The following is a 270,989-nucleotide window of genomic DNA, read 5'->3' on the forward strand; positions in this document are numbered from 1 at the left end:
TCGTATTCGACCTCCCAACGTCCCTCGACGCCGACATAAACTCCAGTGTCACACTATACCAACACTGGTGTGTGTAATGTAAGAAAAAAAAAAAAAAAATAAAAAGGAGAGGGGAATATAAAAAATATATTCAATAAACCGTTACTCGTCGATCACCCGATGACGTTTCGCCGATGGTTGCCTTCCTTACCGTCCAGCATGTTTCTATCTGGAGCTTGTGTATTTATTTATTTTTTTTATTCTTCTCGTTTTCTGAACTTCAACGTTTTGTTGCAAATGTTAATTCAAAGTTCAGCCTGTGAAGTTACTATTACACAAAGCTAGTTTCGTATATTATCCGCGTTGATATACCTACCATCTGTTGGGTGCGTTACAAAATGGCCGCCGTTGCGCGTCGTGCCTTGCCTGGACGACCTCAAGAGAGGGAAACGCTTTCACCAACGTTTCTTCCTTTTTTCTCATGTTTTTTTCTCTCTTTTTCAGCGCAAATTGTTGCAGTTTTCTTATCACTTTACAAAAGGATGTATAGGATGTTATCGTATCAATTATAAAGATATGTGACAAAATGGGAGACCTCAATTTCGTCGACAAGTTTTCAAATATACGTATTCGATTATATAGATGTAAGTGATATTATATCTATCTCGCAATTGATCAATTATCAATAAGTTTCTTCTTCGCCGAACGTCAAGAACGTAAATCTGCAATATACTGTCATACTGCAGTTGAATTTTGTTATTGTATAGTCCGCATATTTCGCTACATACTATATTAGCTTTGAAGCGATATCATTTTGTCACTGAAATTAAATTAAGAAATGATTAATAAAACGCTTGCAAAACGCATAAATTTGTACTAATTATAAGACAAATTAATTAGACGACAACGGATACGACACCAACATTGTACAAAGACTTTTTCACAACATTTAATAAAACGCTATTTTAACTGTATATTTATACGGTGTGTTTGTTGGTTTTTTGTTTTTTTTTGCTTGTTTCTTCGTTTTTCACTTTTTATCAAATATTTCAGGGATAATGTATATAGTAATGTTAAATTATATCATGGATAATCGATATCTAAATTATGCGTATGTGTCTATATATATATCTATATCTATATATTGATTTAATTTATATACATAGATAATGTTAAGGGGAGGGTGGGTGGAATCGTGTCACCGACCGATCAGTATATATTGTAACGTTACAATTATAATTATTATTACTATCATTATTATTAATATTTATATAGCACCACCTTCGTCGCATATTATAAATCAATCGATCGATAATAAAATTCAAATAATCATCATTAAACTTCACTCAATTTGTATCATTTTATTTTCAAGTTTAATTCATTTTTATTCAATATTACTTTGTTTTTTTTTTTTTTCATCTCTGAGATAACAATTTCGTCAAGACTCCGTCTAAAGACGTATAATAGAATTTCTTTTTGTTTTCTTTCTAATATTATAAATATTTATAACTTGCATTTGACACTGCACGGTGGGTGACGCGTCCATTTTATATTCAAGCATATATTTATTATATACTTAATATAATATATAATATGTTATGTATAAATTCAATATTACATTGTAATAATAATAATAATAATTATCAATATTTTTATTTATATATATATATTTTTTTCATTTCATATATATATATATGTTCTATATTTATTAAACTTAGCGATCGCATAGTCCCATTATATTTATTATTAAAATTGTTATTACTGTTATTACTATCATTATTAGTATTATTCTAATAAATTTTTCTTGTTTCTCCAATAATCGTCGCTAGCATTTCATTTAAAAAAGTCCATGTTGATTTGAGAGGGATAAAAAATCGATCGACCAAAAGACAAATGGTTCGGTGAAATCAATGGAAATAGACCGAGAAAAAATGTAAATTCATAATTCAACATATGTCAAATGGATAAAAATAACAGACGAACTGTTTGAACTCTGAAAACGTACAATATTACATACAAGTGTTCACGTGTAAAACGTAAAGGAAGAGAAAAATAAAAATCAAACAAAGTGGAAGAAAATTGGAACCTCTATTGAAAATATAAAATTATGAATAACGACCAGATAAAATTTCCGAAAATGGTTCGAGCGTTCCGACTTGTTGCTGTTGCATAACATTATGGTGGTGGTGATGATGGTGGTTATTTTGCTGGACTGAATTTAGATTTGTATACTGTGACGATGCCGTTAAATCGTTCTGTTGATAAGTGTCACCATAGTTCTGAGACTGCTGATGGTGATGCTGCTGGTCGAAAAATCGGTAATATGAAAATAAAAAAATTTGTCCCCGTCTTATTCCGATCTCGCACAGAGAGGGAGATGAAAAATGAAAAAATATATATATTCTTACCGTTGATGACGACGATGATTCTGGCCCGTAACCGTACTGACTAAATTGCGGATGAAATTGGCCCCTCGATGTCGACGGTAAAGTTTGATAAGCTTGATGATAATCCGGATGATACGAAGTCTGCGGATAGTGTTGAAGTCCTTCCGCATCACCGTTATTCCCGGTGCCAGGAAACGGTTGGAAAACTTGACTGAATTCAGACGGGTGAATGAATTTACGGTGGTGTAAAGATTGTTCCCCAGAATCGACCGCGTCTTCATCTCGGATGGTGTAGAGATCGAGGCTGTCCTCCCTTGTCCCTGGTATTTCCGGTTGACTACAAATAGCCATCTGTTGATTATTCGTCGAATATCCATCGATCGTTATACCCCGCGTTGGATCTCTCAGGGGACCTTGTACCCCTGGTTGGGTATCGAGATCGAGAAGATCGGCGCAATCTTCGTCGGCTCGATTTTTCGTCTCCAGTTCTAGCCGCATCAACGTGTGAATAAAATGCGTTCGTACTCGGACGGGATTAAATTCGATACGGCCGGAACTGTTCGCGCAACCATCGCGAGAACAACCGCAAGGAAAACCCGCCCGATCAACCTGGTGGGTTCGAATGGATAAAAATTTATGGGGGTTCGATCATCGGGGGGAAAATCAGATATTAATCAGTAACGTGTAACTAACTTGACATTTTACGTTGTCGCTACTGCACGGACAACTTTCCGGATCACAGTATCCCTTGCAACTACATCCGCACTGTTTTCGACTGGTGCGTATCTGACGACATTCGTCTTTTTCTTCCGTTTCAATTCTCGGAACACCGGAAGCTCGGAGTAAAGATCGTCTTTGCCAGGTTGGTACGGGGAGAAGGAAGTAAAAGCCGTCAATTTCAAGATCTTCAGCTTCGCTAGCTTCCTCCTCCTCGTCGCTCGGATCTTCGGAACTCGAAGTGGCGTCGACTACATTATTCGCAGCTTTTTTCGATCGTAATTCCGCTAATCGTGCCCGATGTATACGACGCTGTTCGGCCGCGTGCTCGGTGAGCGTAAATCTCTCAGCGTGTATATGCGCAGCTTCCATACCCAACGTGCTGCCACCCTGTGTAATAAAAATAACAATAATAACGCCAACAACAATAATAATGATCTCTTACGCTAGTTGGACATCGTGAAAAACCTCTCAAATTATTCATCCAAAACGCCTCCTCACCTGGGAAGGAACACAGGTGAAACCCTGAGCTCTAGCGAAATAATATACAGTGACTGCGTCAAATTGTATATTCTTCTTTTCGCGAGGTCTGTTTGGACTCAGTTTTTTCAGAATTGGTTCTCCTTCAGCGCCCTCGACTGGGCGTCTTTTTAAATTGCTTTTTGGAAAGCTCGTTCTTCTTGCGGGTAGTGGTATTTCTGAAAGCGTCAGACTTTGACTAACGTGCATCAAAGCTGATGCACCTTCGGTGCTGTTTTCGGGCAACACACCGTCGAGTTGGTTCTGATCTGTAGATTAAATTACAGCGATAAAACACCGATGAACCTTTTTTTTTAATACTTAACGCGTCCACTTCGGGGACAGACAACAATTGCGGATACTCCACCTTTGTCCTTGTCGGATAATATCTCGTCCGGTATCCTGTCCAAAAATGAGGTTTCCGAGTCGCTTTCGGGCGCAGGTGTTGGTCCCGGATCTCCAACAATTTCTCCACCCAGTCCCGAATCGCTTCCATCCGATCTCACTTCATCCCTAGTTCCCGTAACCAAGGCAAGGCTTTCCGCCGAGTCCTCCGTGAACGCTTCGGGTTGTTCAGGTTCCATTATCCTCGTACAGGACATAGCGATTTCCGAAGATAGATCATTCTGGTCACCGCCAAGCGACAGGGGATCAATGTCCGACATCGGATTCAGAGACGACTGGATGGAGGTGGCCTCTGAACCGTCGGAATCTGTTTCGGTATCCCCCCGATCCCTGAGAGGATCCTCAACATTTTCCGTCGAGCTACAAGAACTCGATTCGGGATAAACGGCGAGAAAAGCGAGGCCGTTTGTACCCGGGGAGGAGGAGGAGGAGGAAGAAGAAGAAGTAGAAGAAGAAGCCGATGACGATGATAAAGAAGACTGGATAACATGGGAGACATTTACACTGTTAAAAACAATTTCCACACCTTCTTCCAGTTTCTGTATCACCGCCTTTGGGACCGTCGGAGCATCGTTAGAGTCTGAATTAACGGAATTCTTAACTACAATTTCATCGTCACTATTTCCAGGGTTTAAAGTTTCGCCCGACGTTTCCGGCTCAGTCCTACCGTCGACACAAATGTCATCGTCGCGTACACTGTCGTTATCACCACCGATATCACCGTCCCTCGATATCATTAGCTGCAGTTCTTTCCCACGCACAACCTCGGAATCACAATTTACAGACGACCGTGCAACACCTTCACCACCGCGACTCGACGTAGTGTTTGACCACCACGTACTCTCGTCAATATCACCGTTAACTCGCGATAGTCCTTCGTAATTATCGGCACCTTCGATTATCGCCGATTCGTCTACGCTCGTGATCGATTTAACGGTTGATGTTTCGTCCGGCGCGTTTGTTTCGCCGTTTATTGTTTCTTTAACGCATAGAGAAGTCCCTTCTGGTTTATCGCACGCATTCTGATTTTCGATATTTTCAATTTCAAAAAAAGCAGAGTCCGGAGTGAGCGATATTTCGCCCAATGTCCGTTCCCTGAGGCTCACAACCTCCGGCGACAGTCTCCTGATATCGTTTTTAAGCTGTTCGGCACGCTCGTCCGATATTTCGACGCCCATTTTTTTTATTTCCGTTTTTATTGGTAAGAAATCAGCGGGTGCGGGTCTTTTTTTCGAATTAACTGCCGGCGACGGAGGTCTTAGTTCCGGGGTTTCCGAAGGCTCCCGGTGAGGATTTCCCGCTTCGGCGAATCCAAGAGTTGTCGGTAGCCCGGTTTCCACCGATTCTTCGGCAGATAATCTGGATTCTTCTCGGGCCATGTCATGGCCGGGGTCCGGTGCAGAAAGTGATTCCATCTCGTCTTGTCTTCGTTTCAATCAAGGACTGTAAAAGAAACAACAAAAATCTTTCCAAAACTGCAAATTTTAGTTTTCCTTTTCCTACCGGTACTTCAAATGTCAACGAGTGGAGTGATCGGATGATTTTCACAAAACTCCGAAAACTGAACAAAATCTCCTCAAAATTTCCTCGACAAAAAAATATTGAATCAAAATTCACTCCTCGGTGTCTGTATTAAATGGTAAACAGAGCTAAATTCCAGATACTCAGAGTCTCGGAGGGGATCAATAAGTTGGTAGTACCGTTCCCGCCACAGAGAGCAAACTCTGTCTTTTTTTCCTTTCCATTTTTCCAACGTCCATAAAAAAAAAAAGGATAAAAATCACGTCGAAACAAAGACGATTCTACGAGTGATTTCGCGAAATCTGTTTACGTTTCCAGCGCCTGGACTTTGAACGTTGGAGGGAAATTACCAGTCGATTTTCCATCGAAACAATTCTTCGGATTTTTTGATCGTGTTCACTTAAAATACTGGCGATAGGAAATTATTTGCGTCGATTTAAAGCACAAAGCGAAAAAGAAGGCGGCTATGGGGTGCGAGAGAGAAAAAAAAAAACAGCGAGGGAGAGAAATTATTGATTCTCATAGGAGGAAGCGAAAAGGGATGGGGAGGGAAAAAAAAAACGGCGCCAGGGTTCTCTGAATCGTGACAAGTGTTTACCATGTATGCGATTTTTGCACTCGGATTTCGTTTGGATAAAAAAAAATTGTTTAATAAATAAACTTGGTGACAAACGGGATAGTGTGTGCAGCCAGCTCAACATCATTTCGTCTCGCTCCTGATTATATTTTACCCAATCGAACATTTTTTTTTTTTTCAATTACCTTAGCTGTAGATTTCAAAATTATGTATTTTCCTCAGCCGGGGTCGGTCACCGGCTTCTCATTAACGCCAAGATCTCACCCTCTTTTTTCAATCTTTTCTCTTTTTCGTTTTTCAATCGATAGAACCCGAAAATCGCCGATCAATAATTCTACCCCTAAATTTACGTAGTCTCGTAATTCCATTCGTCGATCGCCTCGCGGGTACCATAATTACCTTTCCCATCCATGATAGTTTTTCGTTATTTTCTTTTCGTTTTTTTTGCAATTATCTACTTCGCGATAATGCGCGGGAGTTCGTGACCCTTGAATCTTTAATTTTTTTCCTTATGTAACGATGCCAAGTTGCTCCGCGTACCGTAAAATATGTATGACGATGCATAAAAGCTTGCAGTGAATTAATGACTCGACGACGATGAATCTCCGTATTTATTTCACGGTCATCAAATGACGAGTCGAAAACCCCCCCAGGAAAAGAAATTGGTGTCTACGTCGTACGGTACTCGTTCTCGTAATTGATGACAACGGTGAGGTATTTTCCGTTCTTTCCGAGTCTAAAAGCGAGAACGACTAAATTCAGCGAAATCGAGCCTGATTATATCAAAAAACGTAGCTTTCGTTGTTTATACTATCCCTCTGACATATCTTTTTCTCTGGTCTATCGGTTGTACCGGGGTATCCGGATTTCCCCGCGCTTATTATACCTCGTCGTGTCCGTCGCGTTCAAGATCTCGGATTCAAATGACCGCCCAGTTTGGTATCGGGGTTGAGTTGCCAGCTCCTCTGGGGTCGTACATAGCGTTTCTAGCGCCTCGATACGGTTCAACGAACCAAATGGCAACGCTGCTTCTGCGCAATCCCTTCTCTTTTATCCCCTCCGTTCGAAATTTCAATTTCTGCCGCGCAGCCGCAACGTTCTCAGCCCCGTAGAAAATAACAGGACCACCAGAAGTATATAGCTGTATAACTTGCTGCAAAGCGGAGGAGTAAAGGAAAGGAAAGGAAGGAAGGAAGGCAAGCATTGCACGCGGTCTCTTTGAGGAAAGTCGAACCCTAAGGGTAGTCGGTTGGTGTGTAGCTGTTTGCGATGGATGGAAAATTGAGGGAGAATGAAGGAAGCGTGGGAGGAAAAGAGGGGCTGGAGAATCGCTGCATGATATCACCCGGAGTGGAAAGAAGGAGATGAAAGCTGAGAAGGTGGGCGCATAATACCGGAGCCGCAGTTCCTCCGAATTCCCTGCAATTTTTTCCTAGGATTAAGGACTCCCGCCCACTTACATCTCCGTAGTGAATGAGGCTTCTCATTGTCACGGTTTCTTATCTACCTGAAATCTTTCCGAATCAGGAGGACATGCATTTCTTCCCAATTCCATCACCTTTCCCTTCTTTCATCAGTTCCCTGATCCGACGATACATGACCTGGGGAGTAGTGATTAAGGGATGACTTTCCGTCTCAATTGCCTCATTACCAACGACTTTTGGAATGTATGGAAAATTTGGTTTTCGCATATGATTGAAAATCCGGATACGATGGAAAAAATTCACGAGGAAAATGTGAACTCTCTCTGTCCCTCTTTTTTTCTTCTCTCTCTGCAGCTATAGTTTGGCAGGTCGATATACACAACCGGAGAGAATCCGCGCATACATTTATCCTAAAACTCGTTGTGAAAATCGTGTACACAGTCGTACACCGATACGGTTCGCGCACACAGTTCTATCCTATACGTGGAACAGGAGAAACCGAGTCCTTCCGAATCACCCCGACGCGACGACCCACGTCAATATAGCGTCAACGTAGGACGTACCACCGCTCATCATCGTCATCGTCATCGTCATCATGAGCGTGAGCACCCTCATCGGTGTCAGCCGAGTCACCACCTACGCAGTAACTCCGATTTCTCGCGCGATACGACCCTTGAATGCGCTTCCCTTCTTTCCTTTTCATTCTCTCGGAAATTCGTAGTAACTGACCATTCCTAACGTCCACGCGTTTTTACAGATATCGCGTCGTCTTCGTGCGCGCGTAATTCGCGATTCACGGTGTACGAAAATGAAAAAATGAATCCGTACTAGGATCAGAATGAATAAGTTTTCTACTTGGATAAAAATATGCCAAGTATAAATATATAACGTCGAAAATGTGTGTATCCCGGAGGAAAACCACCAGTAGAAGAAAACCCGTGGACGTAGAAAGGAAGGGGGCGGGGGGTGTAAAATATTTACGTGCGGTGGTCCAACAATGGAAACAATATATCGGTCGCCTAGCAACGTACCTCCGCACGATCACGAGGGCCTTCCGTTGTGGTAGTGTCATACAGTTTCTATGGTGGTGGTGGGGATCGGTGCAGGAACGAAGCATAGGGTGAAGGGCAAAGGGCCGAGAACTGAGGGCTGAGGGTTGTGGGTTGAGCGAGGAAACGACTGCGGGGAACCCTGAAGCCAGGGGGTGAATCAATGACGGTTACCCTGGCAACCACTGGCGCCCGATCTTTCCACCAAGCTGCGAGCGACGAACGGTTTGGTTCTGAACGTGAAACGCGCATTGGTTGCTACGCTGACCGTACAGTTGGTGGTTCGGTAGGTAGACCGGACGATCGGATTCTGTGACTTTTTAGTCATAAGCAAAGTTAATCCGAGCGAATCAAAATCCGACAGACTGGTTGTACCTGAACTTTGTACGCGAGACCTCAATCCACCATCGCATGCACCTCAAGGCTCCTTTGAGTCGAAAGTAACTTCTTCGAGGTCTTCGACTACCTAGGATCGGCTCGTTTTAATCTTTTCCCATAAACGCACCGTTAACCAGGTGCTTCCATGGAATATCCCGTACAACGTGATTATCCGCTTCATTGTTTTGCCAAACTATAGACTCTACTCCTTGTCACCAAAGCCTTTGGATCTCCTCCACACACACGTATGATATCCCTTCTGTTGCCGGTGCGGGAACGCGTGTCTGTATATAATGTATGTGAAGGAACCGGTCTTCCTTCCTTTTAGAATTGCTCTCACGAGGGAACGAACGACCCAAGAGGGGCAAAAGAGGGGGCGGAATTTCAGGGTACACCCCCTCCGCTCTACCCCCTTCCATGAGCTGAATTATTATACCTGCCGTAAGTCTGTACAGGGGACTCTATAATAGTCTGAATTTTACGAAGATGCGTAATCAAATGAACGCAACGTGCAATACCCCGCGAGACAGAGTCATCAAATATCATCCCATTGGATTTTTGACAACAGCGAGATCCATAAGGCAATGGTCATTAAAAATTTCGTGCCTTTGAGGATGAAAACTCTTCATCCAAAGGATTTTCACCACTCATCGACTGGACTCGGAACTCCAGGTCACGAGGAGATTGTAATGAAATTCGAACTCGGCTGCAATTGCGCGCGCGAGTCTGTTCAGTTCTTCAGCACTATTTGAACGTGGTCATGACATATAACAGTATACATGTAGCTATCTTGTATATGACCTGACGTCACGGCTATCAGCCGCATGCGCTCAAAATCTAAGTTATACGTTCTCCATTTCTCTCTTTTTTTTTATCCATTCGCTTCTTGCGTTGTCTTTTTCTTTCGTTTCGAACGATTCTCTCCGATTGTTCTCGCTCTCTCTTTTGGCGCAAATTTTATCTTTATAAAAATAATCTACAAATGATTGACGTATAGACACTTATACGTATAAGTTTCTATCCGTCAAGGAATTCTCCTTTCTCCATGGAGTTCTATGGTAGTGACCGAGTGCAGTTTGAATTATAATGGGATCCATGCACTAGATCGTAAAAGTTTTCCTTCTGGTATTTCGCCTGAACTCTTCAGGACTTTTTCAGTTATTTATTTCCAATTTCGTTCTTCATGTTTCATCACTTGTATCACAGTTTGTTCACATTGTCATGCGTATGGAAAAACATCAAAGTAATTACCATAAAAAAGTTAATATGGAAAATGGAACTAAAAATATATATTAATGTGTGCTGCGAACTTTCGAGCGATGGGGGTCGCCGATAGTCGCGCGCGGTTACGGAAATGATGATATATGTGTATACGTATGTATATATATATATATATACATAAAAGTGTGTGGGTATAAATAAATAATGAAGTGTAGCACTGGGGGTGGTTGGGCGGTGGGATTATGTATATTATTCGTTTGTGAATTGGTGAAGGATGGTTGTAATAAGGATAACGGTGTGCAGGTTTATTAATTGGTTGCAAAAAAACAAACAAAACGATTCAAAAAAAATTCAAGCGTTGTTGGGAAAGGAATAAAAAACAACATACAAAGAAGAGAATAGTGTTATTACAATTGGTAATGTTAATGATGATGACTGTAACAATAAAGGATAAAAATGTAAACAGATAAGAGCATACAACGAAAAGACGATTAAATACAAAGAAATGAAAATGAAAAAAAAACACAAATAATAGTAAGAATGGCGTCAGTCTCCTCTTCTTGTTCCTCTCCTCATGCTCCCCTTGGTTCTAATAATTACTATACACTCCTCTTCCAACTCCGTGGTGAAATAAGGTAAGGAGAGTTAGGTGACTGCGGACCGCTATGGGACCGCCGTCATCTGTCACGGTTTATTAGTGAGGATAAATAAAATTCAAAGCGACTTATTAATCTGGAAATACTTACCTTATTCTTCAAATTACATTTCGCTATTTATTAACCTCTTGATTATCGGCATAGCGTGTGATTATCGCACTGATTTACACTTTCACGGGATAAGAATCACTCCATGACGCAGATACCCCCGGCCATATTGGACAGCCGAACAACGCCAGCGCCACCCTACCGCTTAGCGAAACTCTGTTCTGCCTTGATCAACTCTTGGCTCGGTTTGTTGCTTGCTTGCATAGCTTGCCTCTTGCAGGTGATAAAATTTACAGTTGATTGTACTGTATGCTCCGGTTGTTCAAAATGTTGAACCGTTCAAAGATAGACGTCGCCCCAGGTCGAGCCTCGTTGCTTTTTTAAGAACGAGCGCGAACCCATTCGGTCGAACAAAACACTTCGATGCTTCGATATCCACATCAACATCTCCTTACTCTGAGCTTCCAAAATGCGAAACGAACCATCGATCATTTGTTGAAAAAAAAAAGAATTCTCCCACTGCTGTTCACCGTCTAAAAATGGCTGCTTGATCGAGCTTTGTTCCAAAGATTTGGTACAAGCTGAAGAACAAAAGATTACAACAAAACTTTCGTTCAAGATGGCCTAACTCCTGCAACAGGTAGTGGAAACTTGAAGAGTTCATATTCACGTCAACTTGGGACAAAAATGACAGGACGAAAATGATATTTCCTCAACAATCGATACCAAGCAGCAAGAAAATTTCCTATAACATTTCAACATGGCGTTTGGATCGCCATTTTGAAATGTCTGAGAACATAAAATATCGGTGACAAAATTAGAAGCAACGAAATCAAATGATAGCTTTACTTTTCGTTGTCACTTACCGATATGAACATCTTACAATTAGGCAACATTACAACTGAAATTTGCAGTGTTGGTCTGCTGATGGATTTTCAATCTATAAACCAATCCATTAACTAAGGTTAAGTTTCTTGTCTTACAATCGAATCAATCAGCAGTTAAAATGTTGCATTATCCGATTGCTCTCCGCACATCCCTGTAATGATTTGTACATCGAATTAGAATGGCATAATATTGCTTTTTATTTGGCATCTGTATCATGGTATAATAGTTAGAATTTATCATTAGTTAGTCGCCATTGACAGTTACAATGGCGTATAGTTGACGGAACCTCTAAAACTGAAGAATAAGGATATAGTAGCTGAGGAACAAGAGTTAACGATCACTGACAATTGAATTTTTTTCTCTTCAACGAGACGCGAACGTTACTTTTTCTCTCAGATTTTCAATTCACACAATTATAGCAACGATATAAACGAACTTGATCGTTTTTTGCTTAGGATTTCAAATATAAATCTATATAGAGCGAGTGCACCAGTCCATGAATTGCTAAAAAATAAAGCCACCCTCTATGGTCGGAAGGTGAAATCAATAGTCATATAGAAATCTTAATACGCCATTCGTAATGGTTGTCATTTTCTGGTACCCTCGCTTTTGTATGTATATATTATATATATTTTTTCTCATTCAGTTCTACTCGTCCTACGTTTCTTCTTAGTATCGTATTTTTTTTTTTTTTTCAATAATCGATGTATAAATCGTTATCAATTACATTAACTATGTATAATAAATGTGTTACAATAATCGTTCGACACATATCACATCCTATATTGACTATCGTTTTGCAGACGGAATATACTGGAAATTTTTTTTTTAAATTCCGAAACGTACGCATCCCATGACTAATACCAGAAGGTATGAAAAAAAAATTGAATCATACAGTTCACCGGTTAATTATTCTGGATTATTCTGGTGTTAGTTACGCGACGTATCAAATAAAGTTTTACATCATATTCGTACGAATTATGGACTAGACGAATCATTGATTTTTTACTTTCATTTTTTTGCTTTACGTTATTTCTTAAAAACTAATACTTTCTTCCGATTATTGCCCGTACAATATTATTGTGTATACGTATAGTTAAATGTATAGCTGATTTCAAAAAATTTCATATATATATTCTCTCCATATACTATATGACTAGATATATTTATGTACTATATTTACTTTCACTTGAATGATTATAATCAATTTGGCAAAGATTCTTTTACATTCTCACAAACTCCTCCTCCTCACCGTTCCTTCTGTGTTCGACTTTTCCGCCATTTCATCCTTTCCATTTTTATTTTACGAAATTTTTATATACCTACGTCGATTCGCCACTACCCGCAGCACTGTCTCCTGGCGCAGGACCTCCGGATGTGACGCCTTGAGACGACGAAGAATTTCCTGCCGCACCTGTACCACCGACATTTCCGGTTCCGTGCACGACACCTTGCACCCCTTGAAACAATTTACCGGGAAAGCCGTGAAGTAGGTCGTAAGAAGCCGGAGTCGGTGGCAAGGCGGTAGTGTGCGCATGAGGTGATTGAAGAACCGCGATAACTCGTCTTAGCTCTTCAAGAGCGTTTCCTACGAAGGTCGAGGAATCGTTAATCGAAACATTCAAGGGCAGTGGGGAAGAACAGCGTCGAGTTTACTCACCCTGCATCAGAATGTAATTCTTTGCCAAAAGCAAGGTGGCAATTTTCGACAATTTTCTCACAGACGGACTGTGCGCGTAAGGTATAACAGATCTCAATTCGTCAAGGGCGTCGTTGAGGTCATGCATCCGTCGACGTTCCCTCGCATTTATGTTCAAACGTACGCTCTTACCCTGACGAGTAGTTTTAGTTTTCGGAGGACAATTTAAACGTGATACTCCGGGTCTGAAAATAGAAAAATTGTAACGATTTAAACGATGAAGAAGTCTTGCGTTTCGAAGTTGGGATTAAACGGAGATTATCATTTTTTCTATTCGCTGCAATTGATTGGAAACTAATCTTGTTCGGAATGATTTTATTTTATTGAAGATCAGAAATATTGAAACTGATGCATTTCACTTTGAAAAACCAATGGGTCGAACCTTTCGTGATCGGGTCTATTTTCGTCTGAAAGACTTGCAGCTGACGATTGCGGTTGCGGTTGTTGTTGAAAGTAAAAACCGCCCAATCCAACGGCACCGAGGGGTGTTCTCCGTCCTTGTGAACCTTGCGGAGGATGTTCCGACGAGTATCCTCCAGTCGGTGGTATCCCAGTTCCCGTAGGATGAGCACCAGCCGCTACACCGGGGGTTGAATAACCCATAGTATCCAGGGACGGCGTCGCCTGCGAGGGAAGTTGATGCTGAAGACGAGAAACGAATTATTGCGTAACGAGAACCGATGAGATTGAAGAGTCTGCCTTGGTTTCTTTATTACCGAGCTCTGTTTTGATTATATCGATTACTTACAGCGCCCCGATGATCCCAGGCCCACGTCGGATGCGATGAGGACCTCTGCCAGGCCCCCTGTTGCAGATGTGATTCGTGGGGGGCGTCCCTACGGTCATCTTCATCCCCAGAACTGCTCTCACCGTCGTATGACCTCATCACACTTTTATATATCGATTAAAATATTATTGAAATTAAATGATTACTATTTTGCGTTTACTCGTTTGTAGCGATGTTTTTCTTTTTTCTTTTTCCTATTCAAAATCAGGACACCGTCATTTTCTTTCAGTTTAAATATATAGGTGATTAACTTTATCTCATTTTCCTCGCACTCGCATTATTGAAGATTAATTATTTTCCACTTTTTTTCAACGATGTATTCGGTTGAAAAATTTCCATATCTCGTTACCGTAGGGGGAGGATTTAATTCCTGCATAATTCGTCACTTTCAAATATATTTTTATTATTATTGTTACTATTATTACTATTCTTGTCTTTGTGATTATTGTTAATAATTTTATACGAACAAAATGTAAAAAAAAATGCACACTTTACTTTTAATAGAGAAGCTCCTCTTCAGATGGTTGTTCGTTCTACTCTCGTTCTACCGAATTATTATGTTTGGATCGCTCTTCAGCGTATACGCCCGTCGTCACGGCATCCCCCAACCCCCACGCACAATCAACCCCATTTTCAGTTCAGTAGAAATTCGTCCAGAGCGCGCTCTTAAATCACCCTGTTTCAGATCATAACCCAACCACTGGCGACACCTGGAAGAACCCTTATGCCACCGAACTAAACATCTCAAATTTGTTGAAAAACCACCCTTATCGACGGATAAAAAAAATACGAAATTCGAATAAAATAATTACATAGATTGAAAATCTTCCTTCTTCTCGCAAACGGTCAATTTTTTTCAGTTCACATGGTAATTTTTTTTTTTTGGTTTGAGCAACGAAGAAATATAATCGATGCTCGTTAATCAAATGACTTTTAGTTTGTTGAGATTTCGTTTTTAAATTGATCGATTCATTTTTTTGAAATCCTTGAATCTTACCAATAGTTCAATGTTCAAATTCTTCAATTTTTCAATTTTCGTCTAGATTTTTAATTCGTATCAAATTGGAGCGGCGGGAGAGGGGAGGTTTGTTCTTATATTATGCATTCGGAAAATCGACAGCTGATTGTTAACGTTCCGCATATAGTTCGATATCCTATACAACAATCTGAGTGTGTTATATATTCCCCATTGAACATAATACGCCTGTATGGTACGCGCGTATCAGAATGGGGCGTTCAAGACTCATTGTTCCTGCATCTGCTCTCGCTCATATTGTATCGGGTATGTCAAATTGTAATATTAATAATAATGACAACAGTATTGGTTGTAACATCCATATTAACAACAAACGAGAATAAAAATCACAATAATATTCCAAGTGGATATTTGTTAAACATTTTTGTCAAAATTGCTTATGGTGATTTTTTATTTCCCTTATTGATTGATCAGACGAAAATAAATCGATGAAAGGTGAATAAAAAATTTAAAGGTCTTCCATTCTTATTTAAATTACCAAACTGTTTTTCATATCTATTAAAATTTTTCTCTTTATCATATGGGGATGAAAGAAAAAAATCACTCTTCATTCGGCCATAATTAATCAAAAAAATTGAAAAACCTAATTACCGCAGGTACCAAATGACTCGAATTTCAGACGTCCTAAAATTGGTGAGTGCATGCATCAGCGGCATAATGTGATAGTGTACATATATTGAATACATTATACGTACCTATATGTACACACTCTGCAACCGGTATGAACTTTATAGTCAAACGTTGAATCAACACATACATTATACGCTCTCAGCAAATATTTATACTGCACACTATAGAACGCGCGCATTAAACATTGCAAGGTGTAACGGGATTCTTTTTTTCCCATTTGCGTTCCTGCGTATGGAAAAAAAATGTTCAGGTGTGGACTACTACGAATTAAAACGAAAAGAAGAAGCCGCGTAAAAAAGTTCACACTTCTTTTATTTGAAATATTCGGACAAGTAATTTTCCGGAATTGAAAGAAAAAGATTTTTATCAACTTCCCTCTTTTAAAAAATATAAATAATTTCCAAATTTTATTTCCAAACAGGGTGGGATCGAATTTATCGCGCAAGTACATATACGTGTACCCATATGCCTATGTAGGTACATATGTGATAGCGTACGGACTTTTGAACGGCCGCAGTTTTAAAGGGTTCAAAGAAAACGACAAAAAAAAAAAAAGAAAAAATGAAAAAGAAAGAAAAAAAAAATGGACTACGTTAGATCGTGTAGAGGGTGAGGGGATGGGGACGGGGGATTCGGATAAAGTATGGGAGAGCAATGGTATTATGTATGGGAAATATTTAGCATAGGGCAATATGGGGCGGAATTTCTTTGTTTTTCTTTTCATTTTTTTTTTTTCGTTCTGGGGGATGATTTTCGGGGCTAGAGAGCGAGCGAGCGAACTATAGTGTGAGCGAATGAGCAAGCGAGCGATCCCCCGTTACCCAGGCAACGCTCGTTCGAACTCGAACTATAGAAAAGGACAGTTATATAGCTTCAATCTGAAGCCGAAGAGAAGAGAAGAGAAGAGAAGAGCAGAGAAGAGAAGAGCAGAGAAGAGAAGAGAAGAGGAAAGAGAGAAGAGGAGGTATGCTAGCTTACTTTACTCCCCGTTATACCTATCGTCGCTTATACATACTGCCGAGTCGCGCGCACTACTGCAGATCAATACAGCATCCTGCACTGCCTAGCAGAGTTGCTCCCGGACCAAAACCAGCCCCCCCATCCCCCTCCCAATCCCACCTCCCTCTCCCAACCCTCCGCCCTTTGCTACCCCCAACCATAAACCTTCAGCCCTCAAACCCCCGACCACTTTTATCCACCCCCAACGAACGCCTGGGAATCGGGGAACGGGGCAGGGGGTTGTACAGTCGGATACAAAAATCCTAATCCAAATTTTACACCCTCTTCCTTCCCTTTCACCCTCTCCACGCCGCTTCTTTATCATAGGCGTAGTACAGAGTGTGTTGAACTTGTATCGCGTGTAATGGTGTACGGTGTATACCTACACGTATAATCAAAAAGAAGAATATCATCAAAGGAGCCATAATTGATTAAAAAAGAAAGATGGAAGGTGAGAAAAATGTATACATAAAAATGTGAAGGAATCCCCTCGTAACTTCCCCTCTATTATCATCGAGAATGGGGGTAGTAGTGATATTTATTCTTTCTCCTCGGGGCGTTTTTTTCCCGTTCTTTTCTTCAACTTTTTTCTCTATCTTTCGAATTTACTTTTGTCTTGAAGACTAATCATTGTCTTTGAGGAAAAAAGAATCCGGCGTAGCCTGTTAGGTCGGATACATGTACCTTATACGTATTTATACGGTATATATACGTCTACATATGTAACGGTGTAGGTATAAGGGAGCAGTTTCGTATGTGCTTAGAACGGGGGGTAGTACTGCAGTGTATCGGCTTAAAGAGCTCTCTACCAAAAGGGAGGTAGCGAGGGGTGGGCTGCATTTGACAGGATCATTGCTGGTACGGCGGTAGGGGAACGTACGATGGTAGTACGGTTAGTTTTTCGACGATGATCCGACGCTCGCGGGGTGAGAAGAAACGCGAGTAAAATATCACTTAACGAAATAAAATCAAGGAATTGTTAACCTTGACTAAGCGACAGTCTACAGAGTTACGCGTAAAAGGGACATGGGGATCTCGCGTATAACTACGCGGTGAAATGATAAATAAGGCTAATGCGGTAAAGAGGAATGAAAGGGGTTAAAGGGTGACAAGATCTCGGCGTGGTTTTAGTCATTTCCTCTTCGGAGGGCTACCTACAATTCACTACTACCGCGAATGTACTACGCATACTTGTACACGTAATCTACTACTACTGCTTACTTTATTTCGAAGGCGAAATTTTCGGACGGACGGAAAAACTTTCGATAAAAAAACGAACAGAAAAAAGTTAGTTCCGCGATGGTCGAACAAGTTTTTTCAATTTTTTGTTCGCTACGAGTTATGATTCAGATCGATTTATCCGTTGATTATTTCTCAGCATTTCGATAATTTGTTGAATCATCGGTAGAAAAAGAAAAATGTTACCGAAGATTCTTATCGTATAAGTATGAGTAAGCAATGGGCGCTCGCGATTGTACAGTGACTGGCAGAAGGCATATTTTATTTCGCTTTTTTATATTTTTTGTACAATTTTAAGCATCATCCCCTTTCGATGGAGAGTTTGCGGCAATTTATTAATACGAAGCGTCTTAATGATGAGAGGAGAAATGAATAATTTCATCTCATGAAATTGGACGAGACAAACGACGACGACGAAAAAAAATAGGGGAAAAAATACTTAATGCGACTGTTTCGAGAGTTTTGAAATTTGAATGTTATAGATAGCCGGTTGTGTATCCACATACGTGACACGTACGTACGTACATATCTATATTTTATATGGAGATCTATATACCTATATATATAATATAAATAGATGTATATTTATATGGTGAGGTTTTCGGATCGATGCAGCAGTGACGTCACGGGGTGCGGAGGCTGCGTTACCATGGTGACCGCCAACGACCCGGACACAACGCTGCTCTCCCTCTTCATCCCTAGGCCCCCCGACCCCCTTCTTCTTCCTTCTTCCCTCCTCATCTCTAACCCCCTCGTACTCTCCCCAGCCATCCTTAAGCTTTATTCAATTTTACATCTCCCGTTTCACACTTTACCTGGACTTTCCGACTTCCAGGTTATATGTACACATTTATACTATGTATTTACCTGTACACACTATATATACATACAAGCTTACGTACGAAGTGTTCGAATTACAACAATCGTATGTATTGTACGAGCAACCATAGAGAAATTCTCGTCACGGTAATACTGTACGGTTGTCAGGATGTACGGAAATATCGTAAGATTATTTTATTCAAGTTTTTTGTTTTTTAATTTCCATACTACGTAACATCACGATGATACGGAAATTGAGAAACGAAAAAACAAATCCCCGAAGCGGAGAAAAAAGTCAATCAACGGTGAAACGTGTGCACGTATCACATACGCAATTTCTCGGCGAAGGATCATTTATACTCACGAACACCGTGGGTGGTATAGATTTATTATCATGGTTACGTGATTGATACCGATCACTTGTTTCCCCATTTCGTATCTTTTGTTTCCTCAACGGAGTGATTTCTCCAACTTTTTTATTCTCTCTGGTTCTGTTTCTCACCACGTTTCTTCTTTTCAACTTTTTTCCATATCACGCGTGGTAGACGAGCGTATTCGGTCTCTCATTTCTTCGATATATGCATGTATCTTATTTCCGTCGAATTTTATCTCATTCTTTTTATCCTTCCGATCCACGAGCGTCTATTTTTCCATCGTCTATCCATCCGTCCGTCCGTCCGTCCATCCGTCTTACGTGGTGCGAAAAGAAGCGACCGAGCTTTATTGAGACGGATACCATCCCTTATTTCATTCTCGAGTTACTCACCGCCCACACCGACGCAATCCACCCCCTCCCATAACGATATGCCCCTCAGAAAAAAAAAATTAAGGAAAAACTAAATATATTATACGCCATACAATACGACCAACCCGCTACACGGGAGATGGCGACGCACAAGACAAGAAGGAAGAAAAAAACAGGCTGTATGTTTTACGAAGGATATTAGCATGGAATTATACGGAACAAAAAATTGTCGTGTCAACGTAAAAACGAGTGTAACAAGAAGGATAAAAAAATTAAAATTCATTGTGTTCTTTTCTCGACATCGGTTTCGTCGATAATCCCGACAGTCGCTTTTACTTTTTTGCCCCTTCGGTTTTTTGAATTTTTTTTTTTTTTTCGTACACGACAAAAATATGAGTACAAAAAATGATAAAACGAATGAGAAAAGTTTTCGAAAAAGAAGACACATATAATGTTAGGCATAACAAGAAAGAATATATGTGATTATAATGAAAATGATATAAATGAGAGGCAGGAGAGGAAAACGTAAATAAATAATATTCTCAACAAGAGGATATTGGGGGATGAAGGAGCAGGGGGGGGGTAGCAGCGCGTGGCGAAGGATGGCGTCACCCTGTCTACCGAATCGCCCGCGTAGCGTCGCGTCGAGTTGACGGGCACCGACCCGGTGATTACCCTGGTCGGTCTTTGGGGTTCGGGGGAAAAGGAGGATGACGAGGAAGGGGGGAAGGGAGAGGGGGATGAAATTTTGGATCAGCTGTGAACGTACCGTAGGAAACTGAGGAAGGGGAATCTCAACCCCATAATCGCACGCCACGCTGCATAACACACGTTCGCATGTAGACGAGATTCACGTTATATAATGGGTTACGTACGTTATCTAGTCGGATGATCTATAAACTTGAAAATAAAAAATGGAAAAAGGAGAAAAGCTCGAAACTAGAATATCGAGGAAAATCGACGAAATATCGCAGATCCGCTGTGACGAGTAACGAAACATTGCGAAGAGTAGTAAAAAAGATTCCGGGGGCGGATTTAATTCGGTGTACATTGAATTGAAACGCGGCGAAATGTTACATAAGTATCGTTTTCGAATCGTTGCTAATTATATTCTGGCGTTTGGCGATCCGTTATGACGTATTTGTTGGGTAATGGTACGAGTTTCCATTATATAGAAAGCTTGAAACGTCCAGCGTCGGTGGCTCTTCCTGCGGCGTATCCCCGGTCGTTTTCATTCTCGGTTTCTGGATCCTGGTATGAAACGGGGGTTGCCTAGCGACCCAGCGTCTCTCGCGGCCGGGTTTCCGTCTTTCTTCTTTTGACTCGAACTCCTCGCGCCTCACGTCGCACTCTCTTTTCGAGTTACTACTACTACTACTACCTCTACTACTCCTCTTCTTTTGCTCCGCGCTCTTCCGCTCCTCTCATTTCACCTTTACCAGCAGAGGCAGCGAAGGCACCGGTGGAACCAGCACACCTATTTCCTCCGCCCCCTTCGACATTCCTTTTCCAAACTTAGGCTTTCATATCCATCAGCACAACGGAGGAGAGAAGAACTTGTGCCCCGAATTCTATCGATCTCTCGGGCGTTCGCGAGCGTCCTCCTGAAGGACTCAGGTATACGTATACGTTACACGCACACAAATTACGACTATACGTGTACGTGCGCCAATTTAATTACGATTCCGTACAACGGTGCATTTCCAATTCTAAAAATATATTCTTCTTTTTTCACTCCTACATTCTATCCGGGAGATGCAATGTAAACCGCGGTCGCACACGTCAAGGTTATACACACTACAAGATATCTAGGGAAGATTAAGGGTGAAAGTGAATTCAGGATGCAGGCCAGCAGTTGGACCCACGCCAGGGACTCGAGGAGACCACGCAGAGAGATCGAGGGTAGAAATTGAAAGCTGATGTTTTGTTGTGTGCGCGGGTTAAATATTTTGCTATGAAAAAAAAATATATTTTTTTTTTTCTACGTTTTCTTTCGCCACGCACTTCCGTTCATTCATCCAGTTTGTTCCTACTTGTATTTCCTCCGGTTTGATTCGGTGGTGGAAACGCGTTGCTTGGGGAAAAAAAACAAGAACCCCCCCCGCGGTGTTTGTACAGTAGCGTAAAAATCAGAATCGGGTATTACGTCCTGCAGGGGTTTCGATTGGCGGCTCATCGGGCGTAGGGGAATATAAGTAAAGCTAAACTCTTTGCTTGCAGTTACACCATCGCCGATCAAGTGTGATCGCAGCTAAAGCAAGCTGGCCACCTGCTGATATACGATTACTGGTATCCCCGCGGCTTCTGTGGTGGCCAATCACCCTACTCACGGTTCATCAAAGCTTTCCTCACTCCACGTGGTTGAATACAGATTTTTTTTTCTCCTTCTTTTCAAACTCAAGTGATACGTAGCTGTCAGTTACAGCGAATTAGGAGAGAGACGGAAAAAATGGAGAAACTAAAACGGTGAGCCTTGTTTTTGCATTTCTACACACGTATGACCAGAGTCACGAAAAATTCTCCCTCGCCAATTTTTGCTCCACGCGATTTACAAATTTTGTTAAGTGCACATTCTCGAGCAGCGCGTTATCAGAGCTCTACAGCAGCGGTAGCTACACAGAATTCGTAAAAAGCTCCATTCTCTGGGATACCAATTTGTGTAGCCAAAAGTAGCGCGGTATTCGTTCTCAAGACATAAAAGCTGTGCGAGAGAATACCGTGTGAATGAAATTATTTTCAAATGTGTGCGGTGGGAATTCTTGAACTTGAAATGTGTGAGCTAATTTTACGTGGCTCTCAGATAACGTTCGCTCGGACATTAATAGGTAGGAAGACTTTGCGTAGTTCGGTAAAACCGAAGCCCCTCTAGAAAAAGGTAGGTATAGACGGGTATACGGATATACGTACACACTGGGTACATATATACCTATGACTTCTCATTCCATTTTTCTTTGTCAAATTTTGCACCCTCAAATTACACTCGCGTTACTATGACAAAGTCTGGTGCTGCTGTTTGGTGCCGCTGGAACAGGGCGAGAAATCGCTATAAGGTTTGGTTTGGTTGTACGGGGGATGAAAAGGGGTGGTAGTGCAAACGCAATTTGCGAATTCCTGCGACTATACATACAAAACTCAGCTACGAGGGAGAGAGACGTATAGAATTGGGTGTGCGGGTGCCGTTTGCGTCGTCGTACACTCCCTCTCAAAAAACATCGAAGGGTATAATATTCCCGTATATTCCTGGGGGCGGCTTACCCCCGGGTCCCTAAACTCCCGGGAACAAGGGTGGCGCGTGCGCCAGGTTATAACGTAGAGTACAATATGAAAAATCCTGCAGGATACCCCGTGCACCACGAGTATAGAAATACACAGCGCGGAGAGGGAGAGGAGCGAAGTAAACTAGGTTGGTACATACAGAAGTGAAAAGAGTGAGAAGATTGGCAGCTCCGGGGGAAAAGGGGGGAAAAGGGGGGGAGGGGGGTTGATGAAAAGGGCGAGGAGGGCGAGGGGTGAAACAGCGACGGCGCAAACCGCAATCCACGGGAAGCGCGGGCGCGGTATTGTGCGAGTGTGACAGAGATATGGATTTTCCAGGGGTGTTAGAGGGAGTGATCGGACCACGGGGTTGTCGACGTCGAGGGGCAGGGCTGGGTGGGTGCCGGCGGAGAGGGCGCAGTAGCGGCGCGACCATCAAACCAGGAACACGAATTCAGCTGCCGGCTTCGACCTGGAGAACCGCGACGCCAGATAAACTGATCGAGGAAATAAACGACGATCAACGTCATCGTCATTATCAGCGCACCTTCCTCGTCGTACCCACCTGAAGGACACGATCGACGATCATCCCGAAGATATCATTATCGAGGTACACAATTTCATATGGAAGGACTATCTTGAGGAGGAGAGAGAAGAGCGAAACGAACTTTCGATCAAGGGCGTCATGATGGTGATGATCGAGTCACGAAGGCAACTTTGTCATCGGTAATCTGAATCATTCGACGATCGAGGAAGACGACGGGAAGGATATCAACGAAATGAGCCGTATCGGAACGATTCGGATAAAGTTCGTGGATAGAGTATCGGAACGGATCGGAAGAAGTTAAAACACGTATGAAGCATCATCGGTATCGGTTCGAGAAAACAACGATGCACAGAGAGTAGAACGTCGAACAAACGTGGACAACTTGAATTATCGGTACCGGAAGTATGAAGTTTTTGTACTCGATTATTTTCACGCCGAAAAGAACCAGGGAAATAACGAAGATGACGAAGATCCTGAAGAACGACTTTCTCGAGCAGGTAAACGATTGGTTATCCATTTTAATGATTGCCTGGAAGCAGGGTATGTTTTTTCATTTTTTGTCACTTGGTAGCTTTTAGTATTTTTTTCGCAAGCTTTTCTGGTCTCGATTTCGGGAATTTTTTCTACCGCACTGCGATCGTCTCGAACGAATGTAATGTTTTGACAATTTGAAAATTATAATGTCCTTCTCTTCGTCGTTATAATTATTGAAGAAAATCAAAGAATTAGGTTTGCAGAATTCGCGATGAACTTGTAACCGTGTCGTCGGTGCGTTGAAACGACCTTGTAAAAGCCAGAAAGCACATTTTCTTCGTCTTCAAGGTCCTTCCGCAAGTCCCGAGAGCTTTTCCCGGACGCAAGTATAAGTAAATGAATAAATAAGCCCTTACGATGACCGTGGGTGTTTCGGGGGGTAAAAAGGAGACGGGGTACCGGGGGTGGGGTGAGTCGGCAAGGGGTGGGGGAATGTCGCCCGGTTAGTGACTTAGCTTAGTAGTCGATCAGCAGACCTTACGGAAGGCAGCAGGAGCACCACCACTACTACCGATACTACGACCGTCGCCACCGACGCTACCACTACATCCTCGTCGTATAATGGAGGGTTTTGAGATTGTCGCCGACTCCCACGACCAGCTATAGAAAGAGAGTGGGTCGAGTATAATGATCGTCACGCAATCTCCTACGATATAGAAAACTGGCTAACAACATACGATTAAATTTACCAACCGACCAGAATTGCTTCCCCCCCCAACTAAATCCCAATGGCGAATCGAGGCAAACAAACCCCCCAGGTTCAAATTTCCACCCCTGAAATAGCCCGACTTTCTTCGGTAAAAGTTTGAGAATAATTTTTTTTATTTTTTTTTTTAAATTCTCTCTTTCGTCGTCTCATCCTTCTTCAGGGTCATTGCCGCCCCGGAAATAGAGCGACGACGCACTCCCCCGCGGTGTGTCTGTTCAGTTTTTAAATTTCCCATTGATCGGTCGGTTTCTATTTTCATATTCTTTATTTGTTTATTTATTTTTTTTTTTTTTCGTTCCACTCGAAGTGTATCCTAGAATATCCATTTCTCTTTATAACGGTAATATACTATACATCGTGTGTGGTGTTGTTTTATCAGTAGTGCATGATCGCCATGACTACGCAAAGTACCTGGCGTATACCAGGGTCGCTGGTTATGGTCGTCTGCTTTGCGGCTTTGCAGTAGTAACTCGGTAAATTGCGCTCCCCACTGATCACGATTACACCTTCTTTGGGCCCCTGCGAGCTTCTTTCGCTTCGGCCAATCGCACGAACCTGAAAACTCGGAGCGATCGACCAGAGGCAAATCAAAAGAGAAAACAGAAAAAGAAAACCACCTTTTCGGGTGTCCTAAATTTTTTACTCGTTTCCGATACCCCGATGCATAACGTTCGACTATCGGATGATATTTCGAGTTGTCTTATCAAACTGTCAATGTTTAATCAGCTGACGCGATCTCTTTCATTTTAGAATATCATCGTTTTTTTATTTTTACACGTTTTTTCATTTTCAACGGTTGAACGTTTGTTTCATCTTCGATTTGTTTCACGAATTTTTCGTCTCGAAATTCGACGAAACTTTTTATTTTTTTTTATTTTTTTTATTCTTCACCCTTTTTTCCGTCTGTAGTCTCGTCGTTTTTTTTTTTTCAGATATTCCTTGGCAAAGAGTCGAGCAGACGTCGACTTTGAGGACTCGAGTTCGTCGAGGACGTCTGCGAGGGTCGAAAAGAAGAGAAGAGGTATGAAAAGGATCACGAGGATGATCACCATCGGGGAGTCCGATAAGTGGGAATTCCATGAATGAAGGCGTCGCGGTTTCTCTACCCTTTCCACGTCCACATCCCCTTCCCATTTTCGGTCTCTCCCACCCCCGGTACACCGAAGGATCGATGCGAGGGTGTGCCGTGTACCGTGTATTATATACCGTGTCCCAGCAACTCTAGTCAGTTTGCGATGGTCGAGGTACGTGACGTGGCAGTCCATCCACGTGGTCTTCTTTGAGGTGGGGGGGAAAAACGGTGGTGGTTTTACGGTGACGTCACACGACGAAAAATAGCCCATTCATTCTACAAACTACTCCCTTTACATAAGGGTACAAAAAAAAAAAAACTACGCAATTTCCAGTCCAAGAACCAACGAACTGAAATAAGTAAAAAGATTCTCTTCAAAGACGTAAAGAAACTCGTTTATCGAAGTACTAAAAATCATCGTGACCATTTATAATTATTCGTAAGACGTTCTATACGAAAGTTAATTTTTTTATTTCGTGGGAATTTCGACGACAGTGTACCAAATCTGCATTTATGCAATGTTTCCCCATCGGCGATGCGTATGTCCGTCAACTTTGAAACTCTCCCATTTTTTTTTTTTTTCTTTTTTCCATCATATTTATTTCTCTCCCTTTGTATTGTATTCTTCTTTTTTTCCCGTCGCGACGAGAAGGAGCCGGTTATACTTGGGGGGGTTGGGAAATCCCCGTTTTTCCCTCGGGGTACTTGATTATGCGAATAACTACAGACAATGGAAACGAACCCTAGGGAAGAACGGCTCTCTCCCAGTCAGTCAGTCAGTCAGCTGCTCCCCTTATTCGGTTTCGATGGATACATATAGAAACGCGCATACGTGACGTGGGGAGACAAAAAGGAAAACTTGGGGGGATTGGGCAAGAGAATAAAAGGGGCACTCGGTTTTATGCCCCTCGACACGTTGGTCTATCCTTAACTAGAAAAAGAAAATGAAAAAGAAAAAAAAAGCAATAACTTACTCCATACATTCCGACCAGGGGCGCGTGTCGCGTTTTGGCGTATACGGTCTGTCTGGTTTTCACCCTCCTTGTACTTTTAATTTCCCCCCCTCGCTCCCCTAAATCTTTTTCCTTTATTTCTTTGCTGTTTTTTTTTCCAGTCCAACATTTCGATGAACTGAAAGTTCACGATTCACACTCACCGGTGAAAAATTCATGTTTGATTTTTTCGTTTCGATTTTCAGATGAACAGGGCAACGGTTCGTTAATTCGCCGCTAATTCTTGCCCCCGAATACCAGCCCAGGTATTTCGAGCCACCGATCACGAAGAGAAATGCGAAAAATCAGAGAAGATGAAAATTAATTACCGTTCCCGAGTGAGTCTATGCTCCTTGCGTTCACTGCGGGCTTCCATGTGCCAAAATTTCAAAATTCATAAGGCACGCGGTGAATGCCAAGAGCGGACATAATTCAACGTTGTCATCGCGTCCGGGAACATCTCGTCGAACCACCCGAAGACGTCCAACGACGTATGTGATAACAACCCTTAAAGAAAATGATGTAGAATTTTTATTTTATTTCTTTAATGATCATCCGAGTTTTGGGGTTCATTTTTTCTCCGATCCTCTCCTCCCAGTCGGAGGCAGTTTTGATTTTCGTTATCCTCTTTTTTTTCCACCCTAAATTTATTTTTTTTTGTAGAGATTATACTTGATCTTCTTTTTGATTTTTTTTTCCTACATTTATAGCTTCATAGAAAGTAGTTGTTGATATCTAGATTATCTGAAACCTAATCATAATCGACGACATATACCTAGTATTTACCTGAATTTGTATCTATCTCTGTAATAAATTGAACTTGAACCATATCATTTACTACATAAATATTCCCGTCGGATATATGACGAGAGAAACCATTTCCCATGTCCCATAAAGTATTTTCAATCCCGAGTAGATATCTGATTCATAATATATGTATAATGAGTAAAAGATGAGCAGTAGTGAATTGGTAGCATTCGCTGATAGATTATGACAATTAATTAACCAATCAATTAATCCCCAAACGAGCGAGGAGCGCAACGTTTCCCAAATCGGGAAACGCCGTATGACCCGATGTGCGTAACAGGAAATTTCGAATACCGTAAATTCGGTTGTAAAATTCTGGTCACGCGCATTTCGAGTAGTTTTCCCTTATTCCCCGAAAGTAGTTATAAATAACATCGTCACCTGGATGGTTATTCAGATAGATAACATTATGCGAAGAGGACCCGTCGACTCGAAGAAAAAGAAGAAGTGAAGAAAAAACGAAAAAAACGAAAAGATTGCGTCGCAGTTGAACGTTGAACCACATTTAGTCCCGTCGCAATCGCTTTAAGTGTCCCGTGGGATACGAGGGAGTCGAGGGTGTAAGGGAAAATAGGGAGGGACGAGGTGGTTCTAAAGTCAAAGTCCAACCCCTGAAGTTGGGATAACGAAAACTCCCAGTTATAATCCCCCCTTTCGTCCCGCGCATCCCACGGGTTCTTCTCTTCGCTCTCTCTCCCCCCTTCCCGTCTCGTCCTCATCTGGAGCGCGCAGATAGAAATTGGGGGAATCCCCGGGCGTACGCGAAACGGGGGCTTGTTGTATCGACCGAATTACGGTGTGTATAGGTAGGCATGTTCCAAGGTGTATAACGTGTGCAGGGGATGCAGGATGGAATCAGGGATGAAAACAGAAGAGAAGGTGGAGGAAGAGAGAGAAAATAGATGGAAAAGAGGGAGGCGGGGGTGTAACGTAGCTGGGTGAACGGTTGCCTGGCAACATCACCCATCTCATTCCCTGGACCATCCCTGACGGCGTCCTTCTCGCACCCGTAACCTCGTGATTCTCCTCCCTCTTCGGTTCCTCTCTTCCCATGATTTTGCTGCTCTTACTCTTCTTTACCTTGTTCCTCCTACCGTCACACGACGTGGGGCTACATTATTCAACCTTCGATGCTCAGCTACTGTCCCTCTTCGGGTGATGCCATTTTTATTTCTTCTTCCCTCCTTTTTTTTCTCTCCTTCCTTCCACCTCCGATACCAGGGCCGAAGGAACAACGCCATGCGTCAATACGAGTATAATACCCGACCATCCTTCCGCAGGACTTTCGCGTATAACGAAGCCAGCGGACACTGAATTGTCGTCATGGATTTCATTTTTTTACAGTTAATCGTAAAAATTGACGATTCAAGTAATTTGCAATGTTATTTGATCGATTGCGGTTGGATGAAGGAACATTGTTCTACAAAAACTATGCAATTTTTATTCCGAAATCATCACTGATCCGGTAAAGACGTCGGAATATCCCGATAGTTGTTTTTATCTGAAATCCTCTTTTTTCGTTTTCAAGTTTGCGGGAGCAAAAAAAAGTAAGTATCCGCAATTTTTCAAGCGAGCTTTTCCGAACATTCCGAATGCGTTGGAGAAAATATCATTCTGTCCTGTGTCGTATTTGCGACGACCGTTAATATCCGATTCACCGCTATACGTAAATTTGATCACACAAAAATATCATCAATCGAAACTCGGGGATGTGAAAAATCCATATCATCCGATAAGGCGTTAAAAATGAAAAACTTTTATCTCCGAATTTCCCTTTCAAGGTTTGTTTGGTCCAGCGTGTACGCACGGTCTCTACACAGGTTCGCACATATGCTTCCTGGGAAAGCCCAGAGTTGAAGGGCGTATGATACGTATATAGAAGCTGGGAACCCGTGGCAAAGAGGAGCGAGGGGAAAATTCGAGGGGGGTGGGGGGGAAGGTAGGGAGAAATCAAGGGGGGTAAAGGCGAGAGATACGGAGAGAGATCAATACACGGGGTTGCTAAGCGACAAGCCTCCGGCATTCGCGGTCCGGGTAGACAGGGTGCCGCCACGAACCACCCCCTGAGACCCGGGTCCCCCGTACCCCTCGGGATACCCTCAAGCCCGTACGGAGCCTCCTACGCCCCCGGCATCCATCCCGAGCACATAGGAGCAACCGGACGCCAAATAATGCCACCACCTGTGTACAGAGAGTAGAAGCGCACATACGAGATGACGAGTATGTATACATGGGGTGTGTACGGGAAATCTCCTATGTACGTATCGAGCCAAGACTAGATACATTTCAACGAATTACGAGACGAAATGTGTGTAACTCGTACGATTTCGTCGTTCGCCAATTAAATGAAATCCCGTAGAATTTCGTTTAATATTTTATTCACGTATCCGGATATTTTCTCTTATTTTCTACTCTTCTCTTTTTCACTGAGTCAGTTGGCAGAGCATCGCGACTCCTCTGATTATCCAGTGTTCCGGTGGTCGGTCGGTTGGCAGCCACATGGCTATTACAAAATTAGTCGAGTGACCAGTTGTTGACAGAATTCCGCGTCGCTCGCTAGTTTTGTAAACCGGACAGTTGTAAGTCGGCCTTTCTTTGATATCGGTCTTTTTTATCGGTACCAGCCACAACTACGAAGTTATTAAAAATGTTTCACCGTGAATTCCGAACGTTCGAAACAATCCGGATTATTTTTCAGGCAAAGGAAAAATGAAAAATAAAATGATTAAGTTTTTTGAAAATATAACTCACGAAGGGGACGTCGTCGTAGAGGACCTTGGGCATGGATTCGTCAAGTAGCATCGTAGAGAGATTGAATCTCGCCCCGTCCAAGAAAAGCCCGTACACGTATATCCCGTCTTCCGGAGGTACCGGAAAGACAGTTTCCTTTAGCGGTAAAAAATCGTATACCAACAGGTCGATGGGGATTGAATATTTCCGAGCAAAATTTTGACGCGCTCCGGTGAGGAAAGCTTGAGTGAAATAAAAGCCTGATAACCAATAGGAACTCGGAGGACCTTTCTCGTACCAATCCTGAAATATAATTTTACGAAGAACATTTAATATATCGAACCGCTTGAATTCCAACGCTTTTCTCTTCTACTACCTGGAGAAATGCGAGCCTTCGCAAAAAATCGTTCACGTAACTCCCAAGCGGCTTAAGCGAAGGGTACGATCGAGCTTTCCAAACTAACGGAATCCTACCAGTTATAACGGACGTCATGACCTCCTCCAGATCCGCGTTCATAACGATGAGTCCTGTGATCCAAACAATCAGAATTACATGTGATGAAAATGTCGATAAAAAGGAGAGGAACAAAAAGGTGGATAATAAATAGCAACGGGAAAAATTACTTCAACTATTACTGACTGAAACGATGGAATACCAGTCGTTGCATTGCGTCTACCTTTAATGGCCTTTCGTACGTTGAGAAGGCTGGTTCTTATGGTCTGTAGCAACTTGTTGAACCTCCCCATTTCCTGTACCAAAACAGTATTCATGCTCTGCTCGTAGGAGGTCGGATACTTTTCCAAAGCGTCTACGAGGTCGTAATCTGGCGGAAGTTTTGACAGGATGTCGGCCGCCACTTCGAAGACAACATCTTCGGGGGATTTTCCGCCTTCACCTAATTCGGCGGACGCTGTATCCTGAGGGATAGATAACGCGTTGGGTATTTCGCGAGACCTTATTTCGAAAAGAATCATTTGGACTTTTTTTAGCCTCTGCTTCTCCCTCAATACCTGAGTGAGCAGAATCGACGAGAGCATGAGATCGGTTTCCTGTTGATCTTTTATGATATCGGCGTTGTCGTTCATGCCGAAAACGCTGGGTCCGGTTATCAACGGTAGGGTTTTCACGAACTCGAGGAATTCCGAGTGTTCCGCTACGTCGGGAACGTAGTACACCCCGCTGCTGTCCAAGTGGTGTTTTTCCGCTTCCACCAACGCGGGGCAGTAGAAATTCGATAGTATCGTTATAAGCGTACGCCGGTCCCACTCGTCGGTAACGCGACCTCCGTAATTGCATTCACCTGTTAGTGATCCAGAGCGAAAGAATTATACGAGCGTTCGTTCCTTCTGTCAGCAGTTGACACTGACCCGTTAAATACTTCAAAGCCTCGTATTGAACGTCCGTGTATTGATCGAGAAAGATTTTCAGCTGAAGTACGCTGATACGGAGATCGGTTTCGTTGAACTCGTACGGATTGTTCCAACCAATGGGACCGAATTTACGACGCTCCTGAACGATGGCGTGAAAAAAGCACAGCCCGAACAAAAGCTTCTTGAAGACGACCTTCTGTTGAGACTTTTCGAAAAAATCTGGATCGCATATCGGGTCCTGAAAAAATCAGGTGAGAATCGATACGAGTCGATCGATCGCCAGAACTTCAGGTTCACCTGGAGGTAGGATCTGATGATGTTAGCGCGCAGACCCTTGGGCGGTTCGTTGGTCATCTTGACACCATTTTGGAGAACGCTGACCGGAAAGTGGTCAGCCGGGTAGCTGGTGAGCCAAAGTCTGAAATCTGGATGCACTGTTTCCGGAGATAGATTTTCGCAAACCTACGCGATATGATTAAAACCGCTATGAGCTCGATTCGATTTGTTTTCTCCGAGTTACTTTGCCTTTTCCAGTGTTCCCATCCAGCTCTTGGCAAGATGACAATTCTGGAGAACGACCCAGGTCCCGTGTCTTACACCCTCCTCTATCAGTCGCACGGCTATGGGCCCCTGACCCTGACCGAGGGACAGAGAGAAGAGTCTGTTTGCTCCGAATCCCTGGTCATCGGCGAACTTCAGCAGAATTGCGGTGGGGTCAGCGCCGGGAGTAAGGACAAAGATGAGAGGAATGCAGCAGTGAGAGTCGGCGTACGAGGATATCAGATCAAAAGGAGGAGGCTCGACGTACTGACGGCCCATTTCGGCTGATGAAAAACGGACGCTCGTTAATTTTCCACCGCGAGAAAAAAAATCAAAAAAAAAAAAAAAAGACAATTCAGCGAAACTCACATTCAACGAAACGGTGAACCGCCGGTACTACTTTGTCAGCTCGGATGCACCGAATCACTAACATCTTCTCGAAGAACGTTAGAGCGTTGAACGGCGCTGGCATATCCTGGAGATGAGGATCCTTATGGTCAAAGACGGCTTTCCATGCCTGAAGATCGCCGGTGAAAGCTTCTCTGATTCCCTTAAGAGTAAGACGCATAGAATCTTGGGACATTGAAATATTTTTGGTTGTTGAAAACCCACTGAAAATCCCGGAATATCATTCAGTCGGCAAAGTTCGTCCCAGGATTTAATCGGAAGCCAGTTTGCGGGATTGGAGTGAGGATTATCCAGTCCGACCCCACCAGTGAGAAAAAACATCCAGTGCGATGTTGAAATTTTTCCTTGTTTACCGAGGAGGTTGATGACGAGCAAGAGGGAGAAGAGGAGTTTGTCCTTTTCGAATAGCGATCGGCATATGTTGATGTACAGCGAATAAGTGAATTGTTTCGTAAGGTCAGCAAGGCGCTGTTCCACGTCTTCGATTGACGGTGTATTGTCGATGGTTGATTTGAACAAGTTGACGAACCACGCCAAAGAATACTGGTACATCGGATCGATGTTTGCCAGTACGGCTGCGGAGGAAAAATATGATATTCATTCGATTACTCGCAGAGACCGTTTCACCGGATATTCTACCTATTGTGAAAAAGAGGATGGTAGAGTAGACCGCGATCGGGGTATACTGGAGCCTAGCGACGTCGATGGACTTCTCGGTAACCTCAGCAGAAGCCTGTTTTGCTTGGATATCATCTGACAGTACTTTTGAAGAGCTGAGAACACCGATCGCTGTCTGATCTTCGAGGATATTCTCGTCAGAAGAGGAGAGAACCTGCAGGATTTTATCCTCGATGTCCTTCAACATTCTGCGAAGAGAAAATCCTCATAATCTCAAATCAGTCGCAGCTCGATCTCATCGTTTCTCATTTACTTTTTGTTAGCTGCACTCTGAATGATCAGCTGATTTTTCTCAGCTTCAAGATCCGGTCGTTCCTTTGCAACTACGATCCCTAAAAGTTGATCTTCCAGTCCGATCGGAGTGATCATGAAATTTAAAAGCGTCACTTTAACCGCGACTTCCGGTAGGTAGTGTGGATTCCTGAGCTTTGTTGTTATGTAAAGTCTAAGGGAGTAAATGGAAGCTAAGTGAGCCCTGATCATTCAGCATCAATCACCTCAGAAGTCTTACCTGAATTTTTCATTATACTCAACAACCGAATCTCCGAGTTTTATGCAGAGAGTTCCACTGGTCTTGTAGGTCTGTTTCAATAATAGCGGTTCTAGAGCTGCGTCAAGTTCTTCCTCGACATTTTCAAGAAGAACGGGTTGGCCGAATTGGATCGCAATTTCCAGAATCCTCATGTAATCGCCCTGAGTCAATCTAATTGCGTGTATATTTGAGGATTTCTCCAAGTTTTTAATCCACTTATTAGCTTGCCCCTGAGGATCGATCATCAGTGGCCATCGTCTGGAGTTACTGACAATGATGCCGTTGTCAATGGAAAACAAATCGCTGGGAAGACCAAAAATATTCCAAGACCTGATCTGGACCTGGTCCCCTAATACCTGGGTGAGCTGATAGTCCGAAGAGCAAACAACGTTCAGACTGGTGCAAAGATTGACCCAATATTCAATATGCTTAGCGCGAAACTGTGCGGTGAAGACCCCGAGGTAGGCAACAATTCCAGAAGCTATTAGAACGTCCCCCGTCAACCGAAAGTAACGCTGACCGAGGGCCTTCGCAGTTTCCGACCATCTCGTATATTCGCCCCCCAATCCTCCGATCAGCTCTTTAGCCCTCAAGAGTTTCAGTTCACAGTCGTTGACAATGTCCATCATATTCTGGTAGCTGTTTTTACGCTCTTCCAATATTTTTTCCAAAGCTGCGACCCTGTCCTGTACTTCCTTGAGCTGAGACCGTTTGATTTCCAACTGTCCCATCGCCTCCGCGTACAGAGCTTCCGCTTTAGCCAGAGCTTTTTTCTTCGGAGCAACTACCTTAGCCACTTTGTCGTATTCTGAAAGAGCGTACACCCATTTACAAAGTCCTTCGCAAGCCGTGGAGGCATTTTTTATCTTATCCGGGTCAAAGTTTGGATTTGTCAATATCGAGGTTCGAATCTTGGTCATTATTTTCTCGGGAATATTGTCCTTATCGAATTGTTGCAATGAGTCTAAAAACTTCATGTCTCCCAAGATACGCAAAGAAGGCTTCCAATAATCGTCCACCTGACGAACACCATCACCCGCAACCCTATCAGGTTTCACACCCTGTGAATAATGAAATTCGAAAAGTAGGACATACGAAAAACACGCAGGCCGAATCTTTCACCTTTAATATGCATACAGCCTCCATCACCAATTTAACTCCTGCCGGTGGATTTTTCATGGTCTTGACTATCACTATATCCGGTGGTGTGAGAGTATTGAGTGCCGCGTTTGCCGCGTTAAGAATTGGCATGGCCAATTCAAGGTCTGCGTTACAATCCGATCGTATGTCTTCTGCTTCGCCAGCGACGACCTACGCATCATTTAAAATCCTGCGTAAAAGGTGTTTTTTTTTTTATGTACTTTTTATACATGATGTTTGGAAATTCGCCCACCATTGCAGCTTCCTCGTCTTTTTTTACGACTGCTTCAACAGCCGAAGCTTCCGCACTCTCCTTTTTCACGTTCTCTAACATTTTTTCAACATCTTTGGCGGCTACGAGAAGCTTTGGTTGAAGCGCCATCAGAGTCTCCTGCATTTTTTCAACCTGTTTATGAGTACTATCCAACTTTCCAAGCCCAGCTTCGTATCGTTTTTTTCCATCCGTAACTTCTTGACGTTTTTTCCCCAGCAGATCTTTGAAGGTGTTTATCAGTTCAAGATATGACGTCGGGGTAACGTAGTTCCATCTCCTAGCCTGAGACAAAAATTCCTTAGAAAGTTCCTGCGTCGAGGTGTGGAACACTTGACACATCTCTATGCACGCTAGCCTCTCTTCCGATGGCAATTTAATCTTTTCTAGAAATTTAGTAGCAACTGCTAAAAGCGCATCTTCAGGCCAGGGTTGAAGCCAATCGATCGTGCAACAGTTGACCAATGCAGGAAATTTTCGTATCCTAGTTCGAAACCCATCGCCGATCGGCGACATGGCGACGACAACGTGGAGCTGCTCGCGAACCACCTGGACGAAGAAGTTGAAGAGAGCGACTGGGCTTCCATCGGTCTGAACTGATTTGTCTCGCTGTCTGTCTATCTGACGCATTTTTTCGCAAATTTCTGCCTTCTCGTCGGCAGCGAAAAGATTCGGGACTTCCCCAGCGTTCAAGAGATTGCTGATGTCCTCGAGAAAGGACTCTTCCTTGATTTGACTGTCGGTGAATAAAAATGCAGCGTGCAGATCCGTAGCCGCGCTTTTTCGAAGAACAATTTTAACGTCTTCGTGCCACTCGTACACTCCGTACTGTTTTGATATTTCAACTTGGAAAATATCGTACTCCGATATGTGCGCAGCAAGACGAGTCAATGACTGGCGACCAGAACCACCCACTCCAACGAGGAGAGCATGACTTCTGGGCTGTTTTATTATCCGGCAGATCTTCGAAAGATGCTCGACTGCGAATCTGCGAGATCGAACAGTTTCGTGAATACCAGCTCAAAACGTAACACGTTAAATACCTAAACAGGACCAAGTTCATTGGCTTCTTCGTCATCGAATTATACTCGGCTAGATATTCCTCGACAACCTCTGCCAGTCTATCTAAAGACTGAACTTCTAAGTACATCCGGTTTTCTGCCAAAGGATCGTGGAAATCGCAGTACACTAAGTTCCGAAGGTGATGATCGGTGATCTTGGGGATAAAAAAATATTCAACTCTGTTTCCGGGGTTTCAGTCCTCGTCCGACACCTCACCTCTGTTTCAGGGTTGCCCGTGAAATCCTCGAACATTTCATCCATATTCTCGTCCATGCGGTCGTGCATCGTTCTTCGGAGTTGTCCAACAAGCCATTCGATGTCTCCCTCGTCAACCAGACGGTCTCCGTACACCCTGAGAACTTCATGCACCCATTGTCGTTTCATTTTCGCCTGAAAAAATGATCGTGCAGCTGGCGAGAATTTATTTTGACGTATTCAAAAAAAAAACGTACCGGACTCGGCATTGATTCAGGGGTGGACAACAGTACGCCTTGAATTACTCGAGAGAAGTCACGTAGATTGAACAGATAATGAGACTTTGCTGGCGTCGGAAGAAGATTGATGAGACTCTCCTTGTAGATGTCAAGGGTTCCGAGAACCACCTGGTCGGCACAATTTATGAACTCCGTTCCGAAATCTTGTGCGTCGATGTGCCATTGCATAATCTTTGTGAATATCATGGTCATGACGTCGTCCTCGAACTCTGATATGCTCAGAGCGAAGAAATGCCGTTTGAACCTCGGGGTCACATCTTTGCCACCGGTCGGTGGTCCCATGGCACACATTATCTGAACATCGACAAGCCTGATCGGCACAATTTCCCTCCGATCGTACCACTGACGATGGTCCAGCCACTGTCGTAGTAATTCGATGGGTGGCTGTGCTCCGTATTCCTCTTTCAGAGGCATGGAAACATCGTCGACAAATATCACCCAGAACTTTCCTGGAGGTGCACCGTAAACACCCTTTCTCCGTTTGTCCAGTTTGCTCATTATTATGTCTTGTGTTTGATTTGCTGTAGTTTGTGCCGAGAAGTTTATTAACAGTGGTTTGAAGACTTTGACATCATTGACCTTCAGGAGAAACTCGATAATATAAACAGACTTTCCAGTTCCTGTTGGGCCCACCAGAAGTACCGGCTTTTGGTGTGAGACTAATTTCTTGAATAGCTCCATGTACCGGACTGTCTCAATGGTGGGTACAATTATCTGGTTCACCGGCATGTCCCTGGGGATAGGCGGGATGTCAATCAAGCTATCCGACCAGAGTTTCCACTGTCCTTTTCCCTCCTTGATGTAGTTGTAATCATAGACCAGACCTGTCAATGGTATTGGTAGAATGTAGGGTTTCCTTGGTCCAGTCGTGTCCTCGGGAAGACCAAAACGCTCTATGAGATCAGGCGGGAATTCTCGGTCCATCAAACCCCGGAATAAATCATTGAACCATTCTCGGTACTTTGCTATCAACGTCCCGCCCATAGCCCAGACGCAAGAAAAGAAAAATGATCCCTGGAATGAAGGTCATTAATCGATTTTCGGTGCAAAGATCGTGATTTAATCTGTACCTCGATCTGCGCTCTCATTTCCAAGTCGGTGATGCCTTCGACGTATTTTGGGTTTCTAAAGTCGTCCATGAAACAGTCGCATAGATGCATTACCGAAGAAACTAGATTCGAGTCTGGCATGGGGACCATTTCCTGTATGCGTGAAAAACAATTTCAGATGGTTTTCGGTCAGAAATATATGTTGGCGCTTAAGCTTCTATCACCTTGGCACCGTAACGGCGAATCAAGTGCAGCAAGAGCGTACAGAATCTTATGAACATCTCCTTCAATTGGATCTTAATATGCTCACTGAGGCTACCAGGCAATGTGTTCATCCAGGAAATCAAAAGAGGTGTCCAACCGAGAGTCACAGGTTCCATATAAATCATACCGCAACGAGATACCGTCGCAGGAGATGCGACCTGCGTAACATTCCAAATCTTATAACATCGAACAGAATTTCGGAGAAGGTGGCAAACCTCTAGATCCATCGGCTCGAATATAAGATTTGTGGTGGGAGCAAGCTGTATGATCTCACCAGACATAAGGCAAAGTTTCTTGTTATCATCGAGTACAGTGTTCATATTTTCTATCCAGATAGCATCGACTGGTCCGTCGAAAATGAGCCACTTACGGTTATCATTTTGAGACACTGCAAATGCTCTGTAACTAACAGCGAGTACACCATCGCTCCATTCGTGTGATGCTGGATCAAACTGTCCGTACAATTGTCCCATGGTGATGGACTTTGGATTGATTACCGTAATCTCAACTCTGTGCTCGTCCATGAGCCCCTGTTCTTCAAGGCGAGCCAAACATTCGGCTAACATTCTATACGCTGATGTTTTACCTCCGAATGGAAGTCCTACTATCATAAAACCGTGCCTAACTATCATCATTTCAAATATCTGTTGAACTTTTTCCAAAAAAAAATCAGTGCACTGTAGATTCCCGGCTAAACATGCTTCCATCGTGCAGGAATTGATGTGCGTATAATCAGGCTGGGGAAGTACAACTCCGGGAAAAAGATCGGATGCGATACCTGAAAAAAAAAAAAACTCCATTCGCATTCGCATTGGTGGACGATGATGTCGGAGTCAGAAGGGTACCTTGAAACAATGGTAGATCGTGGACTAAGAACTTTGGCAGATTAACGTCCTTGATACTCCTCAACATCAGAATATCCTCAGACTCATCAGGGTATTTTAGTTTTAAGTTTCCGGCGGCAACTAAGACTGATTTGACAGCCCTCATTCCATAGTCATAATGACACTGGCTACTTAATTGTTCGGAACACAATTTGTAAGCGGTTACAATTTTAACGGCAAGTGGACGCCCGTTGTAAAATCCATAGGAGTAAAGTGTGTTCTCGGAAATAAGCGCGTAATCTGGTACCATCATCGCAACGGATCTGAATAAGGCCTTCAAGTTATCCGGAAGTTCTGATCTGCCGGCATATCCAGGATTCATCGTAATGAAAACCGCACACGAAGGGTCCAGCCATATATCCGTGCCCTCAAACATCAATTTGGAAGCTCCGGAGTTTATCCCTCTTTGAATGGTCAGGATCTGCTGAGCCACAACGGAAAGAACCTCAAGATCAATTCTGTTGAATTCATCGAAGCATGACCATGCCCCGCAGGAAGCTAGTCCTTTGAAGAACTTTCCAAGAGCTATATAATCCAGTCCATCCGAACAGTTGAACACTACACATTGCTTAGCTATTGCTTTGGCCAAGTCCTTCGTCGTTTCGGTCTTTCCTGTACCAGCTGGACCCTCGGGAGCACCTCCCAGGTGGAGACTTAGGGCCCCGAAAAGTGTGCGATAACAGCGATCCGTCAAAGGCGTTATGACCAACCTTGGCGAATTCCCAAGGTACTCGTAGCCATACCAAAGCGACGAATTTATCATATAGACAATCAAGTTTTCTTCCTGATGGTGAAGTAGTTTTTTTTTTTTTTTCATTCGATTTGCCATGAGAATTTTTTTTTTTCTAGTGCGTTAGATTTAAAAAAAACTACCTGCCAATAGTATCTCAACTGGCAGAGCCACTTGAAGTCACTATTGTTGGTAACCTGATCCTGCCAGAGTCCGGAAAGAACGTCCCTCGCGTGGACGTCCAAAGTGACGAGTGCACCTGCGATATGAAAAAAGTTGAGGTGGCGAAGAGCGCTCGCAGTTCAGACCAGAAGACTGACCCAAGGTGATTCTGTTTTGCGTGGAAAGCTTTCCCCTGACCAGAAGAATGATGTCGTTGAGCTGCTCGTTGCAAAGATCCAAATAGCTCTTCATCCCCGGGACCCCAAGGGGCATCGCTTCCTCGATTTGTAACGTCCAATACATCGAACCAACGCAGAGAACCGTCTGACCGGGCCACTCGAGGACCCAAGTAGACCGTTCTTTTATGGGATAAGCAGCTATTGCCATAATCACCATCTCGCGGATACTCTTACGCATGTCTCCCTCCAACTCTAGGAGCCATTTCTCAACCTGACCCCTCGCCGCAGCGGTGGAAATAATGTCCATCAAATCGACCTCCTCCCCCTCGGCCGACTTCATCTTATTTACTTCGAGGTCAGAGTTAAACGCTAGCTTAGCTATGCCTTCGAAACACTTCTTCAAGTGGGGTTGGACGCTGGAAATATAAATTATCTGATTGTGCATCCTATTCTCACAGTGTTATTCCAGTCATACCGAGTGGGATCTTTGGTTTCCGATAGTATTTCAAGGAGCTCATCATTGGAAAGGAAAAAGAACCTGGGGAAAAAGAGTCTCTTTTTCTCCAGATATTCATTCAGCCCTTTCTGGATCAGTTCCAGAAGCCCGAAGCTCTTTTTAAGCCGCTCCAACATCTTTTCTATTTCAAGAACGGAAAGAACTCGAGAATCAGAATCCACAGTCTTCATTATATCTCGCCAGGTTTTATCCACCGCGCTAAACCTCCGGCCTTCTTCGGGCATTTGCTGCTGTATGTCGGGCGATGAGAAAATCGGCTCCAAGTACATCCAAGTCGCTTGAACCTTCAGCCACTGGTCTAAAATATCTTGAAGTAGATGCAGCTTTCCCTCCCAACGGCTGAAAAATTCCATTTCAGAAAAATCTGTATCTCTGATTAAGAACCAATTAGAAAACCTACAAAATTTTAGATTCGAAGGGTTTGATGTACGCGGAGTTTTTCATGGTCATCGTTCTCGTTATGTGATCATCCAGCATCAGCTGGATCTCGTCTACGCCAGCGATAACGAATGTGTCAGAATCCTTGTATGGGTTAACGGTAAAACTCATGTCGACCCAATCCCTCTGCATCTTCTCCAGATTTTTTTCAAGACTATTTTCCTTAGTAGCAGCTTCAGAGATGCTTTCAAATCTAGTTATGTAATTGTCGAGTCCCAAATCTAGGACCTTACCAAGCGTGAGATCAGCGTCAACTTTTATGGGAATACCGACAATCTCCGAAATCTGTTCCCAGTGTCGCGCCTTCAAACCCGGATTCCCCAGGGTCATGATAACGGGCAAGTGTTGCTTGAACTCGTCAATTTTTTCACGCACTGCTATAGCTAGTTTCTTCGATCCTGGTTCGGAAAAACTTTTTTCAAGTTTATAAATAGTTCTGTACGCGATTCCCACGTCACTGTCGATATCCTCCGGCTGGTAAGTCCCGATTAGGGCGTTCATCCAACGATCGTATTTGGTCAGAAATTCACACGCGCTGTCGAACAATTTTTTAAACGGCGTCATCCGATCCGCGATTTTTTTCCTCTCTGGATACTGCGTAGTTTCCCAACCGAAATATAATTCTTCCTCGTTGAAACGATCGATCTTCTCCATTGCTCCTATCAACTTGTTTTCCAAATTCTGTGCCTTCTTTTGATACCGGTACACCTCTTCCACGTCACTCCACTCCTGCAATTCTTCAACCTGCTTCGCGTACTGCGCCAATTCTTCGGTAAACTTCTGATATTTCACTGTGAGATGATAAATGAGGCTAAATTTTTGCTGTTAAATGGAAACCAAACTCGATTACCCTTCAAGGCCTCCTGGAACTCGACGATTTTTATTTCAGCCATATTTTTATGGTCTTCGAATATCTGCGGCATCTTGTTGAACCATTGAAAGGTCTTGTTGTTATTCGTTATTTCTACAGAAGTGAGGAGCCAGTAGTCCGATAAAAATATAACGTAATCAATGATGTCCTTGAGCTTTGCCTCCACCTGAACAATCGTCACTTGTTCAGCCCTCCCCATGAACTCCTTCAGCTCCATCAGTGCTGCCGTATTAATCGGCTGGCTAAGTCCTCTGTCCGCGATAGCCTGCTGCTCCTGACTGACCCTGATGAGACCATCAAAGCGTTACCAGAAACGGTGAAAATTTTTCCAATCCCCATCACACTTACGTGATACAAATTTTCTGATAGTCAGTGACCATGCGATTTATCAAAGCGTTTTTGAACCCGTTGACATTCCCTATTATCACGTCGAGGCATTCTCTTCTAGAGACTTCGAAGAGGCCCATGAAAATCGTGGGCTCGTGTGTCTCGGCGATTTTCAACGCTAACGCGTGGTAACTAGCTATCCGTTCGGCATATTCCGCGAAAGTTTTGGTGTCGTCGGCCAAGAAAGCGTTGATCCTGTCTTGTTCTTCGTTTTTCAGGAGATGCTTGTATCTGAACAAGTCGAGCTAAAGTAAACCAATGGATTGCAAAAGTACCGAGCAACACACCTTTGAAAATCTTCCATTTTTTCTTGTGGTTTAATCCGCTGTTTTTCGATCAACGCACGAATTTCTTGCTTGTATATAGAAATTTGTAACGGAGATACTTTTGGCTGGACGGGATAAAATCGATCGATCAATTGACCGTCGCAAAGTTTTGGAGTACTGATAGGATACATTAATGCGGACCTTGAGAAAGGCGGGAGGACCACTCCAGTCCAAATAAAGTTGGGTTTCGAGTCTTGGGAAGCCGGAGACGGCTTGGAGCATAGCGTCCAAAAGACTCGAAAGGACTTCGACGAAATACTTACAGGATGGATCGAACACACACTCGCCATTCTTAACAGTCACTCTCAATATGAAAGTGGCGCAATTGACCTAATTGAATACGAATGCCCGGGTTGAGATTTTTGGAACAATCGCTTCATCGGTCACTTACATCAACCCCAAGGACATAATCCATGTAGGCGGACATTGTCTGCTTGCATATCGTGAGAAGCTGTGATTCCATGAGTTTGTAGACGCAGTCGTAGAATCTCTTGAATTTCTTCGCCTGAAGAGGGCTGGGTATAATATTTTTCCTGTTATTCTGAAGGGCACAGGAGATTTGTAATATGAATCTGCGAGTAATTAATTGACGGACTCTGTTTCACCCACCACTAAAAAAATGTTCTGATTATCGCTAAACCACGAATACTTCAAAAAATCTCTCGCCCTTTCGATCTGCTGGGTCAAGGTCGTTTGGAAGGCTATCAGATCCCAACTTTCCTTGTGTCCCCTGATTACGTTCATGTCGATCAAGTGGTACTCGCTAATCAGAAGAGCGACACAAAAAACCTTGTGAGCATTTCATCGTCTGAATAGCAACGACGATCACTTACACGTATTGTCGAATCCAAATTTCCAGCATTTGCCGCATGCTCAGATGTACCAGGTACAGATTTTTCTGGATAGTCGAATGCCGTTTTTTAAAATTTTTCGAATGTTCGTCAGGAAATCTCTGGCACTCCAGTTGTTCCGGCGTTTTTGTAGACTCCTAAAGATCGGGCTACCGTGTAAGTGCACAATGAATATTCTAGCAGGGTGATTGAAACCAACCTCCTCCTGACTTCCCTCCTGGTAAGGATCCTTCAATACAAATTCAACGGCGGATTTTTTCACCGCGATTGTAAACTCCTCCTTAATTTCTTTGACCAGGTCAAACCAGAGGTCTTCAAACTTTTGTAGTCTACTAGGAATGAGTTCGGTGATGGTTTTGAGCATTTTATTTTCTATGGGTGTCACATGTGTGGCGTCGATTCCATTTTTTATGTAAAAATAGTATCTGCCGACATCCCTATCGTTCTTCAGGTCGATTTCAGGATCTGGTATTTCCGGTTTTACCATACATCCTACAAAATATCTCCTGAATTCTTCCCTCGCCAGTCTTTCTTTAGCTGATGAATTAATTCGAAGTACATTTGATCTCTTCATCGGTGATCGACGTTTCGATTTTTTCTCTATTCCCAAAATCGCGTGATCGCCTTCTCCAGCGGGAGGGAAAAATTTCTTGGAAAAATTGCGACGCTCATTAATCGAGCTTGTTCTCAACGCACCAGACTCTGGGGAACCACACAACATAGGCTCGTTGCTATCTGAAGGAAATTGAAACCGCTGGTAAGAGAGGGTTGTTTACCAGATGTTGATAACGTGGGGAAAAAATTTTTAAAAGTTTGAAAAAAAAAAACCTGTAAATTCTGCCTCCATTGGAAGACAAATCGTGGTTTCACCCACGCACTGAAACGACGAAATAACAATCTATTAAACAATTTGGTTATCAAACCTCAACGTCATTTTTCAAAGCTAGACAGATGAACATTCGATGATATTTTCCAAACAATCGAACTTGACGAAGACTTTCTATAAATTTTCACAGATGTCGGTAGCTGCAAAAGGGACTGGTATCGTCCTAATCAAGCCTTAAATTTGAACGAAATCAAACCTGCGTATCTGTTCATGGTAGTTCTTCAGCTTCGTAGAGTTTCAGGAGCCGGCAGTAGATAAAAGTTTTCCTCAAGTTGGGTCCATCAACTCTCGTAGCCAGCGAAAGGTTCATCGTTATTATCGACCGCTTCAAGGGCAGAAGGGAAAATTTTAGGAAATGTTGCATCAGTTACAACGCTGCCGAGAAAAGTCTGAAGAAAATTTATCGATTATTGCTTATTTCAATTTTTCCATGGGATAGTGTCTCACGACTACGTGTGGAGGATATTTTTAATTGCTTTAATGAAATAATATACAGAATACATTATATGTATGATGTATATGTATATAATATGTGTATGTCGTATATTATTATATTATTAATATTAATATACATAGATATTATATGCATTGCACTGCAGTTTATGCGTGTCTTATTTTCTATATCACAATTCATATATTCATATCTCTCTTACACATTATATATATATATTATAATATTATTCATTTTCAATCAAATGTTCTTACCCCGTTTCTTTTCTGACTTTTTTTTTTACTTTTTCTTTTATAGTTATAAAATAGAATGTTATATAGATACTTTCAAATTTTATTACTATTTTATATTTTTTGTATTTTTTGTCTTTTCTCGTTCTGTTTTCCGTTTTTTCCTTTTTTTTTTTCTACTTCTTCATTAGTTTTATCAATTTTATGTTATGGAATCTCGGACAACGTATTAAAATGAACGTAATAATTGTATCAGTTTAACTTTGACACGAAACTTACAGCGAATCAGGCCACATTGAAAATTTACACCTATTTATATAAATATATATACGATGTATATATTCTATATATAAATATAAGGGTAAGCAGTTTATAACATTGCAATTTCACACACATATGATATCGTTACTTCATATTATATTTCCATGTTATCTATGTATAATATTCATTCATTTTGTTATATGTAACGTATACTTTATTAGCTAATGTGATATTCTTTTTTCATTTGTTGTTCATGTATATGAATATGTATTGATACATATACTAGTTAATTCGCTTATTCCAAAGACACACTGTTCGAGTATTTATTATCATGATCATTGATTATTGGTAATATGTACGATCATTTTCTCGAATGATTAAAAATTCAAGTATAGATATAAATATATATTATAAATCACGATAGAAAGGACAATATACAACACGCATTTAGATGGTATAATACATTCATACTATATACTCATAATATGCATGCAATAGATTGTAAAAAGGAACATAATTCAAGTGAAGGGGGAAGAGATGATGATTTACGTAAATGAAAAGGAATATAATAAGCTATCATATCTACGTGTACATGATTCGATCCTAAATAATCATAACTATAGTAATAAATGTTCTTTTACGCATTACATAATAACATGATAGTTAATACAATATACATATATGCATATCATCTACATCATCTACGTATATATTATATCGTATGTATTATGTATATGTATTTATATTTAAATTGGACAGAGATAATGCAGAGCCGGTATATTATATGTATTCTATACGCATATACACATAACTTAATGTATAATTATTATTACTATTATTATTAGTATTATTGTTATAATTATACCTAATTGATTGCGTATATAATGTAAATCATATACACGTTTTAGGTACACAGACATTATTTTATTTCTTTATATTTTTCTTCTGTTCTTCAATTTTTCTGTTTCTTCAATTCGCTTTTTTCTTCGTTCTTTGCATTTTTTTTTTGTACGTTTAATATTTCACAAATGATTGGTGAAATAGTTGATCAAATACAATTTTGTCTTTCTTGTCCCTATAAATTTAAACATGATGTCATTACGTATATTATATTTATATTTTGTATTCATATAGCTCCAGCGATCGAAGGCACTGAATTATTTTATTATATATATTTCATATATAAATTATACCCTTTTCAACTTTACGAACCATGCACAGTTTTTTATTTTGCCCTTTTTTTATTCTCCATTTTTTTATCAACATTTATCAACTTTCTTGGACCTTCACGTTCATTATATCACCCATCTATTGTAAGTTACATAATTTTATACATATATAATATAATATGTTTCACATTCTTCTGTTACCTTACTTACTTTAATTTACTTCTTGTTTCTAATTATATTATTTCCGGTTTTATGTTCTTTTTTCTTTCTTCTTTTATTATAAATACATATAAGAGTGTTCCAAATATTTATACAACGATAAGGGTGAGAAGTTATATTTAAAATCGCTATTCATACAACACATTCGTCATTCTCTCACTATTATGTCTTCCTTTTTTATATCTGTTTGTTTGTTTTTTGTGGTTTTTTTGTTGATCATTTTCTTTATTCATGTCGTTCATGAATTATGCTTTTATTAGTGTTTAGTCTATTTATCTATTCTTGATATCTTTTTTCTGCTTGTTTTTCTCTTTTACCTGAACAATTATAACAATCATTGATATGTTTCGAACCGATCTATACATACCGGTATATGTATATGAAGTACATGTTTTTTTTTTATCTGTTTTGGACATCGTTATTAGCATCATTATTACCAATATTACATCAACTACCGTTACTATCTTCATTATTATCACTATCATTAACATTATCATTAATATATGATATGCTGCCGTTGACGTATAGAATCAACAAGAGAAAAAAAAGCTAAGGGCTCGTCTCTTCTACTGTGGTCATATTTATGCATTTAATATTTCAATATGTAAACGTACAAATACTATGTACTCTGGTTCCACTTTACGTCAGTTTTTTCACCTGGTTTTACTATTCATTTTTATTTTTCATTCGGTCATTCAAATTTTCTTACCAATTGTATATATAATATTTTCACGTCATTCATTACTGCAGTATAGGAATTAACATTCTGTTGTTGCTAAATTATTGTGATTTATTGTTATTATTATTACTTCTTGTTGCTGTTGTAATTGTACTTGTTATTAATACATTACTTATTATTGTTGCTATTATTATTATCGTTATTGTTATTATTGTTATTACAATTATTATTATTACTAGGACAACTTTTAGGATTCAAAGTTTCACTTTTACATCTATATTTCATACATGTATTTGATAGATATAGTAATATTGTTTTATTAAGACGAAAATTGTAATGTTCTTTTTGTTTCAAATGATTTTATTATTTCACTATTTAATTTCTTTCCTTGTCTTTTGTAACGCTTTGATATTATCGGGGGAGGGTGGGAGGCAGATATACCTCAAACGCGAGAAATGAAGGGAAAAAATAATGAAATTAATTTCATTGGAAATTTGAAACAAAAAAAAAAAAATGAAAATGAAAATAATGAAAAATAAAATAGGCAGCTGCCGAGATGTAACCGTGTGGATATGATAAATTGGCTATACTTTCTAATGACGCAATACTAGTCGCATTTATGGACCTGCTAGACGTCGAATATTTAGCAATTTGCATCGAATGATGAATTTTTATGGTTATAATATGGGGGTCTGTGGAATAAAAAGACAAAGTATAAAAAAAAAACAAAAAAAAAAAAAAACAATATAATTAAATCGACGTTATGTTGCATAATGACGTAACAATTAATATGTTCGGCAATGCCGCATCTAACTTTTATCCATATTGTTTTGATGTATCTTTTCCTTTTTTGTGTGTGTGCAACAGCACGCACTCAGATAGCTCATCAAATAATATTATATCATAGTATATACCTTTTTTTTCTTGCCCATAAAATATTTATGTACAGTATGTTATAATAATGAGAACTGGTAGGAGTTCTCCATATTCATCTATATATGTATTTATTTATTTATTTAATTTTTTTTTTTTTTGTGTATTACGAGATAATTATCACTGGAATTACGATACATATATTGTTATATATATGTATGTAGCAAAGGATGATCAATTATTTATGAACATTTGTATTCGACACATTATTACGCAACTAATACGTTCAGATAATAATGTAATTCACGTACCGTGTAATATATGATATATATTTACAGTTACATTTATTATTAAACATATACGACTAGACGTATAAATATATAATGTATTATATTATTTGTTTGTTTCGTGTGTATGTATATATGTATAGATATATATATATATATGTATAGATAGTTTTTCTCTTTCGATATTCTCTCTTTTCATTAAATATGAAAATTGTCCTAATATATGCGATGATATTATTTTCTATTAGTAGGGTAAAGTGGCAGAGAACATCGTCTCGACTAATGGCGGAGGTGGAACGAGATCCTCTACTTTTAAATAAAAAATTCTCTGCAAACCCTGAACCGAGAGACTCCTCAGTTCCGGTAGCTTACCTAAAAGACGTGAAAAATAATGCGCCTTACGTTGTGCCTCGGCGTTGTAGGTAACGTGATCCCTAAGCGACGCTATTATCTTCATCTGCAACTGTTCGACCCTGTGAGGTTCCTTGAGACCGTGACGTTCTGAAACAAAAGCCCCATAAAATCGCAACGTTTTTATTTCCTTTTTCTATCATCCGCTTCGATTCCGCTGGTTTTCCCCCCACCCGCTAACCCGTCGGCGTTACCGTTGAGGTATCGAAAAAAGTTCCTCTCCACCGCATCATCAAATAATGACTGAATTTCTCAAGTCACGCGATGTTGTGGTGCGGAGAACGGTATATATATAGGTAGCACATAGGTAGGACGTAGGATTCGAAATGGGTTTGAATAAAGCATTGCAGGCAATTGGAAACAGCGAGTCAATCAATCTGTCAGCGGTCAGTCCGATAATGGGGTATACGTACGCACCGATACGTACGTATCTGATTTTTATTTTCTCTTTCTCTCATTCGCTCGTTTTTCGCTTCTCTTTTCACTCTACTCGGTTTCACATATTCCGTTGTACACTCACCTGTGACGAGGGTGAGAGCGCACAGGCATGAGAAGGCGCTTATGTCGACATCTAGACTATGAAGACCCTGGCAAAAATCTAAAATACCGTGCAACCAGTCACCAAAACTTCCAAGGCACTGGGCACGCGCTAATACAACACCGTTGCAGAAGGTCAATTGCGTTGCGTCCGATTTTGTCCTGTACGCAAGTCGCAATACGAATAGTTCGAGACTAGCCGATTGGAAGAGGAGCTCCTGGGGGAGAGAAAGCGGAGGAATAGTTTTCATTACTCGTACTTACGGTCTGTGTAACGGAAACTAGAAGAAAAAAGAAAGAAGAAAAAAAAAAAAAAAAACGAAACGAAAAGGAACGGATCGTACGATACGTTTTCAAATCTCACCTGATCTTCTCTCGAAAGTTCCGTGAAACCGGGTATCTTGTCGGCGAAATTTCTTATTACGTCCACCGAGGTCGTCAGGAGTCCGTAAAACTGTTGAATTTTTTCTGACTCGGTGACCGGTAATTCACCCGGTCCCGGTTCCCGGTATTGCGAATAATCCAGATTCGCAAGATCCGGCGTAGTGTCCAGATGCGCTCTGACCAGTGCGGTTATCAAAGAGACCGGTGGACTCGGCGGCGATTCTTGAGGTGACTTTGGCTTCGACGGAAGTCGTCCTCTGCGACCCTTGAGATCGTCCGTTCTGACCACCTGATACCGAGAGGAAAAAAAATTTCCAACGTCAAAAAAACCCACCCGACGTCGACGATCATTCTCGTCCAGTTCCTTTTTTCAATTACCTCTTTGACCATCCCGACCATCAGGCACTTTTGGAATCTACAAAACTGACACCTGTTCCTTCTTCGTTTGTCGACCGGACACGCTTTCTCAGCGAGGCATACGTATTTCGAACCTTTTTGTACGGTGCGTTTGAAAAATCCTTTGCAACCTTCGCAGGTACGAACTCCGTAATGTTGACAGGCCGCTGTGTCCCCGCATACGGCGCAAAGTTGGCTCGGGCTCGGTGGGGCGCGTTCACCGGTTCCAGGACTCGCCGAACCAACGGAACCGGAACCACCCCGTGGTTTAGGTGACTCGTTACTACTGCGTGGTTCGAAGAGAAACGTGAATAGAAAAAATACCGACGAACTCTGAATTTTCGTATCACGAGGATCGATCGACGACCGATAAAAAAAACTCGAAGTAGGAACGAGAAGGAAAATGAAGCAAAAAGTAAGCGACATACCTCGTAGATTCTGATCTCTGGAGTGGAAGACTCGCTCTTCCCTGTCTCGGCGTGACAGCTGCCGCGGTATGGAGATCAATTGGTACGTTTGTTGGCGGTGGTACCGGAGTCGTGGCCGCAGGACTGTACACCATTGGCATTGGCGAGTACTGAGGCTCCTGAGGAACGGGATTAGGCGTGGGAGTCTGCTCTTGTTGATAGTATCCCTGATGATGATGATGATGATGGTGATGATAGGATACCGCCGGGTTATAATCGGTATACGGTTGGCTCGAGTACACCGGATTGTTGTAACAGTCCTCGTCCATCTTTATACCGAGACCTTGTAACTCCTGCCTCGTGTATCGCTGCACCGTGTAAGTCTCCTGGAAACTCGGAAGCGGGGTCGGACTGAAACCGACAAAGGAATATCATCTATCTCCGGACCGTGGAAGGATGTCATCGTATAACGAATCGCCTCGACTCCACTCGACTCGACTCGAGTGCTGCACTTCTGGATGTTGAAACCGGAATGCCGCGACGTTAATTCACCCGATATCTCAATATCCCCGCGACCAAGATTATCGTCGACTTCGCACATTCGCCACCCCGTGAAATTATCTTAACTTTAAAACTTACGTCATCTTTTGATACTGACCTCAGAGAGTCGGCCTGAACGTCTCCAGGGATAATTTGGGGCACGTGTTGCGTTGAGTTATGATTTTGGGTATCCGGAGTGGTATTGGCGGCGTGTGCGGTCGTATTGTGATGATGATGATGATGGTGATTGCCAAGTTGCAATTCTGGGAAGGGGTCAAGTTCCTCTGACAAATGACCGGCGTCTATCGGGTCCGCGTACGGTGCCGTCAGGAGATCGGCGAAACTGCTACATCCGAAGGGGCTCTGAAAAAGGACGATCTGTCAATTCGAACCGCGACCAGAGGAATTGAGGAAAACCAAAAGCACGACAAAAAAAATAAATAAAAAGAAAGTTAAATGAACCAAGTATTTCGCGGGACGTACTGTTCGGCACGATCGACTGGATGGTTTTGACGTGAGCGACAGTAACTGTGGATCTGTCCCGCGCGTGTATTCGGATATTGAAGACCAGTCGAATTAATTCGCTCCTAAAACCGACCGGTACAAATTGTATAGGCGTGTGCAGCAATCGCGATGGTGAACGTGACATTTCACAAGAGCTAGTCGATCGGGTCTGAGGTCCGCGCCGGTATGAAGAAATCTAGAATCGAATCGAATCAAACAGAATCGAACGGAATCCGTCGTTTCATGTGCGCTCAAAATACTGGATCCGACAACCAGAATATCCACATGTCTCGAATCAATCGGGAGTCGCGATTAGACGAACCGCGAGGATCGTCGGCGACAGTTTTCGTTGACCGGCGTCATCGTCGTTTGCTTGAGAAAAAAATCAGCGAATCACACAAGGTCGAGGAAAGAGAGACGCCGATCTTTTTGCACAACTTTGCTACCGTAGCTCTCACCGATTCCTTTTGTAAATCTAATTATTATTATTATATCCGTCCGGGCACAAAGCAACCGGCCAAACGCGACCGAATGTTAGAAATGAAGAACGACCTCCAGATCGCCGATGAATATCAACACCCGTTTCGTACCTGGGGGCCTAGACTACAAAGTGAGCACCTGAGCAGAGGGCGGAGCTCCGGAAGACTCGGCGCAGAGACGTTGTGGAGAAACACGCCCCCGAAAAAAAAAAAAAAGGAAAAAAAGCTCACGGACCAAACTCCAACCCTTATCGAAGACCTTCGAGTTTCTAAAAGATTCCCATCATGCGTGGAGGTCGTCGGAATATATCGGAAATCCATATATTCAAAATGATCAAAGGCGAAGGATATCGCGCCTAGTGGTTGTTCAATTTTTTTTTGTCTCAAAAATAAAATGCATAAAGACTGAGGTGAAAAATCGATAGTGGGATCTGTCGTTTTTTCAATCGCATTTTCCTGAGACGCAGGATTCAGGAGGGGTGGAAAACGATCGGTTTCCGTTTCCTTCGGTAATTTCTCTCATCCTTTCGTTTGTTCGCCTGTCGCCACCCCTTCCTCCCCCGCCCCTCGCAATATTGTTACAACGTATTTTATAGACAACGTTAGCTCGTAGCAAGTATAAGCGTTTTTCACTGACTAAGGATATTCAATTTGCGTCGCGGTGGTTCCGCTACTGGCTGACATTTCCCTCATCGCTCCCTCGGGATCCGGACAACTCCGTCTGCCGAGCCGTGACTGCTCATTCTCTTTACTCTGTCATACTCCGTTCGCCACCTTCGCCGCTACGGCGACGGTTTCAACCCCCTACCACACCACCCCCCCCTTCAATAATTCATATTGTCCTCGATTGGATTTTTAGTGACCCGTTTACGGCCGATTATTATTATCATTATTATGATTATTATTATTATTATCATTATTATTATCACCATCGCGATGATCGTTGGTATTATTTTTATTACGCAACGGGTGATTAGCTGATGGGGTGGGGGAAAAATATGAATGCATCGAGAGACGCAGAAACGAAATTGATGAAATTCAAGGTGGGGTGAAAAAAATTCTAAACAAATTCCAAAGGATCCAAAATGTTTGTTTTTTTTTCTTTGGTTCTTTACCTGTGTCTGCAGCAGAAGCATACTTGAAGCGACGGTAAATGCTGTTGTGGTCGTTGCGGCGTTCGTGGCACCTGGATGATTTTGTCTTTGACCAGGTTGTAGGGTGACGGGAGTATTTTCATTAACTGTATTAGGAACTGGTACGGTATTCGTTAATAACGTTGGAGGAACGGGAACGGAAACAGAAACAGGAACAGGGAGAGGAACTGCGTTGCAAAGAACTGCTTGAGACTGTTGGACCGATTGGTCGCACTCGATCCTACTCGGAACGACAGATCCACTGTTACTGTTACTGTTGCTGTTTTCGCTGTCGCCGGTTACCGGGGAATGCAGCTGCCCTGAAACGAATAAATTTTCAATTCATCACAGCCAGCGAATTTAAAAAAATTATCGAACAAAATCGAAAGGAATGAAATCAATGTACAAGAACAACCCACAGTATCTGCAATAAACAGCCTGACTATCGTCCATCGTGGTCATTTCTCAAGATTAAATCCTTCCTGGGTTTTTTGCTTTTTTTAAAAAAAAATTGATCACCACAATCCTCACTTTCACGCGCAAAATGCAACTTTCTCATTCACAATTTGGAAATTCCTTTTTTTCGATTTTTTTCGATTTTTTTTCTCGTTTCAATTTTTTATAAAAACAACGAGAGATCGTTGTTGCGAGGACATGATGTAACGCAAAGTTTAGGGACCTCCAGTCGACTGGAGACCTAAGCGAACCATCCTGTCTAATATATAGAGGCGAGAAGACCCAAGGGAGGAGTGAAATCATTGGCATTTAAAATACTACCCCGTGTTCCGCACCCCACACCACACCAACACCCTATGACACCGGCTATGCAGAAGAAGCAGCAGCAACAGCGGTACGATTATTATACCGAGAATATCACCCCGCGAGTCTTCGGGCAGTGAAAAAAAATTAAAGAGAGAGAGCGAGCGCTTCTCAAGGGTTGGATAATTCGATTCTAGTTTTTTTTTTTTTTTTTCTTCTTTTCATTTTCATATTTTTTGTATATTATCGGAGAAAAACATGTAGGTAGCTATATTCGTTACGAAAGGAAGGAAGGAAGGAAGGAAGGAATTAGACGGGATTCAACAGTAGTAAATGGGAAGTGGCAACAACAGTGAAAAGGTTTTTAAACGCCCCTTGTCTATTGTTGCCCCACGATCATCATCGGGATGATTTAGTGCCCGAGTTAGGAATGAAAAAGAACCTGGAACAAGCGATCCTCCCGTAGGAAACTTGACACCGTATAATATCGTCCCCTAGGCCATAACTCGATGAAGATACGATCTCAGAAATCAGATCAGATAGTCACGGTTACGATCACATTCAATCCACTTATTGTGATCTATAGGTAAGGCTGGATTTCGAGTGTGCGTTGTCCAGCGAATCTCTTTTTATTTCCTCTACTCTCCTCTCGTATCGTTCGTACGTAACGAAGAATTACCAAAAATTCAATATATTCGACGAACTGACGACCGCGCGAGATATTCTTCGGACGAGACGAAACGTTGCAGACTCGTGTCTTTCTTTCTGTTTTTTTTTTTTTTTCATCAAGTTCCGAAACACGAAACCGATCTGGAATTCGATCGCATCATTCCCCGCGTAACTCTCGCAAGCGTTGAGTAATCCGGGCATTTGTATCGGTAAATTTTAACACGGAAAACAAAAAGACAGAAAGAATATTCCATACGGGGTCGATTCAACCGGACCCCCGTACCCGTGTACACAATAAATTCCGGTTGTACCGGCGCCACGCGTCACACCCACGGTGATCAAAGCCACGCCTCTTCACGTGCCATAAGTCTGCAGGTGAACCTTATACGCGATGTGCCGTACACGGATGGAACTCGCATATCACAAGCGATTGTCCTCCGTTTAAATTTACACGCAACTCGGCTTCCGATATCGACGGACTTTAGAGTTTCGACGCGGCGCGCACCGCGAAATCGGCACACGACGATCGATCACGATGAAAAGTGGATGTCGCGAAAAGTTTTACCCTTTGAAAAATAGACGAAAAATGAAAATCGGACTCGATCGTTACGGTCGATGAATTCGTGGTAACGATTATCAGCGTCTTCCCACAATCTCGGGCAAAAACGGAGAGCGCCGTTTCAGTTTGTCGGTTGGCTTTTTTATTTCACTTATATACGTATACACGCGTATTTCTTTTGCTCCTGTAATTGCTCGTCGTGGCCTACATACATGCGTAGGTACGTATCTGGACGGGCGGCGGTTTGGCTGTACGCGTACGATTACAGCCGCATCCGTAAGCTAGTTTGTAAGAAAAATATCTGCCACCATATTCGAGGAACACATGTGGTTTTTCGACACGTCCTCCCATCGTAATGCGTCGAGCCGCCGATCCGAGGAGTCGAATTCAACTCGTCCGATGATGATTACGTCTCCCCGAAAAAGAGATGAAAAGAAATGTAAGAAGCCTTTGGTTTTTTTCCATCGACTAAAAATATCGTCGCGCGTTACAGAGGTCTTCAAACTTTTTCAAACAGATACAAGTAACACAGTGGTTGTGAACTAACAACTTGGAACTTAAGTAAACTTGTAAGTTGATGCATTTTTGATGATGCCTGTCATCGTGCCGCTAAACGGTGATGACATTTTATTCGATTACTGATTGGCTGAGGGGTCAACGTTCAATTTTTCAAATGTCTCAGCTAAATGCTAAATAATTTATGGTTCGATCAATTAAATCAAAAATTGAACCAAAAAAAAGCCGAGCTTTGAAATTGATCGAGTTATCGCCAATTTTTCGCTTTTTAGAGCAGAAAAATCGAGATATCTCGAAGGGAAAAAATCGTAGCTCATTTTGGCCAACGGATTCGTGTTCCTGAGGTCTACGAGGGAGTTAAGTAGCCACGGGCGCGCGGTTTGTTGTGGGGCGTCACCTCTGCTCAGCCCCGAAGGTGACGTCTCACAACAAAGCGCTGCGCTGCTGACTACGCTGACTCCAGCAAAGCTCGGGCTCGTTGGTAAATTGCAGAATTCGAATATTTCGACCCACGCACGAATTGCGACGAATCAAAGTGGGTCTACGACTAAAACCAATCGATGTGTCTGATAATTTTTCTGCTCCCAACAGCGAATAATTGATAATTACTCGATCGATTGCATGAGTAGATGATTCTGGCTTTCAGATTTGGATTCCTGAGCTGATTATACGTAAGATTGCCCTTGAGAAGCCAAAAAAAAAATCGATTTTTGGGTCGAAAGTAAAGTACTTTAAAAATTGATTGTATTACACTTTTCCGACGTATTTTGACCTCAGGAATCCAAATCTGGAAGAAAAATTGACCTGTCTCTAAAATTGACCGAGTTATCGCCAATTTTCAGCTTTTCGGGGTCAAAAATAAAAAATTGATTTTTTAGTCTATCTTGATGTAATTTGAGCTCAGGAATCCAGAACTGGAAGAAAAATTGATCAATCTTCAAAAATGACCGAGTTATCTTCATTTTTTCGCATTTTTCGGTACAAATTTGAAGATATCTCGAAGGGAAAAAATCGTAGCTCAATTTGGACGACGGATTCGTGTTCCTGAGGTCAAAATACATAAGAAAAGTGCCATACGATCGATTTTTAAAAATAAAAATTTTTGGTCAAAATTTGAAAAAATCGTAAGGGGTACCCCTTGGAAAAATCTCAAATTTTGACCAAAAATTTTTATTTTTTAAAATTGATCGTATGGCACTATTCTCATGTATTTTGACCTCAGGAACACGAATCCGTTGTCCAAATTGAGCTACGATTTTTTCCCTTCGAGATATGTCCATTTTTATGGTAAAAAATGCGAAAAAATGAGGATAACTCGGTCATTTCTGCAGATAGATCAATTTTTCTTTCGGATTCGGATTCCTGAGCTCAAATTACATCAAGATAGACTAAAAAATCAATTTTTTATTTTTGACCCCGAAAAGCTGAAAATTGGCGATAACTCGGTCAATTTTAGAGACAGGTCAATTTTTCTTCCAGATTTGGATTCCTGAGGTCAAAATACATAAGAAAAGTGCCATACGATCAATTTAAGAGAATAAAAAATTCCGCCCAAAATTTGAAAATTTTCCAAGGGGTACCCCTTGGAGTTTTTTCAATTTTTGGGTAAAAAATTAACATTCATTTTTTTCCGGGGTCTTCTATGCGATTTTAATTTTTTTTTTTTGATCTCAGGAATCCGATTTCCAAAGCTAAATTAATCTATCTATAAAATTGATCGAGTTATCGCCAGCTTTTCGCTTTTTGGAGCAACAGACGTGTGAAATATAATCGTATGAAATTAAAAAATAATTACATGGCATAAATCCAAACGACGAAGGAATGCTAGTGCAAGATAAAAAGACGAACTGAAAATGCATAATAAATTTTATTTTTTTCCCCTCAAACTTGGAGGACGTCAAGGACCCGTAAGCCGGATGCTGCTATATATGCGACGGTTGACTGTTTCAGGTTCTTCTTCCTGGTTTATTAACTATGCAACCAATCAATCATCGCAGTAATTTAATGATCGGTATTGCGATTATTACCACATAACCTTATACCTCTAATGCCTTAAGTTACGGCTTCTGCAATCGGCCTTCGACTACATCAGTTGCATAGCGGGAAGCATTTCCTATACCTACTCATCTCATTATAATTATGACGCGTTAAAATGCATTAACTCGTGAAAAAAGAACAAAACATTCAAAGAGATAGATATTTTGACACCGATAGATCGGTATATGCTTTTTCCACATGGTATACTACAGCCCGCGCTGTGATGGAAATAATCACCGATCATCGTTCGAATAATTAGATATCGGTTATGAATGGCGATCTTGTATCGAATACCGATACCCGTGTATGGATCAATTTTATTTGTATCGATCCTCGAATGTATATCTGGGGTACCGGTAGTCACCTACACAACACATCTACACCTATATAATATTCACGTGTAGTTTGAGCGCATGCAGAGATTAATTGTCGATGATATCGGCGATACCGATCCGTTGCGAGATAAGAAAACTTCTTAAAAACTTCGGCTCGATCAAACCACGCGTTATACTTGTACCCACTGTTACCGTACACAGTGCGACTACCGTTCGAATTATTATTACGAAAGAATTGTATCGATCGTATACAACATAGGCGTAGCTCCCGATTTCCGGTTTTCTAGCGATCGGTTATACGAACGTATTAACGTGCATAAAAAACGGCATTAAAAAGTCGAAACCTATAATATTGAGAAAAAGTTAAAGCGACCGGTGAATCGGTGTTAAATTTTGATTACCCTCGATACCACTCCATACATCTCCTGCGCAAGGAAATCGGTTACAGGTATTATATACATACGAAATTCGAAATTTACCAAGATGAATGATTACCCCTTGGATGGTAATTACGTTGCGCGTGGTCTGAAATTCGCTGCGGGACGTTTCTAATCTCGAGAAATGGAATGAAATCAAAAAACAAAAAATTCCATCGAGTGAAAATCCGAAAAAAAAATAAATAAATAATCAAAGTTATCAATGATAATACCTGGAGGTATTCAAGGAGCAGCAACTCGTCGGGTTGTGATATGGATGTCAAGGATATTAGGAAGGCCTACGGGAATAGATTTCTTAATTAATTCGTATAGAGAATCTTGTCCACGCCCTTGGCATAATATCAAGGAGATCTACGAAAAAGGAAAAAAAAAATATTACATATTTCACGAAAAATAAGAAGAGAAGAAAAAAAGCGGATCCATGCGGCACGAAAAAAGAAGATTAACACATACTTGTACGTATGTAGTGCGCACGAAACATGGAAAAATATCCGCAATGAGCCGTAAGAAAATTTTATCCCAAAACGACGTGAGAAAAAAAGTAACTGGAATAAAAATCTCCGTCGAGGGATCAGTTCGTAAAACGTCTGATCTGTGAGTTTGGTACAGTGTCGCGTGTATCTGCTTATATTTAATAATAATATACAGATACAGATATGTATATCAGTTATAAATGTACACGCGATGTCCGATATATTAAAAGCGGGCACACCGTAGGAGCGGGATGGGGGAAGTAGGTCGACGAGAGTAAAATGTTGTCAGTCAAGTCTTCGGGCGCCGGGAGATAAACGGATTCGTGCATCGCAACCCATACACGAATTCAACATGGTGTGGTATACGCACGTTATGTTAGTACATACTTATGTACTAACATATGTATCGTATGTGTAGCTCAAATCACATTGAAAGGAAAAAACGGAGCAAGATGAGAAAAAAGAGAAACAGAAATTATAAAAAAAAGGCATAATTCACAAAAACGACAACCCTCGGCGTAATTGCGAAAGCCATCCGTCGAATCGATGGAATCAATTATTAGAAAAAAATAAATGAGTAAAAAAAAAAAAATCAAGCTACATAGATATGAATTTTTGTTTCGTTTTTTTCATTTTATTTTTTTCTTTTATCACTGGTCGATTTACTACTTTCCGATTCTGCAGAAGTCTGTACGGTGTATCGAGGCAATTACTGTTCAAGTCGTAAGAATTATCGAACGCGTGCGTTTCGCTGCACACGTACCTATATATAACGTTCGGGTGCAATGTGGACAGCTGGTATACTTTTTTGTAATTATTTTTTTTTTCTCCTCGTTTTTATCATTTATGCATGAACGTCTGCGTGCCACACGCAATTTTTTTTCTCCACACCGTGTACAAATATATATTCGATTATTTATTTATTTTTTTATCCGGTGCGGTTACGCCGATCGGATTCAAAATTGTATCGAGTGTAGACGGATTGATAGACGGATTTATTGATTGATTGGTCGACTGATTGCCGTTCTATACTCTTCTTCTTGGTCGATTCGACACCGCGCGGTTTATGGACTCCCACGCTTCCGTATCAATGTATATACCTAAGTATATTGTATAGATACGAGAAAAACAGCACATATAATGCATTATTACGTCGAGCATTGCGCGGGTACATTGACTCCAGAAGGGGGGTGGAGAAAAAATAGAAAACAACGTAGAAAAGAATGAAACTATATATATATATTTTATGTAGTTACTTCGGAACTGCGATTGCGAGATGTGCTGTACAGTACGTGCGATCGACCGCTTGGAATTATAACTTAATCTATGTATAGACGGGCAAGATATATTAAGAGAAATTGAAGAGGACACGGTAAAAGCTTATATAGGTATATTATAATACAGCCGGTGATCCGCAGTATGAATATAGGTAGCGAGTGATCGGGAAAGGGTTTGACAGGGGGTCCGAAGTAACAACGTGTGTCCTTATAAAGTTGCTCCTTCGATCGCCCCGATTGACCTTAGTATATAAACCGATCCATACCGTGGGAGCAGATGCTGCAGGTTAAACTCATTGTGCGCTCGAGCCATTCCATTTTGAAACAGATTCTTACCACTTCTTTTTTACCTACAGGTACGTGTATACGTAAAGACTTCGTATTTTATACCGTGGAAACTGTGCGGAGAGTAACCGACGCGGCGTCAACGTGTTGCCCGCAGCGAGAGCCGTATCCCAGGCATTGAAATCACCGAAGATTCAGACCACGCGTCCTACCTAGGAGAGCGCGGGGCTACGGCTACGGCCCGCGCACTTCGTCAATACGAGCTCGACTACGTTTACGAGATAAACGAACGGATGTGATTTCTGGCGTCTTCGATGAAAATAAGATGTGTTTAAATGAGAGAGGCGCGAGATCAGAAAAATTAATTTAACGTATATTATAATTCGGAGTACAATATTTCACCGCAGTGAAACTCACGAGCCGCCACTTTCGAATATCTTTCCAAAGAGATCTATTAATAGTCTTTTGTTTGTTTTCTTTTTTCTTTGCTCAGTTTTTTTTCAGTGGGTGGTAACCGGTTACACGTTCAAATTGTTAATCAGATCGTCGAATTGATTTCGTAGGGGAAAAAACTGGAGATTAAAAAAAAATAAAAATAAGGAGAAAGAAACCAATAACTGTGTCAACTTGGATATGAGTGTTCGCACCCTTGATACACATTCGCTTTCTAGATTACCTGGTTAATTTTTACCCTGAAACGAGCTGCTGATATATACAGATCGTGTGCGGTGTATGGCATTGTATTCGTGAATATATGTAAGTTTATTTTAAACGCACAGTCAGATATGTCCGACTACCAGAGTCTTTCTTCAGACTTACGTATTACACACGCCTTTCCCCGACGCATTGATATGTAGGTAGCCGGTACATACGTATGCCTATATATATATATGTATATATATATATAAGTAATACGTAAGATAGGTAGTACGGACAGATGATTAGTTGCCCATCCTCTCACTCTCAGCAGGGATTCCAGGGAATAGGAATAGGATTCCGCACGGCGGCCGCAGCGGTGTATTTTCTGTGTGTATAACACGAGTAAAATAAAATGCCCTTCGAATTCCGATTTCCTTGTACTGCATATTCCAGTTGAACGTCTAAATTAAAACGGCAGTAGCCCCGCGCCGCGTTTCTTTCGAACGAAAGAAAGCGGGGGGGATAAAAAATGTGAAATAAGAACAAGACGGACGTCGCATCCATCGATCACCGGACAAATTCCTGTATAGGTAGGTATATACCAGCTGCAAATATATGTTCGTTGCGACGCGGGGACGACGATGATGCCGATGTTGATAATGATGATGCTCAGCTTGCCCCGTAGTGTCCAACGGTTACGAACCGTGGATGGGAACCCGCGCTTATATACCAACGAGCACCGGCTAGTTGCGGCTGTACAAGATGTGAGAAACGTTGGCCCCAATTAGCGGCTTTTGCTTGGCTAGCTTTGGTTGGGTTGCCTCTGGCTCGCGGCACGGTGCAGTCACCATGCCATGAGGGAAAGGATCTCCGACGGGGTCATCATCTCCCTGCACACTGGGTACATACATCCCAACCGTGCATATCGCGCAGCGTAGTACGGGCGCGCGATCGCCGATCCTCCGCTTACCCATAACGTTTATTTTCTCCATCGTTCGACAATCTCGCATTTTATTGCATACGGACGAACGATCGAATCGCTGCGGCTACTTCGACGCGTCCGCGAGACGCCGCCAAAATTCGCGGGTCGAAATACTCGAAGACGACTGTCCGCTTTAGAGTCGAATTGTTGATGAATTACTTCGCCCATTGCACATCGCCGTCATTACGCATTGTACGTGGCGGTCGTGCGAACCCAACGGCGAGGCAATTAATTGCGTATATCCCCTGCCGCAATAATGAGATCGGTACGGACGAAACGCATGTTAACGCGCCTATTATTACGTCAGGCTAAAAAAGAAAGAAAGACGAAAGAAATACTTCCACTTGCGCAACGTTGGGTCGAGTAGGGATTTTTGAAAAAAATTATAACAAAAATGATTATTTTACAAGAGGCGTAAGCTTCGAGCGAGATCTTCAACGATTATGGATAATTTATGATTATTTGTATAGCATCATTAGATTTATTTACAAAAATACGATCGATCGGTGATAATATCGGACTGGTTTTTTTTTCGTCGGTTTAACGCGATCTTCGCTCAAAAATATGGAGATACGGGAATATCGCAAGGTCGATCTCGAGATTCGCGTATCAAATTGGGATAAACTTGATTTATAGAGTTTTGCAATTCTCGAACGCTCTTGAATCTTGATGAGGGGATACCTCGGTAAAACAACGAACGAATCTACCTCCGTATCTCCCCGTAATCGCCCGCGAAACAATCGACGCCATCGAATTCATCCAGCGATCCTTCGACGTCGCGCATCCGTCGCGCAAATCTCGTGTTCGTTAACCCCCTCTTAATTATCGCGAGCCGTTAAACCGCGGCACCATCGGCGTCAGCGTGGTTAATTCTAATCTGCTCGGTCTCATAGTCGATTGCCTCGATTACCTGGATCGCCTCGCCTAGCCCCGCTACGCCGCCCGCTAGATTTCAGCTCGGTTTTACGTTGGCCTAGCACACTCTCGTGTTCTCTTGCTTTCGACTGGCGAGGTGAACGAGGTCGGCTGATCGATTTACGGGAGTTGCCGGCCGCCTCGCCGACGACGACGATGCGAGGCGGCGATGATCCACGAATTTCGTACAAAGATCCATCGATCGACGACAGTTTCGAGGCGCCGAGGCGTTCGCAATTATACACATTACGATCGCATTAATTCGCCAAATTTTCGCAACCGTACGGCAGATGTGTGAGAGAAAAAAAAAAAAAGCGCGCGCGCGAAAATTGCTCAACAACGATTCGATTTCAGGGTAGCCGCGCGCGATGAGACCGGCGAAGAGAGGTACGACCGTCGTCGAAGAAGAGAAACAAAAGTTGGAAAAAGAGAAAAAAAAAACAAAAAAACGTTGATACGGGTAACAGAAATAAATTCGAAACTGTAGATCGGAGGGAATTTAGAAATCCGTAATAGCTATAGGTTGATAGTATAGCACAAAGACGACGACCTTGATTCCTACGAGCCGTAGAGACCGATTGTGAACCGTATAGAAGCAGATACGGAGACCCGATCACATCATCAGTATGCGGAGATGTGGGCGCGGAATAGACGGGGCAAACCAACTAACGTCACCTCAACGACCCGAAGAAATCGTCTATGTGGGACTATTACAACGATTAGTTCGAAAATTGTCAAGTATACCGAAAAAAAAAAAGGAATCAAAAACAATCGACCGATCTGAGTTTAAAATTGTTTGTTCTCTTCTGGTTTTTTATTCGAATAAATTAAACTTCGAAGATCGTAGGTAATATCTACGCGTACATGGGTGGGTATGCGCGCACTCCGACGGTGGATATCGCTAATTCTTTCTTTTCTCATTCCTCGTTTTCATTTTTCCATTTGTTTCGTGAAGCTATTATTTTTCAGAGTGACACGCGATTCACATTCGAAGTAAGCGCTCCTCGTTCCTCGGTATATTTCGCCCCGTGCATACCAATGTCGTTTGGGTATATACGAAATTATAGACGGTCGTTAGCCGTCGACTGATCCGCTCTTCGGATTACAGGTATATAAATCTAACGTAGCTCGCGGGAGAAATCGCAATAAGAATTCCTGTATAACGTAGGTAGACGAGATTTACAACAGCACTAAAAATTATCCCGGCCACCGGATACACCGAAACTCATCCCGGTCGCTGCTACTCAGCAGCCCACCGAAATGTGCGAACCAGGTCTCTGTGGCCTACGGCTGCCAAACTTCAATCTTGGTCATCGGTCGCGTAAACAAAATTAATCGTAACCACGGGCCACCACCCTTTCGTCGCAATGATGCTCCAGTTCCGGTTGTTGACCCCCGCGGACCAGCATGACAAACTTCCACGCGCATTTTGCTTTCTTATTCGAATTTGACCGCGAGGGAACTCGGCGGGGCCACCGACGCGATCCTGACCATTGTAACCCCGGGCCACCGAGTGCGTGGATTATCGGTCATTCGGATTGTTGAATAGGCGAAGACTGCTTCGATCCGTTCGAACGATTTGATCGCGCTTATTATGCGACGACGATTACCGTTCACATGTGAAAAGACTGCGCAAAAGTAGAAGGGAGAAAAAAAAACAGATTGAATAATTATAACGATTGTCAGAGCACGATCAATTATGTCCGGAGTCCCGCGTGCAGTACACTTACGTAGCGTACCTTTTACCAACACACAGTTGACGCAGTATAAAGTTAAGCGTTATGTAAATACATTAACCACGAGGCTACCGGTCTAAGCCTTTAAACATTGCGGAAGATTTGACTCTCCGTAAACAAAATAATGCCATTAACCGCGTCCGTAATGATGATGGTACGTATAATGGTAATTGAAAGAAAGTAGTCATTCATACTTGCAACGCCTCGTCGTGCGTACGTAACTATTATACTTGCGTACGTCGTATAAACGATCGTAATTACCGAGATCAATTAATCATCCGACAGATCGTTCGAATCGACGAATCGGAACCGGGGACCGCGATACACCTGCACTGTAACACCGTTTCCGTTTGAAAAGAGAAGGAAAAAATGAGAAAAAACAAAGAAAAACGACGTCAGCGGTCGCCAAAATTGAATGGTATCATTGTCGGAGTAAATCGGTCGTTCTGCGGCGGCCCACACAACGGGTGGTACGCCTTCGAGTAATGGTATGTAATAAGTTAAACCTCACCCACACTTTGGCGCGTGAATGTATATACGGGGTGCCCCTGTAGTTATCGACTGTCCGGACAGGTTTTGACTTCTTGGGCATTCGCTCCTTGTGGATACAAGAGTTTTGATCGTGAGACGTTAGGATGTATACGTACGTGTGTGTGCGAGTAAACGTGAGGCACACACCGGTGCGACACTTGTGAACCTCATGTACCGGATTTCGAATGAACGTTCATTCGAATTCCCTCGCGTTCCCTTGGAATAGGCAAATAGTTAGATGTGAAATACAAACACACCCGTACGCGTTTGAATACCGCGCACACCAACAAACGATAATATGGTGAATAATTTCACGCGTGCGCGGTTATCTCAAGTCCACTCTGCAATTTCGCATTCAGGATAAAATTGACAATGTGGAAATAATAATTATAAAATAACTCGTTGAACACGCCTGCACGGACGTACGCACGTACCCGTATACTTCGATATTATTCTTTCTTCCGGTGGAAATTGCGAGAAAAAATTTTTTCTTTTCAATTACATTTGGCAAATATTTTGAGTATAACGCGACAAAGAATTTTTTTTCGTTATTAATTTGAAATTTAGAAAAAGAGAGAAGCTAACGCGAATTGTGATGTATACGTGCGGATGATGTTAGCTAGATAATTTTCTGAAGGTCGCGATTTTCGGGTTCCGCTTACCATATCGCCTTGAAATGTCCGCCTAAAATTCTGCGCGGGTTTAAATTGCAATAAAATAAATAAATACGATAGCGATTTTAGCATACATATACGTAAGTACGTTACGTACGTATAACACACGTGTAGGTATACCCGCAAACCGAATCTCCTCCTCCTCCGAATCCGATCGCGATTTTTTCTTTCCTCTTCTTTTATTCTTTTTTTGCTTTCTTCTGGTATCGGTAAAACGCAACGCGCGGTATAAACGAGCTATGCGCGAGAGCGATTAAGAGAGAATGGTCATCGTTTCGGTTCGGTCAATAAATTAAACATTTTATCTTTATAATAAGCAAATTTACCATAATTCCAGAAGTCGTCGAAACGTATAACTTGGTTAGGCTATATACATTACATGTATAATTAAATACGTATACACGTACGGCGTATCCCATACATTGATAAATTTATAAATTCTGGAATCCGTTATTTTTTTTAAATCTGTCATCATACCGTCAGAAATGACCTCGTTTTAATCGAAATCGGTTTGTAAATAATAATAGTTTATAATCCTACATATATATGACTTGCTCAATCGCTACGTGGCAATATAATTTTGAAAAATAGATTAATTCATCTGAAAAAATCATCGCCTCTTCTTTCCACGACCCTCACGAATTTTAATCTCTCGATAATACACCCATCTAAAAATCCTCGTCCATTCGTTACTAGATGAATAATCGATAATTACACGTTCATATGAAAAAGAATTATATAAATATCCTACAATCAATTTCCCCCGTCTTAACGAACTTGAAATTTATGTCTTAATTAATTTTCTACTTCATCCCGTAAGCGTGAAAGAGGTAAAGAGGGGGGCGGGGCCCGAATTTCACAAATACGTTACTGTCTTCGAATTATCTTTAAGAGGTGTTTTTTTTTTTTTTTTTTTTTTTCAACATATACCTGCGAGCAATGAGTATGAACTATTGCTATACATGCCTATCCCAGAATTAGTGTACGACCTGGTGTATAGTGTAATATTCTCGTGAAGCGGGGCGCGAGTAGAGATAGTTGAGAAAGTTAGGGAATAAAATAAACTTATAATACATATCTTCCCGAAGGCATATAGGTACGTATACACGTATAAATCCATGCACATACATAGGTACGGTGTGTAATACGTATAAATGTATATATATATATATATAAAAGCGGTCGAACGATGTCTATTATACGAAGCCTACGTTCGATTCGAAATATGTACACCGAACGAAATATGCCGCCGCTTCTGCTCAGAGTTGCAGGATGAAGATGACGATCATCGATGTATAAAATAAATTTCTACACACCCGTACCGATGTACTTTACATACATGTTCGAAATTATACGTAGAGAGCCGATGGAAGTTAGCGCGTGCGATATTCAACCGCCTACGCAACCACGATATACGACGTGTATTTTAATCAATTTATCACCAACGATATTTGTACAGGTATACGTTGGTAGGTACATACCTGGTCGGAAAACATGATCAAACATATCTTATCCTACCTCTGTCTTATCCTATTCCCCGCTGTCTTATCCAATTATCTATCGTTCACATCCTATATCCTATTTTATCCTACGACACTCGTCCTTGCCCGGAGGTTTGCAAGATTTTCAACCAACGAGCAGGTATGCCGGCATATGTATATATATATATCTGTATGGATTTCGAAACCATCATCATCATCATCATATGGTGGAAATATAGCTGAAATGATAATTCCCTGATTTATGGATAATCCTCGACGTATACGACCGTGTGAAATACCTATAGTATATATACACGGTCTAGATGCGATTATGAAAACCTGTGGCAAGTAGGTTTTTTTCTAACCGTTTCTATTTTATCTTCTACGTGAATTATTGTAAAAATTTCTATCGAAATACCCAAAAAAAAAAAAAAAAATTACTTTTGGGATTTGGAAAAAAATTAAAGAGCGACACGTATACTGATATTTTATGCATGGCTAAAATAGGATCGTTTTCTACGCGTACACATATATATACATATGCGAACCGTGAATTTCTAATATCCCCTTTAGGTTGACCTTGTTCGTTCCCCTCGCGCTACCCCCTCAAAAACGACTTCCCTGACCTGGTGTGCCGCCCACGCCTGCACCCTCCGCTACGTCACACTAGCGTCGGTGACGTCACGGTAATGCCGCAGTTCCGTTTATCGATCTCCGGTTTAAAGGGTGGAGATATACGTACACGTACACCAGCTGACCAATGTGGAATCGAGACAGGTGGTGAATCGTTATACCTCGGAAAGCTATAGTGTCGCTGAAAATCTCTCGACAAATATTCATTCTCATTCTTCAAAAATCGAGTATAACCGAATCTCAGAGAATCACAAAGTGTTATTATCGTCGAAAATTCGATGGAATAATATTTCCCAATCAATAATTCATTCCAATTATTTCGAAGCAATCACGATTACGAATATCCCCGGTGGTTATAGCCGCGAATCTAATTTAGAATTATTCTTAGATTTTCCGTCCGTCTTTCGTGCGATCCACGAATATAGATGAGAAAAAGGTGAACGAGAAACCTCCCTCGATTCGATACGTAGTATGGATTGTGTCGCGAAATGGATCGTGTATAAAAGCTACCGATTATTATACGACGATTCGCGGCTCTTGATCCCGATCTCATTTCCATCGATCGAACTCATTCAATTACGCGGAGTCCCCGATACCGATCATCCGATTATCGTGCCGATCATTGTTATAATCGAAGGGTAAATCGGATCCAAATGAATTATTTTTTACGATCTCAACGATCGATCGATCGATCGGCCGACCCTTCGTATAATGACTCTATGATACAGACGAAACACACCGTATAATTCGACATTTGAAGGTACATTTTGCGTAGCCCGGACAAAGTTATCGTAATTTTGATCTCTTTGAAATAGAGAAATTTTCGTTGATGTTTACAAAGCAAGGAGGGACCGTGTAAAGTGGATATCCATGGGGCACGAGAAACGTGTAATTTATTTCCAACCTCTCGGCGACGTGCCGTTCCCATAATCCAAAGATCTCTTCGGGTTCTCTCTTACGGGTCTCATACCGGCAGGCAGTTCTATATGGGCTGTAGGCTAAACCGAGGCATATTATACCATACAGTTTCACTTGTAAAGGAAAAATAATTTCGCACGCGATCGATGCGATCCTAAATCATTATTATACACGACACTGTGCGTTTAACGTGTATCCGTTTCGAAACTATTGTAGTTTTCGAAGAGGATGTCTTCACAGCGTATGAGATTCACATGAGATTACCGGAAGATGGACTTTCGAAAAATCCGCATCGAGCTTGACCATCGCGTGGGTTTTTCGTTTCAAATGACCGCGTGGCGAACGTCGTGACGAATGTTGTAGTTGGAAGGGCGCATGTGGTGTCGATTGCTATTGGTACCTCGATGATCGTAGTGTACTCACCAGAATTGTGATCGTTTTTTTTTTATATTCTCTTTATTCCCTCAAACACCCCGTCCGCGTGAGATTTCACTGGATTTCATTAGATTCCCGTACGGTAATCGAAACACTGGCGCTCGGAGACATGAAAAAAGCTCCCTCCCCCGATCCGCTGATCCCCGAAGCTTTTTCAAAAGCTTTTTCTCTCCCGTCCGTCCATTAATCCCAACTTGGCGTCGCGATTGTTGCGATTTTATTGTCTATACATCCGCGGTCACCATCACCAGCACCGAAGTTCACGGTCGCATAAATTTTTCGAAAGCTCGCGGTCGGCGTATCGCTGAAACCCTGTGACCGGAAAATCGAGGGAGTATAATTTGAAATTCCGCATCCCGTCACAGAGCGAGTTCCGGCCGGTGGTTGGTTGACTGACTGACTGACTGCTTGGTTGCTGGTAGCTGGAGATCGTGACGGTGTATGTTCGACGGATGCCTGAAATAGCTGCGTCCTTGGCGTTGTCGTGACGTCTTAGGGCGTCGGGTCGATGCCAGCGGGGGCGGAAAGAAATGACGTCAACAACAGTATGACGCTCCGCATAACCGTCACGTGCTCAAAAGACGCGCGAGCAGGGGTGCGATGATGCCGCGCCGCGTCGCGACGCCGAACCCGAACCCGAGGCCAATATGTACCTATGCCTGGCGAATCGATATAGATTCGAAAAAAACCGAGCCACGCGAAGCGTCCGCTTTTCCGGCACCGTCGAAAAAAACAAAAATCGCCGATGTTTCCCGAATTGGAGAAAAAATATCCAAAAACAATGGAACTTGGGTGGTTTCTTTTTTGCGACGCGACTGATTCCCCGAGTTACCGCTCCACGGTGACTACACGGAATCATAATTTCCGTTGCGTTTCAATATTAGATCGAGGCGTCGTACCGCGTCGGCACCGAGCCAGCGGATGAGCTGTCAAGACGCTATAAACACGGTTCCAATTTTTACCGATCACATTGACCCTTTGTAATCGAACGATATTGCTCCTGCGCTAAAATTTTCTTCCTTTTCGTTCGATTTTTAACTACCGATTCGAAGATGAATGCGAACGGTTCGATCGTGACGAGGGTGCGAAAAATCGGTAACAGCTGCGACCGGAAGGCGGAAGAATGGAGGATGAAAAAGCAAATTAATAAAAACAAAAAACGAACGAAAAGAAGAGAGAGGAAAAAGAATAAGGAATTAAAGTCTTTGCGATGGAGAATTAGTGGCAGTCGCGGATCGCGACGTACGCGCGCGGTCCTTTCCGATGTATATATTTATAGTTTGTTAAGAGAAAACAATGCAGTTGGCCTGTAGGAAGTCGCTACTATTCGATCACTCCGGCACGTCTTTAGAACATCTTTTAGAACACTAAAAGTGTATAACATCAGGTGCAGCCGAGTGCCGATCGCGCGTAGGCCGCAGCTGCACGACAATCTTCGGCAGTGTATGTCAAACGATGTTACCTAAACTAAAAGCAAAAAAAAAAACTTACGCACGTACACTGCACTACGCCTGACGATCCGCGAGATTATGTAACTTATTACCGATCGTCCGGATCCAGAAGACAAAAAAATCCAAGACGACGAATTTTTTGAATTCACGCAGTCAAATAGCAAGATCATAACGGTCGCGACATCGACATCGAGCTTTTGCACGTTCGTTGCACCGCGTGAAATTCCGTCGATATTTCCGACAGATTTTTGATCGATTAAAGTGACTTGGAAGTTATGTGCGGTAATATAATTACCGCATAATGGAGTAGCGTATGCGATTGTGTCGATGGTGGAAATAGCTTGGGACTTAAAATAGATACGGGCAACTGTCGAAAATAGGTTTAACCCACTTGTGGTTCCGAAATGTACCTATGGGCAGCAAAACTTACACACACGTACACGAACGTGTATACCCTCGGTAAATCTGACCCAACGCGACGAGAAATTATGGTGCGAAATATGCACGACCATAAATTAAACGTCCCGTATCATTCGCGTAATTATAGAATCCGATATCGAAGCGTAAAATTGTTAATGATAAACGCTTTTACGATACAGTCGTAATGTCTCGTTACGTTTAAACCGTAAAAGAAATCGGATTCAGAATACCCAATCCAACGATAATAATCGGTTGGCAGCCAATGATCTCTGGTGCAAAATGAAATGGACGTAATCGTGAACCGGAGAGCTTGCACCAAGGAAATCGAGACTCGGAGCCTGATGATATTATTGTCAACATTTTGACCCGATGATATACAATTACTGATTATATGTATCGCCATTATACATATGTATTCCTACACGACTAACGTTCGGAACATCTGCTAATAATAAAATCTGCCCAAGCGATCATCAGCACGGATCTTTTTTCTAATGGATACAGGGTGAGTCATTTCAGACGCCGAGGAAGGGAGGAGCCTCGTTCGATTCTCTCGCCCAATCAACGCGCCGCACAGGGAAATATGAAAACAACGAGAAAAGTTCATTCAAAAATTTAGTATACTCGGCGAATGAGGAAGCCGAGTTGAGGTCAAGCGCGTTATCAGCCAAACGAAGCTCCTCCCATTCTCGTAGGTTTGGAAAAACTCACCCTGTATAACTTCGTACACCCTAGAAAGATGCGAGTGGTATACGTGAGCGCGTGATGTGTAGACGACTGAGATGTAATTCCAGAAAAATCCTTACAACTCAGACGTTGAACAGACGTGATATAAGAAAGAAGAAAAAAAAAAAAAATGAAGAAGAAAAGAAACAAAACGTTGATAATTCGAAGACCTTGCGTAACGCATCATGTGTGAACGTTGTATGCGAATCCCATGTGTAGTTTCTAAATCTGTTTCAATCAAATTTAACGCTGGACTGTTTAATGCGGAATTGAAATCACGGCTTTGTTCAACGTTGTATTTTTTTTTTTTCATTCTCCTCGTACACGATAATAGGTGGCGAGTGCAGTGCGCTACGCTCTTCGCTATTTGTCTTCTCTATTAGCTGGAGAGTGGCGATAACCATTCCTATTTCTTGCCCCGGTGGGTGAGGAACGAGAACCAATAGACGATCGGTATTCCCTCCGCGATTTACGCAACCAAACGCAATTGGCCGAAGCCTTTGCACTCAGCCGAGAGAGAGGGACCCGGAGGCGACCCCCTTGTACTACTTGCACCGCATCGACATCCGTCCATCGTTGTAACAGATGCACTCCGCATTGTTAATCGACGCACACATTCGCCCATACGTACCTCCCACGCGACGTGCTCGCGGTTCGAACTCGAAAAATGGATCGTGAGCGGAATGGGGATGAAAATTGTGAAAATAAAAAATACCGCTGAAATGAAAACTGACTTTTCTTCTTCTTGTTTTTTTTTTGCATCCGAATGATTAGTTTATAGTATACCGATCGACTTACACTTATTCCTTATATCGCGACGTTGTCCGACGGATTGTTCGAAGGATTCCAAATTTCTATGGTGATCGTCGTTGTTATTCGTGTCCGCGGGGGCCAAGGCGATCGCCGAGGCGACGGACGTGACCGACGCGGGAGGGCGTGTTTCGTTTAAATGTCTATTAGCTTGTTGAGCCAGGTAGAGTCCGCGTAGGTGCACGTGGTGCGCAGACCCTGCGTTACAGCTGGGTGTCGTAGTCTCCGTAATCCCGGCGCTCTCGACAGTACGCATTGCACAGTAACCGCGGATTATCACTGAAAAACTTTCCCCTCATCCGGGGGGGGTTCTTTGATCGCGTTACGAATAAGTTCTACCGATCACCATCCCCGAGCAGCCGGACGCCGGTCCGGGGCCGGGGCTAATCTTTTAATCAGGTCGACAGTACGATGTGGAGAAAATTTAAGCTCCTCGATAACGAGGAAACATTAGATCATTGCTGTGGACTCAGGCCGCGGAGGAGACCATCTCTTCATCCTTGCTACTCGATCGATGAATCGTCCAATTCGGCCCTACACGAACTCGGACACTTGTAATTTCGTTTGAGATAATCAACTTCGGAGGGACACTGCTTTTTTTTTTATCTTTTTTTTTTTTGAAACGATCGAGAATTACGATCTCCTCTGGTCCCGAAACACTTGAGTCAAATTCTTCTTGTCCATCTAACGATTTGTCACCGATGCGATTTTGTTATCATAATCGGCCCACCCGAACGTACATTTCCACGATTCGGTGTACCCGCGACGTTTCGTCTATGTCGTACGAACACGAAACACTGACACTTTAAAATCTTAGAGTCAACAGGTTGCAGTTTGGCGTCTATATGGTTTCCGACGGTGACCCGCGATCGACGATTTGAAAAATGTCATCGGCGATCGCGCAATTCGATGTCACTTTCGGCGATCTTCACTTTTTGTCCGTTCGTGTTCTCCAACCCTCGCGCGGAAGGGTGGCGCGTCAGCACCACGTGTACAGCGTGATCCGGATCTATAATTTTATTCGTTCGTTTTTTTTTCTTATCTCCTCAGCGAAAACTCTCGAGGTCTCTTTTCCGTCTCACTTTTGTTTTGTCGTAATTTTATTTTTTCGCACGCCACTGAAAAATCCTCGATCATCCGCTTCGACGCGTCGCACTGCGTGTATCGGGGTATGTTCGGACGAACGCTCGCGGAATTTCTGCACGAGGGTGGCCTACGGGATTCCGGCTGCGAATATTATCTTTCAATTCATATTCGGAAGGGGCGCGTGATATCGTTAAATTTTCCGGACAAGCGAGTAGATTTTTAAGGGTGAACGTTGCAAATACCGTACATCGAAAAAGCGAAATTCTCGTACAGTACTCGTCGGTCGTCCGCTCTAAAAGCCGGCCACCACGTAACTGACTCCGGGCATCGCGATGTTGCCCGCTATATTAAAACCGTACTGTGTGTAGCCTGGCGAACGGCACTTCGGTGACGTCACTGGATACGTCACGTCTCCCGCGGGCCGGATCGATGGACCACGACCGGGGCGCTTCCACTCGCCGATCGCCCCGGCGCTTGTGACGCGTCTCGATTGCGTCACGGGCTGCTACGTCACACAGGAGAGAGACGAAAACTCCGTACACCAGAACCATTGTACGTGTAACTCGTCGACCATCCCCGGCGATCCGGGGGGCGAGAAAGAGGGAGAAACACACACAGGTAGAGAGAGAGAGAGAGAGAGGGAGGGAGAGGGAGAGGGAGAGAAAAGCGTTCGCGCTCTTCTTGGGAAGTTCGCAAGGGCGATTTCGACGAGAGCGGACTCTCCGTCGCGTTGTCTTGGTCCGGGAGAACCCGCGGCGATCGGGGTGTCGACAGGGGTTCATTCATGGAGCTACCGTTATACCTATACTCTTGGTACGGTCGGACCCACCTAGCGAGTCCGGGAGCTGGAAGCCCGCGGGCTGCAGCACGTGGCTGCCCCTGCCTACCCGAGGGGTCAAATCGAGGACGACGCGCACCGGTCCCTGCTCCCTGAGACCCCACGCAACTCCTCAGAGGAAACAGCATCCCACAGGGTTGCTTGGTTGGCACGTGCTACCGCCCTCCCTACTCCCTACTCCTCATGATTTTCCTCAAGAGGAACAAGGCAACATGCCTCTTGTGCAATGGTTCGTCATCGATTACTCGCAACTCCCTTTTCTCTATTTTTTTTCCATTCGGGAGTCCGTCAATAGTGTTCAGGTATTGTGCGGCGCGGGTGACGATTATGCGATCGCCGGGCGTCGGATATTTTTCTTCGTGCGCTTCCGTACGGAAAGATGGTTTATTATCAAAGAATTATCCTCTCTACCTGTGCATACTACCCACGCGCGGTAACTTTTCAGCAGACCCGGTGTCACCTGAACCCCCTTAAATTTCCATACCGACGTCACGCGAACTTTCTCGAGATTCCTCCCTCCGCGTTTCGTATCTCCGCCGCACGTATTGTCGTATCGAGTGGAAAATTTTATTTTATTTCTTGATCTGCGTCACGCATCTCGACGAAGTTCTCCATGTATAGATATAGACGCACTCGTGGGGTGAGATAACGGGAAGACGAATACATCGAGTTGTGTAATTATTTTACATTTGGGGTGGAAAGGGCGGGTATTACTGCACGGGGACTTGTACAACTAGAGGTCACGTAACGATCCAGCTGCTGACGGTTGCAACCATTAGGCGTTCCTTACGTTTCGACAAAATTTTCTTTATTACCGTAATTATCGTAATTATTTTATTTATTCATTTATTCGCTCGCTTGTTTCATTTCTACATTTTTTTTTTTTCGGTTTTTTCCAATATACCTAATGACCAAACCTTGCCAAACTGCATGCTGCAACAAGAGTGACGAGAAACTATCCGCAGATGTTATGTATAGTTGTTTTAGTTTGTCTCGGTTCAGCGCATCGTTTAAATCTTGGCAAGAGAAGATAAAATGCCTTCGTTCGTTAGACGAAAAAAAGAGGCTAGAATCCGTTCTAGCTGACTAATCTAACAATAGCATCGAACCGCGCGACGGGACTATTGCGTGTCTAAAATGCTGAAGGAGACTTCCTATGAGATCGTAAACAGATCTCTGGCGCAAAACTCCCGAAGGAAGAAAAAAAACGATTTGAGGAAAGAGCGGAAGAAAAAAAAACGAAATACACGAAGTTACAAAAATTGAACGGATTTCTGGATCGATCGATCGGAACAACGGACATCCGTGGGCGAATCGATATCGAATCCTTCGGAAAGGATCTTATTCAATTAAAACATAAGACGTCTATTACGTTTTTCATTATCTCACGATATGACGCTAGCGCACGCGGTAGATCGCTCAATTCCTTCCCCCCAATAAACATAATTGACGATCACGTAATTGCTGATTACGAGATTCACGTAACTAACATAAAATGAAATAAAAAATCATACCCCCGTTATTCTCACCGCGATCATCATTACGATCATCGTGATAGCGACAACCTCAATCCACACTTCCTGTTCCTGGCTACAATAGTTGTGAGGATAATTTTTTAACGATTTTATAGTTTTCAAACACCGATCGGTAAGAAAAAGAACACATAAAAATAGAAAAAAATAAATAAATCGGTTTAGGAGCGGCCACCGATTAATCTGGGAAAAATCGATATCGCAAACGAGTTCGAATTTGAGACAACGATCTGATTATCATCGTCAACATGATCATCCCGATCGTCACATACGAGGCTGCACACCTGCCACGCACTGTCGAGAACCGGTCTTTGATCGGTAAACCAGGAAGGGACTGGCCGAGGGCGCCTGGTTTGCTTGCGCAACGATCCCCTGGATGTGTAAGTCGAGTTTGCATATACGTAAATGGGAGGACGTGTCCCTCTCGGTGCCCAGGATTTGATATCGTCGGAAAAAACTTCAAAACCGCGATTGAACGAAAAATGCAAAACTGGTGAAAAAAAGTCGGGTTGGAGTAAAATTTGAGAAAACTAAGAAACTATGTCGAAGCTGCGGATCTTTAAAGGCGATCGGTTTTGACTTGGGATTAAATATTTCGCTATCTTGGTCCTTCAAATTTACGATCATACCGAAGACCGATTATTTTTTACCGATTCTGTTTTTTTTCTCATACCGATTATCGGTGGGTGCGGCTGAATGAGTCGCAAAAATTTCGGTGATCCGTGTTAGTCGGGCTTATCAATATCCAATATTTTAAGCTCATCCTAACTTCCCAGACGATTTTAATAATATTCTGCAAGTCCTCTTATTCATCGGATCGGTGAATATCAAATATCTGTGGAATTCGAAGAGACGGAAGAAACGAATCAAAAAATGAAAAAATTTAATGAAAACACATGCACACCGGCGTAGAATTTTAAATGCTTGTTGATCGATTGATTTTTATTTATGTACCAGATCAATATCCCGAAAGATTATGAGATAGTCGTTTTGAGTTTTGATTTTTCGTATATAACATTCGAAATAATCGTTAAAACATCGATCGTTCCCTTCCACGTTCTAACATGTTCCCGTAGTCCACAATTTTATTCATTTTGTTTCCATCATACTTTTTGCGAATGATTGCAAGTCGATGATAAATAAATAAGTAGGAGGAGGTTGTAACGGGCGTTGGATCAACGCTGCGGAGTGGAATAACGATTCGAAGTGACCGTCCATTAACGAAGAAATTGAAAGTATCTGGTAATAAAATAAATTAGGCAGACACGTATACGTGTTTCACATCATCTGTGTGGGTCGACTACTCCTATTCAACCGATTATGTAAGTTCACCATCTCCGTGGGATTCATTTCTTCTCGTTTTTTTTTTTTTTTTTCTTTCGATTATTTCGTTTCTAAATAAAATCTCTTTATCCCCATGATCGGATGTTCGTTTGCTATCATACGAATTCGATTTTGCACTAGAGTGCTGTATGAACGGGAATGAATTTCGAAGCTCGTGAATCAGGCAATCCGATTCCACGGATAATCGAATCAAGGTTTCAAGTTTTAAAAAAAAAATTTCCATAACATCCTCGCTAAATACTGATATGTTAAATACAACTAGGTTTCGAATAATTTACACAATATCAAAAAATTCTTACCGATCTCTGCAACACCTCTTCCGATCAAGGATCAATTCATCGTGATCATCGATTTCTGAAATTATTTCTCTCGCTTATACATGCCTGTTTTAAAGAAAAAATATTCGTCACATTCGATCGTCGAATGGGTAAAATTTAACAAGCATTTTAATGGCCAAATTATTATAACTATTCGCCACGTATATTACATCGCGCGTAGTCTATTAGAATAAGTCTGGGTGACGCATTAATGCGATAATTTAATGGAAAAAAGAAATAACAAGAAGAAAACAGAAAAACAAATAACTTGGAAAAAAAAATAAATACGGACAAGGAAAAAGACCACCGGCCGACACGGAAGTTGATTGAAAAAAAAAAAAAAAAAAAAGAAATCGAAAAAATCTGAAAAAAAAAACTTGACAAATAAATAAATAATCAATGATAATTGGCAGATGTGTATTTGAGAAAAATATATTTCCTTCGATAATTCCGACTCACATCCTCGCGCATCGTTGAGAAAAAATCAATCGTTAGAGATATGGTTCTAAAATGGAAACTGCTGCACCCTAACCAGACTATACGTCTTACCGATCTCAAGAGTGGAACTTTGAATAAGAATAATGTCGAACCATTTGCGGTTTTGTTTGTAAGTATATAAGTGGAGCCTGTATATAACTAGGAGCAGACATCTAGGCGGAAGATGCAAAGCAAAAGGTTCTAACCGAGAAAATAATTGAACACGCTGTCATTCCGAAATAGGTATGACGATTCATTCCACGGTGCCGGTTATCCAGTTCCAGTGCGGTGCCGGTTAGCCAACCTACAACACAGTTACAAATGAATGATTATTAGATATACTGTATGCTACATAAAGCTCGACCAAATGTTAGGTATAACCATCCCGGTATCGAAGCACCGCAAGGATGTCTGGAAATCTGCGATCGGTATGCGAGTTTGTAAATCAACGGGGTGATCATCTTAGAAATCGTTATTTAAAACTAACGAAAAAAAAATGAGAAAGAATACGTGCGGAGGTGGCCTCAAAAATCCTCATCTTCGTCCTTGTTTTCGACTTGTTTTATTTTTTCATTTTATTTTTTCCAGTTTTCTGAAACGAGTGATAAAAAATGAAAAATAGAAAAAATGAAATGAAAAAAAAATATTACGGAATCCTGGTCCACGTTATTATGCCTGACATCGATATCTGGTACTATAGTGTTCGGAATGACCACCAGTTGTGTTCAAGGATAGGTAGAAATTATATAGATTTTACCGGTGTTGTTCGCCAGGATATCGTATATGTGGTTTAACTTGATACTTGTGCAGTGCTCCCAGTTATAAACTTATACCTACTACTGCACGTGTATATATATATATATGTATACAAACATCGAATGCAAATTCGTTCAGGATTTATACTGGATGATAGAGCAATGCTAATTATAAATCTAGTCCTTGGCATACCAGTCGATGTTTCGCATTAAAAAAAAAATCAAATAAATAATAAAAAAAAAAAAAACGAGTAACTAAAAAGAAACGAAAAAGAAGCGAAGATGAAGATTATAAAATAAAAAATATAAAAATGCGCACAAAAATAAAAGAGAGAAAAAACAGTCTCATCCTCGTCATGCTCTAGCGCTCGGCACACCGATCGACCAAGGAGCCGGATCGTTGTGAAAGTCGAAAAATTTGCCCATGTGCTATCAAAAACTGGTCCGCATTCGACGATCTATTTTCCCAAGCCGAATAATAGCAATCGCGGTGAACAACGGTTGAAAGAAGAAAAAAAAAAGCACAAATTTCTACCAGCGACAAGACACCGAAAATTTCAAAAACGAAAATTAAAAGGAGATGCGACAATGGGGTCAATAATTGCACTCGTGAATATATTCAACCACGGTTGAGATTCTATAATCAGACCAGTACGAGTGTGGTGAACGATCGTTCCATCTTTTTCTTACGAAATTTTTTTTTTTTTTTCCTCTTTCCATCGGTACGGAGAAAAAAAAAATGTAAAAATAAAATCAGTACGAGTATGGGATCGTGACGCGAGATTATTTCACACTTTCGCGACAACACCTATTTAATAACAAGCTTGTGCAGGCAATCAATTATGGGAGGAATACATGAATTAAAGAGCGTAAAAAAAAAAGAAAAGAAGACAATGTTGAAAAATAAAATTATTGAAAAAAAAAAAAAAAAACAAACAAACGAAAATAAAAAATGTACGCGAGAAGAAGATGTAGAATAACCAGAATCTCTTGTAATGTTTAAAAATTGTTTACGCTACGAGTGTAACATAACTGCGAAATACCGCGTCAGCAGCGCGTATAATCGCAGATTAGTGACTAGATGAGGGGTACTTGTGTATGTGGTGTACCCGTGTACCCGTGTAGTATACGCTGCGTGTGAAAGGGAAAGCCGAATGCCCGCGGCGGTCTTCAGCCTCTTGCGGGCGCTTTGTTCGCCTACGTTCGATCCTCCGCGATGACTTTCAACCTCCGACCACCTCTTTCTCGCACTGAAACTGATCAGACTTTGCATTATAATACACTCCCCTGTGCCAGCCGTCTTCCGTTATTGTCAATGTTCAGGAGATAAAATGTATACTCGCACCCTCTCCGGGCGGGAGGGAGATCCGTAAAGGCCGAGACGAGCACAACCGGAAGATGCGTGAAATCGACGCGCTTGTACGGGTGTTCGTTAATATTAAAGAATCATTAAAAATATCTCATAATATTTAGCTTTCCAAAAAATCATTGATGTCTCTTTCAATTAGTGAACGGAGATTGTACGGTTCGGGATATCTGGATAAACCCAACTTCGTGTGTATAATGATACGGTGGTCTTAAAGTATATAAGGTGAAATTGAACGTGTATATATACATACACATGTATAGTGCCACCATGCGAACTCTGACACCAATTCTAAACCTTCTAAGGAATTAGAATCGTGCAGCGTTGCGAACTGCAGGACTTGCGTGTCGTTCGTCAGGTCAGGTGAATATAATTCTGAAAACACACTGTACGTGTATCAGCGGTGTGAATTCCTGTATCGCAAAAAGAAAAAAAAAACCATGAATCAAACAAAATGAAAAATAATTCGACTTTTTCGCGGGTGAATCATTCATCGTACGGTTACATCCGATTAGACTCTGTGGGTATCAGCCATTCACTCGATTCGATTGGCTGCTATAATTTGTATAATGAAATTTTGAAGAATCCACTTGTCGAAAATTCATTATACCTCGGGTACTATTTTTATTTTTACGACGTTGCGATTACCTTAGTTGTGATACACATAAAATTAGGTAATATTTTAATAATAATTATAAGTTGAGCGTAAGCAGACTCCTTCCACACGTCCGTCACGTTTCAGCTTTAATCCCCGCATATGTATATATATAAGAGTCTTCGCGCAAGTTTATAATTTATATACAACACGTCTTTTGGTATATATCAATACAAATTCGAGAGATCAGATAGAGTGTCTTACTTTTGGCAATTAATTAACTATTCAGCCTCCGACTCCTTCGTATGTTCCCCCAGGGTAGAAATTCTCGCACTGCCCACGGTGGCTAGCTTATAAGCGCAGCTCGACTTGCTTCGGCTTTCCGTTTGCGACAACGTTGACTGGATACCTTTTTTTTTTTTTTTTTTTAATTTTTTTTCGTCTCTTTTTTTTCTATTTTCAAACCGAGAACGGTGCGTTTTTTTCTACTCCAATTCATTATTATCCTTTGCGGTAACCCTGCAGGAGCCGGTGACTGAACAAAAAAAAAAAAAAAAATAGGAAAAAAAGAGTTGAACATTGCAGAGGATTGATAAAAGCGTAAATGGTATCAATCAGATACGATAGTGATAAACCGAAAACAGTCACGCATAGATATACAGTCGACTCTCTGTTGCAACAAATACATCGATTGTTTTAAACGAGATCACGAATACCCAGGGGGCTAACAATTACGGTGGGTGGTGTACTTCGGATAAGCAAAGAAGAAAAAAAAAACGAAATTCGAAAAAAAAATGACCGTACGATTCCCACCTCCCCCTTTTGGTCATATCGAATTCATATAAAATTAACGCGAGTGATCAGATCACTCGAGTAATCGATAAAATTATTTGAGATAAACTTGACTCGAGAAGACGAAAGCTCTTGAAGAGTCAGTTACTTCTGTCCCGATCGTATGATTCGAATTCCGAGTTCCTTTTTGTCGTAATTCGTCCTGCATAGGTATACTCGGTTTATTCCTTATTAGCATAAGGACGTGACGTTAAAACAGGGGGACGATGTTAACCGGTGCAATAAGGTATGAGTAGATGTGTACGTGTAGCATATATATATACAACAAGTCCTCAGTCGCAATGAACGTAAAACGTTACACGTCGCTTAAAGTTGCGCGTACCGGTCGCGTCCCTTTGGGATAAACTCCCGAAGAAATTCATACAGCCGCTTCCGCGTTGCTATGCTGATTCGGTTATTGTCCTGTCCACAGCTCCATATTACTCCCCTACCTTTGCACACCGGCAGCGGCAGTCCCCGGCTTTTACATGCTGAGAAAGCTTCTGCAAAATCTGGCGTATGTGTACACCCCATACGTCGCGGTGATGGTGCAGATTGTTTCACTAGCGCATAATTAACCGTACGTGAAATTTTCCAAGAACTCGATGTCAGGTGAATAAAATTCATCCGTGACGATGATGTTTGACGAGTGATCGGGGTTTTTTTTTCTTGTTTTTGAGCGGATGAAAATTCCAACGATCGTTGTAGATATAGCACAATGAGAATGCGTACGATAGGAATAAATTTGAAGTATTGCGTCCACGGAATATGCAGAACTTCCAGGAGACGACATACCTATATCTACGTATCCGAGCCAGTCACAGGTACGGGTAGAGCGTACACGTTTAGTCGCACCTCTGTAGTATAATATTTACAATTGTGGGCACGCAGAGATCCGCTCCACATAAGTATTGTATGTTAATAGGTACCGAAGTCTAAATATTCATTGTATATTGCACTATTACGAGATAGCATCTTTTAGTCTACAACTATAACTAAACTTCAACTATGAAAGTCGACGTGGCCAAAGATACGTACGTACTCCGTACCTAAGAGGCCGCGAAACCCGATACTCGCAATTCTTCAAGAAAATATGACTCTAAATCATCCCGGTCTCGACACCTCGCGCACGGTGTAATTCCTAACGTACACTAGACGCTACAGGGATGATATTGCCGCCGTTTCACCCGCGCGCTATTCCGCGAACACCGCCTAGTTCTACCGTATGGAATGATGCAAAACTACCGAAGATGAAAATACAAGAGTTTACGGGGAAAGTTCGTGTACAGGTATAGTCAGACTTCACGCATCTAAGACGTTACTCATTTATTTTATTCCTTTATTTTATTTTATTTTACTTTTTTACTTTTTATTATTATCCTTATTTTATCATCACGGATATTATTTCACCTCCATATATTGAACCGCGGTACCGAAGAAGAAAGAGGCACATTACCGGGTAACAACACCGTACCGATCACGAGATTAGACGAAATATATTAGTTGTTTTTTTTTTTTTTCTTTCTATCTTCCAACATTTCTTATTCGTTTCTTCTTTTCTTCCCAATGGTTATAATCGTATACCGTGAACTCTCGCGATTATATGACGTGCCGATGCAATTATAGATCGCTTTTATAGATCTCTTCGAACTCCCTGTAGCCGCTCGCCCCCGTGTCGAATCGATGCGTCGATCAATTTTGATTGAAATACAATAATAACGTTACATTATATCACCTGAATTTCTAGAAACTCTTCCCCTCGAGATCACAACGAGCTTGTGAACTCTCTTTTAACGTATCAACGTCTTATCATCTACCTTGTTACTTCGGTGCCATGTAGAACAAAAAAAAAAAATAACAATTTCACGAATTCTTGATAACGATCAATGCGAGATTACGGTAATTTCATTGTCCCACCGGCTGCAATCGGCGGCTAATCTCGGTAACGAGATAAGGTAATGGAATATTAATATTATCCTTATTATTATTATTGTTGTTGTTGTTTTTTTTTGTTTTTTTTTTTTCTAGTTTTCCTGTTACTTAAGAATACTCAACCACTTCTCGTGTCCAAGTTAAAGCAGATTGTTGGTTATTACTTGCACATTAGCTAACCAGTTTGGTACGTGCGGCTCGTAACTCGTAAGCTTCGTTATATATATGTACCCGCTATGTGTGGGGGGATGATGATCATCGGCAACGGCTTTGCCACGGCAGTAGTAGCGACCGTGTGGACGAAGGAAATGCAGAAGTAGCAGCGGCAACGGCAGCGGCAGCAGAAGCACCAACGGCTCATCACCTATGCAAATTATACAGTAATGTAGCGCTCCGCGAATCGAAGACATGTGCAGCATATGAGAGTGCATATATACACACGTATGTAGCGTACGGGGTACCAAAGAGATACACCTATGTTCATGTACATTCGTATATATATATATGTATATATACCCTACCTATAAAGTCTATAGGTTGCACGAAAAGAGTCACCACGAATTCATTACCCACGATCTTTGCTGCTCGCCTTATCCCCCTCCCCCATCGCCTCCCCCTTCAAGAGTGCACCGGCTCTAAAGACGAGGATCCGAGTTAAGATCGGAGACTTAGTTAGTATTTTATACGTATAAAATGTACTCAACCGCAATTCAAACCGCAAACAATTTATGGTATAAGCGGTGTACGGTACGGTGGTGTATGCCTACCCGGTTTAATGACTGCACTCGTTGAACCGACGGACGAGATACGAGTTCGCGTAATATTCGGTGTTAAGTTTCTATGTTAAAACGACGAAAAGTATCCACTGATAGCGGTAAACAGGATCGCGGTAAACGCCGATTGAGATATACCTATGCGTCGTAGATGCACGCAGGTGTTATTCGATTAGATAACATTATACGGAGAAGAATACTGGACGCGTGCGAAAAAGTGGGTAGATCGTGGACGCGATAAAATCCGGTCCGTTGCACCTAGATAATCTGAATGTACCTGTGTACGTGTAGTTAATAGGCCGCTTATATCCAGGACGCGAACGCGGGACGCGCGCGAATGTATATATAAAATAACGCGGAGAGTTGTCATTATGGCGCGAGCGTCGGTGTGTAATTGCATCTGTTACAATCGACGATTAGGAATCGTAGCGAAGGATCATACGGAGGGATAGACGGATAGATAGGCGATGAGGATAAACGCTCGTGTCAGCGCAGGTACCTGAGCCGGGAGTCTTTTAAAGAGGAGGTTAAAAGTATCGGGGGTACGGTAGGCATGTATACAGCGTACGGTTGCGCGGACTGTTCACTCTTCATCGTTAGAATCCACACACAGGACAGCGGATAGGTATGAGAGTTTTGCGAACAGTGTGAGGAATATACACGCGGCGTATTCCCGCACCTTCGCACGACGTCGTTTCGCCGTAAGATCCTGTTCGGTACGAGGGCGGGGAGATACCGAGAGACTGAAAGCGTAAGACCGAGACCGAGACTAAGGACTGCCGGAGAGCTTTGAGAAAGAACGCTGCGCCAGCCGGTAGGTATACCCAGATGATGAAGAGGAAGAAGAAGAAGAAGAAGAAGAAGAAGAAGAAGAAGAAGAAGAAGAAGAAGTAGTAGTAGGAGAAGAAGAAGGAGAAAAAGGATAAGGAGGTGGAGGTGGAGGTGGAGGTGGAGGTGGAATAGCGGTGGGTGAGCCGACCTCTGACCCCAAGGGGCGCGGGGACCTTGCCTCGCTGGCATGGCATGGCGAACTACAGCGTAGCGGCATAAACTATCGTGCAGCCCGGTCGAATAGCCCGCCTTTCACTTCGAAGACACACACATATAGTTGGGTCCGATGTTAGCCAGGTAGTAGGTTGGTACCGAGTGAGTGAGCCGAGCCCGTCGTCGCGCGGACCCCATAGACGTAGGGAAAACTCCTCTATACACACGTTCGAAGAGGATCGCCGTACACAGCCGTGTATACCTATGTACCGATACCCATGTAACGCAACAACCAAAATCAAATTTCACGTCCGATGGTACCTCTCACGAATCGATTCGATACGATTCGATCTATTGATCTCCCGCACCCGGGACTTTCTTACCGATTCGTGCGGGCGACGCGAATCTACGAGCACCGCGAATCGCGATTGGCCAAATTTTCGAATTTCAGCCGAAGAATCGTCGATCCTCTCGGTTCTGAAATTCCGACGACCTTCGTCGGTTTTATCGTTCGATAAAAATTCACCTGATATCGTTACGATATTTGTTCTACGTCAATGGTAGTCGCTAAGCGCACCACCGGTACGGCAGGTTATACCTTGCGGGAGTGCCGAGCGTGCGATATTACGATATTACATAGCAAATCTCCATGCGTCCTGGAGACAGTTTTAACATCTCGCTTGAGCTCTCTAGGCCTCGATGCCCTCAAGTTTTGACCCGGCCGATCGCAGGAGGTCTGAGCAGGGGGAGAGAGAGATGGGAGAGAAAGAAAGAAAGATAAAAAAAAAAACATATCGGCGATACCAAGGACTCGAGTCTTCAATTTTAATTCGACGATGTGTTTTTATTGAGCTGTTCGATTTCAACGCTAGCCGTCCAATCCGTCTTGAATCGAAGCGAGAGAAATAAAATAAAATGCCTGTATATATATATGTATACGTACGAATGTTTCGGAGTGATGACAAAAGGTCATCATGCGCAATTCGTGTAAACGTAGTTCAGTTATTGTACACGGTTGCTTTAGTTGTCATGTTGACGTCCCTGATTAAATGTGTACCATTAATAACGATCCGTATCACGAAACAATTCTCCGATAGAACCGCTATAGTTATGACAATGACGTCAACGATGACGAGATACGTACGATAACCGCGCGGATCGGTTCACCGAAGTACCGGGGTCGGTTTATCTATCGGTCCTTTGTCCTTGTCAACCGATCGGCGTCACATACCGCAAAGACTGTTAATCGGCGAACCCGGATTATCCGAAGAAATTCCACATCGTCGATATACGGGAATGCGCGTACTACGTGTCTCTGTACACGCATGTAGGCGAAGCACGCACATCTGCACTTGCCGGATCGTTGAAATTCGATCGATCAAAAATCGATTTCAACGATATACCGCCGAAAGGCAGCGCGAGAACCGCACAAGTGCAATTATACGCCACGAAACGAAATAAAAAATAAATAAATAAATAAAAACACAGAAAAAAGTATCAACACCGACGATTTACAGATGCTAAAACGTGGAAGAGGAAGAGCTTTAAAAGGTGACTTTGTGCGACCCCACGACCCGCTGGTTGGTCTTACGTAACCCGGGTATAGAGTATCGGGTCGCGCCGATTTCCGATAGTGCTGCACAAGCTATCTATATATGTATATTTGCAATACACATTTCTATATATATATATACATATATATATATATATCCATGCAGGTTATGTACCCTATACGATGAGGTGGTCCGCATAGTTAGCTATCATTACGTATCTGTGTAGTGTATATAAACCTGTATAAGAAGGGAGGTATTTCGAAAGTGTGGGACGAACTCCGGGACGAATGTTTCTAATCGTGGCGGTATGGGGATACACATAAGTGTAATGTGTACGTATATATACACGTGGCTATGTATATAGCGTTCTGCGGCACATGGCAGGCGTATATACGAGTTTTGAACTACTCGACACGGAGCACAAAACCGCCAAGAGTGTTGCCTATGAACTACATAATGATATTATATTATTTTCCTGCATAATCACGAGATGTATAAAACGTGTATCCTCGGGGGCCTTTATATCTTGGATTAAACTGTATGTACGCGTATATACATATATATATGTATATATGTATATAAATATAAACATATTATATGCATATATCGATATGTACACACTTTGAACTATGGCGAAGGGATCGCGCGTCGCTTTCGGAGCAACGTCAAGAGATCATTGCAACTGTTCGTCGTGTATACATACCTATGTACGCAGCGCCTTCGTCCATTGGATGTATATTAAAATATAACGCATACACATCCCGGTCTACATAGAAAACAACACATCTTGCGTTACAATAAGTTGCACCGTTCGATCTCACTCGCATTATAACAAGAAGACAATAGCAGCGTAGGCGAAACTCCTCGCGTTCTGTTGTCGAATCCAAGTAAAAATGTCCACCTGATCGAAAATAAAAGACGAAGAGAAAAAAGTATGGAAATTTAAAATATGAGAACAAATAAATTACCGGAATGAAAGAAAAAAAATAGAAAAAAGCTCCGAACGCGAACGATTCTTTACTCCTAAAGTCTCGTTCGATCGGCGACTTGCACCACCTCCACTACCACCACCACCACCAACAGCGGCAGCAGCGGCAGCGGCAGCAGCAGCAGCAGCAGGTTGCTGTCTCTCCAGTCGTGTGTAACATTTATTATATTTAACGTGTACGTATATATACGTATAAATATTACACATCATATATGCATTATACTCGCGGAGAGCAAAGCCGCCAGTGGTTCAGGAGAGACCTACTCGAACACGTTCTTTCTCTAGTACGGGCGTCACTTCCCGGGGCATACGGGCGATTAAATACCACTACACGCGGATAAGGGGGAACTTATAAAAGGGAGATGGGGGAAAGAGGTGAAACGATTCTACGCGCCGGTGCATATTGCGAAATTCCCTGCGAAGGAGTCAAGATTTTACAGGAGAGTGTGAACACGGAGTCGGAGCTGGTCTCTGTCCGCGCGGGACTGGATATGATTCCCTAACTACCCGTATCCCAGCGTATGATCCCGCTGGGAGCTCCCGCATTTCTATAAATGTCGCTTTTACGGGGTTATTCAGGGGGGTGGGGGGGGGGGGGGGGGCGAGGAAAGGGGAAGCCGCGCCGTGTTCGTTAGACTTTTCGACGGAGCTTTTACCACAACGCCTGGATTGTATAATGGGAATTTGATGTTGTACGACGGAACGAGTTGAGAGTAACGAAAGAAAAAAAAAAACAAAAAACAAGGAGAAAAATGATTCTTTGAAGCTCGGCGTCCGCCCGATGACGGGGATCGGGACTCAGGAATGCGTGGACTGGAGTGTTGCAGAGGTGTCGAAGCATTTCTGAGCGCACCCACCTCCGTAGTATTATGTTTTGTAGTCGCGTAGAAAGACTAGAAGAAACCATAAGCTCGCGTTCGCATCGTCGACCCGACGACACGGTCCCGAGCCCCTGAGGTACCCCAGGGATCGAGAGAGCATTATAAAGCCGATGCGAGACCGATCGCGATAAAGAAACAATCGAACTTAGGGTATACGCCCACGATCCTCAATAAACCGTTTGAACATTCAATTGTGTCGTTCATTTTAGCAGATAAGAAAATGTATAGGTACCAAGCGATGAGCACGGGCGGTTCGATCTATACTTATTGTTAATATCGAACTACGTGTATATAGATGCGCGCATGTATATACTTAAAAAATTTACATCATACATAGCGGTCACAGGGATATAAACGGTACGATATATTTCGCGACGATTAAAAATATCGAGAACGTGAATTCCATTAATTTTATTTCAAAGGTAGGTAGGTACGTAGGCGAGCAGGTGATGATCGGATACAACAAACGAAAATAGATAAATGATCGAAGTAACGCGAACGCGTACATGTAAAAACCGATAATCATTTCCTCTACGTGACCCGAGGTCGTAGAAGGTATAAGAAAGGAGGGGAAAAAAGAAACGTAAAAAGAAAGAGAAAGACAGAGGCACCGCGATTAAATCCAGGACTATGCGGAGAGCCTTGTAATAACTCCGGATTAAGATTAACACCGTGAGCAAGAAATGGTTTTACGAGCTCGAATGAAAACCTGTAGATTGATTTTTTTCCATTCGTGTGTCTGCGGTCGTCAATTTTTTTTTTTTCTCTATATACTCGGCTCATTAGAATTTCCGCACTTGTCGGGCACTGTACCGTACGTATATATTCGCAAATTTTTCTTCTGAAATTCCAGCACTTTCTCGATTTAATCGCTCGCGCATCTGTACCATATGAATATGACATCTGTACATTGATCACGGGTTCTCGGAAAGTTGGTTTTATTATATGGGTTATAGCCACAATACCAGTCTCTAGTGTGGCGTATATGCAAGCGAGAAGGAATTGAACCCGGGACTAGAGAGCGTGACCTCAAGACGTGGGCGCGAGCACAAACGCGCGGTACCCAATCAATTTGATTGTCCTCAACGAAAGAGCATATTATACACAAACACACCTACGACGAGGTTTGTCCGATACCGTATAATAATATGCGTGATATTTATGGTAATTTGCACGCGTTCGAGAATTCTAATTAGCCCTAACTCAACAACCCCTCGAAGACCGGCTTATAAAATGATCTCCAATTTGTCCAGGTTATCGTAGATTTTCACAAAAATTTCCCATATCAAACAATGAAGAGATGAGGAGAGAAAAAATAAAATAAATAAATAAATAAACAATTCCTCTTCAATTCACGTTTCCACCGATAAAGTGTGTGTTTCTGTTGTACTCGGCGCACCTTTGGCATAAACGATCGACGTTAATTTTCGCTTTAAGCTGTGGAGGGGTGAGGTGAAGAGCTGCTTAAAGGTATGTACGTATAAGATGTATAATAATGACGTAATTAAAAGCTCGCAGCGGTTACCACGAACAGCTCTTCGCCGAGTTCTTAACAATCTCTTCTCTCCATTCCTCGCTCGCTCAACTCCTCAGGTAACCTTTGGTCCTCCCGTGTCGATTATCGTCGTGACACACCCGACCTCGGATTTGGCGCCTGTCTTGCGCGCTTTCGACAGCTATCCGAGCTGAGCTCTTCTTCTTCTTCTTCTTCCTCGTTTGTTTTTTTTTTTTGTTTTTTTTTCGACTCTTTTTTCTGCATCATCTCAAACACAAGATGACGACCACGTCGACGATCAGAAATGCAGAATTTAAATTCTACAACTGTGAATAAATAGGCGGTCGCGATCGTCGCATCTTCGATTTTTCTTCTTCGTCGTACGATGCGACGATGGGACGAAAAATTTAATTTTCAATTCACCGTCGATATGTAGATGATGTTGGGGTAGATACGGGGAGAGCTGCTGGTATCTCTTTATTGGGGGCCTAAATCAAGTGGTGTATAACGTTCTTCTTTAGTTTCGCGTTCTCTTCCGCGTATATATAGGATACTTTCGCATCAATTCGCCTTAAGAGTTGAATACGCGGTCGTGTCTCAACGATAGAAAGACAATCGAATCGCAATCATCGTAGGGTACGTACTTCTTATACCATTGGAATAATGATGATTTGCATTATTCAAAGCACGAGCAAATCGAGGTGTAGGTATGGTACCTACAATATAGCGTGTATACCTGTACCTATAATGTACACGGTGCAGCAGCGGCAGATCAACGAAGAGAAACGTAGAACGGCAATAAACGCGTTTTCTATGGGAATCAATGCACATATACCCATACAAACTGTATAATGATATATGAATTTCACCAGGACCTTAAGAATGGAAAAAAGCAGGGAAAAAAAGCTTGAGAAATATATAAAATAAAATAACTGAATAACTCACCGTATCTCATTTTGTTATCAGAGCATATTAGACATATTATCTGCACAGTTGCAATTTGTCTTCGAGAATCTCGCTTTGAGATCACATTGCGTAATTTTAACTCGTATATATATAAGACTATATATAGGTATGTCTATGCCATGAATTGTTCCATAATAGAATAGGTGTACGGGTATATAATAAAATTACATAGGAATCACAACTGCAATATGGGGCATAGAGAATTGATTTCATATTAAATTGCGTATGGAAAACCTCCAGCGACTGCCGGTGTACTGCACGCCGAAGTATTATTTATATTACTATTATTATTATTGTTTTTTTCTCCCATCCTCATTCTCACTCTTCTGTATAGGAATACGGCCGTCCATATTCTCCGGTTTGTTCACTCTCAAATATCACAAAGGATTCTGATCAACTTCGTTCTCCACGAGATCTATATAACTACGTGTGTCGGGTGATGTAAATGAATTCGGCGATTTTTAGGTATTATTTATTAATTATTATCGTTGTGAAATAACAAAAATGAGGTAAAACAATGTCAACATTACTAATAGAACAAAAACCTCTTCGAGTTCATTGCATTGGTTGTCGGAGATTTTTAATTTTCCAAGAACGATACAAACTGAGTAAGTTTATAAAGTTGATCTTCCGTAAGATTGGTATGAGGCATAGATTGTTCTTTGTCTATTCTCTTCGGTTCCACCATGTCCCCGTCAATTATCCAACCCTTTTCAACGGCGGCTGATTGAGCATCGCTAACTGAGAGGCCAGTCATGGTAGCTAAGGTCGTCAAAGTTAGCGAGGAATAAGCTTCGGATATCAAATGTATCGCTCTATCTCTGACGCTAACTGAAAGAAAATAATTATGGCGTTGTTCGTTTTGTCTTTATTTCGAATTTTCGGGATTAGGCACCTTTTAGAGCGTTCATTATGCTGCTTATATCTTCGCTCCATTCCACGTTTAACGCGGTGTGGACTGCGGCCCAATCTCGTTGCCACATTCGCTGTCCCACTAACCAGACTTGCTGAAGTTCCGTACTAAATGATTTTACATTCGCAGGTATTCGTTTCCAAAGAAATTTTGCATTGCAGCTGTTCAAGAATATCTTTGTTAACTCATATTTTCATCTTTCTCCAAATCAGAGAAATAAATCTTTTGTAACATAAGCACGATTTTCGCGTTGATTTACCTACTAAGCGGACCTCAAGTGATCGCTTATAGACCGGCGAACGAAAGAAAATGAAAAACGCCCGCTGCTCTCAGTAGCGGGCGATATTCAAGTTTTAGTTGTCCGCTGAAAAATTAGATACACTCCCATAAGCGCGTACTTGTTGAGCCTAGAGAGGGTCACATTAGCCCCGCTTTATTCGCAAAAAAACGCGAAGAAAAGTACATGCGTTCCAAAAAATATCGGCCCGTATTCATAATTCACTTTTAGCTCTAAAAGTGTAAGAAGATTCTTTCCTCGTAAGGAATTCAACATATAAATGGACTAGTTAGAGACTTTCAGCCCTCAAAGTGACTTGTTGATACGGACCATGGTGTGTACTACGGCCAAGTGGGCTTTTTGACCTCGTGTGTTATGACTCGTCTTCGTCTCGTACTGAAAACTCTACGAGAGGTCAAAAGGCCCACTTTATGCCCTTGGTACACAATATACTATTGTGTACTTACAGGTCATTTTGATAAAGATATACGGCTAATAGTTGAGTGTAAGTCTGAGCAGTTGCTCCACCCCCAGGTGCCTGAAATTTTTGCATTTTGTAAGATCAAGATGAAGAAAGAAATGTTCGGTGGATAAAACAGAATAACGACGCCGCATAGCGGAGAATTTTAGAGGTACTCAGACTGAAATACCGGCGGAGCAATATTGAGTAGCTAAAATCTTGACCAAATAGCATCTTAAAAACACAATTTACTTATCAAAACTGATTAGATTGGGTATTTGAACTTATAAATTGATTTTCATAATCTTTTTTTCAAGTTAATTTAAGTATATCCATGTTTTTTTTTTGTATTTCCTAGACAATTTTCAGGTTAGAATTTGATTCTCAGCACCCCCCAAACCAAATGAAATATGAGAATATAAAAATTTTTCACTCAAACCTCCAACTCTGCTTTCTCCAATTCTAGTAACAATTTTCCAACTTCTTCCAAAACCATGATCGTTAATTAAAGTTGAACTAATATTTTTGATTAAATCAATCGTGTTTTGGCCCGACGCTGGAATGCAATCTGTCTTTGACAGCTTGGTCCATGCGCAACCAACAGGATACTTTCGAAACTGTGTGAACTGTTCGAACGTTGCTCGACTGTTTTCTGTCGGTAAAACTCTTCGTTCTTCGACCTGTGGCCTCGCCTGTGGCTATAAGTCTAAACAGACAAAATCTCCTTTGTAGACACACGATAAATCAGCCCCTGGTATTTCCTCCTCTAAATTTGTCCTGTTTCCCTAAATTTTTCCTTTCCATTTTCCCCTTTTCAAATTCAAATGTTTATTTTCAGGGCAAGTCGCGAGACCCCGATCGTCATTTGTCTTACCGTTGACTCCATTTTCTACTTTTCAAACTTACCGCATCGGTTACTCCAGTTCAACCACTACGATACAAAAACAGAGTTCAATAAATTTCCAAGGGAACCCAAAGGTCGTAAATTAACCCGACAAAACATCCCATCACCCCTTTCTTACACCCATCACACGTTACTGGGAATAAGTTTTGTTTTCTTTTGGCTGAAATATGGATACATGTAACATACATACATATAACATAAATACCAAAAACACTCAGAGAACACGTACCACATGTCGCTGCTCGACAGCTGCAGCTGCAACTTTACGCGTTAGCAGTAAAATTTCTTTTTGATATTTTATTTGCGAATTAATACTTAATAATTTGTATCCACTATATGCTTTTAGACTTTTTCTTACCGCTTTGAATCTTTTTTAATTTTTCTTGGTAGATAATTTCTAATGCAATACAAATTACCCCATTCACAAGATATTAGACTGCAGTGATGCAGCAGCTGTTTCGGGATTTTGGATAACTTCTAGATCTATTTATAGATTTTATCACGATGCGCAATGGGCGTAACTTCAACATCGTAATAATACATATGTCAGAAGCGCGTTAAGCGCTTTTTTCTCCTGTACTTTCGTAGTTCACCCGAATCAATTGTCGCAGTAGCCATAACGATAGTCGAACAATTAGTTGTAATCGGTTCGACGGAAGAGAGCAGAAAAACCAGAAGAATAAAAGGATCGAACAAACACGTGTCTTTGTACACCATTGTATTATACATAAATATAATTTAATTCATAAAATTATCTGATACGAACATTTCCTTGGCATCAAACACTCTCCGTGTCTTTGTATCGAAGCACAACATGACCAATGGCTGACACCTGGATGACCTTGGTGTCTGTGCCCGCAGCCCTTGTAACCCCCTGAAGAAAGTCGATCGATAACGTAAAATAAAAAGATGAATTTCAAATTGAAAGTAGAAAAAAGGTTTTCCAAAATAATCATGTAGCTAAATTCAAAGCACCTGGCATTGTTCCACCGCAGGCACAAGAAGCTTCTTTTTTGCCACCACTCGAGCAAAATGTACAGCAATGATAAACACCTGTGTGCGTTAATCTCGCACTCGATTCCTCCTGAGAGTCTGAAACGAACAATCATTGAATTGAAAAACAAAGTTTCGATTCGATCGGATATTCTTCTTCGCACTTACCCGATCCCCCGGCATCGTTGTACTCGTGTTCGTTGTTTCGATTCTCCGGGGGTATCGGCTTGACCCCCAGATTTTTCAAACGTTTCAGAATGATACCACTGAGGCTGAGGATTTCAACGTCAGCACCGTCAGCGAGAAGTTCTTCAGCCAACGATATCGCGTCGAGTAAATGTCGAGCTCTTTGTAAACGCGCGAATTCCTGCATCCTTTCTCGCGCTTCTTTGGTGTGCGACGACAAAGTCGAGCGACTTCTTGAGTGGGAAACCCTCGCGAGTGTCTCGGAGTACCTAAAAATATAACAAAATAATCCGTTCGCTCTCCATTCTTAACGTAAATGATATCCGATGCAGTTCTCGCTGAGAATTCCGACCAACAAACCTCTCGCCGTTGTCCACCGCGGTGTTGTAAAGACTATGCCGTCGGTCAAGAGTACCTGACGAAAATAACTGACTGTTGTATTCAACCAAAAGAGAATTAAGAAGTCCTCTAGCCCGTTGCAGGGCTGAAGTAATCAGAGTCGCAGCTCTCCGACCTGCTCCACTAGCCCCCTCGCTGGCGTGTCCTCTGTGAGCACCACGCCACATACATTCTCTGCACGTAACCTTGAGAAATCGTAGAAAAAAAAAACAGACAAAGATTTTAAATAATCTTTGGAAACGGAATTACGTTTAGAGACTCTTAAACCCCATTTAAGTACCTGTTGACAGGCAATACAATGAAACCGAAGAGCGTGCGTTGGATGCGCAAGACACAAAGCTGTTCTTCTAACTCTTCGAGCTTCCCATAGCGGTCGAACTTCGTGAACCTTATAAGCTCTCACTTCCCGCTCTTGATGTTCAGTCCCACAATCGGAGCAAAAGTTGCGAAGACAAGCCGGACAATGAACGGAAGCCTGCGGGAGTCGATACGATGAAATTAGAAACACTTCATCTTCCCTTCGACAATTTTTCTTTCATCGTCCTCGGTTCAAATCTCACCTGAACTTCTTCAGGGCAAGTGTCGCAGCATAAAACTTGATGTGCAAGTCGTCTTCTGACTGCATCCATAACCAATCGATGCTGAAGGGGGTAATGAGGAGGAGGCAATGGCGCTCTGTTGGGTCCTAAAAAAAGGGGCACGGGGTTCTCGCATATCGCGCATCCCTCTTGATAGCCGGGGGATGAAACTCCTGCGGGAAAAAAATGAGCTTTAAAAAGAAATGGGGGAAAAACTGGTTTCCGCCGAGGCTTTGATCGAGGAGGAAGCTGAGGAAGTTGCGGTTGCTTTTCTGATCCACCAGATGCCTACAGCGGGAGTTTGCTTATGTGTAGTGTACACGTATGAATGGTAAACACAAGCATCCTGCGCCCTTTAAAGTCGTACAATTTTAAGGATGCCAGTCTGACACGTGCCCTTCGTTCAGGGCCACGTGCGTCTTGAAGCGTAGTATACGTGAGTTTAAGTCTACCAAATATCATTTTTTCATTCCATGCATAGTGAAACGCGCAGATGTGGTTCCACGTCTACTCGACCAGACAGACCAAACATCCTGCCAAGTAATAATCTCAAGAATTTTCAACGAGCATGTATAATAATAAATTTTTATTACCATGATTGACCAGCTGATCAACGCATGGTGTGCATATGGGATGAAGACAAGGAAGAAGTCTTGGTTCCTGCATTTTTTGATTGCATCTCGGACACCAAAATTCCTCTTCCACCCATTGAATGACCTCACCCCCTCGATTCCCATCTCCTCCAGAAGTCACGCGACATTCCAAACCCAAAGAAGAAGTCGCACTCGTAGTGTACGAAGATGGATAGTAAGTGGAACTCCTTTGGGAACTGGGAATGACGTTCCCTCGTTTGTTCGTCTGATTGTTATTGTGGTTAACAATATCGTGAAGATTGTTGTTATTGTTCCTATGAAAACGTATACCAATATAGGATATGTATATTTTTGTTACCTATTTCCTGTTTTAAAAGACGCGGATGATCACGGCGATCATAGTTTGTCTAAATATTTTGCGAGGTCAGTTACGGCTGATATACCACGTATCTCAACAAGAAATGCTTGTAGGGCTATCTATAGACCGTCGTACTCTCGACGAGAGGACTGTTTCCCCCGGCAAGAAGTTTGAAATAAAAAGAGGAAAAGAAAAAAATTTCAACGTCTCATTTATTCAGCAACACCGCGCGACCATAGGAATTCAGTTTCTGACATAAGGAATGCGAATGCGTCAGGAATAGAACTCGAAATCCGCCTGAAAACGCGGCTTGTTTCCAACGCTGACCTCAACACGCTTATATCCAAATATTATAACAGCTGGAGCTATTGAACCATGCAGAAACCAAGAAAGAAAAAATCTCTTTCGATTGCATCGTACAGACCTCTCGAAGTTCTCGTCACTGATGGATACGGGTCTGACGGTTGCGGTTGCGGTTGGTCTACGTTTAGTTCTACGCTTCCAACTACCGAATATGAAAGCTTCCCTGTGATTTCCGTTGGAATTTTGATTCCTGGTTACAGGAGAATTCGTGTTTTCTATGCCGAAAAAATCATCCCGACCACAGCAGCCTCTGGCAAGAGCTTGAATTTTCCCAGAACTTTTAACCATGTCAACGAGGTCGATAGACGCAGTTGGTTGTTTTGGTTTCATCGCTGTCTTCGTCGACCTTATGGGGATGCCGATATCTTGAATGGTTGGATGCACCGATTCAAATTATTTTTTACCATAAAAATCCCCTCTCATTTCCTCATTATCGTAACGCTCATCGTTATCCTGATTTTCCTTTGCAACAGATCTTCGATGGGATCCACAAGTAAATCAAGTAACACAGCGACCTTGAATCCACCCTGACACTAATAACACTTTTCGAAAAATAGAAAGATGAACAGCATCGTGACGAATATGAGGTCCTTAAACCAAGGATTCATCGAACATTTTGTTTTCTCATTCTACGGAATGAATTTTTCGTTTGATAAATATTTCGAGATTTTCTATGACCCGAGTTAACTCGACTCCGATCAACTCGTGACTGACGACTGACTCCCGGGGAGTCTTGCTCGGCGAAACAGATTGCCAGGGCGCATACCTCCCACGCTTCCTTGCCCCTTCGGTATGGGACTACATGTAACCGAGTTAAAAATATATATCAAGACGACGTTAGGGTACAAGAAGCCCCGCCCGAATCTGTCCAAATGGATTAGGCCTAAGACCCCTTTACCTCTGCCCCCGTCGTAGGTTTGAACCGAGGGGAAAAGAGAAGAAAGTGAATTTCAAGTTTTCACCACCTGATCTCATAACAGCAATTGCTCGAAGAGGTCGCAAATACGTTTGTATATCTTATGAAAGATCTTTTTTTCTCGCGCTGTACGAAGATTGAGAAATGTATAACTAGAAAAAAATGTGAATAATCTGTCTGATTAGCGATAATCATCGAGGAAGATAATATCACTGACAATGAGCGCATGCGTCGATTTAAGAAAGGCTGACTTTAAATAAACGTTTCAAGAATCTATTTCAATTCACGTTTGGAACTTGTAGCGCGATACTTTCGATTCAAATCGAATGACTCAATCCTGGTTCGAAATTTGGATTCAAATTATTCACTGTTGGCGAATGGTGTGGAAAAAAGATGTCAAAGTTGCAAAAAAAAATTGAAAAAATAAACAGAAACAGAAAATGATATAAGCGCGGCACATAAAAATAAATGGACCAATTTTATTGACGAATAATGTGAAAAGAACTTTGCAAAAATTAGATAAGAACCTACATTTCCTTACGGCAGATAAAAAAGTTTCCTGTTTGGAATGAAGATGATCTTTCATCATTCGGGTGTGTTCGCCAAAAGGGGTGCCCCCTTTGGATTTCTTCGATTTTTGGGCCAAAAATTAAGTATTTCAAAAATCGACCCTATGGCACTTTTCTTACGTATTTCGACCTCAGGAATCCAAATCTGGAAGAAAAATTGATCTATCTATAAAACTAACCGAGTTATCGCCAATTTTCAGCTTTTTGGGGTCAAAAATGAAAAATTGATTTTTTAGTCTATATCAATGTAATTTGAGCTCAGGAATCCGAATCTGGAAGAAAAATTCAACTAACTCGAAAAATGACCGAGTTATCCTCATTTTTTCGCATTTTTTGGCATAAATTTGAGGATATCTCGAAGGGAAAAAATCGTAGCTCAATTTGGACAACGGATTCGTGTTCCTGAGGTCAAAATACATAAGAAAAGTGCCATACGATCGATTTGAAAAAATAAAAATTTTTGGTCAAAATTTGAGATTTTTCCAAGGGGTACCCCTTACGATTTTTTCAAATTTTGACCAAAAATTTTTATTTTTCAAAATTGATCGTATGATACTTTTCTTATGTATTTTGACCTCAGGAACACGAATCCGTTGTCCAAATTGAGCTACGATTTTTTCCCTTCGAGATATCCTCAAATTTGTACCAAAAAATGCGAAAATATGGGGATAACTCGGTCAATTTTAGAGATAGTTAAATTTTTCTTCCAGATTCGGATTCCAGAGCTCAAATTACATTGATATAGACTAAAAACTCAATTTTTTATTCTTGACCCCAAAAAGCTGAAAATTGGCGATAACTCGGTCAATTTTAGAGATAGGTCAATTTTTCTTCCAGATTCGGATTTCTGAGGCCAAAATACCTCAGAAAAGTATATTAAACTCAATTAAAAAAATGATTTATTTTTTGCTCACAAATCAATTTTTTTTTTGGTTCTTCAAGAGTAATCTCACATATAATCAGCTCAGAAATCCAAATCTGAGAGCCAAAATGATCTACTCGTGCAATCGATCGAGTAATCATCAATTATTCGCTGTTGGGAGCAGCAAAATTATAAGACATATCGATTGGTTTCAGTCGTAGACCCACTTTGAATCGTCGCAATCCATGCATGGGTCGAAATATTCGAATTCTTCAATTCACCAACGAGCCCGAGCTTTGCTGGAGTCAGCGTAGCCAGCAGCGTAGCGCTTTGTTGTGAGACGTCACCTTCGGGGCTGAGCAGAGGTGACGCCCCACAACAAACCGCGCGCCTGTGGCTACCTGACTCCCTCGTAGACCTCAGGAACACGAATCTGTTGGCCAAATTGAGCTAAAATTTTTTTCCTTCGAGATATCTCCATTTTTATGCTAAAAAAAGTGAAAAATTGGCAATAACTCGATGAAATTCATAGATAGATCAATTGTGCTTGCAAATTCGGATTCTGGCGATCCAAATACATCAGAATAACTTGGAAAAATAATTTTGATTCTTGGGCCAAAAATGAAGTATCTTCAATCGTATGATGCTTTTCCAACGTATTCTGACTCCAGGAACATAAATCCCAGTGCCATCTAATGCCGAGCTTTGAAAAGCTCATCAGCTCAATCGATAACTACGAACAGTAGCGCTGCATACGCTCGTCTATCAAGTCCAGGCAAAGGTTACTCTAAGGCTCAGGGTAGCAGACAATTTCGTCGATCTTGCGACAAAAACCGTTTTATTGTACCGTTTAAAAATAAATTGCGATGAGTTGGGTGACTAGAAAGTACACCGGGTTCTTCGGTAAGTTGTGAAAATAAAAATGACTCGTGAATCACAACAAATACCTAAAATACAGTGCTTAAGTGACCGTTTGTCGCACCTTACATAATGACCCTACAACGTTCATCTTATGTTTCAGGCGAAGGAATCAAGAAATGGGCGTACAACATGTCTAGATTTAACCAGCTGGGTAAGATGATATATTTTCTTCGTTTGATTTCTGGATTCTTTAGTTTGCAGCCGTATATGTGTGACAAAAAGGTAGAAACCAGCGAGTTACTAACTGACCAAGTCGGATGTGCTGTTTCAATTCTCAATACGCATGACACTGACATGGCCGCCGATAGAGGCGCGCCGTTCAAGTCATACCTAGAGACGTTATTCCTCATCCCATCCTCATTCGGTATTTATCATAAAGAAAGATATGCCTGCAGGTCTTCAACACGATGACTGCCTACACGAGGATGAGGTCGTCGAAGAAGCGCTCAGAAGACTTCCCCAAAAATTAGTCGATGAGAGAAATTACCGCATTATACGCGCAGTGCAATTATCTCTGACAAAATCAATTCTACCGAAGGATCAGTGGACGAAGTATGAAGAGGTGAGAAAATGATGCGGTACAAAGAATCTTTTTTCACGCTGTTTTATGGTTTTTGTTTTTTCCTAATTTCTTCTACAGGACGTAAAATATCTTCGGCCCTATATAGATGAAGTGGAAAAGGAGCTGCGCGAAAAAAAAGAATGGGCCAAGAAGTGAAAAAGATAGTTGAATTAGTCGTATGATGAATAACGTATTATGTACAGTGTTGATGATGTAATTATTGCCAATAACAAACGTGAAGAAGACTTTTGAATGATTCATTACCCTGCACTGAATTTTTTTGATTTTGATTAAATGCGACTAACAATAAGTATCAGTCGGAACCACAAGTAAAGTTTCGATAGCACATTCTGGATTTTCCCAGAGACGAGGCGATAGATAAATTCCGATGAGGATAGCTATCATCGGCTCGCTGTTTTTTTTTTTTTTTTTTATAGGTCCGAATCAACGGCATGGTTTAGTTCAAAATAAACGAATAATCTGCCGATGGTATCGATCTGGTAAATAATAGTTGTCCATTACGAATTAAAAAACAAAAAACACATGTATAATACAATTGATAAACAATAACAATAAAGAGACCAAAAAACTATGAGAATATCGTACAAATGATCGTAACTGTGATTTCAAATCCTTGAATTTTTTCCCCGGCCTTTATAGTATAATTGACAACCTCTCATCTTCGAATCACATCGAAGCTAATTATTTTCGTCTTCTTTGTAGAGGCTACATTGATAGATAAAATCCTTTTTCCTCCTGTCATCATACTGGAATAAAAAATACCTCAATAATTTACCGGAATAAATATTTTCTCTTTGACAACAAACGTACCACTTCCGATTTTGGCGACGTTTCTACTAGATCCATCTCAAGATTTTTCACTATTCTTCTCCGCTCATCGATCCGCTGGATCCTAAATACAAAATATCCAGTAGCCGTGGCAATGTACAGTATGCAGAAAATAGAAATCAGCTCGATTTTTACCCATAGTCCTTTTCGCTTTCAGTTTTTTGCGGAATCATATTTTGGGTGTCTCTGTCGCTTTTGTTGCTCAGCTGGCTTCGTAATTCCGCATTTTTCTGCCTCTCTAATCGAACGATTTCGGACATTTCCTTGTTTCTCTCTTTTTCTTGTTCGATTACGATCTCCATCTCGTATACTGAAACGAGAATAAAATTTATTGTTAAAAATGAATAATCAAATCAACTGCACAACCTAAAGCGCTCGTTATTCTTCAAACGAACTTTTTTGCCGCGCTTCTTGTTCTCTCTGCACGATTTCGTTTTGCAATGTCGATATTTTTCTTTTTAATTGGTGCTTGTCGCCTATAAAATCTTGACTATATCGCTGAACACTCATCACCGAGCCCTGATTCGATATACCCTCAATATTATATTCATCTTCCGACAAAATTCGTCCAGTTTGCACCGGACAGGACGTTATCGACATACAAATTCGTTCATGAAGATCCGAAATTTCCTTTAGAGTCAGCGACTGAAAGAATGAGATGATGGGGATAGGAGAATAATCATTTTTTTCTCAATTTCTATGTATTACTAACGCGTAGCCAGCTTTCCGAATCGAAGTAGTCGCTATCTTTAATTGCCTCCTCATACTGGGACTGCAATCTGGCGACACTTTGGTTGTGGTTTTCGTACATGACCTTCAATGACCCTTCGTAGGTAACTTTGAGGGCCTGTAGTCTTTGGCTATTTTGAATTTCCTTGTTCTGGAAATTATCAGTAACATTGTTGATCATCTTTTATTGGTCTGAAATTTTTTTGCGAGAATTGTTACCCTGATTCTTTCGGTGAGGGAGTCTCTTTCCTCGGTCAGTAATTTGACCTCTTCTCTGAGTGAATTCAGTTCAGCGTTCCTCGATTTAACGTCACATTGAAGTTTATGGATTTCAGTTTGTCGCTGTTTGTTCTCATTTTCAGCGTGATTCAGTCTGCAGGTTATTTCGGCGATGTTATTGGCCTCGGAAAAATTGGTAGTCAGTTGCTTTTTGTCTCTTTCAACGGCTTGAAACTTACTGCTGAGCTCATTCAGCTCATCCAATTTCGAATTGAGTTCAGACTTCAATTCGGCGTTCGCCTTTTCCAGTACCTCGATTTTTTCCGCGTTGATATTTGCTTGATCATTCAATAATTTGTTTTGTCTCTGAAGTTCTGCAATTAGAATGTCGTCTTCTTCGCATTTGATTTGAAATCTCTCGATTCTATCTCTAAGACTATTCAGGACGTCATTGTCCCTTTTTTCCGTTGATCGCATTCGTGCTTTGAGGACTGATATTTCATTGTTAAGTTTATCGGGTAATATCGAGAGCTTCTCCCTAGCTGTGATTTCTTCGACTAGTTCTGAACCGATTCTAGAATTCTCAGCCGCCAGATTTCTTATTTCACTTCTCAGAGTCTCGTTTTCCATCAAAACACGGTTCACTTCGTTGTCCAGTTTTCTGTTAGAACTCTCGATGGACGTCAATGTGTTTCGTAGTCCTTTGAACTCTCCTTCCAGTTTACTCTTTTCCTTCGTCATCCTCGTTATCTCTCGCTGCAGATCCGATATCTGTTCAACTTGAACGCGTTCGAAATTAAGTCCTGAAATCACCTGCTCAAGGTTAATTATTTGGCCTTCAGCTTTTAAGAGCTTTGTGGTGAGGCTTTTATTTGCCCTGGAAACGCGATCGAACTCCTTCGACTTTTCAGACAACTCGGCTTTGAATGCTAGAGAATTTTTTTCGGCTTTTTCATCGCTCTTCGCTTTGTCGTCAACAAGCGCGATTATCTCCTCGTTGCGTTCAGATAAAACGTTTTTCAACGTCGTCACCTCCTTCAATAACTTTTCGTTCTCATTCTGGAGTTCAACGTACCTTGAATAGTATCAATAAAAATTGAGCAATATTTATAGTATGTTTAGAAATTGGGGTAGCAGCGAACCTTGGTCTCATTTTTTCGATTTGTTTGTCCAGCTCTTCCAATCTGGACTTCATGACTTCGGAGGACTTCACGCCCCCAAAGAGCTGCGTGATCTCCTCATTCCTTGCCGCAAGTTGCACGGTTTTTTCAGCCACTTCTTTCGCCAGGCTTGTTCTTTCCTCTTCTAGTAATTTCACTTGACTCTTCAAAGTACTTTGATTCTCGGTCGACCCTATCAGCTGAAATTTCAAGGACTGAACCCGGTCTTCCAACGCCATAATTATTTCGGTTTTTTCCTCAAGTTTTTGCCGGGCCTCAGCGAGTTCTTTGAGGCCTTCCTCAGCTCTGTCTCCTTCCCCCTTACGAGCCATAACTTGTTCAGCCATTTGCTTTCTCAGTTTTGAAATTTCCACATTTCTGACCTCGATCTCGTCCTGCTTCTTCGCTATCTCCTTAACTATCTCGTCTCGATCGTCGTCTACCTCTACAAGTGTGAAAATCATGAGATTCATTCGTTTCATACAACTTTACTTTCATCTATTCACCCTTCATCTCTTTCGAAATGTTCTCAATTTTTTCTATCGATTTCTTCACGTGAATCGCGAGGGCTTGGTCGACCTTCGCATCATTATCCCTGTATCGAAGAGCTTCTTTTAATTTCAGACGGAGAGCTTTAATTCCTGAACAACCGGATGTGCTTTCAGCTTCCTCCAATTTGGCGTGCAAATTTTTCAGCTCTTCCAGGTAGACAGCCCGGTCTTTTTCGCTCTCCAAACGCAAATCGTACAAACGTTGTTTCAAAATTGTCACACCTGGATGAGAAGAAAAAGCAAAATGGACGATACGAACGAAAATAAGGATGATCAGGTGACGTACCTTTACAAGTTAAAGCCGATTCCGAGTCTTTGAGAGCGTCGGTAAGATTTTTGATTTGTTTTTTCATACATTGCCGTTCGTCTTGATATTGTTTAAGTTCTTTGTGCAATTGGTTTAATTTTGCCATGGAATTAGATGCTTGCTCGACGATCTTTCTCTCAACATTTTCGCCACCCCTTCCAGCCAGTGTAGATATTTGAATTTTCAAACGTTCGATCGTTTCCTCCATGATAGCCTTAATTTTAATTTTCCTATTAGTTTCATTCAATTCCCAATTCGAAAAATATCCGACTCACCTTTTCACACTTCCAAGTATCAAGGTCAAGCATTGCGTTGTTCACTCGGTCTATCGTACGCTTCGCCGTAGCCACCACATCCAGCTGATCTTCAGAGAGAGTTTCACCTGCATCTTTCAAATTTTCAGGATTCGCCAGCGTGCGTTTTTTCAATTCCTCCTCCAACTCGTCAAGCTCTTCCTTCAGCAAACATTTACGTTTTCGAAGGTTCAAAGTCGTCATTTCGAAGGACCGATGATTATCTTCAGCTGAAAATCAAATCAATTGTCAAGCTTGTTCGCGAAGCTTAATGATTTCATTTTTTTTTCTACCATATTTGTTATCAGTTTTCTCTTCGTTTTTAATCCTAGAGCAAAATTTGGTCGTCTTGTTCTCGCTCTGGTTGTCGTCAGTTCTTATCTTATTTTTCAGTTCGTCAATTTGTCTCAATAAATTTCCCTTCTCGCTTTTGTACTCCTTAAGTTCGAGCATCGTGAGATTAAATTTACAAAGTGCGTTCTTCAGCTGCGAGTAGATGTCATTGTCCAAGTCAGCGCAATTGCAAGCGTCCTCATAAGCGATTTTAAACTCGTCCATACTGTTCAAACTGTTCTTCAACTTCACATTCAGACTTCCGACTTCTTTTTCCATCGCTGTTAGCTGCTCTTCGCATTCACATATCTTCACATTTTTCTCATCAATTTCGGTACGCATGCTCTCCATAGCTCCCTTCATTTTGATCTGTTTGAAAATATGAGTTTTTTTGTTCGTCATATGGAAAGGGTTTTAGAATGAATGAATTATTCCTCAACTATTATACAAATTTTTTTTTTTTTTTGCGAACTCTGAGACTGGCGTAAGATTCCATCAAAATGTATTTTTGAAATTAATCTTTTGATGTTATTATTACCTAATCAGCCGCTATAACTTGTTCTGCTCCATTTTGATAGAATCTTTTTCTCGATGCGTCTCACCTCGTCGACCTATTTGTTGAGAAAAAAAAGCAAAAAAACAATGTCATAAAATCAAAGCAAAGACGAATATAAAAACAGGAAATTGTCATTCAATTCGGATAACGGAAACTCACCTGACGTCCTTCGTACTTATGCGAGAGACGTTCGACTAATGATAAAAGTCGCTGTATTTCGTCCTCTTGATCGGCTAACAAACAGCTCTGTTCACGATTTTGAGATCGCAATTCGTCACGTTCTCTAAGCGCGGATTTCATCTCTGACAAAGCATAAGCGCACTTTTCAGCGTCCATCAAAAGACCGTCCATCTCATTTACTTTGCGCTGAACGGTCGAGATTTGCAAGAAACCACAAAACAACCAAAAAAAAAAAAAAACAAAACAAAACAAAAAACGAATATCACGATTTATCATCCAAAAGAACTGAACAGTTAATGAGATTTCTTTTTTGCTCTATTTTTCGTAATTTTTACTCACGGCCAAAGAATCTCTCTCCACACGCAAGAGCTCCGCTTCTTTGACTCGGTACCGTAATTCTTCGATTTCGTGAGCTTGCGCTCTGCAAATCGATACTTTTTCTTTCAGATCACCTTTTAGCTCCGATATGAGGCATTCGCATATGCCAATCTTGATCAAGTGAAGGAAATAGAAGTAAAGGTTTTTTTTTCTTTCTCTCAGTTTAATGTATCAGTCTATCTAGAAAAATCTGACCTTATTTTTGTACTTCTCAGTTTCGATCATCATCTCGTCACCGATGCCGGCGAGCTGTTGTTCTGATTTCTGCAGATCAGAAGACGAAAAAAAATAGCATTGATTCGGAATCTACGATTGTGAGTATAGGTCAGTTTCAACGGGGGTCACCTTCAGGTTTCCCTTCAAGAATTGCATGCCCTCGTCCTTTTCTCTCAACGATCTCTCGAGTAGTTTGTTCAGGTCTTTGAGTTCCTCGATCTCCGCCTCTTTTGCCTAAAAATCCAAACAGAACCATCCCATGGAGCAAAGAAGCGCACGAGGCGAACTAGAAGTTATGGTACGAAAAATAAAGAAAAAACTGAAACTTGCACCCAGCTCGTTTTTGAGTGCGATGATATGCGAATCCTTTTGAATAATGGTTGCTTTATTGTTCGTTCCATCATCGGTGTAGGAATCGGTGTATGATCCTGTCCCAGTTTCCGTTCCAGTCCTTTCAGAATGTGTTCCAGATGTGGTTGTTCTTTCGATCGGTGTAATATTTGATTTATTTTCAGAATTCGACCAATAATCGATTTCTTTTTTAATGTCCGGTTTACTCTCGAGATCATCCTCGTCTTCCTCCGTATAATATGCCTCGAAATTTGACGTCGAATAAACGGAACCAAGATCCTGAGGGATCGCATCGACCAAGAAAATAATCAACGGATCAAAAAATGAAATCGAAAAAGACCAAGTTTGAAATTTTACTGCGGACCTTATCGCTGGATGACGCTGCCAACGTGTAATTCGTATTGGTTAGATCGGAGGATTCTTTTTCATAATCGTTGATCGTTACTCTGGCGGGGGAGGTCCCTCTGGAATTTTGTATAGTTCGATCGGTTTGTAACGATTTATCGATACCCCTTGCGGGTTTTCTCGATCTCCCGGGGGACGCGGAATACGATCTTACGGTCGTCCCGAATTCCGATTTTTGGGAACCTCTATCGGTAGCCTCCGGCGGTCCGGACCGCGACCTCAATTTTGGCGAGGCTGCAGCACCTGGTGCCTGAGAATTTTTTTCTCTCGATGTCAATTCGAAGAACGTATTTAAAACGCAATCAAAAGAGAGCACGAACGGCAATAAACACAAAAATAATAACAACAATGATTAAATTCAACAAAAAAAACTAATTAACTGACCGAAATTTTCAGTTGATATTCTTGCTCCGGTGTTAATACGAGGCACTTATACCTTTGTAGTTCTTTTTTACAAGCCACCAATTCATTTCCAGTCTGAGCACCGAGACCGATCACATTATCGATAACCACGTTCAACGGAACGATTTTGCCCGGCTGAATCAAGATACAAAAATTAAAGAAAACAAAATTAAAAAAAAAAAAAAATGAAAAGAAAAGAAAAGATTTTCGGATATGACCGATCGGTTTACGTACAGTTTTCGCGTGTTCCGAAAGTTCTCTGATATAGTTCGAATTATCCAAAGTATTTTTGCTCCACGCTCTTATATCCGTACAAGATTCGAACGCCTTTAATCTTCCCTCAGATCTTTTTCTCGGCAGTACGTAATCGCCGTATAGAAGTTTATTTCGTTCTTCTGATTCCCCACAATTTTCATCTTTTTTATTACGATTACTAAAACCACCGATAAAAAAAACACGCGGGCCATATTCCGCGTACGACATTTTTCACAATTTATTTATATGGAATATCATTCCCTCCGCACAGAATAATTAATACACCCGCACATGACACGATGAAATCGAGTCACGCTTTCAGTTTTGGCAACCGGTCAACCATATTTCATTCACAGATTTCAGCATTTGATTTCTTTATTCTTCTATTTTGCTTCCAAGGAAACGAGATCGTCCACGCATACAATATTCGTAATGTATAACTGTACAGGGAGGTCTTGGTAAATGACTTGGAAAGCAATTTTTTTATATTTTGTTCTTTTTTTATATCAAAAAGCATACAAATTTTTTTCCGTTTTTAACTATGTTTTTTCGTTTTTTTTTTTTTTTTGTTTTTTGTTGGTTTTTTGTCTTTTCAATTACATAATTTTTATGTTCTCTATTATATGAATAATACTAGTTTTACAAAAATAGTAGGTACATTCTCTTAACGCCGCCCATTTTTTCAAAAAATACATATATATACGTATATAAGTATACATTCAAAGATTGCAATTTTCTTTCTCCTTTTCATATGTTCAATATTTTATTTCTTTGTTTGTTCATTCATTTTTTTAATTTTCCTTCATCTTATTGGTGTATCGGCATACGACGCAGTGATTTTGGAACTACGTAGATAGACGAAATAGAACGAAAGAATGATAATTGTATAAGTATTTATATAAATATATGTGTATTCACTTCTGCAGTTTGTACTTGATAGGATAATTATTATCATCATCATCATCGTCGTCGTCATCGTCATCATGCATTAAAATATCATCATAATTATTTCATTACACAATTTCATTTCTGATTTGGGCTGTAATTTCTATTATATCACGCGTATATATGTATATAATGTACACATATATGAATATACATATATGGGCCCATTGTTGAGTATTATTTATTTATTCACTTTCTTCTCTTCGGTTTTTTTCTTTCTCATCTTTTCAATTTTATTTTATTCGTTTCATTCGATTTGTGTCTCTCGTAATAAATTCCTATTCAATCTGATTGTATACTGCACACATTGGTTGTTACACATTTTCACACCTATACAACACGTGTTTCTGATAAATTTTCGTTAATACGTTAATTTTGTCTATCCCAATTCTTGCATAGTTATGTGAAATTAGTTACCACGTCATGTGAATCATATACCTACGTTGGTACATACGGTAACTTCGAATCGATTTTTTAACGGGCTTTTTACCTGGCCCCTTTCTCCTTCACAACTCTTCAACCCCTGTATCGTACATACTTACATATATTTTATTCGAGATTGGATTGAGTTTTTCTTTGTTTTATACCAAAGTTACATAAGATCAAAATCGTTGTGAATTTTCAGTTCTTATCAATTGCTTACGTTACATTTTATTCGTTTATTTGTTCATTTATTTATTTATTTTCATGTATAAATTTATTTCGTTTCAATCTTTTCTTTATATACTATATAATTTCGTACTATTACAAACTACGTATAATATTACATATGTATATGTATATTTTACTACCTGCACAGCTGCAGCTGTTACATACTAAATTATTTAATGCAGAATTCATCGTCTACAATATATTATTATTTATATTATTGTCATATGTATATAAATGATGTATATATATTATATATTCATGCTACTTTTTTTTTCTTCTTTCTCTGTAATAATGATAATAGTTTTTAAGGCGTTCAAATACGGTATATAATCTACTACAATTATTATCAATTAAAAACGTACAAAAAAAATCAAGGAAAAAAAATTGTAAAAACAAAAATGAGAAAATTTTATATGTTTATAAGTAAGGTAATTTATTAATAACGTGTATCTATATTCAAAATAGTTGAGTATATACGTATTTATTGTATCTATAATTTAATCACGTAAATTATGATTGTAATTATTTTCATCGCAATTAATATTATCGTTACATTCATATTGGTGTTGTGGATATTTAAAATAATTATACTACGATTACAATTTATCATGTCTGTGTGTGTGTGTGTGTGTGTGTCTGTGTGTTTATTACATATTATGAATTGTAGATAGTACATATGTATAGTTGGACGTATTTATATAATAATAATAATAATAATAATAAAAATGATCATTATTATTGAATATTGGCAAGATAACGCTTTGCGACGCATTATTTTACGCTGATACAAATAACACACATATATAGGGGACGGCGAGGCAAAGCAGGGTAGCGGGGCAAAATGAGGTAAATTTTTTTTTCAAAACGATCGAAAAAGACTTCAACCTTATTTCAGACTTGACAATTATTTTTTTTTTCTTATAATTAATTTCAATGAAATATTGGTGTCAATGACTTTCAATGTTACCAAACTTTTTATCAATCATATCCAATGAAATTATAATTATTTTTTCTGTTTCACAGTAACTGAAAATATTTGTTATTCACGTCAAATACAAATAAAAGAGAGAAGTTTCATCGTATTTAAATTTCACAAAGCTCAAGCACCCTACTTTGCCCAGCCTTACACTACATATATAAATATATAATACCTATATACATTAAGTCGATCGAAACGGGGATTGAAAAATAAAATAGAATAAAATTAAAAAAAAAAAAAAGTAAGAAATATTGTCAACGTTGAACGTTGTAATTTATTTATAAATTCAACATGTAATAGGTACGTATATTATTATATAATGTATGCAGAGACATATATTATATAAATATGTATAATATAATGTATAGTATCGTATAATAATCACTCGTTGAGTATGTATCTAAATCACAGCTCGTGCTACTAATTATTTATATGTATATGTAGGTAGTTGCAAAACATAATAATAATAATCATAACAACAATAATGATAACAATAATAAACTTACGTACACACGGGCATGTATATGCTTATAAAAATTATACGTTCATCGATCAGAGATTGTAAATAATTTATTTTACTCCATTTTAATTTTTTTCTCATTTTTCTTCTCGTTTCTGTACATTGATCTTTTTCATTCGTGCTATAACGAATACCCCTTTTCGAGATTCTTCGAAAACGTACGATTGGCCGTAGATGAAAATCATCATTATTATTATCATACTTATTATTCTTATTATTAATATTATGAGTATTATTATTATCGATTTTATTATTTTGTGAGTTATTCATTCATACGTATCGTGTATTATGTGTTCGTTATTACAATTGTATGTATATCATTATATGATAAAAAAAAAGGTCTTCTTATATAGGAACAAAATTTTAACATGAAAAGTTTTTCGACTATAATATAATTTATTTGAGAGTCATGGTGTCGTTACTTTTTAGAATTTCTTCTTCTCTTTCTTGTTACTTATAATCGTATATTAATTTCTTATGCACTCCAAGCGTGGCTCTACTATATAGAATCTCTTGATGGTGTACTATGAGTAAAAAAAAAACTACGTTTTCCTTTTTTTTATTTTTATTTTTATCGTTATAGCCGATTTATTTTAGAAAGCTCGCCATTTTATGTATATATGTAATTCGAATAATTATAATATAGTATTCGTTAATTATGTACGTAATTAGGAGAGAATAAAAAATTAAAAATGTTCGCTATTCTTTTTTCTGTTTTTTTGTTTTGTGTCCGTTTTCATATAGAAAGACGAATAAAAAACTGAGAAAAAAAAAAACAATTCGTATCGCGGTATAAATGTTTCTATACTTTATTTGTATATAGGCATATATTATTAATTAATTTCTTTATAAATATTCAGAATATTTTTTTGAACTTCTTAAAAAAAAAACACTAAATCATTAGCGGCTAACTGCTTGCGGAATTATTGCACGTTGCAGCGTTTACCTGATCCACATTGTTGGCATGCGTTTGGGTTCTTGCTGCGGATTGTGGTTGTTGTTGTTGTTGTTGCTGTTGAGGTGGTACGACGACAGTGGTTGTTTCTGGTACAGTTGAATTGTTTTGGTTAACGTTCGTAGGCGAAGCTGAAGCAGACGTGTTGACGGTTACGGATGTTGTCGAAGTTGCCGTTGTACCTCCAACGTTTGTCGACGGTTTTTGAGCAACGTGAGTTTGATAATGTTTAGCTAAGTGTGCTTTTTGACGAAAACTTTTACCGCATAACGAACAAGCGAAAGGTTTTTCTCCGGTGTGCGTTCTGATGTGTACGTTCACACTGTATTTGTCTTTGAAACCTTTACTGCATATACTACAATAATGTAAAGATCTTTCTTTGCGTTGTACACTACCTGGAGAACCACCGCTTCCTTGTTGTTGACTATTGCCGTTTGTGTTACCTGAATTACCACCGTTACCACCGCCACCTCCTCCCCCACCTCCTCCCCCTCCGCCACTCGAGTTATTTCCGTTTCTGTTCACTCGTCTGATGTACTTTTTCGCCGGTTTTGTACTCGGGGCCGATACCGGTCTCGTTGGTGGTGATATTTGGATCTGGTTATTGCCGGTTTCCGGATCCTGTCGAACCGAACTCTGACCTCCTATCACCGTTTCCTGTTGACCGGACGTCACCACGGTTACCGTACTCACTTGACTCAAATCTGCCGGCAACGTTATGGTACCGAGACTTCCGCTCGCCGGATCCAAAGTGTACATCACAGTCGTTGTTGCCGATACGTTGCACACGGGTTCAAGGTTACAATAGGACTCCACGACTTCGTTCGCGATGCTTTTCAATTTCTCGTAATCCCCGGGACGATACGTGGTCGCGTCAAGTTGAGACAGTAGCAAATCTTCTTCCGTACAGGGATGCATACTCTCGTCCGTCTGGTGATCCGTTAATATCTGAACGTGAGAAGGTGCCCCGGTCGTCGATCCTTGAAGAGTTGCCAAAGTGGGTGTTTGTGAATTATTCAAGGACGAGGAGGTGACGACTTGAGCATTCGTTCCGGAGTACAATTTACCCTGAAGAGCGCTTCGTAGTAAACTTTCGGCCGAATCGTTGGCGGCGTTGTCCGGCAAGTGGTTTTGATCGGATAACTTCCAATCGTTGTTGTTGTCTCCCGTACCGGGAGGCCCCGCGGACAACGTTCTGCTGCAGGTTATTTCTTTGCTTTCGACGAAACCGCTGTCCTCGGTCGAGTATTGGGAGGTCATAGCCGCTACCGGTATGACGTGGAACCTGTCGTTCCTCGATGATTCGGCGACGGAATCCTGGTCGTGGTCGTTGGAGGGGTCGAGGTTCAGGATCGCGTCCAGATCGAGATTCGGCCGAAGTGACCAAGACTCGCCCGATGTCGGCGCGGGACTCTTGCAACAGTCCAGAGCGTCCATCGAGTTAGCGTCGTTGTTCAGTACGGTAAGAGTGTAAATTGCACCGTCTGTGTTCTGTCGGTGATTTCCAGGTGTGATGCAACCGCCCCGTACAACGGCGTTGTCCGCGCCCTGAACCACGCCGTCGCCACCGTGACCTTGGGAATGTTGATTCGTCGTTGTCGACCAACAATATTTGCTGAGATCTTCGAGTAATATGCTGCAGGTTTGCTCCTTTCCTTCGTCCCCCCAATAATCGCAGTCCGGTTGATCCATGGCTACGTCCGTGTTCTGCACCACGCACACGTGGTTTCGATTGTGATTGTGATTGTGGTGGTGATGGTGGTGATGGTGCGTCAGAGATCCGGTGATCGTCGAAACCGGTGGAAGCGCCGTGAGCGTGTTATTGTTCGTTTCCTTGACGAAGGAAGACGGGTGTAAGTCGTGCCTCGAGTCGTGCGAGTCCTGCCTCGAATCCTGGAGGAAACTGACACCGATGCTCCGGCAAGACGAACGATGAAGAAAACCCTCCTCGTCCGAAACCGTGTCGCCGGGAGCACCGTGAGGGGCTGGCGATACGACGAAATCGAAAAAGTCCGTCTTCCCGAGGTCTTCGTTTCCACCCCCCGGTGCGAACGCCTCCGTTATATCCATCGCGATGTTGCCGATATTTTCAGGGTGTCGATTAAAAAACTTTCTTCGAATGAATCTCTGCTGTTGAAATCGTTGTGATTCTTCCCGATATCAAACGACTTGAAAACTCTTCGCGTTCCCCGCTGTCCCTTTTTCCATCCTCGGGTATGACGCGCCGGGAAAAGTCTGCAACAAAAAGTCACGACTGGATTAATTTTCAAGGTTCCCGAAAGAGGAACAAAAAATTATCCGGATTACGGATCTCTGCGCGATATTATACGATTTACTCATTATCAGTTCACGTTGCACGGCTCTTATTCCAACTGCTACCGGTGCTGTTGCTGCTACCGCCATTAATGACCGGGTGGATGCCCTATATTTTATGCACGGTGCACACCGCCGTTGAGTTGCTAGTTTTTCGTAACATATTCAGTACGAATGTCTATAGCCGCTACGTACGTATACGTGGACGTACGTACACATGTGCTAGCATCGTACGCGTGTATATATTGTGCAAAGGCATATAATACTAGAAAACCATACAGACATTCGGTCGGACGGATACTAGTCGGTAAGACTATCCATGCAGCGTATAGGATGCTGGATATAGTTGGTAGGCGCGCACCAGTTGGTAGGCACTAGGTCGAAGACCAGCTCAACATACTCGTAAGGCGTGGGAACGCAATATGCCCGCTTATAAATTCAGTGTATAAACCTCCTTCGGGTATAGGTACATAAGCTACGGTATAAGTAACAAGCAGGAATCGAGCAACGAGCTAAACCGAGCGCCCCGTGCTGCCGGTGCCGAGGAGACACATCGAGCTAAGTGCAACTTGCGCAACCCTTCCAACGGCTCTAAGCAACGCATACTTCGACGGCCCGACGAGTGTAAGTGTGGTATCAACGATCGCGTATACACCGAGTCAACCTGCACAGGATTCACGTGTGTTTGCGCAGTGAGTCAAGAAGTCTGGAGGTATATCGAAGCGAGTTTTTATAGAAATCGGCAAAAATTCGATCGATCGATATCGCGAGAAAAAATTCTTCCGCAATGTCCACTCGTCGACGTATACGAATCGGTAAATTTTTAACCGCGTCGATCGCTGGAACTCAAGAAAGTCCGAACACCGACCTTTTTTTATATTCTCTTCAGAAAACCGACGGCCGATTTTTAGGTGACACACAAATGGATCGATAACCCACAACGAAATTTTCCACGACTGATTTATTCATTTATTTAGTTGAGTAGTCAGAACTCGATCGATCGTAAGATTTTCACGTGTCGACTTATATGAATCGGTAAAAATTTGGTGGATCATTAATAACGCGGGTAAATATTCTTCGACCGAGTTGTCACCCGGAGTGACATACAAATCGGCAAGGTGGAATCGACGTGAGTATAACTCATAAAAGATTCTTTCCGATACTTTTTTTTTTTTTCATCGTATCGGTCCTACACCTTTACCGTTGGATTCGATGAATATGCCGCGATATGTATTTAACTCTCAATTGAGAATCGGCCGATCGTTTTACGGCCAGTTTTATACGCGGTAATGATACGGCGATGGTTTATCGGTTAATTAGCCGAGTAATTTCACCTAGTGTTTCCCGGTCCCTCGTTGTTTTTCCGTTGTTTCTACCCACCACGGGCATCCCGTGGTGCCCTCGGGCGATACCGACAACGCGCCGGTTTCTCTCTGTAAACTTGTGGCATTGCGGAGGACTGAGGAAAAAAGATATAAGTCAAAAGTACGAAAGGCGCAATAAAAATAACCATCGTGGCAGGTTATGATGAAAATACGATCGCACGTGGTAATGAAAATAAAATGAAAAAAATTGAGCGAAGAATTTTTAATTGAAAAAGAAAAGAAACCAGAAAACTCGTACGAAATAAAAAAAAAAAAAAAAAAACTAAGAATATAAAAAAATGAGATAACATTAAAGGGAAATCGCCGTTAGTCGTCGGGCTTAACGAAGAGATCGGTATAATTGCTGAAATAAAAATCGTTGGTGGAGCAATGAAAACAGAAGCCTGCAGCGCACCGAGGAGCCGTATATTTCGTTATTGAAAAACGTTCGTCCGAAAGATGAAACAAATAAAATAATTATTTATGTAGGAGAAAAAGAAAAAAAAAAAAAGAAATGATCGGTGCGACGGCTCGCAACCGCGCGAGCATAAACCAATAATCTCGCGAGTCTCGATCTCTGAACTTCGGACGAGTAAAATAACGGAGATCGAACGATCTGCAGTGCGGATGAGGACTGCCGCACTTTCTCTATTTACTACTATGCTATACATATATATCTATATATATGTATAATATACGAAGTGCGAGAAAACTTAACGTGCGTTTCGGACTCGACTCGACGGATTAAATCAGGCACAGCTGATTAGACGCGACAATCGGCATACCAATCGCTGCAAAATCGTAAAGAAATCTTTGAAAAAAAATCGGCGAAAAAGATTCCGGGAGGGGGTAAATTATGCTGCAAAAAGTATAAGACACCCTTTTTTTTTTTTCTTATCGCGTGGGTCACCAGCTCCCGGTATAGCAGCTGGTCAGCCGCGATCGTCCGTTAATATGCCAGTTTCTGCCCACGTGCATCAGACATAAAAATTTCCGAGTATTGAGTTAACCGAGATGAGTCGAGTTTGTTGCCCTAGAAAACTGTAACGAACTCAGAGCCGCGTTATGGAGACCTAATTACTAATTAGTGGGCAGGTACTCAGTTGCAGCACGTGTAGGCTATATAATTCGGTCTCAAACTTATCAAGCTTACTTATGTCAAGTTGAACTGTACACAGATGCAGGCAGCAGATAGCACGTATAGTTGTTCTGACCCACTTGAAAATAGCCGGCTAATTTTTCAATCCATTTTAGAGATTTCTTATTTTTTGTTCGGGTTCTTTTTTCTCCCTTTTTTTCTTCTCTTTGCCTTTTTTTATAAATTATATACCTACTATCGTGTTTTCGCGTCCCTTCTTGGATTGAGGTTTGTAATACGTACGTCGGTTTTTTTTTTTTTTTCAAAGTTTCTTGCGTCGCAGATACGAGAAGAAAATTGACGTTAGCGAGGAAAATGAAGAGAGAGAAAAAGAAATAAAAAAAAAATAAGATAAAATGGAGAAAAATGAATTGAAAAAATAAAATTAAAAAAACGAGAGGATCCCTCAGAGACGCCGGGTGCATCTAAATGGTAAAGTTTTGTAGCTACATCCTGTAGGTACATCTAACATGCTACATATGTATACGATGTGTATATATTTATACAGCACGTATACATCCTACACATGCAGACGCTGGTATTCATAAAATGAAAAATTCAAGTCTTGTTCAAAGCAAAACCAGAATACTAAAATGCAATGTATTTAAGATACGTATGGGTATATACCCATATACATGCTCATGTGTATATAAGCGGTTTGTTAATTCTGCGTTGAGACTTTGAGGGCTGCAGCAGCAGCAGCAGCAGCAGCAGCGGCAACTTGGGATTATAGTAGCATCGGTATAAACTTGTGTACCGTCATCGTCCATCTTTTGATACGTGCAAGAACGTGGAGAATATATTTTAAGACATATGTAAGTTGTTATTTCTATCTAAAACGTCGTAGCATTCGTCAATCAAAGTCTGAAAAAAAAAAAAAAACTGAAAAAAATCAGCCAATAAAGATGCGACTTAATCAGTTGAAATGAGAATAAAAATTCCGTAACTTAATTAAGTAGTATCAATTAAGCATACGAAAACAACTTGGAAACCATAAAAAAAAAAAAAAAATCCAAATTCGATCGAATCTCACCCGAATCTCTTGGCATATACGTATCGACACGGGTAAAAAATAGCGATCAGAAAATTTGTGAAATCGATAAATCTGACTTCCTGAGAACTGATATACTGTGACTATAATATTCATATGGAATACTAAGGGATCAGAAATGGTAAACTTACACCCGTATGTAAGGTGTTCATATAGTATACGCCGTTAGTTACACATATGTCTTCTATTTAGCTATAGAATATTAATAAATTGTACCGTGAGACCGCTGGAGATGATTTCATATCGTATTACTTTGAGTTAATCATATACGTGCACATACTCGTGTGTGGCTGTAAGATTTTCTTCGTTTTTAATTTCTAACATATAAACACACATAAAACATGAATAAATAATACACATTATACATATATGTATGTCTACGAATATTATAAACTGATGGTGGAAAATTACAGAATTTAATTATTAGTTTCTTTTTCTTCGACCGATTAATTTTTTTTTTCTTACTCTTTTCTTTTCTTTCTTTCCAATTATATCAATTAATTAAAAAACAAAAAGACACGTTTAATCCGTCCATATTGAGTTATATACTTATATCACTAAATTACTATCTTTTTAATTTCTTTATTTTAATTACGGTTGAATGTATTTGGAATAAAATTAAAGAAAAAAAAAAAATAAATGGAATTATTGAGAAAAAAAAAGCTTGGCACAACAAACGAAACTCACACGAACATGTTTTTATATTCCATATGATGCATACGTATATATGCATATGTGATTTTATAACACACGCTATAATGCGCATGGTCGTCCATTTCTCTGCTGCCGAAGAGAAATCTGTTTTGAGACTCAACCCAACCTTAACTAAAAGTTGATTCTATGATATATACTATGTGGTATTTCTAATATATATATATATAATTACACATAGAGGTATGTAAGTACCTGCGATTACGAACAGATCTCAGTTGTATTTTTAAATCTTAAAAATTTTTTTTTGCATTTCTTTTCTATCTTTTTCTACTGCACAGCATCTACGAGCGTGTGTGTTCTCATTCGACGAAGGAATGACGGGGGGGAGGAGAGATAAAAGTTTTATTGGATGAAAAAAATCGAAGACAGAAAAATTGAAGCAGAAGAAAAAAAGAAATTCGAAATTCTACCTCTATGGGTGAATTGAAAAAAAAGCTGTACAAACGCCAGCGACAAATTCGGGCACCTCATACCACGACGAGAACGACGAAAATATTGCCCAGCTCCGAGCTGGCCTAGAGGCGTTTATTTTGCAATTCAGTAGAAATCTCCAGTTGAGTCAGTCGTGCGCGACCAACACGGCCGACCCTAGCTGTATACCATACCACTTAAATCGTACGTACGTACCGTAGAAGCAGAATTAGTATGTTATAAATATACGTACAGGTAGAACTATAACTTATATCTTACACGTGTATATACCTCTGCACGATAGAGCCGCGAGAAAATATGATCGAATGGAGAGAAGAAAAAAAGAAGTTGGATTTTAATTTTTTTTTTTTTCTAATTTGTATCAGCTCCTTATTTATTTTACCTCTTTTTTTTTCTTTCTTTCCGAACAATCTCGGTCTAACAATAGGCTTGTATATTACAGCTGACCCATTTTCGCTGGGATTGAAGGAGATGATCGTAAATTTTTGACAGAGGAAATATACATTCGTGTATACGTATATGTACAGGTTTGTACAGATAACTTCCTGTACATAATGTGAACGAATGTGTTAGACAGTTAAGGTCCTTTATGTCGAGGTCGTTATAATGTTGTCGGGACTATACCGTGAGGAACAATAAGGTGTAGTAATCAGGTGTGTACGTGTAGTGGTAGATAGATCTCGGAATCGTCGATCGAAAAATTAATCCTTGATGCGGCGGGCTGCGAATCACATTTGCTACGGAGTTGCAGGTCCTTCGAGATGCGGATTGGTATTCATGAGAATCGCGAATACAGCGTCTGACGGCGAGAAAAAAAATAAAAATAAAAATAAACGAATTCTAAAAACTTGATTTATATATTTTCGTTACGGTGATGACGACCCCCAAATTATATACTATCCCGGTTCTAAGTATTCGAGAAAGAAGAAGGAAAAAAGAGGAAGAGCAAAAAACGTCAGTGTCAGTCGATCGCCAGTCCTCGACACTATCATTGTCATTTTATGACCTCGCACCTCGCCAGGGACACATTACTGTAAGGTATCTTTTCACAGACACGACATTCGTCACGGAAACACCACGTTTCGCCGTTGCCATTGATCCGGAGCGAATCGTAGACAGTGTAATAAGCAGTTCTTCTTTTTTTTTTTTTTTGGGGCCTTTTTTCCACTCGTTTTATCTTTACTTCCTGTAACGATTAATCACTATAGGTACCTATCGTTTGATAGGATTAATCATCGCGGCACAGAATTCGATGTAAGTCGTTACGGATCCGTTGGCTCCGGTGCAATTCAAAAAATGTGTTTGGAATGGCATAGTGACCGAAAAATTGTTGCTCAGTGCTCGTTACAATTTTACAACCAGTCGATGTTCGCTGAAACTTAATGTTAGATGAAGAAAAAATGCAAAAGATCGATCGGCGATAACACATAGTATATGGCGATAACATTCAAACCAGTGACGATCGATCGATTTGAATTGATTTGGTTTCTTTTTTTTTGACGACTAACGGAATGCGGCTTTCATTCGGTTCTCTAAAGTCGGGAATATTTTTTTTCTACTTTCGGAAGAGCATACTCAACAAACATGCAACTGTAGAGAATCAGTTCTCAAATACCAGGGGAAGAAGGAACGAATATTACAAAATAAGCGATATCGTGAAGCCGAGTGCTTTGTTCGAGTACGAGTCCGAACTACGTACAAAAAATTGTTTCTCATTTGAGAAAATAAAAAACCATTGGTGCCAACCACCTCAAAACTGGTTCGCAGCCAATTATCGCTTTTCTTCTCTTTGTTTCTACTTTTTGAACCGAAGACCGACGTTGCGAAAAAATGTAATTAAAATCCATCACAACAAACGAGATTACGGAAAAAGAAAAACGCAACAATTTGGAATATCTACGTACAGTATGTTGTGGATCCAAAGTAAAAGAAAAAAAAAATTTGAAAAAAGAACAGAACTCAATCGTTCGCATATGGTAATTAAACGTCGTTTCACAAAGTACAAGAATTTCCGAAAAACTGGATTCCGAAGCTCTAATAACCTGGATTAAAAAATGCATACATGTGGCTTACATATTGCCAAGGATCGTTTCTATCGAAAAGTGGACGTAAGCGATCGAAAATCCTAGAGGCAAAAATTTCTAATGAAAACGACAAAAAAAGCTCAAAAAGCTCTCTAAGGATCCCGTTCATTCTTTCTTTCATACGATCGATTTTTTTGTTCCTCCGAGATCATCGTTCGACGTTTGTAACTCTAAACTATTTCCCCGTGTACACACGGTGTGTAGATTTCAAAATATCGCCGATCGGAATTTCAGCATTGGCGTGTAAGAGTTACACTTTTTCTACAAAGTTAGTCATCCCGCATCCGTATGGCAGCGGCGGTCTTACGGAATCGAATGAACCGACCAAAGATAGTACCGATGATCGCGAGTCGGTTATCCGTTTACAATATATAATACCCCCGTGTCTGAGTGTAGGTATTTACAAAGGCTGCAAGAGCAGCCATATACCGTACCTATATCTACGCGCGCTGTAAGGATCAGCTATACATACATATAACCTATTTACTTAATAACCGACAGAACGATACTAGGTACAACTAGATAGAACGAACGTCGGACTCGCTCTTCAGCCGCAGGAGCGCGGTCCGAATATTGCGCAACTGTATACCTATACCGTATAACTATACCGATGGCAAGTCCGCCTACATAGCCCCGAGCTGTCATGACTCGCTTTAGTATTTTAACTCGCGTTACGAGACGTACCTTTACAGTACCCTACCTAACCCGACCTACACAATTGCACGCGAAACACATACGTACACACCCAATACCGCTGCGTATCTATGCTGTACTATTAAATACCTACCTGTTGCCTGAATTATACTATGATACACATTTTATAATAAATTCAATTGCCTTACCGAGAAACCGCGCGCATGATAACCATTGTAACGATCGGTGCACAAGAATAATTATCGGCGTCCGTGATGCGGAGTATAATAAAAATCGTACGGCAAAGATATCTCGCTTGATACGATGTATATCTGTGTTATATCGCGTATATCGGATTCTGAATTCAGATTCGATGGAAAAAAGAGCGAAGAATCGAATGAAAAGGAAGGGGAGAAGCGGGGGGAGGGAAAAATTGAATTTCATGAAACTGATCGGTTATTTTCTCACGCGAGTAATCGCGATACAATAACCGTCGTCGATATAACTATTAGCGGGTGATAATCTGCAGGGTTAACGTGCTTTATGGTTTCTCATATGTATGTACATCACGTGATTTAGTTTTAACGATGACGTCATCCCGGGATCTACGTGTACGTACACATTTACACGTACACTCAAAGGTTGACAAACGAGATATATCTCTTCTGTAAATACATTTACAACCACATACCTACGTACAAGCTATAGCTGAAACTACGCGATGATCATATAGTTGCGTTTAGTTCTTTTGCCGGTTATACAGCTCCTGCTCATACATATTTTGCGCAATCGATTAGTCAGTCGCTACACAGTCAACCGTAAGTGTACACAAATACCTAGACACGGGTATGTACATTTAACGTCCTATGTATAACGGCGTAAATATTCATGTACACGAATGTACAAATTATATAAATTCTAATACATAGGTGTACGTTCAATGTCATATCCTACAGCGTACACCATGAGATCGTGAAGATATACGTGGGAGGATGTTGATGAAAATTGTTGGAAGTAACGAAAAAAAATAAATGAATAAAAAAATTGACCAGCTAATTAAGCAAATAGACAACCTTAACGCCGATCGTTCGAACTGGATCAACCTGATATATCGGTACACGTTTTATATAAAATTCTTGAACTAAATAAGATTATAAATACGTCCGAAATTATCTACTTATACAATTTCAACCACTCCACTTATTTGCACTACATTATTCAGGCTACGTATGATTGATTAACGATACTGTAAAAATTATACATTTGCAAGAGATAAAATCAAAGTTTTTTTACCATCACCGCTGCAGCACCGCGCTCTTGATACGACGATGATTATCATTATTATAGAATAGTTACAAAAATCGAGATAAAAGAAGAACGAAGAATTCGCAGACCGAAATTTTAATGCCGATAAAACGAAGGAGAAGAAAAAGTCGTCGAGTTACTATAAAGGAAGAAAAGAAGAAAGAGCGGAAGAAAGATGCAAAAAAATTTCCTCCACAAAAATATAAGAAGACAAAAATGAAATGAGTAAATAAATTGTGCCATGATCTTTGCGGATCGTGTAAAGAGACACGAGGGGATATATGTGTATCAGCATACACGTAAAGGACGAATGGCATGTATGTAACTGTCGTTTTTTTTTTCATTTTTCATTTTTTGTTACTTCGGACCGCAATATTCACGCGCGTTCAAAAGCTGACCGTAGCGCGAGTTATTTTTAGAAACTAATATTCGTGTACATGAACATGTATGTGTATCACACGCACGTGTATAAATATATATATGAATACGTATGTAACGACACAGATGTATGTGTACGTGATAATATAAAATGCCGTACGACGTATCGCACGAAACGGCCATTAAATTGTGAATTAGTTTTGCTTGATAGTACAAAAATCTGATTTAAATTCCTGAGTGTATATAATACGTACATCTGTATATCTATATAATTTAATATCCGCGAGTACCCACACCTCATAATTTTATGAATAATCAAAATGAAAGACTCTGGATTAGAAAGAAAAAAAAAACACGTATACAGTTTCACGTTCGGAAATTCCAACACAACTGAACGCACGTTTCGTTCATTCCAACCTTAGGTACTATACATACTTTTATGAATTCTCATCTATATTTTGGAAAACGCACAGCGACAAAGTTTATAGTTTCTAAATCCAGATGTAGATCGAAATTTAAAAATTGGTCGAATCGATTCACATGGAATACTAATCTTGAGTCGAAGTTTTTTACGTCAGTCAAAAATTTTCTCCAATCTATGTATGTACTCGTCGCATTAACACTGTATCTTCAAAGGTATACGTACACAGGTTTTATGAAAATGATTAATTGACATTATTTATTAATTTTCCATTTTTTCTCCTTTTTTTCGTTCCATTCTACGCAACATAGGTACGCACATGAATGTACGGCACCTCTCGGGTTATATTAAACGATTCTATATAGTATTCAATTTTACGAACGATTACATTATTACTCATTAGCTTCAATTCGATTTGACTACATAATAGCTGTCGACCGCGGACTTCGTCAACCGTTTAATTACTGCCTATGTATGTACTTCTATGATTGCACGTCTCAAAACATATGTGTATAATTTCACACGCGTATAGTCAGATCGATAGAACGTATCATACAAAATAAAATTATTATCAAAACGAGTTACAAATACATAGAGGTATATAATTGTGTATATACTGCCTGAAATTGAAGATAAAAATTTCATTATTTTGACACATACATCGTATGTATAATTTCCACGGTGTTCTTGCCACCGTTGCTGTAGCCGGTGCTGACGTTGTTAAGTATTGCGCACGAGAAGAAGGAGAAGAAGGTGGTGGTGGAGGTGGTGGAGGTGGTTGGTGGGTTGCTGCAGAGGAAGCATATGGCGGCATCTGACCCGATGCTCGTTTTACCTGAGCAACCTAAATACCGCGCCCGGGGTTCCGTATAAATAAGTATGTATGTGTACCATGTGTATATATATATATAAATCATTTGACACACTTGTTGCTGCATCGTCGATTCCCGATAAAATCAGAAAATAAGTAAAACAAAAAACCATAAAAATTCAAATTAAATTAAATCAAAAACGCGCCATACGAAACAAAATTATATGCACGCAGGCATGTTAATGCAGATAGATGTACACGGAGGTGGCAATTATATGTATGTGGAGGTTTATCTGATCTTGCTGCAGAACGTCCTCCATATCGCATGTGTCTATTTTTATTTATTCCTTTTACAATCTATATTTCCCTGGTTACCCGTAGCTTTTTTTCTCATTTCATAAATTTAATCCACTCATCACTTTAATTTTTCCATTATTTTATTCGTCCATTTTTCCCTTCGATAAACTTGATCAACGGACACCAAAAAATATATCATAATCATATTTACTGACAATGTCGAAATACTAGGTCACGATGTATACGGGCTATTCATACGTATATATATAGATATATATTTTTTCTGTACTACATAGCTACTCAATCCATATAGCAACGGAATATGCAGTAGCGGTGCATGGTTCTTGTGCGGGCATTGAAGTCTCTCGGGAATTGACTCGATCTAAAAAGTATTTAGCCATCAACCAGCGCTGATCTATACGGACAGATATTACGTGTTGTATTTATAGCTGCGGTCCGGATGCAACGATTTTCTACTCTGAATTATTATCATCATTATTATTAGTAATTTATTTTTTATTTTTTTTCATAACATCAGCGAGTTCAAATTTTTCATGGATGTCGTACATAATAACCGGATAATTATAGGTAGGCACGTATGTACGTACATACGAAGAAAGTGGATCGGTACCTATACCCATGTGTGAAAAATTTTCGAAATCTAATACACGTCATATAATTTCTATTGCCTAGATTTATCTATATAAATGTTTTACGCACTTGAGGACAAAAAATCAAAAAACGAAAACCGAAATAAAGATGGTGATGTTTGACTGGAATATCGATAGGGATATACAAAGTAGGTACAGTTTATTCCGTGTGAGTTTTTTGAATTTCTCACATGCCTGGGTCAATTCGGTGCACCTGTATAGGTTTCTGAAAATTAGGTCAGTTTATAACTGGGAAAAATGAAAGAAGAATAAGAAGAAGAAGCAGATGATGTATTATGAAGTGGTAGGCGATGTACGTACATGTGCGTGAACATATGGGTATATAGGGTGTTCGTCGAGTAGAAAATAGCAGGAAACTGTTTTCAGCCTTCGCGTATATAGTCGCATGTAAACGGGCGGGTATATATAGCGATACGACGGGGGGGGGGACCATCGGGGCAAAACAAAAGAAAGCTCCGAAATGAGGAAGATATGCATCTCATAAAACAGTGAGGCTCGTGGGAGACTTCCAGCTATTGTAAACGTATAAATATGAATATATTCCCGTACAACTCACATGAGCACCTACATATCTTCAAGTAATATATGTGGTGGCAGAAAATGGAGTCGAATTATATGAAACAATTCGTGAAACTTATTGTTAGACCGGAGCGAGAACCAGCAAATTGTCGAATGTTAAAAAGGAAAATGGAAAAACCATTAAGATCATAAAATCGCAGAGTACGACGTCCTCCACAATGAAGATGTTTACGCTGATCAACGTTTTGTGCGCGCGAGTATCTTTTTATTTCTCTCTCTCTCTGTCTCTCTCTCTCCTTTCTTCACGTATATTATGTCTGTCTACTTGTATTTCATATCCGCTGCATGCATGTGTGCGTCGGTATTAAACGTATATAAGTCGGTACGACTGTATGTATTCATATGTATATATATAAATGTTATAATGTATGTACGGCGTATGTACGTGGGTCGGTTTTGCTAGCGCTTGTGGGACAGGTTCTCGACTGTATAGCGCGACTAGCTTAACCAACAGGCAGCTGGATGCAGGATACTCTGACATTTGCTGGGACCGATCGTACCCATAAGCTGATGCCCGCTTTGTAACTTCGTTGGTAACTTCTAGCTGTTCTGCTGCTGCTGCTGCTGCTGCTGATGCTGATGCTGATGTTGCTTATAAAGTTGGAAGTCTCGCGGCAGACCAGGGGTTGCCAGTTTCTGATATCGTGGAGCTACAATTTTTATATAAACTCAATGAAAACTTTCGTAGAAAATTTATTCGGGTATTCGTGGGTCTTCGTGAGTGTGGCAAATTTTCTGTTTTTTTTTTTTTTATCCCCTCGCTGTTTCGATTCATATATTTTATCCGGTGAAACTGTACATGCGTCGACGAAGTTGGCGAACACCTCGCGATCGGCAACTACGTACAGCGTCGTTTCGTTTTTTTCTTTTATACGGCATCTTATTCACGTTACGGAGAAGTGAGAGTAGATTTTTTGAAAACCTGCCCGAAGGAACAAAAAGAATCATATCCTTGTGACAGATGATCGTATGATCACGTAAAACTATATAATGATTATTTTCACGTTATAGAAACCTCGGGCCTTAAGAAAGATTGGATTTCTTTTTTGATCTAATTTTTTGCCTCAAAAATCAAACGAAAATCAAGCAAAACCACGTCGTCGTTTATCTTTCGATCATCTCAAACAAAACTTACATTTCTCGAACGTGATTCATCTTCGAAAAAAAGTATATACCTATATGTACGCCTATTTTCAACTAGGTACACAAAACGAAACTAAATTAGAAAATCTTTCAGTCCTCATTGGGGTGATTTTGGTCATTTTTTCAGAACGATCTCGTTCAAGATTTTTTCCATCTATACTACTCATAACAGTTTACAAATGTATAATATAACCGAGGTTCGTGACCGACCTCCATCGACGACACGATATAGAAATATATCGTACCATACCGATAAAAGTTGCACTGTTATATAGATGCGATCGTGTTGTTTTGTTGCGTTGTATATCGTGTCATACGACTGCATTATTAATTAACCATAATAACGCCCTCGATATGTAGCTACGTTTAATGTGATTAATAAGTATCATGCGGTTACAACGTTGAGTAAAATCTGTATAGATGCATTGTCCACAGCTATAGAGTATACGTATAAGTACGCAACTTATCGAACCGATCTCTAGTCCTAGTCGCTCGCTGATTTTATGTACAGATACACGTTTATTAATATTATATTCGTACATACGTCGCACACTTTCACCACCGCGTGCTCAACCGGGTACCTATATATGCACGCATCAGTCGCAAGACTTATCGATGTAATACATAATTACACACATTATCCTCGGTGCGATAAAAGAACCGTGATCAACGATTTGTCGTATACCAGTGTCCGTCGATTTTTCAAATACGATATCAGTAAAACGCGAGCCAATGAAACCAGAAAAAAACGTGACAAGGATATCCACAAAAAATGTCGTTCTTTCGTTCGTTTTTTCTGTTCCCTCGCGTTCGATTCTTTCGAATCACACCTAATCCCGCGTAATTTTAAAACAAATATTTGTTCACGTGCTGGTGCAGCGCATGTACACGATACACGGGTACGTTATTTAACCAGGGATGTAGAAAATACCAGGTATGCAAATCGACGCGATACCTATACGTGCGCATGTATATCTACATCGGTAGTTTTACCGATCAACCGCGATCGGTACAAAAAGTGCGCGCTCATATACCTCGCGCACTTGTAACAACTTCGGTAGACTGAATCAACGTGGATGTAGTCGAGTACTTGTGATTCTGAAATTAATTACTACGTATATATACCTATTCGTACATTGTACATACTTCAGCGTTACTTTCCGTAAGCGAACGTACACGTATGTACGTACGTGTTATAGCGTATACATAGTTATATGCGGTGGCTCATGGTTTTCTGGACACGAGGAATTTTAGTCAATTACAAATGCAAAGTAGGCTGATTAACTCGTGCAGCTCGGTGGTAGGGGGAGGGAGAAAAAGGAATTTCTTTTTTCTTTTCTCCTTGATCGATCCATCGCGTTCACGGTTTTCGGACGTAGTTAACGGTTTTTCTCTCCGTCGGGTTTGGTTCGATTGTTTCATCGGAGATGCAGATGAGGCGAATAAGAGAGGAGATATTCAGCGCGTTACGAGAGCGCGTTGTTAACCTACGTTGATCAGGTTTGTAACGAGAGACCATATGTCCGGTTGAAAACTGAGACGATGCGGCGATGGTTTTGCAGGCCACGACGGGGGATTGAGTTTTTGGTCAATGTATGTTACCTCGTACGCGGAGGAGATATAATGTACACCGTACGTTCGTGTACACCTGCGTATACGGCGGTGAGAATTTGAAGACCATCGACCGATATACTACGAAACCGTGCTATACGTGTACGTGCGTATATATATATATACTAAACAGAAATGCGGTGCTTAGTTTCGTATTAAGAATATGGGTTAAGGGGTAAACCAACCTTAAAAACCGGTTGATGATATCAGAACTACCGGAGCTCGTGCAGCAGCCGCAACAAACCAGGGGCAGCAGCGGCAGCGACGACGACGAAGAGCAGCAGACGCACCGTAAAACGCGTCCTCTCTGAAAGAATTCCCCGATCGCCTGCTTCAGCAACGGCGCACCACCAAACAGCAAACCGGCTGTTTCCCTCTTTTGTACAGCTAAAAACTTCTCCGGTTATTCCTTTACACATAAAACACTCGAGAAATACTCTGCACCACTTTCCTCCTCGTCAGATTCCGACGTCGACGACGATGTTTTTCTGTTTTTAAAAATTTTCAGTGGTTTGCTCCTCGTCGTTTCTTCCTTTTTTTTATTTTTTTTTTTATTTTTCGTTGATTTCTCTTGTTTGGGGTATTACTTTTTTCTTTTTTTCTCTTTCTTTATACGTCGTTCAATTTTACTTGTTCTGGTCAGCAGCAGCAGCAGCAACCTAAGGAGCAGCAGTGACCTCCATTGTAAAACACTTTTTCTAATTTTTCAACGGTATATCACTCCGTCGAATATATTTTCAAAGAATCCAAGAGAATTCACGTGAGACGAAACAGTGATAATTGAAAAACGAAAAACAGTCGATATTCAAACACTGTACAACGATTATTTTCCCCTTCAAAGAGAACAGCTGCTCGGTTATAAAGCACACTTACTATACGACGTTATGGAAAAATTAAGACGAAATATATCGAACATAACTTCAAATATATTCGGACACTAGTTTTTGGCGTAGATACTGACCGAGCAAAGTTCCCAGATGTCAGATAAGAAGATCAACTTTTTCATTATCGTCGATTACTTTTTTTCTATTATCGATAATCACTTGAACCGACACTTGTTCCTCATAACTTATTTTCAATCTCCTCGTTCGTCAGTGTATCCGCTTAGTTTCATGCAAATCGATCGAACCGCCGAAGAAAACGTAGGAAAAAAAAAATAACGACAAACCGGAAGAGTCCGATCCATTGATCAATGATGATAATCAAGTTTCTTCTTCTTCTTCTTCATATAAATACGGTTCCGGTGTAATTAAGTCTCCAGTATTCAATGATTATTGAATTCAAACGATATTCACCATCATTTTACACATCATTATCATATTCTTTATACGTGTCATTACATGTACGAAACATATATACATGGATATTTTCTTCTTAACAATTTACATTCGTTTGTTCTTATACATATATATTTAATCGAATCTTATTACGTGCACACTCGCGTGTCATGTGATGATTATGTTGTATGTTATATCGTATTATATTGCAATAATCTTTGTACGTACATAAATTTTGTATTTTTCTTCACTGAAAATTTGTATATTCATTTACGACGGTTCGCTACGATTTGTGAGTATAGAAAAGTAATGACGAAAAATAACAAAATAACAATAATAACAATGATGATTAATTTCGCGCACAACTCTTGGGGTCCAGTACGGGGGCCGTCGGCCACAAGAGTGCCAGCCGGTCGGGGGCCTCGCCGAAGACAAAGTTGACTCCGCGAGTACGTCCGTCCGACCGTTGCTCGAGCAACTGTGTGGTATAAGTTGGTAGTGGTTTTGTGGTGGTTAGTAGCCTGCCGTCAGAGAGAATCGAGTCCTGTTGGCTACAGTCTTACCGATATAACGTAAACGCGAACCGCGCGGTCGTACGTTTTACAAAATCACCTGCGCAGTGTACCTTGTTCGCTGCAAGGTAAGTTCTGGGTAGGTAGGTAGGTTGGTATTTTGCCTCGGGGCACCTCCAACGCGTAGCGGTACTTCTAGCTAGTACCACCACCATACCACCACCACCACCACCACCATTTTACCATTACCATTACCATTACCATTACCACCACTACAACGGTACCAACACTGTACCGCCGATCTTACACCACCACTACACCACCACCAACCAACGTCACATCACACCGCATCGTAGTTGTCGTCGTGTCTACTCGTCAACCATGCCACCGCAACGCGCTACGACTTTATGCTTCGATTTATAAGAGTACCGAACGGATAAGTTACCTGAATATACTCGCTTCGATATCATCTTTCCTCTATATTCGTGTATATCAGACCGAAACCGTGCGATATTCTGGTAATCAAGGTAATGGTGCCGATTACCGTATCGCTAGATATCTGCGAATGATGTGGATTCGATCGTTGCCATAAGGGTGCGACTTTTGAACGACATCAAGCCCCTTGGAATTTCTTATAGTTCAGAAACTCCTAGGAATACGATTAGCAACGATCATTGAATATTTAGTGGGGTGCGGTATGCAAAAGTTTGTCTCGCAAAGATTTCTTATACCCGGGCATATGTTCTCCTCGATCTTCTCCAATTGAGATGAGAATTCTTATGATTCACATTTCTCAAATTTTTTATTTCATCACATTTCCGCTGTATTCGAAACTCAATTATTTTCAGGGTTTTTTTTTTTTCAACCGCACGTAATTTTTTTGTTCCATTTTATTCGTGGGTTCATTTTTTTTTCTTTCAACCGGAAGTTAGGGCCATCTTTGTTCGCGAGACAAATCCTACGGATGACCATAAGAAAAACAGAATACACACACCTGAAATCACCGATCTTCAAGTCGCCTGAAGTGGTCGGTAAATATATCGTGAAATGGACAGAGTATTGCCCCTCATTTGTTGAATGTGTTCAGGCTCCATAGGTTATTAGAAATTACAAAAACTTTTAGATATACTCGTACGCGGAATGTACATACATACGCGTATGGATATATACAATATATATGGTTTGAATCCTTCTCTCTTCTTCTCTTCTGTTTCGAAAATATTAAATTTTTTTGGTTTCTTTTTTCAATTTTTTCGGATACCTTTTTTTTATCTTCGTGATCCGATGACGAGGTGGCGTTACAGTCCGCCGAGCGGCTTGTACACGGAATATGCTGCAGGTATATTACATTTATGTACGTTATATGTATGTGCGTGTTGTATAAATGTCGATATGTATGTGTGCATGTACAGATTACACCTACACACCTGTTCACCTATACGCAGAGCGTTGCTCTGGGTAGGTTCGTCGTATCCCGTCGTGGCCAATCAGACTTCGAGACCTACATTTGCCCCTTCCAAGTTGCACCAAAAGCCAACCCGGCTACATAGTCTTACCTATATCTATACACCTATCCTATCCTATTCTATACTATCCTGTCCTATCCTATCGTATCCTATCCTATCCTTCCGTAAGGCTCTTAGGTGAACAACGAAGGTTTTACCAGAGTTCCGGTACCGTTATGCATACTTACACAAATCAGGAATTAAAAAGAACTTTTCATTAATCTACTGTAATATATATCATATCACATGCACGATACATCTCACCATTTATGCAGGTATTAATTATTATATAAATACCGGAAATCAAAGAATATCACTTTATACTTTTAGGTTTATTTTTTTTTTTTTTATTCAGATTCTTTTTTTCTTTCTTTGCATAATCCATTATACCAAATCGTTTTTTCGGAAATTAATTCAACGAGCCAAACGATTTTCGGTATATATACACCTATCATATCTCTACGCTATACTGGTTATTTTTCATCTAATTCACATACATATGTACAACTGAATTTTAGTTTTCGCGACCTTGAACGAATATCCTGTATATATATATAGATTGTATATGGATATATTTTTCTTCTATCTATATTACATGTTTTTTTTTTTTCTATCCAATCATTCGATCGTCGTGAGATGATTATATGGCAACGTGAATTATTTTATACATATAAGATTGTTATTGGCGTTGTATCTGTAACACAGAAAATGTTGTTTTTTTTTTTTTTTCATTACATTTTCTTAACAATTTCACATCCATCATGTGCTGCAGGTCCTTTTATACTATATCCGTGTGCCTAAAATCTTTTATTTTATTTACTTATTTATTCATTTTTTTTTTCTTTTATTTTTTAGACCGAGGTTATCTCTTCACAGTTGGCTGCCTCGCGGATTTATGTACGTATACGTATATAAGTACGTATACTTCAAGTCTGCTTATAACGTACCACCTCTAGTTCTACTTACTTTGGTTACTTAGGTATATATGTGTAAATATATTTGGATCTAAATTGAGATTTTTAACTTTGCATATCACATGTATACACATATATATGTATAGGCAAATGAATTTCTCTCAGCTTTTGTTTCGAGGTAAAGATAAATAATGAAGAAGAAAAAAAATTCAATTATATATGCCATAGGAATATGTATTACACATAGTACAAGATATACATATAAGAAGAACTGTAGCGGGGATGAGGAATTTCTTTGACGATGATGATGATTCCATGACTATACGATGGCTGCGGTTAAATTCTCTGTATATATCTTTATATACGTACACATACATGTTCCCATATATTCAATGTGTGTGTGTGCGTATACATCTATAGTATTTATATATAGGTACCTTATACTCTTGCCTTTGTTTGCATGCCTATTAACCTGCACACGAGACACGAGTGCATGCAGCAAAAGTGCATCAACTTGCAGTTACTACGGTGCAGGAAAAGCAACAGCAGCAGCAGCAGCAGCGTGGTTAGTCCACCTGAGATTACTGTCAAGGTCATTTTGTATACCTATCTCCTCTTTAAATATTGCCGTTATATTATTTCCCGCGACGATCACTTTTATAAATACACGTACCTACATACGTAGGTACATACCTGTATGGATACATATACGTAGGTGTAACGTGATAAACTCGGTACAAGGAGTATTTTTGAACGTAAAAAATACACATCGGAATTGACAATATATAATTTTGAAAAACTAGTTTTTCCAGTTTCTGTATAATATTATCATGTGCAGGCGATCTATATAGATATACATATATGTCGAAATTCCAACGCGATCTAGATTACGTAATTTATATATATATATATATATTTATAAGTAATAAAGTAATTAATAGTTTTCGAGTTTTTCTTTCTATAGGTCATAATTATCCAGTGGAAATATTTGGTAATTAACAAGTCCTGTATGCAGTGCAGCTAGTTATTATAATATTACTAAAAGCCAAATATGAACTCGCGACCACCCCGAGGGTGTCAAAAATGGTATCGAAATTATTGAATTGCTATTATAACGTATCGTTATTCTCCGCATACCACCAACAAAAGCTTAGCAAATGTTCAACTTTATCGGTATGCACGAAATTCTTTAGGCGACGATCACAACGCCCGCGCCGTTGAAAATTGAAATCACCGGGCGCGCGCGAGCCGTACGCGGCGATCTCGCCTGTGCAACTCTGAGGCGCGTCGAAGTCTCCGGCGCACGAGACGAGACGTGCGGCAACCGTCTACTCTCGGCGCGTAACGTTTAGAGCCCTCGGTTTGGAATTTTATAACTACGAAGAAAAAAATGATAGAGCAAAAATTCAAAAAAGGTTTGAAAGCTTGGAGTATCCTGCGTCTGATGATTCATTTTTAAATTTCTAAAAAAAAACATACCGACAGTTATGACCATCGAAATGTTGGAAAACGTTGTTTTTTCGGAGTTTACCGAGATAGGTTAACTTTGGAGCGTCACCACTCGTTGGAAAAGCACTCGAAAAATTTGAAAAAATTCAGAGATGTCACTGAAAGATTTCTCAAAATGATCCCGTTGAAAAATTTTGAAAATATAGAAAAACATGGCGCCCAGGCACACCGAAGTATAAAGAGACGATCTCGAAAACGGTTCAAGTAAAACGAATCTACGTGGGCTGACAATTTGCAGAAAAACATACAAAAATAAAAAAAAAAAAGACTCTCTGCTCCCGCAGCGTGTCAGACAGTGATCCCATTATACCATTTTTGTTATATCATTGTTATTATTAATATTGTTAATATTTGCATATTAAAATTTACTGTGCCAGATGAATATTCTTCAATATTCAAAGTGCGGAGAGGCCGTAGGTATACGTGCATAGGATATCGTAGAAATTTCGGCTTACGTATTTCTATACCCACATTAAATGTATAGATCGTATAGATAAAGGATCGAAATTTCTCCTGAAATCTCCAACACTAATTGGCCCGATTACTCGTCATGAATATTCATCGTGATATACTTCTTTAATATTATTTTATTAATAAGTGGCCTAGCTGCTTATACATTTAGGTATATGTAACCACCGGAATTATTTATGCTATGGGGGTGCAGCGGTACGTACGGATTAAGATGTTCATCATTTATTATTCCGTACATAATTTTGTGGTACACGAGATACATACATGAGACCGTATGTTAAATGAACTATGCATGTACGGGTCGGTATATATTTTTGGTCGGTTTTTATATCATATACCATAACGAGAGTAATTTATTATTATCTAACTTTAAAGCGGCAGGTTTATATTTTTGACGGCGTTTTGAAAATTGGAAAAATTATTTTTCGGATAACATCGTTCATGCATATCGAATACTGTGTAGTTGAAGTATATTCGATAGAGATATCAAAGTGTTTATACTTCGAAGGTCGAGAGAATTGATGACCTTTCGCGAGTGCCGCGACTAAGAATTGAGATTGGAATTGAAGTTCCAAGTATCTTTTTTCATTCTGTAGGAATAAAACAAACATCCATCATAAAGTGTAATACGTATTATATATATATAATATAGTTTGGAAGGACTGCAGACATCACCAGCTCCGCGTGGACGGTCGGACAAGGCGGTATTATAGGAGATTCGCTTCGATGGTCCCCTGCAGCTCACGGGTATATCACGTGATATATTTTATACTGTAGAGCCTACACCGTGATTTTCAGGTGCACACTCCGAACGCCGGTGCTTTATATACCCGAAATAATTAATACACCAAAAGTTAATGCCTGATTTACCGAAAGATATCGGAGGAATATGCTCACATTCATTAAACTGACGTGATCCAATTTATGCCTATTAAGACGGAGTTTTGAGAAATCGGGAGGAAAAAAATGACGAAGAGAAAAAGGACGATATTTCGCACGGGGCATCGATAATGTCCGCAGTATATAGAAAGCGGCGCGTGCACCGCAAGCGCGGATATTTATATCGGTTAACGACGTCAATTTTGTCAAAACCAATAATACGTTATAACTCGCGCGGCCGATGCATTATGTACACCGGAACATGACTTATATATTTTTACGCGATCCGTGTGTGCGTGCGGTATATATAACAACGCGCACACCTTCCTCTACGTATACGCGGCAAACGTCAATTTATTTCTGTGTTTGTGTGCAAGTATTATATCCACCTGATAATCGACCACCAATTTATATTTTCCCTGTCGGAGTTTGCCAAGCGTCGATAATCGCTCGTGATCTCGCTGTAGAAAACTTCGACGCCGATCGCGGTTGCTTCTGGTTATACTTATAAGTACCTGTATACAGGTATGTAGGTACCATACCCATGCGGCATGTCAGAAGCAATTTTGCGGAAAATATTATATCGCTATATAAAATTGTACGGACCGCGGCGATCTCTTCCCTGTATTTTGCAATCGCGCCTTACACTGTATACTTGTAGGTTATACACCACTCGGCAGTGAGGTATAGAAACGACGACCGATTCTCGCAAATAAGTACACTGACCAGCTATGACAAATTCAGGTCAGAATTACACACGCCTCTCGAAATTGCGAAAAAATTCACAGAAACAAGACCGCCTGCAGTTCGCTTCGAAATTATCGGTCGTTTCAAACGATCTTTCGTTCAAGATGGCGTATATTTTTCCCTTCATTGATCGGCTCAGAATAAACGTTGAAAAATTCATCATCGAAATCCGTCAATTTGGGGTTCATCAGAACAGATTAATATAACGACAAAATAGATAATCTTATACGTCATTTATTCGAACTTTTATTCGTAAGGGGTATTCGCTATAAGTGAGATACGTCCCTGAACCACCTGTATACAGATGAAAATAAACACGAGAGTGTCGAGCGGTGGCGTTACTCCGCGCATAAGAATATTGCGGCGATTTTCCCGCCAATTTGCAATGAATCGTCGAACGAACGGTAGCAGCGTCGGCGTCGGCGACCGTTGTATGAAAGGCCGATTACCCGCACGTACGTGTATAATATATAATGTGTATAGGTATACATCGTTTATAGCAATAAACACACAAACCCCGCGTTATTCGTACGAATGTACATTCGTGTTTGTAAGCGTGTACGAATATACCAATGCAGCGTGTAATAACTGCCAATGAACCGAACTCGGTTTCCCGGTGATCCATATTTCAAGGTATTATATACGTTGTAATACGTAGGAAGGTATCCGCAGTGCCTATCAGTCGGCGGTTCTCTTTACCGATCACTCTCTTTAACACCTTCATTTCCGAGGGACGTATACCTGTATACACAAGTGCAAGAACACCTGCGTTTAACTCTCCTCTTCTTCGCTTTTTTCGTTGCTTTTTTTTTTTTTTTTATTTTTTATCTTGCACTTTTGATGGAGATATAAATGCAGTTATTGAAGAAGAAGTAATTTCGAGTCTGCTCAGTTCGGTGCAGTTTTGCAGTGCGGCGTGTATAACCGACGTGACGTGATACGTTATACGCGAGTGTATATACCAACATACCTACCTGTACACACAATAATTCTGGCGCATATCTTTTGCGAGTTGCATGTTGGTGCTGATGCAGCGGGAAACGGAATTGAGAACGAGAGGCTACCCGCAGCTAGTCGGGTATGTATTTTAAAACACCAGCCAACCGCCAGACTGGAAATGAAAATGAGCGACGAAAGACGTGAGTACATGTTATTTATTTATTTATACAGATATATCTCTACATATATATATACATACTTATTCATGTATCTGTATCGTACACTTCATAATTAACGTCTTTATTAACCATTGCCAATACATAACGCGCTGCACGCGATAATGTGCAACATCGCTGTATAATGTCTGCATGTACATGCGGCGTATACAAATATATAAATTATGTATCAAGTCTAATTTTGTGTATAAGGAAAAACGTTTGGTCAATTTATCGGAGCAAGCGATTGATTTCGATTGATTTTCTTTTTCTTTTTCTTTTTTTTTTTCATCACCGTATTTCACATCATTGATGAATGTAATGATATTGTTTCACAACATATTACACACACTAACGTTATATTGTCATACTATAACGTTATACTATTCGACCTTGCGACTGCACACCGGTCGCCCCCTGCTTTATTAATTAACGATCGCCCGAGGTGTACATGAGATTCTGAAAATCCGTGTGTCCGAATATATAATACATAGGTATTTGTTTTCGAACGTGTGATTGACATTATGTGTACCTACGTATATACCGTGCACGGAGTATATGTATAATATTATATGTAATAATCACAAAAATTTCACTTACGTGGAGCAAAAGAATTTTCTGACCCAGATCGCGATGGGTATACCTAGGCACACGTTTTTAAAAACGTTGCACAAATTTTAATTTCAGATTGCTGAAAAATTTTGTCCACATCATCAATGATATGCAAACGTACTTATAACTCGTGTATGTGTATAATATACCTGTTTGATTCTAATTTGGCATTTGCCACTAACCGGTACACGCATAATACATAATAAAAGTACATGGGTTAAAAGTTATCCGATACACGTAACAAGTTTCGAACCTTCGGGGCATATGTGCGAATATAGGTACTTTATACACATTGAGAATCTATCGCGGTGACTTTTAAGGTTTTTGCATTATTTCTCATTTTTTTGTTTATAATCCATTTATTTTTTTTTCAAATTACATTAATTCACATCAATACCGAACGAGCATCGGGTTTTCGATCGTATGTGATAAATTTTTATGGGTTAGCCGCGCATGTGCGTATTTTCCATATAAGTAAACGTGTATAATGAATATATATACTTGTGTATTTGCTGCCTACTACATACTATAAATATATCGTAAGAATCGCCGTTATTATACGTAGGTAGGTAGGAGGTAGGCTGCCGAGTATATATGTGTTGTACATAATACGCGTGCAGAAATAATAATTCAATCATTCGAAGGCTATCACTTTCAAATTTTAATCATGACCTACGACAAAAAATCTTACCATTTCGTTTCATTTCAATTCACAATTTTCTACGAGGATCGGGGCCGTTGCAAATCTGCAGTTTTGCGATCGTCACGCGAAATAAGGGTGGGCAAAAATGGAAAATATAAAGAACACGAAGTACAGGTTGCGCACGAGTTTGAAAAAGTAGGGAAAAAAGAGAATGGAAAAAAATACTATCGTAGTCTGAAAAACGTTTAGATTGTATGGATGGTTGTATTTATCCATTGGACCATTAATAATGGCTGTTTAAAGAAATACATCATCATATCATGAGGAGAATGTAATCTATATACCTATACATATCGATGTATACATTTAATGTCATGCCGTAGGATTTGCAGATTATTTTCTATGAAAATCTTTTGTGTTTGTTCAGCCACGCCTGATAATCTTTTTTACAGTTATAATGTACAACAAGAATAATGATAATAGACCGAATAACGAATGGAATACAATAGATTTATATTTATGTGTAATAGAAACTGTAACTTGTACATGTATAGAGTCTCTACAAGGGGTAGAAATGAGGAACTGCAGGAGATAAAATGACAGTTGTTTTTTTTCTTTCAAATCCAATAGGAGAGAGGTGGGCACCAGCGTGCGGTGAACCGGGCAAAAAACGGACTGCTGCAGGTATTTCAAAAAACAAAGTAGGTTAATCGGTGTCTTCTTTTTGATAATTGTTCGTCGTTGTATTCGGTTTGCTGCACTTTTCGTTTTTCATTCCATGTCCCGAAGAACCTGATTTACTATTTTTCTCCTCTCTGTACTTTTTTATTCAAATTCGACAACATCTATCGTTCCGAAAATTTGATGTATTTTTTAATAAAATAAAAGAGATAGAAAAAAAAAAAACAAATTCAAGTACGTCAGATATGAAATTGACAGTGGCAAGTTTCAAAACAGGCATACTTGCTGCATCGATAAAAAAGAGTAGCAAAAAAAAATCGGGATGAAAAAAGAATGAGGAGAAATTGGAAAAAATGAGAAAAAAAGATTCGTGTGCGGGGTATATACATAAAATGCGAAAAAAAAAGAAATACATATATATGTACGTATATATCGAAAAAATACAAGGAAACGCCTCGAAAGAGAAACTCGGCACGTCAATTATAAAGACAAGAGTATATAGAGAGAAGAGCCGCCCTCGTTCCGCAGTGTTGAATCCGGGACCCCCGGAGAATTTCCGAGATTTATAATCGACCGTACCAAAAAAGAAGAAAAATGGAATAAATGTGAACGCATAAAAAATCTCTTCGCTCGTTCGTATCGACGTATGTCTATTCTGTAGGTTGATTAACTGATTTCAGTTAATTTAAGGAAATGCTCGTATATCAGATGCAGCGGGATTGTCGAAGCGGAATGGAAGCACTGGACATGCCTGAAGAAGAAGGAAAAAGAAAGAAATTAAAAACCAAGAAAAAAAATGAAGGAAAAAAAAAAGAAGTCTTCGGGAGACATTCGATAACACGACGCGCAGGTGATCCAGCGTATATATCAAGTGGTGTAGAAACTCGAGTGCGAATTCAATATATCTGACCTGTTGCAGACTTTGAAATATAACGGTAATGATTTATATATATATACACTATGTGTGTGATATAGATATATATATATATATATACGTATATATATACTTCATTACGGTGTACATACATCCGATCCCTGCGATGATGATTTAGGATCTGAGCTGCACAATTATAACTATCGGTTTGCGTCCAATGAAACAACGAGCCTGTTGCAGGTAAGGCAACGTAAGATATCTGTATAACCTCATATAATGGCGGAACTAGATCCTCGCTGGTTGTTCATCACAGCTGGGCTGGATTGACGAAGTAGGTCTTCGATCTATGAAAAATCTCAGCGTGTACGGATATAATTAAATTCCGAAGGGCCCGATGACATCGCAAAGTATCTTGGAGACCGCGACTTTCATTTTAATTGAAGGCACGAGTCGAGCGCCTGTCCGAATGATTTTTCGGATCCTCGAATATCAGAAATCGAAATGGCGTAGCTATTACTGAAGAGTCAAGAGTTATAAACTCAAATTTGGATTCAATATCCCCGGACACACGTGTACGTCAGTTTTGCGGGTCAGGTCCGCATGTATTTACGCGGATGAGATCATTTTTTTTCAAATGTTTCTCGGCCATGTTGGATCTACGATCTATAGAGAGTGGACGTACCCATCGATTACGTAGATAAAATCTGGCGACGCGAGTCTAATTGCAAATTGTCAGTGTTAAAATTTATATATCTACAATTATGTACACGTAATAGGTACAGTACCTATTGCCGATTCAAGTTTCACGTTTCCGCGATGGGTATATTACAAATATAAAATTAGTCATAACTCATTAGAGTACCTAGTGAGTCGTTAAATATTGACTCAAAATTTTGCCCGGGTTTAACCGATATCATCCTTTACAACTTTTAGTTTTTGGCTAACGATCGTCTAACGGTACAAAATTCGGCATATAAAGTACATATGCATCCGCACACACGCGCGTATATGTGTACGTACGTACACGTCTCGTGGTACATAAAAAAAAAATTATATTCGGTTGTTGAAGGAGAATGAAAAAAAACTAAATAAAAATCGTTGTACGAACGAATGAATTTTAGATACATTATTATTATGTGTGCATTAAATAAAGAGCGAGATCAACGGTCATTATAAAACACTCCAATCAATCATATTTTGATTGGGGGTATTTCCTAATAATATACAAATTATTTTCATTTCTTTCTCTTTTTCTCTTTTTCTCGTTTTTTTTTTTTCTTATCTCACAACCGGCGTTTATTTCCTGCAGTTCGGTTATTAGAATATTTCTATTCACTCGGTTTCGTTTTAATTTTTTTCTTTCTTCGATTTTTTTTTCTTTTCGTATTCCGTCTTACTTTTTTACGTTTCGTTACTGGTTATTATTTCACGTCTCGCCTTTCGGGCGATAATGCGGCGCAATGTAATTAGGATTAAGTAGGACGAATATACCTACGTACGCATATAGGTATAGATAGGTATAACGTAGGTATGGTATAGGCTTGTAAGTAACATCGTGTATAATCGATGTGACAAAAACCTCCGTGGCAATTACATTATATATATCTACTACCAGATAAAAGTCGAGCCCGCGGTATTATTATAAAGGAAGAGTAGGATAAGGTAGTACATAGTAAATATGTATATAGTTTTGTTATTTGCCCGCATAGAACATAAAAATCGCCTGCATAGCTGCGCCGCCATCGTCCTGTCGCGCTTACACTCGCGTTCAGCTTCGCGCTATTTTCAACTAAATAGAGGTCAGTTTCCGACGTACAGAGTACCTACGTGTACATACACGTACGTTGCACAGGTGTTCGTATCTCTATTATATATAACGCTGCACGGTATAAAGAAATTCAATTATTTATATCCAAGAATTACAAAGACCGCGGGGAATGATTTGGAACTTTTTACAAACCACAACCATAAGGTGACCAGCAGTCGTCAGTCGGACAATTGGGTCCATCCCACTGTACGGTAAAAGCTAAAAGAACTGAAAAAAACTAGGGGGGGAAAAAAAATTACCAGTAAGTATAATAACTAGCTGGAATTAATTTTGCATCTCGCGACTAACTTCGCGCTCGAATTATTTTTAGAACAAAATAAACTACGATCTATTATCACGATACCTTTTTCCATCGCCATGTGTACGATAGATACGTACAAAAGTATGCAGGAATAATAATTGTAATGGATTTATCTATGCAGAGAAATTTACAACTTGAAAAGTCGCACGTGGGTCAACACGGAGAAAGAATGAATTGATAGAAAAAAGAATATTACATACCGGGGAAATTCGGAGAAAATATTTATCGAGTATTCCTCAATTGGCCCGATCGTTTTATGGGCATAGCAACGTATACATATTACATGATTACTTTTTTCTTTTCTATTTTAGTTATTTGAATTATATTGTTTCTTTCACTCGTAATCTATGCGTGCTACCGAATCATATACCGGTGTACATATGTAGGAAATGAAATATTCTTGTAGAGTATACATAAGTATCGGTAAACAGCTAAGTGAGATATGAATGTATATATGGCGTGCATCCGTTATGTGAAAAAAAATATGCCTATAATTTTGTCCGAACACAATTTATTTTTATTTTCATATACATCCATACCCATGCATACGTGCGCGTATCAATTTGATCTCGGCCGAAATATAAGCACGGAAGAAAAAAGAAAATTTACGCTACAAATGTACATACGTATATGTTTAATTTTCAATCATGCCGCACAGGTGTATATTATAACGTATATGAAGCTATGAAAAAAATAATAGATCTGTAGATACGTTAGCGATATTTGGATACATCGACGAACACGATGTGAGTGTTTTTTTTCCATTTTTTCCACTTGACTTGAAAAAACATTTTTTCGTTTTTTCGAATAACGCCGATTGCGTGTATAATACTCACTGTGTGCAATATATGAATAACAAATCATTGTGAATAATTCGTCTTCGAGCGCAGCTGGGATTGAGCATTAAAAAAAAAGATTTTATTACTTGGGAAAATTATTGGAAATTATTACTTACAACGCAAATTGAAACTCGAAACGCGAGATAAAACGAGACAAGCCTTATAAAGTTAATCGAGTTATCGCCAATTTTTCACTTTTTGGAGCAGAAAAATTGAGATATCTCGGAGGGAAAAAATCGTAGCTTATTTTGGACAACGGATTCGTGTTCCTGAGGTCTACAAGGGAGTCAAGTAGCCACGGGCGCGCGGTTTGTTGTGGGGCGTGACCTCTGCTCAGCCCCGAAGGTGACGTCTCACAACAAAGCGCCACGCTGCTGGCTACCTGACTCCAGCAAAGCTCGGGCTCGTTGGTAAATTGAAGAATTCGAATATTTCGACGTATGCATGGATTGCGATGAATAAAAGTGGGTCTACGACTAAAACCAATCGACATGTCTGATAATTTTTCTGCTCCCAACAGCGAATAATTGATGATAACTCGATCGATTGCATGAGTAGATGATTCTGGCTTTCAGATTTGGATTCCTGAGCTGATTAAATGTGAGATTACACTTGAAGAACTAAAAAAAAAATCGATTTTTGAGCAAAAAGTAAATCATTTTTTTGATTGAGTTTAATATGCTTTTCTGACGTATTTTGGCCTCAGGAATCCGAATCTGAAAGAAGAATTGATCTATCTGTAGAATTGGCCGAGTTATCGCCAATTTTCAGCTTTTTGGGGTCAAAAATAAAAAATTTGTTTTTCACTCTATATTAATGTAATTTGAGCTCAGGAATCCGAATCCGAAAGAAAAATTGATCTATCTGCAAAAATGACCGAGTTATCCTCATTTTTTCGCGATTTTTGGCATAAATTTGAGGATATCTCGTAGGGAAAAAATCGTAGCTCAATTTGGACAACGGATTTGTGTTCCTGGGGTCAAAATACATAAGAAAAGTGCCATACGATCAATTTAAAAAAATAAAAATTTTTGGTCAAAATTTGAGATTTTTCCAAGGGGTACCCCTTACGATTTTTTCAAATTTTGACCAAAAATTTTTTTTTTTTTAAATTGATCGTATGGCACTTTTCTTATGTATTTTGACCCCAGGAACACGAATCCGTTGTCCAAATTGAGCTACGATTTTTTCCCTTCGAGATATCCTAAAATTTATACCAAAAATCGCGAAAAAATGGGGATAACTCGATAATTTTTGCAGATAGATCAATTTTTCTTCCAGTTCTGGATTCCTGAGCTCAAATTACATTCAGATAGACTAAAAAATCAATTTTTAATTTTTGACCCCAAAAAGCTGAAAATTGGCGATAACTCGGTTAGTTTTATAGATAGATCAATTTTTCTTCCAGATTTGGATTCCTGAGGTCAAAATACGTAAGAAAAGTGCCATAGAGTCGATTTTAAAAATACTTAATTTTTGGCCCGAAAATCGAAAATATCCAACAGGGTAATATTCCATTTTATATGCTATTCTGATGTATTTTGGCCTCAGGAATCCGAATGATCTATCTATAAACTTGATCGAGTTATCGCCAATTTATCGATCCAAATAGTAAAAAATGAAGAATATCTCGATGGGAAAAATTCGTAGATCAATTGACTCAACGGATTTGTGTTCCCGGAGTCAAAATACGTCAGAAAAGTGTCCTGCAATTGATTTTAGAAGTACTTCATTTCTGGCCAGAAAATCCCGGTGTATTTCGAACTCAGCAATCCGAATCTGAAAAGCAAATTGAACTTCGAGAAAAAAGTAGGAAAAAGATTGTGATAAAATAGTCTAACAATAAAATGAATGAATGAATAAAAAGTAAGATAGAAGACTGAATTGAGTTTGGTATCCCATGTATGTGAATTGTACGGTATGAATAAGATAGGCAAAATACAAATTCATCAAGGTCCAAATACTCGCTGGCTCGCGCGAAGCTCCGTATGTATATGTATATTTAAAAAGACCTTTTATTCCCAGGCGCATATGTACAATAATAGCTTGGTCATTCCGGTATTTATACACATACGTACGTAAATACCTGTACTCTATATACTATGAACACAAATGCACCCAAGTACATATGTATAACAATTTCTAATAGTTCTGTAATACGCGTTAAAATAAGATCAGCGAACCGAATCTCTATATACCTCAAAGGTCTCTGCATACCGATATACGTAGTACCTATGTACCCGTACGTATGGATAAATACATTCGTGTTACCATTCATTTGCCAGATAACTGCTCTTTTTTTGTATCTTTTTTAACTTTATTATTTTTTTTTTTATCAAACCATTTTGTCCATTACTCGTAAGACTAGTTTATATAATATATATACTTAGGATAACAACAGCATAGTATATATGGGTATGTATAATGTGTGAGTACAGGTATTATGTACGTATAACAGTTCCGACCAACAGTTTATGTATATGGTACAGAGTTAATTTACTCGTTTTGTCGAACTTATAAGATAAGATTATATTATTTTTAAGCTATGGCTTTTATATGCTGATGATGATACATACACACCTGAAACCAGCGGTATATACCACATAACCAGCGGGATGTAATTACCCGGACAAAAGATGTAGAGCACGTCGCTAAGAAACTAACCATCGCGAGCTGGTGTTCAACATTTCTGTGCACGGAGACCGATGATAATGATCATCATCATCATCACAATCATAATCATAATTATAATCATAATCACAATAATAATAATCATCGTCATCGCAGTCCCGAAAAGTCGGCAAAATTATTAAGTACGTGTACGACGTACCTCTCCTACGAGGGAATCGAGTAGACGAAGAAATGTACGATGTTACATACTCTGATATGGTTTATAACGAAGCGTTAATCGGCACAAAAGGAGTTTGGTATTAAAAGGCAAAAAACGTGCAGCCCGACGAATCATGCGGTGTACAAGCGTACAGATATACATACAGACATAAAGTAACGAATAATGAATAATAATGATAATGATAATTATAAATATTACGGTGAATAGCGGAATTCTAATTGCAACGTCTACACAATCTATAGGTTATATCGGAGAGTATAATATACGGAGTTGTTCGGTTGATCATTAATTTGTTAGTCGTAAAGGTCTCGTAGTTGACGTCCGTGCAAACGCGAGTCTCTCCGTACCTCTTTGTATCTCTCTCTTCTCTCTCCGTCTCCACCTTTCTCTCTCTTTTCCTCACCCCCCCGTCTCTGCCCTTTCAGGAAGTCTGGAATTGATTCAGTAGGTGGTACAGGTGCAGGTGCAACGCCGTGCCTCCTCCACTCTGTACCGGGAACGGGCTATCCAGAAAATTATTTCTAACTACTGACCTACCTGCGGCACCGGCACAACCACCGGTGCGAACGTACGCTGGACACCACCATGGTTGAAAGTACGTATGTATGTAAAGGTATATAAATAACGAGATATGAATTACACACCCATGTGCGTATGTGTGTGGTCATTTATACATAAGATCTATAGATCTTGCGGGCGCAGTGAAGGCCAGATTAAAGATCACGCTTATATAGACGTATAGGATATTATCAACTGGGAACTAGGAACTGGGTGGAGCTTTGATTAAGCTGCACCTCGATCTTGTTGCAGCTGTTTTTTAATACGTCGTCCAGATTTGTAAGTATGTTGCAGAACAAAATTAAATAAGTACCTATACATAGATGTACTACCCACTTAACTTTTCATTGGATAATAAATGATCTTCAAAACTTTCTAAATGGATGGGTTTAGTTGTTTGACTTTTGTTTTTTCATTGTGAGACTTTTCTTCTTGAACATTTTTGACCCAGATTATTTTGATTCATGCATCGCCAAATTGACGATTTTTTGAGCTTTTGTCGAATATTGAAAAATGTAGGTGTTTTTTTTTGGCTAAAAATTTGAGCATAGTTGTCATCACGCATTTTTGGAGCAGTTCGTCCGCTTGTTCGGAACATTCCCTTCTATTCTTCCGCCAAAAGATTTTATTAATTGTGGTCTCGCAATCGGACTGTAGATTCTGAAAACTGAAGAAAAAATTGCGACTGATTCGAAGTGTTCGTAAAAAACAGAAAAAAGAAATCGATTGAACCAACCCGCGATAACTTCTCATTTTCTCACGTTAGAATAACGTTTGAAATGCTGAAAAACTTTTCATAGTTAAGATCAAGGACATTTATTATATACTTGAATCTTTCTTTCCTTCAGTCTATGACTCCAAGCAATAATAAGATACAATGTTGGTGCTGCTGGATGATGAAGAAATTTTCAACCGTTGAATATTAATTTTTTTCCGGATTTCTCACGTCTCATGCGTCACGCCTATCGCGGCTACACGTTTTATCATAGACGTATGGCCACACCGGCGCCCGCGTGTAGGCAACTCACGTTACGGTCACACCAGCGTGTTAGATCTCCACGAATTCTCTCCGTGTGTGGTACCTATACGTACCAGAGATCTAGTAAAGCTGGCTGCTATTTTATTAGCGAATAAGGAAACGATCTTCGCTTACATATAAACGAATTCTACGTATATCTCTCCTGGAATCATGCTACATCTATAATTTTTTATACCCACATTACATGGGCACATACCTACCTATACATCTATTCATCGCGAATCAGCATAATTTTTGCTGATAGTTTATTACAAACATCAGCAATATGTAATATTATATACATATATGCCTAATATAAGCTAAGCTGTCGAGTTTTGCGAACCGAGGTCCGCGCCAAGGTCGTCTAAGATCGCGAAAGATACCGGCAAGCTAACTTCAAGCCAAATAATGATGAAAAATAAATTTGAACAAACAAACAAAAAAAAATACAAGGAAATGAAAAAGATATGCACACGCACACGAATCTCTTTGAACTTTAACTATGTGTGTGTGTCTAGATTTGTGGATGATAATTATAACCGCAGTATGCGACGTAGAAACGGAAACAGCAACGTAAACGATGTTGCAATGAACATGGAATTCGAGAATTATTGCGTTTTGAGGAGTATTTTTTTTTTAAACTAATTGTTATACTTTAAAATGAGTTGGATCCGATTTTTTGCGGAAGCAAGTTAAAAACCTCATCGCGTGGATAAAAAACTTTTATAAATATAGAAAAAAAAATGGGAAGAAGCATATTGAGATAAGGAAAAATATGGTAACAGTTACACGAGGGAGATAGAACAAGCAGCTAATAGATTTCCGGTTCGAAGACGATCTTTTGGAGAATCGTTCGACTCCGATGCATGTTGGCTTGCCGCTTGACAGGGAGCGAGATTCAAACCAAAAGCGATTGCGTTTCTTCGAGTAAATCGCACGAGGTTGTTGCGCCTGGTACTGTGAAATATTTGATCATGATGTGTGTCGTGTGATAATCGATTCATTGGCCGAAACAGGATTTATAAATTTTCAAGTACGAACGTCAAAATTAGTAATCGGTTGTGAAATTTTTAACAGGATGTTTATTTTCACTCTCGGTTTTCACTTATATTCAGAATTCACGCGACTTCTTTCTCCTTTTTTTCCCGTGGAAGGAGAATTTTGAAAATTGTGCTCGTTCAAAAGAAATAAAAGAAATCACATTACCGATTTCGAAAGTTTTCTAGGATTAAAAATTCTTCGAAGTTCGATTGCAAGTCTCACTCGATTTATGTTTCATATTTATTTCATCTATCCAAACTATAAGTGATACATACTCAATTGTTTCTTTGTGTTTTTTTCTTCTGACAAGAAATTTCTATTAAGAAATAATATTATCTGAATATCTAAAAATGGAATGTATTAATATTAACAATAATATGTAATTGTGACACAATAATTTTGAAAGCTTAAAAACTATCAGATTCGAAATTTATCCATTTCTATATTACTAAATTATCTATGATCTATTTTCTCCGATTGTCGTCATTAATAAATTATTACAGCGCAGTTTTGATTAATCGATAATAATAAAGATGAAAATAAAAGAATCTTATGAAAAAAAGTGACTTCGTAATATTCATAATTTAGTTCTCTAACCGGGTCTGTGACTATTCAACTAGTAAGACAGAATCCTAGTGTACAATTATAATAAAAACAAAAACAGATAATAACGAATGAAAATAAATCTTCAATCTAATTTGTTCTCATTTCGTCATTCTTTTCCTCATTTAGGAGTACGAAGGATTCGCATTGGCGTTAGGAGGTGTGCGATAAATTCCAGCGAACAAAATCGATCGCGCAGGTCTGTCGTAGATGAAATACACGAAGGGATGATTGGCGTTAAATACTTCTGGTTCAGCTGGTCGACTTGACCGAAAACTAAACAAAGCTGTTGCAGCTGCAGCCGTCGTTCCTTCCTCCGTGACATCTACGACAGCACGATGAACAGCGTCACCCAAATGCAGACTTGGTTCTCCATCGGCCAAAAGCCCTCTAAGGTCAGCATTTGACGTCATTATATCCCCCGCCCCCATCGCGTTTAACAAGTGACCTACGGCGAGTTCTTTGTCAATTTTGAACTTTGGTAAGGATACGCTGACCTCTCTGGGCGGTAAGCCTTCTTCAAGGAATTGTTTAAGTTCGGCGATTCCTGCTTCGGTGTTCGTTATCCGTTCTATCAACTGAGTAAGTCCTTCGGGAGTTCTTTCCGAATCTGAAGTACGAGCGCCAGCGAACGGTGGGAGTAAAATGTACATCGATAAATCTTCGCCCTTATAAGGTAGCTGAAGAATGTGGGTTTTCAATTCTTCGGAAACAACTGCGGAGGAAAAAAATAAAAAATGAACAAGGTCAATGACAAATTTATCGCACGTAGTCCTCTTTCTCTTTGTAAATATCGATCGGTCTTACCGTGACTGAATGTTCCCTTCTGTCTCATGAAGGTTACCAAACTGGTCCTTGATCCGTTTGAGTAAAAATTGTCCTTCTTCGAGTTCAACGGGTCAAATTTGCTCTTCCAAAGTCCTTTGAAGTAGACAGCGTTCGCTAATACCAAATCGGAATCCTCGGTAACCCCTCCGATTGGAAGCAAGTCGTTGATATGTCCCTTGGTCTCATTGCTCGCCCAATTGTTAATCATTTGTCTGATAGCTTCAGGATCTTTTTTAAAATCAACGTGTTCCAATTGAGTCCCGAACAGATCCAACATGCACTCTCTGATCTTTCTTTCCTGCGTTACCCAGAGCTTATTCACGGAACTAAACTCGTAATCGGCGCTGGAATTTCCGCTCATTCTGCTTATTCTTCTCAACATATTTTCAAAGTCATAAAATCTTTGGACGTAAGTTTTCGAGTACGTCTCCGGTACGTGAAGAGCGCGCTTCAAGGACTCCTCGGTAGTTCCTCTGGCAGCAAAATAGGCCAAAGTCAAAGCCTCGTGAAGACTGTGAGGACTGTAAAATACGTTATCGACGCCTTCGAATTGGGAAACTCTCCTCAGGGTGTCAAGAGCGAAATCTAAGCGGGCCTGCGTCAACTTTTGCTTGAAATCTACGTCCATCGTAGTCGGATTATCTGCGTCGCCTGTTAAACATTGCGATGTAACGGATGAGCAGGAAAAGAAGGCGATGATCCCGCAGACGACGATTATTCTCTGGAACATCTTCTGAAAATTGTGAAAACAAAAGATCCTCTTTAGCTCTTATTCATTCGATCATTTATTTATTTATTCCTCTCTATTCTAGTCGGTACAGAAATATCTTTCATGGTCTTATCTACATCCTAGGTGTTTTAATGTTCATATATAACTGGACGGATGTTGCTTTATGGCGGTTAGCGGCGAAGATTACCACATTAAATTATATAAACATCCTGGAAGTCCCCCTGACGAAGGTATACAATTATACAAAGCAATAAAGTGAAAAGAAAAGAACAACAAGATAATAAAAATTGAGAGTTACTCATTCTTATCAAGTCTAGTTTTTGTCCTAGTTGATATACCTATTCATTATACATACAGTTGCTGCGTACGTTTACTACGGGTCTTTGAGGATTACCTCATTCAAAATTTAGTACGAAACTTTAAACGCGCATAATTTTGCAGTAAAAAATGATAAAAATAGAGGAAATAACCAGAGAAAATTTAAATGCGAGTTTTCGGGACTTTTCTGATCTTTTTTGCCACTTTTGTTGTGGACTAAATCCGCAAAGCCAAGCGGGAGATTCCAAATTTCGATGACTATTACAATTGAAGAGAAAAAAGGATCCTACAGATCGTTTATTGAATCCAAATTTGAAATCTAAACTTGTAATTTTACATCATCATTGGTTGATGGTTGAATACTGGCGGTGAAAATTAGAAACCGAGAAAACGATTTTCGAAAACAATTAGCCACATGAGTGTCGGATTCCCAGTGGTATACTGAAACTGATAGGAAATGTGATGTTTTTAGAAATTCCGGGAACGCCTAATATTATAATCAGAAAGAAAGAGTTTTCGTTACTCAGAGGCACACATACTACATATGAAGCATGAGTATAAGATGTATGGTGTATATGGGTACGCATGTGATATAAATGAAGTTGGTAAGAAGTGAAAGTACATGAGGCATGTATGCTGAAGAGTCTCGTGACGTCACTCGGATCGCCCGAACTTTCCTGTACTTAATTAACACTGCGTGCAGCGGTTTATGATATCCTACTACTTAAATATATAACTTTAACAGGATAATATATGGTGTACGTGTATATGGAAACGATCTCGCGGACATATTTTCCATGTACGTAAAAAATTCACTTATCCATGCAGTTTTATTTATTCATTTATTATAGAATGTTCCGCGGCAGCGAGTTTCTTCTTTTCCATTTTTTTTTTCTTTCATTTATGACCATATCTTGTCGTTACGTGATTAAAGGTCATCTACGGACAGTGTGATGACCTTCTATATTATTATAATGTTATCTACATAGTTCTATTATATATACTAGTTATTTAGATTTTTTCATTGTCATCAAATGTTCTCAGCTGCAGGAAGTAAACCATAACTATGTACATGTAATAGGTAAATACATACAATGGATTTATTGTCGCCGTTAATTTAAATGACACGCGTGACGGGAAATATATCGCGTGGCGGCAATCGGAAAACCCCGCATAGATTCAATTTGTTACTAAAATTATTGTTTCACAAACTCAGTACTGTATGGGAAAATGAAAAAATAGCGAATACAAGTTATCATAAGTACGTGAAATGAATAATAACGTGTTAAGGCAGGGCTGCCGTGATTCACATATACGTGCGTGTTTGAAAAATATAAATTCCTTATACTCACCGATTCGAAAGAAGTAACGAAAACGTTAAGTAAAAACATTTTTTTTTTCTTATGAATAAATCGTAGTGCAAATCCAACACGTACGCACGGTTAGATTGCAAACTATTTTTAATTCAATGTTTTCTTTATTTCAGCGTATAATCTTTGTAGTAAAATTGAGAAAAAAAATTCAAATCCTTTTCAAAATATTAAAGATTTTCGAAGACGAAAAGAATTGTATGATTCTATAAGATTTGAGATCGGCTGCTGCAAGGGAAGACAAAATCACTCCGCACCCGTCTACCTGGAGTAAACTAAACCAACTAAATATGAAGGAGCATTTACTCGACTCGACTACCTGCTACAGATGCAGAAAGCTGAAACCGGACTCGCGAATGGAAGAACCATCGACTATACCAGGAACCGCAACATGGCCGCGCGAGACTTACACACCGATGACGTAGAATGTACTGGGCGGTGGGTAAATACGTGAAACTAAATAACTTCACTATACCTACACTTATAAACATATATACGTATGTTATGTACGATACATCTTTCTCACTAGGTCATGACGCGTCCCGCGATCTCTACAGCCTGATAAAAAAAACACCCACGATCACCCAATCGCGGATTTTTTTTAACTTGATTCTTTTTGCGTTTATCTCGTCTCGTTGAGAATCGTCACTTTAAATTGAAACTTTCAATCGGGCATTTACTCAAAGATAAATCTTGTTGATACAGCCATATGACACATTCTGTTATTTCAAGATGAACATTTTTTTTTTTTTTGCTTCTGGTGTCAAGTAAAGGAGAGAAATCGTCCGCCGGATGATTTTTTTTTTTTTTGATTTGAAATATCTAATCTTCTATTAGAATAAATCAAACAAAGCCAGTGATCCGTTGAACGAAAATAATCGTTTCTTTGAGATCACGCTTCATGGAAATTGACACGGCAGAGAGAAATTTATTGATTTTTCTTTATTTATTCATTGATTGTTATTTAGTTTAATCTGATCGGACTTCCCACATGTGTATGTATTTATACACGCGACCTATAAATGGCATTTCACGTATGACCGACTTTTTTCACCTGCAAAGTACTGCATGATACACTTTCTTATATTGTGCGTTATATACGAGGAAAAATGTAGTAATTTTTATCATTCTTCTACTGAAATGAGAAATAAAATACTCAAATAATTCCGTATAATGGTTTCTTGATAATCCTTTCGCTTCATTATAATAGCATTCGATTGAGGGGGTTTTCTCAACTACGTTTATCCGGTACAATACACATAAATTGTCCTTAATTTTAAAACATGTGGCATGTTGGGTCAAGATCACCAACGACAAGGTGAATGTGACGCTTTCATTCTTTTTAACTATTTCGACTTATAAATAGTGTACTGAAAAAAAAATAATGAATGAAAAAAAAAACTGTACTCGACAGTAGCTGCTGTTGTTCAGAGAACCTCGAAATTATTTAAATGAAAAGTGAATTAGGAATATATCTACATTAGTTGAATAATTAACTACCAGGGGATTGAATTGAGTGAATGAATATATTTTCTGGGAATCGATTGTTAGAAAAATAATAGTGTAAAAGAAACTGCAATAACGGCTGTGGTTATTTCATCAACTGCACTGTGACGACGTTCCTATTGTGTAGCTTATCACTGATTTATTAGAATGTCCGAGAAGTGATTAAATGAATGTAATAAAGCGGTGCAGATTATGACTAATGGAGTAGCAAAATTTCTTCAATTAAAAACAGCTTGAGCTGGCTCGCCACTGATAGCGATCATCGTTACTCGTCAAAATTATAGAATATATGTTAATAATCAGTCAGTCAAAACATTCGAAGCCTCTCACTCTCTTTTTTGCTAATTAGTATTCTATGTACCTTCGATCATGTTTGAAATAAACGATTGTTTTCCCAACCAATTAATGACGCTTGCAAAATCAATTATATCAAGCGCGATTTTAGTCGTTCAGCTTTATAATACTGGGAAATACCCTGTAACTAGTTGTTTACGAATACATGTGCGAGAAAATACGCACACGAATGATGATTATGCAAATAAATTCTACTCTCGGAGATATATAGACTCGAGATATTATAAGTGGCTGGTTTTTCCACAGCCATGATTCTCTCCACCCACGCTACATTTACGTTCAACAAGTCCCCTCAATTATAATAAAAGTACAAGCAGTTTTATCAGCGGGCGCATTATTAGAGTAAAATCCAATTTACATTGATTATAAATAACCTGCATACATTCAATGCAATAACATTTTTTCCTTCCCCTGATTATGCAACGAAAAATACTTATTTCGCCTGGAATTTGGCCTGGTTCAAATTGCTCGTTTTATGCTAATTTTTTTTCACACGACTTTCGATTTTTTAAGTCATCAAGTTGTAGGAAATTTTCTTTATCAACAGTGCTTGGCATTTGCAGACATGAACAATTTGAAAACCAAGCAGTAGTGGCGCTGGTTGTAGCACGTGTGTAGACCCTTTAAACTTGTGTACACACAACAATCGTCATTATGTTCGTGTGTCAGTTTTGTCAATAACAGATTTAACACGGTTCTAAAAAACTTGACCAGTGACTTCGTTAAAAGATGAGTTAATCTCGGTGACTCTCCCGACCCTAGGCGAGTGAGTATTATCAATTATTTGATTACTACTGTATGAATGTTAAATCTTTGAAAAAAAGCTCTGATATAAAGGTTAGAACAGGCTTGAAGCCAAATTAAAACCACGTTTTATTCACTGAAAATATTTCCAAGCACTCGAAAAACTACGATAAAAATTTCAGGATTGAATTAGTACGTCATTTGACGATGATCAACTCAATTATCATCAGTAAAATCAACGGTTCTTCTAATGACTGTCGGTAGCAATCTGTGAACCGTTGTTTGGACATCCAAATCTTATAATGGCTGGCGGAGGCTACGAAGGTGGTTCGACTTACCATGCTGTTGGAAATCCTAGAGAAATTTTCCACTGGCGTTCCCATATGAAGCTCTCTAGAATAATAATTCTAGTTCCAGCTCTTCTATTCATTGTTCCACTGTTCACGCATTATTATCTATCAAAGGTGACTTGAAATCTCGAAAGCTTGGAAGTTAGAATACTGAAGATCTTCTTTGCTCTTTATCAGGTTGAGTCAGACTCCCCTTCGATTGACATTCATAGAACGAGATCAAAGCTTGAAGCGTTCGAGGACTTTACTTCCATGAAAGCTTCAGATTTAAAGTCTCGCATTGAAGAAATGATGCGAATAAAGATATCCGTGAGTAATGAGCTTCGAGATTTGGAAGCTAAAAGGCAACGTCTTCAGGTCGAGGTTACGAGCTTTACTCAGCGTATAGACGATCTTAAACAAGAACTTCTTCATCAGCAAACTGACCTAGATAGACTCAAAATCAGTGTGGTTCAGGCTCAAGTGGCGCAGAGAGAAGCTGTCGAGAGAAACACACCTGAACTTGCGCCCCCAAAGAGAATACTTGTTGATTATGCACCATCATTTGTTAAAAATACCAATGATTATAAAGCCTGTAAAATGTACAACTGTTTTGATCACAGTCGTTGTGCTCTGACCAGTGGATTTCCCATATATTTATACGATCCTGATCAATTCTCAGTTGTTAATCCAGGCTGGGATGTAGATGGTTTTTTGAAAACTACAATAAAACAAACATTAGGCATGTATATTGTTAGCAGCATTCATATTTAATCCGCTTTTGAAATCGATCAACAGAATAAAACACTGGCTAAAAACTTTCAGGGTACAATCCTCATCTCACAACAAACCCTGTAGAAGCTTGCGTGTACATAGTTTTGGTCGGGGAAGCATTATCCATAGAATATCATGGTTCTTCTTATCAAAGTCATCCATTGGATGCTGAAAAACTTCGCAAACTTCCATACTGGGGTGGGGATGGGAGGAATCATGTGCTTTTAAATTTGGCTAGACGGGACTTATCCGTGAGTTCCGGAAATGTTTTCGGATCCATAGACACTGGACGAGCCATGCTAGTCCAGTCCACATTCCATCGCGATCAATTCCGAGAAAATTTCGATGTGATAGTCCCACCTATCCTGGGACCTCCTGGAGGAGATATCTGGCAAGATTGCCCATCGATGTTACCCGCGCGGAGAAAATACCTGCTTTCATTTCAAGGGGAAATGAAACCCCTCAAATCCAGTGGCACAACAAACCATGTTGATGATGCAGAGGCAGATTTAGAACGTCTTGCTATCGATGAAAATAATCTAGATACTTTTATCATCCAACATCTTCGGGATATGACTACTGGAATCACTCTTGACAAATTTTTCATACAGTTTGAGTGCATTCCAGCTTCTGACGAAAGAAAGTCAACTGAAGTACTTGATTGGTCACTTTGCGGTACAGATTCATCCAGAAAATCTATACTGAAGGATTCCACATTTGCTCTTATACTCGCGCCAAGCAACGTGACTTTTGTAACAACAACCTCTATGCAGGCAAGACTTTATGAGGCGTTAAGAGCTGGTGCGATTCCAGTAATTCTTGGTGGTGACCAAGTCCTTCTTAGTTATGACGAAGTTATCGCATGGAGAAGAGCTGTCATATTTTTACCAAAGGCAAGAGTGACTGAAATGCATTTTTTACTGCGTGCCATACCCGATAATGACTTATTAGCAATGAGAAGACAAGGAAGATTATTATGGGAAAGGTACTTGGGAATCGCGCAGGGTGCCGTTGACACGATTGTTGCTGTTGTCAGGGACAGACTTGGAATACCACCTCTTCCAGCACCCCAAACACCTAGTCCCAGCATATTTAATGAAAGTTTTGTACCACTAAAAGGAGAAAATATCATTGCTGAACCAGAGGCAGAAGAGAGTCTGGGACCCTTAGAACCTCCATACCCCAGTCCAAGTTTCAGAAGAAATTACTCCACTTTCTTAACACAAGGACATATAATCTGGAACGACTGGGCCGATCCGTTCAATTTGTACCCTCAGCTTCCGTATGATACTGTACTTCCGAGCGATGCTAAATTCATGGGTGCGTCAAATGAATGTTTTTAGAGCTATCAAGTATTTGAATATTAGAACTAATCGTTTCACGTAGGATCGGAGGTCGGGTTCAGACCAATCGGGAAAGGTGCTGGAGGTGCGGGAAAAGAATTCAGCGAATCTTTAGGTGGAAATCATCCCAGAGAGCAGTTTACGATCGTGATGCTCACTTACGAGAGGGAGCAAGTCCTGATAAACGCTTTGGCCCGACTTTTCGGACTTCCGTATTTGAACAAAGTTCTCGTTGTTTGGAATAGTCCCAAACCACCGATGGAGGATCTTCGGTGGCCGGAAATCGGAGTCCCAATTCACGTAAGTTAAAACGAAAAAATTAGCATTCGTTAAGAACTTTGAAATCAAATCGAAGACTTGCTATTGCTTGGTAATAGGTAATAAAAGCCCTGAGAAATAGTTTGAACAATCGATTTCTCCCTTTCGACGCGATTGAAACCGAAGCCGTCTTGTCAATTGATGACGATGCTCACCTCCGTCACGATGAAATAATGTTCGGATTCAGGTGAGTGAAAGCACTGGCAAATGCCAAATTTGAAACATATTCAAGGCTTTTTTTTACACGCGCACACAGAGTATGGCGAGAGCACCGAGACCGCGTGGTGGGATTTCCAGGTCGTTTTCATGCCTGGGATCAAAACTATCATAATGCTTGGAATTACAATTCCAATTACTCTTGTGAATTATCAATGGTTCTCACCGGGGCAGCTTTCTTTCACAAACATTACACTTATCTCTATACTCATTGGCTTCCTCAAGCCATAAGAGATAAAGTTGATGAGTACATGAATTGCGAGGACATCGCAATGAATTTTCTGGTCTCTCATATCACCAGGAAACCCCCTGTGAAGGTAATGATTAATGGCGAAAACAAAATGGCCGCGTTTTCGGCCATCTTGTGATCTCATTCTTGAATTTTACAGGTTACTTCTCGGTGGACTTTCCGCTGTCCGGGATGTCCAGTTTCTCTCTCCGAGGATGACACTCATTTCCAAGAGCGTCACAAATGTATAAACTTTTTTTCTCAGGTTTTCGGATACATGCCCCTACTCAACACGCAGTACAGAGCAGATTCCATACTGTTCAAAACCAGGATACCGCATGACAAGCAAAAATGTTTTAAATTTATATAAATCAGTTAATGTATGTTATAATTTGTATATTTGTGGCGTCGATTATTTTTGTGTTTTCCCTTTTCTCAAAATATAAGATGAAATAAATACTCGTCATATAGGTTTGCAGATTAGGTTAGCATGCTCAAAACTCTGCGTCCTAATGATTCGATCGTTGTGAGCGTTTGAGATTCGGTAAGTAATACTATAGAGACTAGTACTACAAAGAAATCGAAAATGCCAAATATAATTGACACCGAAATGGTAGCAGCTCTGACTATAACTTTTATTTATATTTTCTGATATGTAATATATATAATGTGTTGTGTTTCACGTTCAAATTAATTCTCAGGATCTTCGGGTCAACAAAAAACTGCCACAAAACATAGTTGATAACACTTATTCTTATTCTGAAACTGGTGAAACATTCTTAAATTTTGTCATGCTCCTATTTAACCAGATTTCAAGGGTTCATAATGATGATAATAATAACAAGAAATACGTAAATATATACGTGGGAAGATATTTGTACATACGTAATAATGGCCGACAGTTAATTATTATAATCATTGCGAATAAATGTGTGTCACATATATGTAAGTGTATAAATTGGTAACAATAAGTTTTAAGAACTTATTCCTGACTGTTTAAGAATACGAATTATTTAATACTAATTGTACATTTTATATAACTTACATTTTCATGTAAAAATAATTGAGAAAATTTTATGAATTCCTACTTTTAAAGATCGCCGGATTTTTTTTACCCGCAATGACTGCTCTCTGAAGAAAAAAAGAAAAAGAAAAAAGAATTTATCATAAAAGGTACAGCTAATGTAATATCCGAATTATAAAATTATTTGTGTTATCCATGCAATGTTTTTTTAATTTTCATTAAATTTCATCCGACAACTTGAAATTAAATATCACAGATCAATATAGTATCGGCAGTTCTCCTTGTTATTACATATTATTCTTCATCTCCAAGAGTGGTTGAAATACTGCCAAAAAAATGCAATTATTATATTGCATTTTATTCGTGTCACCGTATACTTCTTTCCTGCTATGATAATTATTATTCTTTGTGTCTTTTCAACTCCTACTCCTTCTTCTCCACCTTAATATCCTATGCGTCTAGTTTTCTCCGCTCATTTCTTACGACGGCGACGCGGTTGCGGACAGATCTGATTGATGAGCGTTGGACCGTTGCCAGGATTGGGATGCTGCCGACAGTGTAGACGCCATTTCCTACAGCGCATAATAATCAATGCCCTAGGAAAAGAAGTTGCAATTTTTAACGCGTGCAGAGATGCAGAAACTCTGCAACTGAGCTCTTCGAATATGTCAGTGGAATCGGGGACCGGAAGTTCCCCTGCGGGCATCGCGACGTTTCGCAGAAGCACGGTACCGTTGGTAAAAAAAAAAAGAATATCCACGTCATAAGGTCCTCGAAATTGAAACATTCCACCCACACTCTTTCATTCTAAACAGCAGAAGTGGTACAAAAAAAAAAAAAAAAAAAACAGAAAATGGAAACTAATGCGTGAGTCACATTCTGTATTACATTCAATAGAATGTTTGCGTCATTATCAAGAATATGAATGAGAGCTTTTCTAATCCTCTCAAAATTGGCGGTTCTCTGAATTCGTCATCCGTTGCGTCGGCGTATTTTAGGTGTCGTAGTTGGTCGAGTTATCCGTCGAAGGTGCGTCGTGTTTCGAGGTGGCACGCGGGGTGGTCTTCGGCGATGGTCTGCCCTATTGGCGTCAGCGCCGATCAATACCCTTGGGTTTGTGACGTAAGCGAATCCCGGGTATGGGATTGGTTGGTTCTGGCTCCGCATCCGATTATTTATTCAGACCGCACGAACGAGTGATTTGGTCCTGGTCCCCCAGCTCGCGTCGCCCACGCAACGTTTATTATACCGAAAGACAATCGCGTATCGGATCCTGGCAGGAGTGCAGGATAAAATTTCGGCTGAAACGAAGGGCGTCCTGCGGAATAATTCGCAAAACCCCATTTCTGGGCGAAATTCTCAGGCAATCCAAGTCTGCCGTTCCAACGGAAAAACCGTTTCGCAACCCTGGTCTGGTGGTTCTGTATACGAAGAGAAAGAGGAACAAGGAGGGAGGGTTGAAAGACTAGAGAAGTTCGTTGGAAGGGGAGACGAACCGGCGTCGGTTTCAACCTTATTTTGACGGTACGGATCCGGAGAACCAACCACCCCCCAACCCCCACTACTGTATGGTTTTTGGCGCTACCATCGTCGGCGTAAACGTCGACGCGAACGTCAACGGGAACGCCAACGTTAAAGAAGTAGGCGATCCCTAGTGTTCGCGCAAATCGTCACCGGAGTATGGTGCTCCGGGTTGTGGCCATGCCGTGTCGATCGTCGCGCGGTCGGCCCAGCTTTGACAAAATCAACCCCACGTAGCGAACACGACGATACATATATCAGACGAAAAAGAAAAAAGAAAGAGTTAAAAAGGGGAAAAAGAGAAAAAAAAAAAAAAACTGTGCAGTTCTATCCAGTGGAGAGAAAAGTAAAATAATTTCGTGATCCGCGTTAACAAACCACCCCAAGTAAAACCAATGCTGAAAAAGAAAACTAAGGGTTTGTTGAAAAAAAAAGAACTAGATAAGAAATGAAACTAGAACTCTGTGTGCTCGACAAGCGTCACCATAATTCTAATAGTGAAAAACCACTTCAGACTGATAATAAATAGTGTACAGATCGTGTTAGCCTCCGTTTCTTCGATACAGTAATTATGGGTGTGGATTTCGGTTGAGGGTTGATATTCAGACGTTGGTATCAGAATTTTGATATTCATGTGTTCAACCGTGAGTATCGGTGAAAATCGTCGTTGGTAATTTTGTCACCACATAAAAATCGGTCGTACATCGTAATTTGGAGAACTGGAGCACGGACCTATAATCGAACGAACCTCATCAAAGAGAGGATGAACATGTCGTGGAGTTTTTGTCCAGGATCGGAATTGCAGAGTATAATATTAACGAAACTGGTGTTCATACATGGGAGTGTTAAAATGATTTTCTGAATTTCACACAAAACCAGTCTTGTGTAGCAACGCCGCAAAAATTGACTACCAGCTTCTGATATTCGAATCACCAGGACGAATACGTCGTCGTCAACAAAGTCCAGGTCGAGTTCTATCCTTTCTTTGCCAACTGGAGTCGTAAAATAATCGAAGCAAAAATAATTCAAAAGGCGATCAAAAGACGCGAGAGATTTCTCGATAAGAAAACAGTGAGGATTCGTGCACCTGCATTAAGATAACCGTTGCAAAGAAAGAACCAGAATCTAAATCAAAAGAAATAAAAAAAAAAAAAGAAAATTCCAACATACACATACGTACACAGTGCGGACGAGAATAGAAGTGTCCCATATACTCGCGTGTGACCTGTTTTTCATCCTTTTTTTCTTTTAGTTTTTCCAATCAATGTTGAGTAGGCTAGTGGCTCGTCCTTTCGAAGGGCGATCCTTGCCCAGCTGCAAAGTAATCGGTGATCGACCTGCTACTACCGCTGCAGTGGTGCTTTTGTTCAGTTGATTTCAATCTATAAATAAAACAAATAAGTGAATATATACGCATACTGCATATACATTTTTTTCAATTTTAATTTACTTTTCTTTATACTTCCCTCTTCATTCTTCTATTAATTTGTTTATACGTTATTATGCATATACTTATAACAAACGACTGTAATGAGAAGACATGTTAATTTTGTAATTTTAATTTCTTAGTTCGCTTTTTCAGCTTTTTTAGTTTTTGTTCTTTTGCTCCCCTGTTTGACCTGGTGAACGTGTTATAACGACGCAGAGTTTGATATATACATACACTAGAATGGCATATGTGCGTCGCGACGTAAACGAGATATATATACGTACGTATATATAATATATATAAAATTGTACATGTGTGGTGTGTGCAGTAGGAGGATTCATTCAGTATAACGTTTTATACCGACTATTGATCTGACGTTTCGCCGCCAAAGAGAGGATTTATTATTTGTCCCTCCAGTATTACATATACGGAGTTCAGAGTTTTACACACCTAATTTTCTTCTTCGGGGAACGAGACAAAAAATTAAATAAACAAATGATAATGAGAGTATGTAGAATGAAAAAAATTTAGTACATTTGTTGAGACGTTATCAATATCTCTATACATACCTATAATACATATAGTGTGGTTGCAAAGGTGTGCATCTTGCCTTTTATATATGCATATATAATGAAAAATTATTATCATTAGAACAATTTATATAAAAAAGAAGAATACGAAAACAAGAAAACAGGTGGTAAATAATGCACAAACCGCACCACATTCTGTGATCATGATTTGTTATAATAACGATACGAACTACGCCTGCATTGGTAATTATCCCCAATTATCTAAGGACTATAAATTCATCGGCAAAAAACGTGATCGTGATTTTGATTCCACGGAGTATATTAACATTGCTAATATCAATAATAATAATTATTACAATAAAACCAACAACAACAACAATAACAATAAAAATAATTCTAATAGTGAGGCTCGTCATAGTCCCTTTGGCCAAGAAACGCTGTGCGAAACTGCATCAGGGGATCAAGCTATAATAATAATAATAATAAAGTTTTTCAAAAACTTCAACCATAAAAGTTTTTTAAACAAAATAATAAATACTAATTGTCAACCTTATAGGCTACGCGATCCTATAGGATTATCATTACTATCATGTACAACTATATACTTTACAAATTATACAAGATTAACAAAAAATTATAACACACGTTGTTCAATACCTCGGAGTATCACCGATAACAATAACAACAGCAGCAAGAACAACAAAAACAACAACAATAACAACAATAACAGTTATAGTAATAATAGTGAATCTTCGTTATCATGCATGGGATTATTTGAGACTAGTTTAAAGGTGTATTTAGAAAAATCGGACCTCGATTTGACGATAATATTAATAGTAATAATTTTAGGAATAATTGAAAAAATAATAACAAATCCCTTAGATATCGTCCTGAGCTCGCTTTCGCGTCCGGGGGGTCGCTAATTTTGGCTCCTCGGTGGCGGATGACTCGACCGAAGAAGAGTTTTCGCCCCGTAGTTGTAGTCAACGCCCCAGGAGTTTCGACGCCCCTGGAGGTTGAATCGGAGAATCGGTTGAATATAAAGCCGGGACATAACAATAACAATAACAACAATAATAATAATAATAATAATAATAATAATGATAACGATAACGATAACGATACAAATGACGATGTAATTGGTAAACACATTAAGAGACCATTTTTCACCCTTAAAATAATAAAAATAGTACTATTAATTATAATAACAATATTAAAGAGAACAAGAACAATAATAATAAAGATAGATAGTAAGGTTTTCATTTGGATTATAACGAGAGGATTTAAAAAAACGGAGGTGGACTGGGTTACGAGCGACGAATCAGCCACCCCGTGATGGCGGACCTTCCAGACATGTCTCACCTAACTCCAGAAGAACGGCGCATCATCGAGAGCGTCATGATGCGCCAGAAGCAAGAGGAAGAACGTGAAAATGAGATTATGAGGTGAGAATAGAATCGCAATGATTTTGAAGTATGTACTTTTAAAATATCGAATCCCCACATTCCGTAATTACACCGCCCTGATATTGCATAGCCCGGATAAGGAACGACATTTTACAGAGGCTTGTAATTTTGCTCAAGGTTAATTAAATACCATCGAATGAACGTCCTTTGGTAGGGTCAACGAACCCCCTCCGTCAACATTCGATAAATAAACCAGTTTCAGGGGACAATTTGACGTAAAGTATTTGTTTACATTCATGAGATGATGATATGATTCGGTAGAGAAATTACAACCCTTGAATCCCCATAGCAACCACCTACTGCGGTAATTCTGCACTACTCTGCAGTATACGACGCATCCGCAGACCACCAACTCTATGGTTGCGTACAGTAGTACGCTATGAATATGACTCATTTGCTCATTTTTTTTTCACAACATTCCAAGAAGCCGGAATAATTTATACACCCGGTTGTGGTTACCGATGTATATTAGCAAAGTTCATGCTTTACCGTGAAATGAGAAATCACATCGAACTCGATGGTTTCGGGTATCTTTTGGAAATAATTTTTTTTCATTGTATTTCACGTTATTTTTATTAATCCGGCTCGCAACCAATGTATTATAAATTCAATATTTTATAATTGTTAGTCTCTCTGCAGTTTTAGTTTATCGATCGTAGAAAAGCTTATTCCGGCTTGGTTTGCTGCAGGTGGGTTTAATGTATATCGCATGGTACGCCGTTGGTATGCCGTTGCTTTTCCAGATAGCTTTACGCCGAAGAGAAGCAGAATATTGCCAACAACGTTTGATCACTCGCATGCGCGCGTTGTGTCGTATCTTATTGAAGTCGTTCTAATTCATGTGGCTCGCTAATTGGTAACGATCCGGCGTAAAGAAGAAAATAAAGAGAAAATAAATGAATAATAAAATAAGGAACGGTTGGGAAAAAAACGTAACGTAACTTTTCACGTTGAGAACACCCTCGTGTAGCATTCGTCCAGCTGATTATGGCCGCCACGTTCCGTACAGTGAAATTAATGAATGGCAGACTCCGCGATAACATTTATTAATGCGTGGATTTTCATCGCGTATATACGATACGACTATTCATCTGCCTTAGAACAAATCCACTTTAGTCTCGTCAACTCGAATCGCAATGCCCGTAAGATTATCTGCATTCCATGGATGGTAATGGAATATTCACGTTCCTTTCTTTTTTCACGTCTGAATGGTTGGCCAAAAATGATTATTTTTTTTTTTTTGCTTCACCGGTACAACCTTGTTACGTTGGTATACATAGTTGTAAACGTAGGACTACTAAACAGTGTGTTGTCAGCGTGCCAACAACCCCTGAAAACTACCGTAGAGACGCCACTAAAACTCACCCACGTCTTCGCCTACTATCATCCACATATAATGTATGGACTGCAACGAACCAGTTTGGTTCGCCAACATTTCCAACTCCCGCTATCCTATTTACACATCACATAGGTATACCGCTGATATACATAGTTTATAATATATCTATATCTGGACACTTTCAAGCAACCCTGCCAGGGTAATATCCATTACACCATTGCTGGTATTGTGGTATCGACTGTATGCAGACGTGGGTTGCTTTTTTCACGATGTGGACATACTACTGTTTAATGAATGTTCCATTTCGTTTAATGACGTGTTGTTAAAGTGGCCGTATCTATATTGCTCGATGTAAACGATACTAAAAGTAGATGAAACTATCGTTGGTACTTTTATACATGAGAGAGATTTTGCAAAGGCATTCCGACTCCGGACTAAAATACATCGGAGATGACTCAGATGTGAGTGAACATTCGGACTACGCCACGATCAATTTTGTTGCAGCGTTACTCCCTCCGAGTTCTCCAGTTTTTCAATCGATTTCATCGAGCAGTTGCTTTCCGTACAAGAAGTGGTGTTCTTTGTCGTTAGAAAGAATGGAAAGTATCGGCAACCGCTGACCGCTGGTCGGTAAGATTGTAATCGTCGTTGAAAACGGAAAAGGAATAAAAGATTTAAAAAAAAAAAAAAATGGCAGTAGGGTCCAATTTTACGTCTCGGGGTACACTTCGGGGTATCGGTATATACACGTAGCGATGGTTTTCTATTGTAGTTCAGTTTCTACCTCGGTTCGAAACGATTGGATTTCTATCATGTAAATGCTCGTGTCTCATCCCACAACGAAGTAACGTTGAGATATCGCGAGGCTGTTGGTTTCTTACTTCTTTTCTATCATCTCCCACAGGACTCTGTATAAGATCGCGAGTCCATCTCTTTCATTCGTGATGGCTTAAGCCAAGGGCGAGAAAATGGGAACCCTTTATCTTCCGAGGGGGATGAAGGGAGACTCGAACTGACATGATCTCCCGAGTCTAGTGTATTGAAAACCCGATAGCGATGACCATACCCGAAAAGAAGAAAAAAAATTCCCCCCAGCTTATCCATTGATTGTTGTCAATCTTATTTCATCCAGGTTATCATCCTTGGATTCCGAGACTGGAGATAGTCCTGAGAATTTTTTAGGGCCCAGGAAAGAGAGCAAAATAATATAACGAGAAAAGTTCATTTCGAAAGTCTTCGCGTGCAGCTGGCGTGCATCCGTCGACGTTCGATTATTGACGATGGATTTTTATGGTTGTTTTCCAGGAGGAAACAGGACGAAGTCCAGGTCCTTGAAGAGACTATACGGGCGCGGTCAGAGCAACATAAGAAGGCCGGGGTGGAGCTTGATGCCACCTGCCACATCTGCCTTAAAACAAAGTTCGCCGATGGCGTTGGCCACATCTGCAACTACTGCAACATCCGGTGCTGCGCACGATGTGGAGGAAAAGTTACCCTCCGTTCCAACAAGGTATGTTCGCTCCTTGCCGTACCATCGAGATTAAATTTTCCTCCGGCTAGAGGTGCCTCACGAAATTAGAAAACTAAAGGCAAAGAAAATAAGAAAAAAAAAAACAGGATAAATGAAAATATAATGGTGTGGAATAATACCGTCGCTGTGACCAGACCACTTTGTAATAGGGAAACGAGAGAGTCAAAAATATAGCGGCGGTGAAACAAGTTAACAAGAATTGCAGGTGGGTAATTAAATTCACGTGAGAAGCCGAGGTCATTTCCTGCCCGCGTCTGCTATCGACTATCGTACTCTTCGACTTCCGCCAGAGAATGGCGTCCGACTATCTATACGTGCAGTTTAGTTGCCTGCAGTGGTGCAACGCCACCGAGTGCGATCACGATTCCCAACGTAGATAAGATCTCGAACGGTTTCCTCCACTCCTCGCAGTACCCCCGATACCCACGTATTGCAGCACATTGCATTTGACGTTCGGTTATAGACCGTGTTCGACATAGGTGGCAACCCTCCTCTACTCGAGTCATGTGAAAGATGAATGGACTCCTGATGTCTTACAGGGTCTTCTGTACTTTTTCCAAATCTCTTACAACTTCAATTATATTTATTTTCTCATCGTTCTCCGAATCACCGATACTTCTACGCCTCCAACTTCATAGACGATATTTGATACGCGCGTAAAGCAAGTGTCGTTTGATCGACGTTACGATGGATTTTTTTATTTTTTTTATTTTCATTTGACTTTTTATATTTTCCTTTTTTTTTTCCCCATTTATTTCTTTTCTAATACGTACACCGTTCGTTTGCTCGTCGGCTTAGCTTTGCGTGGAAGCACATGAATGGGTGCGCCCCTGTGTGACGTCACGGGGACGGTTTGCTCGCGGCGGGGATGGAAGAGTAAAGAAGAGGGTTTGATATCGGGCCGTCGGCGAACGGTGGAGAGAGAGAGAGAGAGGAGTAAAGAGAGAGGGCTATAGTCGAGGGGCAGGGGGAAGGGAGAGAGGGGGGGACGTGACGCAACATATTGATCTAAGTGTGGACTCTGGCAGGGCGAGGGGGCGTAGAGTTCGGGGACCATGGAAGGGAGGTACAGGGTGTCTGGGAAATCTGTTCAGATGAGGAACCAACAGAATTCCATAGGGTTCGGAAAGGGGCTGCCCGGATTTTTTTACACCCGGGTAGTCGACGCTACTGTACCCACGGTTTCTTCATTTTTTTTTTTTTTTTTTTTTTTTCTACTTATTCATTTAATTTTTTTTCCTCCTTCTTTCTCTTCCTATCTCCGTCGGCTATGACGACGCTTCGCGAAGAAGGCAACGGGAGGGAGATACGCACGCGAGCGTGCACCCGATATGCTGCTTGTTCACTTATTTTTCACTATTATTGTAAATTTTTTTCATAACTCGTTCCTTCTAACTAACACCAATTTGTCGGTGGTAACGAAAATGTAAGATGACATTGGACACCCGGCTTTTCGAACACTGTAACTTTAATCACCGTGCACCGAGAGGTATCGCTCGGCGTCTTCTACACCCTGGAAAATCAGCGGCGAGGTTCTTGGGTTTGTATACGTGGGTGTGCAGGTATATCGATCAGTTAACGTCGTACACCCGAAAACCCTGCAACAGACAAAGTATCTACGTGTTTCCCTAGATCGTGTACGGTAGCGGTGTCTCTTGCCGCTGGACCACCGTGTACCGAAGAGTCGTTACCTTCGGTTAACTGGCGACTCCAGAAATGCAGTGTTTGCTCTCGTTCTTTCTTTGCTCGAGACCGCGACAACGCGATTATCACGGTTGGCGAAGAAATGAAAACAAACTAGATGAATAATGAAAACTTTAATCATCGTGCATTAATTGTGATATTTAATAATTATCGACGCAATTATAATTGAGGAGTACAAACGATCGGTGAGGACGGAATAGAAAGGGTGGAGTGTCTCTCTCAGCTACGGTGGAATGGGATCGGAGAGGTGAAGAAGAAGAGGGGGAATTCAGGAGAGGGCGTTTATAGTGGTTGTCTGAGAGTGACGGGAGTCTAATGACGTTCGAACCTTATATTACACGCTTATATAGCTGTATGCTACATGAAAACGGTAGTAGGGGTCTTCGCTCCACCCTTGCATCGAGTATAGTGAAATTGCCTATGAGTATGATAATGCAATTGGGTTGTTGTTATCATCCTTGTTTTTATTTGGTTTCCGTTACTCGATTTTTTCAATTAGTCGCAAATCGATACCGACCCGATCGATAATTATCAGCGAACGTTCGCACGGGTAGACCCTACCAGCTCGGCTACTCGCACAATGCGACTTGTTGCTTTCGTTTGGTCGAAGAGTTCAAGAGTTCGGGGTCTTTGGGTTCATGATTCCCGGTCTTAACCCCCCACCCCCTCTTTCTCCCAGTCCATCTGCACATTTTTGCGCCATCGAAAGTTTTTCTTGGAAAAAATAGTCTGCCACAATGATGGTGACGAGGATGGTGACGACGGGTAATCTTCATCCGCAGGTGAAAAGTTATGCGGAGACATGACCGTTGCTTACGGTCTGGGATGCTAAGATTAGGTGGGAGGTTCTCCTACTGGTTAAGTTGACGAGTTGAAGGATCGTCTGAGGACCACCGATGCCACTCAACGTTGACTATGTTGTCTGCAGCTTCTTCTTCTTATTCTTATTCTTCCACTTTGCCCTTCCCTAGCCACTTCTATGCACATCATATATTCGAACGAAATAACCTCGTTATCACCATTTTATTACATTCAATTATTCATATGGTTTGACTGGAATTCACCTCTCACGACGGATCGCGGAGGAAGGGTTTCAGTCTTCCGTCGGTCGAGTGTCGTCTCGTTCGCCTGCGAACGCGACTCGAGGTATGTTGGAAAATTTTCGAGAGGGGGGATGTTTTCTCGCGCCAAAGCTGAAATCTTGCCTAGGCAGCAGGTAACGCAGGTGTACAGGGATCGCATCGGGGTTTGAGGTACGGTAGTGAGAATGCGGCTACTCGTAGTTGCATCATAGGAAGGAAGAAGGTTGTGTGACGCGGCGGTGAGGGAAGGGGCGAGTGGGGTTCGGGGATAGCACACTTGACATATTGCTAGCTAGGCAACTCCAAGTGTACCGAGTACCCTTCAGGTCGTGCCAGCTTCTCGCTCAGCTTCGTTTCCCGGAGCGACCTCGAGGTTTTCGTATAAGTTGTATACGCCGCTGAGGTACCCAGTCGATCCGGAAAACCGAAGGCAGTCTCTGCCAGGAATCGGTAGGCGCAGTGCCGCGATATACCCGCTTAAGTCGGGATGCGGGAATCGCTCTGATTCTTATCCCTTTCGTTGTTAATTTTAAGTCGAACAAATACCCGACGATCGTTCGTCCGAATCCGCAGGTAATATGGGTCTGCATACTGTGCCGAAAGAAACAGGAATTGTTATCGAAGACCGGACAATGGATGACGAAGTCTGGTCTCGGTGCAGCGGACACCGCTATGCTTCGGCGAATGCAGGAGGACATGCAGGGCGTTGGATTATTACCGGGTCATCAAGAGCAAACGCAGGATAAAAGGCCGAAACTCGAGCGGGCTCACAGCGCTGCTGAAAAAGAGAATCTTCCGCTTTTACAACAGAGCGGTAGCATTCTCAGAAGACAATACTCTCAGCAGGAGCAGGTACGTCGACGTGCCAGAGATTAGCTACGATCTCGATCGAGGTAACTTCGAGGTTTTCAATTTCACCTATCCCTCGATTTCGGTGCATCCGCAGGTACCCGCCCGTCGGATATCGATGAGTGACAGCGGCGTTGAGATGTCGGTTTCACCTCATTCAAGGTCTTTGCCGACACCTCACGTCGTCGTCGCTTCTTACGGGATGCAGCAGACCCCCAGACACCCGGATGCCTTTCCCGACGACGATCCGAGTCTGTACAGAGGAGAGCTCGACGGTCTCATGCGACAGCACGCCCAGACCTATCAGAGACAGCGACAAATATATCAGGTGAGTAGCCGGAATGGGATAATTTTCGCTATTCCGATTTCTCATACTCTCGTTCTTCGCGTTATTCTTTCTCTCGTGACGAAGGAGCTGAACTCCGAGCTGGTAATGGCTTACGGTCACCCCGCCGCGGTCGAACCTTCTTCGAGGGTTCAGGTGCATCCGTCGCAACAGCATCCAACTCATATATCGCATCATCAAATTCCCCCCAATCATCCCGGAGTTCAAGGAGGTGGTCAGGGTGGTCAGGGCGGCATTCAAACCCAGAGGAGTTTTAGCAGCAGCGAAGAGGAGCTCAGAAGCACACCGGAGTGTGCGAGCGACGAACCGGACGAGTCAGAGAAGGGTGAGTCGATTCTTGATCTCCCTTAATGTCATTATTTTCGTTTTTTCCCTCCCCCCCCGGGAATAGGGTGCCAGGATATCGCGGGTTGACGGGGTTGGGGGGGAAGGGGGGGGGACTTATCACTGCGTTCGCCAAATGCCGTAGCCAATATATTATAGCGCGTTTCTTCGTGGCCAGAAAATGTGACTCGACGTCGGTACATTTGGATAGTGCAATCCGAGCGTTCGCTCTTTGAAGAATCTCGAAGCGTTCCTTTGTTTCGATGTATATATATTCATACCTCTTTTTTCGACTCGGATGAAAGAACGAGACGAAAAAAAGACACACTCTCGAGACATAGGCAACGTCCCGCACGTATGTATCACGGACATGTGCGGACATCATATACCTGCTCATAGGTATCTAGTTCATGGGTGATTAGACGTGTGGCCGGTGACCTGTTAACCGATTCACTCGGGCGTATTTTACTTGCACGCGGTACAGGTAAGGGTAGTTGGCAACTAGGGTGGATAGGATATTCCGGAAATAGATGTATCATCAAGCGGGTTCACCTTTGCCGCAAAATTTACAGAGGCGCATAGGAATTGTTGACGAGAAAAACGCTTTGAACGACGTCGGTCGGTCGTGTAAAACTAAAGAAACCAAAACAATTTATAAACAAGATGGGATATCCGGACGCTCTTTGCCCCGGCACGGGGATGTATGTTAGCAAAATAGAAGTAGGATATCGAGATAACGAAAAAAATTTGAACAAAACTGAAAAGAATTTTTTGGAGTCTTCGCTGTTTTTTTTTTTTTTTTTTTTTCTCGGAGTCGTTGAGTAAGATAATAAATCTTGAGCAAACGAACCGCGAACCGATGATCTTGGAGCAGGTTTTCAGTATCGCGGAATGTGCCCTGCGGGAATTCTCGGGTTCTACCCTCCCGGTCCCGCCGTTGCATTGATCCTTGGCTCTCCCTTCCTACCAATTTCCTCCTCTCTCCTCTCCTCTCATCTACTACTCTCCTCTTCCATCTCCCACGCCTTGACTCGCCTCGCCTTGGCGTTCAGCTCCGCTCTTCCCTTCAATTCCCTCCTCTTCCGGCGCCCACGCAACGAACATCGCGCGACGCCTACGCGTTCGCGTGACGTCACGCGGCAGCACGTGGGCGAATACCTACCCCCTTACCCCTCGACTTTCCCCCGGTCGCCTTCCGCCCTACGAAACCACCTCCGCTGGTCCCCGTCGCTTGGCCGGAGCTCCTGTACCCGTGTGATCCATTCAGCACCCTGGCCAACCCAAAACCATTCCGCAACGAGTTTTAGTTGTATGTTACGTAGGTACATACGTCTGTTTACCGATCCCGACGCCGGTTCACACCTCCCTCCCTCCCTCCTTTTTCTTCTCCTTTCCCTGACACACACGCGGTATTCCGTACCCACTCGTCGTGCGTACGATGACGCACTTCCACTTCTCTCGTACTCCGCAACGGTCAATTTTTATTGCGTAGGTAACGAAAACGATTGATCGGGGAAAGAAAAAAATGTTCTAAACAAACAAAGAAATCGTCCATTTTTACAGCCCTTCTGGGATACATCGTACAGGCTTCGGGCGATAAGGGCGAAAAAAAATCATTTCAAATCGTGATATACTCATGACGCATGGAGAAATCCGAAATTCGTGACTGATTTTTTTCAGAGTTTTGAATTTGGAAATCCCAACCCCGTAGACCCACTTGAGATAATCGATCGATTGATTAATATTCGCTATAATTTTCGAGTCGGAAAAATGCCAGAACAAAAGTACTCCGCACGAACGAATGTTCGCGGGTCCGACCAGCGCGCTACTCTTACTACTTGCTTGGGTCCGTCTGACTCAACTCTTGGCGCTACTACTGGGCTCGCGGTGAGGCGGCCGGCCCGACCGTATGCGTTACTACTAGAAATTCAGCGAACGTAATTTCAAGCTTCGATTGCACTATCCGTAATAATCTATGAATATGTAGGTGACGTACATATATATGATAGATAAATATTATTATATATGACGAATATAACAGGTTATAATTAATGCCATTAATTGATACAATTCCGATTAATAAATAGATAACGATTACGTGACACGATGCATACCTATTAAACATATACATTTGATATAATTGATGATAATTATTCATAGAAGAACAAAAAAAGATGTATATTAAAAAAAAAAAGGAAGCTGTGGCGAGTTTTACAGGAAGGCGTTGTTGCTCCCATGTAGTTTTTTTTTTTTTGCACAAAAACTAGAATAGATGATTATTATTATTACATACTTTATACATACATATTCTAAATAAATATGTATTACCAAAATATTATATATACCTACAAGAATAGCACGTAGATTAGTCAGGTAAGTCTTGTTTGAAAGAAAAAAAAAAAAAAAAAACAATTCTTTTGATTTAAATAGCGTACCTATATAACATAGTTATATTAATGTTTAATCTAAATGTATACGACATCACTGCTATATACGCGATGCGATGTGACAGAAAAAGAGAAAAAAAACAAGTACACTCGAATTGGCACATAATTACAATATTTTATCGTTATACTATATTAATCGGTTCTAGAAAATAAATATATGTCTACATAATATTATAATCGTAATAGAATCGATCGAGGGAGGAAAAAAAAGGGGAAAGACAGAGCTATATGTAGAGGAGAGAAGCGATCGGCTATCGCTGCATTTGCAAGTCATTTATAGCGATAAAAAAAAATATTAGAAAGAATAGAAAAAAATAATTATCACAATTAATTTTTATTTCTAATCTCATTTTTTATGATTTCAGATCATATGTTTTATCATTGTTATTGATATCATTGTTATATTATTATTATTTATCGTTTGTTCCCTAATTATCCATGTTATATTATTCGCGCGAAAGAACGCTGTGAGATTAAACACGGACAGAAAAAAAAGACTTAAAAAAAAAACAACAAAAATCGGATACGTATACGTTTTTTTATCCTCTGGTTCATAACGAATAAATTCTAGGAGTGAAGCCCCCGCCGATTGTGGTCGGGGGGCCTAGGAGTCCAAGGGATAAAGCGGGGGATCGAATCAACCGACAAGCGATGCTGGACGAGAAGATCAAGAAATTCCTTGCGGTATAAATGCACACTAACAAAACCAAAAACAAAAAAAAAAAAAGAAAAGAAAACCAACAAACATTTAAATACTGCGATCTGCATCTCGTCGCGATTTCCATTCAATCATAACTGATATCAAATACCCACACATTTTCAATATTTTATAAATACATAGATATTTTTTTTCATTCATCTCGACATTTATAATATACTTTAATTGATGACACACACACACACACAGCTATATAACATAAATATATGAAACGAACACATGTATATTTATCCATACATATGTGTGTGCATGTGCGTGTTCCTATTTTTTTTACGTCTTGTTTTATTTGATTCCTTTTCTCTCCTCCACACCGCGACCACGGACGTCGCACGCTTCGCCGTTATTATCGTTTGAACTTGTTTCTTTCTCCCACTTTTTCTACGACTCTTTTCGTATACATTTATTACTACACTATATGTATACCATACATATGTGCGTATTTATATATATATCAATTATTGGTGTTAATTATTATCATTAATTTGTTTTTCCATTCCTGTTTCTTTTTTTCTTACCTCTTATATTATGTACATTATTTTTTCTTCTTTCGCACGGACGCTCACAATTCTATCTCTATATATACGTATTTATTTAAGAAACAAGAAAATGCAAAACGAAACACATCATTTACAGACATACATCATAGGAGAATACGACTGAAAAAATGAAAAAAAAAAAAAAAACGGATGAACTTCTAAAAAACCAAAGGCAAAAAGTCTAGGCTCACCAGCTATATCAATTTATGTCTCTACGATCGAGGAGTATAGGTATCATTATTATCATCATTACTCTTATTATTATTATTATCATCATCATCATCATCATCATTATTATTACAGGTATAAATAAATTATACCTAAGTAATGTTTAGGATACGTTCGATCGGATCGGACAAGATATAATACAAACCGCGGGAAAAAGTAAGCGAAGCGAACGAAAAATCTTAAAATTTCAGCTCAAAAAAAATACAATAAAAATAAAAGCGAGAACGGAACATCGGAACTATCGGTATAATCTGTGTATAGATTATAAATCGATAAATATGGTATATCTGGCAGAGTGGTAGCAAAAATTTGGATCTACTGTAGGGAAGGGGTACAGCTACGACACGGGAGGACCGACCTCCCTTTCCAGGGGTGTGAGAAGGTTCGGACCACACAATGGACACGTAAGGACAACAACGACTACCATTGATCACAACGGTCACCATCCCCCTAGAGAACCGCGGAAAGAAGAGAGCACGCTCGTAAGAAGAAGCTTCAGGAGAAGCGCCGCCGATGAATTCAGGAGCGCTGATAGCAGAAGGTGCGTCTTATTCGCAACTTCTGGAAAATCCGCTTCGTAAAAAATTACGATTTTCATTAAGCGATCAATTCCATGTACGATCTAACGAAGGATGATCGATACAATTTTCCATGAAAGAAGACGCATCTCAGATTCGTATTTTCATTTTTTTTTTTTTTGTTTTTATTCAGTTTGATTCTGATCTACTACATCGTACTTTTGAAACAGATTTCCTTTCTTTTCGTAGTCACTCAACAGCCGGTAGAATAATCTGTTTTTTCGAAAAAGAAAATAATCCTGATCATTTTTTAGATCGTTTCTTAATTTCCGTTTTTAATCTAACGCGTTGAATAATTGGAAAAGAATTAGCGAAGCGAGAGACGAAATTTTCAAGCAAACGAAAAAAAAACCAAAACCATGCACCAGGTTTACTGAGAGGAGGGGGAAAAAGACGGTTCGTTTTGACGGTGGCACAAACGTCGTTGGTCTTCACGAGGAGGAATGGTCATGGGAGGCTGATAGACAGGGAAGTCAGGATAGTGCGACTAAAGATTCTGGAATCGACACATCCAGTACTTTTACAAGTAGCGAAGACAGCAATCGTGGAGATCTGCCCAAGGTACGGGCTCCGGAATTAAACAAAATATAAATTAATACGATAATTGATGAGAGCAAAAAAATTTTAATCAAACAATTATCGAAAATGTATTTTAGAGAGCAAGAAAGAAAGAGAGGGAGAGAACGAAATGATGAGGCAAAATTGAACGAAAGAGAGAGTGGAAGGATATTTTATATTTAGATAAAAGAAAGAGAATCTAGTTTACTATACATTACTGTATAGAGTATATTAATTTACGATGCACTTAATGCCTTTGTTTGTTATTAATTATTATTATTATCATCATTATTATTAGGAATGAAGGTAGCTTGTCGTTAATTAATATTAACGTGGTATTACAGTATACAGGTATCGTTCAAAACTTTTTTCTTTTATACGGTACCCAAGTATTTTATTTTACCATAGAACGCATCGATAGAATTTGGAATAAAAAAATTAACAAAAACCTCAACGATTTCGGTAAAAAAAGATCGTGCAGGAGGAAGAAAAAGAAAATACCTCCGAAGAAAACTAGAAGCTTAAAAAAGAATTTTTAATATCTTCTGGATACCGAGAATCTCTGTTTCTGAATAAGGAATTTTGAAATCTTTCTTTTGCGAGTGCTCGCCAATTCATGTGACCGAAACGAAAAAAAAAATCTACCGGATGCTAAAACATGACGTACGAATTCCGTTTTTTAGATTCGATTCTTTATTTTTTCGTACGATTATTTTTCACCAACATATACACGATTTTTGTATCGTAATTTCGAAGTCGATTTAACGAAAATATTATAGGGGTGGTTTTTGAACGGCATAACTGTATATCAAATACCTATATCTAGATGAATATGCAAGTTTTGAGTAGTGAGTTTTAGAAATATAGATGCGAACGTGTATTGTTTTCATCGTTTTATGATGTAACTATTCATTCATTCGTTCATTCACACATTTAGTTGATGTCCTGGGCCTAGATGCATATTATAGGTACAATAAAACTATCTAGCGAACCGAACGAGCTCATTGAATCGAGTTTGAATCATAATGGAATTCCGAATGAATGGAAAGTGCTTAGCAATTCGTACATTATGTAATTGAATCAGGTATATATACGAGATGTATATGTAGTGAAAACATATGTACATACATATGTATAGTTGCCGCAGCCATCAATTATTTATTTATTCATCTTCTTTATTTCTCATATAGATCTTGTACGTACAGAATATTGGAAATTACGATATCGGGAAAATTATTAAAGAGATAAATAAAGAAATCGGAGAATCGCTTCTGTCGTTGATAAACCAAAAAAAAAAAATAATACGAACATACCTAAATATCAGTTAAATAAAATTGTGCGTATTGACAGCTGATATATGAGGCGAATGTGTTTTCCTTGAAAAAAAAAAAAATGGAAGAGACGACAAAATTACGTAACTTATGAACAAACTGTACATTATGTATAGCCCACCTATGTACATAGCCTCAGATAAAATTTGAAGAGAAATAAGAGAAAGCTACCCCTTTCCCTAAAGTAGATCCACCTGAAAATTGTTCCGGTAGAAAACCAAAAAAAAGACAAGGAAAGAGAATTGAAAAAACCCCACTACGTATATAAACTCACTTTTCCGCATGCTACTGCAGAAAAAAAGATAAGAAAATACTAAAACATTGCTTGAATTCTCATATTACACTATCGCTATTGCATGAGTAATCATATAGTTATTAATGTGTGTGAGTATTGCTTTTACGTTTTAATTTTGCATGATCGGCATGATGAACAGCCTGAAGCTTGCACAGTATACGATATTTATACACAATTTTAGATTAATCGAAATTAAAGTAAGGAAACAAAGAAAAATCAAAACGGACGAGAAACGGTTACACTTTACGGATTCAGAATCGTCGACCACCTCTGTAATTACCGATAAAATTCAGTAGATGCAAGTATGAAAAAAAAACCTCAGATTCATCGAATCGACGAGAAATCGTAAATTGTAACAGACAAGCAGAGAACAAAAACAATTTTTTCTTTTTTTTTTTTTCGATAGAAAGAGAAACAATTCTCTCAACATCCTGTGAGATCAGATATCCAAATTTGGTATTTTCTGTTTGTTTTTTTTTTTTTCTTCGTCGAATCCGCAGCACCCCTTACCCTGGCAGGTGAGCAACGATGGTCAAAAAATGATAGGTCACATGACACTGAGGAAGTCCCAAGGTGCTGGTAATTCAGGAAGCAGCAGCAGCATCCTGGGCCTCAAGGTTGTCGGAGGAAAACTATTGGAGAACGGTTCCCGAGGGGCGTTGATCGAGAAGGTAAAAAAGGGGAGCACCGCGGACCTTGAGGGACAACTAAGACCCGGTAAGAGAGAAATTACCTCCAGGAGAAACAAGATCGCTAAATTGAACCTATATAATCTACAGAGAAACAAGTCAGTCGTCCATAAAATCGGGTCTTTGTGTCTCTCTGTCCCCTTAGGAGACGAGGTCATCGAGTGGAACGGAAGATCCCTTCAGGGGAAGAGCTTTCAGGAGGTATACGACATCATAGCGGAGTCCAGGCAGGAACCGCAGGTCGAATTAATTGTATCGAGGAGCCTGAATCCCTCGACAAGCGTACCGATAGCTACCGCTATGACACCCAACGTCCCGTCGACCGCCGCAGCTAAAAGAGGAGTCGCTCAGGCACAGTGGAGGCAAAAACACGACCCGAATTCCGGTACCGGACAACAAACGCATCACCACAAAGGTGAATATTTCCCGAAACACCTCCCCCTGCCCCCCCCCCCCCCTGAATACACCTGTCGATTATAGCGAAACAGCAGCTTCTAGACTCTTTCGACCACTTGCAGATGCTTATGGTGGTTTTTTTAAAACTATTTTTCTCTCAAACTGGAATACATAATTTTTAAATAAAAAATGATATGATGTTCGTAATTATCTATGAGATTCTTGCAGAATTTCAAATCGATAATTTATTGTCGCGTTTTTCCTTCCTTCAAAAGGAATGAAAATAATTTATTTTCATTTTTTACATTGCCGTCATCTGATGATGTAAAATAATTCTCACATGCTGTTATAGTTAATATGATGTGATATAGTTGTGTACATATTAATATAATAATAACCGAACTAGTATTAGAAAAATTATGGTAGTTAATTGGTAGAATTTATTTTATAATTATAATTGCACCTCCACACTGACACACTTGTTATACCATAGGTATATACATATTATAAAATAGATTACGTTTATGGGAGCAACAACTTTTCGAAGAAAAATGAAAATTAAGCACAACTATTTAAACATGATAATTATATATGATACGTCTATCATTCTATCTCTATAATCCCGCAGTTACAGAGAAATATCAAAATGACTATTTACCATTTCAATTAATCCGATTTTTTATTCTAGATCAGTTCATGTCTAGATCAAACGAGCATCGGTGTGAAATAATTTTTTGCCTCGTCGCAAGAAATATAAAAAGCTATCGAGCTGTGATCCCTTCTCTTCTTTTCTGGGTTTTTAGTTTTCTCATACATAATACAATTTTTTATTTGAATCCAAAATAACAGATAATGGTCGTATTCGAAGGAATTGAGAACCCGTTCGAATTATGGTTTTCAAATAGTTGCAGCTACGAAATATTTTCGGAAGATTCATTTTTCTCTATTTTTTTCCCCTTCCTACATTTTTGAAAATAGTAATAATGCTGAAGAAGACAGTTGAATATGATTTTTATTGATATTTCAGAATTGTACGATTCAAGGCGAGAAAAACCTTCGGTGTTGGTAACTTCACCAGGTTCCCCAGATCTTCATGCCCAGGGTAGAAGTAGACACGGAAGACACCCCGGTGGAAACGCAAACGTTGGTGGAAGATTCCAAGTCAAACTTGGCTTCGATACTGCCGGTTTACAATTAATAGTTACCCTTGTTTGTGCCTCGGAATTAACACCAAGGGGAAATGGACAACCCAGAAATCCATACGCAAAAATATTTCTACTGCCGGATAAAAGGTTCGTCGATACCCCCGCATGATGAAAAACAAAATTATCATCAACTCGTGCCTCGCCAAAAAATGAATGAATGTTTATATTCTGATTTTTTTTTGCTCCACAGTGAGAAGTCTAAACGGAGAACGAAAACATTGGCGAACACAAACGACCCTAAGTGGAACCAGACTTTTGTTTATAGTGGCGTCAGGAGATCAGAACTCAGGCAGAGAGCATTAGAAGTTACAGTCTGGGACTACGTCAGGTGAATTTCCGTTTCTTTTTCATTCGTTTGTTTTTATTGAAAATTTTGATTCGTTCGATTAAACGCACGTTTCGTTCGGTTGTCAATTTTTCAGGTACGGTGCGAACGATTTTCTCGGTGAGGCCATACTTGAATTGGAGGTTTCAGCTTTGGACCAAGAGCCTGAATGGCATTACCTGGTAGCTCATGAATCGGAGCAGCACAGGCACGCAGGGTAAGAAATTTGAACCGAGTTTCTCTATTTGATCGCTTCGAAAGTTTTTGAATTTTCCGTAAGCTTGAATTTCTATTAGTATTGCCAAAAAGACTTGGGAAAAAAAAAAATCATTCTTCTCAAGCTTCATCCGTATTGAACACCTTTTCATCAATTGTTATTCTTCACTTTCACCAGACGTTATCAGGACCATACGGACGACATGGTGACGACACCGGTGGACTGTCACTTGAGTCCACCATCGACCACGTCCAGATTAAGCGATTCCGATACGTCGGAATGCGACATAACGGACTGTGACGGTTCCAGAGAGCAGAGAAGAACAGCTGACGGAGCCAGTATCAGCAGCATAGGAAGTTCTTCTAGGTAAGTGTCACCCGGTTGAAAAAAAAAAACGATAAAAAAAAAAACCCATCAGCAACCAAGAGAGATAGATAAAACTGAAAAATATCGAGAAATATACGGAGATCTTCCCAGTCATTTTCGTTACGCCGTGATATCCGTATTTTGGAACGGGGCGAGAGGGAGGGCGGAAGGAGGAAGAATCCCAGATACTCGTTGGCGTCGGTTGTCTCGCCACGCTGCGTCAAAAGTTTTTGGATACCGGTTGCTCTGCGGGCATTTGGATTTGGTTTAGTTATACAGGGGGTAAAATATGTATTTTGTGTATCCCATACGGTTCCGTTATGTACAGCGTTTTGCAAAATCACTGTGTTTGAATAGAATATATTCGCTGATCCGATTCCAAGATCCCCCTGCATCGGATTATTACACTTACAAAAGAAACATCAAGGGAAACCATTCGCGCTTTTGTTGTACACCCTGTATACCGATATATTAGTCGATGGAAACCAGCTAGTGTAGGTATTAAGGCAGAGCTGGAGGGTGAAGGGAAATATAGAGAAGTTATAAAAGTGGGCATCTAGCCAATTGACATGCCAGTTGGCCTACGACCACCAACGTTGTCGTGAAACCGGCCATCGCGCTACTGTAAGAGAACGTTACAAGCGCGTCTCCAGCTTACGGAAAACTATCGGAAGTGAAATTCGTATTCTATTCAGTTTTTATTCATCTTCGTCTCCGTTCATAAAATTTTTCAATTAAACCGTGACGAAAGGTTCTTAAATCCCGTTTCTCTACTCGTATAATTAAATGGACGTTTGATATCAAAAAACCTAATCAAAGTGTGCACAGCGTCATCAAGGGGTTTGGGAATTCGCTACCCCTTTCTCTCGCCCCGTTCAAAATTTTTTTTTCCTTCAATTATGATTTCGTAATCGTCCTTCGTTTTTTTTTTTTTTGTTGTGATTTATTTATTCGTTCCACTTTTTTTCTTTCTCTTATCAACGCGAATTCTCTAAGCGATGAAATAATATTTCTGTAACCGAGTTTTTCATATTACATACATATTCAATATTTCTTAACTGGATTACCTAAAAGGTTTCACCCCTAGGTTGTGCATTCGGCATTGATAATGTCCAGTGAAGTTAGCTGGTGAGGAGACTGTTACGCGTTTTGTGTTGTGTATTTATCTCAGATTCATGAAAAAAACAGTAACGTTGAAAGATTATGTGAATTTTTATTCAAGGAGCTAGAAAACTTTCAAGAAACACCATGATATCGTAAGAAACGATTTGGTTCTTCTGTTGTTCTCTTTCTGCTTTTTTATTCAATTCGTTTCAACGCTTAAAATTTGCATCACGGTTTTATCCGACCGATTATTTTCGAATTAAACGAAGCGAAATCACAAAGGTTTTGTATCTGTACCTATTCAATTTTGGTTTCATGCGCATACTTATGATTCTCGAATATCCCAGTTGAAAAAGATCGTTGTTATCCAGTGTGTCTCGTCTCTGTATTCGTTGGTAGTATTTTAATTCTGTGTTTTTGTTATTATTTTAGGTTTCATAATATGTCGTCAGTTTATAAGCGGTACGAATTTTTCAAGTTTACTTCATATCATTAACCATATAATTCATCATGTCCTGCATACATTTTTCTATTCTTGTTAATTGTTTAGTTGTTTTCTTTTTTTTTTATCTACATTTATTATAGTCTCTTTCTTTCGATTAACCAGTGCTAGGATCTTATTAGACGTATTATACCGCATCTACATACATACATCGATATTCATAGGTGTTGAATCAATATCCTCAGCAGAGTAATTTAGCTTATTATCACTTGAATTTTAATCAGAAAATAAACTTATATATTTATTGAGAACGCGAGCTGGCTTCATTTATTAGCTGATAATTATTAAAATACGTAGCGCCGAAGCGAGGCGTCGCGATTCCTCATCTGATTTGAAAAAAAAAAAAACAAAGAACAAGACTTGTAATAACTTCCAAGATCTTCTTCATTTAAAAAAAAAAAAAAAAAAGATTAAAATAAAGTAACGCAGAATCTCTGGTCTCACGATGTCATCGCTTCGCATTATTATGTTCCACCTGTATACAGTCATACATATCTGTACATATATAATTGAAATTAGGAGTTGTTTTATCAGCTGCAAACGCTTATAGATTGTTTGGCGTACTCTGAAAAAGTGGCGAACGGAACCTCGGTGCCTATCCACTCGAATCACGTTGGTGCAAAACTAATTTCTCAATTAGATTCACGAATCTCCGAATGCCGTTCACCCCTTTTTCGAGCCTCCTTAAACGCGTAATCACAGCACTCGCCCCATCTAAAAAATTAAGCTACACTCCGATCACTAATTGAAAAAAAAAAAAAAAAAAAAATGAACGCACCCCGGAGCAGCCACTATTCCAGCCCCCCGCCTGAGAGGGAACTCAGCGTCGAAGGAGAGCACAGAAGTCGACGGGACATGTCACCTCAAGGCCACAAACGAGCCGCCCTTATGCTCTCCAGGGACCAACAACCCGCATCGATATCCGACTATCACCAGTACCGAAAGGTGAGCGTCGAAACGTTGAATACTTTCGTTGAATTCCAGACGACTAGCAGACTCTAAAAATCTCTCGTTCGGTCACAGGATGACACTCACGGTAGGGGTGCTCTGGGAAGTAGATCTCATAGTGCAGCACCGATGGATTCGCCTAGTGTTCACTACAAAGGTCGTTCGCAAAGTCCAACCGGACATCACAGATCTTTATCTCCTCCCGAACACAGGACGGCACCATATTCGCACGGGTACCCTCCTAGGTAACGGTGGTTGATTACCCCGTGCAACTCGACGAAATCCTCAATTTTCTCTCAATCATTTCCAGGTTTAGCTCGAGATCAGCGACCGCGACGCCGACCGGTTCGCCTAAAAAAAGGCAGCTCCCACAAATTCCCGCTAATCTTCACGCGGCTCTGAAGGAAAGGGTGACTCAGGACCTCGAGGAGAGGACGAGGTTCATAAAACACAGGACGAGACAAGTGCACACGACTTATAGAAGCACGGGGATGGGAGGTGAGAAAAAAGCTCGGAGAAATATGGGCCGGGTTTCGACGGTGAATTGACCTTCGCGTTGTTTGGTTTCAGGGTGGGAAAGACACTACAGTGGCCTTTCCGATTCCGATTTGCCATCGATGCGACACGATCCGCTCGCCATAAGCCACGCGCATCCCCACAGGATCCACAGACCTCGCAGAGGACACTTGAGTCCGGACAAAGACGTCCTCGGGGATTTCGGTGACTCCGATATGGAGAGCATAGCGTCGGTCACGAGCAGCGCGTTGAGCACACAGTCGGAAAGACCGCGAGGCTCCAGAACAAGAATGTGAGTTTATTTTCTTACAAATATATCGCTGATCGCCAATGAATCTCTTGAATTACTCTGCGATTACGATACGGATCGAGGATGTAAATATGTACATATTCAAAGTTTGACGTATAGTTACATGCGATTATTACTATCACGATATAATATTTATGTTCACATATTAAATGGACATGACCGTATTACCTTATCCGATATACAAATCCAAACAATCCCATATACATATATACACATGTATAGCTGTGCACGCAAACCGCATACATACCTCGCTTTTAGTAATCCAATAAAATAGCTGGACTTAGGGTAAATCCAAGTAGCTCGCGCCGCCCACAACAAGAACATGTCTTACAATTAGTCGCACCTATCCGCACTAGTGAAAAAAAGAAAAACTACAATAAAAAAAAAAAAAAAAATTCAACAACAATAAAAAGAGTCAATGTCCATTTAATACCCGAATTAGAAAACGCGTGGGGATCGTGTTTTTGAAAAAATCCGATATCCGCGGCGAGCCTCGTAATTAATAACGAACTCAATACATTTTACGTGATTGTAATTGTTTCCAGCCCAACAGTTAAAAACGTTTTTATACCCGGTGTCATTTCTCCCGCCGCCCCACCCCCTAGGCGCAATAGGCGCAGGCACAGGCTTAGGGTACCTTGTAGCGAATGTCACTGCCCCCAAAACAACCCCACAAAATCCAGACCAACCCTGAAGCACAGCCAGACCCTCGACCCAGCCACCTTGAGCAACCGGTTCCCGATACATCCACTAGTACGGAGCAAATCCGCAGTCGTTCGATCGCTGTACAAGAAGATGAAGACACCGTTTACGAGGTCTAGAACAGTGGACGAAAATTTACTGCGATATTATAGCCCTGAAACGAGCGAGTACAGCGTTACTCCTGGCTACATGTTACGTCCTGAAAATCTTGGGATCAATTCCCGTAGAAGGATACCGGAAATATACGTCGAGGACTGTCTGAAGGTCGACTTCGACAACGACCTCATCGACAGATTCAAGGGGAACAGACTCCCGGTGTATTCCAGACTGTCGTCCAGACTGACAAAACCGGCCAAAGTGTTTCCCAGGTCTAGAATTTCCCTCGGGAACGTTATGCCCGATTGGACTACGTCAAGGCCGTCGCCAAGATTCGGTACAATGCCACGAACCAAAAGTTGCGAATACGAATCGATATCCGACGATCATTTACTCGGCGCCAGAAGATTCCTGCCACAGAGAGCTAAAAGCTTCGAGTACGAGTCACTACCTCAGAGTATATTTAGCGACGACAGTCTTAGAACCGCCAGGAGGAAACTGAAGAGAAATTTGTCCATGAATGACTCCGGGTACGATGATAACATCGAGGCTCTTCAGGACCAGAGCAAACCGTACTACGATGTCAATGCCGAGAACAAGTCGTACCCTAGGCAAAACATGTCCACCGGCGGGACGTCTTATTACGGTTACGACAGCGAACTCAGTAGCGCTGAAACGGAAATAAATCTGTCTTCCAGTTTTGATAGACAAAGCTTAGAGTCTGTGATTGAAATTAAACCGTATAACAATGCGCCGAGGATATTCGTTGACGAGGAGCACGAAAGTCTACTTCGTAATATCAGCAGAGACGACGCCGGTAAACGGAAATACGATTATTCTGAACTGCCGTTCGGAACAAGCGTTCAAAGAACTCCAGAAAAACGACCGAAGGCTTCCGACTATTCGGATCATCGGAGGATGTCCAGACTCTCCAGGGATCCTTCAAGGGAACACATTTATTGCAGCATAGACGACGAGCTGGTGTCCGACGAAAATCGTCTCGAGAGTTTCGCGGTAAGCGATGATCGACGGAGAGCGAGAACCAAAAGCAACGACTCGTACCTCGACTATGACAAGCTTTACGACAGGTGCAGGATTTGTCAAAGAAGCGAAATGTGGGATCCGGAATCCGAATATTTTTACTCGCCGCAAAGCGTACGATCCAACAGCGACGATATTGAGTACAGATTCACCGACTACGACGAAGAACGTTTTCACTCTCACCACGGATCCGATGATGCGAATATCGTTGATCACACTAGATCGATTGACGAAACGAGAAGACAAAGTTTATCGGTACCCAGTCTTAGGGAAAGTAAGAGATTAACCGCTAGGGCAGAATCGTCTCCGCAGTTGCACTCGGATGACGATTTCGGGTCTACCGAGACAATCGGTAACATTGCGAATGAATCGGATCGTGTGAACAATGAACGTTGGATGCGACGCGACGATAATCGTGGTTCCAAGTCTGCGCCTGATTTCCTCTACTCCGAGGATGAGGATTTTGGATCTCGTGAAACGGTCGTTAGTAAATATTTCGATGGAAACGAAAGACGTCGGAGAAATAGTAGCTGTCCCGAAAGCAGGGACTTGATTAGTTTCGTTGATAGAAATCATCATCATCAGCAGCTAGTCGGTTCTCAGGGTAGCAAAAGAAACGTCGCCATAAGTGACACTCTGGAGTACTACGAGTATTCAATGGAAAGTGAAAGTCAGTGTAGCGAAACCTGCGGATTTGGCCCGTCAGCATCAAAAAAAACTTCAGCAGCTGACAATAGAAGAGTATCGAACGCAGCCCCGCGCGTAAATTCGGCCTTGAATACCACCATATCCCAAACCCAGGACCCAACCCCCCCCAGTATTGCTAATTCAATTGTCTTTGATTCCCTTTCCGCCAACTCCGACACTGCTAAAAACGCTCGGGCCGTATGCAACAACAACAACAACAACAACAACAACAACGACGATAACGAAACGATCAACACGACATCGCGCAATGATCAACATTCGTCGAAACACCTCGCCTCGGGATCACCTCGGTCTAAAACCGACAACAACGACTACGATCATCGCGAAACAACTTCGACCTCGTCTTCTCGACGTCCTCGTGTCACCGCGGATCCATCAAACTTCGAAAACGATCAACACCGACGGTCGTCATCGATGCCCGAAAGCAGAGAGTACCCGTCGAACGCCTACGAGGGTTCATCGAGGCACGGAATGTCCGGCAATGGGCATTCCTCGAAAAGAGGACAGTTCACGAGGAGTTTGAGTAACGCAGATGTACCTCCGGACGAAAAAGTTGGTAAGTTTAACGAATATTATTAAATGAATAAACTATTACCATTTAGACACGCAGAGCACTCTCAAACACAGCCTCAACTAGACAAAGCTATTTATTCATCAATTTTCGTTCTCTAGGCAATTTAGAGCAGCGCAGCACAAATAGTTATATTCGAAAATTAGTATTCCATGCTTCTGTCGAACGCTTCAATCAATTAGTACATACCTAGCCGACCGATATACTAGCTTTAAAAAGTGCGAAAAAGAAAGAAAATAAAAGAACAAATCACCAACTCTTCCGAGCAGGGAAATTTTCGTTTTGAAAGAGCTGTTCGAGATCGACACTAAACAAAACGAGAAAACAAACCAACAGTACAGAATAATTAAATCCTAGTCAATTGTTTGTCACTACGCTATCTGTTTCAGTAAATTTTCTGTCACCAGACGGTAGCCTGAGCGATACAGCCGTGAGTTTGCACGTTGAGGACACTTCGATACGTGGTAGAAAAAGTTCACCCGGTAGTAAAAGTGGTAGCGGAAGTAGCAGCGGCGGCGGTAGCGCTGTTCAATATCAATCCAGTCTAGGGAAAAAGAGCATCAGTACCAGCCAACTGTCAGCGACAGGTAACATATATCAAACAGTATAATTATTTATCATCGCAATTGACGGATCCAACAATTGATCTGTGATCTGGAATTTTTTTGCTTCTTGTTTATTTCGGAATTCTGAGCTATCGATTTTTATTATTACAATAAATAAACGGTACAGGGTGGATTGTCATGAACTTAAAATGAATGGGGACAACTTATTCGGTGGATAGCCGACGCACCTCTGAGCCGATCGAAAATGATTTACAATCGGTGTGCTTGGACCCCAACGTTAATTCTAGCGCAATCTGTTCACCGATTAAGTTGCCGCATTTCTCACCGTTCAAAATTAATCCTGTACCTTTATGTACAATAATCAGAGTGTGCAGGCACACTAAAATTAAACTATTCTAATCTTTGAGATCGATGTGTGGAACGAAAAAGAGAAAGAATAATAATTTGATATTATATATTGTAGTATACGTGACATAAATTACATGCCTATATGTTATACATAATATATATTTATACCTACAATTAGTTTTATTAGCGAATTATTTATTTAAATTTTCTCGAAATTATTACCTGTACATTAATAATATAATAAGTCAGTATAATATTGCGATATAACGGTGTACCTGTACTTAATTACGTAATTAATTATTTTTTTTTTTTATGGTCAATTATTTATTAATTGATTGAATTGGTTGATAGAATAGCGTAAAACTTGAAAACGATTTCTTCTGTAGTTTATAGCCGTCGCGATTATCGAACTGTAACTATTCTGAAATCAGTGTGCTTTGAATCGTGTGACAAAAGTAAAAAAGGAAAAAATAAGAACACCAAAATTTTCTTTTCTCATTTTCTCGTCTCGTTCGGAAAAAATTCTTGATCACGTGCGATTGATAGAAGTTCCGTTTTTTGCTTTTGCACGAGTAAAGCACACCATGATACTGAGAGAGAAAAAAAAAATCGAAAGAAAAAAAAACGCTATAGCGAAGATCGACGTCGTGTGTATATTCTAATTGTATTCTGTTTTCTCTATCATTCTTCTTCATCTCTGTCCGTCTCTTTCAACATCATCACACACTCACACAAAACCTCAACAATCGAACGGTGCTTCGTCTTCGTCTGGTTGAACTCTGGGGTATATCGTTTTCGGAACTTGAACGATCTTCGCGCCGCCTCCAAAAAATCGACAACAAAAAAATATATAACACGAATAAATTACGTGACCGAAAAAAAATCTGCAACGAAAAAATGTGAATTCCTTCCACGTAATTGCTGCCATCTGACGATTCAAAAAAACAAAAACAAAAAAAAAAACCATACCGAATGAATGAATGAAAAATCGAAAAAAAAACTCATTTGAAATTGGCAAACCTTTTACGGACGTGCTGATGGTACATGTGTGGGCGAGGAAGGGCGCAAGCGGAGGCTGGGTTTCGGAAAGAAGGGAAAGTCCTCGTTCACGGTTCACAGGAGCGAAGAAGTCCTTCCAGAGGATGCTGCGAGCGGTAGAAGCGGTAGACAACCAAGTTCCGCGAGCAGCGACGGAGAAGGAAGCGCTGACGGGGACAGGTCCGAATTATAATACATGATAAAAATCAGTCAGAGAAATACTACGTACCTATAGTCGCATATTTTTATCACTAGATTTTTTTTTATTTCGTTATTTCTATGTTTTTCAATTTTGAATCTTTTATCGTCCTAGTTCGTAGCAACACATCTAATAACTCCCCAATGTTATAGTAATGAAATTTAGAATCGATTACATATGCTGCTAAAAAAAATCTTCATAATTTCTGATTCCACAGTTTTATACGGGATGCAGAATTTTTTTTTTATTCTATTATTTCCGACCGTGATGTAATGATAGACCTATTTTTCCCGTTTTTTTTTGTGTAGAATATTGCAAAGAAGTATCAAATACAGAAATAATTTGATAAACTACAAAAAAAAAACACGAAATCAAAAAAAAATAAACGAATAAAACAGTAGTGCCCCACTTCAGAAATCAAGTAGGATCAAAAAATAGTGAACTGGAAACTTTCAGCGAGAAGAACACCGTCGACTGATAATGCTACAGAGTTGAAAAATAATAATCATAATGATAATAATATATGTACATCTATCTACATTCTACAACAATAACAACAACAACATCAACAACAACAACAACAATAACAACAACGAGACACACAGACATCTTCTTCAGTTATAGGTCATATTAAATTACACCGTAGAAAGTTAATATATTTAGTACACCTTTCTTCTTCTCGTTTTTTCTTCTTCTTCTATAGGAAGGAAAAGATTCGTTGAAAAGAGAACAAAAGAAAAGAATGATGAAAGATATCAATTATAATTATGATGGGAACTGAAAAGTACCTAATTAGTCCATTGATTTTCCAAACCGAAATTATTTAATTCTGATTACCTATAATACATTTATATCAGCACATAAAATAGGATGAGTGAATGTATTATATGGATACACATATGTGTATATAATTAAATATATACATATATTTATATGTGTATATATATATCATTATGAGGATAGTAGAATTAATAATATACTTAGATATTTATTTATACATATATATATATATATATATATACATATACCTAATCGTTGTGGCGTAACCATGATGTATTTGTTGTACAGCTTTATCATCTATTTGATAGAATTTGCGTGGTCAACTTCAGAGGATCTTTCATATCAATGCACAATGTGACAGGACGACGATGACGTAAAACAATATTTATTTATTCATCTATGTTCGTTCATCTGCTGTCTCGATTTTTCTATTTCAATTTCTCACTCGCTCTTGTTCCCCTCTTTCGCTCTTTATCTGTTTAGCTATCTCTTTTTATCTTCTATTTTCTTATTACCTAATCACCTGCTATATATTCTTCTGTCTCATGGAACAACAGCGACAACGCTATACAAAAAAATTTAGTCTTTTCACGCAACGAATAGTTTCCGACCCGAAATTACAATGCCTCATCTCACGGAAATTTGAAAATCTCATTCTAAAAATTTTCAGAAAAATGCTAAGAAATTCAGAAAATCCAGAAGTGGTCGTTGCGTTTATAATAGTAAAAAATTTTATTGTAGAGTTTCAGTCGGTGTTCCAAAACCTGTGTCAGGTATCTTCTCTATATTATATCTATACACAATCTGTCTCTCTTTGTGATTTTATTAAACACTATACGGTAAATTTATAGACGACAAAAAAAATTACTTCAATTTTCGTTGTAAAGTTGGCAAACTTTAAACTCAAGTCACTCAAGGTTTTGAAACTTGAAAATTCACCCAATCGCGAAGCTTTTCAGCTATTTTTTTTGGTCCAATAAATTCTAGAAGGTTTTTTTTCAGCACTCTTCGATCATCCGTTGATAAATTTGTCGCGAAGTTTAAAATTTTGCCAACGTTTCAATTAATATTTATATTTATCGATGGTGCTTGAAAATCTGCTCTCCGGTGTAAAAACACGATAATTATTATTCACATGTATACGTATACCAGTACATCTATTATATTTATATATTTGTCTGTTTGTCTCTGTCACAATTTGATGGTAAGTTGGCCACGGTGCTAGAGAGTCGCTATATATGCTACAGGTGAGATTGTGCTACGGCTTTTGTTGGTGTATATTATCAAGTACTGTATTATTTTATAATATCATTAGCATCATCCTCATTGTGGTTGATTTATTTTTACCCTTCAGTTATTATTCTTAATTTTATTCGAAAAATCAAAGCTATCAGTCACCGTTATCATTTTTGAAGCTGCATAATATTTTTGCAAAAAAAAAGTCAATCTAATACGATTATGGAAATGCTATATGTATAATTATTTCACATGAAATATCGTTCCAACTACACGTTTCATAATTACTTATATTATGTAAAACTCATACATAATATAATACGATCATCGCTCATCATATACTATTATCACAATTTTATTCTCGACATTATACAATCATTATAATCACCCCCTTATATTGTAATTAATAATTAATTAGTTAGTTAATTAGTAAAATAGTTAGTGACGTTGAGACATAGAATAGTTGAGTTGAAGTTAGCGCTCAGGCAATAGTTTATTTGCTTATATATTATACTAATTTTATATATTATACAAGTATATAGTACATATACTATTTCATAGATTATAGAGCAATTCTTAATACGCAACTAATTATCGTCATTAATTATTATTAATATTATTATGAATTTCTTTTCAATAATAGACAGAAGATCCCTATTTTTCAGCAAATGCAGCTGCCTATATACATACGATAATCGCCATAGATAGAATTACGTCTGTCTTTTTGTGTGGTTTTAATCAACTTTCTATTTATGATTTTTCTTCTTTTAATTCATAATATTGATTTAGTCCTACGTTCACCGTGTATCCACCTCGATCCCGAAGCCGATAAATTACCCCTGTATATGTCTTGCGTTGTGTGACTTTCAAGTTTGACATGATCCATCGATCAAATTACATGGATCAAGGGTGAACGATTACTTGTGTGGTTCACGAGAAATTAACACAACTAAAAAAAAAATCAACTCCATATTTCTCAATGAAATAATTCGTCCCGATATAGTTATATCCTTGTCATAAAAAGAAATGTGTATATTATACAAAAATTGTATTAGATCCAAGCAGAACTGACCTACAGTGGAAGACAAGCAGCGATGCAGGGCCTAATTTCCCAAAAACAAAATAACCAAATCAGAAAAGACAAAAAAAAAAACAAAAAAAAAACGACCGAGCCAACGTATTCAAATAACTTCATGTATTTCGAAGAGCGTCGTTCTTTCATAATTTATACGAGTACGTCATCGCGTAGCAACTACTCTGCAACTATGATCTGAGAAAAAAACGAACTACAGAAAAAAACTAAAATAACAAAACGCAAAAAAAATCTTTTCAAAAGACTTAACCGACAAGAAAATGACCTTTAACAGTGGCAAAATTTAGTGAGTCCGTCTTTTCTTTGGTTTACGGCGCAGAGAGTGGCGGACTCGGTTCTGGCGGAGGATTAAGTCGCAAGAGAAACAGTACACCAAGCAGCATTCAACGCTCCCAGGAGGTTGTCCCCCACTACCAGCGATTATGCTCTTCTTCTTCTTCGAGGTCCGCTGCTGCTGCTGCCGCTGCTCACGCGGCCTCATCCGTATCCAGTGACATCGCGGGGAGCCTCAACTCAATCTCTAGTTCCGAAGGAAGCTCGTAAGTATCCTGGCTAATTATTGCCAGGAGACGGTGCTCTGTGTCCACGGATACATCTCAGCTCCTAATCTTCTTCGTATTCTTCAAGGACTTCTCATCCTTCTTCTACTTCTACTACTTCTTCTTATTTTATACCAAAAAAAAAAAACAACATCAAAAAACAAGACAATCTCTCTCTCACTTCCTTTGTTCTCCAATTTGATCTCTGTCTGTTTTTCTCTCCCTCTTTGACTCTTTTTCTCCATGTGATATATCTTTTTTATGATATATACACGCCAGAATCGCGGGGGCTGCAATGACGCCACATTAAAAAAAAAAAGAATTTTTTCAATGAATCATCATTGGGCTTGTTTCTTTTTAAAATTACGCCCACTTTTCAAAACTACCCTCTCCAACCCAGCACTCGACATAAAGTCCTCTTGAAAAAAAATTAATAAATAAAAATAGTATTTAGTCAGTGAATCTGTTTACAGGGTGGGTTGTTACCTTTTAATCTTCGAGAACGGAACAAACTTGGTTTTCCGGTAATGAACGCCCCTTTCGCCAATCAGAGCAAGAGGGGCGTAGCCGCTAGACGACTGGAACCTCCCGATTTCGGAAATAGGCGTGTTCATTCATAAATTGAACTCCTCCCACTTGTAAAATTAGGCATAGCTACTCATGTAAAGGGCCTTTTCTAATTTTTGAAATTACGGGCGGCAACTCACTCTGTATCATAGATCTATTAGAAATCAGGAAGACGGAAGAAAAAAGAATATTTTAGATACCTGTATTCATAACCTCATATTATTCACTTTATATATGTGTTTGGTGTGTCGGATACCCAATATTGTATATACCTAATTATTGTGTATTTAACTGTACGCTGGTTATACGCATACGTGTATATGTATACCTATATCCATGTGATTCGTATACCTTGCATATCTAGATATCCAGAAAAAATTCATATATTCAGTCTAGATATACGCGATGTAAGATCTTATCCATATATTCGTATGTATACATATTGTTATTATTTACAAGAAGGGGTACATCAGGCTCAGGAATAAATGTTCAAAAAAAGACACAATTGCATAAACAAATGAGATATGTCAACTTTGTTTCCATTGCCACGTGAAATTTGAATTTTTCTTTGAAAAAAATAAAATTGCCTGAGGTGCCCTATATCTGCATATGTATATATTTAATACGATGTACGTTTTTATATATTGTTTACTACTATATAACCATTATTATAATGTTGAAAAATTATCGATGTCTGCACACTGGAGGTAATCTACCATTACCCCCAAATTCTATAGCACTGGGTGGCTCTGGTGTATCGATGGACGACAAAAACAGCTTCACTGTTCACGATTATTTTCTAAATACGAGCAAAAGAAGGACTAATCAAAAATTCTATTCTCATCAAAGCTCCAGGAGATGAATCTCTTGACCTATAACGGTTCTTACTCTCTATTTTATAATCATTAATTATTTTTTAACAATTTTATTCATTCGGTTTCTTGTTCGATTCTTGTTTCGATTTGATGCTCCATCGATGCACGATATTCAAGTTAAATATATCGGCTCCTTCACGTATACCATATCCTATATGTGTGAATTACCGCCCACTTCTATTTTCTGTACGTCTGCAGCCTCCTATTTTTTACTACCTCAAAATCCCCCCCGTAAATTTTTCATCGTCATTTTTTAATTCTGTTTGAATCTTTCCACGATACTCGTTATATTATCAAACCATCCCAGTCCCAACCCGTTTGCATACCAAGTCGTGTATTATTATACATTTAATATATCAAGTTGTCGGTGTTGTTTTGCCTTTGCTTTTTGCTTGGCTATCGCAAATGATTCATTATTACTATGTATTTTTACATTCTGCACCTTGAAACTTATACTATGATATATATTATTCTCCGATTCTCACTGTAAAATTATATACATCATATATATTACATAAAAATACGTCACAAGCACTAAAAAATTATCGCATCACCATCATCGTCGTCATCATTATCGTTTCTAGAAGAAAAGTCGATTGTTTTCTTCATTTTTTCCATCCATAGTGACAATTACCATTCATCGAAAGTTTATTATCCACTTTCACACGAACACATTCACACAAACCAAAAAAAAAAAACTGACAATTTTTCAAATATCTAATCTGCAATTTATAATCCTGTTTTTTTGTTCCATCTGTTTAGCTAGCCTACGAGGTAATTCACTCGGTTATATCTGATAATAAGTGTGTATAACCATCTCAATAATCTGATGATTTCGTAATTTATGAATCTTCGACAAATTATTTAAGCTGTAGACCAGAATATGTATTGACATATATCCGTGACTATATTCTCATTATCAACGCACGGTTTTGGGATATTCCCTGAAATATTACATAATAGGCCTCATCTATATTCTCAGATCGAATCTAATTATCCAGTTTCATTTAAATATCTTAGATGTTCTATCATTCTGTCTTGTACAAGGTGAGTGTTTTCTGGAGCCCGACGAGGGCGTGGCTTAAACCAGCCAAAGTTCCGCCCACTGGAGTGAAAAAAGCGTGGCTTTCGTCCATATAAGCCACGACCTATCGAGTAACCTTCTAAAATTCTCACCCAGTAATTCAAGTGTGCTCGCGCATGATTAAAGCAAAGAAGATTGAGCTTTGAACATTCCAACCGGTCAATTATTTTTGTCTTGTGCAAGTCAAGGACGGATGAAAATCCGATCAAAAAAAGTAGGTGAATTTGACCGGCTGAAACGCTCAAGGCTTATGACACCAGAAGATCGTAATCTAGATTAATGAATAGTTGAAGGAGAATTAGTAAAAAAAAAAATAACAAAAGACATAGGTGCTCGGAATGTGTTTGATAAACTGCATGCCATATGTCTACATCTCATTGGGCCTGCAGTGTGTATGTGTGTGTGTGCCACCTTTATTCCCCCATTCTAATATCTATATGTGAAGAATTGTTTGATTGATATACACTGATACTCTTTAGAAAAGACATAACTAACCATAGGAATATGACAAATTTTTTACGCCCGTCTACATACATTATACTAACTACTATACGGTACATCTACACGAAGGTTCTTCTTGCTTCAAGATTGAGTTTGTTCAACCGATAATTATTATACTATATCATACGATATTCAATCGTTTTTCGGCTCAATTGATGAAAATATTATTGACAGCGAGGCTTTCAGTTACCACTAAAATTACAACAACAAAAAAAGTAATAACGAAGGTGTAAATGATGACGATAACGATAGTTATACCAATAAGGATAGTGACAGCAACAAGAAAAAGAACAATGCCACAATTATTAACTACGAAAAGTAATATCAATTGATGCGATTTAAAACATAGGCATTGAAATAATTTTTTTATTTTCGTTGTATCAATCTGTAAGGTATATATAATATCTCTTTGTATATCTATATATACATCATAACTTTTCTACGTGTTTCCCGAATGCAAATAATTTTTATCTTTCGTGTTTTCTGATATATACATACATTTGTTTTTTCACCATACACAGTATATTGATGAAAAATGCTATGCTTAATCGCCAAAATGTCGGATGAAAAACGATAAGAAGCCCCTCTCCTTCCCCCCTGTCCGCCAAAAAAAGGGTCTTGATAACTTCTCTTACTGCTGTGATTGTTTTTGTTCCACCCTGTACATTGAATAATTTATTGTTGATATTTGAAAATCAAGATAATAATATGCGACTGCAGTTACTGGAAATCTATAATAATTCTTGAGAGTACTGATTTGAATTAATCAACTATTTCGAATATTTTTAATGTTTATGCATATTTATTTTTCTCCCAAAAAACTATTCAGCTGGTCGCCTAGCCTTCGAATGGCGGGTGAAGGGGGTCAACTCAGTGATTTCATCGGGGGCTTAGGACCGGGACAACTTGTCGGTCGTCAAGTACTTGGCGCCCCTTCTCTTGGAGAAATTCAACTGTCGATGTGCTTCACGAAAGGATATTTGGAAGTTGAAGTTATCAGAGCGAGGGACCTTCAAGGACGACAGGGGAACAAGGTTATACCAGGTGAGAAAGAGCCTCCTCATCCCGTAATACACGATACATCGTTTTCATCTCACGACAAAAGCATCACCTAATAATCTTTGTGGAATTCTTTGCTTTTCCTTTTTCAGCGCCCTACGTCAAGGTCTATCTCGTCAGCGGAAAGAAATGTATAGCAAAAGCGAAAACTGCAACCGCAAGAAAAACGCTTGAACCACTTTATCAACAGCAATTAGCGTTCAGAGAAAATTTCCAAAACTGTATCCTACAGGTGAGAAACAAGTTCATTACAATTTTTTAGATCTTCTCATATACAGGGTAAATCAGTTTGAGGCACTGAAAAGAGGGAGGGGCTCCATTGACCACGCCCTTGTCAGTCGTCCAATGAGTTTGGGGTGTGGCCCCTCCTTTTTCTGAAATGGGCGTGGCATTGGTCTCCTATTCATTCATTTATTTATTTTTTGATTCAACTTTTTTCATTGATTTTAATTGATGGATTGATCTTTATTTCACAGGTTACCGTATGGGGCGACTACGGCCGAATAGAGGGCAAAAAAGTGTTCATGGGTGTGGCACAGATAATGTTGGACGATCTGGACCTGTCGAACATTGTGATCGGGTGGTACAAGCTATTCGGAACTACCTCCCTGGTCAGTGGACCTCCCTCTCTCGGGTTGTCCCGTCGTTCCTCAGCCGCATCCCTCGATTCCTTGAAACTCTGAAGTTTGTTATGAGGGGCGACGCGTCCCTCTGTCTAAATGAGTAGAGTATCTCGAGAAGCAAAGATGATTCGCGATCGTTCCATATCGAATCCCACCAATTCTATAGGATGTACAACTTGTGGGTGAAATAGGCGGACCTCTGAGAACCCTTGAAAATAATTTTCATCGTGGGATTATTTTTTCAATCTCATGTAAAATTAGATATTACGGATATCGATTGATTCCATTCATCAGATTTTGAAATGAGGTTCGTAGATGTGTGACTCGAGGGCTAACACGAAGACAAAAAATAATCCATGTATAACGTGATATAGATTAAAATCCATATCATCTATTATCGATAGCTCACGCGATAGTTTCTGCATAAAGATAAAGTAAACTCATGTATCGAAGAGTGAGAGACTTTCAATTACTGACAACTTTCACGCGACTCGTTCTGATTATCAAGCCTTTCCTTCTCCCGGCACTTATTACCATACCTTTTCAACCAAATCAAAACGAAAGAACACAAAATACTGAATGAAACCAAAGATGCTAATTCAAATTAATAACAATAATAAGACTAATACTAATAAAAAAAAAAAGATTGACAGTGAAAGCATTCATGCTATCTGAACTATTTTCCCCGAACGAAAACCGAACCGGAAAAAAGTACGAGTGTGAGGAGATGATGAATAGATTGATTGACGGCTCTGAATACGGTAAAAGCAATACAAAAAAAATCAGATCACCGTAAGAGATCAAACAAAAGAAAGATCAAAAAGAAATAATTTGACACAAAGCAAAAACAAAACAATCAAAATTATCAAAAATGGAAAAATGAAACACAGAGAAAAAAAAGATAATGTTAAAATAATAATGTAAGAAAACAAACAAAAAAAAAAGAAATAAAATGAACATGAATGTAAGAAAATTAAAAAAAAAAGGGGAGAATCATACTAGAAAAGTGTAAGTGATGGGTCTCCTAGACACTTCTAGTACATCACATATCATGTACTGCATATCACATCGGCTATACCACTTATACATACCTTAGTCTGTATGTAATGTATGTATTGCCTGGCGTAGCAAAATAGAGAAACCTGCAATGCCCCTGAAAAACAGCGCCAAATAGCTAAAATCATAGGTACGCACGACTCAAAAACTAAAAAAAATCACCAAAAAAAAACTGAAATCAAAAATTTCACAAAAAAAGATATCACTACATGTGGCCAATAATGATGACAGTCTTCGATCCAAACTACATATAACAGAAAAACTAAACCTCGAACTCGTTCATATTTTCATGGTTAGCCGTACAGTATTGCAGTTTTGATAGAAGATTGTTGTCTTTGGGGCTTGAGGCAGTGATGAATAGTTGATTATTCATTCACCAGATTCAGTTAATGACCATTTGATGATTTGACGCTGGTGGAAAATTCACATCCTCACTATTACCATAAAATAGAAATTTTGTCAAAATTCTGAAGCTCAAAATTTTGTCCGACGAAAAAGAAAAATGAAATTGAATGAGTAAAGAAGTCTACCCTACTGTCATTTTTGGTCTGAACGATGACCAGCGTCAAATTTCTCTCTGTAATTATGAGAATAGTTGTCATAACTCGCACCAATATATGTTCGTATAGTAGTTAAATATTTGTCGCATTCGATATCTCATCACACAGCGCAGATATTCACTGAGCTTTTTGAGAATGAGCTTAAAAAATTTATTATTTTCTTGACAGTAGAACTATTAGCAAAATTGCCCATCTATTTAACGATTGAGTTCACATAAATATTCACTACTCATCAAATCATCGATCATCACCTGTCATTGGAAATTGGATAGTTAAAATCTTTGTCAACCAAATTTAATTTTTTAAATTATGCATGTCAATCATTTTCTCGCATTATTTTTTAATTTCAGTAGATTTCAATTCGTGTCGTGAATGACCGATAAGCTGCACCATCAACTCCCCTTAGCACGACCCTAAACAGAGCACAATAAATTTAATATTTATTATTACGAATCCTTGATATTAAAACTCGAAAAAAAAGTAATGTCACGATTGAGAATATAAGAAAGAAAGAAATGAGAATTAAAACGAACGGAAAACACCCCTTGCAGAAACTTGAGAGAGAAGAACAAAATAAATGAAAACCATTCACAGTAGAGATACAAAATTAAATTTTCAATAGTTAACTATATTTGATCAATAATTTTTCGCAAGGTAAGTCCATATTATATGCCGTATTCGGAGTCTATTATACTATATATGTGTGTTATATTGAAATCCCATAAATGTCATAGAATCTAAAGAGCGGTACGAAGTAAATGATTTTCTTATTTTTTTTTTTTAATGTTTTTTCTCGATAATTTTTTATTCATTTGTTGTTTTTGTTCTTTCTTTGATAACGAGATCGAGTTCTGGATCGTGTTAACGTGATTTATTCATATGTTACAGTGAAACCTGCAAGAAAGTGGATATTTTATCATAAAAGATCGAAAAAAACTAATCTTGATAGCCATAAACTTTAACCTGCAAATACAACGGACTTAGGACGAGAAATGAGGAGGAACGTGGTTTACACATACCCATATAACTATAGTGCAGACAATCTCTACGTAATAAATACATGAATAAATAATAACTATTATATAGTATATACACTATAATTAATATGGAAATTTAAACTAATTACCGAGCGAAACTAAATAATATTCAAAAATAGAGAATGAAAAAACAACCAACAACTAGCAAAGCAAAAAAAGAGAAGAGAAACTGCGGAGACGCAAGTAACGTGAAAAAAAGGAAGACAAAAATTGAAATAAATTGAAATATCGAAGAACTTATACTATTCATATACATAAATACGATAAACTTCTACTACATACATCTGTGTTAAAATGTTTATCCAACATGAACAGAAAAAAATAAATAAACAATTAACCAAAAAATGTTACTGATGAAAACAATTATTAATATACATATAACTTTTCAGTATTCAAAACCTGCATTATATATTATAGGATAATTATTATAGAAATAATGATTATTGTTTAGATACATTTACTATATATAATGTATAATGATGTATAAACAAAGAACAAACAAATAACATAATATCCGATAAAATAATTGAAAACATAACATATATATATATACATATAAATTGATTGAATATTTGTATATAGTGTAAGGTATAAATACATATATAATATCATGATTATTCAATTATCGATGAATCTAGCTATTGGAAAAAACATTGCTTGAAATATGATGAATGATATATACATGCATTCATATATGTATTCTAGATAATATATATGTATATATGTATACTGGAAAATTAGGTAATTGAAAAGTTCATGGAGAGGGCAAAACGTTAGGCAACCCGAGATACACCAGACAAATGTTCTCGAGATGGATTTTATTTTCGCTCAGTTCCAGTATTACTTTTTTTTGACAGAACTCTCCCAGAGATCTTGAGCAAATTCATTAGGTAAAATTGATCGAAATTTATAAATTCATGAATCGTGTAGGTTTTAAACATCAATTTTGAATCAGTTTAGTACAGGCAAGCCAATCTCATGCATAATCGCGTATATATACAGGGTGAGTCACGACAAAGGTCCGATTTGGGAGGAGCTTCAATTGGATGAGGCTCCTCCCGACTCGGACCTTTGTCGTGATTCACCCTGTATGTTGAGGTATATACATAAATAAAAATAAATTATCATTTGGTAAACATCATAATAATAATTATCAATAATGTTAATAATAATAATCATAATAATGATAATGATAATAATAATAATTACCATAATCTCTCTGAACAAATGAACTATAATTATATTGATTAATTAACAATTAAGTGCTGGACAATTATTACCACATTCACAGCATATATACATATACATATACATAAATAATGATTAGAAATTATTCTATCATTGATTGATTGATTGATTGATTGATTGATTGATTGCGATAAAGAATTAAAAATGTTATTCAAGGACGACCTGGCTCACTTGTAAATAATATCAATAAACAATAAGGTTAATATATACCCAATACATAACTGATTCGATTCTCTCATTCCTAACCCATTTTACAATTAATAAACTAAAAATCTTCTGATTTTTTGCAGATCTAATCAAACAACTTTTCTTCCATAAACGTTATCTATAATACTGCGATAATAATTCAATCGGTTTCAATATTTTACTATTTATTCACCGGCGTCACACGTCCTCATGATATTCAGAAACTGAATCCAAAAAAAAAAACCATCTCAAACATATTTGTCAGGTGTATCTCATCACGTCCGGTAGACTTTCGATGATTTCTCTCTCTCCTTATCAATTTACAGAAATAATTTTCTCTTCGTACGTAAATACTTAGACTATATATATGTATATGTATATATAGATTTATACGTAATTATTCACTGTCGATATTGTCATCATATTGTATAATGTTATTCGTATAAATTACATGGATCCCTCCCCGCCCTCGTCATCCCTAAAAAATGAAACCAAAAAATATTAATTACATGATAACGATGAACTAATTATATATATATATATCTTATATATAATAGTCGAACTAATACACGAAAATGATGGTCAGAAAGAAGAATTATTATTAATGATCATAATAATAACAATATTAATAGTCATAATTAAAATAAATTTAAAGATAATAATAATTATCTTAATGACAATGTTGAAATTATCAGTAATATTATACTAATGAAAATTTCAACTACAAGTATAATCACTTCTCACTTCTAATGCGAGGTAAGAGAGAATATTGAGAAGTGGAAAAAAAGAACAGAACAAACAACCAATGAATAATTAACGAAATTATCGTGCATTGCATAGCGCTGATCATATAATATATATAAATATATACATACATATAGTATATAAGAATACACATAATATGTATAATGCATAGAGAGGATACATTGTGAATGGAAACGTGAAAGAATTCATTTGAATTCATTGAATGAAGAGAATTTGGGGGGATGAAAAGAGAACGTATATCATATCTTATATAACATGCTTAAATTGGAATTGACAAACAAAAACCCTTAAACGAAAAAAAACCTTTTTTACTTGTGACAAAAAAAAATGAAAAAAAAAAACCAAACGTGTAAGTATTGTGAAAATATTACTATACGATATATACATATATTATACGAGAATGATTGAAAAATAATCACGTAATATATACATATAAACTTATAGGTGTACATAAATTACACCTAATCAAGGGTGAATGAATTCTATAATAATGAGAGAAATTTTAAATTAATAAAAAATAAAACTAAAATATTAACGATAACGAAATAAAAATAAAAAACGTAAAATATTGTCAGAAATGAACGTAAAAAATGAAAACCAAAAAAAGGATAATATAATTCAAACATAAAGAATACGGAACATTAAAAATAACAATACCGATAATTATGATGAAAATAACATTAATAACAATGACGGCAACATCATTAATAATAATAATTATTATAATAATAATAGGAACAACAATAATGATGATAAAAATAATAATAATTATAATAGTATTAATATTGAAATTAAATTGAATCCAAATAAATAAACGATGGTATAAATACGTGTGTACATTAAATACAAAGTTGGAAGAACAATGAAACAGAATTGAATGAGAAAAGAAATTACATACACCTCCCATCGAGAGATTGAAATGAAAACTTTGGTTATAAATCGGTAGAATTTTCCTTTGTTTTATTTTATCTAATTACAATTCTCGGATTATTTCTAAAGCACACCAACTGAAAATTAGCATGAAATTGAGAGAAAAAAAATAGCGATGATATAGTAAATGAAGAACATTCAAAAATAAATGCCAGATAAATTGAAACAACCGAAAACATAAAATATTGCATATCCTTTACAGCAAAATGGTGTGGTAGAAATTTGATAACTCTGTAATAAAACAAGAAGGAAAAAAAGAACACAAGAAAATCTAGCAAACGTACAAAATGAATGTTGTAAAATAATTAACAGACGAAACATAGAAAAAAATAAATAAACAGAAGAGGAGATGAATGAAAACGCGCGTAATAATCAACAAAACCATTTACGGTCGAGTACATTATATGTATATACATGATATACGTAATATATATGTATATATTATATTTATATACACATACATATTAGGTATGTATGTGTAGTATATATATGTATATAGATATACACAGATAAAACATAAAGTGTATCTTATATATCAAGCTTGTTTTTTACGAGAACGTTGTAATTAATAATATTAACGATATTAATAATAAAATTAGCAATTACAATGTAATAACAATATTATGAAGAAAAATTGAATCATTTTAAACATATATATAGCCCGTTAACAAAACAAACAGAAGTAAAAGTAACAAAAAAAAAAAGAAAATTGAACAAAACGAATCGATCGAAAATACAATTCCAACGTCAGTTCTTACAATTATATAAATTATCTCGACCCGTGTGATATCGAAAAAACACATAGGAGAAAGAAAGAATGAATTTATCGAGCTGTCAATATCCGTTCGTCATGTCGAATAATGATTAATTAGATACCCTCCTACGATTTTCAGTTATCACGCATACATATTTGTAGATTGTAAAGAATTGAAGGACATTTAGAATTTTCTTTGCATTGATTATTTTGTTTTCGGTTCGTATTTAGTTTTTCATAAGTAAGTGAAGAAGATGAAAGACAAAAAATAATAATTATTCGCACAGGCAAGCGGATTTTGGCGGCAAGTTATACATATAGGTATAATCATACGATTGGTTGAATTCATCTATCAATCGAACAATGGATGAATGAGAAATTGTTGATATAAAAACACTGCAAATAATAAAAACAATTACATTCATAATCTTATAATTACGTACAGTAGTATACATCTATAGGTATACAAATACAATATACATGCATTATGTATTTAACTTAAATTGTATACATACTGTATTATATATACTATACATATTAAAAATAATGCAATGCCGTTTAGTGATAACGATAATAATCTTATACATATGTACACGTATATGTATACGTCATACACACACACACACACACACGTAAGGGGCATGGGTAATTCCTACACACGTACATACATGACATATACATCAAATAATTGTATTTATATATATTTAATGCAAAAAACACGGTGGATCATATGTAAAACACATATGTAAAATGTAATGATATATTAGAAAACTAAATATTCGACTTTGTACCTATACAATAATGAATTACACATAATATAATATTTATATATGTGTATCTATATTTAAATAGATACATACATATATATATATACGCATAATAGTAATGGTAATAATAATAATAAAAATAATTTTAACAACGATGATTTGAAGATGATGGAATTGTACGGGCAGATGAAAAGTACGATAGTTCCTATGGTGCGACATAATTGGGAGTTGAGTTACACTTGCTATGGATAATGAAAAAAAAAGAACTATCGATGACCGAGGGTGAAAAAAAATAGTAAAATCTGATAAAGTACAGTTTCTGAAGTCATAACTTCACATTCATAGATGATTAAATAAAATAAAAGTCATTTAAGACGAAATGAAAGAACATAAAGGGTGTGTGTCTATCCGAAGAACACCATGTATGTACGATAGAAATGAAATTTTGTCATTTTATTCGATAAAACTTTATTATAATTTTGATTATTGCATTTCATTTCACAAACTTACTCTTTAGTCACTGAAGAGAATTTTCTTCCATTTTTTTATTCTTCTCCCAATCAAATATAAATTCACCAGTACTTTAATTGATCTAAACTTATATACTCGCACGGTATACATTTCGAATTGACTATTTTTTTGGGGATCGAAGATTCCTCGCCATCGCCCCAAGATCTATTTTCAAATCCTTGTTTGCGAGGGGGAGGAAAAGAGGGTAAATCTCCGTTTGTAAAAAATACATGCAACATCGATTACATTATAATGATGGTCATTATTATTTTCAATAATGATAGTAGTAGGATTTTTACCGTTGTTATTATCATTCTTATTATTATTATATCATCATCATTGATACGACGACGAAAATATAGTAATATACATATGATTAAATGATTGAATTAAAAAGTGCAGTTTTGTTCCTCGAAGATAGGTGAGATCGGATCTATTGGATAACGTAATGAGATTGATGGGTATATAATTGGGAAGAGAAAAAAACCGAAAAAAAATTATGTACAATGATAAACGAGTTGAGAAAAAAAGGAAAAGTGTAAGAAATGAATTAGAAAAGAACATTTGGAGACGCAATGATAGATTGAAAGGGTTGAAAGGGCACGTATGAATAAAAGGTGCAATTGACAGGATGAAACAAACACAGAAACAATTATAATAGTACGATGAATCTTCGATCCGCAATTGTTACGAATATGATTATAATTATAGACACTCTCCTCATTAAAAGCCCGGTGCTAATCACGGGGGTGTAGCGTGACTCATTATATTACAATAGTAATTATTATTATCGTTACTGTTGTTATTATCATAATTATTATTATTATTATTTCACTGAAATCGCCATTATTCATACATACAGATACTTATGTATATAAACGTATACATGTATATAATATACCTACATAATAGATAAAATTAACGATGGCAGTTAATTTAAAAATTAATGAATTAATCGATCTGTCTCGCGCGTGCATTTTTTGAACCAAACATTTATGGGCAAAAATAAAAATGTATGAGAAAAAATAAACAAGAATTATGTATATACACAAATCGTATATATTACATACAACATAGAACATAATAAAGTGAACGTTGAATATTTGAAAGTAATCATTTTATCATCGCATCGTGTGGTATGTATGTATGTATGAATTATAGTTGGAAAATACAGAAGGATAATTATGTATAAATATTTCAAAATAAAGAAGTGAAAAAGAGAGAAAAGAGTAGGGAAGGAATTGGGAAATTTACGAAAAGCCGCATCGAGGATGAAAAGAAAATCATGATAATAATAAAGATTATAATTATCACAACGATAATGGTGATGATCAAAGCAGATGGAATAAATAAATAAAACCATGTGAGAACTGTGTAAGGTTTTTTTCGGAGATTTATGTATACATATATATGTGTGTGTTGAACATGTAAATATTATACATGTATATTTATACATAGAAAAGGCTACACCAGCGTTAGAAATACACCGGGCGATTAATATAAAGCATTAGTGACTGTATCCAGTATAATATAATATAACAGATAAAAAGATGGATAAAAAACATACCCCCAATGCCACAAATGGCGTGTGACAATAAAGTGATTCAATGATAATCAATGATTCATGACTTATTCACCAATGAACAAAACCTCAACCCTGATTTGTTGTCAGTTATAATTGTTCATACAACTGTATGGATTAATGAAGATATTTGAGCATTCATTCCGATACAAGTCGTTTCAGTCAACAGTAGATATATTGGTAAGTCAGGGATCTCCTACGACGAATTTTACTCGGGACCGACTGTCGATACAACTCATCTTCATCTCATAAAATGCAAACCGGAGAACCGTGTCAATTTACACCTCAATATTACCTGATATCGTACTGAATATTACTTGACTTTTTTCAACGCAACTGGTTCACAGGGCTAACGATAGTTAGAAGTGAAATTTAACGGTAAATTTGCGATTGCAAGAATTAAGAGATTCGAAATGCTCAATGAAGAATAAAGAAGTCGTAAATCAACCATCAATGCGAGAGAAGAAATATTTTCACAATTGGTGAGATAACGAATCCCTGACTCAGGAATTTTTGACAAACTGATTTCTCATCCCTTGAATATGCCTAACTATATGCGCCCCAGTCGACACGTCCGAGTATCTCCCACCGACTGCCTAAAATCAGGCACTCATCTAGAATTGATCCTTGTCTATCTTTCAACGGTGGAGAATTTTACGAAAAAATTTTTCCAAAAAGTACGAAGAGTATAGATTTTTTTTGTATCTTGGGGACAAAAAGCTTTCATAAACTCTTTTTTACCCCATCCTTATGTTTTCTACCTATTTACATGTTTCGTGTATGCATGCGTAAGGTTTTTGGAGGCGCGGATAATATTTTCAAAAATGATTCAGACAGCGAGCGTTTCGTGCGCAGCTATAATTTTCTTTTTTCGGTACACGCGTGTATTCTTTCTTCCTTCCTTGGAGGATTTCTGGTATATCCGCTCCGCTGCATCATTCTACTTACTCGTTCGCCGTGTATAGTATACTCCGTACCCCGTATAAGTATAGAGTCTTCAGGCGAGCGGCACCCGACGAATTTTAAGGAGATGCTAATCACCACGCATCGGAGTCTCCTTCTCTCAAATAACCTGTATTATATATACACGTATATTTATGTATATAACGCGAAGAGCCGATCTAACTAGCAGCTGTTGTAATAAAACTATGTCAGGATGTATATAGGTATATATATGTTCTTCTATTTTGTATTCGAAACCAGTAGATATGCGTATAAACGATCATGTCTGCTCACCAATCTTATTTAGTCACCTGGTGACCTGGTCATCGTCGTGCAGAATTCCAGACCAACGTACGCTCATACCTGGCGGCGTATCGAAATTAGAAAATGTCATAGAAAAATAATAATAACTAAAACAGGAACTATTCAAATACTCGACTCCGAGTTACATGCACCAGGTGCAGTTTGTACAGTGACAATCTGCATTTCCAGGTTCTCGTTATACTCGTGTTACTGATTTTACTCCTGCGAAACTACATTGCGGCTGGAAATAAAAAATTGAAACGATACAAAAATATGGGGGGGAAAAATAAGAAAAAGCACAAGGAAAGCGACAACCCTATTTATGGGAAGATTGAATTTCTCAGTCAGCTGCAAAGTGTCGCTTAACAGCTCATACGCCGTGCAAAGCCCACGCGATAAGACATGCCATTTCTATGTGTATGTGTAACGTATGTGCACACCAACGTCTCGCGTGTATCGTAAACGCGATAAAAACCGTACCAACTAAAGCAGAGAGAGAGAACAACCTTTTATTTCCGAAGTCCACCGTGTCGAATATACCTGTGTATATATAGAATTATGTAATATACATACCTACATATTACCGTATCATATGTACATCGTAGGTGTATATGTATATACTTATTGTATAGTATGTACGTATATCAGTGAGAGATAAGGTCAGGTTCCAACCCACGTTACATATATTTTATTTTACATGACACGTATACGTAGGTACTGTACCGCTTCCATTTTCAGATCGTCAAAATTCGTGGCATACTAATTTACCTGGAATAATTGCGGACAATATTCTGTCAATATTCTTCGCGGATTGAGTTCTTTTACATCATCGTCAGAGAATAAGAAAATTGTCAACGACGGAAGAGATCAGGAGCGAGAAGAAAAAAAAAACCTTCAAAAAGATAAAGATTCTTCTGCAGTCGTTCTTCCGTATGAGAATCGGTAAAAGAATTAGCGGTGAGAGTGCTGCAGCCTGGCGCTTGTACTTGTATTTCACAAGAGAAATGGGCAGATAGAATAAAAGATATAAACGAACGCCTATAAGGTGTACATGTATTTGTCATCAAGTAGATGACGATGATCATGAGCAGGTTTCTTTTAATGGTTGTCGGTTGATACGGCGTATAGTATACGCAAACACATGTACTGGTATTATTTGATACATCGTACATCGCGGTATACCTATATCCGTATCGTTCTCCACTTGTTCGAAAATCGTTTCCCCTCTTTCTCTCCCTCTCCTTCTCTCTCTCCCTTTAAAATACCTGCTGCCTACCTGTCTCTGCATTTTTCAACTGTGTTGGTGATTCCTGTGTAAAAATATATGTACATAACAGTGCACAGATGATGGTGGAAGTTGGAAACGGAACAAGTCGCGCCTGCGCTCGCACCAAGATGGCTGACACGGGCTCGTTAGAATGTCTCAGGACCTCGATACGAGCAGGTGGTTTTTTTTAACTCGCGTTATCCGGGAAAAAAATTTCAACCAAAATAAAATTCTTGAGAGAAAAATAAAAATTAACGTTCATTTTTTGACTCGATGAAATTTACCGTCACTTTTCATACGCCGCGCATTTTAATACCGCTCACTCGATCACCGTCGACAACGCGGTTGTATGAAAAATAAAATTATCTGTATAAAATTGCATCGGATATTAAAATAGTCAAGAAACAAATAGTCGAGTGTTCAGATTTTAAAATATTACCACACTCGTAAGACACAATACTGAAAAACAAAAAACCAAATATTAGAGAACGAAAACCAAAAAACTATAAAATAAAATCAATTAACTCGTACCGCAGTGTTACAAATCGCACCCGATTTCATGTGTAATGTATACCGTAAATTATGGCGATGATTTAAATCTAAAGAAAATTCATAATCGTCGAAAAATTCGATTATTTTTAAGTACGACAGCGGAGACTTCAATGCCGCGCTGTCGCCGTCCTGCAGCGGACCGTATATAAATATTATAATTCTTGCGGTCTGTTTAAATATCGGTGCACATATACGCATGTATGTACATATTTATACTCGAATACATATGTACGTATTATATAGTCCACTCTCCTGTACATTTTATGTAGTGACAAGTGAAACTGAGTGCGATTTCTCTCTTGATCTGCAACAGTAACAGCGCGGCGGCGTAAATACTTTTCTTTCTTTTTTTCTCTTTTCAACTTCTCTAGTACATATATATATATATATATATATCTTATATACCTGCTATGTGCAGTCGAATCATATACATCGTTTCGCACGGTTTTTGATATCTTATCTCACATCGTTTATATGTTGTTGTTTTTTAATTCTCCTTTTTGAATATCGGTAAATTTTTCTGCACTCTTCCATACATGTAACGGCAATATAAACATATAGCTAGTGAAAATGTATGTATGTATAGAAATACATCAATCTATACATATTTTAAAACAGTGTATATAATATATATATATATATAACCATAGTAGAGTTCTGTTTCAATCGAGATTTCTCAAGGTGAACACGTTTATTCTCGGACGCTTCGCGATCCACTGACTCCGATGCGTCCCGGCGATCGTCACGTTCCTATTAGATCTATACATATATCTATCCGTCTGTTACAGTGTGCACGTAGTGGAATAGATTATAAAATATCGCTGCACATCGACGGGTCGAATGTCCGCGGTGATTTTGGTTCTTCACGCATAAACGATCGCATTTTTACATTCCTGTTATAATAATGCTAAACTATAAAAAAAATCCATCTGACATTCCGCCGTTAAAGGCTTGACCCGCGCGCGCGGCTTCTCTCACCCGCGTATGCGTACCTATACATACCTATATTACATGTAAGGTATATATCCGACAACCGCTTCAAAGCCGTTTCTACTTTCTTAATTCCCAAGCCTTTCTATATACGCCGGCAGTCAACATCAACCACCTCTTACAAATCCGTCTTGTCTCTCTTCTCCGCTTATCATCGTCAAAGAACTCTAACGTTATTGAAAAAAAAGAGAAAGAAAAAAAAAAAAAAACCAAATTCAAAGTCCACGAGGTACAACGAGAAAAAATCAAATAACAATAATCTCATTTGTTCCAAAATTTTTTTATCTGCATACAGGAAGTTACACGACAAAACGCAGGCGACGATGTCGATAACGATGATGTGAACGACTGGAAAAAGTGTGAATAAAAAACCAAAAAAATTAAAAAAAAATCGTGCTGAACAAAAATAGAAGAACACGAATAATAAGATTCAACGAACGAATCATGTACCGTCCAAATTTTTACGAAAGCACGTGCCTGAGATGTGCCCAGACGGTTTATCAGGTTGATAGGGTCGGTCCGTTGAAGGATTTTACGTTTTTTCATTCCGGTTGTTTTAAGTGTGCTGTGTGTGGTACGAAATTAACGTTAAAGACATACTATAATAATCAGCATACCATTAATGACAAGGAAGTTTACTGCAGTAGTCACGTGCCAAAACCTGGACCAGGGACTCTGGATGGTTCTAGTGTTGGAATAAGGAGTGCGTTGAATGTACCGCGAAGCGGATACGTCAACGAACAAATCAGGGCGGGAGGACCGTCTCCTAGAGGGATTTATCCACCTGGGTAAGAAATCAACCACTGCGTTATACTCGAGGTTGAATAAAAAATGAAAGCAATTCAAATTAAATAAAATAAAGAAGCCCTCAACCCCTCAATCTTCGTTGCGAAATATTTTTGCCCATTTTTACTCAGAGTTTCTTCTATTTTTTTTTTTTTCCCACGTAGTTACGACCACGTCGAGTCACCTACGAATCATCTTCATCATTCCCGTCATTTGAATGGGCACGGTTCTCCGCCACCGACAAATTCCGGCGGTCACAGAGGTGACCAACATTACCACAATAATTCGGGACTCGGCGGCGGTAATAATTCGCCCTATAATAACCACAACAACAATTACGGAGGCGACGGTTACCAATATGGAAGATTCGATGCGAGCGCATTGCACATTGCACATGCGTTGAAACAAACCGAACTTCAAAAAGGTTACAGCAAAGCGAGGGAAAAACCGATCGATTATTATCTGGTGAGTCTTCGAGTTCTTTCCTCCTTTTTTGTTTTTTTTTCAATTTGCTTTTCGTTTGATTTCAATTACTCAAATGTGCGTACACACGATGGATATATTTGGTACCCGATGTTAGCTCGATAATTAACAAAAATTCAAGACCAGAAAAAAGAAATGATCGAAAAAGGAGAAGAAGAAAAAAACGACACGCGGAAAGAATCTAGGTGAAAGTTTCGCGTTTTAATTGGGCCAGGCACTCACATTCCGGGTATTATAATAGGCATGTATAGATCAATGGAGATACAGCCGTTTATATATTTGTATGCGAATCTGATCGAAATCCACAGTTCGTTTTTTTCTTTCCTTCTCGTGCTCTGTTTGACTTCTTTTCCACGAGACTGAATTGATAATGAATTCCAAAATATTGCGAAAAAATTCATCGAGAACTTTTCACACCTACGCACTCTTGAGCAAAAATACGTTTATATACCGTGTATGTATTACGTATGTACATACCTAGCTAGTTCGGCGGATATGCTCGCCAAATGAGGTGCGCGTCATTATCATTCTTTTTTCCTTTTTTTTTTTTTATTTTCTGATTTTTGAAAGACCTTTTCTCGGTTTCCATAATACGTAATCGTTGTATCAACAATACCTATACTATTATACATATGTATAACTAATAGTTGACGTAACGATCCGGTTTTAACGCTTAATTTGTTTATATATTTTAATACCTACACACAAAAAATATATTCCATAAGGTTTGAATTTTCTTCTTTTTTTTTTTTTCTTTGATACCTACGAGTAGCTTATGCTCATACATATGTACGTGCATAAAAAACGTAAGACGATTTCACTTCAGACCTTCGAAATATGTGCAGGGCCCTTATTTTTGTCTGCATGGCATGTATTAAACATTATTTTTTTGCTTCATCGGGAAAAATTTCTTCTTCTTTTGGTTTTTCATTTTTTTTTTTTAGAATTCAATTTTTGATAATATACTATATATATATATATATGTATGACATACGTGATACATGTACATGTAATTACGATGGAATAACGTGGGCGATCATGTGCACGCTCAACGATATATCGTCGATCTTAAAATCCGTCTTCCCACGCACAATCACATACGCTGATACACATACCTATATACAGATATTGTACAGGTATAAATGCAATACATAGGTATTTATAGTCATATGATTGTACACGCGTTATATTTTATGTGTACTATCTATACTTACAATGCGAACGATTTCCTTCTTGCGAATGAATGCCATAGAAATACGTTAACTATTAGGCGTACCTGATTCAGCTTGATTTGCACATATGTGTGTACATGTAAATATAGGTATACGTATGACAGTTAATGGGTACAACGTAATCTGCAAAAAAAAAACGCACGATGCTCGCCGTATAAGTATACGTAATTGAAAAAAAAAAAAAAAATCTAATCAAATCAAGCAAGTTAGATTTTGGTTTTTATCGTATGATTTGCACGTGAGAATCGTCGAAATTTCATTTAGTTTTTCATGATTATTATGTAAGATATATGTACACATTAATATACTAGTCGGATAATTAATATACTGCAGCCTGTAACGATCCTTGCTATATAAATTTATATTAAATACAAAACCTAACCCAAGCTAATATAGCAGCTAACGTATACCTAGTTTTATATTTCTAAATGAGGAAGAATTCTCGGTCTCACGCGTTATTTTAATACACATTACCATAGAAGTATATTATACAGGTATATGTATAGTAATGCAGGTACTTGATATATTTTAAGTATATTCATAAACTTTTATAATGCATTGCCTGCATTGCGTCGCACTCTGAAATATTATACACGTATGTAAATACATTCAGGATCGGATTAACACATATGTTGGGTCTATTTCTTCTTTCACATCAATGATTGACGTATATTAGGTATGCAGATACGAAATTAACAAGCAGCAGCAGTTTTCGATTAGAATTTTTTCAATTTTCATATCTCATTCTTCTTCCTTCTTTTTCGTCGGAAATATTTCAAACGTTTCCGCGTTCACTGCATTTTGATGCGAACACGATACATTTATATATACAAATTCTTTTTATACAAATGTACATTATGCACACAAGTTTAAGTGTACGAATGTATATGTACGTACCTATACTCCAGAAACCGGAAGTGCAGCGAACCGCGTCATGCTTCCAACGATATTATGGTATACCGGGTAATAATTTCCATTTACATTTTGTGTTTTCTTTTCCTCCTTTTTTTCCATTTCTTGTACGTATTGTTTCTAACGCAGGAGTATTATGATACGAGATATGTAAGAATTGGACAAATAATTTAATAATATTATTATATTATTGAATGATCGCGATCGCGCGTCACCCGCAGTTAGAAGAATGAAAGTTTTGTCCTTAATCCAGAAACCCAGAAAACCACGAATGCAGTGACTAGTAATAAGCGTACGCTATATAGTTGAGTACAGTGTTGTATATTGTAGTAGGTATACACAAACGTGCGACGTGACGAGCATGTTATACATCGTGACACCTGAATGGGGTATATAATACCGTCCATCTCTTTCTCTTTCTATTCCGCTCTCTCTCAATCTCTCTTCTATCCAGCTATCTTCATCTCTCTTTTTCTTGTGCCTCCAACTCCACGTTTCATTCTTAAATACTCCGGCGGAATGCGGAGATGTATACCCTACCTAGCATGCGTACGCATATGTATATTCGACGTCCTGAATTTAGAAGAATTAATTATTCACACATCACAGTTTCGCTACAGGAACAAAAATTTATATACAATTGAATATCTGTGTACCATATAGGTACTTACATACTTTATATTATCGCTGCCATCGAGAAGAGAATTGAATTGACAATTGAACAAACTCATGTAGTCTTGATGGGGCGGAGCTTGATTTGGCAGACATGCGCTTGACCTCGACTCGACTTCCTCATTCATTGAGCATGCTAGTATTTGAGTCGTATTCTCTCATTGGTCTCATTTTTCTCGTGCGCGCGCACGTTGACTGGGTAAGGAACCAGCTTCTCCCATTCTCGGAGTTTGGACTGAATCGCCCTGTACACACCGCATACGGTGCGTTACGCAAGTCATGAAATTCAAAAATGTGTACACGAAATTTTTGAACTAAAGTAATTTATTTGCGAAATGCAATTCACCAAGGAGAACCCTCATTAGAGGATGACTAAAAATAATCTACAAAAAACGAGAAAACTTCTACAAAGCACCCTTGAAAATGTTGGAAAAAAATTTGGGAATTCCTTTCATGCTTTTATTTTCTATTTTTTTATTTTTGTAACGCATACCGAGCATTTTTTTCTCATTTCCGTTAATCGAGTCGAGTAGTTCTTTTTTACTTCCGCACTCGAACCGAAAATTTGACGAAAAATTTTATGTAGGTATCTAGACAATGTAGGAAATCAAGAAGCGACGGAATAAATATTTTACAGTAATTTTGCAGCAGAAATTGAAGCAAAAGGTATATGTATCTAAGTATATAGTAACTGATGTCGAATTATTTCCGCTGAGATGCGGTATATACTTGAATATATATATATATGAAATTGCGGTACTTTTTACCCGAGCGATAGCTATGTACGTGCGTATAGGCACATAGCTACTTGTGTGTACGTACATACGCGTAGATTTTCAAATAAACATATATGTACGTGCATACAACATAGCCTGTACATATATAACTATAGGTAAGAACAAAGTAGGTGCAGGTTATAATACGTTGGTTAATTAACGAATCGTTAGCCTTAACTTTATTGTGCATATAGGTGTTATATAGGTATACGAAGTTTACAAGACAATAATGTACAATCCCACGCGTCCAAGATTTACAAATATATAAATATATGTATGTACGTGAGCGGTATTTTATTCGTCCATTTGATACGTAAAACGTACGTATACATACGTATGAAAGACTAATTAATTTAATTACGTTAACCGTACTAAGAAGAATAATGTATAATCCGACCTTTATACGTACGTATACACCTGTGCATACATGTACGTGTACACTGTTAATTATATTGCAGCCTAAAACTGTGCCATGTACGTACATACATATTTATCCTCAACTGGATCCTTATCTAAATTAAAATTATTAATATCAAGTGCAGATTTGAGCCTCATTGTGTATAAGTATACAGACAAATACACATGCGTGGATAGTAGCTGAATCACATGCGAATGGATTTAAAAAAAAATGAACAAATTCGAAAAAAGATAAATATTTGAGAAAGAAAAAAAAATTAAAAGAAAAAACAATTCCTTTTTATGTATAAAAAAAAGGCAACGAACGATGGGTATAACATTGGACACGCGCTGAGTAGTCCCTGAGGCTTTGGTCCGTAACGCGGCGGAACGGCACGATCTAATAATCCATAATTTTTCTTTTTCATATTTTTTTTGTTACTTTTTTTCATTTATTACTGTTATACCATAGCTGGTATAATAATCATTTTGAAGTCACGTTACTTAGGTACATACACGTATTCCACGGAATTCGCACAGTTCGGAGTGAGTTAAGTGCATTTTTCTGCGTAATGCAGTGTTTCGTTGTCTGATTTTATGATTAGTATCGTTGTTCGTAACTCTATCGAGATGAGCAAATTATCAATCACGATCTAATGGACTGTTCGCGAAGCGCGAATAAAATCTCCGGGTATTGACTCGATAATTGTTTAATGATCTTGTAATTAGCATGATTTTTTTCCTAGCACTCATCTCACTATTATTATATATATAAACACAATTATTACATACATATTTATTATAAATGCTGTCACATACCATGAAAAACCAACTGATTGTGAGAAATGCAACGAACAGCGTTAAAATGTAAAATATCTAGCTTCGAAACAAGATAAGGGAAAGATGTATTATATATGTGTACAGGTAGATGTGTTGTATTTATAAGTATGTGGGAATTACGCATAAAATATAGGTATACATGCGTGTAACATATATATGCAAATATGTATGATATGGTGTACCTGCGGTGGATGAATGTGTATTATGTAAATGGGTCAACTTTCGTTGCGGTCAAGCGATGAGGATGATGATCGTGTACGTAGGCACATGTGTTCACCGTATACATATGCACATATACATAGAATCGTCGTGAAAATTCAATAAATATTTGTACTCAAATTAATATTTACGATATAGACATGGCAAAAATTCATTTTCTTTTACTAATTTTCAACAAGAGAAATTAGGATTCTTGCTATATATGTACATAGGTATGCAACATTATTCCATGTAAAAGAAATAAAAAAAAAAAAATAATTAATCATGCGTTGAATGGGATCTTCAGGTAATCCTTGAGAAATTTGCAAAGATGCCAAGCCCATCATCGTCATGTTATTCATTATATATGCTTGTACATTTATATATGAAGTACATGTACAGATGTAGACACATCAACCATGTATTTACGTAGATGATTCCACATATATATATATATATATATATATATTTACACATATGTAGAGTCGTTCATTTACAACTTACAGTTATACGTATAACATAAATAAATATCTATGCGTATATAGCTGAACACATGTGTACTCGTTTATCCATATATGTGCGTATGTATACCTACATGTAAGTAAAGTGTAAATTATTTGCGGATGTTGAACCGAACATACATGTACTCATATAGCATATAGGTAACCTTACATACCTTACGGCAAATGGAATAACGTATATGACGTCATTTGGTAAATCATATACGTATACGCGTACATTTACATTTTTAAGTGTAGTACACGTGTTCATTCATTCTTCATTTATTTGTGAAATTTCATTTTGCCGATATTTTAAAACGATCGGGAAAATCGCCTGATATTATCCCCGAAAGTGAGATGAAAACGTGGATGAAGACGACTCGCGCTGATTGGCGAATATGCGTAAATAATATTCCTTTTTCTTTTTTATTTTCTAGTTCGAATTTCACCAACTTTGCTCTTACAAATATGATCAAGTTTTCTTCGTCTTTTTTTACTTCGATATTCGTTTCGTCAGAAAATCATTAACATGTCTGATTTCAAGTAGAGAAAAGACTATGCACGTTGAATTTTATGAGTTTTTAGGTGTACATTTTATGCCTACACAGACGCAATAATACAGGATTCCTTTTTTCTTCCTTTTTTTTGCTCTGTTAATGACTCCAGTGGCCTTGAAATCATAATCGCGTCGCCATATACCTGTGAAACAATAAAAATCGTTACATAAATACCGTACATACATACACCTACTTGTAATACTACATGCACATACCTATATACATGGAAGCCATTGCAATGAATGAAAGATTTTTATTTCCCCTGCGATAATTACTGTATCAATAATGAATAGTTTCATTATATTTCGGCAAATCACGGATGACCTATGCATGTAACCCCGATACCTCGATTACACATTAATATAATATGCCTATACAGCAAACGAAGCCGTGCCTATCTGGATATCTCAGTCCCGGCCATATTGGGAATTTTACGAACACACGGGCGAACAACAGATGTATATATATTTTATGTATACGTATACAGATATTTATATATTTTTTGTTCTTTCCTTTTTTTCGTTTTATTCATTTAAAAATTTTTTTTCGGTCTTTTTTTTTTGCTGATGCGTACGTGTGTAGATCCCAGCCTCAGCTTCTTCTTCTTCTTCTTCTTCTCCTTTTTCTTCTTCCTTGTGCGCGAGCATGTACATATACATGTATACCTATATGACGATGCCTGTTGAGAACGGGACTTTTACGCCGATATTATGCAAGGGCTTTTCGAAGCCTTCGACCGAGTAGTAGTCAGCTTCGATCGGGGACGGACATTCCGAACTCATGATGAGGAGTATTAATGTTATAGGGAGTACAGCGACTCTTTACGGCCGTCATGGTATACCTACTACACACAAAATGTTTCAACTTTTTTAATATTCCTCAGCTAGGCCCCACGCATAAAACTAGATGATTAATACACGAACACATATATATACAAAATCGCCGTAACTCTCTTTTATTGATATCTATTATGCAGGGGATATAAAAAATATCGTACATAGGTAGACGTGCGCCAATTTTTTTTTCGTGCATTTTTTTTGCAATTTTTATCCCATGAACACGAGATTTTACGAGCTGCAGCAGATGTGGTCGAGCTACGCTCTTTCAAAACAGTATTGTTATTATTATTATCATTGGTGTTGTTATTATCATTATTGTCATAATAATTATTAGCATTATCATATTATTGCTACCGATTGTAGCCGCAGGAAGGAACGGATTGTGTGTAGGTAGTATTATATTGTGTATTGTTGCTGCACCATATGCAAGGACGCTCGTAAATAATATAATGCATTCTCTATTACATGGACCTGTATAAGACGTATATACATAGATATGCGCAATACTATATGTGTACGCACAATGCAACACGTATTTGAAGAACAGAGGGGGAAAAACGAAAAAAAAAAATGTTTAAACAATATCATATGATGCAAAACATGATATAACACATATACATGTGTGTTATTTAAAAATACATAATTTATACATGTTAGTATACAACCAATGTGAGTGCGATATCAAAACATTGCGATAAACATATCAGGTTCGTTACTTGATATTTTTAATTAGGTATGCGGAAAAAAGATAAACAACAAGTTAAAAGTCCAATCATGAATTGAATGGTCGCAAACTATCTAAAACTATTTTTTGTTACGCTAATTAGTTGCGTGGTTATAGAATTATCGGCCAGAAATGCGTGAGAAATGTCATCGCGGCGGAGACTTCGATGCCCGGATATCCTGCATAAGCGATGTCGTATCGGGACTTAGTCTATTTGCGTATGAAAATTTCCGGAAAAAAATAAATGAGTAATTGCGAGATAATTAGATTCGAAGTCTGTACATCACTTCCCTTGACTCTTTAGGGTCTTTGATTTTTCTCATACGTGCACTAAAATATTTATCTCAATTTCTGCATACTTAAAAAGAGAAACTCAGCGCAGTCGGTGTAACAGTACAATCGAGCATAACATTCTTAGGTATGTATACGTAAAGGATAATAGACATTGTTTATACGTGCGATTTGCAACGATTCGTTTGGTAATAATGTAATTGTTTTCCTGTCGGTACATAGGTATGTATACTTAAGTGATATACTGCATCGTGCAAAATACACATTTGAAAAATGTAATTTATCGTTTGATTAATTCAGAAATATTTTAATGAAAATTAAACTCTGCAGAGGCGAGCATTCTGATTCTTATACACCCTGTACACATACACATATAATGTATAATACATAATACGAGTTTGTACATGGAAGAATATAATATACTTATATGTATGTAAGTATAAAGATACCTACGCAGCCCACTTCGTGAGAGAACCGCAACGATCTTGAGTTCGTCTTTATATGGTTCGCCAGGCTTTTGCTTTTAAACGTCACATACACATCTGAGTATGTATTACATATAGTCTATATGTACATATATATATATATATATATATACGCGCACATAGTCCTTTATGTGTATGTAAGCTACGTGTATTATAACATGCCCCACACAATCCGTACGCGTAGTATAATAATGTGTATGTACTATATACCTACGCTTTTATACATACACCCAATACATATATAAAATATATCTACATACCGCGTACATGTATATAGTTATTTATAAATATATTATACCCTACGTCACGACCTAAACGGTGCGCCCCACGATCAAAGCAACTGATGACCATTTTTGGGACGAATATATTACATCTACATTGCACAGACGTACGCTGTGTATCGGATGATTATTTTCAAAAGTCCCTACAGCCTTTTTTTCTTCATTAATATGATCGATCAAATCTGGAGAATCATTACATAAGTATGTTATTTAATCGCATAGTTTTTAAATGGCTACTTAATTTACGGTAATTTTTATTTTCTAGGATCGAGATGAACAGACGCGACTCGAGATGAAACACAGGAAAGAGGAGGACGATCTTTACAGGAAATTTGCTCATCATCGAGAAGAAGAAGATCGCAGAATTCGGGAGGAATTCCGGGTAATTTATTCATTGAATTGAAAATCAATCATTTCCCCCCATCAAACTTGATAACAATGAACTGAAAAGTGGTGATGATTCGTAGGACGAATGGGAAAAAGAACTGGAACGATTATCAGCGAGATGGGAACGCGACAGAAGCGGAAGCGGGATGGGAGGAATTCCCGGTGGAGGAGGCTTAGGAAGTGGAGTGGGAGGAGGAGGTTCGAGAGTTGGCAGAAACCAGCTATTCCAACAGGAAAAAGAGGACCTTGAAAAAAATATGACCCTCCGGAGAGACAAGAAAAAAGAAAGTCTCACAAGAAAAATGCTTGAACATGAAAGGTAATTAAATGATTACATAAATTATGTAATCATTTCATGTTGATCTGACAACTGTATAAAGATTTTAATGATATTATTGCAGAGCCGCGACAGCAGCCCTTGTAGAAAAACAGAGCTCAGAAATGTTGGAGCTCATAAACGAAGCTCGTAGCGAATATATGCTCCAAGAAAGTCTTTACCTTGACGAAGGCGATGGTTATGCTCAAGAAGCACCTCCACCTCCATATCCTTCACGTGCTCCACCCCCGCAACCTCCAGCATTGGCTAAATATCACATTTACAATGACCCCTTGGAATTTGCCGATATGGACCAGATTGCGATATCTGTGAGTTGAATATTAATGTCCTCGATTATTTTTAAAGATTTTCAATTTTGAAATAATTAAAAATGGCGTCTTGTTTTTTGATTCACAGGTAGCGCAGGAAGATCAGAAGACGTTTACAGACTTGGTTCGTCAATTGGTCAGCCGATGCGGTTCGGACATTGAAAAAGCGAGGACGATATTCAGGTGGATAACGGTTAAAAATCTCAACACCATGCAATTTGATGAGAATCTTAGGGGAGATACACCGATGGGGCTGTTGAGAGGCATAAAGCATGGGACTGAAAGCTACCATGTACTTTTCAAAAGACTCTGCAGGTATGATTGATAATCGAAGTTTGAAAATAAATGAAATTCAATTAACATTTCTGTTAATCCGCACGATAATTATTTCTAGCTACGCTGGTCTCCACTGTGTAGTGATCAAAGGGTACAGTAAATCAGCTGGATATCAGCCCGGAGTACGTTTCGAGGACAACAGATTCAGGAACAGTTGGAACGCAGTTTACGTCGCTGGAGCATGGCGGTTTGTGCAGTGTAACTGGGGGGCACGTCATTTGGTGAATGCTAAGGAGGTTCCGAGACCTGGACAGACTAAAGCTAAAAGCGATAGCCTCAGGTTGGTATTTTCGGCAATCTGAGATACTCGAATTTGTTCGATTGATTTTATGGGAGGTCAATAGTTGTGAACTATTATAGGTACGAATACGACGATCATTACTTCCTGACAGACCCTAGAGAATTCATCTATGAATTCTTTCCGCTACAAGAAGACTGGCAGCTTCTGAAACAGCCGATTTCACTCAAAGATTTCGAAGAGCTGCCCTTCGTGAGGTCGTTGTTCTTTAGGTGAGAAAATTTCTTTACTCACAGTCCTTCGTTGCAACCAATTACAACGATCTGAAGCTAATAATCGATTAATACGATTGTTTTTAATTGAATCATTTCTGCAGGTATGGTCTGTACTTCCCGGACACTAATACAAAGGCTGTGATGTACACGGATTCGACGGGAGCTGCTACAGTAAGAATAGCAATGCCTGCCCACATGCAATCCTCACTGATATTCCATTATAATCTGAAGTTCTATGACAGCGACGGAGATGGCTACGATGGTATATCGTTGAAGAGATTCGTCATGCAGGTAAGCGACTCGAATACCGATACGCGAATAAATAAGAAGCAAGATTTAAATAGAAAATTAAAATTTTATTTCCTTCTCTAGTCTGTTGTAGGAAACGTTGTAGCGTTCAGAGTCCACGCCCCTTGTTCCGGAGCATTTCTCCTGGATATATTTGCCAACGCAGTTACGCCGAAAGAGTACCTTACCGGAGAACCGATGAAGTTTAAAAGCGTTTGTAAATTCAAAATCGCCTGCGAAGAACTTCAGACCGTTATGGTTCCCCTCCCAGACTGTGCAAGTGGAGAATGGGGACCGACCAAAGCAACTAGACTCTTCGGATTGGTCCCAATAACCCATCAGGTCAGTAGCTGTGATAACAATGCAATGTTCTTTATTCATAGATAACTAAAGTTGCACACGCGCGCTTCGGCATTCATTTCATGCGTCGTTTGAACTTTTGTCCCGTGATTTTTATCAATATTTCACAAGTATGTTAAAAGTTTTTTTGCCAATCTACGAATTTTTCTCATCGAGATATCTCGATTTTTCTAATCCAAAAAGCGACAAAATTGTTGATAACTCAATCAATTTTATAGATAGATCAATTTGGCTTTGAAATTTGGATTCCTGAGATCGAAATACATGAGAATAGCATGGGAAACCCAAAAGAAAAAAATGTTGATTTTTGACCCAAAAATCGAAAAAACGTCAAGGGGTACCCCTTTGGATTTTTTCGATTTTTGGGCCAAAAATGAAGTATTTTTAAAATCGATTGCAGGACACTTTTCTTACGTATTTTGACCTCAGAAACACGAATCTGAAAGCTAAATTAGGCTACGAATTTTTCCCATCGAGATATCTCCATTTTTCTGCTCCAAAAAGTGAAAAGTTGGCGATAACTCGATCAATTTTACAGATAGACTAATTTAACTTCCGGATTCGAATTCCTGAGCTCAAAATACATAAGAATAGCATATAAAATGAAATATTTTTTTTCGGCCCAAAATCGACAAAATTCCAAGGGGTACCCCTTTGGATTTTTTCAATTTTTGGGCCAAAAATGAAGTATTTTTAAAATCGATCGTAAGGCACTCTTCTGGTGTATTTTGACCTCAGGAACACGAATCCGTTGAGTAAATTGAGCTACCAATTTTTCCCACCGAGATATCTCAATTTTTCCCTTTTTGCAGCGGGAAATTGGCGATAACTCGATCAATGAATTTTCTAATATTTGTAAATCTGTTGTATAAAAATTTACTGTTAAATGCTGAACTTTCTAAAGCTTAAACCCTTCATCAAGCAACATACGTTGAACTTATGGCTTTTTTAAGGATAAGCCATGTGATTTATGGATCGTACGAATGTGTTTCCTAATATCCAAGTCGCTTAGGGCGGATTTTTAAATGCGTCCCTGCATACATTTGCTGTATGTACATATTTTACGACTTGGAGCTACTTGATGGCGCCTACAGATGGCGTCACCTCCGCTATGCAATATATAGATATACTCATAATACAGTGGATGATAAAAATGCTGTTCTTTTTACCTGTATCTTTTTTTCTGAAAATAATGATTGATAACACATCTAGACACAAATATGAATAATTACGTAAAAATTCATGTCTGAATGTTTTGAATGTAAAATCTTTTCAAAAGTGTCATTTTGACGAATAAATCCCATCGGAATATCCTCGATTTTTCCCTTTTTGCACTCGATCAATTTTAAAGATAGATCAATTTAGCTTTCAAATTCGAATAACCGGGATCAAAATATTCAAGATTAGCATGGTAAACCCTACAAAAAACGGCAAATTGCAGCCCGAATTTCGCGAAAAATCTAAGGCTATAGTTCAAGATATCTGTGCTATAAGTTTGCTGTTTTTTTAGCTCGGCAATGTTCGATTCAATTGAAAAACCATGAATCGTAGCATTCGGCTGAAATATTTGATAATTGCATATTGACCCCTCAGCCAATCAGCAATCGAATAAAAATTCATCTCCGTTCGGTCAAAAACTTTTCAGAACAGGATTACAACCGTTCTGTATTCTTATCTTCGAATTTCAGGAGGCTCTAGTATTCGCTGGACGTGAATTGGAGATTCAATTCCGCATGTCACGACCTTTGACCGACTTCATGGCAACTTTGCATAAAAATGGTATCGAGGAAAAGCGTCTATCCAAATACGTATCTCACGCGGTAGCTGATAACGACGTTGTCACTTTCGTTATCAATTTTCCCGAAGAGGGTCAATATGGTCTCGACATTTATACACGAGAACTTGCTTCGTCACCTCATCACGATATAACCGGCGAAAAACATCTGCTCACACACTGCTGTAAATATCTAATCAATTCTAGCAAGAGAAATTAAATACCTATATTCATACGTTTAAACCGTAAGATTCCACAAAGACAATTAATATATTGAATAGAATATCGCTGAAAAGTAAATAGGTCAATAGAATAATAATAATAATAATAATAGAAACAATAAATTCAAGAATACATACATGAATAGTGCGTAAGCTAATATATTATTATCCACAGAAATCACGAGACACTTTTCAGTTTTCTAATACTTTTCAAGTGATTTTTAAATAAGTATTTCGCTTCACTTTTTACTTCTGCCACCCACGAACTTTGTTTCGATGTTATTACCATTAATTTAAAAAATAAAATTAACGTAATCTATTTATTACACAGAAGGTGCTTCTAGCTAGCATATATTTGAATACTATAATTAATGTAAATATAATTGATTAACTTAATGCTCAGGATTGAAAATATTAATGATTAATTTTGTTGATAATAATATCAGGGCAATTAACAGATCCTGAAACTGTTTGAAACGAGACAATCAGATGATCTATAATAATTCTTTTTCATAGATCATCGCGATCACTGTTGTGCAGTTGATGGGTTTATAATATCGGTGCTAAGAATTTTTTTATCATCATTGATTTTCTAACTAATACTGGTGAAAATTCAAATAATTCAATATAACGAAATACTATCAGCACTTTTCCCTTCATGTTATCATAATAATTAATAACAAAGAGTAAATAACCGAAGCAATTACAATATATCTATATCTGATTTTCAATGTAAAATGTAAATAATTTCACATACTCTACGTTCATTAATTAATATTAAAATCATAATCATCGTTATAATTGTTAAAATTATAATTTTATTGTATTTAATAACTTATAATCAAGAATTATTTAACGCATCAACGATTTTATGTATAATTATACATATATTTATATATACTTATTTGCATTCTATATAAATATGTTATACATATACATGCACGTACCTATGTATAATAATTGATTAACTGTTAAGAGTTCATTATTATAATCTGTTAGTAATTATTTATATTGTTATAAAATCTCTATCTCTATTATTTTGTACGATTATAGCTTATTAATAAATATATTCGAATTCATTATATATGTTCACTTACCACGCTTCCTGTGGACAGTTTCAGGTTTTTAATTCCAGCGAATCATCTGATAAAAATTAGCATCTGTGTACACAGAACAAGAATTTTTGAATAATAATAATCTGCGAATCGGCGATTGATGAAGTTACCAGATTTGTTACGGTGTAGAACATGTCGACGATTATTCAGATAGCCGTGTCAATAATCTGAAGGTAATGAATAATCCTTTACATGTGGAACGTAGTCAATTCAATCAGCTGGTGATCACCCAATCAGTCCGGAGATTAGGGATATTATATTATTATCGGAATTCATTGTTGGATTGTCGCGATATTTGCAGTCTGATCTCATTACTGACCGCAATATTTTATCGTGAGAAAAACAACTTGGAATTGGGTTATCGAATTTCAATCAGTGCCTCGCGATCTGAATTGTCATCGAAATAATTATCATTTCTTTCTCAGATTTTATTGAAATAAAAAGTAAACAGAGAACTAGTACTATCCATATAACTTACTAACTGCAGCAGAATTATTTTTATGAAAATGTTCAAAGTTTATTTGCAAATGAGAATCTGATTATATGAGAATTGTTGAACGAATCACTGTGGGATCACGAGTTATCAAGGCTCGTCTCTCTCGGCAACGAAATATCTTCCACGTCAATTCGTCTTCTCCTTTCGTTTTCGATCTCTAGTTTTCTCGCTTCATATACCGCGGGGTCGTTCCAAAATTGAACTTCACCGTCCGCCCATAGATCGAATATTAAATTACCTACGAAGAATATGACGAATGTTATCCAAAAGACAACCCTCCATTCCGCCAGCGATTGATTTGGCGTCAAAACGCCGACTACATAGGGCGCGGCGATCCCGGCGAGTGCACCGATCGCTGTCATGATCGCCATTAATGTACCGGAATAATTTGGACTCAGATCGAGACCGTTGACCATCATACCAGGGTAAAATGGTCCCATCAATCCCATTCCAACGGTGAACAAAATAACGACAACCGTCCGATCACAACCAGCGTAGGAAGCAGCGATTATAAAAACAGCTGGTCCAACCGATCCGACGGTTGTAAAAATTTTCCTAGCATTCGTTCTTGTCATTTTCTCATTTTTTATGAGCCAGTCGGCTAGCCAAGATGCTACGATGCTCACCATCCACATCGAAACGTACGGTAAAGCGGATAAAAATCCGTTAGCTTGTATGGAAAATTTCAACACATCGCTCATGTATTTCGGAAGGTCCGTTACCATGGTAAAGAATCCCCAATCGTGTCCCAGTTTTCCCGCTAACAGGGCCCAAAGCGGTACCGAGGTTAACAAATATTTCCACGGGGTGGGTTGAATCTGTCTATGAGTGTGCTCGTTCATTGTTTCGTGTAAATATTTTCTCTCTTTTTCGGTTATGAACGGATGGACTTCCGGGTAACTGTAGCAAAGTAAGGTCCACGCAACGAACCACAGGATCGCGAGGGCACCGAAAACGTAAAAAACGATCGGCCAACCGATCGACGAGTTTTGAATGAGGACCCCCGAAAGTCCGTTTCCAACGATCGTTCCAACTTGTGCGCCGGTCATAACGACCGTTCCAATTTTCGAACGTTCCTCCGGAGGCGCCCATTGGGCGACGAGTACGTTCACGGCAGGTAAAGTGGTCCCTTCTCCAAGTCCCATCAGAATACGAAGGACGATCAACCCCGGCGCGTCAAATTTTTCAACGACCAATGGCGTTAGCAGTGTAAATATAGCTGTTGAAAATATTCCAAGACCCAGAGTGTATTTTCCGCCGAATTTATCCGCCAATATACCCCCGGGAAGCTGCGTTATGATGTAGCCCCAGAAGAAGCTCGATAAAATTATACCCTGGGTTTAATCATAAGTACATTATTTTACATTCAAATAATTTCGCAAAAACATTCGATGGAATGGAATTTCTATTGTACAAATATTTTTCAAGCCTGAATAACTGGATGCGAATAACAATTTGACGAAATAAACATTCCTGGATATTTGCCACACATTACCTGCGTGTATTCGTCCCAATCATAGGTGCCTCCGTTGCTGGATGTGGCAGTAGATGATTCCGATGACGGACAGACTTCCTCATTCGTAGAATTTAACGAGGGTTCCCTGTGTTTCACCATTTCCGTTATCGCCAAAGACAGTGAAATCCGCATTGTGTACGCGTTTGTGACCGCCAAACATCCCATAACTGCCACAACCCATCTCTGCGGTATCCTCGCACCTAAATCGAACATTCGAGAAGAGAAAAAAAAATAGAATCAAAAATTCGTTAATTTATCATTTGTGTCAGGTCATTATGAATTCCACACTGAAATTCTACACATTTTATTATATCCAATCGATTGGGTGAAATTTTGAAAAAACTGAGACATTAATTAATATCAATCAATAACACTCACAGCAAACTTTCCAAGAGGATAACATGGTCTCGATAAATTATGTTAAAGTTAATGTTAAAAAAAAACTCTGTCACTGTATTATCAATCTTGAAAACCACACCATTGACGAACTATTCCGATAACAAAAAAAAAAACTTAACAATATATTAATTTATTTTCAAGTATTTTTTCCATTGCTAAACTTTTCACCGATTGTGATATACACGATATAATATGGATAACAACACAAAATAAAAGACACGGAGAATTTATGCGCAAAGTATGTACGAGCGAAGTGATACACTTGGAATTATCAATTGAATTGCATCAAGATTTGATTCAATGTTTGTTCGTTATTTAAACTTTTTATTGTCGTTATAGGACTATAGAACGACCGTCTATAACATCGGAGTAGGTGTTATACGATGATAAGATTATACATAAAAAAAACCTGGATGCGCATTTGGGAGATCAGAGAAAGTTGGAAAAAAAAGAATTATAGATAACTTCAAGACTATCGAAAAGTTCAAAGTCAACCAGAACATAAAACGGCAGCTAAATTTTGAAATTGAAGCCGATTTTTTGATTTCATCATCATTGTCACACTTTAGTAATACACAAATCGCACACCGGTAACACTTGTTGAGAAATAAAAATGAAAAATTTAATTATCCACAGTTGATTCACGTAGAGCCAGTCAAGAAATGGTTTTCGGATGAATATACTTTCTTGAATATCGACAACAATGTGCGAAAATATGATTATCTGGACCCTCGTTCACGTATCAGAGTTGTATCGGCTCAGGTGTGTATTGTATTTACCTAGATCAAATATACCTGTTCACATTTAACATGCTAAGACCACATGATTTCTGTTTATCATTTCTTACCTAACACTCATAAACTCGAACCATTTATCACATAGTAAAGTCTCCTCTGACAGTAATTAAAAGATAATCATCACCCACACGGATTGCAACACTATTTTAATAGCAATTTACATTTGCGTAAAAACGATAGAAAAATAAAATTCTGAAAAGCAGAGGCACAATATCTCTAATTGCGCAAAATAGGCGCACATTTCAGAAATGTAAGATAAAATTCTCAGAGACGGAAAAATGTAAAGCTTTATGTACTGATTCTATTTTTGAAAAAAAAAAAGTTGAAAACGAAAATATGACAGATTTCTATTGTGCCTATTTATCTGTAACTCATGTTGCACTTTTCCCTCAGCGGATAAATAAATAATAGTTTTCCCGAAGGTGGCGGCATCTCTCGGACAATAACGAAACAAAATTTATTTAATTTTTCGACTGATGATAATGCGAGAGGGGATTTTCAGATTGGTAAATTTTCTTATACTCCGATTTTTTATCCTTTTCTTCTGTTGATTATTATTGCCATCTTTTGTAGTATCCCGTTAGGATCGAAGTGCCAGTGAACTCTTTCGTGGGCATATTTTTTCTTGTTACTTGCATGATGTTATATTGTATTTAGCCGCTGGCTTTAATATTTGTATATTCAGATTTTTATCAACGACACATATTAAAGATATGCCGTTTGAATTTTTTCATCATAATCATCAGAGAGATGCTATTAATTAATTTTTATTTCATTCTATTCTATTTTTTTCGTCTTGTTTTATCAATCTGGTTCGAACGGATGGTCCGTTATAATCCTGAAAATCGAGTGCTCTCTCTTGCAACCGAAAACAGAGTAACAGATTTTCTACAAGTTGATCAGACAACCAGAAATATATCCTCAAACGTTTGACAATATTTATTTACGGCTTTAGCCGCAAAAAATTGTTGATCAATGGAGAACCGATACATTTCGCAAAATAACTTCCTGGAAACGTTCCCTGAGAATTCCCCGCTAAACCAATTATGATAAAACTTCGCGCTACGGCTAATTTTTTTATATAATTTCATAACGAACAACATTCTTCTCGAATAACTTGCAGGAGAAAAGTTATTCCTCGAAGTATCATTTTTCAACAATTTTTTTGCGGCTGAAGCCGTAGATAAAGTTTGTCGAACTTTGGGGAATATATTTCTGACGGGCTAATCTACGTTTAGCTGCAATAGAATGCATATTCAATTCGACTGGACTATCGAGTCTATATCGTATCTCGATCGTATCATAGATATATCGGTCGTATCTGTATCATTATTTTATTTTTTTCACCCGATTTTGAACAATAACGCCGGAGGCAATTATTAATACATTACATAGTGTATGGGGTTTAATACCGTATCACCTGACAAGCCCGTATAATACTCAATCGCGTATAAATTCTGCACTCTATTCGGTGGGGAAACCGGTTATATACGTAATTCGCGGTACGTATAAATACCGCGATTCAGAGTTGTTCCAGATTCATTTAACGAGTATCTAACAAATGCGAAGGGTCTTATCATACGTATAACTTCATACGCCGGTTTCCGATCCCCAGATCGGTAGAAGAAGTCATAAGGTTCTAACAAATCACCCGTAGAATCATTTCGATATATCCGGACAACGCGATGAAGAATATTCTGAGCTTTTCACTGCTGATTCTCGTCGGGATTTTGGCTCCCGGTTCTCACGCGAATTGTCATTCTGCTGCAGGAATTACAAGATCGAACGCACAGACCCCGGACAATCAGCGAGTCGCTGCGGTGAGGCTGCATCTGGAGAGAATGACAAAAAACAAACGATCGAAATACTAATCTTTTTTCCCCGTGTATGTTTGAAACAGGTCACCGGAGCAAATAAGGGAATCGGCTTCGCGATCGTCAAAGGATTGCTCCAGAATTTCGATGGAATAGTTTACCTGACCGCGAGAGACGAAGCCAAAGGATTGGCAGCGGTTGAAGAGCTCAAGAAGGCCGGTTTTAATCCAAGATTTCATCAACTCGACGTATCGGACGATGCGAGCGTTGAAAGGTTCAGAGATTACCTCCGAGATACGCACGGAGGATTGGATGTCCTCGTTAACAACGCCGGGATTGGTTTCAAGGTTTTTCATAGTATTTTACAACAAAGTCATGACGTATAGTAATTGTAATTGAAGGTTCGCGAATGAAAGTTATTTTTCTCTTTGCTCGGAAGAAAAAAGGACGAGACGATTGCTCCTTTTCTAGCAACTTTTACAAGTTGAAGAAGATTGGAAAATTTTCTAATTAACAATTATAGATAGGATTGAATGGTACGTGACCTCGACCCACCTCGAGCACTGAGTTCAATAAGACAACCATTAAGATCTCCAGTCAGTAACTTCGATGACTTATTAGATAATCTCGGGAACATCGATCGCTGTATGCAGAATCATTATCTTATTTGTCTCGACTGTATACAGCTCTTCATCTGAATAATCTCATTTATTTTTCCTTTCTTCGTTCGCGACCTTTGACCTGCCCCTCTGGTTTACAAATCTCGACGATTCTCATTCGTCTAGAATGTGGACGACGACAATCAACCGAATTTCGAAGGAATGCAAAAATTCTTTTTGCAGGACGACGCGCCGGAACCGCTGTCGGAACAAGCTGAGAAAACGATCGCATTGAATTACTTCGGTGTCCTGAGAGTTTCCAATGCTCTGTTCCCGCTGCTGAGGCCTCACGCTAGAGTAGTTCAAATTTCAAGTAATTTCGGACGTTTAGCTTGGATTCCCGACGAAAAATTGAAGGCCCAATTATCGCGACCCGATTTAACCGAAGCAGAGCTGACCCATCTGATGAGAGAATTCGTCGAGTAAGTTCAGAAATAATTCCGTACTTTTGAAATATCTTATTATTGCTCACGTTATTTTCATTCCGTCAAATTTTTTTGTAAAAATTTTAGAGCGACGAAGACGAATACTCACCAGTCTCTCGGGTGGCCGGCGGAACCTTACACAGTTAGCAAAGTCGGGGTAGCCGCTTTGGCAAGAATTCAACAAAGAGCATTCGATTCCGACGTTAGAGAGGATATTGCGGTGAACGCCGCTCATCCAGGATACGTTGACACAGACTTGACATCCCATCTCGGAGTATTCACCCCCGAAAGAGGAGCGCAATCTGCAATTTGGCTAGCTACGTTACCGATCAACACCGACATCAAGGGAAAATTCGCCTGGCACAACAGCACTATCGTTGACTGGGTCAACAGTCCCGTAGATCTCGAATAAGAGGTCATTTTTTTTTTTTTTTTTTTTGTTATATTTTTTATGTACAGGGTTTTTTCATACATCCACGATTCAATAAATTCTACCGAGTGATTAAATTAAAAGACGGATATATTTGAATCCTTGACAAACCAATCCCAACGACTGATTAGAGTCGTGAGTGACAAAGAGAAACAGTGTTATCATCGATTATCGTACACTATGCGAAAAACCTGAAAAGTCCCAGTCGTACAAAAATTATGGTCAGTGCTGCTGAATGTCTGGTCAAGCTCTGTTATGTAAAGAAAAGAACTTGCTCTAAGTATTAAGCGGACATGGCATGTAAGCATAAGGCATTATGACGCAATGAAATAAAAATGATTATACTGTAGAATTCCACTGCAACTTTATAAAAGAGATTGTGAGCAGCCAGTCGCCTCTGAAATTCAGAAGTGGTAGCCAGAGGAATAGCGTGAACGATATTTCATACTTTATCGGTCTCCGAACAATATTCCGTATCAGAATAGGACTGGTTATCGGCAAAATGGGGAAATTCTTGCGCGAGAGAGTCAATTACCGAAAAAGTGTACGTAGAGGATCACCTCACGGTTATTTCTGGTTGTATTACACGCATCAAATTAATATAGAAGCGTATTTATAAGTTTCGCGGGTGCTTGCAGGAAGTCACTGGATTTTTACTTTTACAAAAGTTCACGATCCTGATTTCGGTTGCCGCATTATTTTCCACGGGGACCGCGGACTCTGGGGAGAATGAAGCTCAAAATAATCAACGAGTAGCAGTGGTATGTACAATTCAGCTGGAACACTTGAAGAAAAAAAAAAGAACGACTTGCGATCAGAAACTGAATTTACGTTATTGCTTCGAACTCAGGTAACAGGAGCGAACAAGGGAATTGGTTTCGCAATCGTCAAAGGATTGCTCGAGAAATTTGATGGGATAGTCTACCTCACAGCAAGAGATGAAGCCAGGGGATTGGCGGCGGTTGAAGAACTCAAAAACGCTGGTTTTCATCCAAGATTCCATCAACTGGATGTTGTCGACGACGCGAGCATTGAAAGATTCAAAAATTACATAAACGAAACCTATGGAGGATTGGATATTCTCGTTAACAATGCTGGAATCATGTACCTGGTAAGTTATTACTGTAATTAATATTATTTCTCGACATTGATAACGAATTTTTTGGAAAATTTCTCTTCTAAATATACCGAGTCTTGAATTTTGAAAAATATTTATATAATTATACCAGCGTTCACATCATGAAAATAGAATATCATGGCTCTGGAATTCTTAAATTGAATTATAATAGTTTTCAAATGGTATTTCTTTCTTCCTTAACACGATCCACCCATCGGGTGTGCGTTTTCTGTTTTTCTGGATCCTTTCATAGGACGATGCACCGGGATCATCGGAAGAACGCGCTGTGGATACTCTTGAAGTGAACTACTTTGGTTTGTTGAACGTTTCGAATGCTCTTTTTCCTCTGTTGAGACCCCATGCCCGAGTCGTTCAGATGTCAAGTAGCTTGGGACTTTTGTCTATGATACCCGGAGAAGAATTGAGAGCGAAATTATCACGACCAGATTTAACAGAGCCCGAACTCAGTCAGATGATGAGAGACTACATCGAGTACGTAGATTAACAAATGATGTTTTTTCCGCTTAATTTCAATCGCCGCATTATCATCGTAAAATTATCTTCCGTTTCGGTTCATTCCAGACTTGTGAAGACGAATGCTCACGAGGCAGCGGGGTGGCCAAGTAACGAATACATAGTGAGCAAAGTTGGTGTAGCCGCTTTGTCGAGAATCCAACAGCGAGCCTTCGATTCGGACAGTAGAGAAGACATCGCGGTAAACACCGCTCATCCCGGTTACGTCAACACCGACCTCACAAAACATCTCGGGGTCCTTAGTCCAGAAAGAGGAGCTGTGTCTTCAATTTTCGCAGCTTTGTTACCAAATGACACCGATATCAAGGGAAAATTTGTATGGAAAGATAAGAGTATTATTGACTGGGAAACGTTCGGTGCGTAGAGCTCGTCGTCATTTTTAATCTTCGTCACCATCGGTTGTACAATAAAAGTATTATTTTAGTCGAAAATCACTTTCTAATTTCAATCGACCTTCACGATCTATTCTACGATGAGAAAACACAAAAATAATTTATCGTTGTATACATAGTATATTTATGCGTACGGAAAAACGTACGTTCAAATAATCCATAAACTGTGATCATTAATTCCGAAGAGTTGAAATGACACTTAAACTTCGATAAGTAGATAAGAAATCTCGAGTGTTACGAGCGGAGCTATCACATATCATGATGTAATGAAAAAAAGTCAAAAAAAACTACCGCGTTCGATTATAATACAGAATTCCTCTCTAACTTTGTAAGAAACTCCGACCAACAAGTTATGTCTTGAGTTCAGAATAACGAAACTGAAATTTACCTTTATTACCAAATAACGCTAATAACTATAGCGGGTTTTGTATTCGAAATTCAATGAAAAGTTTATTCTGAATAGTTGATAAAACAAAATAGGACAAAAAAATTATTTATTAAACAATACGAAATCTTTATCATCATCCGATAACTTGCATGTTCGTGCACTTGATCTCTCCGAGAAAAGGGGTATTTGGATGCGATCTGTAACAAAAAGCAAGAATGTAAGATTTATCGAGATAGAAACAAATAAAATTGGAGAAATAATTGACGTACTGCGTATTAAATTGCATGGGCTGTGCATATTCTTGCCCCTGTCTGTAGAACCATCTGTAAAGTTTTCCAAGTTCAGTATTATGTTCCGCCCTTTTCGAGAATCCAGCTGTGTTTTCGTTTCCTTGGGGTCTTTCGGATCTACGATGAAACTCAAATTCAGCATCCGGATGATTGTAAAATGGTATGAAATACGGTGATTGACCTAGACGAATTTCTTTTGTCTTTTTCACTCCATTTTTCTGTCCAGATTCCCCATCTGGGAGTATTTGAGTATCCCGATCGATGGTATTTGCGGTCGGTTCTTGGTATTTTTTGTTGTTGTCAAAATCTGATTCACGCTGCGAAGATGATTGCTGCGAAAAATCGCGAAGGCGGTTTTTCACAATGTGATTTGTACCTTCTACTTCGACTCGAGGATAGTTTTTCTCTTTCATCGTAACTTTTGGCAGGGCGTCAGAAGTAGTCTGCTCCAACATTCCTTCACCATTGTTGGGAGTTTCCGTGCTTCCAGAAATCACATACGAAGTTACCGTATCACTGATTTCGGAGCCAATTGTACTATAAGTAGTGGTCGTGGTATCAAAAATTTCGTCAGTTTTTACATCAGACGATTTTTCCATCATATTTGTTCCCAGAGTGGTCAAAGAACTCTCCATCGAACCTTGGGACGTTGATTCACTGTGGAAATCTGTCGTTCTTTCTGGAGAGAACTTTGTGGATGTAGAATCAAAATCTTCGATCAGCGTGGAAGAACCAATCGTATATGAAACATCTAGATCATCTATTTTCGTAACGCTAACATCTAGTTCATCATCGTCTTCGTTTTTTTCGTCTTCCAGGGTTCGTCCAGAGGGTGAAGTCTCAACTGTAGTTATTTTCTCGTTTTCCTCGCTCCGTTGTCCAGCGCTTCGCGTGCTAAGCGAAAGCGTTTTCTTGTTCTCTTCGTCATTTTCACTGTCGCTTGTGTCGGACGTGGTCTAAAAGACACGAATAATTCTACGTACTTAGCTGTGGTTTACAAAAAAAACGTCTCAAATAGTTAGGTGGAAAAAAACGAACTTACTGAACCACTTCCTGAATTATTTCTTGAAGAATTTTGTACCTCGTCATACGCGAGTATTAGAAGTCTACAAAGCGTGAGAAGTTTTGATTTAATTTCAGAATCGGGGGGTAAATGGTCGTGAAGAGTAACGAGCCTCTTCCAGTCAACCGGAAATAAACCGAAAGGTGTATTTTCGAAAAAGTTTTCTTGATTGATTGGAGCATTAGGAACGGGCGGGGTGTTAAATTCCGTTAATTCCGGTGTGGTGAACCGCTCCAAGTATTTTTCCAAATCCGCAATTTGAGCCGGCACGCATACATCGTTGATTATTGTTGCTGAGACCACAATATTTTCATCATCATTATAAAGAATGTGAGACACGTCTAATATGTTTCATATTCTCTTGTGATTCAATTAAATATGGATGCAAGTCAAAAAAAGAATCAGAATTTATGCAATATAATGTTAAAAAATATTGCTCACCTGAATCTAGAGACTTCACATCCAAGGGAAATGAAAAAAAAATTATAAGAATCAACCAATTATACATCACGTTTTCAAACTTATCGTGCAAATATACTATTTTTTTTCTAATAAATATTTTATAGACTCGTTATTCGAAAAGGAAATTTATACAATTTGCAACTACGCGTACAATATGAAACAATGAAACATAACTTTTGAATTAATCTATACGACCACCAATATTTCAAACGGCAAACAAAAAAACAGTGAAAAAGAGTGAGGAAAAATAAGAACGCAAAGCCGGTTCCACGGGATCAGAGTTACTGACTCGTTATGATCCAGATATAAAGTGAGGTGAGATCGTCGTAGAAACCGTTGTAAGAATTTGCCAACTCAGTTTAATATCTTTCTGCTCATATGTCCGAGTATACTTGTTTTATTTTCACACGTGTCACTCCGGTGCACACTTTTTCGTCGCATACCGATTCTAGTTGCGTGAATAATTGGAGAAAAAGATTTTCACCCCTTTTCAACAGTAATACATAACAATAAAAATGTTCGTACAACAATTTTTTATTTCTCGTACATATGATATATTTGGATAATTTATATATATGTATATGTATGTATGTTGGTATATATCATCACGGTGATGTTTAGTTTTTTGGTGTAATACATCGCGCGGTGGTCGCAGTTTGCATAGAATTTTTCTATTTACTCTTTTTATTCTTGGGGGCAGAGGGATTTTTTTATATAAAATTTATACATATATATACGTAGGTAGAGGTATTACATAACTATATATGTATATATATAGTTGGATAATTAATTACAAAGTAGCTACATACATATTTATAATCGCTGTAGGATATCGACCAATATATCATCGTTTTTTCCATGTCATCATCGTCATCATAATTATCGATCATTAACATGGGTATACTTATACATTATAGAGGTATATATACACATATATATTTATACCATTTATACCTTAATTGCATCCGCACTGCGCTAAACATCTTATGTATGTAATAGTCCAATTATTTATTATAACCGCCCAATTACGAGACTATCCGAAAAAACGAAATTAAAAAAATCCGCCACAGCAACTGGAACAAGATAAGCAGAAAAGAAGAAATTAAAACCTGCCGATATTCGATTTCATAAAAAACAAAAAAAGAAATACTTTGCTCGTAAATTCTGGAAAGTAATAATAAAAAAAAAAGTATGTTATACGCGGTGCATTCACAATTTGGATGAACGATTTTATTTTAAATTTTCTTCTCTTCTCTTTTTTACTTCCTCAATTTTAGATAATATACATGTACATAAAAATTTGATAGACACCATGCGTACATATGTATATTTTACATAATGTTCCTTACCATAAAACGCTGAGTGGGATTTCTTGTTTTATCAAAATAATATTTGTTTTTTTTTTTCATTTCTTCCACATAGTTTTTTTGAATATAAAATAATAATTATAAAAATAATGATAACAATAACAACCATGGGCAAGTATATTTACAACACGTTTAATAATACTAATAATGTTTTAGAAAAAAAAAAAAAACTAAAAAACCAAATCAAATAAACTGTTTTGAGAAAAGATTTCGCGGTAATATAATATTTTACTTTTACAAGTAATATTTCTTTTATGATAACTAATTCGTAAAACGCAAAATAATTAAACGAAGAGTTTTGTGCTCTGTATTAAAACTTAATTAACTAAAATAAATTGATTGTATAAGATAATTTTGGTGACAAGTGAAGTTTCCAATCGTTAATATTAAACAAACGTATAATTCGTATCATTTCCGAGTTTATATATGTAATCACGTATTTAAGAGGAAAGTTTTGATGTAAAAAACAAATAATTCAAGTCACCCTGTTTCTATTTTTTTCTTCCATTTTTTCCAAAGACCTTGCACGATCGTTTATTTCAAAAATAACTTCCATACATGATTATTGAATCGATTTCATCTTTATACATCCTCATCTCCTATATGCATGTGGATGTATGGGTATAGGTATTAGATATTTACCTATGATATAAATTCACGTATGCGTGATGTTTTATTTTTGTTGGTTTATCTTCTTCCTTCTCGAACAGCATAAATTTATGATAGTTATTCAATTGATAATATACATAAGTATATCAATGCATACTATTATTTGTTAGCATTAATTTTTCTTTTTTTATCATTATTGAATATAATTATATATTAAACTTATTTGTTTCATATTTGTTTGTGTCTTGCAACCCTGAGTCTACAATTCTACCATCACGGCAGCGATTAAATCTGGGATTATCGCGAATTATTGTGAAAATATATTTCATTCAAACAAAAAAGGATTACCTAAATCTATTCTTGAAAAGTTCACCAGTTTGTTTTTCTAAATAAAAAAATTCTCAATGCTTACCAAAATAATTGGCGTAACATCAAAATAAAATTCAATAACTATAAAAATACATTTGGTGGGGAGAATTAATTACCTACGCATTCACCCAGTTTTTTTACATCGCCGTGATTTTGAACAGCCATAAGTTAGTTGTTTTTTTTTTCTTAATCACAATAATTACCACCGTAATGACATCTTGTCATCAATATCGTAACGCTAAACAAAAGAGGGACAAAAAAATAATAATTGTGATGGTGATAAAAATTATGGGTACCTATTTGATGATGGAAAAAAAATCTTTGCCGGTGTTATTAAATTATTTGCATCGTTACGATTGCTACTTACTTCTAGCTGCTACAACTCCGCATAGTTTGCTTTCTTCTATAATAAGTCGTTTTTCATAACAATAATCATAACAATAATAATAATGGTAATAATGACAATAACGCTTATAACAATATTAATAATTAAAATTAAAGTAATTACAATAACTAATAAGATCCCTGAATGTTATTTTTCTACTTTTAGTGACAGCATCAGCAGCGGCGGTCACAGCGGTATTTGAAACAACAGAAAAAATTGACTGAAAACTTAAAATCATTATCATTGTGATTATTGTTCGTTGTTGATATACGTATATGCTTTTTGTTGTTCACTTCAAAACGTTTTATCACTTTTTTTTTCACGCGATGTATTATGTATAAATAATAGGTTTCAAGTTTGTTCAACATCGCTAGATCATCAATAATGATGACGAATTGTTGTGGTGATAATCGATAATGTGTGAGACATTGATTTATGTACGTACTTGTACAACGTAATCATGTGTATTTCACATGTGAAATAGACCAAGGGTGTAGGATCTTAAAACTAGTCTTTGTAGGATTTCATCACGATGCGATTTTTCTTGTTTTTTATTATTCACGACTTTATATGAACTAAGATTCGCGGCAGCGAATCGCCGCCAAGTTCCTACCATCATGATTATTGTTGTTGTTCTTGTTGTTGTTATGACTATTACTATTCTTTAATAATTTTACATTTGTGTACATATAGCGTTAAGTTCGTATATGTGTATATATATGGAACATATTGCCGACTTATTTCCACCGTGGTCACTTGACCGGTAATTAATATTACATATGTATATGTATGTATATAATTGAAACGATTTACTTATTTCAGTTAGTTTACTTTTGTATCAACAGAATCATCGTAGTGGAGTTTATTTACTTCACATTACCACCTCTACTTCATATGTGATTAATTGATTACGTACTTAATTATTCGCTTATTTATTAAATTACTTACTGGTAATTCGCTTTTCTTTGTACAATACATCGTCATCATTATCATCATTATTATTAGTATTCCCTAATGAATAGATAAGAAAAAAAAAATTTACACGCATTCGTTTCATGATTCATCTAGTTTTCGTCGATTTTTCTCAAGTTACCAATAAACGTTGTGGTAACGCCGGAAAAAAAAAACAATTCTCACTTTTCTCTGCATTCTACGTTTTGTTTTGTTTGGACCGATTTCATCTTCTCGTATTTTCTAGACCTTTTAATTTCTTACTTTCTAGTTTTTGCTATTTTTTGATCATTTGTTTAAACTTTTCTTTTCTAAATTCTATATACAGTTGGAAAATATCACACTACTATACTTATTCGTTCGTTATTATTATGGGTATTCACAGTTCGATTCTCGAAATCGCATAAATGATTCCATCAAATTATCATATCGACGTAAAAATACGCTATTCTTTATCTCACTATTTTTCTTCTTTTCTCCTCATTGTTTTCATTATATTTCATTCATCAACTTTTAACCCGTGAGGTTATTTCACCCCACTGGCTTATAAAGTCACAGGTAGTGAGGACTACATTTCGATTTCTCATATCTCTGGGTATTAGAACTGACGCTCCTCGAATGGATAGGTATTTTGGCGTCACCATGAAATAGGACTCATATCCAGATATATCACACTAACTTAATACATAGCCAACCTATACTTCGAAAACGACTCGCTACCACTCACAAAACGGATAAACTTGATGAGAAAAAAAATTATTTCTTCTAACAATTATCGTAACACTATACGATCCTCAAAAATAGAAATTAAGAAAATACTTGTTGACGGAAACAAAAATTCTACATCTATCTTTAATAAAATAAAATGTTCTTTTTTTCATATGTGATTAGATTCTAAAGAATTATATCAAGTCCCGCTGATAAACCTGTGCTTCGTCTTTGTGTGACGAATTATAACGAGCCGATTCGAAGATATTGTTAGTCAGTATAAGAATTTTAGTGGAGCAGCAATACGGTGAGAAAAGATGTGCTAAAAGTTTCATCGATAACAAGCTGCCTCGAGCATTTCGACAAATAGTTTATTCATGGGTACTTTTCCCGTCCTGTAAACACTGGTCCAAAATTTTCTCACTATGCCATCGGCTTGCCTGAGACTCGGAAGGACTAGGAACATACTTTGCGTAGAACGAATTGCCTGACCAGGCCTCACAGCTGCAACACAGTCTGAAAGAGAGTTTAATATTCCATCTCGAAATCGAACCAAAGATTGAGGTTCGTCTAATCTTGCGTCACTGTTAACCAGTACCAACGCTTTCAGTACGTAAAATTCTTCTCTGGATAAACTAAGCCGTTGGAGTCTTTCAACGATCTGTATACACTGAAAAAAAAAACAAACAATTGAAACGATACGTTAAATAACTTAATATGATAATTTGTTTTTCACTTCTTTTTCAATCACGTTTACTTACATGGGCGTAAAGTTCGACGCAGTGACACTCTCTGGCAATTCGTTCATCCACAGTAAAATCCTGAGCAAATCTCAGCTTTCCACAATTGGGTACGCTCCTCCATGCCAAACTAAATGTTAGGATTTCAGCCCACGTACTCTGGAGCAAACGCATTTGATCGTTTAACGCTAATCCGCTAAAACCAGGTATTTGTTTGGCCCAGCCTGAAAAATACATATAAATATACTTGTAAATTACAAGCAAAGGAAAAAAAAAACAAATAAATCGAGTATCTTGCAACTTTACCTATGATACCGACAAGCTCTCGATCGTATAGATCCGAGAGTTGTCCTAGGACGCGTTGATCGGTATCCAAAGTTAGAGAAGGGCTTGAAGCTTGCAGCATGTCCGGTTCACAGGTGATAAGAGCTTCCACCAATTTGTTATCTGTAACCAGACATGATATAATATTTAATAAAAAGATTTCTGGATTGATTCTTCGATAAGCTATGAAATGGATTTATACAAAACTTTTAACTAATAATCATAGGAAAAAGACTCAAATGTATTTAGGGGAAACAAACAATTAAACACATAAGTTGTGTTAATTTACTCACTTGTTTCCGCAGATACAACTGCTGGTCCGACGTTAGCTTGAAATATTATTATACCATTGCAATAAATACTTGATATCAGAAGTGATTTTGCGGGATAAAGAGTGAAGTTCCATTCATATACATTAGAGTGACGAGAATTTCATGTTTTTTAAATACCTTCAAGTTTAATGCTAGCCATCATGGCGTATGGTTCGGTAGATCTCCTATACTTTTGCCTTCCTCCCCTAACTCTGTCGAGCCTGACACCTTCCTTGAGCATTCCTTGTCTGAGGCACTTTTGAAATCTACAAGCCTGGCAGGCTTTTCTTCTCCTTTTATTTATCTCGCACTCCCCATTAGCTGGACAGGTGTACTCGATATTTCCTGTAAAATTACTCGCTACTTCATCAAATTAATCAAGGTCTTTCATCGAGTGAAAAGCTTTGTATGAATGATTTGCAAAAGAATTTTCTATCTGTTCTGTCAGGGAATAATCAGGAAATTTTTTGATCAGATCCATGAAATATTAAAGTACCTTGTATCGTCCTTTTGAAAAAGGCTTTACAAGCTTCACACGATGCAACACCGTAATGAAATCCACTAGCAACATCACCACAGACGAGACAAAGTCTCCGGGGCAGCATGTCTTCCTCTTTGATGCCTCCCTGTAGGGTGTTAAGAAGATTTAAGGTGAATGAATAAATAACAATAACTCTATATGCATATACAATTACCAAGAACATTAGCTAGAGTTATATTATCATATACAGAGAGAATATACAAAAGTGTCTTGGGGCTCAATTAATTAGGCCGTACATTAGCAAAGCTAAATTTACCTGCCACAAGCTGATGAGACTATGTACAAAGATAAATTATGTGCATTTCATCCCACTCAAAATTGAACAACTACTTCACTATAATAAAACCCTGCATGATGTAAGAATGTGAATTTATGACTAGAAGAGAATCCAAGTGTGTCGAAAGTCGTAGGAATCTTTAACACAGAATTAATCAAAAGAACTGGTAGATGCACATCCCTACATTTTTCTAGAACTATAATCAATAGATATCGTGAAAATTAAACCAAAATATAAACTATATGCCAATGCAGAGGACCTATAGGATAAGTGATAAAATATTGCATCGATTGTGGAGCAGCGTAGGTGGTCGTTTTATCAAACCAAGGCTATCCTAGTAGTCGCGAATGTCGCTATAAATTTTTTAAGCAACCTAGAAATATACGTAACATATGTATATACGTATACGTATGTAGTACATGTGCATCCTAATTGTGAAATACTCGTCGTCACGTTACGAAGTTACGTCACATAAAATACATGGACACCACAGATCGTTATTTCGCGTTGTTTTATTATCCATATTACAGGAACTAAACGAAAGTAGATTTTGAATAACGAAAAAAACTGCTTTCCCAAACTTTTTCTTTTTCCTAAAATTTTTTCTCAAACAAATATCATAATATTAAGAAACTAGAAACTCATAAGTTGCAAAAAAAATGCAGGGAATAGCATTTTTAACTTTTCAGCTGCCAAAATACTTTATAATCTACCGGGCGTGGTTCTTTCGATGGTGGTGGCTACGGCTGTGCTGTTACAGGGTATAAAAAAGCAACTGCTATAACTAATCTGCACGCAAGGATCGTGAATCACAAAGAGTTTTATTTATTCTCTCTCCCTCTATTTCTCTCGGTCTGGTCTCGCGTCGCGAGAATTTTTTTTCACCTATTTCTTTTTGCTTTTTTCATCATCGTGACCGTGAAATCCACCGAAGAACTCAAGCAGGGTACAGAAAAGAAAAGAGAAATATATAATTCGATTGTTGCGCTGTAATTATTAACTAATTTCTAATGTCTACGATAATTGGAGCATTATCTATTTTTTTTTGCTTAGTGTATATATGTATAATTAAACTCGTTTATCGAGATGCGTGCGGTACAAGGGTGGGCCAAAAGAAAGATGGAAGCGTTGAAACACAAAAAGACAAAAAAGTTGCAGATGTATCAGGAGTTGATCGTTTTGGATTGTAAGTTTTTCTTTTCTCTTTATAGTTTTTACCTCGGCCATTCCCATAGGTTGGGTTGTGGATGAACAGTGATGCCTCTCAGGACTCCCAGGACTCCCCCCTCCGCCCCCGTAATCAGGAATGTCGACCTGACCACATACCACCTTTTAAAATAATTAACAATATATTTTATTCCGATAGGATTTCAAATATGCCATTTATAACTATCTCATACACACATTGTATTTTGCGAATCAATTTTATTTATGTGGGTACACATGAACTGAAATCAGGCGTTCGGGTAGACAATACAGGCGAGGAACTTGGAGAGTTTGTATTTCGCGGAGTAAATTAATATAATTGCAGTAATATATGAAAATTAAATTTCTTATACTACATAGACTTTGAGAAACATAAAAATATTAGGATAGACAGAGAGAGAGAGAGAGAGAGAGAAAGTTGGATGAGGAATTCATTGAAGATCTGACGAAGCCTTGTGGAGAAAAAAAAAAAAACTTACTATAGATCTGTGAAGGGGATCAAATCGACGGACCCCAAGGACTATAAATTTTCTACCGGTAGGATTAATGATGATAAAAAATAATACTCACATCTTGATGGTGTAGGGTGGTCGTTGGTGAACAAACTTGATGGTAATTTTGCGATGGGGTTGTCGGATTCTCCACTTCCTGTTTTATATTAGGTATAGTTCTATTATTTCCGACCATTACTGTCGGTCCACCGTCACCACCTGACATCATAGATACCTGTGATAATAAAAAACGAAAAATATATAGGACAGAGATTTTCAAAGAAAATGCAAATTTTTTTGAAAGTGAATTGTTCCTCCCTCGTACGAGTGTCATGGACAGAAAATATAATGTATCGATATTCATTCAGTGTTGCGATTAATTGCGTTATGAATTTTCTTATTACTCTTCTTCTATTTTTTCTTCTTCTTCTTCTTTAACGTGAACTTCGTTTTATTTAAAGAATATAAGAAATTCGAAGAATCTCAAGTAACTGTAGTGAGCTTTATAAAACAGACGGTTCAAACGAGGCACATGCATCGAAAACTCACAAAATTTTTCAGGTGTGCTCAGAAAATGAGAGAATGAAAAAAATAATAATTGTGTACGATTTTTTTCTTTTCCACTTTCCATTTCAAAAGATTAAAATAAAGAATCGTGAACACCCAACAAACAATTCTTCCTTCTAATTCTTCTCATTCTCATGTGGTAGGAGACAAAAGAAGAAAGGAAGAAAACAAATTAAATAAATGAACGAATGAATGAATACTTAAATGAATAGTCTGAAAAATTATTCTATAATTATTCCATTTTGTAATTCTTGTTTTCTCGATTATTTTATTCTGCATCACCATCCTCATGATCACCACCATCATCATCACCATCATCATTATCATCGTCATTGGTATTATAATTATTATATTAACAGCAGCAGTAAAAGCAGCAGACGTTTTTCAGTTGTAAGAAATAAAGATTCTTATAGAGATCAAAATGTAGACAGAGAAACAACAGTAGCAGTAGCAGCATATGGCAGTGCTGCAGCATAGAATGGAATCGAAAAAAAACGAAATAAAAAAAGATTTACAGTTGTGCTTCAGAGCTTGCGCGATTATATGTATATTTGCGAGTCGAAAGCCTAAACTTAAACCGAGGACACATCCTCCTCGACGAAGAGCAAAACGATAACAAAAAAATTTGCGAAAGAGTTGCTGCCGCTGCCTGCACTACATGCAGTTCATGGTCGTTAGTCGTTATATAGTACGTGCACCAACATATGCATGTGTATACTAAAGCGATTTCATCTTCCTTTTCTTTTTCTTATTTTGCGTTTTTTTCTCCTTCTTTCCTCAAACTGTTTGTTCCAAGTGTTGAGAGGACGATCTCTGGAGTGTATAATTTACCAGAATATTATTTATAAATCTATAATCTCGTCTATAATATTGCAGTTTAAAAACTCATGTATGTATAATTATAACCCCATCGCGTTTAGACAATTTCCCGATAAATTATTTCATCAATTAAACGCATATAGGGGCTTGTATTTTGACGCGCGACAAGATGGCGTGGGAGCGAAAATTAAGCTTCGGGGTCAAATTTTCCGATGATTCAATTCGACGATCTTGAATTCGACTTTTTCCTAGGTGAAAAGGAAGCTTTTTTTTTACGGAAATTCGATCCTCACCAACAGTGATAATGATAATGACGATGAATATAATCTTGTACATCGCGGAATAGTATTAATGCGATTGCTAAAATATCGCGTTACTCTATACAGAAATAATCTCAATTTCAAAGGTCGTGAACAAGTAAAAAAAGATAGCAAAAAAGCACAACTGAATAAATAATTCTATACCTACGAAGAGTGAATTTAAGAATTTCTTTTGAATCTCGAAAACCGACAAAAAAATCTTTTTTTTTTAATCTCGTAAATAAACTACGAAGACGACCTGCAGCATCACCACCGGATGATCCGAATAAAGTCTGGTGCGTGATGGGAATAATTTAAGTTACAGGAAAGAAGAACGAATCCAGTAGACTAAAAATAAAAATCTAAATAATAAAAAAGAACACCATCTGCATCATATCCCAATTTGAGGTGGTCAAGAAGATTTATATAAGATGTGTCGATATCGTATAATTATATATCGTATGTGTGATAACACGAACGAGGATCGATATCTCGTAATTCTTTTGAATTTAATTTTTCATTATTCATATGTCATTTTTATCGTTTGCAATTTGATCGCGCAACTGTTGAGTATCTCGTCTAAATATATATATATACATATATACGTATGTATGTACGTGCGTAGATATTACATAGCTATACGTACATAAATGCGGATATATGGGTATACAGGTAATATAATATAATAAGCACGAGGAATAGGAACAGCGGCGAGGGGGTGGAATGGCCGCAAAATTCGAGTAGGTACTCTTGGTTCGCTGCCGGGGCGGCAACGCGTAATTTTGGAGGTTCTAATATATGAGTACATATACACATATCAATTTATCAGACAGACGATGCCTAACCTTACCCAACCCAACCGAATCCAAATCGCAGTACACATGCAGTCTCGTGTTATCTGTTGCCAGGCGCGATAATATATCCAAAAAATAATAATTAAATTGCACCGAATTACGTATGTGGATATGTTTATATAAGTATGATACATATTTACGCATTGTACATTAGCCAATGAAAACCAGCACTTGGAATAATGATAATAACAATTAAATTAACGTTAGATATTAATATAACATCATGGCGAAAGAGAAGAAAGTTTTTTCAATTGAAGTAAAAAAGAATTCATTAGCCGAATAATTACATAATAATCGATAATTGATTTCTGGAGAATTAAACAAAGAAGAATATATAAAATAAAATGACAAATTTATACATGAAATTTCTACTTTTAATTATAGAAAATTTAAATATAAAGCAAATTCGAGAGAAGCGTTCTATGTGGGTTCGATAGAGGGGAAAAGAAAGAAAAATAATCAAGTTATTATGCTGAAAAATAATTATTCGAGGAGGTTGTTCAACTCATTTTCAGTTTGCGCAAAGATTATGTAACATACGTGGAGGAGAAATAAAAAAATCCATATATATATATTTGCATTTGAGAAATATAAAAAAAGAAGAGAAAAAAGGAAGAAAGTTTTATATCAATTTTCTATATATATATGTATCGAATGAAAAAAAAAGTCCTCGATGATTACCCGTTATTATAAACGGTGTTCCGTTCTCGTGTCATACAGATATGTGTAGTACATATACTTTTTTGAACGTGATCGGTCAGCGATCAAGGTTCCTTGTTTTTTATCGTTCTTTTTCATGACAAAGCAAGAGCAATTTTTCGTTTTTGGTAATATTCGTGGGGGATAAGGTAGATAAAATATTTCAATTCATACGTGGCACTACAATGTTTTATCTGACGAAATATTTTGGGCGCTCGTCGACCCTGACCAACCCTACCATAGCAACTATCCAAAACGAACGCCGCGGATCGATTTGTTGCGTGAGACTCAACGCGCACCACATACATACGTTATATATGGGGCATTCCACCCCAACTTCGACAAGGAAATTTTTTCAAAATCTCTTCAACGCCTGCATTGTCTCGATGATTTTTTGAAAAAAGACCTCACCTTATGGCACACAAATAACTTTTCAACGGGCCACGAGATGCCGATGGTATCGGACTTTCGTGATAGATCGTTTGAAAATTCTCGAAAAATCTTCTCTCCACGATAAATGTAATAAATATTAAATATTTTCATATATAAATATATATCAAATACATAAAGATATATGCGTATACACCATATGTTCACAAGTGCGGCACACCCAGCATTATACATATGTGACATAAAATTATGTACACATTTTTATATAAAAAAAAAAAATTTCTCTCATTTTTTTAATGGCTGCACACGTCACGTGTACGTATATATTCAAGGTGATTCGATTGTATAATTAATCAAATACGTATAACGTATGATCTTAATTAATGAAAATTATTAAAATGAAATATCGTTTGCATCTAAAATGAGATTTTTTTCCCAGCGCACAATTTTTACATCAGTGAGTAAGGTAAGGTATCCTAAAAATGTTTTAGCATTTAGTGTCTAAATTTAAACCACCAACTGACGCGGCGGCACATGTAGCAGCGGCAGATACGTGTATACAAAGTTAAATATGTGCGAGTATTAAGTTAATCGCACTTACACATATATTTGTATGTTTAACTGCCTAAATATGTGAATTTTTAAACCGAACGCGCGGGTGTGCCGAGCGCAGTCGAAGAAATATTTTATTTAACGTTAACCAAAACACACTTTATACTTTTTTCGATTACTTTCATTCTTTCGTTTTTCTCTTCTTCTTCTTACGTGCTTTTTTCTTTCGGAAATTTTTTTGCTATCGATCTCACGCGCTCAGTAACAGATATTCTTTCTGTGCCATCACTTAGCGGCCGATAATTTCTTTTTTTTCTCATATTTTTTGCTCACCGACGCGACGTACCGAAATCAACATCATCCTCGCTTCGCTTCTCTTCGCTCTGTCCTCCTCCTTCTGTATGATTCTATACATGAAAGAAGAAGAAGAAAAGAAGAGAAAATAAAAGGAATCATAAACAATTAAAAGGCAAAGATACAAGAAAAAAGAGGGGAAAAAATAGTCTCACAACGGAGCAAAATGAAAAAAAGTTAATTGAAATGAAATGAAAATTAAATTTCAAAACCAAAAAAAAAAAAAAATTGAATCAAGAGAAAAGGAGAAGAAACGAAGAAAAAAATCATCAAAGTGTGTATCAGCCGCAATTCGCGTGGCCTTGATGTGTCGTTGAGCGTTGTGGTAGGTCCGGGGAAGCGCGTCACCCCCACCCATTAATACAAATCGCGTCGTCGTCGTCGGCGTCGCCGATACGCCAAAATAATAATTGCAATCTGTTTTTGTTGCAAATTTTTTTCCTCTGCTACTCACCTCGTGGCTCTTTCCTCTCTCTCTCCTTTTCAACTTTAACCCTCGTTACGCGATTTTCGCCCCTTTTTTCATCAACCCTATTTTTGGTTTCTTTTTTTGTGTTCGGATAGTATAAACCAACGGCGACGACGATGATCATGATGATAGTAGTAACGATAACGCTTACATTAGGTGTAATAATTAGAATAAAAAAATCCAGGGAGAGATAGAAAAAGATTAAAAAGAAATCCTTGAACTTCCAGGACGGCATTATGTTGTAAACCGTAATTTGCTTTTAATTTGCATACAAAATACGTCATGTACGTAACAGACGTATACATCTACGTAGGTACGTGCTGCGAAAAGTAACAAAAAAAACGCAAAAAAGCTGAGGAGAAAAATTCAAAATTGAAAACAAAAAAAAAAAAAAAAAAAAAAGAAATGGGACGGGATCTACAGTTTACAACAATTTTTCGGCCCACTATATTTTTACGCACGTATGTGCCAAATTTCCCACACGTACCGCATACCTATAACTTATATCCGGCGCAGTTAAATTGTCTTGTTTGTAAAAATATAACTTCGATTACGCAATAAACTAAGCAAATTTTTGTACATACTACTTATTTTGTTTTTAAGCAGCTTAAATTACATGTTATATGCACGGCAGATGGAATTATTAGTCAATTAATCTGAGGAAAAATAAGATAAAACGAATCATTCGAACAAAACGAGTGGAAAAGGAGGAGAATAATGCAATTGGTTTTCGGTATAATCCGTCCAGTAAAATTGTCCTCGTTTCGGAAAGACGTACATGGATGAATGAATGAAAACGAATGAAAAGAAAAATTGAAAGGAAAGATGTGATACCTGATGCATAATCGGATTTTTAAGACCGCAGACCTTTCAAAGATAAGATGCGGAGGGACGAGCCTGTTTTATTATCGGAGAGAGAACAAAGATGAAATTTTTTTGGTACGTAGTCACGTATACATATCCTAATGTATGCACATATGTATACGCGTGTTAGGTGATTGGTGGCACTGCACATAATATACGTAAATATACATATATATGCGAATATATGCATATAGGCGTGGGCGTTTCAAGGCTGCGCCAAACTCCGTCACCTCCACTTTTATCATTATTATGATATCAGCAGAAGCAGAAGCGCATTGCTACCACCGTCTAACACCACCACCCATTGGTCTATATCTTCATATTACGTCTACAGATGTGTCCTGTGTAAAATTAATGAAATCGCTGTGGCTAACGAGAGTCGCCGGAGAAGACGAAAGATACCGTCTATCTGTATGATATCAAAAGCCGACTCGAAAGCGATCGTACAACGTAGCCTAGGTCAAGATAAGAGAAAAAATATTTGGAAAAAAGATCCAAATTGAATGGAGAAAGAGAGAATTAAAGAACGTTATAAATCATGCATAATTTATTCACACCCGCACAATATACTCTTTCATTCCACATACGTGCTCAAAATTTATATACATATATATAATACGCTTTTTATTCGACGTTTACGTAACGCATTGTTTTTGAGTCCTTCGTATATCATTTGAGAGGACTTTGTTTGATCGTTATTATTTTGTCAAGGAATATTAATAACAAAAAATGACACATGTAATGGGTCTCGAATTTTCTCGCACGATTAATTGGATAGTTTGATTGAAATTTTTTTCTCATTTCCGAACAAAATCGATCGGCGGTAATAACATTTTACGACGATGATCGTAATAATGATGACGATGACGATACGAAGGTTGCAGGCTGTTGACCAATCCTGAGCGCAAAATGATCAAGGTAGCCCGGGTTTCGGTTGGGCAAAATATGTTTTAGAATTTGGTTATATACATTGTACAAGGTCAGGATCGTCAGCCCGCGGGTTTGTAGGTATACGTGTATGCTATATAGCGTATATGGTATGTATATTATGACGTCACCGACGTCTCGTGGCCTTAAACTTGACCCCCCTCACTCTTCCCTATCCGCCTCGCTCGACGCGTTGCGCGCTCTGATCTCTCCTCCTCCTCGTGCTCCTCCTCCTCCCTCTTCGCCCGACGCATATTATTCCCTACCCCGACGTCGACCACGTCGACTATACCTATACACACACCGTCGAAAACCTTCGGGATCGCGCTTTCCCTCCCCGCCCTTCCTGCCTTCGCACCGTCAGCGAACCGCTTTTTCGTTCCACCACACCTTCGACACAAACGCCGCGCCGACGCATTTAAAACTTTACAATATAAACTAATATTACCTTTCTTCTCTTCTCTCATCTCACGATTAAATCCATCCACCGCACCCCCCTGCCGGCGTACCGCGCGAATCGAGAGGAAAAAACGAATCGTAATCGATGCGTCGAGGTGTCGTCCTGCCTCAACTTACTTTAGATGCGTGTACGTATACGTGCACTTGCGTTGCTTTCGAACGGTACGGATCGGAAGTGCAGAAGAAAAACGAAAAGAAAAGGATGAAAAAAAAAAATAAATAAATAAATTAATCCATTGGAACGGTACGAAGTTAAGTTCAGGGTTACGCATTATAACACTTATACATAATGCAATGCTGCAGTGTCTGTTTTGCTGCACAAGTCCGACACCGTATATTATACATACGTGTACCACTCATACCTATAATAGCCTGTGGTACATAGTTATATTTATATACACACGTGTATGTACATATAATGGCGAGAGTTACTCCTCACGTGTAATGTAGATGAATGTAAATATACACACGTGCCCGTAGCTACATGTAACCCATAATTATTTAATAGCTACACACGTATGTCAATGAAATATTCACATATGCATGTGTACGTACATATGCATCCGATTACCCTACTGCAATTTTACAATACATGTGTGTTCGAACACGCGTACGTACGTACGTGAACACATAGAGCCACGTTTTCCACGTGGCTGCAACGTAGAGACTGCACGAGTTTGAGGTTTTGCATGAAAAATAATGATAGTAACGATATATGTGGTACACATACGCTGTATGGTGTACCTGATACATGCAAATTAGCTATGTAATCTCCAGTGTAATAAATGAATGTATTACATAATGAATAATATATGGGCAAGTATATACCTATATCGATTATCGGAATGGAAATAGAAAATATGGAAGCTTGTGTCATCGCGTGTAACGTATGCACATTGTAGGTGGTACATACACGTGGAATGTGCTCCTTCATCTACCTCTCAGGTGTTAATATTGTACACGTACAATGAGACAGATGTGTATTAAAATTAATTGAACAAAAAATAAAAAAAAAAAAAAAAAACGCGACGAAGAGAGAGAAGCTTATAACGTTCTGTAATCACAAATTGCATAATGTACGAGTGAGATATGTATCGAGGTAAATAAAAACATCCTTTACACATATTATTCATACGTGATCGAGTCAGTTATACATCCAGTAATAATAAAAATTAAAAACAAAAAGAAGTATGCGAGCAAATACCAATCTCTGCAGAGGCGATATAATTACCGTACAAATGTATGTGCACAACTCTTTTGCATGATACATAGTTTCTTACTTTCGTTTTTTTTTTTTATGCATTCGAAACGACCCTTTTTCATACTGCACCAATTATCAGAGTTCTATATTCATTTGATTATTCATTTATTTTTCTGTGATTTTTTCATTTCAGTTTTTTTCTCGTATTGCAAAATTTTTTAATACATTTTGCACTTTGTGGGATAAAAGAAGAGAACGACGAGATCACGAAGAGAGGTAGAAACAAACGAGTATGTATATTAAGTATACGTATATAATATTAATGAACGAATACATATATGTGTAATATAATGGTACGTACCGATGTAGATACAATAAAAGTTTAATGGAAATAATAATTAAATTAAAACGTGACGTAATCTAAAAAAATAGCATACATGCAGTAGTGGGTGGGTTATTTGTTTCTTTGTTCACCGATCGAAGTAGACAAAATGAAAAATAGTTGCCAATAGATGAATATCGATTGAAGCGAAATCGGAAGAATTGATTGTAGATAATCGAATGTCTATTTGTATCGAATCAGGTGACCGATTAAAATTTAAAAAAAAAGACTTTGAAAATAATAAAAATTAAAGAACAAATAAACCGAATAAATGACAAATCAAATATGGGCGCAGCGAGTACGTTCTACCTTGGAATTATCGGCATTTTTCTCGAAAATGTTACGATAATTCAAGATCTTAGGCAAAACCAATTGAAAAAACAGAAAACATTAATGACCAATTGAATGAAAATTTAACGCAATTGTTGTTATTTTTATTATAATTATTTTATTTGGTACATACCACGTCGTACATCCATGCGTCCATTGTGGTATCGCAAATTGTTCCTCCGGGGTACATTTAATGTGAAGTTGTTTAAATAATATAAGTCAGTTACACTGTAAAAATTAATTCATTGATTCTTTCTTTATCTTTGTTATTTATTTATTTAATTGTTTTCGTTGCAGAGTAAATTATACTCTCTCACGGTTTCTTAATCGAGTTAAAAAAATATTTTTACTGTATCATTTTTTATTAATTTTTTGTTATTCATGACCGTACTTCGTGTATGTTTTTATTTATTATTAGATTTTTTTTGTTGCTTCTCAGGGAAATATTTATTAAATATAGATTACTTTGCCACGAGTGATTATTATCAATATTATTATTATTGTTGTTGTTGTAGTTATAAAAATGATCTGATTTATCCAAATTTACTAATTAATTGTTATATTCAATAAGTCGTTCAACGACGAGTTATCTGTACGTATGTTACATAGGATATAAGTAATATATTCATATATAAATTTGATAATAAATTGTGATAAACAAATGTTTAATAACTATTTTCATTAATTTTTGTTTCTTATAAGTTTATATCAATTAATCAATAGCAATAATGAGGTAGATCCGTATTGCAGCAGTGGTAGAGGTGGTAGTGGTAAAACTGGTATTGGTAGTGGTAGTAGTATTAAACAAAAATAAAATAAAATAAAAAGAAGAGAAATAGTTTCAAAAACCAAATAATGTTATTAACAATTTTCGATACATCGTAAGCGTCTTCATAATAATGTTTTGTGCACACACACAAAAAACAACAGCAGCAACAACAAAACACCTTTACACATATTTTTATTATTTTGTCAAAATCAAGGATTACCGATTATTTATTAATTCAACGTCTTCGTCATCAATATCGTTATTCTGTTCTTTTTCGTTTTTGTTAATATCCAATGATCGATGATTCGAAAAAGTTTTTTCTTTTTTTCTCGTCTTCTTCGGTTTCAATTAATTTTTATTATCGTTTTGGAGAGAACAACGTAGGTAGTTATAATTTTTGTTAATGTTTGATTGCGTTTGTTGGTTTTTTTTTTTCAATTTTTTTTAACGACGATTAACAAAGTGCGAGGACGATACGATGATTTTTAAACCGAAGCGTTTCGCGAATAACGCGTATTATTTCCTCCTCTTTATATATATATTTGTGTATATGTATCATGTATATACTATATATCATATGTATGTATATATAATAATAACAGTAACGATAATAAGTAGTGGTAACGAACGGCACGGCGGGCCGATCTCGACTAGAGTTGACTACTGCAGTGTGTGTTGTGCGGTTCCGGAGTTTCGCGAGACTCTGTTCGCTGTTGCCTCCTAACAAAATTTGAGCAGCTTTTGCAAGGAGAGTAACAGCGCTAGGCGGCTAGGAGGCCGGCTTTGAGAACCGCGACGCCTGACGCAGCGACGCAGCAACTACCTCTGACAGCGAGTACATACAGTACGTGTGTACATACGTACGTACGTACGTACGTACCTACGTAGTACTACGATCGACGAATCGGATACTTGGTCATTTTCAACATTACCCTCGAACGATTAAACCTGTACCACGTACTTGTAACATCTCGCCACGTTCGATTTGCACCTGAATGCGCTCAACGCGGCGACTTTTCAATACCGGGGTATTCTTCTTCATTGATAGATCACCCTGCACGCAACGCGCTTGCATTAAATTCTTCTTTTTTTTTTTTAAATTTAATTCGATACGCAAATGAACGTATAGGTGCCCGATGAAACGATCGATTTCCTCTTTTCCTTTCGTATTAATTTTCGTCGGCACGAACGTTCCGTATCACAATTTCTGGTAAGAATTTTTACAATTCTTACCATCGCACCGTACATTTTTTAAACAACTTTTTTCTTTTGATCGTATGAATTGTCAAGATGTCGATGAAATAATGTAAAATAAAATAATTAAAGGAAGACCTGAAGCAAAATCTTAGATTTATACACACGCCTCTATTCGCTAGATGATACATGTGTATGCCTATAAGTTGAAAATAAATCAATAAACGAATGACCAGTAATTAAGTTTTCGCTTATCCGTTTATACATATGTATCACACACATATGTGTATACATGTTCAAAGACCTATTTTATTTCGTACATATGTAGGATTAAGGATCTGGCTAAGCCGGTCAGATTTGATACGATACGTACACATGTAGAACAAATATACCTATAGTAGCTATCGAAATGCTACCCATTTAAATAATTTTAATAGCGTCAAAAATCAGAGGGGAAAAAACCATCGGCAAATCACCTTGGGTTTTAAAAATTCGTGGGCACCCCCACCTTCTCTCGCCCCTACTTGATACGTACGTGTAAAACCAAATAGATAACGTGGATATTACACGTGATTATGACAATTTAAGGTCATATACAGGTCACGGACAAAAGCATATGTATTTGGTAAATCTGTATTAAATGTGTAGCATGCAAAAAGTGAAGAGAAAAAGATATATACTGATGTATATATACAATAAATGGACAGAGAAGGGAAGGAAGGAATAAAAATTGTTCCGTGAAAATATGTCTATCTGAGAACGAAATAAAAAAATAAGTTGCAGTTGAAGATGGTCGTTAATTTTGTAAAATTAATATATGTGCATGTATAAAAAATGTACATATGTACTCGCATACAAAAATTCAGGGTCGACATCGTCGTGTTTCATCGACCGCTATCTACATGTGAAAAAAAAAAGTAAAATACATACACGTATGCACGTATGTATATGGATTCGTTTTTTTTTTCGACACACCCACAGGACGCATCCGCGAATGTTTTTTGATAATGAAAAAAAAAAAGACAAAGTGAACGGAGAGACGAGTGCATACGACTAGCTTGATACCGTACGTACTACGAACGAGAAAGAGAGCGTGATTGTGATAGGGGAGTGTTATAAAGGGAAGAGGATGAAGAGGAGGGAAAAGAGGGAATACGAGCGAGGGCGGCGGGCGAAAATTGGGGGATGTGAAGAGGACAGGGAGGAAGGGAAATAGGGGCGAAGAGGGGAACTGGCGGAGGCGATGGAGGTGGCCTTGAACTTGACTGCCGCCGTTTTTGCGCACAGCCATCGTCGTTCGCCCAAAACAACAGCCCAATGGCGTCGGAATGAAATTTATAGCAATATTAGGGGAATCATAATTACGATTACATGCCACCGTGTGGGATTTAAAAAACCAATTGAAAAAACAAAAAGGTACCAATAGAATGGAAATCAGAAATAAACTGAAAAGTATAATTATACCATGTTCCACATAATGAAGGAGGAAAAAACCTACATTATCATGACTTAAATGATAATCGATACAAGAGAAACCGGTAGTATACGAAATTACTATACAAGTTTGAATATGATCTAAAAATAGTTATAACTTTTAACTACATACCAAATATGAATAAATGATTGTCGCGTGCATATGTATAATTCAATTAACTAAGAGAAAAAAGGTCTTTTCTTATTTCATTTTTCATTTTTTCCTCCATTCTTGTCTTCCTTTGTGATTTACACAACGAGGAGTAAAAAGAACCGAAAGATGGACCCGAACTGGGTGTGTTATCATCAATCGAAGCAAATCATCAGTCTGTTCCTTACAATGTTCAGATTCTTTTATTCTATTTTTTGAGTTGAGTCACCGGGGGAAAGGAGTCCGCAGTGCAGGCACTTTTTAAATCCTGCAGTATGCGATTAAGGTTGTCAGACTTTAAATTCTACGCCGTTGCGTCTATGGCTCCATCCGGCACAGCCAGAGTTGAGGTAGGCAGACTATATAACAGCCTGGTCGATATCACGCTCTCACTTTCGTATGCCATGCCACCGGGCACCGGCAATACATACCTCTGTATACATTATATGTATGTACAGATATACACACATATATTTATATATAATATATGTATAATACATTGCCGCGTATCTATACATAGAAACTCTGATAATATAGTACATACAAATATGTATGCGAGATGTATTGCGTATACATATATATGTGAATGGTGACGCGCGCGACAAACCACGCACAATACATCTCTACTTTTTTAAAACACATCTACTAAATATGTTCGATAATCTCTGGATTCGAAACGATCGTTTTGTATATTTGAAAAAAATTTATACATACACATATATGTATACGCAAGTCCTCTTCAGGATGGTTTGAATTGTAACGTGTACGCATACCTGTATGGTACAGGAAGAAAATATGGAATTTTTCAATTTTCTCCTCAATTCGATTTCATACTAAACTTTCGGAACAAATTTTCGCTTCTGATTATCACACGCGTTAAATGTACGAGTTTGATAGGCTAAACGTATAAAAAATAATAGAAAAAAATATATGAAATCAGAAGAAAAAGCGGAAGGTGGAGAGAAAAGTAATATGGCGATATTAAGGTGGGCCCACATCCGCTTCAACCGACACACGATCATATTACACATACACAAATCTAATCTAAACAAAACTGACCTATCACAACTCGGATGTAATAAAAAGCCAGAAAAAAATGATTCTCTGAATCAACAAAAATGACTGCCGCCTGCAAGGTGAAATTTTTTTTAAACATCGCTTTTTTTCTTGTTTCAACGATTCTTTTTTGGTCGGTTACCTCAGGGGCATCGCCGCGTAGATATTTCGTTTATATGTGTAAAAAGAGTGAATAACTGACCTCGGTAATACCTAAACATAGATATATATGTAGATGTAAATGTATTTTGCGAGACGTACGTATATATATTTATAACTAAATTGGCAAGCAAACGAAAAAATATAAGAGAAAAAAAATAGAATAAATATACATATATATAAAACGATTGTCGAATGAATGTATTATCATATACATTTTTTTCATGTATACATAAGTCTGAGTCCCTGCAACGCTGGCTGTTACGTTGTACAAATATTTGAATTTTTATCCCTACCCTATCTAAGTTTATGTTCGTATGATCAATTTTTGCCGTTGAAGTAGGAATAAAAAACAATTAAGAAAAAAACTAAAAATTTTGAAATCTAAACAAATTTAATGATAAAAAAAAATTAGAAAAAAAATTATACAAATAAACGAGTGGCGCGTGAGATCACATGATGTATGTACCAAGCATTCGCCCGAGCAACCCAGAATTCTGATCTATTTTAGAAACTATGCTAGATGGATAAAAAAAAACATTAGAGATAGAAAGATAAGAAATGGTGCCAGTTATTATTCTCGTTTTTTTTAGGAATGGAATAACGATATTAATAATATCATTTAAAAAAAAATACATTTTTAAAACGCTGCTATATGTTGAACGCTACATAATATCCGATGAAAGTGAAATAGCGTCGCAAAAATAGCATATTATAAAAATATTTCGCAGCAGGAATAATTTCTTATCTTTTATAAGATGGCGTGTAAACAGATTACGAGAATGGTTGCTTTTTTATCTACTACATACATATGTGTAATATATACACTCAGTCTTGAATCGAATTCGCTGTAAGTAAAATTTCAACCAGATAAAAATCGGCTATTTATCGAACTGAAATATTACTCTTTTTTCTATTTATACTATGTTATAGGTATAACGTCACAACCTTGAACAATTTAATTAGCGAGTTATTAATGTTTCTGTTATGTATGACTTTCTTTTTGTTTTATTGTTTTTGCTGATCAAGTTGAATAAACAAAGATGAATTAAAAGAATGCAAATTTTGTTTGATTGATAAGGATAATATAATCGTCGCGTCGCAATGATGAGCAAATAATTATAATACAAGATAGACGGTCGATGGTCAAGTTTTTTTTTTCTCCTAAGCATATTCAAAAATCAGTATATACACAGGTGTACGATATTATCATTATTGTGAATCGATCATTCTACGATAATGAATTTAGAAAATAACAATGTGATAGGTCAGTTCAGAACTTGGATTATCAGGTAAAGAGTTTAACTACTAGTAAGAAAATGAGAATACAATTGTTTGCAATAAAATAAACTGATAATTATCACCAATTTGAACTCTTGATGAATGAATCACCCTGTATGTGTATAAGTGTTTATATGTATTTTAGAAAGTTCCGAATATTCAATTGATTATTCAACGTAGCTGTTTCGGGGTTTTTTTAGAAAGTGATTTGTACAATCAAGCTACGCAGTTTATTATAAGGTTTTCGTTAGTAAAAATATACAGAAGTGTTGAAAAGCGCGCTACGGTACGCACGGGCAGATGTGAGATTAGTTCAAGTTGTTATGCTAGGTTAGGGTAAGGTTGGTACCTGACCAATCTTAACAATTTTTCAGTAGTGTATGTACATTTAGCACTATCGGATTTCGTATCGTAAAAATCACAACCTGTTCACGCCATTAGCGAGCGATGCAGCGAAGCGTAAATCTTCGTTAGTTCCTCGAAGAACAGAAAGAATAAAGTAACAGCTACCAAATAGCAAAAAAACCAATGTTGATAATTTTGGAACGCCAAGGCCGGGGCCGAGTGATTTAAGAACTTGTATTTATAGCTATATTGCAAAGAATCGAGGAAAATTGAAGGGAAAATTAGCGTTTTATGTTCTTTTTCGTTTGCAACGATCAGTCGTGAGATGTTATCATCAGCCACGTGCTGGGGAATTGATAGTTGACTTGATAAGAAAACGAAAACAACGTGGATCTAAACGACGCTAATTATGATTTTGGCATTGCAGGTAGCTAGTGATTATAACGAATATATTCCATGCGACTTTTTCAAATGCTTTGCAAACTGTGACTCAATGTCCTCAAAAAAAGAGAAATTAGGTACCTGCGAATTGTTAACAAAGATGGTGGCCGAAAGTGAATACATACATATGAATGGTATTAGCAGTTTGGTTATACTGTTTGGCACTGGCGTTTCGTCATCATGTATTGTACACCCTAATCATAATTAACTGATAACGTATGAAAATTTGTATGTTTATCACTCACCTCGTCATGTGGCTGACGCGTTTAGACCCTTGGGATTGGTCGTAGCGGTTATTCTCTTCACTGAAATATCGCAATTTGTTGGAGTTATGACTGAACAAAACCACGGGTAACACTCTTCAGCTCGTCCTAGCAGAACACCAGTGGTGTAAAAATTATTTGTACGGTGCTTGTGGCGCCATCGATTGTTAAATTAATATAATGTAAAACGTTCTTTGCGGGGCAAACTGGAAGCAGCATAAAATTTCGGCAGGACTGCGAAACTCAAAATTCCCTAGAATTTGTTAAGACTTACAGCTGACAGTTACGTAACAAAATGACGGCCGTTAGGGAGCTCCGGCATTACCCGGAAGTGTAACACTCAAGTATGGAAAACGAGACTCTCTTCAAAATGAGGTAAAACGACTTTTAGATCCGCGTAATTTGATAGTGCATAATATTTACATATTTATAAAATTTCTTGGTCTTTTTTGTATTGATTCTGAAAGCGAATATACCTACCACCTGTTGATTGCTGAAAAGTTAAGATCTCATTAACAGAAACTGGGTCGATGGGAATTTAAGGGTTGCTAAAAGAAATGAAAATGTTGTTTTTGTAAGTAATAAGACGTAGTATTCGACGCGATCACAATATAGCAATTTTGTACATAAACAGGCAACACGCATGTTTTCTGATGGAATTCATCTATTGGTACAACTAACTAAAAACAACGATTTAAATATAATTATTATAAAACAACCCTGTGACTTAAATTTTTAGAATCTGTACAGTAATTTTGTTGTTCAGCGTCGCTTTAACGTCCTTACTGGAACGAGTCATCGTGACGCATATTCTTGCAAAACATCTCTTTGACAGTCTTTCCGGATTCATAGCCAAGCAGTTGAACATCTTGTTGCAAAAATATCGCAAACTTGATGGCAGTATTAAAATGTGTGGCTGTTGATTAAAGAATGCATAATTTTGCCATAGATCTGTATCCAAGTTTAGATCCTTCGCAGGTGGGAACAATGGGTAAAAACATTTCTGGGCCAGAATATGTGATGCTAGCCGTGACAGTCTGTCAAACTTTGCATGTTTGCTGAATGTAAGAATAGGAAAATAGAGAAGCATGTTATTTAGAATCGAACATTTTGGAAGGTAGATGAAACGTTCACTTACAAACTGATCTCTTCCCGTCCCAAGTGCATCATTGAATCGACTGAGGTTGTACCTATTATTAATCCATTGATATCGATCATGCAGGGATCAGGCATTAGATGGAGATTTGGATATTCCTCTCTCAACTCAAACTCTGGTGTGGGGTAAACTGAGTGGTGGTGAACATCACGATTTGAGGCAACCAAAATCACTTGGGTAGATGTACTAAAAATAAGGCACAAACTCATTTTCTGAAGTCAAAAAATATTTTCCAAGCCCTCACCTTTCCAGCTTGTTCATAATGTTTCTGATGCACTGTTCAAAGAACTCATCAAATGTGACGGAAATTTCGCAATTTTGAATCTCCTTGTGAGTAAATTCGACAAATGGTCCAATCAGGATCAGTACGTGCGGTTCATTTTTCACAACATAATCGATGAGGTCCATCAGTGGCTGGTAATTCAGATCATCGGGGTGCGTGAAAGGTCCTGCCGCTACGACAATCTGAAGGTTTTGATCAGAGGATACCTCAGGTATCGGAGAAGGGGGCGCTAGGCACCGGTTAGTCAAAGTTTTGACAACAACGGCAGCCCCTGTTGGATTAAAGCCCTTGATGGAGACAATTTGTCCTGGAAATATGGAACACTGCTCAACTCCGCTTAGATCCAGTTTCATCATTCGACCATTTGAAAGCGCTCTCGTTCCTTGCAATAAAATAGGCCCGATGTTGACTTTGTTCTCATCAGACTCACAACATATTCTACCAAAAGTCCGTATCTCGTGTTGGCACCTAACAAATGAGGGAGCTAGTTCCAAATCGACTTCATCGGCATGATTTCTCGCATCACTCATCCAGGCTCCCATCTTTTCACAGACTAAATCTACAGCTTCGGCTTTCTCTGGGAGCGTTTCATACATATAAAAAATGTTTGTAGGTACATGAGGTTGCTGTTCAAGTTTTTTTACGCTCACTTTATGCCTGTCTCTATTACACCAGGAGCTTAATACAGGACCATATTTCAAAAGAATTTTTTCATCACCCTCTGAAGTAGATAGTTGGCGGCTGGGAGTCGTCCTGCATGAATGTAAAATGAGGTGATGGAGACGAAATTTTTAGTGAAGATGTGATCTTATCTTATTTCTGAGCAAATTCTGGAAGTTTTTGCAATATTTTTTGGAAGTTAAAAAGAAACTTTAATTAGTGAATAATGGGCCTCACGTTTTTAGGGAGAAACTGTCTGGTGCAAATGGGCTGTCAATGGCTCGTATTTTGATTTCAGTAATGTCCGCGTCCCCTGGGCTCCTCGACCGCTTAGCCTGTTCGAAACAAGGAAAATGATAACAAGGGAAAGAGACTTCGGAAAAAACCATTATCTTAAATATTTCACATGATGGGTTTTTCGTGAAACGATGCTGCTTAAAATATTCGCGGGAGAAGATTCATTTTCCCACCTTTTTAAGAGGCTGCCGTAGACGAGTGTGTATCTAGTCACGATTTCAGAATAATCACGTGTACCAAATCCATACTCGTCTATGGAAATTCCTCTCGCTGTGATACGTCTAAGTAATACAATAAATATCACAAACCTCTACAAAAAAGACTAAACGAGTCTCGAGAGAAACTGCACAAGAATTCAAAGACTTGCTGTTTCACTGATAATGATTATGTACTGATTGCGAGTAAATTAATTCAGATTTCTTCTTATCTGAAAACGTGGGTGGCTTAGAGATGTGATGTAGTAGTCGTTATTCCGTTGCGATGCTTTTCTAATCGTACTTAATGAGTGTGGATCTAGTCACAAGTTAAAATTACTGTGCACTAGACCAGCACTCACTCAGTACGGTCAGAACTCAAAAATCTTCAAAGTCGCCAATTGCTGTAAAAATTTTCAAGTACTGAAATAGATAAAAAATAATTTAGATGATACTTTTCGAAACAAAGTGCGCAGTGTATAATATAATCGCGACAAGTAATAACTTCGGTTTTCATCCCACCCAAAGTTAAATCTACAAATGATTAGAACAGAGTTAAAATATTCACACACATATAATAACTCTCGAACATTTATTAAACATAAGAAAAATCTTCGATATGAATTCAAAGTAAATATTTGTGGTCGATTGAAAGTTGGAGATGACATAAAATATGAAGAGTTGAGACTGCACCAAAGGCAGTAACAACCAGTGGCAGCAGTACCAGCAGCTAAAGGTTAACAGCGGTTAAACCGAGACATTTATTACGCATTGTTTCAATCAATTTCAACCATCTCATCTCGTTCTTCATCTTCATCTTCTTTTTCTTCTTATTTAGAGACTCCGAGGGATATTCCTCACGCAAAATCTAAATCGTCCAACCGTTCGTCTGTCTAGATCTATTATTGTAAGATATCTATGTGTCTCAACATACATGCCGACGTACAATTACCGTCAATTTTTCAACATTATTTCATCGCGTACATACGTAGAATTGCCTAAATTTCACTTTTTTTACATTTCTTTTTCCTTCTTCTCAATGTGATTGGTATGAATTATAACTCGAAAGGAAACGGTTGCGGTTTTGAGAGAAGTGTACAAAGGAGAAGAGAAAAAAACTTATGAAAGTAAAAATTGTGCGGTGACTATCATTTGCTGACAATACGAAATTTTTCCCTTCAATCGCTCTCTCCAAAGAAAAAGTTCTTTACACGTGTACATATGTATGTGTGTGTTCTTTTTTTTTGAGTATAGCCTTTCTGTAACAGCGTTTCTCCCCGAAGTATGTAGATAAGTGTATATATAAATCATATATAATACATAAATAAATCGTTCTTTCATGGCATGCTTAGCTGGAGTATAAGAATACATCAGGCATGTATAAACTGCAGAGATGCATATGATGAATACATGCATCGAAACACACAACGAAAGAACGAACGAACGAACAAACGAACTAACTGAACTGAACTGAACACCCGCCCCGCCTTTGAGAGAGGAGCCCCTCTCTTTTTACCCATACATATGTACATGTTGCACGTACATATATACACACATATATGTACACATTTATTATAGCTACTGCTGTTGTTGCTGGTGGTGCACAACCGACACATACAAATGACCGAGGATCACGAACTACGTGAAGAAAGAGGACGAAACCGTGGGAAATGCCGTTGAACTTTTACCAGTTTTATGCTCGTGTTTCGCGCCCGGAGAAACCACCCTACCAAATATATACCCTTCTTCACATACATAGGTATATTCTATCGAAACTGATGCCTACCGCTGCACGCTCCGATAATTCAGATGCACATACACATAATACACCGAACCGTATACCATTATTATATTGATTTTATTCCCCAATTGGATAACATATATCCCGCACACAAAGCCCATTATTTATTGTCCGAGTCGAGTGCCGAAGGGCTGAATAGTCGAGAAATAAGGGGCCAATATTATAATGGGGGTGGTGATGGCGGCGTGGCGGGGAGGAGGAAAGATAATGTAAACGGAGAGTCGGTCAATTGCACTTAATTGGCCTATATGCTCGGTTAATATATATAGAATGAACTAACGTGTTGTATTTCTTTCTTTATATATCTGTTTCCTTTTTCTTTTTCTTTTTCAAGGTATATCCGTATCTGCATCGTAGCGAGGGTGTGCTCTCAATGGTCATGGTGTTTGTGGGCGGAGCTGGAGAAAGACGAATAAAAAAGAAGAAAGAGAACGATTTCAACGGTCGCCATTTTAACGGTCGTCGAAAAATTGCAAACAAGCTTCTGATGTAATAAAGCCGTACACATGGTATATAGGGGTTTGATTTTGGTTGAAATTTGAGTACGTAAATATATAGAAGACCAGGATAAGGAGACAAAGGAATCGGTTGACATATGATCTTTTATATAAATATATAGATGGGGAGATTATTAACAGTTCGTTGGATTCGCAGGCGAACCGAGAATTACGTGATGTGTTCGCATTCAAGACGAAACGAAGAATTCTGCCGTATCCGTTATCGAAGCAGAAATAACTTCGTTGAAAACAAAAAAAAAAATGAAAAAACGATGATAAAATGAAAAACCATCCAGAGGTTCACAATAAAAGAGAAAGTTCGCGTTCGAACATCGAGATACAATAATTTCAAACAGGGCTTTTGTAATATGACGATCAACAGGAAATACAAAGTAACAGAGTAAACCTGAAAAGAGAACAACTATTAATCATATTGTGTTCCGCTGACCGAAATGATTCAATAGATTGCTATATTCAAGTTCGTAAAAATGTTATTGAATCTTTTTTTTTTTTTTTTTCATAATTGAAGTGTAAAAGGTACAGTGAAAATGTACGAATGTGGAATGTGGACGGAATTATAGAAATAGATCGATAAAATTTGCAATCAAGGTGTATTTTAACCGATGTGTGAATCAATAAGTTTCACGGAGACCGAAGTAGGTAAGTATATATAATTACTAACAAAGTAATCACAATCTGTAAAACAACTAAATTTATATAAGACTTGTGAGTGCAGATTCGGCCGAGATCGGATTAACGGTTCACATCTATTCCATCCCTCCTCTACTAAATTTCCCACTCTCTCTCTTTTTCCTTCTTTAATGGAGGCGAATATATACATATACAAATATTATTACGTGGCAATGTGATGAATTAAAATACTCACATAGTAAAAAATGTAATTAAAAAAAGACAAGAAAAATAAATTACTATTTCAAGTAAATATAACGAATCGGTCAATATGATTTCTAGATCTCACGTAGTCGAGAAAACAAAGGAGAAGTAGACCCGATTGGTCATCCAGCTTGAAAGAATAAATCAGCAAGAACACTTCGGAATTTGTTAGTCACAATTGATGATGTGTAATGTCGGTTGAAAATCGATTCTCGGAATAATTTCTTTCCTCTACCTACATAAGCAATCCGTATAGAAAATATCACAGCACAAGGAATGCCGGTTTACATATTAATAAAAAGAGCGGACGTTTTAATAATAATAATTCGAATCTGAATTCTGGACACGAAGGTTAATCGTAACGGTAAAAAACTAAAAACAGAAAAAGAATAAATTAGAAGTATAAAAGAAAAAAAATTTCAAGACGAAGACTTTCGAAGCAAAAGCACTAAAGCGAATCGAAGTGACGCTCCTGACTCCCGGCGTCGCGGCGTCGGTCTTCAACGTCTAAAATATTTCGAACTGAACGTTGAAACCAGCAACAGCAGCAACAGGTAGTTCGATCGCTATATGAACGGTGACGCAACATTGGCAAACACGTTTACGAACTTTGTGTATAATATGTATCGTCTACGTATGTATATTAAGTTTTAAATATTGAGTTTAAAACAGATGAACACTTGGCGTCGGTTGTGTGGCTCTTGTTTCTCTGTTTTAAGGATTAAAATAGTACTTTTATCAGATACATGAATATGAAAATGTGCAAAAAAAACCGAACGGTACGATGAAATAATTTGCACGGCACAAAACTTGGTTCACTGTAAAATATCGAATAATTCGAGACCTCGGGATATGGATAGTCGAGGAGCGTCGCCGAGGAGAACGATTATGGCGGACGCGTCCTTGAAAACTGAAATTATTCCCTTTGAAAGAAATCTGGACGGCTAGGTTGCCTCTCTGGCATAAGCCAGCAGCAGCAGCCCCGTGAAGTCGCGGTGGGGATTTTGTTCGAGGCATAGGCCAGGGCAGGCCAGAAACTAAGCGGAATCGAGCAGAGAG

General features: G+C 38.8%; 20 protein-coding genes and 4 long non-coding RNA genes across 56 annotated transcripts in view; 8 read left to right on the forward strand and 16 right to left on the reverse strand.

The window, feature by feature from the left end:
- Positions 1-912: 912 nt before the first annotated feature.
- LOC105686917 lies at positions 913-11,086 on the reverse strand. 4 transcript variants are annotated; one of them, XM_048653247.1, is made up of 6 exons: positions 10,941-11,086; positions 3,970-5,450; positions 3,585-3,871; positions 3,060-3,473; positions 2,388-2,975; positions 913-2,282 (listed from the first exon to the last, which is right to left on the reverse strand). In XM_048653247.1, exons 2-6 carry the CDS (start codon positions 5,420-5,422, stop codon positions 2,085-2,087), a joined length of 2,940 nt encoding a protein of 979 aa, XP_048509204.1. In that variant the 5' UTR covers positions 5,423-5,450; positions 10,941-11,086; the 3' UTR covers positions 913-2,084. The 4 variants fall into 4 exon arrangements, with proteins under 4 accessions (XP_048509204.1, XP_012257609.2, XP_020708504.2 ...); XM_012402186.3 differs by having other exon boundaries at positions 913-2,279; positions 10,924-11,080; XM_020852845.2 differs by having other exon boundaries at positions 10,924-11,080.
- An 856-nt stretch (positions 11,087-11,942) lies between these two features.
- LOC105686789 (class E basic helix-loop-helix protein 23) lies at positions 11,943-14,877 on the reverse strand. The gene is made up of 4 exons (XM_012401920.3): positions 14,217-14,877; positions 13,851-14,110; positions 13,430-13,653; positions 11,943-13,357 (listed from the first exon to the last, which is right to left on the reverse strand). Exons 1-4 carry the CDS (start codon positions 14,352-14,354, stop codon positions 13,092-13,094), a joined length of 888 nt encoding a protein of 295 aa, XP_012257343.2. The 5' UTR covers positions 14,355-14,877; the 3' UTR covers positions 11,943-13,091.
- A 15,185-nt stretch (positions 14,878-30,062) lies between these two features.
- LOC105686788 (dynein axonemal heavy chain 7-like) lies at positions 30,063-44,621 on the reverse strand. The gene is made up of 37 exons (XM_048652610.1): positions 44,606-44,621; positions 44,447-44,523; positions 44,352-44,400; positions 43,723-44,258; positions 43,506-43,660; positions 43,282-43,435; positions 43,064-43,213; positions 42,814-43,002; positions 42,634-42,737; positions 42,308-42,577; positions 41,939-42,243; positions 41,051-41,879; positions 40,609-40,989; positions 40,113-40,549; positions 39,936-40,051; positions 39,024-39,846; positions 38,394-38,956; positions 38,139-38,336; positions 37,936-38,067; positions 36,824-37,879; positions 36,588-36,761; positions 36,353-36,525; positions 35,292-36,297; positions 35,021-35,209; positions 33,878-34,959; positions 33,620-33,811; positions 33,328-33,554; positions 32,893-33,263; positions 32,650-32,830; positions 32,266-32,564; positions 32,038-32,202; positions 31,738-31,978; positions 31,351-31,670; positions 31,047-31,287; positions 30,746-30,897; positions 30,391-30,672; positions 30,063-30,269 (listed from the first exon to the last, which is right to left on the reverse strand). The coding sequence occupies exons 1-37, from the start codon at positions 44,619-44,621 to the stop codon at positions 30,063-30,065; spliced, it is 12,042 nt and encodes a 4,013-aa protein (XP_048508567.1).
- A 586-nt stretch (positions 44,622-45,207) lies between these two features.
- On the reverse strand, positions 45,208-74,479 carry LOC105686787 (nuclear receptor subfamily 4 group A member 2). Of its 2 annotated transcripts, XM_012401918.3 has the most exons (8): positions 73,056-74,479; positions 53,352-53,689; positions 51,372-51,616; positions 50,735-51,124; positions 50,289-50,592; positions 49,891-50,199; positions 49,510-49,744; positions 45,208-49,079 (listed from the first exon to the last, which is right to left on the reverse strand). In XM_012401918.3, the coding sequence occupies exons 1-8, from the start codon at positions 73,321-73,323 to the stop codon at positions 48,823-48,825; spliced, it is 2,346 nt and encodes a 781-aa protein (XP_012257341.2). In that variant the 5' UTR covers positions 73,324-74,479; the 3' UTR covers positions 45,208-48,822. The 2 variants fall into 2 exon arrangements, with proteins under 2 accessions (XP_012257341.2, XP_048507503.1); XM_048651546.1 differs by lacking the exon at positions 49,510-49,744 and having other exon boundaries at positions 48,882-49,079.
- A 3,034-nt stretch (positions 74,480-77,513) lies between these two features.
- On the reverse strand, positions 77,514-85,705 carry LOC125500232. 5 transcript variants are annotated; one of them, XR_007277473.1, is made up of 4 exons: positions 84,845-85,705; positions 84,662-84,775; positions 80,534-84,504; positions 77,514-78,965 (listed from the first exon to the last, which is right to left on the reverse strand). It is a non-coding gene; the product is annotated as an uncharacterized LOC125500232 (long non-coding RNA). The 5 variants fall into 5 exon arrangements; XR_007277471.1 differs by having other exon boundaries at positions 80,526-84,504; XR_007277474.1 differs by lacking the exon at positions 77,514-78,965 and having other exon boundaries at positions 78,972-80,666; positions 81,642-84,504.
- A 6,533-nt stretch (positions 85,706-92,238) lies between these two features.
- On the reverse strand, positions 92,239-94,758 carry LOC105686817 (COP9 signalosome complex subunit 8). Its single transcript, XM_012401957.3, has 6 exons — positions 94,564-94,758; positions 94,337-94,494; positions 93,870-94,136; positions 93,438-93,508; positions 92,676-92,854; positions 92,239-92,611 (listed from the first exon to the last, which is right to left on the reverse strand). The coding sequence occupies exons 3-6, from the start codon at positions 93,924-93,926 to the stop codon at positions 92,361-92,363; spliced, it is 558 nt and encodes a 185-aa protein (XP_012257380.1). The 5' UTR covers positions 93,927-94,136; positions 94,337-94,494; positions 94,564-94,758; the 3' UTR covers positions 92,239-92,360.
- Positions 94,759-95,037: 279 nt separating this feature from the next.
- Positions 95,038-98,535, reverse strand: LOC105686786 (tripartite motif-containing protein 45). 2 transcript variants are annotated; one of them, XM_048651944.1, is made up of 8 exons: positions 97,866-98,535; positions 97,084-97,397; positions 96,473-96,681; positions 96,193-96,387; positions 95,874-96,097; positions 95,496-95,782; positions 95,310-95,426; positions 95,038-95,208 (listed from the first exon to the last, which is right to left on the reverse strand). In XM_048651944.1, exons 1-8 carry the CDS (start codon positions 98,132-98,134, stop codon positions 95,078-95,080), a joined length of 1,746 nt encoding a protein of 581 aa, XP_048507901.1. In that variant the 5' UTR covers positions 98,135-98,535; the 3' UTR covers positions 95,038-95,077. The 2 variants fall into 2 exon arrangements, with proteins under 2 accessions (XP_048507901.1, XP_012257340.2); XM_012401917.2 differs by having other exon boundaries at positions 96,473-96,663; positions 97,866-98,533.
- Positions 98,536-100,893: 2,358 nt separating this feature from the next.
- LOC105686808 (cytochrome b-c1 complex subunit 7-like) lies at positions 100,894-101,879 on the forward strand. Its single transcript, XM_012401943.2, has 4 exons — positions 100,894-101,054; positions 101,173-101,223; positions 101,468-101,634; positions 101,713-101,879. The coding sequence occupies exons 1-4, from the start codon at positions 101,018-101,020 to the stop codon at positions 101,788-101,790; spliced, it is 333 nt and encodes a 110-aa protein (XP_012257366.2). The 5' UTR covers positions 100,894-101,017; the 3' UTR covers positions 101,791-101,879.
- A 170-nt stretch (positions 101,880-102,049) lies between these two features.
- LOC105686785 (CAP-Gly domain-containing linker protein 1-like) lies at positions 102,050-109,046 on the reverse strand. The gene is made up of 19 exons (XM_048652611.1): positions 108,798-109,046; positions 108,546-108,698; positions 108,121-108,411; positions 107,736-108,035; positions 107,535-107,639; positions 107,385-107,453; positions 107,151-107,300; positions 106,791-106,997; positions 106,036-106,444; positions 105,725-105,972; positions 105,429-105,663; positions 105,098-105,364; positions 104,574-105,036; positions 103,432-104,506; positions 103,196-103,363; positions 102,910-103,128; positions 102,619-102,755; positions 102,466-102,547; positions 102,050-102,401 (listed from the first exon to the last, which is right to left on the reverse strand). Exons 1-19 carry the CDS (start codon positions 109,044-109,046, stop codon positions 102,333-102,335), a joined length of 4,896 nt encoding a protein of 1,631 aa, XP_048508568.1. The 3' UTR covers positions 102,050-102,332.
- Positions 103,103-103,484, reverse strand: LOC125500231. The gene has a single exon (XM_048652168.1). It carries the CDS (start codon positions 103,391-103,393, stop codon positions 103,181-103,183), a length of 213 nt encoding a protein of 70 aa, XP_048508125.1. The 5' UTR covers positions 103,394-103,484; the 3' UTR covers positions 103,103-103,180.
- Positions 109,047-111,494: 2,448 nt separating the features above from the next.
- LOC105686807 (transcription factor Sp3) lies at positions 111,495-131,867 on the reverse strand. The gene is made up of 2 exons (XM_012401942.3): positions 129,999-131,867; positions 111,495-115,103 (listed from the first exon to the last, which is right to left on the reverse strand). The coding sequence occupies exon 2, from the start codon at positions 114,936-114,938 to the stop codon at positions 112,821-112,823; it is 2,118 nt and encodes a 705-aa protein (XP_012257365.2). The 5' UTR covers positions 114,939-115,103; positions 129,999-131,867; the 3' UTR covers positions 111,495-112,820.
- An 18,381-nt stretch (positions 131,868-150,248) lies between these two features.
- Positions 150,249-154,189, reverse strand: LOC105686898 (serine protease inhibitor 88Ea-like). The gene is made up of 3 exons (XM_012402135.3): positions 153,859-154,189; positions 151,438-152,191; positions 150,249-151,345 (listed from the first exon to the last, which is right to left on the reverse strand). Exons 1-3 carry the CDS (start codon positions 153,895-153,897, stop codon positions 150,756-150,758), a joined length of 1,383 nt encoding a protein of 460 aa, XP_012257558.2. The 5' UTR covers positions 153,898-154,189; the 3' UTR covers positions 150,249-150,755.
- A 1,694-nt stretch (positions 154,190-155,883) lies between these two features.
- On the forward strand, positions 155,884-160,909 carry LOC105686924 (exostosin-3). 3 transcript variants are annotated; one of them, XM_012402198.3, is made up of 8 exons: positions 155,884-156,502; positions 156,745-156,944; positions 157,008-157,551; positions 157,635-158,903; positions 158,970-159,226; positions 159,304-159,431; positions 159,501-159,777; positions 159,850-160,909. In XM_012402198.3, exons 2-8 carry the CDS (start codon positions 156,783-156,785, stop codon positions 160,057-160,059), a joined length of 2,847 nt encoding a protein of 948 aa, XP_012257621.2. In that variant the 5' UTR covers positions 155,884-156,502; positions 156,745-156,782; the 3' UTR covers positions 160,060-160,909. The 3 variants fall into 3 exon arrangements, with proteins under 3 accessions (XP_012257621.2, XP_048508423.1, XP_012257620.2); XM_048652466.1 differs by having other exon boundaries at positions 155,885-156,498; positions 156,663-156,944; XM_012402197.3 differs by having other exon boundaries at positions 155,887-156,502; positions 156,663-156,944.
- A 977-nt stretch (positions 160,910-161,886) lies between these two features.
- LOC105686784 (regulating synaptic membrane exocytosis protein 2) lies at positions 161,887-202,273 on the forward strand. 13 transcript variants are annotated; one of them, XR_007277537.1, is made up of 25 exons: positions 161,891-165,638; positions 168,304-168,508; positions 171,889-172,167; positions 172,262-172,492; positions 172,577-172,835; positions 177,088-177,304; positions 177,710-177,902; positions 180,026-180,242; positions 180,360-180,629; positions 181,638-181,902; positions 182,006-182,143; positions 182,238-182,357; positions 182,535-182,723; positions 184,260-184,289; positions 185,118-185,274; positions 185,353-185,522; positions 185,588-185,775; positions 185,848-186,085; positions 186,649-189,206; positions 189,611-189,808; positions 191,197-191,353; positions 198,877-199,091; positions 199,199-199,338; positions 199,583-200,915; positions 202,234-202,273. XR_007277537.1 is itself a non-coding variant. In XM_048652464.1 (25 exons), exons 1-25 carry the CDS (start codon positions 165,529-165,531, stop codon positions 202,234-202,236), a joined length of 6,945 nt encoding a protein of 2,314 aa, XP_048508421.1. In that variant the 5' UTR covers positions 161,892-165,528; the 3' UTR covers positions 202,237-202,273. The 13 variants fall into 13 exon arrangements, 2 of the variants coding, with proteins under 2 accessions (XP_048508422.1, XP_048508421.1); XR_007277531.1 differs by lacking the exon at positions 191,197-191,353 and adding an exon at positions 194,801-195,020; XR_007277533.1 differs by lacking the exon at positions 191,197-191,353 and adding an exon at positions 194,801-195,020 and having other exon boundaries at positions 189,629-189,808.
- Positions 202,274-208,931: 6,658 nt separating this feature from the next.
- On the reverse strand, positions 208,932-211,626 carry LOC125500265. Its single transcript, XR_007277543.1, has 2 exons — positions 210,361-211,626; positions 208,932-210,196 (listed from the first exon to the last, which is right to left on the reverse strand). It is a non-coding gene; the product is annotated as an uncharacterized LOC125500265 (long non-coding RNA).
- Positions 211,627-211,807: 181 nt separating this feature from the next.
- Positions 211,808-227,795, forward strand: LOC105686910 (hillarin). Of its 2 annotated transcripts, XM_012402165.3 has the most exons (12): positions 211,808-212,516; positions 213,474-213,966; positions 214,129-214,429; positions 223,416-223,532; positions 223,618-223,856; positions 223,939-224,182; positions 224,271-224,497; positions 224,577-224,798; positions 224,879-225,028; positions 225,133-225,322; positions 225,404-225,661; positions 227,368-227,795. In XM_012402165.3, exons 2-12 carry the CDS (start codon positions 213,623-213,625, stop codon positions 227,671-227,673), a joined length of 2,598 nt encoding a protein of 865 aa, XP_012257588.1. In that variant the 5' UTR covers positions 211,808-212,516; positions 213,474-213,622; the 3' UTR covers positions 227,674-227,795. The 2 variants fall into 2 exon arrangements, with proteins under 2 accessions (XP_012257588.1, XP_012257595.1); XM_012402172.3 differs by lacking the exon at positions 211,808-212,516 and having other exon boundaries at positions 212,587-213,966.
- Positions 227,796-229,202: 1,407 nt separating this feature from the next.
- Positions 229,203-232,288, reverse strand: LOC105686925 (putative inorganic phosphate cotransporter). 2 transcript variants are annotated; one of them, XM_048652467.1, is made up of 3 exons: positions 232,048-232,288; positions 230,781-231,001; positions 229,203-230,619 (listed from the first exon to the last, which is right to left on the reverse strand). In XM_048652467.1, the coding sequence occupies exons 2-3, from the start codon at positions 230,964-230,966 to the stop codon at positions 229,363-229,365; spliced, it is 1,443 nt and encodes a 480-aa protein (XP_048508424.1). In that variant the 5' UTR covers positions 230,967-231,001; positions 232,048-232,288; the 3' UTR covers positions 229,203-229,362. The 2 variants fall into 2 exon arrangements, with proteins under 2 accessions (XP_048508424.1, XP_012257622.2); XM_012402199.4 differs by lacking the exon at positions 232,048-232,288 and adding an exon at positions 231,180-231,995.
- A 1,240-nt stretch (positions 232,289-233,528) lies between these two features.
- Positions 233,529-235,408, forward strand: LOC105686860 (carbonyl reductase [NADPH] 3-like). The gene is made up of 4 exons (XM_012402042.3): positions 233,529-233,817; positions 233,898-234,158; positions 234,654-234,892; positions 234,983-235,408. Exons 1-4 carry the CDS (start codon positions 233,683-233,685, stop codon positions 235,305-235,307), a joined length of 960 nt encoding a protein of 319 aa, XP_012257465.2. The 5' UTR covers positions 233,529-233,682; the 3' UTR covers positions 235,308-235,408.
- Positions 235,409-235,553: 145 nt separating this feature from the next.
- Positions 235,554-237,407, forward strand: LOC105686859 (carbonyl reductase [NADPH] 3-like). Its single transcript, XM_012402040.3, has 5 exons — positions 235,554-235,869; positions 235,964-236,086; positions 236,176-236,436; positions 236,696-236,934; positions 237,025-237,407. Exons 1-5 carry the CDS (start codon positions 235,828-235,830, stop codon positions 237,338-237,340), a joined length of 981 nt encoding a protein of 326 aa, XP_012257463.2. The 5' UTR covers positions 235,554-235,827; the 3' UTR covers positions 237,341-237,407.
- A 306-nt stretch (positions 237,408-237,713) lies between these two features.
- On the reverse strand, positions 237,714-240,060 carry LOC105686858. Its single transcript, XM_048652468.1, has 3 exons — positions 239,551-240,060; positions 239,089-239,402; positions 237,714-239,002 (listed from the first exon to the last, which is right to left on the reverse strand). Exons 1-3 carry the CDS (start codon positions 239,615-239,617, stop codon positions 237,890-237,892), a joined length of 1,494 nt encoding a protein of 497 aa, XP_048508425.1. The 5' UTR covers positions 239,618-240,060; the 3' UTR covers positions 237,714-237,889.
- Positions 240,061-241,426: 1,366 nt separating this feature from the next.
- On the reverse strand, positions 241,427-264,271 carry LOC105686857 (steroid hormone receptor ERR2). Of its 7 annotated transcripts, none has more exons than XM_012402036.3 (9): positions 264,131-264,271; positions 247,930-248,085; positions 247,372-247,482; positions 245,832-245,961; positions 245,474-245,695; positions 245,318-245,353; positions 245,007-245,147; positions 244,722-244,924; positions 241,427-244,630 (listed from the first exon to the last, which is right to left on the reverse strand). In XM_012402036.3, the coding sequence occupies exons 2-9, from the start codon at positions 248,077-248,079 to the stop codon at positions 244,292-244,294; spliced, it is 1,332 nt and encodes a 443-aa protein (XP_012257459.1). In that variant the 5' UTR covers positions 248,080-248,085; positions 264,131-264,271; the 3' UTR covers positions 241,427-244,291. The 7 variants fall into 7 exon arrangements, with proteins under 7 accessions (XP_012257459.1, XP_012257456.1, XP_012257453.1 ...); XM_012402033.3 differs by lacking the exon at positions 264,131-264,271 and adding an exon at positions 257,150-258,737 and having other exon boundaries at positions 247,372-247,467; XM_012402030.3 differs by lacking the exon at positions 264,131-264,271 and adding an exon at positions 257,150-258,734.
- On the forward strand, positions 255,977-257,032 carry LOC125500266. Its single transcript, XR_007277544.1, has 2 exons — positions 255,977-256,202; positions 256,498-257,032. It is a non-coding gene; the product is annotated as an uncharacterized LOC125500266 (long non-coding RNA).
- Positions 264,272-264,279: 8 nt separating the features above from the next.
- LOC110117045 lies at positions 264,280-269,449 on the forward strand. Its single transcript, XR_002305726.2, has 2 exons — positions 264,280-264,523; positions 268,874-269,449. It is a non-coding gene; the product is annotated as an uncharacterized LOC110117045 (long non-coding RNA).
- Positions 264,718-270,989, reverse strand: part of LOC105686916 (DNA polymerase alpha subunit B) — a 10,808-nt gene continuing 4,536 nt past the window's right edge. For both annotated transcript variants that reach the window (XM_012402185.3, XM_012402184.3), the window contains exons 4-7: positions 266,485-266,582; positions 265,549-266,340; positions 265,287-265,490; positions 264,718-265,206 (exon numbers count right to left, since the gene is read on the reverse strand). In XM_012402185.3, the coding sequence (XP_012257608.2) occupies positions 264,876-265,206; positions 265,287-265,490; positions 265,549-266,340; positions 266,485-266,582 (1,425 nt within the window). In that variant the 3' untranslated portion in view covers positions 264,718-264,875. The remainder of the gene's footprint in view (positions 265,207-265,286; positions 265,491-265,548; positions 266,341-266,484; positions 266,583-270,989) is intronic.

Source organism: Athalia rosae, chromosome 3, assembly GCF_917208135.1.
Source record: "Athalia rosae chromosome 3, iyAthRosa1.1, whole genome shotgun sequence".
NCBI lineage: Eukaryota > Metazoa > Arthropoda > Insecta > Hymenoptera > Athaliidae > Athalia > Athalia rosae.

Coding starts and splice junctions, on each gene's coding strand:
- LOC105686917 (XM_048653247.1), bottom strand. CDS start 5,422: ATGGAATCACTTTCTGCACCGGACCCCGGCCATGACATGGCCCGAGAA. Junction 3,474..3,584: donor TCACCTGTGTTCCTTCCCAG/GTGAGGAGGCGT, acceptor TTTATTACACAG/GGTGGCAGCACGTTGGGTAT. Junction 2,976..3,059: donor GCGACAACGTAAAATGTCAA/GTTAGTTACACG, acceptor CGAACCCACCAG/GTTGATCGGGCGGGTTTTCC.
- LOC105686789 (XM_012401920.3), bottom strand. CDS start 14,354: ATGAGGTCATACGACGGTGAGAGCAGTTCTGGGGATGAAGATGACCGT. Junction 13,654..13,850: donor AATAGACCCGATCACGAAAG/GTTCGACCCATT, acceptor TTCTATTTTCAG/ACCCGGAGTATCACGTTTAA. Junction 13,358..13,429: donor GAATTACATTCTGATGCAGG/GTGAGTAAACTC, acceptor CGACCTTCGTAG/GAAACGCTCTTGAAGAGCTA.
- LOC105686788 (XM_048652610.1), bottom strand. Junction 42,578..42,633: donor AAAATGGAAGATTTTCAAAG/GTGTGTTGCTCG, acceptor CGACTTGTTCAG/ATACAAGCATCTCCTGAAAA. Junction 30,898..31,046: donor CGTACGAAAGGCCATTAAAG/GTAGACGCAATG, acceptor TTTGGATCACAG/GACTCATCGTTATGAACGCG.
- LOC105686787 (XM_012401918.3), bottom strand. CDS start 73,323: ATGCGTACTGTCGAGAGCGCCGGGATTACGGAGACTACGACACCCAGC. Junction 51,617..53,351: donor TGCTTCTGCTGCAGACACAG/GTAAAGAACCAA, acceptor GTCCTTTTTCAG/AGCCCCTTCGGATGTAGCAG. Junction 50,200..50,288: donor TGGTCGGGATGGTCAAAGAG/GTAATTGAAAAA, acceptor TCTCGGTATCAG/GTGGTCAGAACGGACGATCT.
- LOC105686817 (XM_012401957.3), bottom strand. CDS start 93,926: ATGGTTTTGGAAGAAGTTGGAAAATTGTTACTAGAATTGGAGAAAGCA. Junction 92,855..93,437: donor TATCTTTATCAAAATGACCT/GTAAGTACACAA, acceptor ATTCTTGAACAG/CTGCAATGCAAAATTTCTTT. Junction 92,612..92,675: donor CATAATGAACGCTCTAAAAG/GTGCCTAATCCC, acceptor ATTTTCTTTCAG/TTAGCGTCAGAGATAGAGCG.
- LOC105686786 (XM_048651944.1), bottom strand. CDS start 98,134: ATGAAACCAAAACAACCAACTGCGTCTATCGACCTCGTTGACATGGTT. Junction 96,682..97,083: donor TGATCAGCTGGTCAATCATG/GTAATAAAAATT, acceptor TTCTTTTTAAAG/CTCATTTTTTTCCCGCAGGA. Junction 95,783..95,873: donor GCGGTGGACAACGGCGAGAG/GTTTGTTGGTCG, acceptor TTATATTTTTAG/GTACTCCGAGACACTCGCGA.
- LOC105686808 (XM_012401943.2), top strand. CDS start 101,018: ATGAGTTGGGTGACTAGAAAGTACACCGGGTTCTTCG. Junction 101,055..101,172: donor AAAGTACACCGGGTTCTTCG/GTAAGTTGTGAA, acceptor CTTATGTTTCAG/GCGAAGGAATCAAGAAATGG. Junction 101,635..101,712: donor AGTGGACGAAGTATGAAGAG/GTGAGAAAATGA, acceptor TTTCTTCTACAG/GACGTAAAATATCTTCGGCC.
- LOC125500231 (XM_048652168.1), bottom strand. CDS start 103,393: ATGATCAACAATGTTACTGATAATTTCCAGAACAAGGAAATTCAAAAT.
- LOC105686785 (XM_048652611.1), bottom strand. CDS start 109,046: ATGTCGTACGCGGAATATGGCCCGCGTGTTTTTTTTATCGGTGGTTTT. Junction 108,699..108,797: donor TTTCGGAACACGCGAAAACT/GTACGTAAACCG, acceptor ATCTTGATTCAG/CCGGGCAAAATCGTTCCGTT. Junction 105,973..106,035: donor GAAAACTGATAACAAATATG/GTAGAAAAAAAA, acceptor TTTGATTTTCAG/CTGAAGATAATCATCGGTCC.
- LOC105686807 (XM_012401942.3), bottom strand. CDS start 114,938: ATGGATATAACGGAGGCGTTCGCACCGGGGGGTGGAAACGAAGACCTC.
- LOC105686898 (XM_012402135.3), bottom strand. CDS start 153,897: ATGTTTTTACTTAACGTTTTCGTTACTTCTTTCGAATCG. Junction 152,192..153,858: donor TCGTTACTTCTTTCGAATCG/GTGAGTATAAGG, acceptor CACAATTTTCAG/AAGATGTTCCAGAGAATAAT. Junction 151,346..151,437: donor GAAGGGAACATTCAGTCACG/GTAAGACCGATC, acceptor TTTCCTCCGCAG/TTGTTTCCGAAGAATTGAAA.
- LOC105686924 (XM_012402198.3), top strand. CDS start 156,783: ATGGCTGGCGGAGGCTACGAAGGTGGTTCGACTTACCATGCTGTTGGA. Junction 157,552..157,634: donor TACAATAAAACAAACATTAG/GCATGTATATTG, acceptor AAAAACTTTCAG/GGTACAATCCTCATCTCACA. Junction 159,227..159,303: donor AAATCGGAGTCCCAATTCAC/GTAAGTTAAAAC, acceptor GCTTGGTAATAG/GTAATAAAAGCCCTGAGAAA.
- LOC105686784 (XM_048652464.1), top strand. CDS start 165,529: ATGGCGGACCTTCCAGACATGTCTCACCTAACTCCAGAAGAACGGCGC. Junction 180,243..180,359: donor TGAGGGACAACTAAGACCCG/GTAAGAGAGAAA, acceptor CTGTCCCCTTAG/GAGACGAGGTCATCGAGTGG. Junction 181,903..182,005: donor TTTCTACTGCCGGATAAAAG/GTTCGTCGATAC, acceptor TTTGCTCCACAG/TGAGAAGTCTAAACGGAGAA.
- LOC105686910 (XM_012402165.3), top strand. CDS start 213,623: ATGTACCGTCCAAATTTTTACGAAAGCACGTGCCTGAGATGTGCCCAG. Junction 224,799..224,878: donor GCTAAAAGCGATAGCCTCAG/GTTGGTATTTTC, acceptor GAACTATTATAG/GTACGAATACGACGATCATT. Junction 225,662..227,367: donor TGGTCCCAATAACCCATCAG/GTCAGTAGCTGT, acceptor TTCGAATTTCAG/GAGGCTCTAGTATTCGCTGG.
- LOC105686925 (XM_012402199.4), bottom strand. CDS start 231,204: ATGTTATCCTCTTGGAAAGTTTGCT. Junction 231,002..231,179: donor ATCCTCTTGGAAAGTTTGCT/GTGAGTGTTATT, acceptor TGTTCGATTTAG/GTGCGAGGATACCGCAGAGA. Junction 230,620..230,780: donor ATTGGGACGAATACACGCAG/GTAATGTGTGGC, acceptor GATTAAACCCAG/GGTATAATTTTATCGAGCTT.
- LOC105686860 (XM_012402042.3), top strand. CDS start 233,683: ATGAAGAATATTCTGAGCTTTTCACTGCTGATTCTCGTCGGGATTTTG. Junction 233,818..233,897: donor ACAATCAGCGAGTCGCTGCG/GTGAGGCTGCAT, acceptor TGTTTGAAACAG/GTCACCGGAGCAAATAAGGG. Junction 234,159..234,653: donor ACGCCGGGATTGGTTTCAAG/GTTTTTCATAGT, acceptor TTCTTTTTGCAG/GACGACGCGCCGGAACCGCT.
- LOC105686859 (XM_012402040.3), top strand. CDS start 235,828: ATGGGGAAATTCTTGCGCGAGAGAGTCAATTACCGAAAAAGT. Junction 235,870..235,963: donor GAGTCAATTACCGAAAAAGT/GTACGTAGAGGA, acceptor GGGTGCTTGCAG/GAAGTCACTGGATTTTTACT. Junction 236,087..236,175: donor ATAATCAACGAGTAGCAGTG/GTATGTACAATT, acceptor CTTCGAACTCAG/GTAACAGGAGCGAACAAGGG.
- LOC105686858 (XM_048652468.1), bottom strand. CDS start 239,617: ATGTATAATTGGTTGATTCTTATAATTTTTTTTTCATTTCCCTTGGAT. Junction 239,403..239,550: donor TGTGAAGTCTCTAGATTCAG/GTGAGCAATATT, acceptor TTGTGGTCTCAG/CAACAATAATCAACGATGTA. Junction 239,003..239,088: donor ATAATTCAGGAAGTGGTTCA/GTAAGTTCGTTT, acceptor CGTGTCTTTTAG/ACCACGTCCGACACAAGCGA.
- LOC105686857 (XM_012402030.3), bottom strand. CDS start 257,206: ATGTACCCCGGAGGAACAATTTGCGATACCACAATGGACGCATGGATG. Junction 247,483..247,929: donor CCACCCTACACCATCAAGAT/GTGAGTATTATT, acceptor TTATTTTAAAAG/GTGGTATGTGGTCAGGTCGA. Junction 244,631..244,721: donor GCGTCGAACTTTACGCCCAT/GTAAGTAAACGT, acceptor TTTTTTTTTCAG/TGTATACAGATCGTTGAAAG.